The 288,358-nt window shown below is 41.5% G+C and overlaps 1 protein-coding gene across 1 annotated transcript; it reads right to left on the minus strand.

The window, feature by feature from the left end:
• Nucleotides 1-21,381: 21,381 nt before the first annotated feature.
• On the minus strand, nucleotides 21,382-140,184 carry MEI4 (meiotic double-stranded break formation protein 4). The gene is made up of 4 exons (XM_054022886.1): nucleotides 139,929-140,184; nucleotides 119,985-120,553; nucleotides 90,162-90,293; nucleotides 21,382-21,633 (listed from the first exon to the last, which is right to left on the minus strand). Exons 1-4 carry the CDS (start codon nucleotides 140,182-140,184, stop codon nucleotides 21,382-21,384), a joined length of 1,209 nt encoding a protein of 402 aa, XP_053878861.1.
• Nucleotides 140,185-288,358: the final 148,174 nt, after the last annotated feature.

Below are 288,358 nucleotides of genomic sequence, written 5' to 3' on the forward strand. Positions count from 1 at the left end.
GTGTCTTCAGCGTTCAGGGATGTTTGCAGAACAGTCCTGGCCAATAATTGGCACTCAAATGATGGACAGGAATTGCTCCCTATATTCCTGTGGCAGGTGTTCAGTAAAGGCTGTCAACCTATTATAGTTTGTGAAATTGTATTTGGCCGTGACCACCTAATAGCTCGTGATCCTGAACTGCAGGGTTGCTGGCACATAGGACTTCTGTCCAAACCAAACCAATCCAGTCTCTTTTGGTCCTTGTCATGTGGAGTAGATGTGGAGATGTGTTGCCTGCCCCACTCGTTTACCACATCCATTACTAGGGAGTTAAGTGGAGGTTGTGAGAACAAGGAATCAGGGGAATATAATACTTTTTATCCACCCTTTTACATGTTGGTGGGATAGTAGCAGGTATTTGTCAAACAGTCTTAGCTGGATCCAGGAATGCCTCATTGATGGGTAATGCATGGAGGGCATTGCTGACTGTAGAAGATCCAACAGCTTGTGTTATGAATTTTTGACCTCTTTAGTGGAATCTGAAGAGTGTCAGCTACCCTCTTTATAAGGTCTTGAAATGGCTGAAAACTGTCAGCCATGGAAGGCAGTGGAGGCATAACTGCCTTGTCTGGAGATGTGGAGAAAATGGGTGTTTGAGAGGTGGCTCAGCTTGAAGAGACTGAGTTCAACTCTGAGTTCACTTCTGCAATGCTGACTCATACAAGTAGCCCATACGGAGGTGAGCAGCCCCACTGATTTGAGAAGATTATTCGTATTAGCAAGGGTTGCAGAATTGGATCCAAAATTTTACACTATTTGCCTCAAAATCCTGATTCAGCAAAGCACTGAAGCATGAGTCTGACTTTAAGCTTATCAGAAGTCCTTTGGAAGTCAATGTAACAACTTATATGCTTAAAGTTAGCTATGTGCTTAAGTATGTTGCTGAATCAGAGCCCAGATACCCCTGGAAAGAGTTGAATTTCACATACAGAAAATGGGCAGTAATCTACTATAAACCAGTTGCAAATACAAGTGGGGCATATGGGCACATTTTGGAGGCAGTTGAAAATGTAAAGAAACAGGTGACTGTCAAACCATTAAATACATTAACATTTTAAGCCAATGCTTACATTTAATGTTTCCTGTCTTATTTAAATGCAATGTGCTTTTTCTGTAATTCTTGCTAATTAAAAAAATTAGATTTGTAACTGGCAGGAATATAACTTTCAATAGGGTTGTGGGGCTTTGCATTCTGATTCTGTAGAGGGCTCGAGAAACTCAAAATGAGCACGAAGAAGGCAGTAATAAAGAATTGCTTGTGCATTTCATCTTTTCCTTAACTCTTGCATGCTATGTTTTTCTGATCCCTTCAAGTTTAATCAACCCTTATTTACAATGTTTCCTCCTAGTGATGTTCTGAAAGAAGAAATGTAATTATGAAGCATAAACTTTACTAGCTATTTTAATTGTGCCACAAATGCTCTTTGAACATGTAGTGAGGCAGCCTGGCTCCCACTTGCCCCTCCGAGGGACGAGCCAGAACAGCTGCCGGAGTGGGCGGAGTCACCACCGCCTGTCCCCGCCCCCCGGAAGTCAAGGGGCGGGACAGGAAGTATAAAGGCCTGGCCCCAGCGCTCAATTAAGGCCCGACCGCAGAAGAGGGCAGACGCTGGTGCCCAAGCTCCTGCTGGGCCGCGCCTGCCCTGGGCCCAGTATCCTGAGGAGAACTGGCCGCGCCTGCCCCGAGCCTGGTATCCTGAGGAGCGGACTGAACTTCCCCTCACCGAGGGTTCGGAGGAACCGCCCAATCTACCCAGCGCTTGCTGCCCTGAGGAGCCCATGATCTGGGACACAGTGGACGAGGCTAAGGATGTGCAGGTACCCATAGAGGAGGAGATGGTAAGTGGCCCGGGGATAGCCGACCCCGAACCTATGTCAGTGTGTTGCGGTCAGGATCCCCACTGACCCAGCAGCAGACAGATTGCTGCTGACAGGGCCCTGGGTTGGAACACAGTGAAGTGGGTGGGCCTGTGTTCCCCCCTTGCCACCCCACACCGGGTGGCAGTCTCTCCTCCTCCCCCTGCCTGAAGGCCTGAGCCCCTGAACTCACTATTTGTTTGCTCAGCCCCTGCCTGAGGGCCTGAGCCCGGGACTACTGATTGCTCGTGACCCTGCCCCGACTTAGGGCTTGGACCTGCGAGACTGATCTGTTCCCCAGCCCCGTGGTGTGAGGCGGCCTGGCTCCCACTCGCCCCTGCGAGGGACGAGCCCCCACCCGGACGTCTACAGAATGCTACATAACATGTGGTAGCAAACAGCTTTGTCCCCTTTGGAAATTACCTTCAGACTTTGCACCCCTAGTGTCTGTTAGGTTGTTAAACAGATCTGATTGGAAACTTTTTGATGAAAGTTTTTCCTGTTGAAAAATGCAGAATGATCAAAATTGAAGATTTTTCCAGGAAAAGGTTGATTTTAATGAAATGTGTTAAACTTTTCTCAGGTCCAGGATGGAATTTCTGGTGCAGGGTGAGACCACTCCAAAAATGCCTATAGCCCAAGTGATTAGAGCACACTCCTGGGTTGTAGGAGACAAAGATTCAAATCTCTGTTCTGCCTGATTCAGTCCCAGAACTTGAATGAGGGTCTCCTATATCCCAGGTGAGTCCCCTAACCGCCAGACTATTAGCTATTTTGAGGCAGGTCTTTCTCTGGTTTTGATTAGAAATTCCAATCCTGGACCTGAGAACCCATCCAGACAAAATTTTGTCAAAAACAATCGGGGGAGGTTCTGCCTTATTCAGAGCAGGGACTCAATCCTGGGTCTCCCAAATCCCAGATAAGTGCCCTAACAATGTGGCTCTGGTCTCTCTCTCTCTCTCTTCCTCTTTCCTTTTCCCATACCTACACCCATTGGATTCTTTCCACTTTGCATAAATAATTAAATATTAATTATACCATAGAGACTGACTATAGAACCCAGTGGTAAGAACTCTTACTTAGGCTGTGAGAAAACTTTTGTTGGGAACATTTCTCGGGTCCATGGAGGAATTTCTAGTCAAACCAGGGAGAACCTTTCCGCTGAATAGCTAATAGTGGGGTGGTCAGACCACACAGCTGGGAGACGGGAGTCCCTGGTTCAACTACCTGCTTTGACTCTGGCAGTAAAGGGATTCAAATCTGGGTCTTCCACCATCCAGGTATGTGCTCTAGCCACTGGACTACTGGCTGTTCTGGGGCGTGCTCATTGTCTGTCTCGTTCCACATCAGAATGGTGACAAATTTCAAAACGTCAACATTTTTCATGACATGGACTACTTGTCTTCTGGCCAGCCCTATCTTTAAACAATCTTTGGGCAGCTGCAAAAGGCAATCAGTAAATGCTTATGTAGGTTCATAATTATAGCAATTTCCTTGCCCCTCATCACTTCTGCATTGTACTCCCGTAAATGGAGTGGCAACTTCTATTCCCACTGGCATTATTTTTAAATAAACTCCCTTAAAGGTAAATAGAAATATGCAACAAAAAAGTAGATTAATGTTTTTTTTTTAAGTGTGGAAACTGCTCCTGCCTAATCAAGCACTAGGGTCACTGGGAAATCATAATTTTATTGAGTGGGAAATGGGAACCAGTGAGGCATTAGGAAAGCTTTTTAACTGCCCCATCAGAGGATTATGCTTCCGTTATAATTACTACTTATTCTTACAAAGATTTGTACATTAATGGGTTCCAGCTCATTACTGAATAGCATTTGTTTCAACAGAGCTCATTGTTGACATTTATCTAAACAACTAGGTGCTGCAGTTAATGGAATCTGATCTGCTGAATGAAATATTTAACACTCTTTCTCCACTGAGCCATTCTCAGGGTAAGGCCTTCTTGAATGTAAAGTATTGAAACAGTCTTGCTTTATAGTAGATTGAGTGTTTGTGAGATATAAGGTATGTATAGCTAGGTTCTGAATGACACTAGTAGACTGGAATGCAAACAGTGACAGCTAAGGTTCAAACCGGAAATTGAAGAAAGTGAGAGACAATAAATATAGGTATCCTCAGCAACCCAGGTAAATATTATCTCTAAACCTATCAAAACATGGATGTCTTCCTCCCACCACACCAGCAAGGGGGACAGGATAACAGAAAAGAGTGATGAAACAGCAGAGAAGTTAAAGGATGGTTTTGCATCAGGCTCTCCTCTAGAACACAAGAGGGAAATTCTGATACAAAGTAATCAGGGCATGGCTGTGCTGATTCTTCAGTTCCTGCCTCAGGATTGTTCAGCCCTCTCTACAACTACCTTCATTCTTACATGGCAATGTTTTGTGTGTGGAAATAATAAAAGATGGCTGATAAAGGATACAGTGGGGCTTAGTGGACAGAATACTGGATTGGGTCTTGAGAGACCTGTGTTCAATTCCTGGCTCTGCCACTGGCCTGCTGGTTGAATTCTGGCAAGTCACTGTCTGTAAAATGGGGACAATGAAGTTCACCTCCTTTGTAAAGCAATCTGAGACTTACTAATGGAGAGCTAGGTATTATTAGATGTGAATTTTTTTTCTTTCCCTTTTTACATTTTTTAACTTTCTGAATTGTGAGATATTGGCCCCTTCTCGAGACAGAGTGGCCCTGATTCTGCAAGATAGTATGCACAGGCCTAAATTTAAGAAAATGAGTGGTCCCATTAAAGGGACTTGCTAAATCAGGGTCTTTATCAGGGACAAACCTTAACCTGATACAACATGACAAATCCTCTGTGGAAAATAAGGAGATTTTCAAAGGCACAAGTGACAGTTAGGTGCTTAAAACCTTAGCTCCTGAAGGTTTTCTCAAACAACTAGATGAGTACTATGGATGAGAACTGATTCAGATAAACAAGGCCCCTCAGTCCAAATGGAAATCAAACTTGGAAAATGTCTGTTAATAATTCCTTACCTCACTTTGCATGCTTCTCTGCTTCCTGCTTTTGGCAACGAGCAGAAATACTATCAAAATAACTGCAAGAGTAACTTTTCCTTTGTATTCCCAAACTAGAAACTAGTATAGGATATCTGAAAAGAAAATGTTATCTCAAGTTTTTAACAAAGAAATTTTTATTGGTTTACATAGGTGCTGGAACTAGGATTGCTAGGGGTGCTGCTGCACCGCCTGGCTTGAAGTGGTTTCCATCATATACGGGGTTTAGTTGTTTCAATGGCTCAGAGCACCCCCACTATACAAATTATTTCAGCACCCCTGCTGGTTTAGAGTAGCTTCCCCCTGCTTGAGAGTGTGAGAAGAGTAGTTCTTAGCAGTTCCCACAGACAGAAACACAGAGGCTGGGGGAACTGAATAAGAGACTGCCTGCCAACTCCCTCTGTGGGGGCAAACCCAGGAGTCCATCTGACAAACAGGCCAACCAAATGTTTCTCCTCCTGAGGCCAATCTGATCTTCCAGGGTGGTAGGACTCCTTATTCCTCCCTTCTTGAGGATATGGTTACATAAGCAAAACTGGGGGATACATAAGCAAAATGGAAGTAGAAGGCTTATTTCAAAGTAAGTGTCCTCATTCAGACTTGCACCAGAATAGCCAATGATCTGAATTAAATCTGAGTTAGTTGTTTCAGTGGAAGTTTGTGTGTAGACCAGCCCTTAAAGAGTGGTTCCTCCATTCTTGCTCAGTTTATATATAAGAGATTTTTTAAAAATAGGCTGCCAGTCTTGCAAACTCCCCCTGGGATCTGAACACAAAGTTAATGTCTTTTCTTCACATCACTACCAGTAATAAAGGTTGTGTAGGAGAAGATTCTGCCTTTGGTTGCACCTATGACACCTCTTTGTTTTCATAGAGATGGCAAAGCTTTAATTGATTGACTTTAAAATAAATTTAAGCTCTGAAAGTTTGCAGTCTGAAATGTGCAGATGGTCCCTCAGACTACACCGAACCACAATGAAGGCAGTGGAGCTCTGTGCATCTTGTAAATTGTAGAACTGGAACTGAAGGTCACAATTTTGTAGGTGCATGTGGTGAACCCCCACATCAGCCAGGAAGGGATCAAAGGCCTCCTCTGGGCACAATCAGGCACAACCCAGCACACCAGCGAGGCTTGTCAAGCCTGGAGATGAACAGGTCTTTAAATAGCAGATCCCTGCTGAGTGTGGAATGCCACTTTGAAGGAGCAAGGTTGGAACTCAGAGCTCCCCAGCTCCAGAAAGCTGGAATTTCTGACTGGGGAAACCTCTTGAGAGTGTTGGCTGCCCACGTGCCTCATGAAAGGAGAGGGTCCATTTCTTTTCTCTTTTTATTTTCTCCTTGGTTTTCCAAGGGGCTTTTGTGGGTTGCAAAAGCATCCTGACTTTTTTCATTTGGACTGCTTTACCCCTCCCCCTATAAGGGGAGCAGACAACCTGAACAGCACTAACCTCCAGACTCTGAGACAAGAGCGATGCCTGGCCTTTCCTCAACAGGGCGCTGGAGATATATAACCTACGACAGTGTGCAAGAAAGGACAGAATTCAGTATACTGTCCCATACTTGTGGTGACTCTACAGTGCTAATTGGCAGAGAGGTCAATTAGAAACAAAGCAGCCCAAATACCATTTTTGTTACTACATAAAGGATTCTCACTATGCACAATGAAGAGCTCAGATCTGTGTTTAAAAAAATGCCATTTTTATATTCTTGCATATCAGATTACAGCTATTTCATTAAACTGCAATTGCAGTGATTTTTTCTGAACCACAAAGAATCTTTCAGTCTCTTGAAGTTCTCTCATCACTAAAAGAAATTTGGCTTACTCTGTAAACATTCTACTTGGAATGACTCTCAGACATTTCAATACATTTTGTAATTCTTCACATAATTACAATTTGTAATTCAACATACATATATTGTATATGCTAGAAAAGGACTAGACCCTAAATCTTGGATCTGAACAACCCCAAACCTTGGGTGTGGGAAAGTTGATCTTGCATACAAATACCCCTTGTTCTTACAATGGGCTGAACCACACCTGAACACCGCTCAATTTCTAGGTGTTAAAAATCTAGTTATGAAGTTTGTGGCTTACTCTTGTCTCTAGGATAATAGTAGAGCTCTTCCACTTACCAAGGCAAATAATTCCTTTTAAAAATAGTTCTTAGAAGTGAAAATTAAAATGGTCATGTTATGGGGTTCTCACTCACCACAAGTGGTGCCTCCTCCTGGCTGCTCAGGGGGATTAGCTCTCTTCCAGGACCAATGCCTTCCCGTGTGGTCTCGCCATCTGTTGTCCTCTTTTTCACTCCAGGAGGTGCAGCTTCCTCTTCGTGACATGGCCTTCTGGCCAGGTTACTATGTGGTTTCCCCTTTGGGGTATGCCCTTTCCTCAGGCTAGGCTCCTAGGATCCTACTCTTTTCCTAGGTTACCTCCTTCCCTCTCTAATACATAGGTGTATTTCCTCACTGCCACCATTTCTGTTGCCAGCTTCCTGGCTTTACACTAGCCCAGCCCATACCTGTTCAAGTGAGCTTCATCTTCCAGTCAGAGGTTGTGCCTTCAGCCTATTCCCTCATGTGGGGCCAAGCACACTAACTGGCCCTTTCTGAGCTTCTTTAATCCTTTCAGGGTTTGTGTGGGATGAATACCCCATCACAGATGGTTCTGATGCTGCCTTTTTAACCAGAGGTGATGGAATTTGACAGAAAAAAGAGCATGTAGCTTTAAAAAAAAACCTACAGAGCAGCACAACACTTGTGTTATTAACCATCATTTAAGAATTGTAAATAAAAATGCTCCATTCCCTGTTCAAACTCCATTAATGGGAAACCATGTCCTATAAAAATTACATAGTCTTAAAGTGTTGTAAACTGTGAAAAGTAATAACGTTAGTTGCAGTGTCAACACAGTCACCGATTAGAAACAAACACATTCTTTACCTATAGCACTAACAAAACCCTCCCATATACTAAGAATAGGAAAAATAAAAATTGATTTTACTGCTCATTATTTATTATGTTTGTTTGCCTCTCAGACTGATCTAAGGAAATCAATGAACTCACTCTGCTTTACTTGCAGGCTCTCTGTGCTGCAATGTTTCGGTTGGAAACACTTCAGGAGAATGACGGTTTAAAAACAGCTGTTTCCACTGTAACTTCAACCCACCTCAGGTTTTATAAAACCTGCTTTTACAAAATCTGCTTTGAGGCCCAGTTTCAACTAAGAAAGTGTCCTCTACACAGGGCAAAGCTACAAGAGTCTTATTTTTCTGAGCTATTGCACTTTCCCCAAGGTTTTAACTATTTTACTTTCAGTTGTTCCCACTTACAGTAGTAACTGTTTCCTTTAGGACAGATGATAAATATCAGAGTTGATATAAAGATCCGCTCATTGGTGCTTATCAAAGATTTAAACAGGTGCTGAAGATGGAACTTGAATATATACATACAACTGGCACTCTACCTTTGATGATCCCATCCCAGGGGTCTGGCTCACTCTCCTCCAGGCCTTAGGCTGACTGCTCCATTCAAACTGCATGTACTCTGAAGGCTTTCGCTGCCTGATACATGCAATACTCCATGTGGACTGAAAATTGTCTAAAGGAGCATAAATAAAGGGTAGTGACAAATGGCAATGAATTGACTGGGCAGCTATCTTGTGGTTTGAAGAGGCTGCTAGGGCTGGCCTTATTTAGTGGGAGTAAAGAGCGTATTAGTGACTCCGATGATAATATCTTGGGAGGAGTTACAAACACAAATAAGTACACAGCTATACCAATGGGGACACAGTGATTGGAGCCATAGAACACAAAGATATTCAGTCATTGAGCAAACTAAACTTAATCCATATGGGAAGAAAATAATCTCAAACATACTCACATACATCCCTGGCTGAGCTCCCCTATTTTGATGGTTACCAGGATGCTACATGGGACCCAGCCTTTTTAAGCTTACTGGGTCTGAGCAGTTCCAGACACGGACTCTATATTTGGTCTTTCAGGCATTTTCCACTCCTGTGCTGGTACCTCTTCTTGGTATGTGGAGCCCAGCTGCCCTACACATCACGACTTCCCAGTCATGCATGCATGCCCCCTGAAGAGCTCTATCCTCAGAGGAGCCCTCATTTGCCATTTAACTCTGAGAGCTATGCGACAGTTAAAGCAAGGGACACACAGACTTTGCAAAGGAATTTTTAAGCCAGACACACTCACCTCAGACAAAGCACAAGAGATACAGATCTATGGAAAAAAAACAACCAACAGCTGCACACAAGACCTTGCTTTCACTTTCCTCCTGAGAGCTTTTAGGGTCTTAGTCAGCGTCCTCCAGGATCTTTCTGCACCATCTTCTCCTCCTGCCCAGTCTTGTTTTCTTTCTCCTTGCTAGAGAGACCCTCCCTTTTAACAGCAGATTCTAACAACTTTGTCTCTTCCCATCCTTCCTCACAGGTTTTTCCATTCACCAGTCCTCTGTGTTTGTTACAGTGGAGAAGAGTTATTAGCAAGTCAATAGTTTTGGGGCAGTAGTCTTCACTGCCCAACTAGGGCCCTGAATCCATCCTATGCTGAATGTGGTTGTGCCCTTCTTGGGCTTGGACAAAACAACAGCTCTTGACACTTGTACTCTTTGGTTAAGCATCAGTGATTGGGCTATCTGTAACCATTCTCTACCTTACTGCAACCCCTCAGGACCAAGTTAACTCCTTTCACCCATGTAGCAGACAGTAGGATAATAACCAAATAGCAACAAAATATTCATAAAAATGCAGACATCTCCAACCTTCTTCACAAATACATCAGGGAGTGGGGACAATCTCACACAATCAATGGGAGGGAGAACCCAGGGAAACTGTAATGCAAAAAGAGACCTATTGGTGATAGTGGACAGCAAATCAGAGTATGCAATGTAATAGGGCTGTTTGCACAATTTTGGGCTGCATGTGTAAAGCATCATGATGTGGACAAGAAAGGCAACAATCACTAATTACAGTGCAGTGCAAGTGCTCCCAGAGCTGGAATGTTGCATTCAGTTCTAAGCTCCACTTTACCAGAAATATATTAACAAATTGGTGCATATAAAAGCAGCAAAAATTAATGAATTAATGGAAAAATTCAAACTGCTAATAAAGTAAAAAATGTAAGATGCGAGAAGGAACATAAAATAATAATGGGCATGTAGTCCTATTTATCAGAGTTTTGTAACAGATTAGAATATCATCTGTACATCTTGAAAATAACTATGTGCTATTCATTAGTTGCAAAATGATTAACGAAGCCTTTCTAAGTTCTAATCTTCACTAAAGTGCTTCCAATTGTTTCAGGATTTTTTTGTCACTGAGCCTAAGGGCAGCGTCAGTGATTTGGTAGCCACAGATTTGTTTCCAAATGTTGTTTTTTACAAAATGGTCCTTCAAAAGGCAACAGGTTTTGGCAACAATTTCATAAGTAGCTGAGAATAAATGTTACAGTTTAGACACATAGCTGAGAAGGGTTGTAGGTCTCCTTATTGCCTCTTTGTTCCTTCCAATTGTCAACAATCAATGCAACCAGATCAACAGAAGGTGAAGAAGCAAAGTAAACTCAGAAGCAAAATAAAGAGGTGAAAGCGATTATAGGAGCTTGTTCACGAGTTCAAATCTCTAGTGGAGTTCTTGCAGATCCTCTTCTCTTGGTTTCTCTCATATTTACTCCTGTGAGACCCTCAATATCCATCTTCCTCCTGAATCCTGCATTACCTACAAAGCAAAACACTCATTAAGGCCTGGTCTATACTGGGGGGGGGGGGGGGAGGGGAACGATCCAAGTTACGCAACTTCAACTACGTGAATAACGTAGCTGAAGTCGATGTACTTAGATCTACTTACCACAGTGTCTTCAGTGTGGTAAGTCGATGGCTGACGCTTCCCTGTCAATTCTGCCTGCACCTCTTGCCCTGGTAGAGCACTGGAGTCGACGGGAGAGCACTTGGCAGTCGATTTAGCGTATCTAGACTAGACGTGATAAATCGACCCCCGCTGGATCGATTGCTGCCTGTCAATTCAGTGGGTAATGTAGACAAGCTCTAAATTAGCTAGAGTAAGGAGTGCAGGATATGTCCCTTAATTATGTTGGGGGGGAGTGGGGGATGGGCAAACACAATGGCAGCTTGTATAAAGGTGAACCATCATGAAAAATTGAAGCAGATAGGGTGGACTCTTGGATGGTTCAATTTAAGCTGATCATGCATTCTCAGTGTTTCTCCCTAGTTCTACAATTGCCAATCAGTGTATAGGTGAATGTTTACATGTTAAACAGGTATTATCAAATTCACTGCATGAGCTATATGAAATCAGCTGCAAAAGTAACAGAATAAGTTAATGGTGGTAATGAATGTTGGATGCCGCATTTGTATTTGGTCTTGTCACAGAGCTCACCAAAACCCCAGAAATGCTACCTTTCTTTCCTGTTAAAAAACATCAGGGCACTTTGAATGAAACAGGATCATTAGTTTAGCAGTGAAGTGTTTGAGTATTTTTTAGTGGCCCTTGCTATCCTTTCCAGCATTATTGGAAACTAATGAATGAGTAAACAAGAAGTGTCAAAAACATTTACAGTGATATACCTGACTAACATGTACTTCTTTATACTGCTTGCTTGAATTATTGCCTAAAGTGATTCTCATGCTATGGTATAAATTTGCTTAAACAGATTTTCCTTCTCATTTTGAGGCAAGAATTAGAAATGTCAAACACAATCCTCAAGTTTATACCGGAGTCAATTCACTGCTTGCAGCTTAGGATGTCAATTTTATTTTATATAGTTACTTGGGAGAAAATGTGAAATGGGAGTATTCTGCACAAAAATATACAATATGTGACAATGTTTATAACTGTATCTTAGTTTAAAATTACATAAGAATTTGGAATCAGATAGTATTCATACGATTTTCTTCTGCTTCTATTAGCTAATATATCAGTATATTTTTAAGGCATAAGTATCACTCATTGAAATCCCTCTTGCAAAAAGATTCTGTAGTAACACCTGGCCAAATTTCTGTCTTTTATGGTATATCCCTGAACTACACATAAAGTGCATGCAAATATATAATCCAATGTCCTAATTGTGGCAGATGGGTAAAGCTTCAAAAGTTTGCACTGTTTGGTATTATCCACCTAACATTTTATATAATTCCAGAAAGAGAAGCAGCAAGGGAGCCCTTAAATATGTTTGTTTTACCCATTTCAGCAACCAGTGTGAAAAGATAGCATTGCTAAAATCTCTTGTCTCAGACTTTTAAATTTTCTTTCTGGGCTCTTGAAAATATCAGTAAAATAAATCGTAATTTGACCAGATTTCTGAAAGATCATCTACACCTCATCTCAGCTATAGCATGAGGGACCTTCTGATAAGTTCTGTACCTGAAATAACTCCTCCAAGCAATAGAATTTACTGATGTTAAATGAGAAGAGAGTTAGGCCCAAGATTTTCATTCACTTACAAAATCTTTAGTTTGACTGTCTCTTCCTTAACTAAGTAATAATCATTTACGTAAGTCTCTGACTCATGAGTCTGACTCAATTCTTTACAAAAACTACAAGTTTCAGAAAACGGTTTCCTTGGGGTAATTAATCTGTCCTCTCATCATGTATTAATGATCAGTCATTTTTTCTAATTCAAATTTGTTAAATAAAAAAAAGCTATAATGGTTACATTAAATTAAACTGAGCAGTGGTAGAGGGATGTTATCTCTGGACAAAGAGTGTGTGGGACAAGTCACTATTGCACAGGTGAAGAGGCTCTTTGTATCCTGCAATCCTGATCCATACAGATGCTGATGAAGTCTCTGGGAAAAATTAGCACTTCCTTCAAAATATGAGCCATCCCTAACCTGAGTAATTATTTGATTTCATTCATGGAACTCTTGTCTGTCCTCATCCCAACTCCTTCCCTAATGTCTACACTGCAATTGGAGGTGTGATTACAACTTTAGTTAGGCACACCACAGGCTTTAATCTAGCAAGCACAGTAAAAATAGTAGTGAAAACACAGTGGTGCCGGCTTCATCGAAGGCTTACAATACAAGTACATACCCAGGGTCTTGGACAGGCTTGTACAGCCTGTTGCCATGTCTTCACTGCTACTTTTAATTATGATAGCTTGATTAAAGCTAGTGTGGGTATATGCCTAGCTGAACTGCAATCACACCAGCAACTGCAGTGTAGACATACTAAGTGTTAACGTTACTTGCAGAATCAATTTTTAAAATTAGATCATTTGCTCTTTGAGGCAGGGTCCATGACTTTCCATTTGTTCTATACAGAGCCCCCACTTTTTGGGTGCTCTAAAATACTAATAACTGAAAAAAATAAGAATACTTTGCAATATTGTCATGAAAATTTACCAAACCATTCACACAATCTATGCACATCTCCTTTGTTATGACTGATAATGAAAAGCTAAGTTATTTCCATCATTAACAATGAATATAATTACTTGGCTGGGGTGTGTGAGCAAATAGTTTTGCAGAGCTGAAGTAAAAATTGTTGGTGCCATAGTCAGGGAAAATACAAGTGCTTCATGTTCAAAATGTTGCTCCAGGACTACAAATTAGGACCAAATTAGCATAGTAACTTGCATAACTTGATTGCTTGGATGACCATCTTCTGGGATTTATTCAGACATCTGCTACCCTTAATAAAAGGGAGTAGAATTTTGGCAGAATCAGTGTTCCTCAATTTGTGCACAAGGCAGTTAGATGTTACGCTGAGAGTCACATTAGAAATCTTCAGATGAGGGTGTCAAACTTTCAGTTTGCACACTGGGCCTGGCTATTTGATTTTTTTCCATGGCACCCAATATTCAGATTATTTTTATTGTTAAAGCACTCAGACACTATGCTAGGGGCCAGAGAAGCAGATTCTACAGGATGAAAGCATTCTTTAATTTTTTCTGAGTTCTTAAAGTTGTGAAGGTAACCCTTGAAACCTCAAGAGAGATCCTGAGATAAGGGAGGCTTTTCACTGTATCCAGTACAGCTGAGTACTTTAACTGTATAATCTGTCTTTTAAATAGGTAATTTCAGGATATTTTAATCTCAAGAGCAGCATTTTCAGATGAAGATTTTTTTAAAAGTTAACAAGTTCAACTAAATTTGTCATAAGATTGCTCAGCCTTACCCTAGACTATAATCTTTTATAGACATTTACCATACACCCTATTAAGGATGATTTTTTCTCATTATTTTAATGAAGGATTTACAGTAGAATCAACCATTAATGCTAACCGAGGTTATGTTCAGCAAGTCCCTTGGAGTAGAGTTCAAACCAAGATCAGGGTTATTTTAAATAACACAGATAAAAAGATTGTAGATTCTTCTTTTTTTAAAAGAGTGTATCACAAGCCTCTTTTTAAAAAAATATGAATTGAAAATTCTTACAGTTGCTTTAAAATAGTTTCAACCACAATAAGATTTCTGATATTAAATCAGTCCTTTAATTATTTACCCTACTGTAATTCCTGTCTTAGATATTTATGTCCCAAGGTGGCTGCTTACTGAGTTTGGAATAATTGAATAAGGTCTTGAAGAACTGATAAAATATGAGTAAATAAGAATCCCAAACAATATTGTTTCCTTATAAAGCAGAAGTAAAATCATCCATTAGTCCACAGTTCCCACACCAGATACAAGAATTTAAAAGCCTTAGAGACAGGAAAGTATAAATAAATATCAATAAGATATAGAAAAATGAATTAGCCACTTCAGATACTGTTTAAAACTAGCTAAAGCAAATCGGATTTCGGATTAAATGATCTTTTTACAGATATCAATACTGAATTTGCAAACCTAGTTACTTTGGAACAGTAAAGAAACCTGAATCATTCATTACTGGTAAGTTGCCAAATAGCCTAGATCATGATCTTTCACTGATGTCTTTTAAGCAAGTGATAGTTTAAGGATCTAGTCTCCTCATAAGAAAATGATTAAGAGCTGCCCTACTGGGTCAGACCATGGTCAATCTTGCCTAGTATTCTGTCTCAGACAGTGACCTGTACCACAGCTTCAGAGGGAGTATACAGAACAGGGCAATTATGGAGTGATCTATCCCTGTCTTCCACTCCTGGCTTTCTGGTACTGTACAATAGTAAATTATAAAGCATTCTTTTCATTTTGATGAGTGGTAATCCATTAGCTACTGAAAGGGAGAGAGAAAGATTACTAAGCAATTAATTGGTAAGGTAGAATTTCCCCTTGTATTGTACGCCAGGACATACAATAGATTGGAGTGTTAGTCATTACTGCAGTTCAAGAAAAACAAATCATGTACATCATGTGAAAAATACAAATATATACCAATCCACAACAATGACAAGACTGTTAATGACAAGATAACACCAATTACCATTATTGGCATTGTAGGTAAAACTTTCTAGTCAATGAAATAGTCTTTGGAGAAGAAGCAGATGCCATTTCAACAACAGTGAATTGGGAGTTTTTTCTTAAGTACTAATTTCTCTCCTGTAAAACAGGACACAACCATTAATTCTAATACTGGAGTGTCTCCTTCCTTGCCAGATGGAGAAATACACAAAACTGTCAGCCAACTAGGTGGCTACTGGATGGATCACAGTGTCCATGAATTCTGGAGAACCACAATTTCAAACCTCTAAACAGCTGTATATTAAACTATTAGGCTTTTATGTTACCGCTAACTCTGTGCTATAGAAGACCTCTGAATATACTGAATTGTTAGAAATACAATTTACCGAGCTGCAAATTACAGTATTTATAATAAAATCTACCCACACATAAGGAAGGGCAGATTGGCATAGTAGAAGAGTGGACTCACCACTGGCACACCCCTCCATGGCTGTGCGTGGCATAGCGGGCTCTCCTCACCTACCACCTTTGTTGACAGCTGCTTCAGGCCTGCTGTGGTCTGCCTCTTCTCATGTCTCAGCCCTCCAGACACCTCACTTTAAAGTCTGACCTTTCTGAGGCAACAAAGTCCAACAAACAATAGTTCTGTAGCCTCAGTCAGAGTCTTTGACCCAAGTCTCAACACAATAGCCCTTCCATGACTGGTCTCTGGGATCTTCACACTACCTTTTCCAGTGGCCAGTAAGGGAACTTAGACTCTCTTCTCCAGGTCCAGCACCCAGGGACCCTGTAAGAAGCAGGCAAGGTCTGTCTATTCAGGCCCCCTGCTTCCTTCCAGGGCATTTTTCTACCTTTTCCCTCCAGCCTCTTCCTGGGCTCACTGTATACCTGAGTTTCTCTCAGGCTCCCTGATATCTCAAGGTCCCTCCTTCCTTCAGGGCAGTGGCTCACTGGATTCCACACTGGAGTTCTCCAAGAAATCCCAAATGAAACGTACTAACTTAAACTACATCCATCTATCCCAGCCTTGAACTTTAGTTCTTCACAAGTCTTCCCTAATACTCTGCTCCTCAGCTGAATGATGACATCTCAGGGCTGCCTCCCTGGAGTCTTACTCCTATTTTGAGACCCACCACAGAAGTGAACTACCCTTTTCTATCATGCCACTCTTAACAGTCAGGAACTTCCAATCTCCTCTCTCCCTAAGTGAGCTGTTTCAGTTCTTTTAAGGAAACCTGACTCCTTTCCAGAATGACCTGCTCACTGACCTGCTTAATACCCCTCCAGGTGCCAGGAGGTGGGTTAATTGTCCTCTGAGGCTCCTGGTAACTCAGTACCAATGTGGAATTTATGCCCCACCACAGGAACCCGTATGGTTTTTTTTATAGAAGAAAAATCATCAGGCAAGAAGAAATGCCCCTTCTCCTGGCAAAGGCCACAGCTAGTAACCATAATAGTGAAGACATAGCTATAGATCAGTGATGTACTACCACAAGTTTTTAACAAAGGACTCCCTAAAAAAAAAATTATTCTGCCTTAATTGGTGATATATGTGACAGCCCCTATGTGAAATACCTTTCCCCTACTCCTAAATATTCATCAACTCAACACTCCTACTTCTGTAAAAATGCATCAATTCCATAGTAATTCCCACTCCCCAGAAAACATCAATTCACCTTCAACCTATTCATAACCCATCAATTTCATAATTTTGCCCTCCAGGCTCTGGCTGGGGGGTGGATTGTCAGGTAGACAGTGCTGTTTGGGGAATGAGTCCACTTTGGTTCTTGAGCTGGGTGGGTCTAACCTGGCTGGTGAACTCCCCTAACTAATGTGCAGGGTGGGGAAAGGTTGCACCATGGCAGGTGTGTGGGGATTATTCCCTAGTGATGGAAGGGAAAACAGGGCTCAAGGCTCCTTCTCAGTACAAACTCTTTAGGCTCTTGGCTGGGTGGGCTTGCAACAGCAGAGAGAACAGCTCAGTGGCTACTTAGGGCAGCAATAGAAAATTGCTTCCATCTCCTCTATCTTATGTGACTGGAATGGTCATGGAAGAAGAGGGGGAATGATGCAAGGACCTAGTTGCAGTGATGGAGATAGCAGGAGGGATATTCCTCTTATGACAGCAATAGCAGATACAGCCAGCAACAGCTGGCTTGGTTGCAGCTTCAGAGAGGAGCAAAAATGTTGACAAGCTGAACCAGCATTTTTGGCTGGCACTTCAAAACAATTTCCCAAATAAATATGACCCTCATCCACCTTGATCACATCATCATAGACAAAGCGGTCCTAAAGATTTTGGGAATAGCATGTATGTGTTTGAACGGGCAGCTTCCTTGCATAAATAGTGAACACTACAAAGCTTTTATAGCTAGCATTACCACTCTGCCATCATTTAGAGGATATTTATCCTTAATTGACCTGAAACTGTGAGAAGAAAATTCTTGTGTGTTACCCAACAAAGCAGGCTCACATCCATTGTGAGAGTCTCACCCCACATTCTCTGGATGCTGTAAAAAATATACCTGTCAAAGATACTTTGCTTTCCCCACCACAGAATCTGTGAGCCTAGGGGTACTGCAAGTCTCTTTTCCAATGAGAAGCCATTGGATTAATATTTGACAATTACTCTCTCAAAGGTTCTCACATGAAGATGAACCCACACCAATGTGCTTTTTACAGGAAACCATGCCCCAAACTTTGAAAGTTACATAATAATGACTTGATGGATATTCTATTCTCATAGAACCTGGGTGACAGAGTTAACCCACTCCCTGGCCAGAAAGGTCCAACCCTAGATCCTTTTATGAAAACTCTGAGGTGACTCAACCATCAAGCTGGTGTGAGCTATTTTCTAAGTTTATCAAAGACACACACAGAAATCCAATATGTCTATGTCTAAGACAAAGCTTTGAGCCATATAGGAGAAAATATATATCCTGTCCTTTGTGAGACAAGATGCAGCTACTGGCATTTTTTAAAAACACTCAGTAAGAAAGGTACCATTTTGACTGGTAGTTGACCAATTGCTGAATCTGCTCTCTCTCTCTCTCTCTATTACATCTTGAGATATTGAGAACTTGCATTTTGCAATTTTTCAAACTCTAATTTTCTTCAATTGTCCCATTTTTTTCACTGAAGCAAAAGCATTTTGGGGAAAATACTATTTCTTGAGAAAACTGATCAATTATTGCTAAAAAAAATGACACCCAATTTATTCTCTTTTCTGCCCATGGGAGGAGTGGAGAGCTTTTAAAAGTTTAAACCAGCTCCCTTTTGCTTCGTTAAATCTCAAGCAGACTGCTAAGAGCTACACAAGGATCTCACAAAACTGGGTGACTGGGCATCAAAATGGCAGATGAAATTCAATGTTCATAAATGCAAAGTAATGCACATTAGAAAACAATCCCAATTATACATGTAAAATAATGGGGTCTAAATTAACTGCTACCACTCAAGAAAGATCTTGGGAGTCATTGTGGATAGTTCTCTGAAAACATCCACTCAATGTGCAGTGGCAGTCAAAACAGCAAACGGAATGTTGGGAATCATTAAGAAAGGGATAGATGGATAATAAGACAGAAAGTATCATATTGCCTCTGTATAAATCCATGTTATGCCCACAACTTGAATACTCTGTGCAGATGTAGATGCCCCATCTCAAAGAGATATACTGGAATTGGAAAAGGTTCAGAAAAGGGCAACAAAAATGATTAGGGGTATGGAATGGTTGCCATATGAGGAGAGATTAATAAGACTGGGACTTTTCAGCTTGGAGAAGAGATGACTAAGGGAGATATGATAGAGGTCTATAAAATCATGACTGGTGTGGAGAAAGTAAATAAGGAAGTGTTATCTACTCCTTCTCATAACACAAGAGCTAAGGGTCTCCAAATGAAATTAATAGGCAGCATGTTTAAAACAAACAAAACAGAAGTATTTTTTTCACAGAACACACAGTCAACCTGTGGAACTCCTTGCCAGAGGATGTTGTGAAGGCCAAGGCTATAACAGGGTTCAAAAAAAGAACTAGACAAATTCATGGAGGATAGGTCCATCAAGGGCTATTAGCTACGATGATGTCCCTAGCCTCTGTTTGCCAGAAGCTGGGAATGGGCGACAGGGGATGGATCACTTGATGATTACCTGTTCTGTTCATTCCTTCTGGGGCACCTGGCATTGGCCACTGTCGGAAGACAGGATACTGGGCTAGATGAACCTTTGGTCTGACCCACTATGGCTGTTCTTATTTTTGTTCACTTTCTGTATCTCCTCTTTTTCCCACCACTCTGGGACTTTTACCTTTATCCTCCAACACAATGAGTAGAAGAGTTGACTAAGAAAAGAAAAACAAAAACCACACACATCCCAAAAGCAAACCCCTCAAAAAAGTAATCATGCTAGTGGATGAGTGGTTGACAAGCTTAAAGTAGATATCTACTAAATTTTATATCTGTAACTTGTCACTACTGGAATTAGCTGATTTTCTGATGTGGCTATTCAGGAATAGTAGTTCATCTGTTTTATACATCAAATGGATTTTTGTTGAAATTAATATAAAACATGAAAAAATGGTACCCCATGCTATAACTAAAACCCAAGTTTAATAACTCAAACATAATACTAGAGAGTGGTAAAACAGAAATCACAGGACAATTGCCTTATATAACAGAAGTGTTGTTCTGTTGCAACATTATTGCAAAAATATATTAATATTTAGAAAATACAGTTTCGATCATTAAAATAATATGCATTCACATTTAATACAAACATCTTTCCAATGTTACTGAAGAGGTGTTTCACTGAATTTTAGTAACAAATAAAAACAGATTAAAATCGATATGAAGCAAACTTTGTGATGGGAAGAAACTGTTGAAATATTTAAAAATATTTAATTTATAAGCGAATCTCACTAATAGAACTCATGAGGATATTAATATTGTTTGATCTCCCTGAGAAAACTAATGTATTTGGGGGGTAATTGCTAAAATGTAACAAATTCTGGATCACTGCAATAACTGTTGGGCCCAAATTTTAAAGTTTATGTTTAAGAAGATTCCTACTAAAGTATGTAAATCCTGTACAAAGAAATGAAAATCCAAAAATTAGATATAATGTATGAACATTTAAATGGAATTTTATCTGTCTAACTTAGGATTTTGAGGTCCAAGCAATTACAAAATGAGCTAAATTAATACAGGTGCAACTCTGTTAACTACAGCTGAGTTAATTCAGAGTGAATTTGGCTCAGTGTTTATGCACGTACAATTAGTGTATATGCAATGTTTGCTGAAAGTGAGAAGGATAAAAATAGACAAATTAAACATTGTTTATATCGGACATAAAACAATATTTTGGTTAAGTTGGAGACTACAATAGACCTAGGAGAATGTGAAAAAATTATCTAAGTTATAGCTGTACTTAGCTAAAATCATTTTTTCTGAAAATAACAAAGCTTCTGCATATGAATATATATATATATCTGTATTTCCACCACAGCATAGAAATCTTCGCTATATACAATTTAACCTTAACATATTGGCCAAGATTTAAAACAGTAATAAAATAAAATCATGGATGCCTACAGTTAGGCTTGTGAGTCCATATTTAGGCACCTAAATAAATGGTCTGATTGTCAAAAGTGCTGAGTATTCAATAGCTCCCACTGAAACATACAGAAACTTCTGGATGAGCAGCGCTTTTGAAAGTTATGCCACTTATTTATGTGCCTAAATATGGATTCATGAGCCTAACTGGAGCACTCAATTTTTTAAAGTCTTGGACTTAATCTAAAAGTTCATTTTATTTACTTATTCTAAATATCACATAAAATGACTTTGCTGCTCAACTTCCATTCATGTAGACAATGTAATACACAGGAGTTTCCATAATAAAAGCCAACATTTACGCACAGTTACTACACAGTGGCATTCAAGATATCACTCTTTTCTATATGAAGAATGGAAAAACAACCACATTATCTTAGATATTGTTGTTTAGTATAATCATTGAAAGTCTTTCAGTAGTGACCATTTTCATGCTCTGGTTTTCCACAGCTATAATGAATATACTGCTAAAAAGAAGCCTGTCTGTTTTAGACAATTTGCATTTGAGATGAGTTCAAAAGAGCACCCAGTCTCCACATATAAACCGAAAACAATGGGAATTCATCAGCAAGATGGAGAATAATTTGATCAAGGTTCTGCAGAAATTTGTTTTTTTCTTCTCCATCATAGTCCGAGCTTGAAATGTTACCTTCTCCTGTCCCCTTCTGAAGAAGCTGTTCCAAAATCATGCAGAGAGAAAAAATATTCTCATATTGGGTAACATTATACTTGGCCTCAATCTAGAAATAAAGAAGAAGTGCATAAGCATAAACTGAAAATGCTTTTGCAGCCCATCAATGCTCCAGAGAATGTTGTTAAAATTCTTAGCAATGTTTATTTTGATATAATTGAGGATAACTGTACAATTATTTACATTTCCCCACAAAAAATAACCTTTTCATTATACATGCCACCCTCCAAGCAATTAAATACATTTTAAAATCCAAAGCTTACCAGCTTCACAGTAAATGGTTTAAGAGAGCTTATTTTCCCACTTAGCCATAGAAAGACCATGACATTCTATAATCATACATGGATGTGCCAATCAAAAGCAATGCAGTGGTACCTTCAGATCAGCTTTTTAAAACAAATACATTATAAACTGAATAAATCTTTGCTTAAGCCCTCAGATACCAAATAGCATACTGTTATATTTTTACATGAGAAATTAGGTAATTTAACACCAAGGAATTAGACATCATAATGCACAATTATATTTCCCATGGAAAAAACAGTCCTGAAGGCTACTGAATCTCTCTCAGGCTACAAGATTGGGCACAGAAAGACAACACCAGTTGTTATGATGGATGATTTCTTGCCGTCTATTGAGACCTTAACACTCATTCTCCTGGACCTCTAGCTGGCATCTGACACCACTGATCACCAAACTATTCAGAATCTAGCTTGGGAGTAGAAATAGCCTTAAATGGAATGGTTCCTCTCAGACTGAACCCTGAAATTTGTTATACCAACTGTCCATCCACCTCCAAAAGCCTCTGACTTTCTCTCACTTATTATTCAACATCTACATACACACTTTGCATGGAGTATGCAGTGGTAGTGTCATCTTAAATTAAAATAGCTTAACAAAAGAAAGACTAAAGGGGGACATTATTACAGGCTACAAGTACCTACATGGGGAACAAATATTTAATAATGGGCTCTTCAGTTTAGGAGAGAAAAGTATAACATGATCTTTTGGCTGGAAGTTGAAGGTAGAAACATTCAGTTTGGAAATAAGGCATACATTTTAAACAGGAAGTGTAATTAACCATTAGAACAATTTACCAAGGGTTGTGGTGGATTTCCCATCACTGACACTTTTTAAATTAAGATTTGATATTTTTCTAAGAGATGTTATAGGAATTATTTTTGGGGCAGTTCTATGGCTGGTGTTATAAAGGAGATCATACTAGATGATCTCAATAATGCTTCCTGGCCTTGGAATCTATGAAGCTCAACACCTGCTTCTTCAGACCTGGCAAGATTAAAAAGCCAAGGGCATAAAGGGGAAAATAAAAGGACTGAAACATCACAGAATATGAAACTATACAAGATAAACCCAAAGCACCAAGGATAGGTGGGTACATGGAGTTACATTCAAGGTTTGTGTTGGAACTTTAAGTTCAAATTGCCTCAGTTTCTTGCATTTAGTTTCTCCCTCTCGCCCCACTCTTATAACACTAATATAATGTTATATTAAAGGATAATACATTCTCAACCATAACTCCCACTTATTGTCCTGGAACAACTGTTGCATAGTCAGGACTATGTTTTGAATATACTGTTCACTGTTTTTCTTCTGGCACCAAAGCTCTCCCTGGGACATCTGCAGGATAGGAGAGAAAAACCTTTCCATCCTCTGTTTGCTGATATCTTGGAAACTCCACAAGTGTGAACTCATGGAGTTTTCCTACTGTGGATTTGGGATATCCCAGTCATTCATTTAGTGATGGGAATGGGGACATAGATTTTAATTGGTTGTATAATTACAAACGTGGACACACACAAATGAAAAGAAATGTTACAGAATAATGAACAAAGAAAAAATGAATTTGTGGTTAAGGTATTGGAGGTCTGGGTTCAACTCCAGTTTTTCCAAATATTTTCTGTGGGTACAGCTACACTACAGGGGGGAGTCGATTTAAGATACGCAAATTCAGCTACGTGAATAGCGTAGCTGAATTCGACGTATCGCAGCCGACTTACCCCGCTGTGAGGACGGCGGCAAAATCGATTTCTGCGGCTTTCTGTTGGCGGCGCTTACTCCCACCTCCGCTGGTGGAGTAAGAGCGCCGATTTGGGGATCGATTGTCACGTCCCGACGGGACGCGATAAATCGATCCCCGAGAGGTCGATTTCTACCCGCCGATTCAGGCGGGTAGTGTAGACCTAGCCTGTGTGACCTTAGCCAAGTTACTTAGGATGGAATTTTCAAAAACATCTAAGTGAGTACCACTGCTTTCAATTGGATTGGTATTCCAAAAATCACTGACTTTTGGAAAATCCTACCCTTAATATCTCAATGCCACAGTTCCCCATTGGTAAAATGGAGAGAATACTTCCCATTGTCATAGGGGTGTTCTGAGGATAAATTCATTAATGTTTTTGAGGTACTCAGATACTACAATGATGGAACCCATGTAACCATCTAGACAGAATACTGCAGTAGAGGGGTTCACAGATTGAACCACATTCCATTTTGTTACAAAAACTCCTTTAAAATAGATTTTTTTTTTTTTTTTTTTTTTAAGCATGACCTAGGTCAGGGATTGGTAACCTTTGGCACACAGCCCATCAGGGAAATCCGCTGGCGGGCCGGGATGGTTTGTTTACCTGCAGCGTCCGCAAGTTCGGCCGATCACAGCTCCCACTGGCCGTTCCAGGCCAATGGGGGCTGCGGTAAGCGGCGCAGGCCAAGGGATGTGCTGGCCGCTGCTTCCTACAGCCCCCATTGGCCTGGAACAGTGAAAAGCGGCCAGTGGGAGCTGCGATTGGCCGAACAAATATATATGGAGAAGTCTCTTCAAGACACCATTTCCTTGAATTTTATACAAGAATCTTGTATAAAAGAGTGACAATATAGACATGAAGTGCTGTATATAAAATCTTGTGACCGATGACCATAGAATGCTGTCTCTCTTGAGGGACCACTCTCACAGTAAGGTTTTCTTCACTCCTAATATTATTTACAACTCTTTTCCTCTGCTGTGGAAAAGAGAACAGGTACCTACTATTTATATTCATCACATGTGGTCTGATAGTTTCCATTCATGTTTTAATCCTGGTGGTGTTTCCAAAAACATCCTTAATATATTGTAAAAATATGTTCATTTCTAAATGCACTAAAATTCTAGTGCAGAAAACACTGATATTGTTGAGATATTTTGTACAATTTTCAAGAGTGACTAATGACCTTAGGTGGCTCTATTTTTGAATGTCCAGCTTAAAGGGACCCAATTATCAGAAAATGTTGGGCATACCTGCTCTTTGAAAATCAGACTCCTTTTAGTTGTATCAAGTTGGGCACCCAAAAATGAAGTCACTCCAAATCAATTTTCACTTTTGAAAACTCAGCCCATAATATACATACTATGGTAATGTTTTAGTAATTGCATTTTGTATTACATTACAAAACATATTACAATTTAAAGTGCTATAATGGAAATATCAATTTTATTGTACAATTACATTTGTTATTGTATCATGTTGGCAAGCATATTAACCTGAGGGCATCACTAATTAAATACAAATGAATAATTATATACAGATTTATAGGCAGTTTATCATAATTGAATTCTGTTTGAGGATTATGAATCCAATCCTGCTCCTACTCTGCAGTCAGTTGCAAGACTGCCATTGACAAGTAGTGAAGGATCACAACCTAAAAGAGTGACAGAGAAAACTTGTGGTTTCTCATAAAAGAGTTAGCCACCAACCTGGAGATCATACCAGTTTTGGCCCACCCAAGGAGAGAGGTAAGCTGGGTAGTCTCTCCCTATTGCACTCTACAGACCCTCAGGAGAAACAGTCCAATTTTGTTTAGTAAACTATCACCGTTAATGACACAATCAGAAACCTGTCCAAACCTAACCAATTAAAACTGCTAACAACTATAAAATGAGGATTCTTTACAGATTTGTAAAGTCTAAGGCCAGAAGGAACCATTGTGATCATCTCCTCCACAATGCAAGCCATCGAGCTTCCGCAAAATAATTCCTATTTAGTTTAATTAATAAAGCAAAGGTTTTGATTGTTTATTTTTATGCAGTTTCTTAATCCAAACTGGTGGATGTCTCTATTATGGGAAACTAAAATTACAAGAAAGAAACATTTCCTCTCTTATACAATGACAATCACCAGTTGGGATGACACTGCTAGAAAGTAAAAGCAGAAAGATAAGAGTGCTTCTTTGGGTGGAGAGCGGGATACAATTCATAATCAAAACATATATCGTTAAACGAAAATTCCTAATTCTTTGCCATTACTACTATAGTGAGGGAAGTCATTTTTGTTGAATGAAGTCATATACCAAGGTGGTGATTTGTTACAAGCGTGTCAACAGTATACGTTATACAATTATCTCTATATGCAAATCGCAGTTTTGAATTCATTGAAGGCCTTCTTAGCATCATTATATATTAGAGTATCTAAAATCCTCTGGACATTGGGTTTATTAAAGTAAAATTTTAATCCCTTCTTATGACCAGCATGTGGAGTTGCCTTTCCATTTCGTATTAGGCTGTCAGGAACAAAAAGGAACAAGAAGAGAAAATGAAAAGGTAGTGTCCTGCTTAATAGCAGGACCCATTCTTTTTTTCAGTACTATCTTGTCCTGAAAAGATCATAATTATGACGGTTAGATGAATAAAGTTCCTAGCTAGCTAAATCTTCTAGCTAAAACAATAGCTTGTAGGAAATCAACTTTATACATGAGAAAGTTGAGAAATATGTTTGGTAAGGGTTGAAAAAATGGTTTGGATCTCTGGCAATCCGCATGTTCATATGCGCACAAGCAGATCTCAACCTCTAGTTTCTGACTGTTTGGGCTATCGCACCAAAAATGTCGGCACTGAATTTCACTATGGCACAGATCATACAGCAATAAAATAGTGTGAAATAATACTTCAATGAGAACTGTTGGTCACTCACCACTTTTGAAAAACTGGGCAAGTGCGTAAATGTGGATTTAGGATCTTATAACTTTAGCTTCCAATTTTATGAAAATTGTGACCTAAGAGAGGACAACAGTTTTTTCATGTTCTTTGTGACAAACGCCTACTGATGGCAGTACGAGCTCTCCTGTAATTAAACAGTGGTTTATGGCCCTAACCTTGCTTGCTGCTCCCATCCAGGAACCATAATTAAAAATGTAATTTGGCTCCTTCCAGAAAATATACCTCTTATTGTAATCACCCTCTTCCAATTTAAATTTCTCACCTTATTGACTCGCTTTTTCAAAACTTGATGAATTGGACAAACATCCCTCATTGCTTCCCACAGCAAAATGGGAGAGGGAGAAGTTACCACCATGGTACGACTGAACATTGTGGTCTTCTTGGTATGGCAGCTGATAGGAACCTTTGTAGCACCGACCACAGATTCCTTTTTGTGATAAATGATAGCCATAAAACATACAAAGAATACTATCGAGAATTCAGAAACAGCAAAAGGAGAACATTTAAAATGCAACAAGACACTTCGAAATAAATAGTGTATCAAAAAGTGTTAAATACAACTTCAAACACTTTTTAAAAATACTACAAAAGCAAGAGATCACTGAAGGAGGAAATGAGAATGTTACCTAATATAAAATGAAGTCACAGAGCATGGCAAAATACCTAAAATATTAAATTAGAATTTCACTGATGTACAGTTATACTCCATCCAATAGCCAGAATCCTGACATGCAGTATAAATGAATCTAGCACCTGCATTCAATGGTGATTAAACTTCTTGACCTGGAATCCCTGAGTAATTCCCCCCCTCCCCCGCAAATTTTTCTCCACATCCAAGCAAACACCTTCACTCATTCTGATAAAAAAGTATTCCCCCCCCCCCCCCCCCCCGACTCCAGTTACTAGTGCTTGAGGACTCACAGATAAGCCATTTCCAAAATTGTACTAGAAGATACAAATTTACCGGGGACAGTATCTTTTAGCAAGTCTACATTGTACAAAGTTTTGGGTAACTGGGTGGAAAAGGAGGGGACATAAACCTTTAGGGTGTCTACACTTGCAACTGTACATTGACACATGTGCATTCTTGTGCCAGAATTCCCTATGTTCACATAGGAAGTATGTTTCTGAAGGATAGTCTTCTGTGTGAAAGTTAGCATGCATAAGGGGTGTAGGTATGTACATGCCTCTTTGAACCCAGGAAGGAGCACTTGGGAATTCCTCCCTGTGGGGTACCCTCAAGCCCTTTCATCCCCCCCCTCCCCAGGGAAGAGCTGAGAAAACAAAGGAAATCAGCTGTAGTTATCAGCTAATCAAACATGCACAAACCTCTTAGGACACCAAAAATCCAATCCTGTCCTTTAAATTTTATTAAAACAAAAAGGAAAAATACACATCTCGAACTTAGGCTTTTTGCTAGATCTTAAAAAAAATACAATTACAAAAATTAAGCACCCAAAACAGCTTTCTTGGGGGTTCAGCTTACGAGCAACGAAAGCATCTGGGGTTAGCACAGAGGAAATCCACAAGCCTTAAAAAATAAACAAATAAACCTGATCACGTCTAGCTAAACATTCTGATCTACTTACACATTTGGAGTTCAGATAAATAGTTCTAGGCATGATCTGATGATTTATGATCATACCTGGCTTAAAGTTGCATATAGCATGGCTGCTCTGTCCCTCCAGCCCAGAGAACAACAAAGGGAAAGTTTCTTTCCCCATTTTAAAAAGTTCTAGCCTTCCCATTGGCTCTTTGGTCAGGTGCCCACTTTTTTTCTCTTTACCGGGGGGACTTTTTAACCCTTTTCAGGTAAAGCAAGTAAAGAACAGCTACCAAGAAGGACTTTATAGCTAACTGGCTGGCTGTCCATAAAAGGAAGCTACCTCCCCACTTCATTTATCACAAGTGTGGATTGGGGTAAAGAGCGGGTACTATGTCACAAGTAGTAGCAAACTGTGCTTCAGAACAAGTAATCATGGTTTGAGTGCAGCCTCTGGAGCACACATGAGTACTGTTCAGTGCTTGGTCTCTGAATCTGAAGTGATTCATGACCCCATCCTGAACGCCATCAGCTGCATCATATGGCAGGATACCGATGAGTGGCAGGGCAAGGAGGCAGCAGAGACCTCTAACAATGCCCGAGAGGAAGCCCAAGAGACCCGGAGGAAGAGGAGCATGTGATTCTGCACCTTTACCTGGAGGAGAGGAATGCTGAGTTTCATCCTGTCCCTGCAGACCAGCCTATGCTCAGCCCCCAAGCCCCATGCAGAAGACATCCCCATTTATTGCCCCCACAATATTCCGCGGGTGTTCCTCCCTTCTCAGAGAAAGGGTGAGGGGAAGAATGAGGAGGCACCTCTACAGAAAGCAATGCTTGCCATTTTGGGGGGAATTTGGCTTTTTTTTCGTTCATTTGTTGTTACAAACTGTTCTAGCTCTGTTTTTCATGCACATATGTAAATAAAAGTTATTGTTCACTTCAGTTGTATGTGCACCTTGTTTTCTGACTATGATCAATGGGATACTTCCCCAGAGGTTTGGGTTGAGGTAGCAAGATCCACAGCACATGACTGTGTAACTGCATTAAAAATCTGGTGCCATGGAAATGCTCCTGAGCACCTGGCGTCATGGATCTTTCCCCGTGTGTCCAACGTTCATGTCGATGAACTAACCACTCAGGTCCACTACGCCTTGGAGAACTAGTGAATAGTTGTTCACATATTCAAAGGCCCCTTTTGGTAGGCAAAGTATAGGAATGTGTATTCCATTGATGCCCCCCCCCCCACAGTTTGGAAACCCCATCCTCTGAAATCCTGCTGTAATTTCAGATGTGGGTAATGTCAACCACCAGTGGGTAGAATATAGTATTGATAGCCCAGCAACCAGTACAACTGCCACTCTGACAGCTGACTTCCCAACCACAAACTGGTTGGCAACTGACCAGTAGCTATCAGGTGTTGCCAGGTTTCAAAGGGTAATAGCCATCTGCTTGTGCACTGCTATGGGTTTCCCAAATCAAATGGTTTGGCACTGGAAAGATCCTCATGCAACTTAATGAAAGTCTACTTCCTCAATCACAAGCCATTGGTCACCATCTCAGGTTTCTAAGATAATGTGGTCCCACCACACATCCATGGGTGTACTGTTGCAATCCCGGCATTCAAAAATCTGTTCCATGGGAACAGAGTGGATTTTCATTCCTCCTCTAGGTCAGCCAACTTTACCATCTGACAGATTTCTGGACAGATTCCATCCAGTATCTGGTACTGCACTGCATGAACATTAATCCTGGGAGCAGTAGCAGAACCACATCTTCATGGACTTGCTCCATGTCTCTAATACAGTTTGGCAGAAGGGAGAGAGGAGCAGGAGCTGCTGTCATCAAATGTGTGAAGGCAGCATACAGTTCCATCAACATGCAGCAAGGCAGTTCCTAGAATGTCTCCTGTGATGCACAGGACTCTGGGATACTCTTCCTGAAATTTTAGCACTAACACCGCATATCAAAAAGGGGCAATATGGATGCGAGCATATGCCAGTGCACAGCATATACCATGCCCAGCAGAGCATATTTGGACACTGAGCACATGTTCCAGAAGTACACACACAGGTAATCATGTACACTAACACGTGTTGATGTTTGGAGAGCTCTGGATATGTTCCCCATGATACCTGCCATTATATACAATAGAGTGGATTCCAAAGACATACAAACAAATAAATACATGAAAATGTTCTGCAAAAGTATCTTTAAAGTCCCACAGATGAGTCTGTTCTACTAAGCAACTGAGAGTCTTGTGGCACCTTTAAGACTAACAGAAGTATTGGAGCATAAGCTTTCGTGGGTGAATGCCCACTTCATCAGATATAAGTTCTACTAAGGATCACTTAACAGTACTCTAGAGGCAGGGAAATCTCTGTCAGACTCCTGTTCATTATCAGTGATGCACATTCACAGGAACACTGTATTCATGTAATGACTACATAGGCTATGGACAGGGTCAGTTCAACTGCACAGGTACTCTTAAATAGGGACATTGAGATATTAAGAGGTAACAATCAACACCTTTTTTCTACAAGAAATTTGCATGGAACAATTCTATTGGAAGTAATGATTCAGTAGTACAACAGACTGGATGTGTGTCAAATGTTCTCCTGGATAGATTACTTGGCACAGGAACTTCATAGGAAGCACTGCACTGGATCAGTCTAGTATCCTGGACAGTGCCCAGTGCCAGATGCTTCAGACAGAAGATGTAAAAAAACCCTGCAGTATGCAGATATGGAATAATCTGTCTCCAGCAGTGAGTCTCACCCTAACCCCTATTTATTAGAGATTGGTTTAAAACCTAAGGCATAAGATTTAATATCCTTTCCAAAATGGGATTAGCTATTAACAACTCTGAATATTCATCATATCCATAGAAGTATCCAAGCCCTTTTTAAAATCTTGCTACATTTTTTAATCTCAATAACATCCTGTGACAAGACTCCAACAGCCAAACTACATGCTGTATGAAAAAGTATTACCTTTAACATTTTGATTTTGCCACTCTAACTTCAGTGAATATCCCCATGTCTTGTGTTATGAGACAGAATGAATAGAAGCTCTTAATCTACCTTCTCTATACAATTCATTATTTTATAGAGTTTTATTGCATCCTTTTTTGGTCTCCTTTTTAAGTTAAACAATCCCAGTGATTTCCTATTTCTCTTTCTAGGAGAGTTGTTCAGGCTTCAAATTCATGATGGTCCACTCTGAACACCTCTAATTCCATAATATATTTTTGAGATGGGGTGACCAGTTTTTCACAACTGAATTCCAGATGAGGCCACACCATGATTTGCATAATGGTATATTTTCAATATTATTCTCCATCCCATTCCTTATGCAGCCTAACATCTCATTTGCTTTTTTCCCACTGCTGCTCCTGCTGCATATGGAGCTGAGGTTTTCACTGAGCTGTACAAAATGTTGCTCAGGTCCCTTCAATGAGCCCCATGGTTAATTTAGAAACATGTAAGATGCACAAAAAGATTATTTTTTTCTCTACAATGTGTATTTCTTTTAAATTATCAAAACTGAACTAAATAGGGTATCAGTTGCCCTTTTTCTGTGATTGATTAAATCCCTCTGAAGTTCCTCACAATCCTTCTTGGTCTTCAAGATTCTTAATAAATTTGTATCATCTGCAAACTTTGCCACCTCACTGCTCACCTCCTTTTCTAGGTCTTTAATAAATATATTAAATAGTGGATGCCATCTTGCTGTTAACCTTTCACCACAATAAAAATTGACTTCTTAATTCTTTGTTTCCTAGCTTCCAACCACTTTTTCATTCCTGACCATACTTTGTGTCTCACCTTCTCACTGCTTAGCTTCCTCTGAACTGAAACTAATCTAATTTTACTTAAACAAAATGCAAACGTATTAAGGTATGGAAATACACAGTTAAGACACTAAACTGCTTTATCTCAGTCTTGTACTGAAACCATAAGAGGAAAAATATGAAAAAAAAAAACACTAATCTCAGCTTCATCTAACCTGAGACTACACACACTAAAATGTCTTAGTCATAACTGTAAGGTTATTGCACCATAATTGTAAGGTGTGATAAGATGGCCGATGTAGTATGGTGGGTCCTATGCTTTTCTTGGTGGGGGGCACTTGCCCCTGCTCTTGGAGCACTCTGAGCCCCAGCCCCTCTCAACTCCTTTTCTTACCCTCTTCCCCCTTGGGTGGGGTACCTTCAGCCCTTAAACACTGAGGGAGGCAGTCTCCCTCCCCTGTTGGGACAGAGTCTCCCTTACTCCAGTTTTCTGATCTTCAACATCTCGCAGCACACCTCCAAGCTCCAGTCCTCTTTCCTTCCTCCTTCTCCTCTGACTGCCTGAAGCAGGGGGTTTTATTAGGTTGCTAATAGGGCCTTAATTGACTACAGCTGCTCCAATTAACCTGTAGCAACCCTCCCTAATCTACAGGGAACCATGCCTTAATTAGCCTAGAGCTTATATACTTCCCCTCTCCCACTGCTCCCTGGCCCTCCTGTATCACAAAGGTTATCCCTGTGTAATTCTTGGTATGGGTAATTACAACATCCCTGTAAATGTTTTTCATTATATATAACTGTAGATTGGGTCCTACCTTTGTTGTTATGGGTTGGGCATAACTGTCACCATTCATTCGGGGTAACTGAAAGCAATGGCTGAAACTAAAGCAGCAGCCCCCAAAACATACATATTGAAAAGCTTCAGTAGAAGCTGAACCAGGTGGCCCAAGGGGTTTCAAATACAGGGGCTAGTGCTTTGATTGTTGGAACTGTTTTTGTCTGGGTGTTTGTGACAGAAGGGAGACAGAATTGGCCAGACAGCCGCGCAGACAGTAACAGAAGTGTTGGCAATGTGGTCCCGAGGGAAAGCTTTTGGGGTACAGGGTGCTGGTGGGAAAGGCACATCGGGAAGAGCAAGCACATGAACTGTATCCTGCTGTTTGACTCTTGTTGTGTTCAGGGAAATAGGACTTTATGTATAATCTTTGTAAATAAACAAGACTATGTCAAAGAAAATACCTGGCTCTATCATCAGTTTATCCTCCTAGTGGGAACAACCCATAGAGTTTTGCATAATTAGTCCCTTGGGTCAAAAGGGGAAACAACATTACACACACACAAATACAGAATGCACATGTAATATACATACATACACACACATACACACAGGCATGCGTAGATGTGATATTCCTGTGAAACAGTGCAGATTCATGCAATAGATTGATCATGCACCTTTGGCCATCTCAGCCCCTTGACTCATTTTCCTGGGACTCATTCCAATACTCTGACTCACTGAGCAACTTCAAGCAAAGAATCTTTTGAAATGTGTATGTTTATCTGTTAGATGAGTCTTTCATTTCCCTCAAAAAATATTCCAGCAGAAACCAGAATGCGCAAGACTGAGTCCTAGCATAGCTCTTTCCATACATTAAAATATTGAGACTACAAAAAGTGATATCTTGGGCTCCTATAGGGCTAGAAACTTGACCTTTATAATACTGGAAAAGGGAAATTCACAGTAATTTATGGCACCGACTTCTAACCCAGTAAGGATCTGAGATGAAAATGTCAAGACTATGTACACAATGCTATTTTAGGTTATTTTCAGGGGTTTTATGGGCTCTCATAGTCATGTTCACAGACTCCTGAAGTGCAACTTATTTCAGCTGCAGGAGAACAGAAATCCATGCAGAACCACAGTGGCACAGAAAGGAATTCTGATAGTCTGGAACAAGAATTGTGTCAGACAAAGCTTGCCAGTATCACCATTTACTTTCAGGGAACATCTAGCAACAATATACCAAATGTTCCTTATATTATTGCAGAACTGTCTTTGTGTGAGTAGGTCCCCTTTTTTCTGTCTCTCTTCGTTGTCCTTTCTTGGAAGCTGCCTCATTTTCCCATTGTTGCCCTTTTAATGATGACAGCAGAATTTGGGACCTTGTACGTAAGTTTCCCATTTAGAGCCAAAATCCTGACACTGAGTCAGGAATTTTCTTAGTGTAATTTGTTTATTTACAAAATGTTTACACGTCCTGTTTCTGTGAAGAAGGATGATAACAAATGGCACACAGGAGACTCCCTCTTGTGGAAACTTTAGCTAAGGTATCTCTGTCCTGTCCCAGAAGCAGCTGTCTGGAACTTGTCTCTCTGCTTACCTCATGCCTCTTTTCCTCCCTAAACCCTTCCACTTTGCACCTGGGAAACCTCAAGGACAAGGCTGCTCATTAAGACTATGTATCCTGGAAAGTTGTACCTGGGCATTTGCCTACTTTTTGTGCACTACTCTGCATACAAAAGAACCTCAGAAAGGTCCAGGTGTGTGGAAAAGAATTGCTTTAACCCACACAATTATTAACTCATTGAGTGCAGTTACTGTCTAGAATCTTTAACTGTTTATTTTGGCATAACGCTATTTTCCTCTAAAGGCAGTATGGGGAAGAGGAAAGATATGATCAGCCAGGGACTGCAAACACTATTTTTTTTTTCAGAAGGTGCAGGTAAAATAGCAGACTTAGCTAGGAGGGAAGCAGGAAGGATTTATATACAATCTACAGCTAATTAATTTACCTTGTTTTCAAATTATTGAACAACACAGCTTGCTGTTCTAGATAAATCCTTTGTAAGATGGGAGAAGAGAGCACTGCCTCTGATGCGGCTGAATCATAGGTGCTGGAACTAGGGGTGCTGCCGCCCCTCCTGGCTTGAAGTGGTTTCCGTTATATAGAGAGTTTACAGTTTGGTTCAATGGTTCTCAGCACCCCCACTATAAAATTGTTCTAGCATCCCTGAAACAAATATTGTTTCATTGTTTACTTGTACTTCTCTGCCTGTCTATATCTATCAGTTGACTTTTGTCTTACAATTAGATTGTAAGCCTTTTGGGGCAGGGACCATATTTTTGTTTGTACAGTACCTAGCACAATGGGGTCCTAGTTTACGACTGGAGCCCCACAGGCTACAGTAGTATGTATGTATGTATAAATATTTTACTTATTTAAACCTAAAAATTTAGTTCACAATCAACATTTTGGACCTGGTGATAGAAATATGTGAATGAGGAGTAGCTAATGATCAGTGCTGGTCACTAGATTATTTTTTTCCACAAGTAAATCATTTTTCAATCTTATCTCATAAATTTAAATAATTAAATGATTTAATAACAGGGAGTCAGGCTTGAAAAGTTTAATTGGTGAAAAATCAAAGCAAGTTGAGAAAAACATTGAAAATGTTAGATTCAAAACATAAGGACCTACAAGAGGCCCATTAATAATAGGAAATATATTTCCAAATATTCAGTGAAACAAAATCAGCAAGAGCTGCTCTCATAAGACTTCTGTTCAAAGATTACCCAAGAGAGCATCAAAATCTGCTCAACCAGGCACAAGCCAAAGACTAGATAAAAATTTCCTGGAGCAGCATCAGTGACTGCCCAGTCACACAAAAGCCAGAGGCTAAATAAAAATTGCCCAGAGCAGTGTTAAAGGGTGCTCAGCCACGACTTAGATAAATTTGCCAGAAGCAGCATGAAATGCAGTCTGTACAAACAGCAGATACAAAGATCAGCAGGAGTTAATGAAAATAGCATGACATTTCCATGTGTTTAGATAGTTGACTAAATTCAGATCATCAATCCACTTTTAATAATAGTCAATATGTCTGTTCTTCACTGGTGACTTATCAGCAATGCTTCATCCTAAATAAATTAGTCTGTCCAACTTCGGCTCCTTTTCTTTACTGCTAAAAATTGCAATGATGAGTTTATTTTATTTAGAAACTACCATTGGGATAAATTAATCTCTTTTTAAAAAATGTGTTTAAGAAGACCTGACATAGTACAGCACTTTAAACTAAACTCATTAAAAACAAGTCAAAATGAACGTAAGTCCTGAGGACTTCTGAGAAATTGTTGTGCAGTGTTAGTGCTACAAAGTGAAGAAACCCAAAATAAGTTTTATGAAGGCAAAGAAATGTCACACTTTGAAGAAAGTGTTGACGATGACATGACAGTCCAACATCAAAATAATCATGATTACAGTAGTTGATGCTAGCAGTATATAATGGTCAGAAATGACATACTGTTTAAAAAAGAAATGTTTTAATAGATTACATTTTCTTCATCTATTTCCATATTCATCAACAGTCTCTTTTTCATCTTTATTTTCTTTGTGACCTGCAAGTTTCACCACTGGGTATCTTCTTCTCTTTAGACTACAGAGCTCTGACAAATAGCTCTTAGCCATTCAATTTCACAATATGGCAATTTAGAACCACAGTTTAAATTCTGAGTTTTACTGCCAAAAATGTTGTACAATGATCTTCTGTCAAGAAATAGAAAAAAACAGTAACTAACATTTCCATAACTGTTATTCTTCAAAAATGTGTTGCTTATGTCCCTTCCACATTAGGTATGTGTGCACCACAATTGGAAATTTTTCCCTCGGTGGTATCCATCGGGTGAGCTCTAGCACCCTCTGGCGCTTATGCACCAATATAAGGGGTGCATACGCCAGCCCCATACCCTCTCAGTTTCCTTTTTGCTGGCTAACTCTGACAGTGGGGTAAGAGGGTGGGTCATGGAATGGACATGAACAACATATCTCAAAGAATAACTGTGTTCTGTTATGGAAAGGTTAGTAACTATTTTTTTTTTCTTCTTTGAGTGCCTGCTCATGTCCATTCCACATTAGGTGGCTCACAAGCAGTACCCAAGGAGGTGGGCTTGGAGTTCATGGACATGTGGACTGCAACACTGCTCTCCTGATCCTGGCATCATCTCGAGCATGTTGGGTGATGGGGTAGTGGGATGAGAAAGTATGCACTGATGACCAAGTTGCGGCCCTGCAGAGGTCTTGGATTGGAACTTGTGTGAGGAACGCTGCTGAAAAGGACTGAGCTCTCAGAGTGGTCAGGATGGCCTGCTCAAGCATGCCCAAATATAGGAGGTTATCCAGGATGAGATTCTCTGAGCTGACACTGGGAGGCCTTTTATCCTTTCTGCTACTGCTACAAAGAGTTGCATGGATCTGCGAAAGGGTTTAGTCCTCTCGATGTAGAAGGCAAGGGCACTCCTAACATCCAATGTGTGAAGGCGCCGCTCTTCTGAATTCTTTTGAGGATTTGAGAAGAAGACTGGCAGGAAAATGGCCTGGTTGCTATGGATTTCTGAATCTACCTTTAGCAGGAAGGCTGGGTGGGGGCGCAGTTGGACCTTGTCTTTGAGTAACACTGTGTACAGTGGCTCTGATGTAATGGCCTTGATTTCAGAGACCCTTCTGGCTGAGGTGATCGCTACCAGGAAGGCAACCTTCCAGGAGAGAAGCAGCAGAGGACACGATGCTAGCGGCTCAAAGGGAGGGTCTGTGAGTCTCGATAGGATCAGGTTTAAGACCCATGGGGTGATCAGCTCACAAACCTGAGAGTAGTCTCTCCAATCCTTAAAAAAAAAAAAAAAAAACCCCACTGTCATCTTGTGACAGAACAATGACCTACCACCCACTGGCTGGCAGAAGGCTAGAATTGCTGCTAGATACACCTTGATGGATGTGAGGGCCAGAGCTTGTTACTTTAGATGGAGCAAGTAGTCCAGGATAGACTGAAGGGAAGACTGAGCTGGAGAGATGTCTCGTTGGGATGACCATACAGAAAAATGCTTCCATTTGGTGAGGTAGGTAGCCGTAGTGGACAGCTTCCCACTGCCCAGCAAGATCTTAGCCAGGATGGGTAAGGAATGGTGTCCCCTAGCCTCTGTTTGTCAGAGGGTGGTGATGGATGGCAGGAGAGAGATCACTTGATCATTACCTGTTAGGTTCACTCCCTCTTGACCTAGCATTGGCCACTGTCGGTAGACAGGATACTGGGCTGGATGGACCTTTGGTCTGACCCAATACGGCCATTCTTATGTTCTTATCTGTCAAACTTGTTGCGAACAAGCCTGCTCCTCTGTGTTTAGCCATGCAGCTTTCAAGCAATTAGGTGAAGGGAGCCTTGGTTTGGGTGGAGTAAGTAACAATGGTCTTGTGAGATCAGGTCCGGATGGAGCAGTAGCGGGGTGCTACTAATAGGTCTACCAGCATGCCGAACCAGTGCTGGCGCAGCTATGAGGGGGCTGTAAGAATAGCTCTTGCCTTTTCCCGCTTGATCGTCAGAAGGACTTTGTGAACCAGGGGAACTGGAGGGAATGCGTAGAGTAGAAGTTCTGTGAATGGAAGCGGGAAGGCGATAGAGAGGGAGCCCAGGCTATGCCCGCGTCACAAGGAAAACTGATGGTATTTCCTGTTCTGCTTGCTCATGAAGAGCTCTATCTGGGGAGATCCCCACCTTTGGAAGATGAACATGGTGACCTCTCAGTGAAGAGAGTGTGTGGTGAGAGGAGAAGGATCTGCTGAGGTGATCTGCCAGGGTGTTCCGGGCTCTTGCTAGATGTGAAACCTTGAGGTGAATGGAGTGCTTCACGCAGAAGTCCCATAGACAGATGGGTGGAGGATCAAGATCCTCCAAGCTTATTGATGAAGAACATGGCCGCAGTTTTGTTAGTCAGTATCTGAACTACCTTGCCTGTGATCTGGGGAAGGAACCCGTCCTGAGCTCCATGACATTTATGTGCAGGGAGAACTTTTCCTGGGACAACAGGCCCTGTGTCCTGAGGCAGCCGAAGTGGGCTCCAAAACCTAGCTCTGAAGTGTCAGAGACTAGGGACACTGATGTCTGGGGGGTAACAAAGTGAACACCAACCATTGCTGACCGGGGGTCCTTCCACCAATTGAGGGAGGCCAGGAACAGTAAGGACCGAATCCCAGTGGTGTGTCTTCAGGGAGTACACTGAAGCTAACCTCATCAACAGGGGCCTGAGGTGGAACCTTGCATGCCAGACCACATGAGTGCATGCAGCCAGGTGTCCCATGAACTTGTGACAAATCCAGGCTATTGTGATCTGGTGGGTCATGACCTTAGATATCAGGTCCAACATAGTCTGGGATCAGGTCTCTGGAAGGAAGGCTCTGGCGTGGGTTGAGTGAGTACTGCCCCGATAAATTCTATTCTTTGGACTGGAATAAGAGTTGACTTGTGCTTATTTATCAGTCCCAGCACTTGGAAGGTGGCTTGGACCACGCTGATGCTTTTCTTTACGTGAGCCTCTGAACTGCCCTTGATCAGCCAATCATTGAGCTATGGGTAGACATGAATGCCTTGCCATCTGAGGAAGGAAGTTACCACCGCCATGCACTTTGTGAAATCTCTGGGGGCTGTGAACAGGACAAAGGGATGAATGGTGAATTATTAATGAGTCTGGTTTACAATAAATCTGAGAAAAGGAGTACTTGTGGCACCTTAGAGACTAACAAATTTATTAGAGCATAAGCTTTCGTGGACTACAGCCCACTTCTTCGGATGCATACAGAGATATTCCACTCTGTATGCATCCGAAGAAGTGGGCTGTAGTCCACGAAAGCTTATGCTCTAATAAATTTGTTAGTCTCTAAGGTGTCACAAGTACTCCTATTCTTTTGGCGGATACAGACTAACACGGCTGCTACTCTGAAACCTGAAATAAATCTGAGGAATCTTCTGTGGCCATGGAAGATGGAAATGTGAAATTAAGCGAACCAGTCCTGTAGATCCAGGGAAGGGATGATGGAGAACAGGGAGACCATGTGGAACCTCAGTTCTGCAAAATAATTGTTGAGGTGATGTAGGTCCAGTATGGGTTGAAGGCCCCTTTTGGCCTTTGGAATTAGGGAATATCGGGAGTAAAACCCTTTCCCTCTCAAGTGTTGAGGTACCTCCTCCACAGCCCACATCTGTAGGAGAGATTATACCTCCTGGGCTAGGAGTTGCTCATGAGAAGGGTCCCTGAAGAGGGACGGAGTTGGGGGATAGAGGAAGGGGTGGATGAAAACTGAAGGGTATAATCATCCACCACTGTATTTAGAACCCAGTGGTCCAATGTGATGTAGGATCACACTGGGCTGAAGTGGGACAACTGGACCAAAAGATAAGGGAGAGGCAAGTGGGAACTGTACAAGTGGGAACTGGTACAGCACCCTCGGGCGCACCTTCAAAGGCCTGCTTGGGCCCACCAGAGTCTCTATGCGACCCAGGCAGTGAGACAGATGGATTGAAGTAGTTGACAGCACTTGTAATCTCTGCCCTTTCCCTTGTAGGTGTCCTGTCTTGGAGGTAGGGCCGACAAGCAGGGCAGTTGTTGACGCCTGAAGTGCTTCCTCGAAGTGGATGGAGCATAAAGACCCAGGGACCTGAGGGTGGCCCTTGAGGCCTTCAGGTCGTGGAGTTTCATGTCCATCTGCTCTGCTTCATTAATGGGTAGAGCCACCTTACATGGTGCTGCTGCTGCAGCCAGAATGAGGCTGTGAGACGATTCCTCAACCTCCCCATTCTCTAGTGGGTTCCATCATGCCAGGATGTATGTGGTGCTGGAGGAGCACTTCACCCCAAGGGGGAAATGCTCTGTGCCGAATCTGAATGGCTTGGCTCCGAAGCCAGTCTAATTATTAATAGAGATATCCCATCTCCTAGAACTGGAAGGGACCTTTAAAGGTCCATCGAGTCCAGCCCCCTGCCTTCACTAGCAGGACCAAGTACTGATTTTTGCCCCAGATCCCCAAGTGGCTCCCTCAAGGATTGAACTCACAACCCCGGGGTTTAGCAGGCCAACGCTCAAACCACTGAGCTATCCCTCTCCCTGTCTAAGAGTGGCATCCATTAGGACAGCCTTCAGTCTGATCTCTCTGACCTTCTTTGTGCGAGGCTTGAAGTCCCGACAAATTCGACAGTGGTCTCTCATGTGAGATTCTCTCAGACACTTCAGACAAGTGGAGTGTGGGTCTCTCAAGGGCATAGGCTTGTCATGTAGGCACAAGGTTTGAAGCCTGGAGACTGGGGCATGCCTGACCCCAAGGGCAAAAGGAGCCCTCGACGATAAGGAGCGGGGTTCTAACTATATTAGTACTATTTGCAATATATACACTACAACTATACTAAGACTAACAAACTATGATACAAAGAAAACCACTCAGAAGAAAGCCTTGCTGAAGCAAGAGGCATTGTTTGAAGTATAATATACGCTGTATAAAAGAGCAAAGGATCTCTACTAGAACTGAAAGTTCTTATCTATTTTTCTTTATTTAGAACTCTGATTCAAAACATCTTATCAGAGCCAGAGAAATTTCTTTTTTGCTCCCTGACTTAATAAATAAATTGGATTTTAAGCAAGAGAATTAAGTGAATGTTATTTCTTCAGATAGTTGATTATCAACCCTTACTTCTTTCCTTAATCTTAATTTTTAATTATTTCATTTCATAAAATTAGATGTTTAGACAGATTCTGTTCACATAACTTTTTAATTCATGTTTCAACCTTGTGAGGAAAATTTTGTTCTTAAAAATGTTTGTGGAAAATAAGCCAAAATTCATGTAAAATCACAAAATAAAATTAGCTACATGAGAAAATGAAATACATTTCAGGCAGCAATAGTTTATAAAGGTTAGGTCATTCAACCAGGGTACAGAAAAAATATCCCATGTGACTTTACAGTGTTGGCATTAAAGCATTTTTCCCTTTCTAGACCTTACTACTGCATGCCCCTTGATGCTTCTTAATTCAGATGCACTCAATAATAGCAGTATTCCAAAAAGCAATGTCTGTTTATCACAGATTCTCTGCAATCCCATTTCTGATTACAAGGTGGCAATACACATTTCTATTAATACATTCTCTTTGTTTAGGGTGGGATTTTCAAAGGAACCTAAGAGAATTAAGTACCTAATTCCCATTAAAATCCACTTGGTTCCTTTGAAAATCCCAACCTTATTTCTTAATGAAATGGTCTAAAAACTCTTTCTATTGACAAGCTTATTGTAAATGTTATGCAAGGCTCATCTCCGCCCCCATTCAATAGTAATCAATGGAATTGCTACCCTCTTTCTGACCATGAATCTTTCTTCCTGCTTACCATCACCCACTTAGATTGCTACACGCAAGTCAATCCTTTCAGTCAGCAATGAAAAACTGCACCTTTTTCAAGAACTAAACCCGTTCTGAATTACTTACTAAAATGAAGAATATTGACCATATGACAGGTGAATAACCTGGGGGTACATATTCTGAAGAATGCAGTTTAGTTTGTGAACCACACTGTTTGTGAAAACTTAAGAGTATCTCAAATAAATGATGCCCAACTGTTGGATTTTGCATTTAGGATTTCAGAAGCTAAACAATGCTCCTTTATTGGCTATGCAGGGAATGCCTGGAAGGGTCATCTATTACGAATATCTAATATATAAAACAATGTTGTGAATTACGTGAAATTCTTAAACCTTCTTAAGCAGTATTACTCTTATTTCTAATATGATTTCCTTGATATATTGTGGGACATTAAATATGCTTGCAATAACATATTAAGACTTTCACTTTGGAATGGTAATTCTAATAGTAATCACCTTAGAAGCAACCTGACCAGGAAACAAAAAGACTAACAAAACAAATTCAAATCTACATTATCCTTTTAAAAGACAGCTAAAATATGAGTCACTAAGAAATCTCATTTAGAAAGAAGCATACTTAAAGTGAATGTATGAGCCTGCTTTTATGTCCCTGTGGTAACAGGACTAAGAATGCATAAACCAATCTCCCTCTACTTTACAATGCAAAAACCTCAACTGTCAGATCTGACATTCCATTATGTTATTTGTATGATGTACGCCTAGAAAAATCAATATCACTCTTCACAGCTGATGCTTGAAATACATTTTATAACAGAAAAGCTGAAATAGTGTAAAACTGGCTGCTAAAATACTTTCTCTCCAAACTAGAGGGAACCACTGAGGAATATTCCTAGTTGAAAAGGTTGAATTTATTTAGGGCTGGTTTATTCACTCCAATGGAGATCTTAGGGGAAGAAGCACAAGGACCAGGAAACTAAGGATGATTTCATGGAAATTCTCAATTCACTGCCCTCAGATTGGACAGTGGGATTTTTGGGAGGGGGGGAGGTGAGAACAGCTCCCTACTCCTGGAAGCCCACAGAGGACAGAAACTGTAATCCTGCAGAGAGAGAGAAAAAGGGGATCTGCAGAAGGTCGGACCTTCAAGACAGTTCTGCTGGTCCCCGCAAGCAGCACAGTTCCCTCTGGAATGCCTTAATGCTACTTCAAAAGCACCACTGGATACACAAGAATCTGGGGCAGCAAGAGATGGTAACACAGTATGCTTTGCTATCCCTCTCCTTAAAGTCCTGTAGTTCACATACTCTATAAAGTTTCAATGGAGGAGCTTTCATATGGTCAAGACAGGGAGGGTTGATGATGCTTCAGTTGTTGCTCTCCCTGAGTAAATTCATCTGAGTAAGTTTCTACATGCTCTTGTTAACAGGGATAATGGGTAAAAATGTAAATAGTTTTTAACATCAGGGTTTTTTAATAAGAAGTTTAAGAGTGAAATCCTTACTCTTCTCATACAGACGAAAGAAAGGCCTGTAAATGGGGGAAAGTCTCTGTGACCCTCTCCTCCTCCCCTCCCCAGCTGCTGGCTCTGAGGAAGTGAAGAAAAGGCTGCAGGGGGCTCTGCTGTTTCTCCTTTATGGTCAAGTGTCCTTTGAAGGGATTGGAGGTTGTTGTTCTTGATAAGAGCTCTATTTTAAAGAAGTTTTTCTTGAATCTTGCTGTGAACAGAGACAGTAATGGGAGCTTTGGAGTGAGCAGCTGCAGACTCTTTGCTTGGAGGTAGTAGAACTTAGTGAGTGGTGCATTTGGTCCCTCCGTGGTTTATTCCCACTTGCTGCGATCAGCTGTTCTGTGTCATGCAGTAGGCGCGGGGGGGGGTGAGGCAGAGGAGCAAGAGCAGGATGCACTCGGGGGGGAGGAGGCGGAACAGGGTGTGGGTGGAGCTGGGCCAGGAAGAGGCAGGGAAGGGATGGGGCCTTGGGGGAAGAGGTGGAGTGGGGAAGAGGCCTGGGACACAGCAGGGGGTCAAGCACCCCATGGCACAATAGAAAATTGGAGCCTCTGCTCATGGGGGGTTAGACTCCAGTGTGTCCCCGAGTGTGCTCACCAGGCTCTTTCCTCCCCCACTTGTTAGCTTGATTGCTTTGTTTATCTTATACGTAAACATACTTTCATTGTCCTCTGCTTGTAATTGAGCCAGGCAGACAGGTAAATCCACATTCCTTTATCTAAGGCAGACTTGATCTATTCACTACCTCCAAAACATAACGTATTTCCAGGACACATACATAACTCTTTATAAACAACTGCACATACATCACACAATGATATTATAACCAGCATGTCTCCAATTGTTGTATGATACCTTACAAGACACTGTTTGACTAAATACTCTGACAACAATGTGCTGTGTGTACCCTTTGCCAGTTGGCATAAAGAAGCTTTTAGGATCACAAACAGGTTCTGCTCCATCCTCATTGGCAGACAGTAGGGAAACAGTATTTCCTTAGAGAATTAACCTTTTTGAGGCCCAACTTCTATCTAGTGTGAAGCTTCCACTAATGGCAGGTCATCTAACAAATATGCTGAGTACCATTCTGAGTGCTGTACTTGCTCATCTAGGATAGCTGATCCATAGTACACGCACACTTAATTTTTAGAGGTTGGATATATTGCAATATTTTTAAACCTATTCACAAGAGCAAGGATTCAGTCTGACTGAAAAATATCATTTATGGTCTCAGAGAAGTAATAATGCCTCTATGCCCCAGCTGCTATCAACATAAGTTATTTTAGATCAGAAACTTTTCTCCCTCTTCTAGGAAAGGTCAAAACACTCCCAGTAAGAGACCTTAAGAAAAGCCAACAGTGGGCCCAATGTGGAGGAAATAACTATGGCAAGAATTTAACCCACTTTCTGCCTGGAGAGATATTAGCAACAAAGGGCTATTGAATCTATTTGCAACAAAGATAAGCCACACCCCTTATTGTCTTTTGAACTGGTGGATGTCTGGGAAGTCATTTTGAATTTTCACTTCAAATAAAGAAATGGTAAAATTAGCTTATCTGGAATGTAATGTTTTGAATGGGTGTCCAATGCTTTATCAGGCCTGGATGCTGTATTTTGCCTACTTCTATGGAGGCAAAGCAAATTGTTCCTTGTTCTTTTCACAGGGATCCTGCAAGCACCTCAGTCTTCTGCCTCAGCGTTTCTCTCCAGACTTCTATCTTCCCATTCATATGCCGAGATTCCTCCAGAGAGTTTTCTTTCAGGGATTTCTTCTTGAAATATTCCTGCACACCCTCCAAAGGTTAATCTGAGTCAAATTCTTTCAATCAAAGTAATGAAACTTCACCAAATCGATGTGGTTGCACCAGTAAAATTTACAGCATAATTTTGAACACAGGACATTATTTTTTCCCCAATGTCTTTTAAGAAACGGATAGAACCATTTATGGGTCCAGCATTGATAGCACATTTCATATAAGATAATGTTATCTAATTGCAATGTATTTGTGCCCCCACTTCTTTTGAACATTTTCCACTTAATAGGCTCCTAAAGTGCTTGTTATGCTGGAAGGTTACCGTCTTGCATCTAGATCAGGGATCAGCAACCTTTGCCACGCGACTCGCCAGGGTAACCACCTTGGCAGGCCGGGCCAGTTTGTTTACCTGCCCCGTCCGCAGGTTCAGCTGATTGTGGCTCCCACTGGCCGTGGTTCGCCGCTCCAGGCCAATGGGGGCTGTGGGAAGGGCGGTCAGCACATCCCTCGGCCCACGCAGCTTCCCATCGCCCCATTGACCTGGAGCGGCGAACCGCAGCCAGTGGGAGCTGTGATCGGCCGAACCTGCGGACGTGGCAGGTAAACAAATTGGCCCGGCCCGTCAAGGTGCTTACCCTGGCGAGCCGCGTGCCAAAGGTTGCCGATCCCTGATCTAGAGGAAATCACAGATCTCCTTAAAACTGATAGGTTTGCCACCCACCTTTCATTAAGTCTGAAACATTAGAAACCATTGCCCAAGGCACTGGGCCACAAAGGAAGACCTGAGCAAGCACTCACACAGAGAGAATAAGAGAGGTTCCCTAGGGACTGATTGCAAATGGAGGGGCTGGTGCACTGATTGGTTGGAGCTGTGTGTGTGGCTGTGTGCAAGTGAGGAGCAAAAAACAACCAGAAAGTCAAGAGAGCCCACAGACAGCAAGAGAAGCAGTCGTGACCTTCGGAGAGGCAACAGTGACAAAGCTCCTTGGCACAGGACTGGATGAAAAGGCAGGCTTGTATTTCTGAGCAATGAGACTGCCTGCTGTTGTTTGTTCCTGCTGCATTCAGGGAAACAGAACCCTGTGTACATTCTTTGCACAAAATTGCATGAAAGATTATAATACATTTCTCCTCCTAAAGAAAACAACCCAGCAAGGCCCCACATATTGACTATAGTCCACCAAACAGCCATTATTTTCTAACAAGTTTCTGACACTAATATCGAATACTGGATTCAGTGGGAAACCTAAAGGGGCATGGTGCAAATATATAATTTCATGTAAAATAGAGAAGAAAATCAAGCTGTACTGCTTTTCTTGTTTAGTTTATGCAAAAGATATGAAGGGTGTAAGTCTCTGAAGAATAAAAGCCTGAATGTGTGAAAAATTGAATTCGGAATAGAATATTAGAATTCAACGGAGTTAAAATGACTTAGCAGTTTAGCCAAAATCTGTGAAAAATTAAAAATTATAAGAACAGAATATTTGATTGCAAAGCCTATGAGGCATGGAATACAATAAATTGGTACATCTGAAAGATTAAAACATGCTGTAAAGCTTAATTTTGGATGCAGTTACTCTTTCTAGTACAACATGACATTGATGGAAAAGTCAATAGATTTGTTTCTAATGTCTTTTCTCGACTTTCTATAAACTAAAATGGTCTGACTGTGACAGAGTAGGGTTTCTCCTACAACTTTAGTTTGCCATTAATTGCTTCATTATAGATCTTCTACATCTCAAAGAGAAACTTCTAAGTGTTTTCAATTTTTTCATATCAACAGTGTTGTAGAAAGACAGGGCTAACTGAGCTTCATAGCTCATATTTGTTCATATTTTTGAACAACAATGTACACTGACACAGAGAGGCAGTGACACACAGCCACACACTGCCCTCCTCTTGCAATTCCGGAAGGCATTCCACAGCTCCTGGGAAGCACAGGAACTCCCCTGCCACTCCATAGGAGAGAACAATGTGCAAATATCTGCCAGGGCTACCATTGGAACCATCCTTCTGTAGGGATGTGTGAACACTGCATCATCATGCTAGTGCCAGAGAAAGCAAAATTAACTTGAATGGAGATTAAAACTAGAACCTTTCTTTATTATCCAAGCTGAGAGATGTGCAAAAATTAGACAGCATTATGTAGCAAAAAATAGATATTTAGAATTCCTCCACTTTTAGTAAGTTAAAATATTATTGGTAACAGAATAAAGAATTTAAAAATAATATAAATTAATATAATAAATGAAGGGCCATATTCTGCAAGCCTTACACAGTTTTAGCTTAAACATATGGTTATCAACCTGTGACAAATCTCCAGCTCTGGGGCAAATTAATTGAGAAGGTTGTGATGAAGCCACTCCAGTAGAATTTGAGGTCCTCTGATTTCTTTGACTTGGCTCAGACAGGTTCAAGGTTTGTGTATGGTCAGAAAAGCATGCTGGTGTTAGTGATCTGATTCTGGGGGAAGATAAAATGTGTGTTGAATGTTTTATATCTGTTGGCTGCTACTCTTACTCTCTCTTTCCCACTGCCTCCTTGGAACTTAGAAGGTAGCAATGGACTGTTGTATCTAACCTTGACTGATGATCCCATGTAGAAGAACATCAAAACCAGGAAATGTTGTCTGTCCATTAACAACTGCACATCAACATTCTGGTGAGAAGGGGGATCCTGAATGCAGTAATGAACTTCAGAGACTTGGTATTTTAAGACAGTCATCAAACCAACATCATGTTCTACATTAACTGCCAAACATACAAAAAAGGTACAATTGGTTCAGAACACAGAAGCCCCTCTATTCAGCAACACAGACTACAGAGAGCTAGCACCCCCAGGTCCCCTTTCTTTACTATTTCTCCACTGAATACGAGGTCAAGCTCAAGGTTTTGGTACTTATCTTCAAAGCCTTCCATGGAGTGAACCCAAGCTACACAAAGGATTGTCTCACCTTACATGATCCAATATGTGCTATTGTAAACGCCAAAAATGAAACTCACATCTGCAAAAGATCTAGTTTTCTTGCCAGCTGGCCCACAAATCTGGAAGTTACTCAAACAAGAGTTCAGGATGATAAACTCGATGTATAAACAGTGTCATATCAAGTATGAGCAGGGAGTGTATACTGAATTAGTATGACGACTACTACTCGAATATTCGGTGTAATTCTGAAGCACACATTCAAGAGACAATGTAGTCCAGTAGATAGGGTATTCAAGAGGGGCTCGGGAGACCCAGGTTCTAATTCCTGGATCTGCGATTTAAGGTACATCAATTCACCTCTCTGTGCTTCTTTCGCCTCCAACTCTTATCTAATCTCCTTGGCACATGGACTGTCTCTAATTATATGTTTGTACAGTGCCTAGCACACTAGGACCTCTACGCATGGCTGTAACAAAATAATAGGAAAAACTGAAAGGGTTCAGAAAAGAGCTACAAGAATAATTCAAGGTCTGAAAACATCCCTTAAAATGAGAAGAACAGGAGTACTTGTGGCACCTTAGAGACTAACAAATTTATTAGAGCAAGTACTCCTGTTCTTCTTTTTGCAGATACAGACTAACACGGCTGTTACCCTTAAAATGAGAGACTTGTGGAAATAGTTCTATTTACTTTACCTAAGTAATAGTTCAGAAACAACTTAACTATACTCTCTAAGAACTTATACCCAAGGAAAAGGTGTCTGATACAAGACAACTATAATCTAGCAGACAAAAACATGGACGATCCAATGGCTGGAACTGAAGATATAAAACTTCAAATTCAAATCCACCATGACCCCCAGATCTGAAAAATACTTGGCAATTGTGGTGAATAATCAGTTGAACATGAGCTCCCAGTGGGACACCATTGCCAACGAGTCTTAATGCAAATCTTAGGTGGATAAACAGGGGTATCTCGAGTAGGAGCAGAGAGGTTATTTTACTTCTGTATTTGGTACCGGGGCAACTGCTGCTGGAGTACTGTTTCCAGTCCTGGTGTCCACAATTTCAAGAAGGATGTTGATGAATTGCAGAGGGTCCAGAGAAGAGCCGTGAGAATGACTGAAAATTTAGGAAGCATGCCTTAGAGTGATAGACTCAAGGATCTCAATCTATTTAACTTAACAAAGAGAAGGGGAAAGAGTGACTTGATTACAGTACTGTACCTACATGGTACATGTTAATGGGCTCTTCAATCTAGCAGAGAAAGGTATAACATGATCCAATGTTAACTTCAAAAATGAAAGGTGGGAGTTGAAGCTAGACAAATTCAGATTGGAAATAAGGTGTACATTTTTAACAGTGAGGGTAACTAACCATTAGAACAGATTACCAAGGGTTGTGATGGATCCCCCCCCCCCCACTGACAATTTTAAAACCAAGATTGGATGTTTTTCTAAAATATATGCTCTAGGAATTACTTTGGGAAAGTTCTATGGCCTGCATAATATAGGAGGTAAGATTAGATGATCACAATGGTTCCTTCTGGCCTTGGAATCTATTAATCAAACTGGAAATAAGATGATTTAAAATGCATAATCAATTATGATAATTACCACTGGAAAAGCTTCCCAAGATTGTGATAGATTTTTTATCACCTGAAGTCTTTATATCAAGATATGGAGTTTTACTAAAATATATGCTCCCATTCAACTGCAAATTGTTGGGCTCAATGAGGGAATTACTGGGTTATGTAGGTGATCAGACTTAGATGATCATCATGGTCCCCTACTACCTTTAAAATCTATGAATCCTGAACCTCAGCAAAACAGAAAAGTTATTTCTTTGATCTAGTCTTCCCATAATGCCATCATTTTTAATATATCTCAAAATATAAAAGATAAACAAAGAAAAAAATATCTTTATGTCTATGTTTTATAACTCTTGGAAGAGCTGAAACACCATAATTAGTGCCATGTAAAAATCTAGACAGATACTTGCTGCTACAGTGAAAAGTGGATTTTGAAAATGGAACTGGGCAAGGGTGCTTATCCAAACAGTTTCAGAACTAAACAGAGCTTTGTGGAGATTAGATAAGGAAACATTACTGATATTTGGCTTTAGAGCTCCTTTGTTCATTCCTACCAATAATGTTAAACTTTAAAACATCATCCAAAACTTTATGTAAACGTAATGGTCCCTCACTCTCAAGGTGCTTGCATCAGGCAGCAGCACTCAATTTGGGTACCGTTGGCGGGGCCGAACAGCAAGCAGTCTATAGCTCATAGCCTCCTAGCAAGGACAATCGTTAACAGTCTGGAGTTCTAGCCCCCTTGGCCAGGGCAGAACAGTACAGTTTTTAGCCCAGCGTCTCCCGGCTAGTGCTGCTGCCAATCAACAGTCCAGGGCTCTGACCCTAGAGCACAAGCAGTCTTTAGCCCACAGCCTCCAGGATGCTTAACAGTCTATCAGGGAAGCTCTGGCCTTTGCGTTGGGCAGAGTAGGAAGCAAGCTTTTGCCTAAGTCTCCTGGCTAAGGCAGCCTGCAAGCAAGCAGTGGGGCCCATTGTCTACTGGCTGGGGCAGACCAAAAGCAATGAACAAGCCTTCTGGCCTGGGGCGAACAGGCTGCCACACCAAGAGTAGGGTTGACGGCAGGTGGTAGGGGGACCCCAAGCTCACCCTACTCCACTGGATCCCAGTCCAGGGTACTAACAGTGACAAAAGATTCCATCCCCGGGTCAGCGGAGATCTTACCAAAACATGCTGACCTGTGCTCTTGCCATAAAACTGGACTGAAGTCTGGCATCCCTGGGCTATTTCCTACCACAGTCTGGATGGGGGGCGGGGGAATTCCTGCAGTCCAAGGATCCTCTGTCTCCTCAGGGTACACAGCAGATGGCAGTCCCAGCAACTCCTCTCCAGGGTCGGTCTCCTGTGGGCAGGGCGCTGCACAGCGCAGGCTCAACTCTGGAGTTCTGCAGTAGTCAGGAGACATCTGCCTCCTTCCCCGTCTTGCTCAACTGAGTTGCAGGGCCCTCCCTTTTTACTTCTTGTCCCACCCCAGAACTTCTGGCCAAGGGGAAGAGCGGGGTGGGTTTGACCCTGCTCACCAGGGGGACTATAGTGGTCCCTCACTCTCAAGTCTGGAGAGAGGCTACTACATCTTACTACAGTAAAAATAAATAAAATGTCACAGCAGGAGAGTAGAGGAGTTACAGGTGTTTGGTATGAAGAATGGCTTCTCACAAAAGATTTTTTCCTTTTTGCATAATCAACAGTGCAACCTTCTTCAAACTATATTAAATGGACACAGGCTAAAAAGTAATAGCTTGTAATGGATTTAAAATGTGTGATGACAAAACGGGAAGTGTTAGTTAGGTTTAGAATACACAAATAGTGATTATTTTGTATTGATAAGGTTAGAAAAAATCTTTAAGAGCTGCAGAGTATGACTAACCTTCCAAAATAATATCTGAACCTCACAAAAGAGGAGGTGGTTTACTTTTGCTAAAGTGCATTCTTAACTAAAAGAAATCCTTGCATCTTCCATTCAAAAACAAGAGACCCAAGATATTAAAAATGTGCTAAATTAGAAATATATGCTACTCAATTCTTTCCACACTCATTGCTTGTGAGTAGGTAATTCTATCCAATAATTAACAATGAAATTACAGATAGCAAATACTTAAACTTTGTAGATGTGTAAATAACTAAGGCTTCCTTTACAATGCTTTTAACTGCACATGAACAGTGTTCTCTGCTCATGCATTACGCTTTATTATTTTAGACAGATATTGTAGAACTATCAAATGTAATACATTGAATGTAATTTATCACGATTTCTTAAATTATTAATCAGGATTAAAGACACTCTATTCCCAATAAATTAGTATGGTAAAAATTGCAACAACATAAAAGTTCATATTAACAAATCAAGTTCATATTAAAAATACAGACCACCTATGTCTTCAGAATGATTTCAGCTAAACGCTGAAAGCATAATAAGAAAAATGTGACAGGAAGTTACCATAAAATAAATAATTAAACAGATAGGGATTAAACAAAGTCAAACCCCATCAAAATTAAGAAACACAAAGCTGCCTTGCTAGACTCCAGTTGACACCTAATAAATTACTGGTTGTAATAAGGTTAAACACCCATGAGGAATAATAACCAGAACAGCTAATAAAATGAAGCGCATGGCATAAAAAGCAATATAAAAAGTCAAGAGTGATAATGCAGGTATCAAAGCACCAAAAAATATAGGCACTGAGGCAACAACAGAAGTACTGCAAATAGAGGCAAAGCAGGCTCTCCAACTAACAAAAAGCAATGAAGTGGGACCTGAATCATGGAAGTAAGGTACTGAAGCATTAACAAAAACCTGAACAAGGGAACCAGAGAGAAAAATAGGCATGAAAGTGCGGCATCTGAAAACCAGCCAAAGTGCCCAAGGCAAAAAACGTCACTAAAATAATGTAAAACATACCTGGAACCCAATTGGAGGAAAGGGACTTTACTAGAAAAGATACCTGATTGATTTGAGCAATCCATGGAGGAAAGATGAAGCAGAAAAGAAGAGCAGCGACAGCAGAGGATTAGCTCCTTTACAGATCATTTTTATTGAGTGCCATTACAGAGAGATTTACTGGGAAGTTTCAGAGGCAGTTTTTAAGTCCAACAGCTGGTGCACTACCACCAGTAGGGGAAATGACAAATGCTCCATCCTGCTACTGGTGCCCTTAGTGAGTTCTACCAGTCTCATGTGAGCGATCTGAAACTGAGAATCTGCCAGGTATTTTGTTTAAAGAAAAATATCCTTTTATCAGATTAAATTTGCTGCCTCTCCATTTCAATGAATGCCCCCTAGCTCTTCTATCATGAAAAAGGTTAATAGGAGTGCCGAATTTACTTTCTCTATACCATTCACTGTTTGTATATTTCCATCAATAACCCTCTTATCTGTCTCCTCTTTAAATGAGCAGTCCCAATCTTTTCAATCTTAGCTAATAAGGAAGCCTTTTGATGCCTCTAATTATTTTTGTTGCCTATATCTGAAACCACTTATTTCTACTACTTTTTTCCCCTTGAGATGAGATCATCACAATAGGCCAAATCTCCCTAACTCAGAATTTCTTACTTTATGGGTATATCTCATAATCTTAATGATATCTTAATACAGTTGCTTTGCATTTAAATATACTAGCTCAAGATCTGTTTTCTGTACTTGTTAAATGACAATAAATTAAATTTATCTTCAGGAACAAGTTCAACCTGTTCAAGTATGAAACAAAACAATCAGATACCACAATTACAGATAAAAATTACGACTAATAATCTCTTCAGATTTAAATTTACGAGAGCTTACATAAACTTGCTACACTAATTGATGAAAGGCTAACGACACAAAATAGTACTATGCTTACAGTGATTTTTAATTTAATACAGTTGCTTTGCAGTACAATTTATTTTAGCTATTTCAGAAATATACTTAACAGCATATCAAGAAAAGACAATACAGTATGAGAAACAAGTTTATTAATGCAAATGTATGTCATGATTCACACTGAAAACAAATTACAATGGTTTAATCAATAAAAATGAGCTTATAACAAAGATCTATCTCATATAAAGTAGCATATTAAGATTCTACACAGAGTGCAATTGCTGTTATGCTGGCTGTATAATATTTATGTTTGTAAGCAGTTTTGAATCTCAGTCAATTATCTAGTCTTTCTGAATGCTCCCCCTGCGTCTCTATTACACTCCTTTGAGAAATTAGTGACTGAATGACAGGGATCATTCTGCAGCAACAAAGCTTTTCATGTTTTATGTTTATACTAACCCCACATGCGTTAAGGTATGACATATTTTTTTCATAAAGTTAAATGGTACAAGTACAATATAATTAGGTAAAAAGAGTGATAGTTCTTTCCCAAACCCTTGAAAAAACTGGAATTTACACAAATGCCAAGATGACCACACTCATTGAACTGAACTTCCTCTTTTATTTCCAGCTTCACCCCCACTCTCAGAACTAACTACCTGAAGCTGTTTGTAATTTAGCCTTATTCTATTCAGAATTATTGCTGTTATATTACATATAATTATGGGGCACCTACTGATAAGCATCTAAGAACCATACAGAAGAACAATACAAAATATTTAAAATCAAGATGAAGAGCAAGTCAGCCCAAACATTCAACCAAACCAAAGGATCTAGTATAAGGGAATGTAACAGCCTTCAAGCAAGCCACGCCATCAGTTGAAACAGTTAACAATTCCCAGTTAAAAAAGAAGAAGAGAAGGTTGCAAAGGAGTAGTAGGGAAGGGATTAAAATAGCCAAATATTATTATAAATACTTGCACATGGTATAGTGGCATTGATAAGAGACTCTGATTAACCCCCTTCAAGTGAGAGTTCATCCTACTTAGAAAATCCTATCTACGTCTCAGCCTTAGATGGCAGCTATCAAACAGGAACACAGGATGAGGGGCAATAACGGGTTTGATATGGCTCTATAAAACAGTTATGTTTTTAGTTTAGAAATCTAGTAAAAATATATCGTAAGGTGACCAGAAGAATATCTACTGAACAATGCTTGTAAATGGTATCTCTTTAAGTTGGTAATGGAATAGATTATATTACATTGTACTTTCACTTTGAATGCAATATATTTTCATCATACAATGCATTGTAACTAAGGCTATAATTCCATGTAATGTATAACACAAAAACAGTATTCTTGTTTGCAGCTTCCCTGCTTAGTCCTAAATCAATTCTGAAGTTTCTCGTACATCTTGTAAGATAGATAGTTACTTTACCTTTCCTAATTTGTACATTATTTCCATTTGTAGAGGGTAAAAATTGCTATTTAATAGTAGCTACTTTAATCATCCTTGAAGGGAGATACAGTTGTAAATCAAAAGTGTGGAAAAATAAACTAAACATGTACATCAAACCCATATACATTTTTCATAAACATTTTTATTTAAGTTTCTAGATGAAAGTAGAACTCATGCAACCAATGCAGTAATATCATTTCAGCATAAATTTTACTGTGGCTGTGTTCATTCTAGGTAAGCGTCAACCATTTAAGAATTCAGCAATAGCTAACAGTTTCATATATGGCCTACTTCTGAAAAAGGCTAATGTAGTGCCCATCTTTAAAAAAGGAAAGGAGGAGGATCTGGGGAACTACAGGCCAGTCAGCCTCACCTCAGTCCCTGGAAAAATCATGGAGCAGGTCTTCAAGGAATCAATTCTGAAGCACTTAGAGGAGAGGAAAGTGATCAGGAACAGTCAGCATGGATTCACGAAGGGCAAGTCATACCTGACTAACCTAATTGCCTTCTATGACAAGATAACTGGCTCTGTGGATGAGGGGAAAGCAGTGGATGTGTTATTCCTTGACTTTAGCAAAGCTTTTGATACGATCTCCTATAGTATTCTTGCCAGCAAGTTAAAGAAGTATGGGCTGGATGAATAGACTATAAGGTGGATAGAAAGCTGGCTAGATCGTCGGGCTCAACAGGTAGTGATCAATGGCTCCATGTCTAGTTGACAGCCAGTATCAAGTGGAGTGCCCCAAAGGTCAGTCCTGGGGCCAGTTTTGTTCAATATCTTCATTAATGATCTGGACGATGGCGTGGACTGCACCCTCAGCAAGTTTGCAGATGACACTAAACTGGGAGGAGTGGTAGATATGCTGGAGAGTAGGGAAAGCATACAGAGGGACCTAGACAAATTAGAGGATTGGGCCAAAAGAAATCTGATACGTTTCAACAAGGACGAGTGCCGAGTCCTGCATTTAGGACGGAAGAATCCCATGCACTGCTGCAGATTAGGGACCGAATGGCTAGGCAGCAGTTCTGCAGAAAAGGACTTAGGGGTTACAGTGGACGAGAAGCTGGATATGAGTCGACAGTGTGCCCTTGTTGCCAAGAAGGCTAATGGCATTTTGGGCTGTATAAGTAGGGGCACTGCCAGAAGATTGAGGAATGTGATCATTCCCCTCTAATCAACATTGGTGAGGCCTCATTTGGAGTACTGTGTCCAGTTTTGGGCCCCACACTATAGGAAGGATGTGGAGAAATTGGAAAGAGTCCAGCGGAGGGGAACAAAAATGATTGGGGGGATGGAGCACCTGACTTATGAGGAGAGGTTGAGGGAACTGGGATTGTTTAGTCTACAGAAGAGAAGAATGAGGGGGGATTCAATAGCTGCTTTCAACTACCTGAAAGGGGGTTCCAAAGAGGATGGATCTTGACTGTTCTCAGTGGTATCTGATGACAGAACAAGGAGTAATGGTCTCAAGTTGCAATTGGGGAGGTTTAGGTTGGATATTAGGAAAAACTTTTTCACTAGGAGGGTGGCGAAGCGCTGGAATGGGTTACCTAGGGAGGTGGTGGAATCTCCTTCCTTAGAGGTTTTTAAGGTCAGGCTTGACGAAGCCCCGGCTGGGATGATTTAGTTGGGGATTGGTCCTGCTTTGAGCAGGGGGTTGAACTTGATGAGCCCCTGAGGTCCCTTCCAAATCTGATATTCTATGATTCTACTTTTAATGTTCTTTCAATAGGGTTGTCCACCTCGATCTGCTACTATCATGGCCGGCTCCAGGCACCAGCCAACCAAGCACGTGCTTGGGGTGGCACCTTGTAAGGGGCGGCCAATCTTTGGGTGGCGGGGTGGCGCTCGGGTTTTTTGTTTGTTTGTTTCAGTGGGGCAGGGCGGCGCTCGGGGGGGGGGGGGGAGGTTTGTTTGGCGGAGCAGCGCTGCTTTTTTTTTTTGCTTGGGGCGGCAAAAAAGTTAGAGCCGGCCCTGGCTACTACTGATCCAAATTCAGGTGAAAAAAATTGCATAGATTTCTGAATAAGCCTCAGAATAACATTTATTCTGCTTAGCCTGATGAACAAGAGGGGAGAACCTCCAAATTGTCGCACAGGATAGAATTGCTGAGAGAGAGGTGGAGGGAGACGAATTTCATTTACATCCACTCTCCAGAGAAGCTCTGTGGCTCCCTGCTGCAGAGCCAGCTAAGATTTTCTTTCTTGCTCATCTAGTCAACTAAGGTAAATTGTAGTGCATACTCAGAGCAAAACAAGTAGATGTAATAAGAAAAGTAGAGTTCTAGAGGGACCTGCTTTCTTACACCTTTCTAGTGAATAGCTAACACACTGCCAGCCAAAAGCTAACAGCAGAGTTTCTGTGGGAGTTTGGCCTGAGAGGAAAGTAGTCATTTTGTGTTCTGTTCTGAAGGTGCAGGGGATTTTTTTGAGTGATTTGTTCCAGGTGTGTGGCTTGATTTAATGCTTGCAGATATCCCTCAGCAAGGAGGTGGTGTTGACCTAGGTTGTCTACATTTAAAAGTTAGTAACTAGCGAACATGAAAACTATCTGAAATTTGCATCCCAAGAAAGGGGAGGAAATTGTAGGGAAAGACTCCAGACTGTGCCGGATGAATAACCACCTCAAAAAGGTTATTAGTAACAAGCAGAGAGCCCATGGGGAATGGGGTTTTTTTGGTTATATACATAGGAAGGAAGGATGTTGTTGGCCTTCTATGCAGCATGGATGGGAAAGAAATTAAAGAATCTAGGTATGGACCATAATTAAATGAATGTTTTGCCTTGGTCTTCAATATGAATGATAACATGAAACATGCATAAAGGCAGTACGGCAGACAAAAATGAGTGTCTAGAAATGGAAATTACCACATCTGAGATGGAAGAAAAACACAAACAGCTTAATGCACTCTAATCAACGGGATCGGATAATTTCCATCCCAGAATACTGAAAGAACTGGCATATGAGATTGCTAGTCTGGTAGAAAGGATTTTTAATAAACTTATCTATTTGGGGATGGTACAATGACTGGAGAATAGCTACTGTCATATCTATTTTAAGAAAAGGGGAAAAAGCAATCTGGGCAATTACTGACCTCTTAGTCTGACTTCAGTAACATGCAAGACTTTAGAACAAATTGTGAAGGAAATAATTTAATTCATAGAGGTAAGTGGTAAAGAGGTTGTAATTAGGGCTATCAATTAATCACAAACATTAATTGTGATTAAAAATTAATTGCAATTTTAATTGCACTGTTAAACAATAGAATACCAATTGAAATGTATTAAATATTTTGGAATTTTTTTTTACATTTTCATGCATATTGTATTGTGTGTTGTAATTGAAATCAAAGTATATTTTTTATTATCAATATCTGCACTGTAAAAATAAACACTTTTACTGCAAACTTCACAAAATGCAAAGAAGGTACCAACGTGAGATTTCTAAAGATAGCTACAGCACTTGACCCAAGGTTTAAGAATCTGAAGTGCCTTCCAAAATCTGAGAGGGACGAGGTGTAGAGCATGCTTTCAGAAGTCTTAAAAGAGCAACATGCCGATGCGGAAACTACACAATCCAAACCACCAAAAAAGAAAATCAACCTTCTGCTGGTGGCATCTGACTCAGATAATGAAAACGAACATGCATCGGTCCACACTGCTCTGGATTGTTATCAAGCAGAACCTGTCATCAGTAGGGAAGCATGTCCCTTGGAATGGTGGTTGAAGCATGAAGGGACATAGGATATCTTTAGCGCATCTGGCACTACAACAGTGCCATGAGAATGCCTGTTCTTATTTTCAGGTGACACCGTAAACAAGAAGCGGGCAGCAGCATCTCCTGCAAATGTAAACAAACTTGTTTGTCTGAGCAATTGGCCAAACAAGGAGTAGGACTGAGTGGACTTGCAGGTTCTAAAAGTTTACCTTTTTATTTTTTAATGCAGGGGTTTTTGTACATAATTCTACATTTGTAAGTTCAACTTTCATGATAAGGAGATTGCACTACAGTACTTGTATTAGTACTTTGAATTGAAAAATACTATTTATTTTGTTTTATTTATTACAAATACTTGTAATCAAAAACAAATATAAAGTGAGCACTGTACACTTCGTATTGTATGGTAATTGAAATCAATGTATTTGAAAATGTAGAAAACATCCAAAAATATTTAAACAAAAGGTATTCTATTATTAACAGTGTGATTAATCTTGATTTATTTTTTTTAATCGCGCAATTAATCCAATTAATTTTTTTAATCACTTGACAGCCCTAGTTGTAATACAACATGGGTTTACCAAAGGTATACCATGCCAGACTAACCAGATTTCCATCTTTGAGAAAACAACTGATTTTTTAGATAAGGGAAGTGTAGTAGATCTAATATAGCTGGGCTTCAGTAAAACATTTGACATGGTACTACATGGGGTATTATTAGTTAAATTAGAGATGATGGGGATGAGTACTAGAATTGAATGGTGGATAAGGAATTGGCAAATGAGAGAAGACAACCATTTGTGCTGAAAGGTGAATTATCAGATGGGAGGAAAGTTACTAGCTGAGTTCCACAAGGATTGGTCTTGGGACCAATCTTATTCAATATTTTTATTAATGAAGTTGGCACAAATAGTAGGGTACTAATGTCATTAGCTGATGATACAAAACTGAGAGGCACTGTCAATTCAGAGGAGAATCAAAATATTCTACAGGAAGATCTGGATGACCTTGAAGAGAGTGGAGTGACAGCAGTCCGAGGAAATTCAATAGTGCACGGAGTAAGGTCATGAACTTATGGTCTAATAATAAGAATTTCTGTTATAAGCTGGGGGCTCATCAGCAGTGGAGGAGCACGGAGACCTGCACTGTGGGCTGATAACTGGATGACTATGAGCCACCAATGTGATGCAGCCGTGGAAAAAAAGGCAAATGCGAACCTAGGATGTATCAGGTGGGGCACTTCCAGTAGAGATAGAGAAGCATTAATGCCATTGCACAATGCACTGGTAAGATCTTATTTGGACTACCATCTACAATTCTGGGCACCCATGTTTAAGAAAGACTAATTTAAACTGGAACAGTCACAGAGAAGAAATACTAGAATGATCAGGGGAATGGAGGGACTGTATTATGAGGAGACCGGGAGAACTTGGCTTGTTTAGTCTAGCAAAATGAAGGCTGAGAGGGGATATGATTGTTCTCTATAAATATATTGGGGGTAAAGATAAATACCACAGAGAATGAAGAGCTATTTAAGCTAAAGGATAATGTTGGCACAACAACGAATGGATATAAACTGGCCACGGACAAATTCAGTCCAGAAATTAGAAAGTTTCTAAACATCAAAGGGGTGAGGTTCTGGAACCACCTCCCCATAGGAGTTATGGGTGCAAAGAACTTAATTCATTTTGAGAGAGAACTGGACAAATTTGTGTGTGATTGTATAATGGGGTTATTTGTGATGGTAGCAGGCAGGGCTCAATAGCCCTGGAACTCACTTCTGGTTTATATCTTATATTCACAAAAGTTCATGCTTCAGGACTTCCGCTGGCCACCTGCAAGGGTCAAGCAGGGATTGCCCCCAAAAGTGTTCACTCTCTTTTTTTAATCTCCTTCCTCTAAAGCCCCAGGGATGGCCATGACTGGACACTGGATGGGTGTGTGTGTGTGGGGGGGGGGAGAACTCTGGCACTGAGCTTTCTCTCTCTCATGCTCAGTTGGCTGGTTCCTGTTCAGATGGTCAGAGTTTAACTGATTGTCATATATGGGGTCCAGAAGGAATTTTTCCTCACATCAGATTCGCAGTGACCTTGGGGTGCTTTCGCCTTCCTCTGCAGCGTGTGGTTGAGATCACTTGCCAGGATTATCTGGTTATATCTCATTTCCAGAGTTCCTGCCATTCTAGGGGCCTTGAGCACTGGTGGCCCTTGGTCTCTCCTATTTTCTGCCTGTGGCACATAATAGTTTAGTCTCTTGTGGGCTGTAATACTTTGGTCTCATTTCAGTTGTTGGGTTTAGTTTGCAGGTGTTGGGTGGTGTGGGTAGAGGTCATACTACATGATCTGGTCATCCCTTATGGCCTTAAATTCTCTGCTGTTCTTCCTGTAACAATCTTTCTGTTCCTTGGCACATGAGCTACACTTATCTTATACACCAAATAATGCCAAATTGTTACAATTTACACTTGTAACCCATTTACATTAGCACATACAGTCATCACTGGATTGTCACAGAGACTGCAATGGCAATTGGACTAGAGTTCCTTTCTCCTGTCTCTTACATTTATATTTATTGGATCTTCTTTTCGGGGTCATGTCTGGCAAAGAATGTAAGCCTGTCACACACACAAACTCTGTCTCTCTACAGTAAGCATAAAGGGCAATGAGAACATAAGTATTAACAGCATATTCAGCAATTCATTTGAGCCATAACTAAGTCAACTCATTCATGTGGGTTTTATTGAGCAGGTTATGGATGCTATAAGCCTGTGATAAAGGTTTGAATAAATATAACATCATTATAGTAGAAGTCACAAGATGGTGCTGTTAGAAATTTGTTTTCTTAACACTGATCACTGTTCAGTCTTTGAAGAAATGCTTCTAGTATTGCTAGTTTTCTTTTGCAGTTTCTTATTTGGGGAGCTGTTGCAAGAAGTAGGAGAGGTTGTTCCCTCATTACAAGGAAGAGTTGCTCCCTGGACATTGGGCATTAGCATTTTGGCTGCAGTTCCTGAAACAGGGAACTGTGTGCAACTTCTGACCACTTTTATTCAAGGACTTCCTATAGCACAAAATCAGCAAGTTGCACAAAGAAAATATCCAGACTCCACATCACTGATTTCTGCTCAATGGTGAAGTGACCTGCAAGGTCTTGGACTCACATCTGCTATCAATTGGCATTGGGGTAACAACATTATTCAGTACAGCTGAACAGAGTTGCTTCATTAGGTTCCTACACCAATTAATATAATTGAGATTCTGAAAAGAATGTGCAAGAACATTACATTCTTTTTCAGCAGGTGCTTCAAGTACACTTCTGAATGTAATTCTGATGTTTTTTCTGCCTGTACCATATATGGTGCACCTTCCCAGCCTGTGAAACCTAGTACTTCTGCCAAAAACAAGTTGCAGTTTATGTCCAGCATGCCATTATTTGCTCCTTAACACTGGAATGTTCTTCTCATGGATGCATAAATAGCACCAAGGTAAAGCATCATCTTGCAGTGGCTGAGGGGTCTTTATGCCACTGACAATCTGAAAAAGCAATAACCCATGCTAGAGAACAGAAATCCTTTGATGTATTAGAATCTGGCTCTTGCTCCTCTTTATATTGTTGCAAGGTAGCTCCATTCCCTGGTTTCCAAGTTTTTAGCACTCAGCAAAAACCCCTCATCCTGACAGACTCCTCTTTTTGAGCAAACATCTGATCAAAGTTCCTTAGCCTCAAACAAACATTAACTCAAAAAAAAAAAAAAAAATCAAAATCCTGAAACATACCTGTAGATACATTAAGTGCAGGTATAGACATTTATACCCTGGTGGAGTTTCCAGACTACTAGTTTCCCTCAAAGAAAACTACTTTATAAGGGAGGACTAAGATCTTTCCTTCTGTCTGTGAGGAGCTCACCAATCTGAAATCTAGACTGTAATTAACAGAATCCCAGGTGAACCATAGGCAGGTTTATGCTTATGCAGGAATGCTGGGAAGGGGTGGTGTAGAGGGCATGTGACTTCTCTTAGACCACAGTCCTGATAACTGTGTTCAACACAGTTTCTAAAAATGTCAAACAAAGGTGTGTACTGACCTCCAAATCACTGCCTGGAAGGATCAACGCTGCAGAAACTGACTCTTTCTGTACATGCCTCTAAAGCAATGATTTGGCCCTGCACCCAGAAAGTGAGGAAGCCCTTCTGCTATGAAGAGCTCCTTAATGTTAATACACGGCCATTTTGCTAGGACTGAAAGGGAGCACACATCCCACCCCATATTTGTACCAGGAATAGCATGGAAATAGAAGTTCACTTTGCAAAAAATGCTGGGATCAATGCAAAGAAAATGTTTATGGTTTGGACTGCAACTAAGGACCGCCTAGCAAGATCTTCAAACTAATAGATATGATTAAATACCAAAATCTTATTTTACACTTATGAAGTTAAAAATTATATGAAGAAGTGGATAAGTGATATATACTATTCATGGATGATCATTGCTGGGACTGTAATTATTTCTTAAATAGTATTTATAACATTCCAATTTATTTTAAGTGCCACAGTTCACTGCTCATGTTTCTGGCTAAAATTGGCAGCTAATAAAATTATGGTATTCATCCAAGTGTATGTTTTATTTATTAACTTGGTAGAAGTGCATTTATTAGGTGTCACATTAACTGTTAATATTTGACTATGGTAAGGAAGCAGGTCTGAAGGTTTTGTTAGAAATAACTCAACTAGAACAAAACAACATTTTTCTTCGTTGTTCAGGTGCAATCCTTTATACTTTGCTTCCATGAAAGACCTTAACAAATAAACTTCTCAATTATTTGCCAATAGTGAAAACAATTTTAATAAGCCAAGACAGGTTTCATATACTCTTTATATGCCAAAATAAAAACTGACATGCATTGATTTAAATATTTGAAACAAGCCTTTCCGCAGATTGAGCTGGACAGTGCTACAAGCGGGGGGGGGGGGGGGGAGGGGGGAGCATTTCTGACAAGAGCAGGATTTCATGAGATGAGCCTTAGAGGAAAGACAGTGGAATATACATCTGCTGCTGATCTAGACAGGAGCAGCATGCTGCTGACTGGCATAAGTGCTAGCCAAATAAGGTTGCTGGACATACATCACAGCTGGCAGACCACACTCTCCCACAGTTATGATTAATGGTGGATATCGCACGAAAGAGAAAAGATGGGAAGAGTGAAACTGATATGACCTATTCATTAGTGATGAGACCTGAGCAAATTGAGACTCAAGGTTCCTAGCAGTAAGTTCCTCACTGGCGAACCTACACAGGCAGGTGATTCAGCAATATGACCTGCTGTGCCTCTAGGCAAGGACTGTTGAAATCTTCCCCTACCATATGTAGAATGAAAGAAATAGTGAGTGCTATATGCTGCACTAGAGTTGACTAATTTAAAGGTTGTAGGAACCTATGAAAACCTGTTTGAGAAAGTGGGATTACCACTTCCTTATTATCATTGTTAAGTTAGGACCAGTTAATTGGGTCATATAATTTGGATTTGATCTAAAAAGCTGTAAACAAATCTCCCCAACCCTAGCACCATTTAAAAAGTAGGGCAAAGACTAAACTGACACAGCAACCTGAACTGCCTTTATTATTTGTATCATGGAAATGCCCAAAGGTTAGGATCAGCCAAAAAAGAAAAAAAAGTCTTAGTAAGAGACAGTCTCCACTTTGCAGGGCTTACATTCTAATTTGAAACAAAACTCAGTATGTGTAACAAACTATACAGAAGGCGGGAGGGAGGGAATACAAGGATAATGTTAACATGATCACAAAGTTACATAGGCTAGCTATGCAAACACAAATCATTTGTTTTTTATATACAAAAGAAAAAATATCAAATATGCTCACCTTCCACTCAACACAGACATTATTAGCTATTCAGTTTTTTACAGGAATCACAACAGTGCTGGATGTTAAGGAAGGGCTTGAAGGAGAGTAAGTCCTTGCACATTAGTTCAAGGAGAACATCCCATGCATGAGAAGACACATGGAAGAAAGCATGGAGATGTTAAACAATGAAACAGATAGATGGACAAGGCTGGCTGTCATTGATGGAACAGAGGTAATACCATAAGAGACAAGAATACTTAAGACTTTTAAATAGTTTTCGCTAAACTTTTTATTTTAAGCCCACAAACAACAGTAATGACCTGGAATGATTTCTGGAGTACAGTCAATAATAATTATTTATGTACATGGAAGAGAGAAAAGAAATTCTCTAGAAAAGTAAAACTGAAGAGACAGTTCTGGGCACAAATAAATGATGTTCTGAGATGTATTCTGAAAATAAATATAAAAATAATTGTCACCTTCAATAAATGTCACATGTTTCATTTAGATGCAGAGCAGAAGTTTCACTACAGGCTGGAAAAGTGCACATTATTCTCAAGAGCAATGGTAACCTAATGCTTGACAATTCCTGCTGAATATAAGAATTTCATTGCTAAAAGTTCTTAGTAAGATGTTTCTGAAGAGTTGATTTTTCTGAACTACAATAAATGCTATAAAACTGAGCAGACAGCGAGCCGTCGATAGGGATGTCACAATTACCGAAGTAACTGCACCTCTGAGCTCTTTGTAGGGCACCCCACTTAGGTTTCGGGCCTTTTGCCATCACCTTTCTCAGGGCAGAATCCCATTACTCTTTCCCTCTAGACTGGGGATTTAGGCTGCAATTTCTCCTACAATTCAGTGTGGTCACCTTACCAAGTCTGAATTTAGTTCAGTAACTGCAATCCTGTTCTCTCAGGAACAATGACAGATTTAAACAGTGACCAGCCAATCTTCATAAAGCAAAGATTTATTAAGAACAAAAGTATTGCAGAGCAAATGTATTCTCAACAAAATAAACAGCTTATATACACGTCTTAGCTTACCATCTCCTGCATATTCTCCTATATCAAATTGGTCACAAATTTTTTCAGTCCTTTGTTTGCCAAGCTTCTCTAACCAGGTATGACAAGTCTATGCAATTTCCCTCTCAGTGACTTTAGTTCCTGCAGGAAACTCAGGCCGCTCCCCCTAGCCCATATAGATCATATAATACTTATAAAGTCAATACAATGGTCTTTGAATATCCTATGATTCTAAAGCTTACTTCCCAGGTTCCCAGTTCCTAATAGCCAGTTCATGCTTACATGACCTCTCCACAGTCACTGCATTGCTTGTCCTGTTTCAAGAAAGAAATTGACCTCTTTACATCTGGCAGGTAACAATTCAATGTGAGAGGGGAAACTGAGTCACACATTTTTTTCATATAAAGGATACGTTCCCCAGTTCTCCACAAGCATCACAGCACACACTGCTGCTAAGAAGCATGAGTAACTAAGGGGAAGAAAATTCATAGATTCATAAATTCTAGGACTGGAAGGGACCTCGAGAGGTCATCGAGTCCAGTCCCCTGCCCTCATGGCAGGACCAAATACTGTCTAGACCATCCCTGATAGACATTTATCTAACCTACTCTTAAATATCTCCAGAGATGGAGATTCCACAACCTCCCTAGGCAATTTATTCCTGTGTTTAACCACCCTGACAGTTAGGAACTTTTTCCTAATGTCCAACCTAAACCTCCCTTGCTGCAGTTTAAGCCCATTGCTTCTTGTTCTATCCTTAGAGGCTAAGGTGAACAAGTTCTCTCCCTCCTCCTTATGACACCCTTTTAGATACCTGAAAACTGCTATCATGTCCCCTCTCAGTCTTCTCTTTTCCAAACTAAACAAACCCAATTCTTTCAGCCTTCCTTCATAGGTCATGTTCTCAAGACCTTTAATCATTCTTGTTGCCCTTCTCTGGACCCGCTCCAATTTCTCCACATCCTTCTTGAAATGTGGTGTCCAGAACTGGACACAATACTCCAGCTGAGGCCTAACCAGCGCAGAGTAGAGCGGAAGAATGACTTCTCGTGTCTTGCTCACAACACACCTGTTAATACATCCCAGAATCATGTTTGCTTTTTTTGTAACAGCATGACATTGTTGACTCATATTTAGCTTGTGGTCCACTATAACCCCTAGATCCCTTTCTGCCGTACTCCTTCCTAGACGGTCTCTTCCCATTCTGTATGTGAAAAACTGATGTTTCCTTCCTAAGTGGAGCACTATGCATTTGTCTTTGTTAAACTTCATCCTGTTTACCTCAGACCATTTCTCCAATTTGTCCAGATCATTTTGAATTCGGACCCTGTCCTCCAAAGCAGTTGCAAACCCTCCCAGTTTGGTATCATCTGCAAACTTAATAAGCGTACTTTCTATGCCAATATCTAAGTCGTTAATGAAGATATTGAACAGATCCAGTCCCAAAAGAGACCCCCACGGAACCTCACTTGTTATACCTTTCCAGCAGGATTGGGAAACATTAATAACAACTCTCTGAGGATGATTATCCAGCCAGTTATGCACCCACCTTAAATAGCCCCATCTAAATTGTATTTGCCTAGTTTATCGATAAGAATATCATGCGAGACCATATCAAATGCCTTACTAAAGTCTAGGTATACCACATCCACAGCTTCTCCCTTATCCACAAGACTCCTTATTCTATCAAAGAATAACTAACAAAATCATCCAAATGGGAACTCAAAAGTGAACACAGTGAACACTCAAATTAATAAAAGGAAACTGATTTATATTTCTGTAACCAAACCCTGAGTCTATCATTTTAAATACTTAACATATTATTTTACAGGTAGCACCCTCACACAAACATGATACGAATACCAAACCATCAGATAAAAGGCTCTATCCAGTTCCCACTGAAATCACTGGGAATCCGTCCATTAATGGCAGGCTTTGAATCAGGGCCCCAAAAATTTAACCTCTGAATTAGTACAAGCTTAGTAGAATACAGAATGTGTATAAAACATGGCAGAAATGCAAACTAACATATTTTGGCTATACTGTGTGCCTTTGCGAATATACTAATATATGCGAGAACACACATGCATGAACTGGTTATACTAACATTTTTGTCACTGGTCTATAATATTTGAGAAGTCGTCTGCTTCAGAGATAAAATGTGCTATTTATTATGTATTTTGATGTGCTGAATTCAAATATGACAATTAAAACAACTGATTGGCTACTGTTTCTAAGATATTTAAGTTTTTACATTTTATGTCTATGTATATTGTGTAGATAGTAGAGTTTTAATCATAAATTGTAAATCTAGGTCTTTTCATGTGTTTATGGTTGCTTTACATGATAATATTTCACCTGTCCTGTTTATGTAACACTTTAAAAATCAGCAAAAGGGTTATATAAATAAAATTTATTATGAAACAAAAGGCAAAAAACTATTATGTACATAGTTTAGTCCTATTCAGTGTCTACTCGGCGCTTCTTGGCTTGTCTCTTGTATTCATTAAATGGAGCATCTCTTGTCACTGTCCAGCAATAGTCTGCAAGCATTGATGGGCTCCATTTGCCCTGATAGCGTTTCTCCATTGTTGCAATGTCCTGGTGAAATCGCTCGCCGTGCTCGTTGCTCACTGCTCTGCAGTTCGGTGGAAAAAAAATCTAGATGAGAGTGCGAAAAATGTATCTTTAGTGACATGTTGCAACCAAGGCTTTTGTATGCCTTGAGGAGGTTTTCCACCAACAACCTGTAGTTGTCCGCCTTCTTGTTTCCGAGAAAATTTATTGCCACTAACTGGAAGGCTTTCCATGCCATCTTTTCCTTGCCACGCAGTGCATGGTCAAATGCATCATCTCAAAGAAGTTCACGAATCTGAGGACCAACAAAGACACCTTCCTTTATCTTAGCTTCACTTAACCTTGGAAATTTTCCACCGAGGTACTTGAAAGCTGCTTCTGTTTTGTCAATGGCCTTGACAAAGTTCTTCATCAGACCCAGCTTGATGTGTAACGGTGGTAACAAAATCTTCCTTGATTCAACACGTGGTGGATGCTGAACACTTTTCCTCCCAGGCTCCAATGACTGTCGGAGTGGCCAATCTTTCTTGATGTAGTGGGAATCTCTTGCACGACTATCCCATTCGCAGAGAAAACAGCAGTCCTTTGTGTATCCAGTCTGCAGACCAAGCAAGAGAGCAACAACCTTCAAATCACCACAAAGCTGCCACTGATGTTGGTCATAGTTTATGCACCTCAAAAGTTGTTTCATGTCGTCATAGGTTTCCTTCATATGGACTGCATGACCAACTGGAATTGATGGCAAAACATTGCCATTATGCAGTAAAACAGCTTTAAGACTCGTCTTCGATGAATCAATGAACAGTCTCCACTCATCTGGATCGTGAATGATGTTGAGGGCTGCCATCACACCATCGATGTTGTTGCAGGCTACAAGATCACCTTCCATGAAGAAGAATGGGACAAGATCCTTTTGATGGTCACGGAACATGGAAACCCTAACATCACCTGCCAGGAGATTCCACTGTTGTAGTCTGGAGCCCAACAGCTCTGCCTTACTCTTGGGTAGTTCCAAATCCCTGACAAGGTCATTCAGTTCACCTTGTGTTATGAGGTGTGGTTCAGAGGAGGAGGATGGGAGAAAATGTGGGTCCTGTAACATTGATGGTTCAGGACCAGAAGTTTCATCCTCTTCCTCATCTGACTCAAGTGAGAATGATTCTGGTGCATCAGGAACCAGCAGTCCTTCTCCGTGGGGTACTGGGCGTATAGCTGATGGAATGTTTGGATAATGCACAGTCCACTTTTTCTTCTTTCACACCTTTTCCAACTGGAGGCACTATGCAGAAGTAACAATTGCTGGTATGATCTGTTGGCTCTCTCCAAATCATTGGCACTGCAAAAGGCATAGATTTCCTTTTCCTGTTCAACCACTGGCGAAGATTTGTTGCACAAGTGTTGCAGCATATGTGTGGGGCCCACCTCTTGTCCTGATCTCCAATTTTGCAGCCAAAATAAAGGTGATAGGCTTTCTTAACCATAGTGGTTATACTGCGCTTTTGTGATGCAAAAGTCACTTCACCACAAACATAGCAGATGTTATCTGCACTGTTCACACAAGTATGAGGCATCTCTGCTCACTTTGGCTAAACAGAAATGTGTCCCTTTGCAAAATCAAACACTGACAAATAAGAGAGCACGACACTGTATGATTTCTAGAGCTGATATAGGGCAATTTGTTCAGCAGAGTGATTTAAGCTTCGTTATGATTGCATCATCCATGACCTCTAGGAATAACATGATGCAATTCATATAATGTGTGACGCAATACCAGCTTCAGATTGCATCATTCATTGTTTTGCCTAAAAAAGCAAGTACTGTCCAAACCCAGTCATAGATTTATTCATTTATTTTAGTCATTTCTGGTTTAAATTGAGATCCCTTCCCTTTATAACTCACTTATCCTCCGCCATTCCCAAGTCAAGGGTCGTATATACTGACCGAATAGCATATCTTGAAAACTAGAGCCAATCAACAATTTTAAGCATCATTTTCATTCTCAGTGACCCAGAATTAGTAAAGCTTGACTACATTTATTTCAGAAGCATTTTGGCTGTAGAGCAGTGTTACCATTAGCTAACTTTTCTAAACTAAAGGCGCTCTCTGAACAAAAAACCCCATGCTTGGGTTAATTTTATTGACTCAAGTTCCTCTATAAAGTTTTAGCTGCTTCGTAAGCTGCTTCATAACCTTTACTTGTTTAAATTGATTTTTTTTCACCCTTTTTAACTGTATTTTCTAACATGTCAACTGAACCATGCCTGCCAAAGCAATAAATCCATGTGTTAAACTTAAGATTTTAATGTGTAAGTGATGCATAGGCAGAATGCTAAATCACATTCTTGCCACAAAAGAACAAATGGTGTGTAATTTGAAAGAGTTTTTAGAGAAAGGTAATGGTATATTCCTGGAGATGAAGCAAGAGTACAAAAGAAGCTTTGTTGTGTCTGATTCACTGGCTGGCAAAATTAATTTGTTCCTGTTCACATTCTAAAAAGAACATTGCTCGGTGTCTTATGCAGTTGTAATTTTTAAGTCACTGTCAGGGCACCCTAGAGCTTTCGTAAAGGAATTTTTTTTTTTTACTATTACCTAAATTGAAAGAAATAAAATAAATACATTTCAGGGCTAGAAAGTCAGACATTGTGAGCTGCTCTTAAGCTGGGAGGAAAATAATCATTATAAACAATGGAGAAAATCAATACATTAGATACCTTATTTATTTTGTCTTTCAAATATATGTTTAAAACTGTATGCAAACACATTAAGATGTTCTGAAATTTTGTTGTACACTACATATTTCAAACACAGAACATATTGAAAATAAATCTTTATTTTCTTTATTGTGTCACTAATGTATATTTAGGATAACATGGTTATCATGAAACAAAGTATTTAAAGTTAAGATGAACAGTATGCTATAAATAGCAAAAAAGAAGAATTTAAATTCTGTGATTAGCAAAAAATCACAGTATAATTTAAAATACTACTCACCTGTACTCAGTTGCTATTAATTGATATTTATAAAAATTCTTATATTGACAGCCATCACCTCTGTAAGTACCACATTACAATCAACATTCCACTAGTTCTCAGCTAATTTTTCTGCCAGTTTTTGAGGGATATACTTTATCGCATTTAAAATATAATATTATTGTATATATATTATATTACATGTTCAGAGTTACAGAAAGCAATAATTATATGACAGACAAGTCTTACAGAGAACTGTGAGTACAGGCTGAATTAGCACAGGGAAGCTGCTTCAGAACACAGGAATCACAGGAATCCAGAAAATAAGATGCTTGCTCTGCAGCAGAACTGACATTCAGAAGCAAGATCATCCAGCTATGATATTCCCCTCCACCAATCTATTCCACAGCTGAACTGCACAACTGTTTGAAGGAGAAGGGAGTTTGAGTCTCCTGTGTTTCACAAATCCCGATTTACAGGCCTGCCAATCCTTTTTTAACTTACATGTGAAAAATTCTTACATTTTTGCTACGCCCTTCTCCATTACCATGGCAATATAAAAATAATGTTCTTATCTTAGCCTTATGTCAGAGTGCTCAGCACCATGCCAACAAAACAAAACAAAACAAAACAAAAAGCCACCACAAAAAAAGTCCTGAAATTGGGTTTTACCAAGCTAATACCCTAGGGTCCATATAAAGTTAACAATTTTAATAAAATCATTAATTTCAAAAGTATTAAAAAGTTCCACTTGTGAATTGTTGTACTCTGTTAACTTCAGAGAGAAATCAAATCAATTCCATTCCCAGTTACACCCCTGAAACTCTACTGAAATCAGTAACAATGGTATAACTCCAGTAAGGACCTTAGTTGATAAAATGGTGCCTTTCCATTAAATTCAATGGGCTTTGGATCAGACCCTTAGAGCAGAAGCTCATACAATATCTCCACTCATGACTGATATACACAAAGCAGCAACTGTCATCCAAGTACAACTCCTAGGTATGCACGGAACAATACTACAAAACAATAAAAAGACTTGAGTTTGGTAAGTCAACATTACAACACTGTCTGAACAACTAGGTTTTGTCTATTTGTTCCCCCTTAGAAATATATTGATAGAAGTTGAATATATGGAAAATCATGTGCAAGGTTCCTATCAATGATGGGGAGTGCTGTATTTCCTGCACGTACAGATTTAAAAAAAAATATCAAATGGGTAAAGAGTGACCATAAAAATGAAGAAATAAAAGCGTGTAAATGACATGGCACTATTTTTGGTAAATTGAAAACACTCGCCCTTTAGATCAGTGGAGTCTATAAATCACGTCTAATCTTGTTATAAACTAAAATGAGTTTTAATGAACAATAGACAACACTCCATGTCATTAAACCACCTCACAAAGTTTTGCATGTTCCCTAACATTATCTGAATGGAAAATAGATGAGCTTACGAAAAAAAGTAATAATGATGCTTACTACTTATATAGTAAATACACTACATCGATATCAAGTGATGACCTAATGTGACAAAATATCTAGAAAAAAAAGAATTATGTTGTTTAATTTCCATATACAGTCTTCAAAAACCAGTACAGCAGCTAAAATCCTGTTCCTTTTCTTTAAACTTTAAATCAAGTATTCTTAAAGAAGTTTGTGAGGCATTTTACTTCCACTGAAAGAAAGTTAACTTTTTTTTCCACAGACTTATACATTGGTATCTATACTGGGGCGGGGAAAGGCATGTTTTTATAGTGAGATTGCTATCACATGATAGTTATATCACTATAAAAATATGCCATTTTCCCACTGTAGATGTAGCCTACTAGGATTTATCCTGAAAAGCAGTCAAAGAATAATCACATTCTTAGTGGAATACTGGCAAGTTAACTACATAACTCTCTAATTCTTGTAGAAGGACTAGTCAGACCATTATCTCAAATATTTCAAATTAATTCTCTCACTTTTATACAGCTTTTCTATATACTGGTAACTAGCTGGTTTCAACATGAATAGGAAGATCTAAAAGCAAATGAGTCTTGCCTGTGGAACCTTAATTCGGCCTACTTGCCTGTATGTACGTAGTATAATACAGTCTTTAATTACATGATCACATGCTATTTTTTCCACGGGGCCCCTACCTCATTCAGTGCACAAGATAAATGGTGTTCAACTGATGAGCAGCTATTAAATATTTCTTTTATCTATATTGTTAAATGAGGCCTTATATACTGCAAGCTAGTCAAACTATGATCTGAATAAAGAATTCTTAATTTCCTCATTGGCTTTTCTAAGACACTTATCACTACAGTATCTAAGAGCTTCAAAATTTGAATTAATTTATCCTTACAACATCCCCGGGAAGTGAGGGAGTGGGTGTTACCCACTTTTTACAGATGGGGAACTGAAGTACAGAGACACTGAAGGCAAAAATGTTCACTAATTTTGGGTGCCCAATTTGAGAGAAGACCTGATTTTTCAGAATACTTAACATTATATAGAATTTTATATGTTCAAAGTGCAGCTCCCATTAATTTCAGTTGCAACTATGACTGCTCAACATTTGAAACTCCCTTCCCCTCAAAAAAAAAAAAAAAATGTCTGAGGCAGTCACATGGCATGGAAAATTTCAGTCAAAATGGTTAAAGCTTAGCAAAATTATAAACACCTGAAAATAGGATCTTATAATGAAAAAAGTTGGACAACCTTAACAATATGGTTAGGTGACAGTCCAGCTCAGTTTCACAACTCCAGAGCCATTTCTGTTTCTGTAGCAGCTAGGTGAACTAAGTGGGAGAAGCATCCTTCATACTTAGTACACCTGTGACCTTTTTTGTTTTTAGCAGTCAGCACACAATTAGCCTCTCAACCATAAAGCATTTATCTGAAACAAATGCAACACACTATCCAAACTTAGCTAAAAGTGCTTACAGAAATACCATACGGAATCATATGTCCGTGATCTCTCATAGAACACTTGGTGAATGGCCTCTGGTTATTTGGAAAGAGAAAGCAAAGAGTTTCTCTAGCTTCCAAGTCTTCATATAGCTCTTGTGTAGCAACTGGAAAATATCACCACTATGCAATACCTAATGGCATATTTCCACTATACTACTTGTGCTTTATGTATTTCAAAGATTTTATGAAGGTAAATTTGCAGTGGGATAAATTAAGTCATTTGCATGTCCTGCATGAATAATTTCAGAGACCGTCATTGCTGAAAGAACAATTCTCTGTCAGGAGCATTCCCAGCTTGGATGTGGGCTGCTGCTGCTTTACTTGGCTTCATTCCAGGTACCTTCACTCTCTAGCTGTTGCAAAGTGAGAGAGGTTTGGACTTACTGCTTTTTCAAAACATTTCCTAGGCCAGAACATCCTCCAATCAATTTTGCAAGTTAAACGCACCAGGTGTATGATGAAAGTATTGTCTCGTGTCTATTAAATCAGACAACTCATTATAATATTTGTGACACATTTAAGTTTCTTTACTCCACAGATAGAATGCCTGAAAAAAATTATTAGAAGTTCCAGGGATAGCTAACTTCATTTCAACTTCTTGAAGTTAGAGATGGATCGAGGATCTCCTGTGGTCCATCCCATACAGCATTTGAACTATAACTTTCTCCAGAAAGATAGAATCAAGAACTATGTGCACAGATGGCTTTTGGGATATTTCCTTATGGTAAATCCATTCCATAAGCTCAAAGATACTTTAGAGCTGATGACCCTTTCTATAACAAAACCTGTCAGTTTTCCCAATATCAGCATAAAATACACGTGTGGCTTTTGCTGTAATTGTTATATTTCAAGGTTAGAAAAAAGTCTCACGTGTCATCACTTCCCAACATAGAATCATAAAATATTAGGGTTGGAAGAGACCTCAGGAGGTCATCTAGCCCAATCCCCTGCACAAAGCAGGACCAACACCAACTAAATCATCCCAGCCAAGGCTTTGTCAAGCCGGGCCTTAAAAACCTCTATGGATGGAGATTCCACCCCCCCCCTAGGTAATCCATTCCAATGCTTCACCACCCTCCTAGTGAAATAGTGTTTCCTAATATCCAACCTAGACCTCCCTCACTGCAACTTGAGACCATTGCTTCTTGTTCTATCATCTGTCACTACGGAGAACAGCCTAGCTCCATCCTCTTTAGAGCCCCCCTTCAGGTAGTTGAAGGCTGTAATCAAATTCCTCCTCACTCTTCTCTTCTACAGACTAAATAACTGCAGTTCCCTCAGCCTCTCCTCATAAGTCATGTGCCACAGCCCCCTAATTATTTTTGTTGCCCTCCGCTGGACTCTCTCCAATTTGTCCACATCCCTTCTGTTGTGGGGGGACCAAAACTGGACACACTACTCCAGGTGTGGCCTCACCAGTGTCGAATAGAGGGGAATAATCACTTCCCTCGATCTGCTGGCAATGCTCTTACTAATACAGCCCAATATGCCGTTGAGCTTCTTGGCAACAAGGGCACACTGGTGACTCATATCCAGCTTCTCATCCATTGTAATGCCCAGGTCCTTTTCTGCAGAACTGCTGCTTAGCCAGTGGGTCCGCAGCCTGTAGCAGCACATGGGATTCTTTCTTCCTAAGTGCAGGACTCTGCACTTGTCCTTGTTGAACCTCATCAGATTTCTTTTGGCCCAATCCTCCAATTTGTCTAGGTTTCTCCGGACCCTATCCCTACCCTCCAGCGTATCTACCTCTCCCTCCAGCTTAGCGTCATCTGCGAACTTGCTGAGGGTGCAATTAATCCCATCATCCAGATCATTAATAAAGATGTTGGGAAAAAACAGCCCCAGGACCGACTCCTGGGGCACTCCGCTTGATACCGGCTGCCAACTAGACATCGAGCCATTGATCACTACCTGTTAAGCCCGACAATCTAGCCAGTTTTCTATCCCCCTTATAGTCCAGTCATCCAATCCATACTTTTTTAATTTGCTGGCAAGAATACTGTGGGAGACCATATCAAAAGCTTTGCTAAAGTCAAGATATATCACATCCACCGCTTTCCCCATATCCACAGCCAGTTATCTCATTCTCAAATCAGGTTGGTCAGGCATGACTTGCCCTTGGTGAATCCATGTTGATTGTTCCTGATCACCTTCCTCTCCTCCAAGTGCTTCAAAATGGATTCCTTGAAGATCTGCTCCATGATTTTGCTGGGGACCTAAGTGAGGCTGACCGGCCTGTATCACAGTACAGTATTACCAGGGAATGATTGTCATTGATCATTTCCTTTTGATTTACACAGTTGGAACCACTCTTTACCGTAACAATGGGAAAAATTCTCCACCATATGCAGTTACTTTTGGGTCTCTCTTTAGCTGAAATCTGTACGTAAAGCTGGAATCAAGCATGTAATTGTTCCTAAAAAAATCCAAATGGTGAGTTAAACATGTTCTAAAGGGTGACTTGGATCTTGCTGACAAGGAGAACCTTGTCCATTGGAAGGAGTCTGACCTGTTCCCGAAGTGCACCCTTATACTTGGATGAACACATGGGCAGATCACTGAAGAGAGAAATGAATTGTCTGCTGGTAGTACTCATGCCTGAGTTTATCCTAAAATGAGAATTCTGAGGCCAATTTGTTAAATATGTCCATGAATCTGAAAAGTTGGACTAAAAAGTAGAGGAAGCAGAAAATTACAAGCAACAATTGGCTTGAAAATGAAGCCTGGCAGTAATTGCATTTACCTCCATAAATCCAGTAAAATCTGGGCATGTTTGCACCACTGTTGGTGTCTATAATATTTCCCTCTGAGATTTCTGCTGCAGTGCTAGATCAATGAAAAACATGTAAAATTAATAGCACTGTGCTCAGTGGCACACACACAATGGTCAGAAAAGTAAATCTCAAAACCAATTAAAAGACTGATGTCTGTTCAGCACAGGTGAAATTGACCCAGAGCTGCTCAAGCCACTCCATATCACTTAAAGCCCACTGTGTAAGGTGGGCTTGGGTGGCATGGCCACACAAGTTGGGGCCTCTAACACCTCCACATGTTGCGGAGGGAGAACTTTCTGTTGATTTCAAAAAGGCTGCAATTGGCTTGGATGGGTTAGTGACAACAGGAGTTGCTTGTGGATAGGGTGTGTGAATTCTGCTTCCTTCACCTATGTGAGGGGAAGGTGCATTTTACCCAAATGACTTCTTCAAAGTCATTTAACTGGTAGCAGCAAGTATTGGCTGCAGAAGAAGGTAACACTTACAGATGAAATAGTAACTGTAAACTGAATTAGGTAGTATCCCTGAACCAGACAAATTGATCGATCTGTTCCCCAGCTAATGAAGGAAATAGAACTGAGGCTTCTGGCACTAGAGAATGCCCTTGCCTTAAATGATACCCATTTTTCTCCTACTGGCAGGAATAATCCATGAATTAGTATAGAGGCATGCACGCACACACAAGAAGGCACTCTATAAACACAGAGACAATTTGTTTTTGTTACATGCTTCATTTGTACATACAGCAAATTATATTGCAAATGTACACCTTGGATTTCACTCTCCCAAATGGGGAATAAGAATATCTTTTTTGGCCTGATATGACTTTGAATGTTAATTGTGAAGGCTGAACTAAGGACAAAAGCCGACTTCTTATAAAACAGTATGAACTTAAGTTCTCCCTCTGCTCAGATCTTAATGATTTATATGGATTTACTATGGGTTTATTTCCAGTTAATTTTGGAAGTCACTTTAGGAAATCTAAAATAGCTTTATCTGATGTTCTGCAATTAACCTCCTAGTGTTTGAGATAAATTACTGGAAACATGTGTAATTCAAAACTGTAAATAAATAAGGGAACTGGTAATCAGAAAGGGTTCTTTACAACTGGAACTTGAGCTATACTCTGAAAACCCAGATAAACTAAAAGTAACTTTCATTAAAGGAATTAATTTTGAGGAAGGTACTGAGCCAAACAAATCTTGTTTCAAAACAAGAATCCTAGAGATACAATAGGATTTTTGACCAACTCAGTTCAAGGGATAGCAGATGCCAGCAACTACAAAACATATTAGTTCATTTTCAAACACTGCTCTTTAAGCATGTACCGGCAATATACTTAACTTTGAAAGAAAAAAAAATGTCTGGCTGAATATAGTTTACATACCATTTCATAGTAGCACCTAAGGTTACTATATATGAAAGAAATTAGAGACAAATATTGTCCTTTATTTTTCTCCAATTTGTTTAATTTGTGCCTTTGACAGTGCTCTGTATGTAGTCCAATTCTCCTGTTTGTCTGGATTTTCTATACTGTATTAGGGAGAAAAACCCCACTGTAAAGAACAGGAATATGTGACTGGAACACCTGATATGGATTCAGATGTACAGGTACTCCCTGGAATTAGTTTAACTCTATTTTATGTATTTATTTTTGCACTACAGTAGAACCTCAGAGTTACGAACACCAAAGTTTTAAACTGACCAGTCAACCACAATTTGGATCAACAATTCATTTGGAACCAGAAGTACACAATCAGGCAGCAGCAGAGACAAAAAATAGCAAATACAGTACTGTTGTAAACATAAATTACTAAAAAATAAAGGGAAATCAGCATTTTTCTTCATAGTAGTAAAGTTTCAAAGCTGTACTAAGTCAATGTTCAGTTGTAAACTTTGAAAGAACCATAACATTTTGTTCAGAGATACGAACATTACAGAGTTACGAACAACCTCCATTCCAGAGATATTCATAATTCTGAGGTTCTATTGTAATTGCATTTCAACTCAACAGCGACCTTCTGAGTGCACATTTGAGCACGTAAATAGCAGTATTTTCAGAAGAGAAATTTAAGCACATAATGTGGTTGTAAATAAAATGAGTGTGTGTGTCATCTTGTGTATTTAAGAGCTCACGCGGCCCTGTGCTATGATGATGATAGCTTTACAGTGCTTAGTTATTAGGTTTTGTACCAACTTATGTTTAATATCAAACCTTAGATATACAATTCACATTTTTCCAAGCATTGCACAATCATCAGCTACTCCTCATAACACCCTGGTGAGGTGTCTAAGTAGAGAGAGGTTTCAGAGTGGTAGCCGAGTTAGTCTGTATCAGCAAAAACAACGATGATTCCTCGTTGTTTAAGTAGTGAGAGTTATTCATAAACTCTATAGGTAAATATAATGCAGTATGTTTAAAAGTTCTCTCTTCAGCAGAATTTTTAGTAGGAATTGTGTCCCCAAAATGTGGGTCACTTGGCAGGTATAGGTACTATTTATTATGTGCAGCATTTTTCCAAACGTTTAGAGAAGAATGAGAATGGTGTGTGTGAGTGTGTGTCATAAATATAAAGGGAAGGGTAATCACCTTTCTGTATACAGTACTATAAAATCCCTCCTGGCCAGAGGCACAAAATCCTTTTACCTATAAAGGGTTAAGAAGCTCAGGTAACCTAGCTGGCACCTGAACAAAAGGACCAATAAGGGGACAAAATATTTTCAAATCTGGGGAGGGGGGAAAAGGCTTTGTTTTGTCTGTTCTCTGTCTGTCTGTTCTGTATGCTTGCCGGAGACAGATCAAGAAAGCAAGCTATCCAACTCCATTAGTAAGTACTGGCAAATAAATTTGTTAGATTACTTTTATTTTGGCTTGTGATTTTCCTTGTCTAGAGGGAGGCTTATCCCTGGATTTGTAACTTTAAGGTTTTGCCTAGAGGGGAGATCCTCTATGTTCTTGAGTCTTTTGTTATTCTGTAAAGTACTTACCATCCCAATTTTATAGAGGTAATTCTTTTACCTTTTCTTTAATTAAAATTCTTCTTTTAAGAACCTGATTGATTTTTCTTCATTTTAAGATCCAAGGGTTTGGGTCTGTGTTCATCTGTACCAATTTGTGAGGACATTATTCTCAAGCCTCCCCAGGAAAGGGGGTGTAGGGGATTGGGGGATTATTCTCAAGCCTGCCCAAGAAAAGGGGTGTAGGGACTTGGGAGGTTATTTCGGGAAGGTAGGGCTCCAAGTGGCCCTCCCTAAATGTTTGTTTAAATCACTTGGTGGTGGCAGTATTACTTAATCCAATGAATAGGGGAGTTTTTAACCTAAGCTGGTAGAAATAAGCTTAGGGGGTCTTTCATGCGGGTCCCCACATCTGTACCCCAGAGTTCAGAGTGGGGAGGGAACCCTGACAGTGTGTATGTGAGTGAGTGAGAGAGAGAGAGAATAAGAAATCTTGTACTGTAAAAGCAGCAACACTTTTAAAATGAAAAATGAAATTAAGATCTGATTGGCAATCTATTATCTTTTCATAGTTCTATATTTTGTATTTTAATATACTTGACAAAATTGTTATTTATGGGCAATTTAATAATTAGCTATGCTAAACAACCATAATTAATGCTAGAGATACAGATTTTATAACTTATGCATTAATACCAGCAACCTTTTCCCATAGAAGTGGAAACATTTAAATAGTTTTTCACTATATTAATGAAATACATTTTAAGGAATCAAAAAAGTAACAAATGGGTACAAACCCATATTGTAAATCTATTGTGTAAGTATTTGTAACCACACAGAATGGTTTGGCTATAAAAACTAAGAAAAGCTCTTCTAAAAAAAGCTCTGTGATGCATTCCTTGTCTTTCCTCCCCCAATACCACCCATAATATTTGCTATCATGTTTCATATCTATATTTCAATGACAATGTCTTTAAGGTAGGGACTGTGTATTGATACTGGTTTCTATAAAATACTTCAGTGAGGGCTGTCTTAAAATAAACAACACAGATTTTTAACAATCTTTTAAAAATATAGTTAAAACACCAAATCTCAAATTTTTCCAATTTTGTTAATTCCAAGTGTAATATTAAACAAATCTAGAGATAGAGGGTCTTTTAAAATATAGCTATCAGTTGTAATTTAAATATTTTAACTACCACAAATGTACAATGTTTCCCTTTGTAATACCCTTACTTGCACTGACTCCTTGAATGCTGCTCAGTGCAAGTAAGGGTTTCAATATCTAATCAAAGTTTGAAGGAAGCAGTGCTTACTTTTCTCTAGTACATTTCTTTTTGTAAATAAGCAGGAATGCCCAGTGAACAAAGCAGGTTAAAAGGCAGAATTCTGTCTTGTTTTCATTCAGCTATCCATCACACAGAGGAATTTGCTGAGAGGACGCAAGCAGTAGTCAGAGGGAAAAAAAGGAAGTAATTAGCACAGACGGTATGAAAGTAAAGCCAGAAAGCAGCATCCAGCTAGATGTTAATCACATTCCTTTATCCTGTTGCAAGAATTAAAATTATTTATAGTAATTTATAATCATGGTATGGTGTGTCTTTTTCAAATCATACATAAAATATAAGCAGAAAGGCTTCCAGTAACATAAACCCATTTCTCTGTTATGATACAATACATTCTGATTTTTACAATGATGGCTTTCCTCCCCCTCCATCACTTATTCTCTAGTGAATGAGATGACTCACCAACATTGAACTCTTCCAGCAAATAATTCTCTAGTCAACAGTAATAAAGAGATCCTTTCTCTCTTCATGAAATCGATATCCCTACTTCTTCTATTCGCAAAAGCACCTGAGTTTTCTGATTATGTGTCATCTTCAATTTTGCGCTATACCTAAGTATAGCCAAAGCAATGTTACTTCTCAGCTGCCTAAGAATACTTTAAATTCCTCTTTCCTTACTAGATTCCATGATAGCGTCAGGGCGAATTGCGCGGTTGTATGGCCCATTTATCACTTACCGATTTGTCTGGCATGCCACATTATTTTGTATGTATCTTGCAATCTAATCTGGAATTGCAGAAGACATTAGCAGTAAAACTAGATCCCCAGTCTGCAATGTTTATGGCACTTGTGACCGGTATCAAGTTTTGACTTAAGAGGGGCAGAGTTTCAGATAAGACCCTTCCCTTCCTATGGGTGATGGGAGAGTGTATGTAGTGGGGTGCACTATCTCTTTAAGGTACAGTATGAAACCTCCAGCCAAAACAGTCTGGGCACAGTCAAGGAGAACCCTGCTTTGCCCTAAGGCTGGGATTGTACCTAAACAGGAGAAGGAAGCTGAGCAAGAAAGAGAAGGGAACAGAAGCCATGCTGGCTGCTATGGGTTGCAGGACCCAGGACACTAGCCAAACAGTACATTAAGTCTTTCAAGGCCCTATAGTCCATCAACATACCAAATACAGCTCTGGCATCTCTCACCATGCTCTTGCTCTCCAGTACAGCATTGGTGTCTCTCAACATGCTCACCTCTTAAGTACAGCTCCAGCATCTCTCACCGCCCCTCTACTAGGGTGCTTCCCCATCCTGTTTCTTTTTGAGGTACATCTCCAACTTTTGCCCAGAGACATCAGTGGGCTCAGCGCACTGATCATTTCCCAGCCTTCAGCCCCCTCTGGCATGGCTTTCTGGCCTGGAGAAGTTTGTAGGTGATTTTCCCCCCTGTCGCCCAAATTCCTTCCCACCTTCTCCTTTCAGAAGCTTGATCTACCTCCACCACTCACTAGCTAACTCTTACATCTCCCTCCTGCAAGGGCACCACCTCCCTAAAACTTTTAACCTAAAACTTTTAACTTTTAACCTTCTGGTCATCTTCTGACATTTCTTCCTCGGCTCTCTGGGTTCTGAACACTCCCACCTTTGGACTCTCTCCCATTTTGTAACTCCAATGGGGAGCCCCAACCTCCTCATTATAGCAATCTAGGCCTCATCTGCACTGGAACAAGAGGGCTGTGCCTGGTTTCATTTAAGGGCCAGCTACCCTGTCAACTTTTGTTGTTGTTGGTTTGGTTTTGGTCTCCTGCTTCTTGGATCCTGAACAGTTTTGTAAGCTCGAAAGCGTCTCTCTCTCATCAACAGAAGTTGGTCCAGTACAAGATATTAACTTACCCACCTTGTCTCTACAATATCCTTGGACCGACACAACTATACCACTACCAGTCCAGCTGGACATTTAGTATCTCACTGACATGCATAGCTCTCAGAAAGTGTGGTTCCCTACCCACTGAAATAATTAATAGCCTTGTTTTTTTCAGTAAGAAACTATTGCCATCTGTGTGATATTACAGTGACATGACTACCCGTTAGATAGTGTTGAAGAGCAAGCAGAAGAATATGAGATATTCTCAGTTCCATTGTACTTCCTTTTTTCAAACTTTCCTTGTTACTCCACAAATAGTTGTTCAAAGTGATTTCTCAGTCTAACAGAATGTATTTGATGCAATAACATCTGCATGTGATCTAAACTAGAACATGAATCTATGCAGCACTTTTATCCTTTCTGTTTGCCCTGGTCCCAATTCAGCCGTCCATCTCTATTTAACAAAGCATGACCTTAAGTGCTTTGCTGAATATGAGAGAGACACGCTGAGTGAGGTAATATCTGTAATTGGACCAACTTTTGTTGGTGAGAGAGACAAGCTTTCGAACTTATTATGGACAGACATAAGCAGGTGCTTAAATACTCTGCAGAACTGGGGCGTAAGTTAATAAATGAATCACTGTGAATGGAACTTGAAGGTATATTATAATTCTATCTTTTCCACCAGATAGGTAATAGGAATTTCTTATGTTGCTTTCCATAGGTTAAGACATCATATAATGTTTTTGTACACTTAACTCTCACTTAAGTCTATGACAGCTTTCCATACAGAAGGTCTGCAGAATCAGGTCCTTACTGACAGAAGAACTACGTGCTTCCATGTATATTTTTGGCAGTCTTCCAAAATAGTGGTAGTTTTCATAATATGTGTGTGTGTTTTTGCATGCACACACATTATATATATAAAAAGATATTAAAAAGTATTTGTTAGCATGAAAATTACCATTTCAAAAATGTCACTAAAAATACCTAAAATAAATATCTTATATGTTAAGAAGATATGGACAGCAACTATGCCTATTTGGAAAAACAATTAATACAATTTATATACTGTGCAAAAATGTTACTAATCTAACTACCCAGTAGAATAATTAAACAAGAGCCTAAACAGCTTACATCATATCTGGCCCACACCTGTTCTCAAAAGTTAGGTAAGACATCCTAGTGAGGTGAAACCTAGTATTATCAAAAAAGTCTCACCAATTAAGTTCAACTTATTTTCTATTTAACAATTCTTTAAAAAAATTAAAATCTGAAAGCCTGGCAGGTTAGAAACATTCTTTCAATCAATACGTGCTTTCCATTTCTGATCCTCTGTCTCTGAAGCGATTATGAGACATCTCCAAGGAAAATGTGCTACATAAGCACTCTGATTGAAGGAATAATCTACATTCTATAATACAGTCTGGAGCCATAAATTCCATCTGCTCTACAGAGAAAATAATATTAAGCAACTCCGATTTTTTTTTTTTTTGGTAAACATCAAGACACTCCTGTTCCTGCAGGATAGGTGCGATGTAAGGCTCTTACAATCAATTGCAATTATTAATTATACAGCACATAGGTGGCCATGTTGCTTTTCAGTCAAAGACAACAAGCCATATACCACAGAAGTAGATTCATAGATTCATAGATTATAGGACTGGAAGGGACCTCGAGAGGTCATCGAGTCCAGTCCCCTGCCCGCATGGCAGGACCAAATACTGTCTAGACCATCCCTGATAGACATTTATCTAACCTACTCTTAAATATCTCCAGAGACGGAGATTCCACAACCTCCCTAGGCAATTTGTTCCAGTGTTTAACCACCCTGACAGTTAGGAACTTTTTCCTAATGTCCAACCTAGACCTCCCTTGCTGCAGTTTAAACCCATTGTTTCTGGTTCTATCCTTAGAGGCTAAGGTGAACAAGTTTTCTCCCTCCTCCTTATGACACCCTTTTAGATACCTGAAAACATCCACCGCTTCACCCTTATCCACAAGGCTCGTTATCCTATCAAAGAAAGCTATCAGATTGGTTTGACATGATTTGTTCTTCACAAATCCATGCTGGCTGTTCCCTATCACCTTACCACCTTCCAAGTGTTTGCAGATGATTTCCTTAATTACTTGCTCCATTATCTTCCCTGGCACAGAAGTTAAACTAACTGGTCTGTAGTTACCTGGGTTGTTTTTATTTCCCTTTTTATAGATGGGCACTATATTTGCCCTTTTCCAGTCTTCTGGAATCTCTCCCGTCTCCCATGACTTTCCAAAGATAATAGCTAGAGGCTCAGATACCTCCTCTATTAGCTCCTTGAGTATTCTAGGATGCATTTCATCAGGCCCAGGTGACTTGCAGGCATCTAACTTTTCTAAGTGATTTTTAACTTGTTCTTTTTTTATTTTATCCGCTAAACCTACCCCCTTCCCATTAGCATTCACTATGTTAGGCATTCCTTCAGACTTCTCGGTGAAGACCGAAACAAAGAAGTCATTAAGCATCTCCGCCATTTCCAAGTTTCCTGTTACTGTTTCTCCCTCTTCACTAAGCAGTGGGCCTACCCTGTCTTTGGTCTTCCTCTTGCTTCTAATGTATTGATAAAAAGTCTTCTTGTTTCCTTTTATTCCCGTAGCTAGTTTGAGCTCATTTTGTGCCTTTGCCTTTCTAATCTTGCCCCTGCATTCCTGTGTTGTTTGCCTATATTCATCCTTTGTAATCTGTCCTAGTTTCCATTTTTTATATGACTACTTTTATATAAGTAACAATCAAAGAGGCCCAATTCCGTTTACATTAATATATGTATCTAAATAGAAAACAATGGCCCAGTCTGATGGGGGTATACAAAACCCACACTGGGACGAAAGGGGTTAAAGGACAGTATTGGGCCCAGCTAGCCTCATCCCTCCAATCTTGCAGAGGGTGCTCCAACTGGAGACAGGGTTGAAAAGCTCAGAAGGCTGGAGAGGAGTACATACCTACCCTGAAGGCACCTGCCAAAAGAGGCTAGTGATGGCTCCCTGATGTAATAGGGCAGTATGCTGAGTCCGGCTGGGGCTGACTGTCTGGTTACCTTTTTTCTTAACTGGTCCCGGAAGTGGAGAGAAGTGGTAGGAAGTAACTCCGGGAGGGTAATGCTAATCCTTCCTAGGGCCCTGGGTCAGAGGCTGGTGGAGCAGGTGGGCCCGGGCTCCCCTACCACTGCCCCACAAGTGAGTCGATGTTAACCAGTAGGCCTCCCAGCCCACCGAAGACCCTATTACACTGTCATTCAGGAAAGCATTTATGTATGTGCTTAACTTTAAGCATATGATTAAGAACTTTTCAGAATCAGAGCCAATGTGAGTAAAGTTACTCACTTGCTTCAGAGTTTGCAGCACTGGGCCCTTTAATTAGATATAATCCAATACGCAATGACTGAACAAAAGCTGTGAAAAAATGGTATTCTGAGGATGAAAGTCAGTAAAAATTTAAAAGTGGTTTATTGCTATATAAGCATCTTAGCTGGTTTTATTTTATATATTAAAATATGGAGAGATGTGTTATAAAATGTTAGGCAAACCTTCATTATTCATACATTTCTCTTTCATTTGTGGCCTCTAAGACCACAAGATTTAACTATTCAGGAGGTTTCTAAAAGATCAGTATAACAATTTCAGGTAACAATTACTTCTTCTTTCTTGTTTCATTTGATTTGATCCATTCTCCTATACAGAATCTATTTTTTAGTCGGTAAAATTCAAGTTCAACATACAGCTTTGAAAAAGCTGTGAGATGTAGAGACATAGGTCTAGGCTCAACTGACACAGCTCCATTCTTTTTAGATCTTTTGGAATTCTTAAGTCAAAACCTGTCACACACTATAAACCTAGTTGGATCATAACTAAGATTCAGATTCTCGATTTTGTTCTTTTTAAACAGGATATCTGAAATGCCTATTGGAGCCTGATCCTGCAATCAAGCAAGATGTCCTCTGAAGCCAATGATAGTTTTGACAAATGAAGCAGGATCTGGCCATTTGTCAGTTAGTGACATTTGGTACAGAGTATCATCTTTCTGCAAACTGTAATTTAAATGTTGATGGAGGAAAAACTTTAACATGAATTCTGTACAATTGAAAATGATTTTATATTTTTACTTTGAGCAGAATAGCATACAGGATTTATATTAAGTATTTTAATCCTTTTCTGAACTATGATACCTTTGTTAAACATAATTTCCCAAAATACTTATTACATGTAGGAAAAACATATACTTGTGTTTATAAGTTATTATAGGGACATTTTATTGAAACACTGCTAATTGTGCACATTTGAGGCTATTTTTGTGATCATTTTTTCAGAATCAGCAATTATACAGAAAAAATTAAAATACACAATTTATAAATTAATATTGAAAACAACTTTCATATCTAAGTAAATAGAATAAAATTTTAGTTCAATGTGACAAGATCAAAGCTGATGTCATTTTTCATTTAGAATTCTGGTTTAATAAGACAAGCACAGAAATTATCCTACAATTTATTGTACTGGCTATTATGTAGAAAATTGTTTATGGATTAAAATATCAACTCTTTTACATTGACAAATGAATTTAGTAGTGCAATATTCTCAAACCACATCATGGCTTTACAGAACACCACTAACTGTATTTGTCATTGGAAAATCCACCTCTACGTAACACTATTAAAGAGTATAATTTAAGGTTAAAAGCCATGGCGTATTAATTTAGCCCTATGTTTATCATCTGCAAAATACACAATTTATAAACTCTCATGCCATAATCTCTTCATCAAACATAGGATTCATCCAACTAAGTCTTGCATACAATACAGAATAGCAACACACACAAAAAATTCTGTATGGCAAAATGAAATGAACTATCATAATTCTTGAGCTCAACACAGTCTTCCCAATAACCCAACAGAACCCTTACATCAACATGGAGCATAATGGATGATGCAACACACTTGTTATGTGCTGTGTCAGCACTGGTGACAGCAATGTGCTGAAATAATGGGTGCATAATCTTGTGATTTTTACACAGGTGGGATTTAATCATGCCAGAATAGGTTATTTAATTTTTAAACATTATTTTTTTAAATTACATATTTCTATTTTTAAATGAAATATACAGATTTTTGTTCAGTTTCTTAGATACTATCAAGAATGGCAGCACGTCACCAACGCCTTACTATAATGCAGGAAAATCTCATCCCTTCTTTTTCCTTTCATTCAATTTTTGCTGATCCTTATAAAGAATTTCAGCAGTTTAGTTTGGAAATGCTATTTCTTTGTAATCTCATGTTGTTAATTACCTACCTGTTTTTGAGTAGCCAAAACGTATATTCCACATAATATCATAATTAATACACAAGTAGTTCAACAAATGTATCACTCAAACTGAGCATAATGAAAAAAGAACTACAATTAAGGTTGTTTTTTTGGAATATTTAATGTTGAAGAGAGAGGTGTTTATACGTTTGTAACAGAAATAAATGACATGGAACTCGATTAGAATATTTTTCTATATGACTTTAATGAGTCATTTAGATACTTTTCAATACCTTGGGCTTTCCTTTTTCTCCAGATATTATGTTCTTGTTATGTGTTTTTTGTCTGTAGAACTTTCCAGAGCAGTGTATAAGGGAACCATACTCTAAGAGGAGTTTAGGGGTCACTAGGAGTACAGTGGAGTGTCGTGTTTCTGCATGCAACTACAATAATGCCTTGGGATCTACTGGATTTCCTTGATCTCACATCTGTTCAGCAGATACAAATGATATATATATATATTTTCCCCTGGAGGTAATTTTTTTTAAACACTTGTTTCGTACTTGAAAAAGTATGCTTAGCCCAAGTATACAATCATTCTATTTCAAAATACAGCCAGCACAAGAAATCTTAAATTAATCTCCTATGAAATGAGCCCTGTCCAAGCCACAACCTCCATTCCATTCTGTTCTCCATACCTCATTCATTGCAATAACCTAATCTTGTGTTAACAAGGGAAGGATAAGAGCAATTTGCCGGGTATAAATATTTTTATAGCTAGATAACCAAGGCAAAAGCCATCTCTGAAAAGAAAGAATGTAGCTTCCTTGTCTGTGCCAGATCATGATAAGCACATGATCCTTGGGTATCCAAGAAACTCCCCAGGTTGCATGTCTGCATACCCCAACATTCAGGGATGCTGATACAATGTTTACCATCTCTTTCAGTTGCTTCTCAAATCCTGTAAGCATCATCTCAGTCTTGTATTAACTACTTGCTCTTCAGCTAGGTAAATCTCCTCACAGTCCACATCTATAATTTCTGTTAGCCAATTATAAAACTGCTCCACTGCACCAGCAGGGACAGAAAAGAGACATAAAATTCAGTATTAACATTCTGAAGACTTCTCAAGACATTCTTCCTCAGTAACCCCCTACAAGCCCCATGCATACATTTAACAGAAAGCGTAAAAAGATGGAATCTGTGGAACAACAGCCACAGATAAACAATTGCCCTTTGGGATCTCCCAGAAAGAAAGCCACTCAAGAACAGCCCAGTCAGCTTTAATGAGGGTCAGTAAACAAATAACAATATCTTGTGCTCCATGGTATCAAAGATAACTGATCGATCTGAAAATGGATACCTGAACTCCATGAATCACTAGGAAAGGATCAACCATAGCCACCACCAGCGCAGTTTCTACAGCATAGCCAGACCAAACCAGGTGTCAAACAGATCAAAGGTCTATTGTGCGTGTATTTGAATTTAAGATATTTTGAGACCTGGTCCTAGTTGGGAAATTTCTTCAATTTGCTGATCTTTCACTTAAAAGAAAATCACACACTATTTTTGTAGAATGAAAAAATTAACTTTCAAAAAATATCTGAAATTTGGTAGAAGATATAAATTTAAATCTGAAAGTCAACAACTTCTGTGGATCTTTTTGTTATCTTAAATTAAGAGATTGAAACAGAGCTCTAGTGTTAAAAAGTTGTATCATTTAAATAAGTATTATGGTTTTCTTTGCTTCATGACAATATAAAATTTTCAACAGAACAGTACCTGGTGGACTTGCTGCAACTCATCAGCAAATTGATTTACTTCAGATAACAGCAGAGATATTATAGACTTTCTTAATATGTTGCATCTTCCCAGTAAAACAAGAGTGTGGGACACGGGATACTGCACCTGAAACTGAATATAAGTATCTGTAAGTTCCATCTTTTCAACATCTGTCCAAACCCCTACTTTGTATGATCTCTTTACTTATATATACACATACACACACTTTTAAATTAAAAAATAAATACGTAAAAAGGAAGACATGAAAAAATGAAGATAAATTCAAAACTTACTTCTGACAGCTAAAAACTACATCACACACACACACACACACACACACAGTGTTTAAATGTGAGGATCTTGGTGTCTTTTGGAAACGGGTGGGTGCTAGTGTGCCCAGGCTCCCTCCCCCCCCAGCACCCAACCAATACATTCAAGTTTCTCACATTTAATATCTCACTTTGGCTGTCTCAACAGGTTTGTGTGCTCTCCGTTGGGAAACTGTAAGCTCCTTGGAGCGGTCATGTCTTCAGTTCCTTATATAGTGCAAAGCACACTATCACCAACAATAATCAATGGCAGAATGTTCAGAACAGATTGTTGACAAATCAGTATAAGAATATTGTGTGGGGACAGGAAGAGGTTCACTGTGGGCAGAAAATAGTAATTTGCATTTCTAATCACACTTTCCATCTCAGGCTCTCAAACCGCATTACAAACATTAACAAAATTAGCCTTTACTTCCCCATGAGTTAGTATTTAAGATTTTATAGAAGAGGAAACGAGGCACAGAGCTTAAGATCCTACCAGAAAGTGTGGCAGAGTAAAGAAGAAAACTCAGCCCTCCCAATTCACCTCTTGTTCCTAAAACACAAAGCCACGCAGGACATATCCTCACTAAACCCAGAATGGCTATGTGGCCTCTGTGCATATCAAAAGTATACATAAATCACATTAATCTTATTCCTTATGCCAAACAACATAATATGGGAACATGACTTCTTAGAAAACCTTCAGAAATGGATGGTCATGAAGGAAACAATGAACCTCTACTTTATAGAATAAAAAAATTATGGAAGTAGAAGAGAATGGAACATACATTTATAATTGTGTTCACCTCAGCATATTTTGAAAAAACAGATTCACAGAAACCAGTGAAGGAACAATAGCATCTAGAGCACCTACCCAAGATTGAGATCCCATTGTGTTAGGCACTGTGCAAAATAGTACATGACAGTCCCTTTCTTAAAGAAAAAGCACTCGCAGTCTAAATAGACATGACAGACACATAGTAAGGGGAAAGAAATATACACATACAAACAGAGTAATGGTTCACAACCAGCATATGAGTGACATAATTGTTTGTTTGGTTTACATATCAATTTGGGAGGTAGTTATTTTTCATTTTATGACATTCAACCAATTATAGGACAAAGGCAGTTAAGGAAGGGAATTAACTAAAAGGAACAACACAGGAACGGAGAGAGGACAATGAGGGGAGGGAGGCAACAGTGGTAGAGGAGGAAAGGAAGGAAGGATGGAGTGAAGAGACAGAGAGGAGAGAGATAGCAGCTCCAGCCAGTCAGCCACAGCCCACCTATAGCTGCAATGAAGCAATCAGTCAAGTTGGAAGGAAATACCATACTGTTTTCTATCTTGGTCTGCCCTACACCATTTGAACAAGTTGTGCACGTACATTATCATTCATTCTACCCCTCCTGATAGCCATCTAAAAAGCTGGCATAGGGCTAAATCGACTAATTTCCCATACTCAGGCGCATTACATATCAGTCAACACATACCTACTTGTAGAAAACCATTAGTAATGTGAGCAGAGCTGAAGAAAATTCACACAAATCTATAACACTAACTGATTATACACATTAAAATATGGTTTTGCAAGATTATAGCTACATTGTGAAAAAAGTCTAGTTTTGAGCTGCATATGCGACAACATTTTCAACAACTCGCTCCTAAAAGCATAAATCAAACTGTGAGCCTAAACAAGGGAAGTAAATGGGGGTAGCCATATATTTAATCCCCGCGTGCTGCTTTTTTGTTTGTTTTTTGTTAGTTTTATGTGTATTTGCAGTTTTCAAAAATGATACACAGATTCTCACCTGTATATTTCCAGATCCAACAAAACCATGTTGTCATAATACAATAGAACCTCAGAGTTATGAACACCAGAGTTACGAACTGACCAGTCAACCACACATCCCAATTGGAACTAGTAGTATGCAATCAGGCAGCAGCAGAGCACCCCTCGCCCCCCAAAAAGCAAATACAATACAGTACTGTGTTAAATGTAAACCAATAAAAAATAAAGGGAAAGCAGCATTTTCTTCTGCATAGTAAATTTTCAAAGCTGTATTAAGTCAGTGTTCAGGTGTAAACTTTTGAAAGAACCATAACATTTTGTTCAGAGTTACGAACATTTCAGAGGTATGAACTACCTCCATTCCTGAAGTGTTTGTAACTCTGAGGTTCTACTGTATGCAAAACTCATTCACAGATTCATTCAGTAAAGTCACTTCTACTGTCACCAATATCATCATCATCATCATGATGACATTACAAAATATACTGTAAGGTCCTCTAATATGACTACATTTTCACAGATAACAGAAACAGTATAAACATGAAATTTAAGTGAGGAAAAGGTAAATAAACCTCCAAACAATTAAATTTACTTGGAACTTTATCATAATATTAAGAGAGAGATCATATAAAACTGGCAACAATATTATCTTAAAATTTTATAAAGCATGTGTGGAGTTGATTGCAAGCAGTCTTCAGAGCTACAGACTTGTCATAAAATAACATCTCATATCTTGACTCCTTCAGGATGTCCCATCACACCTTATTACTTTACACACACTAAAGAGGAAAATCATGCAGAAAGTAACCTTCCATTGTTTTCTCATCTGTCCCAGTGCACGGCATACACATGGAAGGTTGGTTTTTTTTTTTTGGTTGTATTTTTTTTTAATAAAACACACACCCTACACATCCCAAACTATAAACAGTACTATCATTAGTTGAACAGCATAAGAATACCTCCTGCTGAGATAGGGTGCAAGTACGCCAGAAAGCTAGTATGTCTACTTCATTCAAGACAAAATGATTCAATTTCCATTAAGTCTATGTAATTGTAATTTGAGATCACAGGCACATTGATCTTATATGGCCTTAAAACAGGACACAATGATATGTGGCATTTGTACAAGACATCATTCACAATGCTATTGTTGCACTTTGCAGGAATAATTTAGACAACTACAGTTTTGAAAGATTTTCCGGTGTATCCACTAATAATATATAACTGGAGCAGCACTTGTTGTATGTCGATCATTCTGCCTTCTAGACAGCCTACATAATCCCTGCAGATCTAGATAAGGTTAAGTACATTGCAAATTGTTACACAGAGGTTTAGGCAATGCCACAAACAAACATGTTTCACATTTTTAGTGTGCAAGTCATCTTTACTGACTTCATTTCTCATTTTTATGCATTAAGGCTGGATACATATTTTACAAATTCTACATCTTTTAGAGTATAACCTTGAGCATGTTAGCAAACTAACTTGCCTTTGGCAGTCAGGTATACCAAACCACCATGATTTCCAATGTCATTTATTTCAGGCTATAAAAAGTCAATTTCTGTATTATTTACACAACATGTTCTATCAGCCTAGCATATATTTCTTGGGATGGAAAAAATATAAAAGAAATTTTATTAAAAAAAAAAATCTTATGACCTACAACTAGAGCCACCTCAAATACTACCCAGCATTTCATTTCTAGCCTTAATACAGGATTCCTAGTCACTTTGCTTTCAATAATTAGTCATTGCCAGTGCTGTATTCAGGTGTCTCACTAAAGTGGCCACCTTCAAAGTGAAGCTTCAACTGAAATTTGACCATAATCCTCCAATTTATTAAGTTGGCTTTGAGCTAGTGTTCCAGTAAAAAACAGACTCAAAACCAGAGTGACTGGTCAGATGATTCCCCACAATGTAGGGCCACTATAGCAGCTCCTGTGCTATCCGTCTCCCAGTCCCTGGTGCAGCTCTCATGCCTGGGGAACAGAGAGAACAGCTGGTGAGCCCCTGTGATCTCTGGGACCCTTGACAGCTTGCAGAGGTTAGAGCAGCACACTAATGCATGCCTTGTAGTTACAATGAAAAGTTGTATATGAAGTTGTATGATCATTTCCTTATATACTACTGGATATGGGTTAGTCAAAGCAGAGGTAATGTAAACATTATACAGAATTCAGGTCTAACTTCATACAAATCAGTGTGGATAAAAATCAATGATTTTTTTTTAATCAAAAAAATCCTCCAAATATTAATGATTAACCTGTTGAATTGGAGATAGTTCACCTCCCAATGACTTCATAATCTGCTTCAATTACCCAAACAACCATTCATTTTCTGATACAGCTGTAAAACTAATCCGAAAATTTTCAAAATAAATCACTAAAAATATATAGTGTATATCTTCTAAAAATGAAACCTATATCTATCTCTGAGTTGTGAAGAATTAAATCAAGTCTTCTGGACTAGTGATTTAAATCAATTTGATTTAAATCAAACCCACCCTGATACAAATATGTAGCTAGTCTATGAAGTCCCACTTTATGAATACTATTTTGTTAATAGATATAACAAACAATAGCTTTTTACATTGTGGCAGATCGCACAAGTAGCAGTTGTATTTAGTAAGTAGTGGCAAACGATCAATGAGAAAAATCTGCAATTACTGCTTAAAACTAAAAGATTAAAAGATCACAGATGCAGATATAGGAAGAAAAATAAGCAAACTGACTGTCATGGAATAAAATAAAGCTTTGAAGAGATCTAGCTTTTCCCTCAATAAGCTGATGACTGCAGAGAGTCACTGAATCACTCTCTTTAAATTAAACAGCAAAGACCATCACCTACTTGCTCATTTTTTTCCTGGCACTGGTCATTAATAATTCTACACAAAACCTCTGGTCTGATTATGTTAAATAAATTTTAATTCACTCCACTCTGTTATTTAAAATCCTTGGAAAGTTAAAAAGGGACTATACTTGGAATAAAGCAGATTTTGCTACCATTTGTCCCGGATAATTCTACAATATATTGGGGTCTACTATGTGAGCAGCACAAACAAAGTTTACAACACTAATTAAAAGTTGTCTTACAGAACAGATTCCATACCCTCAAAATAATTCTATATATCAATGAAATTCCATCTTAGACTTAAGGTAATACCACATACCTCTTAAACATGGCAAATGCCACCTGAATCAGTGAAAGCTGAGAAACAGGATTTCAATGAGAGTTTGACCTACTTTAGGAGCATAGGACTAGACCTTTGATGTTGTCTTTCTCCAAAGAATATATCAGCATAATGAACATGTTTTTAAACAATTAACACGTTAATATAATTTTTCCTTCGACTTCCTCACTTTTCTCCCTTCTTATTTTTACCTTATAGATTTTTTCCATAGTTTATAAAAGCCACTGAAATGGCTTTTATATAAATCTATACAAATGTTTTTAGAAATTCTTGTCTTGATTTCCAGAGGCATTGGACACTCACAGCTCCCAGACTTCAATGAATCCTGCTACCAATGTAGCTAAATTCTAGGACTGTCAATTAATTGCAGTTAACTAACATGATTAATTGAAAAAAAAATTGTAATTAAAAATATTAATTGTGATTAATCGCACTGTTAAACAATAGAATACCAATTGAAATGTATTAAATATTTTTGGATGTTTTTCTACATTTTCAAATATTGATATATTAGAATATATTAATTTCAATTACAACACAGAATACAAAGTGTACAGTGCTCACTTTATATTATTTTTATTACAAATATTTGCACTGTAAAAAAGATAAACAAAAGAAATAATATTTTTCAATTCACCTAATACAATACTAGGTGAAACTTTTTATTTTACGGACCACTTGAAAATTGCTGAGGGTCTCGGCAGACCACTTAATGATCTTTCCAAATGTTGTTTATACCGTTAGCTAACTATTGTAAAACATGTTGGATAAAAGCGCTATATAAAAAAAACCATTTTTTTTGTTCTACAAATAAAAGCACACAACTCATATTTTAATATCAGTAGTCTTACCTTTCTAATGCAATGTGCCCTCTCTCCCCCACCGCAGCAGCCCCTGAGCTGGCGGTTGGGAAGGAGTGGGGGGGTCTCTCACCCGCCACTGCAGCCAAAGATCTGAGGCTGGGAAGGAGGGCTGTCTCTCCCCAGGAGCCGCAGCCCTGGAGCTGGGAAAAGTTGCCTCTTTCTCTGGCCGCGGCAGCCCTCCACATCCCAAATTCCCCCCACCCCCTTTTCTCACCCCACTGCCCTCTATTCTCCTCAAGGCCACCACTTCACCTTATATGTGCGTCTTTTCCAGGGTCCAGGCACCTAATTAGTGGAGCCATGCAGGCATGGCTCCACTAATTAGGTAGGTGGCCATTCATTCTCTCATGTGTAGCTGCCCAGGCGCGCACCTTAGAGGGAACTATCCGTGGACCACTTGAATGGAGCTTGCGGACCACAGTTTGAGAACCTCTGCTGTAGTGCAATCTCTGTATCATAAAAGTTGAACTTACAAATGTAGAATTATGTGCAGAAAAACCTGCATTCAAAAATAAAACAATGTAAAACTTTAGAGCCTACAAGTCCACTCAGTCCTACTTACTGTTCAGCCAATTGCTAAGAGAAATAAATTTGTTTACATTTACGGGAGATAATGCTGCCCGCTTCTTAATTACAATGTTAACTGAAAGTGAGAACAGGCGTTCACATTGCATGTTGTAACCGGAGTCGCAAGATATTTATGTACCAGATACGCTAAAGATTCATATGCCCCTTCATGCTTCGGCCACCATTCCAGAGGACATGCTTCCATGCTGATGACACTCTTTAAAAATAATGTGTTAATTAAATTTATTACTGAACTCCTGGGAGAAAATTGCATGCCTCCTGCTCTGTTTTACCCGCTTTCTGCCATATATTTCATATTATAGCCGTCTCGGATGATGACCCAGCACATGTTGTTCGTTTTAAGAACAGTTTCACTGCAAATCTGACAAAATGCAAAGAAGGTACCAATGTGAAATTTCTGAAGATAGCTACAGCACTCCACCCAAGGAGTGCCTTCCAAAATCTGAAAGGGATGAGGGTGGAGCATGCTTTGAGAAGTCTTAAAGAGCAACACTTGGATGTGGAAGCTACAGAATCCGAACCACCAAAAAAGGAAATCAACCTTCTGCAGGTGGCATCTGACTCAGATGATGAAAATGAACATACGTCGGGCCACACTGCTTTGGCCAGTTATCGAGCAGAACCCATCATCAGCATGGAAGCATGTCCTCAGGAATGATGGCCGAAGCATGAAGAGGTATATGAATCTTTAGCGTATCTGGTACATAAATATCTTGCGACTCTGGTTACAACATGCAATGTGAACGCCTGTTCTCATTTTCAGTTGACATTGTAATTAAGAAGTGGGCAGCATTATCTCCCTTAACTGTAAACAAACGTGTTTCTCTTAGCAATTGGCTGAACAGTAAGTAGAACTGATTGGACTTGTAGGCTCTAAAGTTTTACATCATTTTATTTTTGAACACAGTTTTTTTTGTACGTAATCCTACATTTGTAAGTTCAACTTTCGTGATAAAGAGATTGCACTACAGTACTTGTATTAGGTGAATTGAAAAATACTATTTCTTTTGTTTTTACAGTGCAAATATTTGTTATAAAAATAAATATAAAGTGTGCAAAGTACAATGTATTCTGTTGTAATTGAAATCAATATATTTGAAAATGCAGAAAACATCCAAAATAATTAAATAAATGGTATTTTATTATTAACAGCGCGATTAATCGTCATTTTTTTTAAACTGATTGACAGCCCTACTAAATTCCCATTTACTTCAATTGCTACAGGATCAGCTTTCAAATTATAGAATCAATCAGAGAATCACAGAAGTGTAGGGCTGGAAGGGATCTTGAGAAGTCGTCTAGCCCATAGACATGCACTGAGGCAGGGGCTAAACCACCCCAAGCATGTGTTTGTCTAAACTGTGCTTAAAAACCACCAATGGCAGGGATTCCACAAACACCTTTGGTAACTTATTACAGGAATTAAATATCCCTATAGTTAGAAAGTTTTTCCTGATATCTAACCTAAATCTCCCTTGCTGCACATTAAGCTGATTACTCCTTGTTCTACTGTCAGTGGCCATGGAGAATATTTGATCTCTGTCCTCTTTATAACAGCCCTTAAGAAATTTGAAGACTTACCAAGTCCACCCTCAGTCTTCTTTTCTCAAGATAAAACATGTCTTCATTGCTCAGGTTTTCTAAACCTTTTATCATTTTTGTAACTTTCCTTTGGTCTCTCTCTCCAAATTTGTCCACGTCTTTCCTAAAGTGTGGCACCAGGAACCAAACACAGTATGCCTCACCATTGCCAAGCAGAGCAGGACAATTACTTTCCAGGTCTTACATATGACACTCCTGTTAACACACCCGAGAATGATATTTATCTTTTTCACAACTGCATCATGTTGGTTGACACGTTCAATTTGTTCACCATAACCCTCAGATTCTTTTCTGCAGTACTACTCCTAGCTAGTTAGTCTCCATTTTGTATTTGTTCATTTGATTTTTCCTCCCTGAGTGCAGTACTTTACACTTACCTTTATCAAACTTTAATCTTGCTGATTGCAAAACAATTTTTCAATTTGTCAAGGTCATATTGATTTCTAATACCGTGGTAACAGACCCAAAATAGACACCTGCAGCACCACACTAGCTATATCCTCCCAGTTTGACAGCGAACCATTGATAATTACTCTCAGTATGGTTTTTCAACCAGTGTACCCATCTTAGTGTAATTTTATCTAGACCTCATTTCCCTAGTTTGCTCATGAGAATGTCATGTGAGACGGTGTCAAAAGACTTAATAAAAACCAAGATATGTCTACTGCTTTCCCATATCCTCTAGAATTTAGGTTGGCCTAGCATGATTTATTCTTAACAAATTCACATTGGCTACTGCTTATCACCCTGTTATCCCTTAGGGACTTATAAACTGATTGTTTTATAATTTGTTCCAGTATCTTTCCAGGTCTCAAAGTTAGGCTGACTCATCTTTGTTCCCTTTTTAAAGATAGGTACTTCATTTGCCCTTCTCCAGTCCTCTGGGTTCTCCATGAGTCCTTGAAGATAATCCCTACTAGTCATCTGAAGGGATCATCTAGATGACTGTTTATTAACTACATCAATTCCTAATTATATAACATGAGTTGCCATTATTAAAAAGGCATATTCAAATATAGTCAAAGGTCCACTTTTAGGTAGATCTAGGCCACCAACATTACAAAAATTATCACTCATCTTAAGACAACTAAACTCACATTACCATCTTCACTGATGTCTTTGTATGTTCACTTGTCTAGAAGATCTATAAAAGAATAAAGGATTTACTTTCCACTCAATGCTACACAGTATTTTCTCAGGAACAATTTTTCATAATGTCACATTTATTACATCAAGGAACTGTTTTATGACAAATAGACATTACAGTGTTTAGGGATCATGAATCTGTGGAATTAATAATAAATGTGGGTATCAGTCAAATAAAATCAAATGAGCAGAGAATAAACTCCTCTCTATTAAGGAACAAACATTTTCATGCATGATAGGAAGCAAATTGGAGTCTTTTTTCCAGAGTTAGATACAGGTATAGTTAGACCCTACAAAATGCTGGGAAGCTGAAATGGATTACATTAGAGAGGATATAACCAAGGAAGTAGATACTTAAGAAAGAAATAGAAAGTGCTGAGTACTGAAATTGAAAGCTTTAGAAAATATAAACAGACCATAAAACACAGGCTGTAGAGAACAAAGCAAAACTGCAACATTATGAATTTCACAAAGCATCTGTCAAGCTACCGGTGCAATAATTAAATGAAAATTCAACTGGAATTTCTGATTTAGAAATAATCCATGGAGTACTTACCTCATCTCTTACATCAACAAAACCAGCATTCTAAGATTAAAGGCCTGTATAAATATGTTGCTCCTAAAAAAATAAAAGTTTGAGACCACCTTCCACATTACAATGACAAAATTATTGGAAGAAAACTGAAAATTCAGAGCAGCATATTACATCGGATGAAGAGAAGAACACTTTAAATCTGAGAAAATCAGAAAGAATACAGGCTGGTCTCTGGCTCTGAAACGCCAAACCTCATCCCACCTCTGTTTTTTTTCCCAATATAGAGTCCCCTAAAAGACAACAGAATGCAGACACTGCTGTCCTTCTCCAGTAGCAGCCTGCAACATCTCATCCAAAAAGGTATGCTGGTATAACATTTAGAGGGTGGAGGCAGAGAGGCAGCAGATCCCTCCCATACAGGGTTGTAAGCAGCACCATCTCCATGCATGCACCCAATCATGATAAGACTGCATAATTATCACAACCACACCAGGAAAATATGGTGGCATTTTCCTCACATGGTAAAAACTTCTGTGTTCTAAAAGGGGTGAAAGAGAAAACAGTGGGGCTAAAGAAAAAGACAGAACGATGGACCATGTGACTTGTACAAGCACCATTACATTCCAGACCTATGCATACAGATTAATTGTGAGAAGGAAGACACTAGAAGCAGCACATTAGCTGAGCCTGAGAGGCAGACTGACTGACCTCCCCGATCCCAGGGACTCCTGTAATCCAATATCCAAGCATCTCAGAGATTTCTCTCTACCCTCAGCTCAGCACGCCTTCAGAGCTCCTAAGGGCCAGGTGAACAGTGTAGAGCTCTCCGATCCTATAGCCCTTTTAGGTGCATGACTCACAACTGGCTTCCTTGAGATAGCTGCCTCCTTCTTTCCCACTCTCTCAGATCCATATCTTGATTCCTGTGCCCAGTCCTAGATTTTCCTGACTGCAGACTTTTTAACATCCACAGGAGCTGCTGTGGATCTTAGTATAGTTCACATGTGTCTGGCTGACCTGTTCTGTTGTATTACGAAGGGGATAGAAAAACACTGGAAATACTATATAAATTGATGGTACCATAATTATATGTTGATTGTGGTAACACTACATCCAATTTTGGTCAGTACATCTCAAAAAGCATTCACTAGAAATAGCAAGGGTTTAGAAGACAGCAAAATAGATGTTTTTAAAGAATCCTTATTGAGGTTGCAGGAACTAACCATCCTGATGTGTAGAAAGAATAGTAAATATGGCAGGCGACCAGCTTGGCTTAACAGTGAAATCCTGCTGATCATAAACACAAAAAAGAAGCTTAGAAGAAGTGGAAGATTGGACAAATGACCAGGGAGTAGTATAAAAATATTGCTCAGGCATGCAGGAGTGAAATAAGGAAGGCCAAATCACACTTGGAGTTATCCTTAACATCCCTTGCTAGCTGCAACAAGAAGGGTTTCTTCAGGTATGTTATAACAAGAAAGTCAAGGAAAGTGTGGGCCCCTTACTGAATGAGGGAGGCAGCCTAGTGACAGGGGATGTGGAAAAAGCTAATATACTCAATGCTTTTTTTGCCTCTGTCTTCACAAACAAGGTCAGCTCCCAGACTGCTGTACTGGGCAGCACAGCATGGGGAGGAGGTGACCCACCCTCTGTGGAGAAAGAAGTGGTTCAGGACTATTTAGAAAAGCTGGACAAGCACAAGTCCATGGGGATGGATGCGCTGCATCCGAGGGTGCTAAAGGAGTTGGCGGATGTGATTGCAGAGCCATTGGCCATTATCTCTGAAAACTCATGGCGATCCGGGGAGGTCCCGGATGACTGGAAAAGGACAAATGTAGTGCCCATCTTTAAAAAAGGGAAGAAGGAGGATACGGGGAACTACAGGCCAGTCAATCTCACCTCAGCCCTGGAAAAATCATGGAGCAGGTCCTCAAGGAATCAATTCTGAAGCACTTAGGGGAGAGGAAAGTGATCAGGAACAGTCAGCATGGATTCACCAAGGGCAAGTCATGCCTGACTAACCTAATTACCTTCTATGACGAGATAACTGGCTCTGTGGATGAGGGGAAAGCAGTGAATGTCTTATTCCTTAACTTTAGCAAAGCTTTTGATACAGTCTCCCACAGTGTTCTTGCCAGCAAGTTAAAGAAGTATGGGCTGGATGAATAGACAATAAGGTGGAGACAAAGCTGTCTGGATTGTCGGGCTCAACAGGTAGTGATAAATGGCTCCAGGTCCAGTTGGCAGCCGGTATCAAGCAGAGTGCCCCAAGGGTCGGTCCTGGGACCGGTTTTGTTCAATATCTTCATTAATGATCTGGAGGATGGCGTGGACTGCACCCTCAGCAAGTTTGCAGATGACACTAAACTGGGAGGAGTGGTAGATATGCTGGAAGGTAGGGACAGCATACAGAGGGACCTAGACAAATTAGAGGATTGGGCCAAAAGAAATCTGATGAGGTTCAACAAGTACAAGTGCCGATTCCTGCATTTAGGATGGAAGAATCCCAGGCACTGCTACAGACTAGGGACCGAATGGCTAGGCATCAGTTCTGCAGAAAAGGATTTAGGGGTTACAGTGGATGAGAAGCTGGATATGAGTCGACAGTGTGCCCTTGTTACCAAGAAAGCTAACGGCATTATGGGCTGTATAAGTAGAGGCATTGCCAGCAGATCGAGGGATGTGATCATTCCCCTCTATTCGACATTGGTGAGGCTTTTTCTGGAGTACTGTGTCCAGTTTTGGGCCCCACACTACAAGAAGGATGTGGAAAAATTGGAAAGAGTCTAGCGGAGGGCAACAAAAATGATTAGGGGGCTGGAGCACATGACTTATAAGGAGAGGCTGAGGGACCTGGGATTGTTTAGTCTGCAGAAGAGAAGAATGAGGGGGGATTTGATAGCTGCTTTCAACTACCTGAAAGGGGGTTCCAAAGAGGATGGATCTAGACTGTTCTCAGTGGTACCACATGACAGAACAAGGAGTAATGGTCTCAAGTTGCAGTGGGGGAGGTTTAGGTTTGATATTAGGAAAATCTTTTTCACTAGGAGGGTGGTGAAGCATTGGAATGGGTTACGTAGGGAGGTGGTGGAATCTCCTTCCTTAGAGGTTTTTAAGGTTGGGTTTGACAAAGCCCTGGCTGGGATGATTTAGTTGGGGATTGGTCCTGCATTGAGCATGGGGTTGGAGTAGATGACCTCCTGAAGTCCCTTCCAACCTTATATTCTATGATTCTATGTTTGGAAAAACTTGCATATATGAAAGGTATACGAAGGTTAGAACTATTTAAATGAGAAAGGCGACAAGAGATGACATGATAGAGGTATAGGTCTTGAGAAAGTCAATCAGACACTTCTTTTCACCTCTTACAATACTAAAGCCAGGAGACATCCAACAAATTTAAAACGGAAAAGGAAATTTTTTAAAATGTATTTTTAACATCACAATTAACCTATGGAAATCACTTTAGGGAAAAATCCAACCACTATTTCCTTGGAGTTGGGAAAAAGCTTCTATTTTAGGCAGACCATTCTGCCTGTTCATTATGGAGTGAATTTGTTTTCTTGCAAAATCCACTGAAGTATGTAGTATAATTCACAGTCAGAAACACTATTGAACTAGATGGATCACTTGTATTGCTATACTGGATGATACCAATGTGCCAATGAATCCCTACCTCTTTGAAAGAGACTCAAATGAATAATAATTTGTATCCCAGGGTGCCAATTATGATAAAATTGCATAAGCTTGGATTAATCATGAAACTTGAATTATATTTAAATCTAGCTTCCCAGCACAGAATTGCCTCCATTTGCTAGAGATAATAATAAGAATATTCAGTTCTACAAATAAGTGCATGATGCAAATTGTAAATATTGAGCCTTTTACATATTTATTAATGTCTCTACCAGCTGATAGAGATGCAGTAAACCCACTTGCCTGAACTGGTACAGGAGGACGTTTGAGTATTTACAAGGCAGCTTCATCATTAATTGCATTCAGGCTAACCTTACATTGTCTAAGTAAGAGAGACCAGAGGGGTGAGGCAGTATCTTTTATTGAACCAGCTTCTTTTGGTGAGAGAGACAAGCTTTCACCAACAGAAGTTGGTCCAGAAAAAGATACTATGTCACCCACTTAGTCTCTCTAATATTCTGGAACCAATACGGCTACAAATGCAAACAGTATTGTCTAAATAATAAAGTTATCCACAAACAGTGAACATACATAAAATTTCATCTCTCAGTGGTCTATTCATGGATCATCTTTTAGTTCTGTCTGGAAATAATGGCAAAATGAATTTGTCCTTAAATATTCAAATTGATATACTGTAAAATTCAAAATATTACATGTCTTTTATTAGTAACAAAAATATAAAATACACTGAGCTCACAAAAATATACAGTAAAAGAAACAAGAATCCGTTCAGTCTGTTCTTGGGCTGGATTAATGGTTTGGATACAATAAAACCTATGCTGTTAGGAATCTATTAGCTTTTGTTTGTTTGTTTGTTTTTAAATCTACTGGCAAAAAAGTTATTGGACTTTGGACTTCTTGGTAGTTCTTTACCACAGGAAAAATCCCAAGATATGAATTATTCATTTTAAAATTAGTTTGATTAGACTGTATTAAGACACCTCTTTCTGAAAAGGAGTTATCTGAAACTCAGAAATACTAACCAGTAGCAAGTTTCATAAAGGCAAATACTCTGAGTACTAGCACAATTCATGTTTCAACTCTGCATGGTTATCCAAAAACAAGTGCACTACATCAGAAACTAAGGAATTGTGTGCATACTTGTATGTTTGACTGATATACACCATTAACTCCTTGGAGACGCAGCACCTGAATGACTAGCTATGTTGGTATTCCTAAACACTAATTTTAACATTTACTTTTCGATTAATCTTTTTTTTGTTTTCTCCACTTCACTCATTTCGATTCATTTGCGTTGTCATTTTAAAATTCTCACTCTTACAGGGAAGGTATTCATTGTAACTATTCTTTCCTACCATTATTCTTTTATTAGCCTCCACCTTGCCACCTGCTTCCTTTAATTTTCTCATTATCTTCTTACTGTAACTCACTCTTCTATTGTCATTTTAAATATTATGCTATTTCTCTTCTAAGCTTCAACTCCTTGGCATACTTTACTCCATTTTGCTCATATTCTTCATCACTGTAACACTCATCTCAAGACCTCTCTCCCTCCCCCTTTTTAAAGCTCCTTCTTGTAATGCTTCCTTTAAAGCTCCTTCTCTTCATCTTTTCTAAGCACAATATTTTATTCTCCCCCAGGACTACCTGTTGATGGTGTGGCCTTTGTTACCATTTTGCAGTGCTTTGAATAAAACATACCAAAATGCAGCAAAATATACACTGCTGCACTAGGAGGCAGTGCTGGGCTGACACTGCTGGCAAGGAGTAGCCCTGAGCCACTGCAGGCTTCATAGAGGGAGAGATTGGCAGCTGCTCCATGGTCAACAGTCAGGGCTCTCTTCTACGTCCTCCCACCACGACCACCGTAGTCCTGAAGTATGGGACATATCAGCCAGAAGAAGGGAAGGCAAGAGAGGGTGCAATGAGACAAGGCTTGTGCTTAAAATTCTAACCCATCCATTTGTCTGTTTAGGTCATCCTCTGGACTACTTCACTGGATTTGGTGATTGTTTTTAGACTGTGGTGTTTTTCATAAACGATTACTATTTGACTTGAATAGCTATCTCTAAAGGAGATTGCTTAGAAAATTTAACTGAATTTAACAATTAGCAGACTCAGCCATTACCTCTCTCATACTAGATCACAAGTCTGGCAAGACCACTCAATATTCCTATGACATAACTGTTGTTCTGGCATATAACTGATGTTCTAAAACCAGTCAAAATGTGCTGCTTCTCAATCGTAAATCCCCTTGGTTCTCAATTAATTCAAGGAAAGAGAAGGTTACTTACCTGTAACTGGAGGTTCTTTGAGATGTGTGGTCCCTATCTCTATCTATCCCACTGTGGGGTTATGCACGCGCACCATGCATCCGGAGTCGGAGAATTTGAAAATAGTGTCCGTTGGTCCATGCATGCACCCTGGCTTACCTCAAGCCTCCAATACAGGGAATAAAGGGTGTGGTGGACCGACTGCCTCTCCAGTTCCTTTTCCACTGTGAATCAGAGATGCTCCGAAGCAGAGGGGAAGGAGGGTGGGCAGTGGGATACAGATAGAGACCATGCATTTCGAAGAACCTCCAATTACAAGTAAGTAACCTCTTCTTATTCGGGTGATGGCCCTTATTATATTCCACTGTGAGTGACGGACAAGCAGTACGTAAGCAGAAGCAGAGTGTGAGCAGGTAGACAGTAGGGCTAAATGAAAGACAGTCATTACAAAGGAGGCATCAGCAGAGGAGTTGTAGACTACGGCACACAGTGTCTCGTAAACATATGAGCAGAGCCCACGTGGCTGCTTTACAGATCTCAAGGAGGGATACACCTCCTGAAGCAATGCCATAGTCGCTGCTTGTGCTCTCACGGAATAATCTCTTACTCCATGGGTGTGGGGCGAGGTTCAATAGTTGATAGAGTAGAGTGCAGCCAGAGAACCATTTGGAGATCCTTTGGGTGGAGAGTGCTTGTCCCCTGATTCTTTCTGTTATAGCAATGAACAGTCTTGGTGACTTCCTGATTGGTTTTGTTCTGTGTAAATAAAATGCCAAGGCTCACCAGACACTGAGGGCAAGGAGTCTCTGTTCCCGTAAGGAAGCATGCTGTTTAGGGAAGAATACAAGTAAGTGGATTGGTTCAAGTGAATTTCTGAAACACCTATGGGGTGTAAACATAATGAAACCTTATTTTTATGGAATACAGTGTAAGGAGGATCTGCCATCATCTCTCCAAGCTCACCAACCTTGTGGCTACATGAAATGTGACCTTCCTGGAGAGAAGGGACATGGAGCAGGAAGCTAGGAGTTCAAAGGGTGGCCTTGTGAGTGCAGAGAGAATAAGGTTCAAGTCCTACTGAGGGCTAGGTTTGTGAATAGGCAAGAAAGTTCTGATTAGGCCCTTCCAAAATCTTGAGGTCAGTGGGTGAACAAAGACCGAGTGCCCCGAGAAGGAGGATGGTACACACTGACTGCTGCCAGGTGGACTTATAAGGAGCTGATGGATAGGCCTGACATCTTTAGAGAAAAGGATACAGTCTAAAATGAGAGGAAAAACAACGAGGAGTCCTTGTTGCACCTAAAGGACTCCTCATTGTTTTTGCTGATACATACTAACACGGCTTCCACTCTAAAATAAGAGGGATATCTGTATTTTCTGGAAGAACATTCTTTTGATGTGCTTAAGAAGAAAAACATTTCCACTGAGCCAGGTAATATCGTCTTGGGGAATCTTTCCTACAGTTGGAAAGTATGCAGAACATGAGCATTCTAAGGACGGTGTCCATCCAAAAATCAAGCCCTGAGGTGAAGCGAATGCAGATCAAGCTGATTTATCTTACTGTTCCGCTGTATCAGAAGCTCAGGAAATGCCAGGAGGATGATTGGTACTCAGCATGACATGCACAGATGATTTGGGAACCAAAATTGTTGGGGCCAGTAGAGAGTAATCAATATAACCCGTGCCCTGTCCTACCAGATTTTGTTTAGAATTCATGGCAGAAGCAGTAATGGAGGGAATGCACAGTTCAGGTTATCTGACCAAGAAAGAAGTGTAGCATCCCTTTGAGAGCGGCGACCTAGAACTCCTCTGGAGCAGTATATGATCCATTTTCAGTTTGCTAGAGAGGTGAACAGATCTCTGGTTTGGGTTCCCCATAGACTGAAGATGTTGTGCAGCACAAAGTCATGGAGTTCTTGCTCATGGTTGACAGCAATATGTCTGCTGAGAGACTCCCTGAGCGTATTTAATTTCCTGGGAAGATAGTGTGAGTTGGTTGCTGATGCACCAGTTCCACAAGCTGACCGCAGTCGCACACAGGGAAACAGGATTCATTCCGCCTGCTTGTTGATATAGAAGATGATCATGATGTTCTCCAACAGTATCAGTGGTGAGCATCGATGAATGGAAGAAAGCTTCGCGTGCCTTCCAGATTGCTCGTAACTCTAAAATATTGATGTGCATTCTGGACTCTCGGGGCATCCAGGTGCCCTGTGTTTTCTGGCTGTCCATGTGGGCTCTCCAACTGAAAAGAAATGGGTCTGTGGTAATGGTCCTGTCTGGAGAGGAGTGGGGGAGAAAGGGTTACCCACGCATATCTGTTAAGGATTCATCCACCACAGTAGGGAAGAAACCATCTTGGCAAGGATTGTTATCAGGAAGCTCATGGGGTGGTGGTTCACAGAACATACCAACTGGAGCCAAGCTTGAAGGCAACGAAGGTGGAGTTTTGCAACTGGCATGACATGAGTACATGAGGCCATATGACCTAGGAGAGATAGGCATGTCCTGACTGGTACTCAAGGATTGTTTGTGATCTGGGCTATAATGTAGCTCATGGTCTGAAACCTGTCTGTGGGCAAGTAAGCTCTTGCAGTGACTGAATCCAGGATGGCCATGATAAAGTCCAGAGATAGTGTGGGTGCGAGAACAGTTTTTCTGGCGTTTATACTGATCCTCAGGGAAGAAAGGAGGTGTAGCATCATTAGAGTTGACACATGGGCCTCTTGGTGTCACATGGCAACAAGGAGCCAATAGTCAAGGTAGGGGAAGAAGAGAGAGACCAAGGCATCTGGAGTGAGCTGACACTATTGCTAATACTTTGGTGAAGACTCTGGAGGTGGTCGCTATCCCAAAAGGGAGTGCTCTGTACTGAAAATAGTCAGAGCCCACCACATATCTGAGGAAGCATCTGAGAGCAGGATGAATATTGACATGGAAGTATGCGTCCTTCATGTTGAGAGCTATAAACCATGTTCTTTTCTAGGAATGGTATTATAAAGGCCAGGATGACCATACAAAACTTGAGTTTAAAATGAAGTGGTTGAGGTTGAGAATTGGTCTTCATCTGCCCTTCTTTTCGGGTATAAGGAAGTAAGCCAAGTAAAATCCACTCCCTTGGTATTGAGGAGGGACACGTTCTATCCCTCCTCGGTCTAACAGGGAGTCCACATAAGGCTATAATGGAGCACAGGTAGCTGATCTGTGCCACACAGCCCTAGATGGCTCCATTATAGCCTCATTAATGGGGAGCGCTAGTTTGCCTGGAGGATGTCTAAGAGTTTGTGCTTGGATTCCTGAACCTCTTCAAAAGAGGAATCTGAAGTTCACCAGCAATTCTACAAAAATGATCCTGGAACTGCCTGAACAGATGGCAGGGGAGAGGGAGACATAAGGGTTACCACCTCATCCAGAGATGAAGATGGCAGTTTTGCTGTTTCCGGAAGAGCCGCTAGATCCAGTGCATCTTGGTCTTCCTATTTGGAAGGAACGGGGGAGGAGGCATCTGAGTGCCTTTTTCAATGGGAAAGGTGACTCTAGCTAACCTGACTGACTCTGGTTTCAGGGCCCCCAATGTGGCCAGCAGGAAGGGCCAAAGGGGGACGCAGAGGCCCACAGCAGGGTGCCAGCAGCGCCAAGCTAAATGTGGATGTTGGTCTCACAGTGATGTAAGTCTTTTGGGTGGCAGAGAATACATAAGGTAACAAAACTTATGCTCCTCTTGATTGAAGTCTCCCAGTGAGGAGAAAGCTGATTCATGTTCTAGAGGCAGAACCGCCAGTGCCATTGGAGGGAAGTTGTATTTCAAGAAAGGAATGGACAATAAACTTCTCCAACCAGGTGGTGTTATGACATCCCTGGAAAGGAATCCAGATCCAGGAATGAAGAGATATCCTGTGGGGAAGCATGAGGCCCGGTTCCCCCTGGAGTAAGAGTGGTTGTCTGTGCTCAGACCAGTGGAGCTGGAAAGGGTGCTGTCAAAGGCGGTGCCATGGATAGGGTGTGAACAGTCTTTTGTCAATGCCGATGAATCCCAAGGTTTAGGAAGGGCCAAGAATGACCGTACCAATGGATCATGTTCCGGTACCAATGGAGCCTGATGTTTTTGGGCTTTCTTGTCAAGCCTCTGGGACTTATCATAGAATCATAGAAGAAGATTAGGGTTGGAAGAGACCGAAGAAGGTCATCTAGTCCAACCCCATGCTCAAAGCAGGACCAACCTAAGTCTTCTTGGGCTGAGGTACTGGGTTTGCTCAAAGATTAATCCGAAAGTATCAAAATGCATTTCAAGTAAGACTTAGTTTCATGTGTACTAGTGCTTCCGGAGAAAATCCCACCAGGGAGTCTATGGGAATCGATTCTCTGGCACCAGTGTCAGACTTAGCAGCAGGAGGCTCATTCCTTCCTGTGTCAGGCCAATGCATAGGGAAGGAGGGTTCCTTGGCCTGGGTCCAATTAAAGTCTCATGGCTTTGTTCATGAGGTGGTTTTGGAGACAGAGTTCCAGCCCTTCTTGAGTACAGCTGGGGAATGAGCAGCAGATACTGCACCTCACTACAACGTGGGCTTCTCTGAGGCAGTGTAGGCAGCATTGGTGGATCATGGGCAGGAAACACAGAGTTTGAAGCCTGGAGTGTAGGGCATCATACAGTACTGTGGAAGCAGAGAAAGAACTGACAGGAAGGAACTGCAATGCACGACAGTTCCTTCCTGTCCGTTCTTTCTCTGCTTCCATAGTACCCACAAAAGGTATGGGGGATTGTTCCCCCAAAGATTAATCCAATACTAAAATGATGAAAACACTAAAACTATAAACTGTATACAATGCTAAAACTATTTACAAAGCTAAATCTTATCTTAAGAGATGAAGACGAAGCCTGTTCTGACCTGGACAACAGTGGGAAGAAACTGGAGAGGTAGTCGGTCTGCTCCGCTGTTTATCCCGTCGGTCAGTGGCACGAGGTGAGCCAGGGTGCATGCACAGACTAATATACATGATTTTCAAATTCTCCAGCTCCACATGCATGGTGCGCATGCATAACCCCACAGTGGAGACCATCACTCAAAGAAGAACTGAAGCCCACTAGCTGTATACAGTAGAACCTTAGAGTTACAAATACCTTGGGAATGGAGGTGGTTCGTAAGTCTGAAATGTTTGTAACTCTGAACAAAATGTTATGTTTTTTTCAAAAGTTTACAATTGAACATTGATTTAATACAGCTTTGAAACTTTACTATGAGAAAAACGCTGCTTTTAAGAATCTTAATTTAAATGAAACAAGCAGAGAAAGGTTCCTTACCTTGTCAAATCTTTTTTTTTTTTTAAAAAAACTTTCCCTGTATCTTTTTAGTAGTTCATATTTCACACAGTATTGTACTGTATTTGGGTTTTTTTTTTTTTTTTTTTTTTGTTTAGTTGGGCTTTTTTGGTCTCTGCTGCTGCCTGATTATGTACTTCCTGTTACAAATGAGGTGTGTGGTTGACCAGTCAGTTTGTGACTCTGGTGTTCATAACTCTAAAGTTCTACTGGACTTGAAAGGAACTGGAGAAACAGGATAACCTTAATCTATTTTTAAATATTATCTGTCCCTGAATAGGGAGGCTCTTGTACATTGATGAGTCAGGTAATGTCAATGTGACTGCTGACAACACAGACAGCAAGTTACAATTGTATACAGAAATTTAGTGTCACCTATAGCTAATTTAGTTATTGTGTAACATAATAAAGCTATCTATATAAAATTATGATTTCTCTTTATTTGCAAATCTTAATCCTTGGTGATGCATATAATTATACCTGAATATGACACAGATTCCTGATCTTTAGGCACTGTTTTTGACTACTTTAAGGTGTATTTTTATATATAAAACACACACACACAATTCATAATTTAGTTGCTTGTTCTTGAGTTATCCAAAATTCTGTTTTATGTTTTTCATTATGCTATATTTCAACATGATGATGTTTCCCAAAGTATTCAGGCTACCCTGTTGTCAAGCCCTTTAGTTATAAAGACATTAATCCCATGCTTGCAATTCTTGTATCTGCATTCCTGTTAAACCCATTATCAATCACATGCTAGATTGTATTAAAATCTTGCATATAGCCCATCTACTTTAAAGCTGAGCAGAAAAGATAGTTAAGACAATACTTTTATTACATTTCCCTATGGTGTTAATTTACATTATCTAGAATTAAAATGTGATGAATAATACAGAATTCACTTCTGAGTTCCATTTACGTTGCTTGTTCACATTTCATAATATTTTCTTGATAACATTTACCCCTATACTTATTTTGAAATATTGATTCATGCTTTTATAGAGTATTACAAATCTTTTTTGGAGAAGCTTTCTGACATAATTACATATAGGTTTTAACCTTCTTTTATAGCACTCCAGCAAGCATTTTGCAAATTTAGGAAAGCGATTCTATTAGTTGGCTCACTGTAAAATCCATAATAGTCTTTACCTTATCCTGAAATTATTCTGTTGCTGTGACATATAGTCTACGTATGAGATATTTCCCCATAACTTACTGGCAAAAAGCAACTCTTGGATTTTATGAATGTGCAACACACCCTACAATTGAAATTCATGACTCACACTTACGTAAAATGAATCTCTACTGAACTGCTGTTGTCTCATGAAACACTGTATATTTTAGAAACAATAATTTTTGCTGGGCAGTTGCAAAAGGTAACTAGATAACCCATTCTGCAGGTGGGGATCAAATGTCTCCCCAACTTGAAAAGTTTCCGATTTTTCCCAAAACCCATTTACTTAGCAAAACAATAAATAGCATATCTGTTCACCCTTCCCTTGCAACTGTGTGTGTGTTTGTAGGCAACCCACGAAGAGGTAAAGCTCCTGAGAGCAAAAATTCTCCTCTTCAAACAACAGGAGGTTAATAGAGAGGACTATCACTGTCTGATTTTAAAGAGACTGTCATCGCTCTTCAAACCAACAAAGAGATGTAGAACAAAGCACTGGAGAAGACAACGGTGTTATAAGGAAAAAACATCTCTTACATTCCTTCTTTGCAGGGAGGAAGAACTTTAACAAAAATGTAGCAAGCTAGAAGATAGGTCACGTTAAAACCAAAAACACAATTTACAGCAACTCTGAAAATGAAGAACTGTATGCTGGATTTTATGGACATTCTTTCCTGATAAACTCTAGACCTACAAGCCAAGTCACCCATTAATATAGAAGGCTCCCTAATTTAAAAACCTAGAGGACAGCAGCGCCCCATGACAATCCATCTTTCCAAAATTTCTGAACATCCAGATGAAACAATAAATCCTCTAGACAGTGTAGAGAAAAGGCGAATTATTTTGCCATGTGCAGAGAATTTATAGTAAGTTTAAGAAGGCACCTGAGACTGTGTTCAACAAATTATAGAAACAAGATAAATAATAAATATTTAACTATACAACCTACACAGCTCAACTCCAAGACTCCTGCAAAACTCTGCTTTCATAAAAACCTCAGGCACAGTCAAACAATTTCCCCTACCAATGTGTGGAATAAATAAATACATCTTACAGCAGGTCCTGCAAATCAATAGAGCCAGGCTATTTGGACCTTACTTATGGAGTCCAAGGGAGGGGAAATAGGTATTGCAAATCCTATTCATAGGAACAATGAAGGGAGTGAGAAGCATTCTGGTACCTCTTTGGACTGTCTCCCCCACCCACAATCTTGCAGCTACCATCAGCCTCCAAAAAATAATAATAATAATAATAATAATAATAATAATTCATTCAGCAGAGCATGGTGATATACTTCACCACGTGTCTTCTGTTATTCCTCAATGGATTTCTGAGTTAGCTTTGTTTAAGTACTACTTTAAGTGCCCTATCAATCATGCTTATTTAAAAAGGTGAATTCAGTGTTGCCAATACATCTATTATGAACAGTGGACTTCCAAGTCAGATTCCAAGCACCAGGGAATTCCCATAATTATTAATTATTTATGCCATCATTGAAGTAACTGATGTGACAGACTTGTGGCATGGGAGTGAGTTTCTTCCTTCAACAATAATTTGGAAACAGTAGGTTTCATTGTAAGCTAAATGATTGTTCAATTATTTTCATGGTTCAGAACTGTCGAAGGCAGAGTGGAGACATTTACAGCAAGCGGATTGTCGCCTATAATTGCACCCAATAGTTAAATGGTAAAATCCTCAGTTTATGTCTGGTGTATGTTCGAAAAAGGATTTTTTTATGATGTTGGACTTTCCTTGTTGTTTTTGAATGACATCTGCTATTTTCAATTCTAATTATGAGGAGACATAAAAAGGGAAGTAGATACAGAGCTCCTTTTGTAATTATGTACTATTCTATAATCGACTACTACCAAAGCATAGCAGATGATGTAGCTAATAAAAGCCTTTGCTGCCCACTAACTTCTATGAGGTGGACCTGACTATATATACTATTTTATGTCAGTGAAATGATGCTAACCTACCATACTTGAGTAGGCTGAAATTATCACAAAAAACTGTTTTCCAGTTATCAAATTTTTTAAAATAAATACTGTAAAATAATTCCACTGTGAAGTAGTTCTCTAACCCCAAAGAAAAACGTCATTTAAATGTCAGTTTATATAGACAATTTGATATTTTTAACTATAGTTTCACTGAATCTTAATTAACTATAAGCATATTCCAACTTCATAAACACTTAAAAACTAATAAAAACTAAACAGTTACTGTATTTAACATGCAATTACATTGTGGCCTAATTTTAAAAAAAAAAATTAAAAAGTGTCCTTAGGGATAGGTTTTGGCAATAGCCAGATAAGAGGCACAGCAAAAAAACAGCTCCACTACAGAACTAATGTAATCCTGAAAATGAACTGCATGGAATAGAATTACTCAATTTTCAAAACTTCCTACAGTTTTGTGGGATACTGTCCCTTGTCTTAAAATGGAAGAAATAAAAACACCACCAAACAAAATTAAACAAACACCACAATTGCCTTCAAACCAGAAGGCAAGCAAACCCCTTGAAGCACAACTCACCATAGACTGTAATCACTGAGAAGGTCAGGGAGGACACAAAGACTTAAGAAGTTTACCTAGAGGAGACTAATGCCAATCCAAACAGATTTTAAGGAATTTGTAAACACCTTCGGTGGAAAAAGACAAAGTAACCCTTCAGATTACCAACTTTACAGTTACATGGATTCTCTGGGAATTGATCTAGACACCTTCAAAAAAATCTGTTCATCTCTCTGAAAATTATGCACCTATGAACTATTTGCCAAAGAAAAAGGAAATGGAAGTAGCTACTGTCTTCTTTTATTTTAGAGTTTTACAAGACAAAGAGGTTTTATATTTTAAAATTAGAAGTATTTTCCTTAATTCTATCTCCCTCATCCTGAAGAACAAGCAAGTTTTTCTTTAAATGTGAATTTAGAATTTCAGACCAAAATTTTGTATTTGAAGTGCCTAACTTGAATAAGTGGTCTTATCGGTTCCTACAATATATTTTTCTAGTGCTTTGTCCAACCTAGTGATAAATAACTCAAGCAATGAGATTCTTGTAAGTTATATCAAATGTCTCTGCCTCATTTTTTTTCTCCCTATCTATACTATGGGGATATTTCTTCCCCACCACTCAGCAATTTTTTAAAGTATTTAAGTCACTGTTTGTAAACTGCTGAGATCCTTTGGTGCTCTAAGCAGTTACAATTAATATAATCCACAGCCAGATGGACCAAATTTCTGAAGCAGGTCTTTGGATTCTGTGGCACTCTGGGTGCATGGAGTGCATTCATACCCACAGTAGATCACATGTAGGGACTAGCACTTGAATAAGAATGGCTGGATACTCCTAACATCATGATCATCAGTGAAATAGCTAAGTGTGACTCTAAATTGCCATCACTCATCGCTAGGTTTCAGTTATTCTCTGTTGAAATTAATGGAAAGTTCACACCTTTTACAACTATTATTTCAGGCTGTCTGCAACGTCAAAGAGAGAATGCTGCATTGGTTTGTACTGGGTTCGTGTTTTCAAAGTCATCCTCACGAACATTAAGATTAGACATTAAAAAAAGTTTCTACTTTATTCTGAAGGTGTTTAAGTGATCTGAATTTTCACCAGCTGCCAGTTTGCTACACATTAGCTATCTTGTTTTAAATCAATACCCTCCATATTTCAATCACTGTTTGGGTAAATAGCGATAATTAAAAGCTAAGCAAAAATGTCCCTGGGTGATATTAGATAAAAGACATATTAGTCATACAACTTCTATTAAAAATTCTACACTCCATTCTACTTAATTTTTTTTTTTCAACGCTGAGGCTGAAACTGAAACTAAAAATAAACTGTTCAATTTTTTTCTACTTAAAGTATCACTAAAACACCATTACTGGTATTAACTATATCAATTTAAATAGTTTTTCAGAAACTTAGCAATTACTACAGCATGGTTAACTAATTAATATATGTTTAAACAGATGTTCACTCAAACTACTTGAATGCAGTAATGAGTTCTATTAATATACTATAGAGTGTAGATCATTTGTAATTTGGCAAAAAGTTGTCTATTTCAATGTACCAGTAGTTAAATAGTAGAGATGAAGCTGACTTGGAACTCATGAACCTTCTTTCTGGGTTTGCCCAACGGGAAACACTGCTTCCAATCTCACACCCAGCTTTCTTCCTATGTAAAATATGCTAACTCCACCTCCCACCCGAGCCATGGTTCCTTCTCCCTTCTTCCTCCCCACCCCAACAATGAATCCCTCTTCCTGGATTCCCTACCATATCCTCGTGATTCTATTCATAAACAAACTCCACCTAGTTTCCACAGATTGTTTTTGGTTTTTTGGTGTGCTGTTGTGATGTATCATTTCTTCAGTTTTGTTTTTTTTCGATAAAAGTCCACTTGTTCTCCTCACCCACCCACCTCCAAGTAGGGAAACTCTAGATACAATCGATCCTCAAGAAGCCCTTGAAAACCACTCGACATCTGCTCTTCTCCCATCTCTTTAAACTACTCTCATTATCTTTGCTGTTGGCTCCTCTGCTCAGAAGTACAATATTCCAAGAACTTCACTCTGCATCAAAAGTCGAGAGCGGAGGGACCAGGAGCAAAGAAAAGAGAAGTCACCTGCTTTAGGAAAGGCTCAGTGTACAGTAATTCCTCACTTAAAGTCGTCCCAGTTAAAGTTGTTTCATTATTAAATTGCTGTTCTATTGGAGAACATGCTCGTTTAAAGTTGTGCAATGTTCTAACACCCTCCACAACCACCACCAGCTCCTGCTGGTGGGCCCCGTAGATCAGCGCCTCCCCTCTCCCTCTTCGCGCCTCCCACAATCAGCTGTTTCATGGCATGCAGGGAGGCTGGGAGAGGAGCGAGGATATGGCGTGCTCAGGGGCGGAACTGGGCAGGAAGAGGCGGGGAGAGGCCTTGAGGGAAGGGGTGGGATGAGGGCAGGGTCTGGGGCAGAGCCAGGGGTCAAACACCCCCCGGTAGTTTGAAAAGTCAGTGCCTGTAGCCCCAGAAGCCTATGGCTCTCTCCAGCTGTGCAGAGATCTAGAGGCCTAGTGCCTCTGCGTTGTGTGTCCCGAGCGTACCATGCAACCTGGCAGATTGGTTCCCTTAGGAGACGACTGGTTTCCCCAGCACCCTGGGGGTGGGGGCACGTTCAGTGACTAACTAGAGCAGGCATTTGTGTGATCTGCTGCTCAGAGACTAGTAGACACATCTCCATCAGTGCTGGGGAAGGATGCAGCACAGTGTCACTTCCTATATGCTGTCGCTTGCCTGCTCTGCCTGGCTCCCATGCTGAGCCCAAACCCGCAAAGCTTGCACGGGGAGGATTCTGCAGGCCTAGGAGTAGGGGTCAAACTGCATATAATGTCTTTTGTCTGGCGAAATTTTTTTACCTGGAACCTAACCCTCCCATTTACATTAATTCTTATGGGGAAATTGGATTCGCTTAAGATTGTTTTGCTTAAAGTCGCATTTTTCAGGAACATAACTACAACGTTAAGTGAGGAGTTACTGTAGTCAGGTCTATGCTGCTCTACTCCTTATGGCACAAGTATAGAATAGTTGGAATTCTCAAGCCCTTCCAAACTACTGACTAGCTAATAAATAGATGGGATGCTGAACAGAACACAACAAAGAAATCCAATTATGAGAATGTGTTGAAATTAGACATTTAAGACTCTGATCATGGAAAGACTTCTGCACATGAGTAGTTCTGCTGAACACTTTTCCCCTCAGTAAGACATACTGTACAATATTTAGACCCTTCCCCTTTCTTTTATATTGAAGTGGATTTTTGTATGTACTTAAAATACTTAAATTCTACATATTGTGTTCAGTTCTCATTACTCAAGAAAACAGAGCAGAAATGGAAAGTTCAAGAGCAGGCACTGGAAAAACCTCCACATGGAGAAAGACAGGGACTATTTAATTTGGAAGAGATTGTTACTTGGGTTTTTTTAGAATTTAAAGCCGTGGTAATTTAATTGCTTTTTTTTAGGCAGTGTTAGGAATAAATTATTAAGATGCATAGCTTATTTGTTTGATATGTGATATAAGCAAGTGTGCTTTTATTTAAAGTTATTTATTAGATTTTAAGCATTATACACACGCACACACACAGGTGTGCAATAGGTTTAGGATATTTTAGATATAGTTATTTATAGTTTGAGATGGTTTTGAGTGATTATTAGCCAGGCTTTTAGGGGCTTTTTTTAGTTTAGCTGATGGGGAATTTAGATGTTAGTTTTTTGCTTGAAGAAATGTTTTTTTGGACTGTTTTAAAGCAAATTATTTATTTTATAGTTAATATTAATACAAAATATATAATTTATAGGGATTTTAGTATAGTAATTTTATTGGTTATATTTAATAAATTTATTATTTTAAAATGTTTTAGCATTTTAGTTATAATAATTATAATAATATGTTAGGAGTATTTAAAATTAAGGTTATTTATTTTTTAAATAAAAAATAAAACACAAAATTAACAAAAAAATTTCATTAGCAAACCGAAAGTATGCAACTGTTTGACCTGGTCTTACAAAGACCTAAGATTATTTTTCACTCTGTGGTATTTGGGTTTTAGCTGGCAGTGGTTGAACATACAAAATGGCTGACAACAGTACTGTCAAGTTCTGGGGTTCACACAAGAATGTCAAATTCTGAGGTAACACAGACAACTAATCAAAAATAGCATGATAGAGAAATATCAAATGATGTATGGTATACAAAAGGTAAAGTATGCACTCCTCTTTACTCTCATAATAGTGGGCATTCAATTCCTATGTTCCTTTCTTAATTCCTGTGTTTTATTTTTAAATATTATTTTCAAGCTTCAGGAGACTGGATCCCCAGATAATGTGAGTCAGTATAATTCCACAGACTTCAATGCAAGTATGCAGATTTACACCAGCTGAGGATCTGACCCCACATCTTTAATGCAGGCAAAAGAAAAAAAATCATTGGACATTTTTAGTAGCCTGTGTCAAACTATAAAATCGCCTCATGCAGCAAAGCAAAAAAACCAGTATTTATTCTGGTTTCCACAAATTTGTTTTGATCTGCATATAACTGGCTAGTTGGAGGATAAACCCTAAATTTGGGGCTGGAGGAGAACTTTGCATACATTCAGATAAAAGATTTTCAAATGCTGATATTCACTGAAATCCTATTCTTAAACAAGACGAGTGCTACAACATGCTCTCTTTTTTACATATTTACTTTTTCTTAGTCTCTGTTGAAAGTTCCAAGGAGGCATAATATTTTATTTCTAACTAATAATACTATTATTGTAAACTGTATATTTGGATTTCATGCTAACGTAGATAGTGAGGTTGGAAGTTATTTCACTTACCCTATTGATATTGCTGTTGCTTAAAATAATCTGAACTAGGTTTTTCTTAAATTCTTCTAGCTTCTCAAAACACATTTTCAGAACATGATTAGATAAATTAGCATCAGTTATTAAATTGATCAAAACAGAAACTGCTTCTGTCAGAAAATTTGAGACAGGAAATTTAGGATTCTTGTAAAAAGTAAGCAGGCCATCAAGCAATCGAGAGACAGAATCTGATATTGTGGAGCAGTCGCTTTCAAGCTTTGTAAAGACTGTTTTCAGATCTCCTGCTTCTGTCAGTTTTCTTAGTTCAAGGAGATGTTGCAAGAACTGCATGTGAGCAGCCAGAGTTTTTTCCTTGTTAGTACAATGGGTATTCAATATAGGAAGTATTTCAGAATTAAACGTACAAGATGAAGTGTTACAACTGTGCTCAGAGTGCCCAAAGTTATGTGATATGTCTACAGTATCAAATACACAGTCACTAGATACATCACACCCAGAATCTTCTAGCTGACTTGAGCAATTTATTATAGGGTTTATATGTTCCTGATCCAGCAGAATTTCAGTAAAGGCATCTGGGTTTCCTGAAATACAAACATGAAAGTTATATTTATATTTCTGAGATACTTTCACAAAGAATGTACCATATCTAATCCAATGTTTTTAACATAAATCTTAAGTACAAAAAATGAATAATACAGTATAGGTTGTTTTCCAGTCATCAATTTTAATACTAATGGAATATAAAACACATTTTAATAAAGTTAGAAATCTCTGAAAACAATGCTTATTGAGATTCTGCCTTAAATAGATAGCCCAATCTGTATCTCTGATAAAATCCTTTGAGCAATTTAGGAGTAGCAGTTTTAATCTGATTTTAAATATTTTGATGGTTCAAAGACTTCATATAGTAAATTAAATTGGTTGTACAATAGGACTTGCACTCCTATCAGTTCCAAAGGAAAGGATTGTATGCCATTTCCCATCTTCCATTACCTTTTTCACTCTTTTTCCGCTTAAAGAATAGTATTTTTGTAAATTTTAAAGTTAATTAACAATTGTATCTACTAAGTAATCTCTTTCCAATTTTTAATTTGTCAAATATCCCTGAGAGTGACCTATTTACTTTGTCAGTCAAGCAAATCAAATTATGCTTTTAACAGGAAAACACAGGAATGTTCTACTCTCTTCCACACTATGCAATGGAGGACAGCTTACGAGTATGAATCTACGAGCAGGTATCACGTTATGGGTGCTGTTAGAAAAAAAAAGAATTCTTGGGTTTTGTCTATGCCTGGAAAATGGATTATTACTACTATTTATTTGCATTACTGTACCATTCTAGAATGTATTAACATGCTTTAAATAATATGTTCTTAAACAATTTAGAAGCTAATCTAGATTCAACTGGTTAAAAATGTGTTAACTGATCACAATTAACCTTTAAAGAGAAACATTCAATTTGTGGGGGAAAAAAGTCAAAGAACATTTTGGACAGAAATGTGTTATCTACAGTTGTTATAAGTAACACCTAAATACGAGAACTGAAAAAAAAGGTTAGAGAACGTTTCTCAGGGTTTTTTTCCCACTTTACTTTGTGCATTTAAAAAACACTCTATAGTACTAGTCTCTGATGCCATGTACTTCCTATGCACTAGAACAAGAGTCAGGAACAACTAACTGAGGGTATGTCTACACTACCGAGACTACACCGGCATAGCTAAATTTCCACAGCAATGCTGGCATAATCCCACAGAGTAAATGCAGCCCACATTGACATAATGGTTTTTCCCACTGGGGTAGGAACACCACCTTCTTGAGCAACAGTAGCTATGCTGATGGAAGCATTCGTCCATCAACATAGCTGCATCTTACTGGAGGGTTTGGTCAGCAAAGCTACGTCAATCAGGGGTATAGATTTTTCATACCGCTGACCAACAAAGCTATGTCTACCTAATTTTTGAGTGCAGACCAGGCCTCAAATAGCCAACAACCTCATCCAGAGCAGGAATTTTCCTTTTCTCTTTCAAACACACAATAGCCTAATCAACACTGAAGAAAAATGCCCTGGGTACATCAATCCTAGCCAACTACTGCCCAATGTCAAACCTCCCATTCCTGAGCAAGATTGTAGAGAAGCTAGCAAATGGCTACATCAGGCTCTTCTAACTGAAGTGAACATTCTACATACACCTGAATCTGTTTTCAGGCCAGGACACAGAATCAAAACCACCTTAGTGACACTGATGCATGATCTCCTCCTGTCAACGGATAGAAGACAGACATCCATCCTCATCCTCCTGGACCCCTCTGCAACACTGGACACTGATGACCATGATATTATGCTGTCTCAAGAACATAAGAATGGCCATACTGGGTCAGACCAAAGTATCCTGTCTTCTGACAGTGGCCAATGCCAGGTGCCTAAGAGGGAATGAAGAAGTAATCATCAAGCGATCCATCCTGTCACCCATTCCCAGCTTCTGGCAAACAGAAGCTAGGGACAACATCACTACCCATCCTGGCTAATAGCCACTGATGGACCTATCCTCCATGATGTGTCTCACATGTGAGAGAGGGCAGGGGTCCAGGATAATCCTCCAATTTGTCTAGGTCACTCTGGACCCTATCCCTACCCTCCAGTGTATCTACCTCTCTCCGCAGCTTAGTATCATCCACAAACTTGCTGAGGGTGCAATCTATCCCATCGTCCAGATCATTAATGAAGATATTGAACAAAACCGGCCCCAGGACAGAGCATGATCTTGTCTGAGAAGACCGAGGCAAAAGAAGTCCCCTGCTGAGGTCAGCAGAATGGTGAGGGGTGCAAGGACGAGGAACAAAAGAGATACCGAAGGAAAAAGACGAGATATGGAATGGTCTGCCAGAACCAAGTTTGAGGCCATCCCCCTCCCCACTCCAAAGAACAGGCAGAGCATGTACACTGAGCTGCTCTTATCACTGGGAGACAGAGTACATGACTCAGTTCCTGATCATTTGGGAACCAACACTTCTATCCCATGATGACCAGTCTCCATAAATGCTTACAAATGTGGATACTCAAGAGCAGCACATTTCCAGACTGATGAATAGTGTGAATATAAAAACACAGAGTCTCACACTTTTTTCCCTTGATAATTAAAAAAAGTGTGCAAACTTTAGCTCTGACCCAAAATAAATACTATTCTTTCATCAGCAATCTTAAAATATCAGTATATATTTATCAATTAACATTTGTCACTTAACTTTGAAAATATTTTGATACCAAAATCAAGATAACAAATATATTTTTTTTAAAAATACAGGGTCAGAGTTAAGATTGCTGGGCTGGGCTGAAATGTCCATTCTTTTTTACTTGATACAAATGTGTTTACATTTATTATATGGGCAATTTGTTTATGCTAAAATTTTCAAAAGCACCTTAAGAATGAGCCTAAATCCCATTGACCTTCGATGGCTTAAATCCCATAGTTGATAAAATGGAACGTAGGTGGTTTTGAAAATTTTATATTTATGTACTTAGACACATATCCATGCTTGTAAATGCTTGGATTTTGTAAAAGGTATGATAGGTAAGTATAATGTTGTCACTTAGGAACATTAAATTATTTTTTGAAATAAAGTTGGGCTTTTTTAAATTAAGCTTTACATCTCTTAAGTAACTTCTTTTTAAAAGCTGGGATGAGATGGAACTCTGTTGTAAGAAGTGAAAGGCTTTAGTTCTGTAAATATCATAGCTGATCAGAGAAGGGTCCCCAATCATAAAATACTTTAATTTCAATGTTTAGCATATCATCCCTGTGGCAATTACAACAGTTGTTTAGCTGTTAGGAATATATTTTTGGTTGGTAATGCTGGAAAGGAGGAGGAAGATCCAGCACCACGTGATATCTAGCACTGTTACCACCATCTTGGGCTCCATGAACCGCAGTTTGGGAGCCTCTAATTTAGCTCAACTTCTGAAAATCAAATGGTTGCCAGCAAGGATCAGATCTAATAAAACACAATGAAACTAATAATAAAAAAACCCACTTAGGTACAAAAACAGATCCAAATTATTAATACCCACTTTGTGAATCAAACATGAAATCACTAGTCAATACATTCAGAGAAGAGAGGGGAACCGCACACCCAAAAAAGACGGTTACTCACCGTTGTAACTGTTGTTCTTCGAGATGTGTTGCTCATATCCATTCCATTAGGTGTGCGCGCGCCGCGTGCACGATCGTCGGAAGATTTTTACCCTAGCAACACCGGCGGGTCGGCTGTGGAGCCCCCTAGAGTGGCGCCTTCATGGCGCTGAATATATACCCCAGCCGACCCGGCGCCCCCTCAGTTCCTTCTTGCCGGCTACTCCGACAGTGGGGACGGGGGGCGGGTTTGGAATGGATATGAGCAAAACACATCTCGAAGAACAACAGTTACAACGGTGAGTAACCGTCTTTTCTTCTTCGAGTGCTTGCTCATATCCATTCCATTAGGTGACTCCCAAGCCCAACTTAGGTGGTGGGGTCGGAGTGAGACATTGCTGTGTGCAAAACCGCTGATCCGAAAGCAGCATCGTCTCTGGACTGCTGCACTAGTGCATAGTGAGCTGTAAATGTGTGGACTGATGACCAAACCGCTGCTCTACAAATGTCCTGAATCGGAACTTGTGCCAGGAAAGCCGTCGAGGAAGCCTGGGCCCTCGTGGAGTGAGCGGTGAGGTGCGGTGCTGAGACACCTGCCAGGTCATAGCAAGTCCGGATGCAAGACGTAATCCAGGAGGATAGGCGTTGTGAGGAGACCGGTGAGCCTTTCATTCGGTCGGCCACTGCAACGAAGAGTTGCGTCGTCTTTCTAAAGTGCTTTGTGCGGTCAATATAGAAGGCCAGGGCCCTTCGTACGTCCAGGGAATGCAAACGTTGATCCTGGCGAGTGGCATGTGGTTTGGGATGAAAGACCGGGAGAAAGATGTCCTGGTTGATATGAAAAGGAGAAACCACCTTAGGGAGAAAGGCAGGATGTGGACGAAGCTGCACTTTATCCTTATGGAAAACTGTATAAGGGGGCTCGGATGTAAGCGCCCTGAGTTCAGAAACGCGCCTTGCTGAGGTGATGGCTACAAGGAAGGCTGTCTTCCAGGATAGGTACAAAAGAGAACAGGTGGCCAGTGGCTCGAATGGAGGACCTGTGAGCTTGGAGAGAACCAGGTTGAGGTCCCACGTCTGAATGGGCTGACGTTGTTGTGGGTACATCCGGTCTAAGCCCTTGAGGAATCTAACGACCATCGGGTTAGAGAATACCGAGGACGCGAGTTCCCCTGGGTGAAAGGCCGATATAGCGGCCAGGTGAACTCTAATTGAAGATATCGCCAACCCCTGCTGTTTTAGGGAGAGGAGATATTCCAAAATAAGGGGAATGGGTGCCTGCAACGGGGATGTGGCTCGTTGTTCGCACCAACAGGAGAACCGCTTCCATTTGGCCAGGTACGTGGTCCGTGTTGAGGGCTTCCTACTGCTCAGTAGAATCTGTTGTACAGAGTGCGAGCATTGCTGCTCTGCCTGGGTGAACCATGGAGCAGCCACGCCGTGAGGTGGAGTGATTGGAGGTCGGGGTGACGCAACCGGCCGTGGTCCTGAGAGATGAGATCCGGATCCAACGGAAGCGGGATCGGTGTCTGAACCGAGAGCTCCAACAGTGTGGTGTACCAATGTTGTCTTGGCCACGCAGGAGCGATCAGAATTACCTGTGCCTGGTCTCTGCGCAGTTTGAGCAGTACCTTGTGGACCAGAGGAAACGGAGGGAAGGCATAAAACAGGTGGTCTTTCCAGGGAAGCAGAAAGGCGTCCGAGAGGGAGCCCGGAGCTCGACCTTGTAGGGAGCAGAACACGTGGCACTTCCTGTTGTCTCGAGATGCAAACAGGTCTATCTGGGGAAACCCCCACCTCTGGAAGATGGAATGTATAATGTCCGGACGGATAGACCACTCGTGCGTTTGGAAGGACCTGCTGAGTCGGTCCGCTAGAGTGTTCTGGACTCCAGGGAGGAACGATGCCGTGAGATGGATTGAGTGGGCGATGCAGAAGTCCCACAGGCGAATGGCCTCTTGGCATAGAATTGACGAACGTGCTCCTCCTTGCTTGTTGATGTAAAACATGGCCGTGGTGTTGTCGATGAGAACTAACACACAGCGGCCACGTAGGAGATTGAGGAATGCCTGGCACGCCAGGCGCACCGCCATCAGTTCCCGAACATTGATGTGTAGGGCTAACTGGGATGCAGTCCACAGGCCCTGGGTATGGTGTTCGTTGAGATGGGCGCCCCACCCCAGAGATGACGCGTCTGTGACCAGGTGCAGGGAGGGTTGTGGGGCGTGAAATGGCATCCCCTCGCAGACTACAGTGTGATCTAGCCACCAGGTGAGGGAGGCCAGGACCGAGTTCGGGACCGTGACCACCATGTTCAGGCAGTCCCGATGTGGACGGTATATTGATGACACCCAGGTTTGAAGCGGGCGAAGTCGAAGTCTGGCATGCCTGGTTACGTACGTGCAGGAAGCCATGTGACCCAGCAGGGTAAGGCACGACCTCACCGTGGTAGTTGGGAAGGCCTTGAGCCCTTGAATGAGGTTCGTGATGGTGCCAAATCGCTTGTCTGGCAGGATGGCCTGTGCACGTCTGGAGTCTAGAACTGCGCCGATGAATTCTATTCTCTGGGTAGGTTCTAGAGTGGATTTGTCCTTGTTGAGTAGGATGCCCAACTTGTTGAATGTGTGCACTATTCTGTGGACGTGAGCTTGAACTTGCTCCTTGGTGCGACCGCGCACCAGCCAGTCGTCTAGGTACGGGAACACCTGTATCCCTTGCCGACGAAGGTACGCTGCCACGACAGCCATACATTTCGTGAACACCCTTGGGGCCGAGGATAGGCCGAAGGGAAGGACTGTAAATTGGTAGTGCACCGTGTTTACCACGAATCGCAGGAAGCGTCTGTGAGGTGGGTAAATTGAGATGTGAAAGTATGCGTCTTTCATGTCGAGGGCGGCGAACCAGTCTCCAGGATCGAGGGAAGGGATAATGGCCCCCAAAGAGACCATGCGGAACTTCAACTTTACTACGAATTTGTTGAGTCCGCGCAAGTCCAAGATGGGCCGCAGACCTCCTTTGGACTTGGGGATCAGGAAGTAACGGGAATAAAATCCCCTGCCCCTTAAGTCTATCGGAACCTCCTCTATGGCCCCCATGGCCAGGAGCGTAGAAACCTCCTGTATAAGAAGTTGCTCGTGAGAAGGGTCCCTGAAGAGGGACGGGGAAAGGGGGTGGGAGGGGGGGATAGAAGAAAACTGGATAGCGTATCCCCTCTCCACCGTGCGGAGGACCCAACGGTCCGAAGTTATAAGGGACCAAGCACGGTGGAAGTGGGAGAGGCGATCCCGAAAGGAGGGAGCTGGATCCTGGGGGATGACTGGGGCGCCGTCCTCGACCGCACCTTCAAAAGTTCTGTCTAGGACCTGAAGGTGGTCTTGGTGGCCCTTGGTTCTGACCGGGTTGAGGGCCAGCCCATCTTCTCCTACCACCTCGCCCTCGCCTTCTGGCAGGGTCCTGTCTCTGACGAGGTGGAGGGGGGTAAAAACGTTGAGGCTGCGGCCTAAATGGTCTGCGCTGGGGACCCGCAACATGCATCCCCAAGGAGCGCATGATTGTCCTGGAGTCTTTGAGGCTCTGCAATCGAGAGTCCGTCTTCTCCGAGAACAGCCCCTGTCCTTCAAAGGGCAAATCCTGTAGGGTCTGCTGTAATTCAGGGGGCAAACCCGAAACTTGGAGCCAGGAGGTCCTGCGCATAGCGATACCTGCGGCCAGGGTCCTTGCGGCCGAGTCCGCTATGTCCAGGGAGGCCTGTAAGGAGGTCCGAGCCACCTTCTTACCCTCCTCAACCATGGCTCCAAACTCTTCCCTGGACTCTTGGGGAATCAACTCCTTAAACTTCTCCATAGAGTTCCAGGAGTTGAAATTGTAGCGGCTCAGTAGCGCCTGTTGATTCGCCGCTCTAAGTTGTAGCCCTCCGGCTGAGTAAACCTTACGGCCAAACAGATCAAGCCGCTTAGCCTCTTTTGATTTTGGCGCTGCAGCCTGCTGGCCGTGGCGCTCTCGTGCATTCACTGATTCCACCACCAGTGAACACGGTTGGGGGTGTGTGTACAAGTACCCATAGTCCTTAGATGGGACAAAGTATTTCCTTTCCACCCCTCTCGCTGTGGGTGGAATGGAGGCAGGAGTCTGCCATATCGTATCCGCGTTCGTTTGGATCGTGCGGATCAAGGGTAACGCCACCCTCGATGGGGCATCCGATCCAAGGATATTCACGATCGGGTCGTGCACCTCCACTATCTCCTCCGTCTGCAGGTCCATATTACGGGCCATCCTGCGCAGGAGATCCTGGTGAGCCCGAAGATCTATCGGAGGGGGACCCGTGCATGAAGTGCCCGCCACTGCCTCATCCGGAGAGGAGGAGGAGGACGCCTCCGGTGGTAGTGGATCCAAGGGGGGGTCCCGGTCCCCCTGGTCTTGGGTCGGAGCGTCACCTGCACTTGGGTCCACGGTGTCGGGTGGTGTGGACACAGAAGCCTCCATGCCTCCAGGCGGAGGCCGAGAGATGGTGGATTCTGGGGCCCTTCTGACCGAGTGACCCGAGCGAGAGGTCGATGGTAATGAAGCCCCTTGCTCCTGGTGATACGCCCACGGGGTCCAAAACGACCAGTGAGATGGTCCATGAGAGTGGTCCTCTGCCCTCTCCTGCCAATGGCCCAAGTCTCGTTCCTCGGCCTGCCCCTGAGGGGGGTATGCCGATCTCGACAGGTCCTCCGAGGAGCGAGACGCCGATCTTGACGGCCATGGCGGTGCCGCGAAAGATGAAACGATCCCCGTGGTCTGCGGTGCCGCACGGTGCCAGTCCGGAGATGATCTATCTCTGTGCGGTGCCGGCGATCGGTGCCGGGACCGCGACTGGTGCCGATGACCTCGTCGGTGCCGGGAGTCAGATCTGGACCTCGACGAGGACCTAGAGTATGCCCGGTGCCGGGAGCGGCCTCTCGACGTCGAGCGTCGAGCGTGGCGGTGCCGAGAACTACGTCTCGACGTTGATCGGTGCCGACGATCATAGCGGTGCCGAGACGTAGACCGGTGCCGCGACGAAGATCTTGGCCGCGAGTACGACCGGTGCCGAGACGATATTCAGTGCCGGGACTGCGAGCGGCGTGGGGACCTGCTTCGGGACCTGGATAGGCGCCGAGGTTCCAGCCCTTGTGATGGAGGGCGCATCAAGGCAGGTTTCCCTCTTGACTGTACCGGGCGAGTCAACGGTACAGTCGGTGCCGGTGGTTGAGGTGGTGCCGGCTCCGTGAGAGCTATCAAGTCTCTCGCCGCCGCGAAGGTCTCTGGAGTCGACGGGAGACACTGTATCACCGCCGGCCTCGGTGGAGACGCTATCTGCACCGGACTCGACGGCCTCGGCGCCGGAGTCGACGGTGCTGGAGGCGCCTGTTTCCGTTGCTCCACCGGCGGACGCGGCTCTACCCCCGGCACTGGGGGAGCCGGCGTCTTCGGCACGGACGTCCCCGTCTTATGGGCTTTTTTATGCCCTGGGGATAATGACCGGCGCCGCGGCACTTGCTGTGTTTGCGGTGCCGACGAGGTCCGGTGCCGGGGAGGCTTGTCTGACGCCACTCGCGTGGTCGTCATAGCCGGTGCCGCCGGGGCACTGCGCACCGAAGTGCTAGGCGTCGGAGTCTGGCCCGTGGAAGGAGTGTCCGGGCTAAGTGCCGCCTCCATTAGGAGTTGCCTGAGCCGAAAGTCCCGCTCCTTCTTGGTTCTTGGTTTGAAGGCCTTACAGATCTTGCATTTGTCTGTTTGGTGGGACTCTCCCAGGCACTTCAAACAGGAGTCGTGCGGGTCGCTCGTTGGCATAGGCTTAGCGCAGGAGGCGCACTGCTTGAAGCCGGGAGCGTTGGGCATGAGCCCGGGCCCGCGGCCGGGGGAGAAAGGGGGAGACGACCCCCTTAACCCCCTGAACTACAATAACAACTATAACAACTTTAAAACTATTTAACTATAAACACTAGAACTACAACTATAACTATAACTTTGAATGACTAAGTAAGCTAGGGAGAGTGGAGGACAGCTATGCCGCGCTCCACAGTTCCAACGACCGTCTCTTCACATTGAGGCATCCCTGCTACCCTTCATTAAGTCTTCAGTGACTGAAATATTGGTAGGTAGACTTTCATGAATGATGAATCAGGTTTATTCACTTCATTCTTCCACCCTTTCAACTATTTGTTTTTGTGGCTTTTTTTTTTTTTTTTTTTTTTTACTGGCTTATTATGTAAGCCTCTCTACCACATTACTTTTTCGGTAACTATTGCATTCATTAAAAGCTAAGCTACTGGGTTTGCAAAAAAACACCCTCCTTCACAACTTCAAGAACTTGTATCTGTTTAGCACACTAATATGGTTATGGCACTTATGGTCCCTTGGAAACAAGATCTGCTTTCAGAGACCTAATTGCTCCCAGGACCTATTTACATCCTCTATGTATTATTTCAGAATAGTTCTGCAGATGGTAAATGCTTGCAATATTCTCTATATTGAGCAAGCAACACATTTTTCTCTTTAGAGATGTTTTACACCAAGTACTCTAGCATTTGCTTATACACTTCAGTGGACCTTTACAAAAAAATTAAAGAAAAGACAGTATTTTCTGATTAAAAAACACAGGGCTGCAATTCAAGAAAACTGGTTGTACTACAGATTTCCCATTTAGGAACAGACTCAGAGAAATGAGCATGAATCAGGCATTCAGAATTCCCAAATTCTAATTCTGCACACACTTGTTGTTTGGTATTTGCCCAAGTCTCAAAGTCAGAATAATTCAAATTCACTTTCCTAAAATGACAGATTCTGATAAATAATACTTTGAGGAAAGAGCACAACAATTTCTCCTACAGCAGAGCCTGGTAAATCCCACTTAACAACGCACAACCCAAATCTTTGGATGTCAATTTCTCTCTCTATTCTGGATGATCCACATATCTGCAGGGTGAGCCAGGTCTTATTACTTGAAAAAAAGGGATTTTTTAGATAAGCACAGGTATGTTTTCCTATCCTTCTTTATGCTAAGCACCACAAGTCTGTTACAGTGAGATTTTCATAGCAGTTTACCTTCAGTGTGAGAAGCAGGATCACCTTTTACAGAACAACATCGAAACTAGGCAGATATACGTTTAAACCTAGACATTAAGATATGAAGATGAGTTCTACCAAAAGAAAAGAAATGGCATTGTGTAGGCCAAAAGCCTAATGGGGAGAACTTGTCTCGTGTAAATTGTACTCCGTTTTGCTAACTTTGAATTAGTAAGAAGAAATTGTTTTGGTTTTATTCTTTGCTTTACTTGTTAATGATCGTTTTTAGAAGGATAGAAGTGTTATGGCTGTAATTCTTGCTTTTGAAATTATTTACTGTTTTGCGTATGGCATGCTAACAGAGAAGAGACAGGAGGCGCCAGTACTAATGGGCCAAATGGTCGAGAGGAGAGTGGAGAAGTTGAGAGGCACCAACCTTATTATCAGAATCACCCGAATGGCAGATTGACGACCCTAAAACAAGGCATAAGCCCCAAGGACAAGATAAAGAGTGGAGCCAGAGGGACGAGATAAGAAACCGCTATGGATACTCCCAGTAACAACCCAATATAATGCTGATTGGGAGCAGTCTTGACTACTTTGTGATTAACAGCTCCGATGTGACGCAGCAAAGTCCATAGACTTGTATGGGAACTTATTACTATAAAAGAAGGGTGTATTGCCAGGGAACTTTGGATTTGTTCTTCATCAACATCGGAGCTTCCATTGTGTCCAACAAAGACACAGCTCCTCCTCTCCCTCTTGTGCAGTTTCAGTTGGCCACTGAAACTGACCAAGCAACACTAAGATCTGGTAACTATAAAATCCAGCTGCACAACGCGTGCGTGCGAGTGTGAGAGAGAATGGAAGCATATGCTGATTTTAATGCTTAAAAACTGTACTCTCAATAAACGCCGCGGATTGCCTTATACCCTAGAAAAAGATTCTGTGTGCTTCTTATAAGCATAACAATTATGTAAGATTGGATAATCAACGTGCAGAATTTGGAGAATTAATGTACATCTAATTGATCTCAATCTAAGAGGCATAACTACTCTGCCCTGAGACTGTCAGTGCTCCTGAGGACTGGAATTCAGTGCTTAACTGGAGAAGCAATGTTTGTTGAATTTAGTTACGGAATGAATGCTATGATAGTTGTGAGAGCTAGCTGTCTGAATTTAAAGTACTATAGAACATTCCATTTGGGAATTCTCCCAACTTTAAATACAAACCCTCGGCTGACTGGAGATAGTCTTCAGGACAGGAAAAGTAACAATGCTTCCTGAAGAGGTAGTGCTGGGTAGTGCTGCTAGGAGCAGAATGAGGTTCAAAGGCCATGCTCTCTCTCCTTGCAAAATTGGAATAAGGTCAATGCCCGCCCTATGGAAGCATTTAATGTTGGGATTTCTACGAAAAAAATACTTCTGCCCACCCCTTGCCCAGCAATTAATCCTGCCCCCAAACCAATCCTGTTCTCCTAGTTCCCACTTCAATTCCACCCCCACAATTACCTATCACACCAACTGTCTGTCCTCCAGCTCCCACAACTGCCCACCACCCATAACAATGCCGCACCCAGGCCCACATTTGCCAGGCCTCCCAACCCCCCATCAGTTTTGCACCCCCCATCATCACTTACACTTCTTCTACAGCCCCTGGGGTTCTTCGCAGCCCCCCTTCCCCCAACCAGCCTGGGGGAGCTGCAGTGGAGCTTGACCCATCCCTCCTTCCCAAGGTGGGTGTTGCAGTGAGGAGAGAGGAAGTGAAGAAGAGAGGCGTGGGGGAGCAGCACTGTGTTGTGCTGCTGAGCTCTCTGCTACCTCCTCCCCCTCTCACCTCCTGCAAATGCTGCAAGTGAAGGGACAGACACTTCCCGCATGGATGAACTTCAAGAGGGAGCTGAAGCTTCTCGCATCATCACAAGAAGAGTGCCTGTCCCCTCTTAAATCCCATCTCTCACAAAAACAAAAGAAAAACAAAATAAAACAAAAACAGGAAAATCAGCAATAGTGTGTTCATCCTCAGCCCAAGCCTGTGATTGGCTTCCCTGGCATCATGTGTGTGGGTCTGTCCTAAATCCAAGATATTCCAGGAACCATCCCACTCCATGTGCTTGCTTTCGCTCTCACTAATCAGAGCCCAAATCAAAGAGTTTGTCCAGGAAGAGATAAGTGAATTTCCTTCTTTCCTAAAGATAGTACTATTGCTACCATGATTCTGGAGCGAGACCAGGGGGCAGGGGAGAGCACACATCTAAAATGGTATGGTAAAGCTTAAAAGCAAAAAGCTCTCCATCTGATGCACTGTCCATCTGGCTTCACTCCCCTACTGGAAGTGGGAAAGCAGGGGCTGCTTGCCCTGAAGTCAGTTTTTCCCTAATCCTATCTGGTTTCTTTCTTGTTCTGCCCCCAAGCTGAAAGCAGACTGGAGTAATGTATCACTTTTGCGAACAGGGGCTAACAGAGAGTTTCACAAGGGAGTTGGGAAGGGAAGCGGGAAGGGGGCGAGGTTCTATCTGGTTCTATCTGTTTTCCCTTTATTCCCCTTAAAACCTATAAACCAACTACATTCAAAACTTCTTGATTAAACAACCCTTTCAGCGGACAGGGGGCTGCAGACAGGGGAGTTTGAGAGGGAGGCTACAATGGTTAGGAAGACCTGTAACACCTGTGCCAGCACTGCTTCTGTCTCCTCCACCTGCGCCTGCAGCCAGACAGAGCGCCTGAGCTTGGATGCTTCTACCCAGATCCTGGTGTGGTTTTGCAGAGACTGTAACTTGCAATTTCCACTTACTGATATCCAGGCTGGGGGAACCATCCAATGTGAAAGGTGCCTGCTGGTGGAATCTCTCAGGCAGCAGGTGGGAGAGCTACAGGAGGAGGTGGCTAGGTTGAGGAGCATCCGAATCTACGAGCAATTCCTGGACAGTGTCCATGTGGAGACAGCTGAGGTAGTTGTCCCAGTACACAGGACTGCTGATACACCACTGGTGGAGGAGGAGATGGCTCAGGGTGGACACTGGCAGCTGGTTACTTCTGGCGGCAGGCAGTGCTCCATCCCTGCTCTGAACCCTCCCACCGTGGTAATAGGTAACCATTATGCTCTTCTTGATAGAGGAGAGAAGAAATCACCCCCTACAGTAAAGGAGGAGAAGCCTCGTACCTCTAAGGCTGGGAGGTCTGCTGCCACCACTGCAAATAGGAAACATAGGGTAGTGGTGATCAGAGACTCTCTGCTGAGGGGACGGAGGCGCCCATCTGTTGCCCTGACATTTCATCTCGGGAGGCATGCTGCCTGCCGGGGGCCCGTATCCAAAATGTTACGGAGGCATTGTCGAGGATTATCCAGCCCTCTGACTACTACCCCATGCTACTCATCCATGTGGGCACAAATGATATTGCGAGGTGTGACACTGAGCGGATCAAGAGTGACTACAGGGCTCTGGGAGTACGGGTGAAGGAGTTTGGAGCGCAGGTGGTATTCCCTTCGATTCTTCCTGTCAAAGGTAGGGGCCCGGGCAGAGACTGATGTATCATGGAGGTGAATGCCCGGCTGCGAAGATGGTGTCGCCAGGAGGGCTTTGGCTTCCTTGACCACGGGATGCTATTCGAGGAAGGACTGCTAGGCAGAGATGGCGTTCACCTTTCAAGGAGGGGAAAGACCCTATTTGGACACAGACTGGCTAACCTAGTGAGGAGGGCTTTAAACTAGGTTCAACGGGGACAGGTGAGCAAAGCCCACAGGTAAGTGGGGAACATGGAGACCTGGGAGATGGGTTGGAAACAAGAGGGAGTGTGGGCTATAATGGCAGAGAGAAAGGAGGGTCAGGGCAAAACTGGGAGCCAAGATCGAACCAGTATCTTAGATGCCTATATACAAATGCGAGAGGTATGGGTAATAAGCAGGAAGAACTGGAAGTGCTAATAAATAAATACAACTATGACATTGCTGGCATCATTAAAACTTGGTGGAATAATAAACATGATTGGAATGTTGGTGTGGATGCGTACAGCTTGCTCAGGAAGGATAGACAGGGGAAAAAGAGAGGAGGTGTTGCCTTATATATTAAAAATGTACACACTTGGACTGAGGTGGAGATGGACATAGGAGACGGAAGTGTTGAGAGTCTCTGGGTTAGGCTAAAAGGGGTAAAAAACAAGGGTGATGTCATGCTAGGAGTCTACTACAGACCACCTAACCAGGTGGAAGAGGTGGATGAGGCTTTTTTTAAACAATTAACAAAATCATCCAAAGCCCAAGATTTGGTAGTGATGGGGGACTTCAACTATCCAAATATATGTTGGGAAAATAACACAGCGGGGCACAGACTATCCAACAAATTCTTGGACTGCATTGCAGACAACTTTTTATTTCAGAAGGTTGAAAAAGCTACTGGGGGGAAGCTGTTCTAGACTTGATTTTAACAAATAGGGAGGAACTCATTGAGAATTCGAAAGTAGAAGGCAGCTTGGGTGAAAGTGATCATGAAATCAGAGTTTGAAATTCTAAGGAAGGGTAGAAGGGAGCACAGCAAAATAGAGACAATGGACTTCAGGAAGGTGGATTTTGGTAAGCTCAGGGAGCTGATAGGTAAGGTCCCATGGGAATCAAGACTGAGGGCAAAAACTACTGAGGAGAGTTGGCAGTTTTTCAAAGGCACACTATTAAGGGCCCAAAAGCAAGCTATTCCGCTGGTTAGGAAAGATAGAAAATGTGGCAAAAAGACCACCTTGGCTTAACCATGAGATCTTGCATGAGCTAAAAAATAAAAAGGAGTCATATAAAAAATGGAAACTAGGACAGATTACAAAGAATGAATATAGGCAAACAACACAGGAATGCAGGGGCAAGATTAGAAAGGCAAAGGCACAAAATGAGCTCAAACTAGCTATGGGAATAAAGGGAAACAAGAAGACTTTATCAACACATTAGAAGCAAGAGGAAGACCAAAAGACAGGGTAGGCCCACTGCTCAGTGAAGAGGGAGAAACAGTAACAGGAAACTTGGAAATGGCAGAGATGCTTAATGACTTCTTTGCTTCGGTCTTCACCGAGAAGTCTGAAGGAATGCCTAACCTAGTGAATGCTAATTGGAAGGGGGTAAGTTTAGCAGATAAAATAAAAAAAGAACAAATTAAAAATCACTTAGAAAAGTTAGATGCCTGCAAATCACCAGGGCCTGATGAAATGCATCCTAGAATACTCAAGGAGCTAATAGAGGAGGTATCTGAGCCTCTAGCTATTATCTTTGGAAAATCATGGGAGACGGGAGAGATTCCAGAAGACTGGAAAAGGGCAAATATAGTGCCCATCTATAAAAAGGGAAATAAAAACAACCCAGGAAACTACAGACCAGTTAGTTTAACTTCTGTGCCAGGGAAGATAATGGAGCAAGTAATTGAGGAAATCATCTGCAAACACTTGGAAGGTGGTAAGGTGATAGGGAATAGCCAGCATGGATTTATAAAGAACAAATCATGTCAAAACAATCTGATAGCTTTCTTTGATAGGATAACGAGCCTTGTGGATAAGGGAGAAGCTGTGGATGTGGTATACCTAGACTTTAGTAAGGCATTTGATACGGTCTCGCATGATCTTCTTATTGATAAACTGGACAAATACAATTTAGATGGGGCTATTATAAGCTGGGTGCATAACTGGCTGGATAACCCTACTCAAAGAGTTGTTATTACTGGTTCCCAATCCTGCTGGAAAGGTATAACAAGTGGGGTTCCACAGGAGTCTGTTTTGGGACCAGCTCTGTTCAATATCTTCATTAACGATTTAGATATTGGCATAGAAAGTACGCTTATTAAGTTTGCAGATGATACCAAACTGGGAAGGATTGCAACTGCTTTGGAGGACAGGGTCATAATTCAAAATGATCTGGACAAATTGGAGAAATGGTCTGAGGTAAACAGGATGAAGTTTAACAAAAGACAATTGCAAAGTGCTCCACTTAGGAAGGAACAATCAGTTTCACTCATACAGAATGGGAAGAGATTGTCTAGGAAGGAGTACGGCAGAAAGGGATCTAGGGGTTATAGTGGACCACAAGCTAAATATGAGTCAACAGTCTGATGCTGTTGCAAAAAAAGCAAACATGATTCTGGGATGCATTAACAGGTGTGTTGTGAGCAAGACACGAGAAGTCATTCTTCCGCTCTACTCTGCGCTGTTTAGGCCTCCACTGGAGTATTGTGTCCAGTTCTGGGCACCGCATTTCAAGAAAGATGTGGAGAAATTGGAGCGGGTCCAGAGAAGGGCAACAAGAATGATTAAAGGTCTTGAGAACATGACCTATGAAGGAAGGCTGAAAGAATTGAGTTTGTTTAGTTTGGAAAAGAGAAGACTGAGAGGGGACCTGATAGCAGTTTTCAGGTATCTAAAAGGGTGTCATAAGGAGGAGGGAGAAAACTTGTTCACCTTAGCCTCTAAGGACAGAAAAAGAAGCAATGGGCTTAAACTGCAACAAGGGAGGTTTAGGTTGGATATTAGGAAAAAGTTCCTAACTGTCAGGGTGGTTAAACACCGGATTAAACTGCCTAGGGAAGTTGTGGAATCTCCATCTCTGGAGATATTTAAGAGTAGGTTAGATAAATGTCTATCAGGGATGGTATCTCCAGTAATTCATATCAATTGACTCTGATTAGTAAGATGAGCCAAATTAGAAGATGCGGGTGGGGGGAATGTACCCCTTGATGACTTTTGCTAAGATACATGTTGGCTAACTGAATTACAGCCCTTCAAATGCATTAATCTAAAGCTGTATCAGCCAAGGCAACATCATCTACCCTCTAATACTCCATTCACCAGATGTATACTAGAACGATTGGAGCCAATCTGCAATTTTCTGTCCATTTTAAGATTAGCACTGCCTTTTGAGCTGGAATACCAGGTGCGAGCTTTTCAAATCTCTGCTACAGAGACTGACTCACTTTTTTGCCAAGAAGCAACATGATCCTTGATTTGATGAGCTCTTATTAATGATGGGTAAGAAAACCTGCCTCAGAGGATAGCTAAATGTATCCACTTTGTCTTTTGTGCTTCTCCAAACCAAAGAGACAGTCAGCTGACCTGAATGTTTTGTGTTCTTTTCCCTGGAAAATTGCCAGAAATCCCATCTTTGTCATATTTCAGGTTTGAGCACAAGAAAGGGGAAAAACCTCTTGATTAATATGAAACCTGAATTCTTCCATGAAATGAAGCTTGGCACAGTTCTCAAAACTGTTAGGATAAAAGGTAACAAATGGAAAATTACAAGAGGCAGCTAGCTCATTTCTTGCCTGGCTCAGGTAATCACAACTAGGAGTGCCACTTTGAATTAAAGCAATTCTAAAGAAAGAGTGGCCATTGAACAGTGGTACAGTGTTTTGAATATTAGGCTGAATTTCCAAGGTGAAACAATTTCATGGACTGTATGCAGGGCTTGATGGCTTTTAGAAACACTTTAACAAGGCATGAAACCCCACAAAGAAACCATCCATAGATCCTCTGGTGGTAGTAAGTGATGGAATTTGACTCTTCAGGTCGGGGAGGGCAAACTCTTTAGGTCAGGGGAGGGCAGGATTCCCAGCCCCGTGGCACAGCCGGGCTAAAGCAGGCTCCCTTATGGGATGGGGGTATGGAGAAAGGAGGCTGGGAATATACCAAGAAGGGAAGCAGAGATATACAAAAAAGGGGACAAAGTCCAGAAACTGCCAGAATGGAGACCACAAAATAACACTGAATGCGGAAGAGAGATGAACAGTATAAAATTGCCTCCTCGCCTCCTCCCCATTTCAAAAATTAGGGGAAAGAAACTCCTCCCATAGACAAAAGTTAAACTAAAACACTGGTGTGAAAAAAATCATGCCACTACATAAAACTTGACCACATTTTGTTTTTAAAACAGACTGTCCTGTGAGCCAAATCACAGACAGGTGCACAGAGATCTACCAGCATATTGCACTAAAGCCTGCAGCATCTTGCAATTCAGTCTTCCTCCCCACCAACCAGTCACAACTTCTGGTCTCAGAACTTATTAGACTTAAGATACAAATTAGAAAATGATTAAGATATTATCCTCCATCATTTTTTTCACATAGATCAATGTATTACATATTAGGCCCAAATGCTCTGTTTAATGTGGTTAGAGATAGAAAACTAAGTTCATAAGATAGAGTTCCAAATTTAAATATGGTACATTTAATGTTCCCATTCAATTACAACTAGTGGGCTATGCTGTGAAAATTTAAAAAGTCTTGTCATGATATCTTCTGAAATTATCCAATATGCTGTAGACAGCAACAACAGACTGAAGATTGACAGCCAAATCCTTTGGTATTTTATTTTCTACTGTGAATAAAGTTGTTTTTTTATTAACTCTGAGTAAATCTCAAAATGTTTACATTAATTCCTGTTATAATTGAAACTAGTGTCTCGCCACTGTACACTTTTTGGAAAAAAACAATAAAGATTCCTGTATTTAAGACAGGATATGTCTTACCTATGTATAAAAAAATACTACTGCTAAGCAAAAACATTCTGATATTTTGACAGGCTTCAGAGTAGCAGGCGTGTTAGTCTGTATCCGCAAAAAGAAGAACAGGAGTACTTGTGGCACCTTAGAGACTAACAAATTTATTAGAGCATAAGCTTTCTTAAGAAGTGGGCTGTAGTCCACGAAAGCTTATGCTCTAATAAATTTGTTAGTCTCTAAGGTGCCACAAGTACTCCTGTTCTTCTTTTATTCTGATATTTTGTCTTTCAAATGTTAGTGCAGTGTTAGATGTTATTCAAAAACAACTTCAGAGACTTACTATTTTCCAAGCAGAATCTTGGACAGATCTTGTTCAAAAGAAGCTCCTGACGTAATCTAAGGACTTCAGCTTCTAATGCTTCAACTTTTGATCTCCATTTAGAATCCTGTCCAGAAATAATTTTAGCAAGATGCTCTGTGTATTCTTTGCTGCTTTTTTCTGGAGGCTTTGAATGGATAATTGCCAAAGCCAGTGCCAGCTTTGATATTTTCAAGTACCATGCTTGATGTTCTTTTCTGTCTTTTATTCCTATCATATAATGAAAAAGTCACAGTAAGTTTTTTTGTTTAGTGAGTATGTTATGTATCTCATTTACTGATGGCTATATTCCACAGTGAGGCTAATTATCTTTTTCTCATGTGGCCTTAGATCAATCAGCAGAAACACAAAAATAAACAATCACATATAGTATGAACATGAAACATGCAAAAGTAGCACGCAGGCAATGTCAGTAATCAAATTCAGTTTGGTAGTTTGAAAGTAATAGTGTGAATAGTATGCATCTCAAACAGGCTTACCTTAGGAGGAAAAATATTCTAGTGAATATTTTAATGCACATTTTATCCCAACACTAAGTTCTAACCTCATGGTTGCAGAATGTGTACAGGATCGTACATACTTTATACTGTACATAATTTTGTAAAGTGTTAAAAATAAAGGAATATTATAAAAAGATCTTTATAAAATACCCCAGCTTGTCTTTTTGTACACTTGATATGTTTGGATCCAATGACAGTGACTCCATAATTTAGGCCCAGATACTGCAAGAGGAGCCATGCACAAAGGCCCTCTTGCAGGATCTGTTTTAAATTGAACCCAAAAAGTTAGTTACAGCCTAATTTTTACATTCCTGCCTTCAACATCCTCAAAACACATCCTTTGAATCTGACGTGTTTCGAGTTGTTCTAATTACTTATACAGCCCCATAGGTGCATATTGCTCTTTATGAACATCAAATAAGCCCCTACTACTAAGGGGCTTACAGTAATGATGCCAACAGGTGAAAAAGCTTTCTCCAAAAGCTTTTCTCCCTTGGCAAACTATGAGAACAGAGATACTATCGAAGACAAACTGGGTCTTCAAGGTAATGACAAAGAATAGTGATGCGATACAAGAGGAGGAAAGAGCCAATGAAGAATTTCAAGGTGAGGAATCTGGTCTTTGTGGAAAGCGATTTTGGCAGCAGTACTTTCAGTAGGCAGGAGGAAGGCAGAGGGTCAGAGAAAAGAAGGTTGCTCTAGCGAGGAGCCAAAATGACTAAGACATGGACGAAGTTTTTGGTGGTGTGAGCAGAGTTAATGAAGAAGGTTGGGAAAAAATTAACAGAAAGGACAAGCAGATGTATGCCAATAAGTTAAATTAGAAATTCTTAAAAATCTATTTTCATTCTGTACTTCACTGTAGCTTTTATTTTATTTATTACTGCCAGAATACTGAACAAGTACTCCCTAAGATTTGACACTAGTCTCCACAAAATTGATTCCAAAAACAGCTATGCAGGTAACTAATTTCTCCCCTTCCCCTTTTTGCAAATCGGGGGTATTGTCACAATTATTACTAAAGTTCTCTGAAAATAAAAAAAAATTACTAATTTACTTACTGTTTCCTTTCTGAACAATAACATTGCTTCAGAAGACTCAAACACTTGACCTATATGGTAATATTGCAGCCTTCCATGCAGACAATTTTGAGTTGCATTAACCTCCCACACACAACACAAGTCATACAAGCTCAAATTTTCTTATTTTTAGGGCATTTTAAATTAGGGGTATCAAAGGATTAAAAATGTGATTAATTGCAGTTTGAATTGCGCTGTTATATAATTTATTTAAATAGTTTTCTACATTTTCAAATATATTGATTTCAATTACAACACAGAATACAAAGTGTACAGTGCTCACTTTATCTCGTTGTTTATTACAAATATTTGCACTGTGAAAAAGAAAACAAAAGAAATCTTATTTTTCAGTTCACCTCATACAAGTACTGTAGTGCAATCTATTGTGAAAATGCACTTACAAATGTAGAATTATTATTTTTTACATAACTGCAGTCAAAAATAAAACAATGTAAAACTTTACAGCCTACAAGTCCACTCAGTCCTACTTCTTGTTCAGCCAATTGCTAAAACAAACAAGTCTGTTTACATTTATGGGAGATAATACTGCCCGCTTCTCATTTACAGTGTCACCTGAAAGTGAGAACAGTCATTCACATGGCACTTTTGTAGCTGGCATTACAAAGGTATTTATATGCTTCAGCCACCATTCCAGAGGACATGCTTCCATGTTGATGATGGGTTCTGCTCAATAATGAAGCTTCTACACCAGCCGTCCCCAAATTTTTGAGGGTTATGCCCCCCCTTACCCCTGTCCACACTCCTCCATCCCCTTCCCCTCCCTTTCCCCGGATCCAGGACGTGGCTCTGGGGACGCGGGCAGTGGGGGGGGAGGGGGCATGGACAGAGGTAAGGGGGCAGAAGCTGGAACTACAGCTGGAGGTAGGTCTGGGGCCGGGAACGGGGCTGCAGCCAGGGCCGAGACTGGGGCAGGAGCAGAGCTGCAGCCAGGCCTGCGGCGGGGGCACCAGCCAGGCCTGCGGCCAGGTGCAGCTTCGCTCGCAGTCTTGCCCCGAGCCAGGAGCAGAGCCACGCCGAGGCTGGGGACAGGGCCAGGTGGAGGGCCAGGAGCTGGGGGTGGGAGGCACGGAGGGACTGGGAGGTTCTCTCGCCCCACTCAGGTCAGGGATGACCAATGCCCCTCCGATGTTCCTCCACATCCCCCTAGAGGATGGGACACATTGGGGACCTATGTTCTACACAGATATAACTGGGAACCCAACAGCCTTTGCAGCTACAGGTGCCTAAATGAGTGTCCTCAACTGTTCTGGATGAATCAGCTGCCAGAGATAAGTTTGAGGCGAGGTGTTAGGGAAGCTGTCTAATCTCTTCATAACAATGGTTTGAATGGAATACCATTAGCAAGACCTCACCACATCAACTGGATTTTTTTTTCAGGGAACTTCTGCATTGGATCATGGCAAGATTTTCATTTTTTTTATAGAAATAAACATGACCTCTCCAAGGGCAACCAAATCTAAACTTTGCAATGAATAAAAATAGATTTTTCTCTTTTTAATTTTTTTTTTTACTTTTTTAAAATTTAAATTAAAATACAAGTTTATTTTTTTAAATATGTCAACTTAAAATTGAATTTTAAATAGGTAATCTATGTTAAGGTCTAAACTTATTATAGTCTGTTAAAATCATTTAAATTAAATACAAAAAATAATATTAAGCAGTACATGTGTGCTACCAAGTTTAAAAGTCAAACCCCTCAACTAGTGGAAGTCACTGGCAAAACACTTGGAACCAGAGTTTGTTGAAGTGCTAAACCAGCTTTTGACAGCAGCAGCTTCTTCTGCAGGTGCAGAGGAGTTTCTTGATTTCAGTCTGATTCCATGACTAGTTCCTTCAAAGTTAAGAAATCATTTGGAAGTAGAAAAAGTAGAGCAGCTTGTTTCCTCTTCAAATCTATGATTAAAAACTAGGGGTGAGGGGATGAGATCTGTTAGTTCTAAGACAGTGACCAGAAATCATCAGTTCAATTCACTAACTACAGACACTTCAAAGAATATCAGGGTTGGAAGGGACCTCAGGAGGTCATCTAGTCCAACCCCATGCTCAAAGCAGGGCCCCAACTAAATCATTTCAGCCAGGGCTTTGTCCAGCCGGGCCTTAAAACTTCTTAGGAAGGAGATTCCACCACCTCCCTAGGTAACCCATTCCAATGCTTCATCATCCTCCTAGTGAAAAAGTTTTTCCTAATATCCAACCTAAACCTCCCCCACTGCAACTTCAGACCATTACTCCTTGTTCTGTCATCTGCTACCACTGAGAACAGTCTAGATCCATCCTCTCTGGAACCCCCTTTTAGGTAGTTGAAAGCAGCTATCAAATCCCCCCTCATTCTTCTCTTCTGCAGATTAAACAATCCCAGTTCCCTCAGCCTCTCCTTATAAATCATGTGCTCCACCCCCCCCCCCCAATTATTTTTGTTGCCCTCCACTGGACTCTTTCCAATTTTTCCATATCCTTCTGGTAGTGTGGGACCCAAAACTGGACACAGTACTCCAGATGAGGCCTCACCATTGCCGAATAGAAGGGAATGATCACGTCCCTTGATCTGCTGGCAATGCTCCTACTTATACAGCCCAAAATGCCGTTAGCCTTCTTGGCAACAAGGGCACATGTCTCATATCCAGTTTCTCATCCACTGTAATCCCCAGGTCCTTCTCTGCAGAACTTCTGCCTAGGCACTCAGTCCCTAGTCTGTAGCAGTGCATGGGATTCTTCCATCCTAATTGCAGGACTCTGAATTTGTCCTTGTTGAACCTCATCAGATTTCTTTTGGCCCAATCCTTTATTAAACAAACTTCCTATGTTTAATAACAGTTAGTTTCAAATGCAAAAAATGTTTGATAATCATTTTTATAAATCCAGCATATTTAACATAGTTTTATTTAATTTTTTTTAAATGTTGGTTTTGTACATTTTAATTAAATTTTCATCCAAATGAAATGATACAAAACACAAGTAAAAAATTAATCCTCGTCCTGTAAAATGAGAAATTCATAATTCACCATTTCTAACATAACACAAAATGTAAAAATCAAGAGAGTTAATGTACGTTAAGCTATATATTTATTTAAATAAATAATGTATCACCCTGGTTAACAAAAGAAGCTTCAAATTTAGTATAGAGACTATATTTAGTTGCAAATCAACAAATTTTAATGGTTACCAACCAATGAGAATCAACCACTCTTTAGGAAAGTAACTAAAATGTACAAATACAAAACATAATTAATATTGATTATTTAAATCAAGGTTTCTTGCTTGCTGATTTAAATCTATGACTTAAATAATTAAGCGCTACCAAATGGCAATAGCACCCATAATGTACTTTGGGTAACAATACATACTTCACCAAGTGCGGGTCCTGAAAAGGAATTCAGACAAAGCAAGGGATTAGACAGGCAATTCCTTCATTTACAACCTTAGTTCAGATATTCCAGTCAGTTTTAACACCAAGCAAGGATATAAAAGAGCTTGATCCTGAGAGGTATCGAGTACTCAGGCCTCCATATAGCAAAAGCACTTGAGCATATGCTTAACTTTAAACACCTTAGTAGTCTCGCTGAAGTTGGTGCAATTTATGCATAGTCTTAAAGTCCTTTACTGGATTGGGATAAATTCAAAGCCAAGATCATGTACAGGTCCCCAAAAAGTTTATATTTTTTGTAAGTTGCATTGAAGAGCCTTAATTTTGCCATACATTTTAGATGACAACATTGTAATTTAACATTGTAGAAACACAAACAAATGCACACTGAATTCATTTAAATGAGTTAATTTAATCATTGTGAAAAATGGATGATGTTATATGAGAAGGTATGTTACCCAATTTATCATCTACTTGTTTAGGGCAATTTTACTGAACATTAAGGATTCAAATAAATATGTTTATCAATCATTTCTGGAAGACTTGACAGGTCTGCCAAATGAAAACCAACTTTGTACAGCCATTATATGCTGGAATTATATTTTCAGAACAATATAATGAATTTGCTTCTTTTAACTCCAAACAGTTAAAAACAGGGAAGAGACTACAGTATGTTTGAGAAGAAGTCTGTAAAACTTGTTTTTTTCATTTTGTTCTAATACACCTCTACCCCGATATAACACGACCCGATAGAACACGAATTCGGATATAACGCGGTAAAGCAGTGCTCCAGGAGGGCAGGGCTGCGCACTCCGGCAGAGTTCGATATAACGCGGTTTCACCTATAATGCAGTAAGATTTTTGGCTCCCAAGGACAGCGTTATATTGGGGTAGAGGTGTACTTTCTTTTGTTTTTGTACTGGAGTTTAACTGTTATGTACCGTGAAACCTCTCTTCCATGGCTAAAGAGACCAGTAAGAAACTGGTCTTTAGGAGTTGAATAGTTCACTAGAAAATGCATGGTATACTTAGAATTATTCTCCTAAAACATGGTTCCAATTTGAGATGTCATTTTTGCATAACTTATTTACCAGTCTGCTTCCTGCAAGTTTTCAGTTATATCTGACAATGTCAGTGGAAAAAATAAAGTTTAATAAGTTTTACTACTGTCAGTTCTACAAAATTAAACACAGTTCTGGGATAGCAAACTGGATTCTTTCCTGATTCATACATCAACAGAAGTTTTCTTGTTCCAATTGCAGGGCCATGTGTGCAACTCCACTGCTTTCAAAATTATGACCTAAATTACACCTGTGTAACCTCACTGAAACAATAGAGCTGCACAGGTATAACAGATGGCAACAATTACAATTGCAAAATCTTCTACTGTGATCCTGAAAACTGCTCTGCATGGATCTCCATAGGATGCTAGAAGTCAATGGGACCAACATAGTAATCTGTCTGTGCAGAGCACCTTACAGGGCAAGGATCTTTATTACTAGGGTGACTGCTTTAAACTATTCATGTGCAGAGAGAGTCTGAGCAATTTTTTCTTTATGCTATACTGCATAAAGAGGCTGATGTTCTCTAGAGCTTCCTTGAGCCTGACACGGATGTGAGCTTACTGTCTCAGCCTCGGTGACTTGTGACTATCCCTAATTTAGTGGACTTAATTTAGCAATAATTTAGCAATATTTATGGTTCAGCGATTCAGAAAACGTTAAGCATGCCACCCTTATTGCCCTTGACATGTGGGAAGAAAAACAAGGAAAGTGGTTTAATTAGGCCACAACTTCATTAACTGAACTCATCTGGGAACTATCCCACAGTAACTCCCACAGTGCAGGTCATGATTCCTTCCTTAATAGTTTCCACCAGGTGGAAGGCTGCCATTAATCTCCTACTTCTCTGCAGCTGGTTCATAGCCTGCTGCTGTGACTCCTCTGCCCATGGTCTGAATGAGGGTTAAGGGGCTGGGAAAAGGGGGTTGTCTCCTTGCTGTAGCTCCACTTCTATTCCCTGGCTTCTTTAGGAGATGCCTTCCCCTAAATCTCATTCCAATTCCAATTTATCAGGGAATTGGACCCTCTGTAGAATGAATACCTGTGCTAGAGATGCCATCCATCAGAGTAGCTGGGCTGCCTCCTTCCCCAGAGGAATTCCCAGATAGTTAACAAAAATATATCCACTCCTCAGTTGGTAAGGTGAACCCATATTTCCTGAACAACACAGGTATCAAATATATTTTTGTTGTGTAATCACCGATCCTCGCTGTTCATGTACCATCTGGCCTTGTTAACCTGTGGAGGCTTGATGGTTCCCCATCCTACCCTCTGCTGCTGCATTTCAGACTGAGGGGAAAGGTCTCTGATCTGCCCTAAATTTCTGTTTCTCCTAATGACTGGGGCAACTTCTATACTAGAAAGTTGTACCTGTAGCATTTGTGCTTGCAAACTGTGGTTGACATAGCTATTTTGCTAGAGTTCATTTCAACTTTACTGGTGCATTGCACTCTCTGAGTGACAGGTTGTATCAGCAAAAGATGGGTGGCACTGTGGGTAAGCATCCCAGTATACTGCACCACCGTCTGGTTTGCTAATTTCAGGGAAATTTTTGCAGTGTATCAGTTCTCTCATGGAATCATGCAAATTTGGGGACAAGTTCCTGCAGTTCCCTTTGCCCCATCTCTCAGTCTTTTTCTCATGCTTAAAAAGAAAATTTTCACATTCTTTGTTACATCCCATAATATGATCTTCCGCAATCTGGCTGCCATCTCACTGTCAGAAGCCTGGATGATGAACTGGTCAGTGGAGTTCTGTCCATTTTAGAGACACGGTGCCTGAGTTGTCATCTTCTTTGTGGAAGTCGAGCTACCAGCACAGCAGCTGGCCATGCAGCAATGGATAGGAGAAAACCGAGGAAGAATGGATGATGAAGACAGTAAGTGAAAGTGACTAGGTGCAGCTGTACACAGTGGAGCAGTGCTTCTGGTCCCGGGAAACAAGTTTCAAGTGGTGAGATCAGATCACAATGCAAATCTGTGAGGACCAGCAGTGGCTACAGAACTTTTGGATGCAGAAGGCCACAATCTTGGAGTTGTGTGCTGAGCTTGCCTCAGGCCACCGGTACAGGGATACCAAAATGAGAACTACTTTGACAGTGGAGAAGTGGGTGGCGATTGTGCTGTGGAAGATTACAACACCATTGCTATTGGTCGTAGGCAATCCATTCCATGTTGGAAAGTCTGTAATCAGAGCAGTCGTCTAGATATGCAAGCCCATTAAAACTCTCGTGCTGCACTGGGTTATGACTTTGGGCAATGTGCAGGTAATAGGAGATGGGTATGATGCAATGGGCTTCTCTAACTGTGTTGGTGGCGGCATTGCTTCTGAGAACATAAAGAGAAAAGGGGGACTTTTCCACAGTTATGCAAGCTTTGGTGCATCACTGAGGATATCTCACTAACATTAACATTGGGTAGCCAGGGAAGATGTATGAAATGTGCATCTTTTGGAATACAGGACTTTTCAAAAAGCTACTAGCAGGGACATTGGCACTGCAACCCCTCCAATGTGGGGACCCAGCCTTCCCTTTTCTTTGCATCATAAAGCCATACACGGGGACAGGAGCAAGGAAAGATTTAACCTGAGTGGTGCAGTATGACCATGGAGTATATGTTTAGCAGATTAAAGGGCCATTGGAGATGGTTTAGCACTAGGCTGGATCTGAGCCAAATGTTCCCGTTGTTATTGCTGCATGTTATATTTTACATAATATTTGCGAGGCCAAGAAGGAAGTGTTACAGAAGGGTAGAAGGAGGAATTGGAAAGAATGATAATTTTGAGAAGTCTGGCACAAGGGCAATTACCAAAGCCTGTTGAAGCACATTACAGCTGAGGGAGGTCTTACAAGCTCACCTATACCATGTTGTTTTTTGTGTTTTGTATTACTTTGTGAATAAACAGTATATGTCCAGATTATGAATGATTATAAACGTTTATGAATCTGATGAGGGACTATTGATTTGGAGGGTTACATCTCTATTGTTAGAGGTGTAGCTGCCCTATAGCACTCCATCTTAGCAGAGTATGGTTTTGGAGGTGCTCCCCACCTCAATTTTCCTTCAACGGGCTTTTCAGTCTCACAGATTCATATGGCTCAGCCCTCTGGCTGGATCCCACTCACAGTTCAGTCCCCTTCTAGGTTAACAGAAGTCCAAACTATCAAAAGTTCTCCTCCTCAACTTGTGCTTCTCTTCAGCTTGCCCTCTGTGCTCAGTTCTCAGCTCCTTCTGGGTTACCTTTCTGTCTTTCCTGCTCTGGGATAGAGCTCTGACTCCACTGATTCTTCTTGACCCTGCTTTAGGGCCTGTTCATAGTAACCCAACTTGCTGGCTGTGGTTCCTCTACCAAACTGAGTTCTCTGGCATTTTATGAGGCCCAGGTGTTTATCAGGCTATTATCTGACCCCAGTTAGTCCTTCTCTGCTTAGCCTTGGAGGCAGCAAATTATGGCACATATGGGCTTATTGAACAGGGCTGACTAGCCCCAGGTCTCCTGGCTCTTGAAGTGCCAGGCCACCCTATTCTAAAGACAAAATAAATCCTGGTTTTCACCACACAGAATTATTGAAAAGTAGTAAGCAGACTATTAAAGATTAAAAAACAAAATGCAAGGTGCATTTTGCTTTGAGATGCATCTCAGGTCAGTGTAGGTGCAAGTCATAGCAATTCTCCTTTTTTCCCCCTACTGGGGTTGAATGGAGGAGATACTATTGCAGGGAATGCTCGTGCCTTGAGTGGAGGAATGGATGGCTTAGGCCTCATGAAGAGGATATTGTCTAGGCAGTGTAATGGCTGCTGTGGTGTAGGCCTTCAGAGGCTTTTCTCAATAATACTTTGGAGCATCTGAGTTTGCTGTCTGAGGATGATGTCTTTCTGCATTTCCTGATACACACCTTGGTCCTTCTGCCTTTCCTTCAGCATGTGCCCCCTCTATTCCCAGTGATGATCCTGGTGGGTATATTGCTTATGAGGGTGCCAAAGGCCCAGAGAAGGTAGGTCCTTGAGATGGCTTGAGGTCACTGGGGCCATGTGTTACTGGCCTCTTTACAGCAATGGTGCCGCTGGAGCTGGTTGTAGAGTTGTGGAGAAACAAGGACCCTAATCCACTCAGTGTGGTTATAGTTGCTGGCATCTAGGGCTAAAGCAAAATCCATCAACAAGGTACAAAACCCTCTAATTTCCTAAACTGGTCTCCTCAGTTTAACATTCATGCATTTTACACAAACAATAAAGATGAGATCATCTATAAAGATGTTCACATTTTCTTTTTATCATATCCATGTCTAAACATCACCAAAGTATACCTGAATAGTTTCAAGCAGTTTCATTTTAAAATCACCAAACTTGGCAAAATATACCTTAATATAAAATGCATGCTTTTGTAAGGTTGGGAAATTTTATCTCTGCATCCAGTCCTGAGGTGACATGTATTCAGTCAATATGGGGATAGCTGAAATCCCCCATTAATATTGGGTTTTCTGTTTTTGTGGCTGTCTGTTTTATGACACTAAGTAACATTTAAATAAACTTGGTGTAATTGGTGCACCCAGCATGATGCTAGTGTTTTATTTATGTAAAAAATAAATAATAATAATGGGACAGCTGCATAATCAGGATGGACTCAAATCCACCTTATGTTCCAATTAAGCAGCTTCTAGAGTATAAAAGTGAATTTATACTTGACTATGCCCTTTTTCAATAACACTTAGCAAATATATCCACAATGTATATCTGTAAGAGAAACTAAATCAGTTTTACTAACTTGAGCCCAAAATGAAAGCTCCAACATACTCATCCTTTTATATGGTGAGCATGTTCAGTTATTTTGCAAACCATAAAAATTAAAATATTAGGTCATATCTTGATCAAAAGGTGAGTTGGATTGATATCTTCAAACACTTCAACTCTAAAGTTATTTCAGGTTTTAAAAATAAGCCATTTAAGTTACCCATGTTTTTCTACTTTCACCAGCTACAATTTTCAAAAGTGCCTGAGACCCTCACTCCTCACCAGATCTCAGAGCCCAGGCTCCATCCTGAACCAAAACATCTACACAGCTATTTTTAGCCCCATAGCATGAGTGCAACTCAGGCCTAGTCTACACTAGAACTTTACTTTGATATAGCTACGTCTTTCAGGGGTGTGAAAAATCGACACCCAAGAGACACAGCTATCCCAACCTAATCCCTGGTGTAGGCCAGCACTAGGTCAATGGAAGAATTCTTCCATCAATTTAGCTACCACCTCTAATGGAGATTGATTGCTCATGCTGAGGGGAGAAGCCCTCCAGTTGGTATAGGTAGAGTTTACACTGAAGCACTGCAGCTTCGCTGCTGCAGTGTTTTAAGTGTAGACAAGCCCTCAGTTGACCTGGGCTCTGAGATTCACTGCCATGGGGTTTTTCTTGCTGTGTAGACATACCTTAAGGTGACATAAGAACCCAAATTCTACATTCAAAAGAGAGGAAGGCCACTGACTTTCAATAAGACTTAGGTGGCAACATGGCAACTCCTATAGAAAATGAGACTTGGGCTTCAAAATAAAACTATTTTGACCATTTTAACCTACACCTTGAATAAACTAAAAAAACAAATCCATAAATTAATCTTTATATATATATTATACACATACACACACACTTTTTTTTTTTTTTTTTTTTTTTTATAAAAAGAACCCCTCTGTTAAAAAGAAAGTTAAGGTTACAAAATCAAGCATTTAGAAGTTACCAAAGAAACAGAATTAAAGATTCATGGGCCACCTTAGTTTGCCCCGCTTACACAAAGGACATGCATTTGGACTGAAAGGTTATATGAGAAAATTTTAGTTCAAGGTGATATTTTTCCCGATCAGAAAGTTTATAAACCCCTATTTTAAGATGTTTTCTCATCCATAAAACTAATGTTGCTACTACAACTCTATGATACATCTTGAATTAACTCCAGAAGTTTGGACAGGTTTGGCTTAGCGCTTTTTGATCAGATTCAGCTGACAGGTTTCTTAGCTATCATTTCTCTGGCGTATTGTGTTTAGTGACATGCCCACTAGAGAAACATCATACAAATTTTACATATAAGGATATGTAGTCACTCAAGACTTCAAGTCCCTCAATAACTGAAAAGACTTTAGATGTGTTGAGGCAAGGGAGACTGTGTGCACTACTGGAGCCTTACAGAGATAAAAGGATTCTTTTTTTCAGTTTTATTCCCATTAGAATAGGCCAAATATCAAAATCCTAGTGTAAGCTTGAGATTTCTGATCAATTTTAAATTATGTATATGTTCTCCCTACAAGCTGTTCTTCCTTTTGTGATCCTTTTATCTCCCATGACAAGCTCTCTTTGCTGTGTCATTTAGAATGATATCTACTGAATCTGGCATGCACTATTACCACAGATTTCCCCTGCCCCACCTGTACTTACACACACAGGGTACGTCTTCACTACCCGCCGTATCGGCAGGTAGCAATCGATTTATCCAGGATCAATATATCGCATCTCGTTAAGACGTGATATATCAATCCCCGACCGCACTCACCGTCGACTCCGGAACTCCACCAGAGCAAGCGGCGGTAGCGCAGTCAACGGGGGAGCCGTGGCCGTCGATCCTGCGCTGTCTGGACCCCAGGTAATTCAATCCAAGATACTTCGACTTCAGCTGCGCTATTCGCGTAGCTGAAATTGCGTATCTTGGATCAACCTCCCCCACACTGTAGACCAACCCACACACACAGAGTTACACAGGGACGTTGTCCCATAAAGTTCACTCTTCAGAAAATAAAGAATGACTTAGTGGTGCAGGTTTCTAATCTATCCTGTCTACATCCCTCTAGAATTTCTCTCTCTAAACACATAACAGCAATTTTATTTTAGTTTTTTTTAAAACTAAAACCCCTTCTGTTTGGAGACATGAAATTACATTTCTTATCATAGCTTTGTAAGACAGTTCATATAACACAGGCCCTATATCATGTGCCTAGTTTCATGCTTGCTGCTAATCTTCCTTTGGATAAACTATAACTCCACCGTAATAAAATATAAGACTGTAACAGACATTACTGATTCTAGGATTAACTTCAAACATGATTTTTTTAGTTCATTTTACAATTAACTTTGCAAATGTATCTGGACTGACAAAAATTAAGAGTGAAAGGTTTCTGTTGATAAATAAAGAGGAAGTGAGCAGAAGTCATAATGACTAAAAGTCAAGATCTAAGGAAAGGGAGAGAACACATAAACATGGAGAAAGTCAGTACTGGAAAAGGTAAAACAGAAAAGAATAAAATACAAACAGAAAGTGCCACTATGGAATTAAAATGATGAAAAAAGAAAGACTACATTTATAAAAGCCATTTGGGACTGTGGGAAATTACCGGTATATCCTCCTTTCTGTTTGAACAGTGCCATATTAGAAGGAGAATGTGGTGGTACATACCAAGCTCCACATGCTTAAGAAAATACTCCACTTACAGCAGATCTTTAGGATTCCTCCTTAAACTCTTTCTTTGCTTTGATCCGCCTTCAGGATTATTCACATAAGTAAAGGATACAATCCTGCAACTGATAATCACTGTGCATTTCTCCTTCTCCAATATTAAATCAATACACTGACCAAAACCCCATTAACCTCTTCCTTACCTATCATGCTCACTATGTCACCTCTCTATATGAATCCCTCCATTGATTCCCCATCTTCCAGCAAATCATGTTCAAGTTTCTCATCGTCACCTTCAAACCTTTGACAGTCTGCTTCCTTTCTTACCTGATTTTGTGTCTTTTCTGATTGTCCCCACCCTTCTGCCCCATCAATTATGCCAGCCTTTGGCCCTTCGGCCTCTTTTTCGAAGAGACAGTTCCACACTGAATGCCCTCCCTGAACTGGTCTGCAAGGCAGGCCCTTAGCCTCTTCTCCTTCAACCCCTCCCTACTATGATCACTTCCACCATAACACCTACAAGAAATCAGCTGGAGCAGCAATTGGGGATAACTGTCTCTTCCTTTTTAATAATAAAAACATTGATAGTATGTTGTCTCTGATCTTCCCCATCCATCCCTTCACTTGTTTTCTTCAGTTGTGAGCTCTTTGGGGGAGTGACGTGCCTCACTATACGTCTGGAGAGTGCCTAGCATATTGTGGACACAACAGTAATAGAAATAAATAAAACAGTAAATATGCCAAATATTAGTTTGTCTTTCTGTCTTAACAGCAAATGTGTCAAACTGTTGCCCAGATCTATTTCCTGAAATACAAGCAATGCCTGTTTGAATATTTTAAAAAGTGTCTCTTCACTTTCCATTCTCACTCCCATGAGATAATTTTCCATGTGCCTTGATCTTCACCTTAATCTTAAGAAACAATTAGTGTTCTTCCCCTTGCCAGACCTGCCTATAATAAATAGTGAGAGTCAAACCCACCCAGTGTCAATATACTGATTTATCTTTAACATAAATGTTAATCGGACTTGTGATGTAACACAGATTGTTTGACTATATTAAAATAGAATTATTTAGTGCATTTAGTCTCTGTTACTCCTTTTACTATCAAAGACTGTCTCATTTCTAGAAAAACTGCTGCAGTTTAAGACCGAAAAATGTAAATAAAAATTCCAACCCAATTGTTTTGTACTTATCTAATTTTTAACAAACGTCTTGGCTTACATTTTTACACAAGAACAGGAAGATATTATCTCCTATGTATAGAACACACATGCCATTTTCAGTTCAGAAACTTGTTTTAATGAAGTTACAAGGAACAGAACTTCGTTGCATTCTCATTTTAAAAACTTTAAATAAGCTGGTGGACACCACCATTATTTATGCATTATTATATTAGCAGCTGTAGAGATAATTATGCAAGTGAACACCGACAAGCTTATAAAAGTTTAAATTTTTAACAAGAATCTTATGAGATGTCGCAGTAATTACAAGTCTATCAGATTAATGCCTGTTAATGAGTTTTCAATTAGAAGCAGTTTGTCAGAATTTAAGGCCATAATTCTCTACTCTCTTACACCCATTTTATATATATCAGTAACCCGACGAAATGTAAAACGGGACTGCTTGGAGATGAGGGAGTATCTGTAGAAGAGGTCAGAAGAGAGAGAAGAAGGTTGCTGGGAATCTGTTACAGTGACTAATGTACAGTGCCTAGAATCAGTCCAGAAAATGGCAACGGCAAACTATGCATAACCGGAAGGTGTGCTGGAGATATTCTTGGAAATGTGTATGTTGTGGCAGATGGAATAGTGATGTCTTGAGATCAGATGCAAACTGCTCAGGTTTAACTCTGGTGCAAGGGGATGGAGAATGAGGCCTGGGCTGCAGATTTACCTATAGTATGCAAACAGGCCAAGAATACACAACTTTTTTTAGAAACCAGAACTAAAAATGTCTGAATCTCTATGATCTATAATGCTTTGCACTGCCATAAGACCTTTCATTCAAGAATTTCATTTACAGAGATTAATTAGGCCTCTAAACATCCTTGTGTGGTATTTAAGGAATGTATTCGCCTAGACCCTAAATAGAGCAATTACGGGGATCAAAAGAGGCATTTAAGAACAGCCCATAGCAAGAGGTCAGTACACATGGCGATGAATGCTGTACCCAATTAATGGAGCCCTGCGTGGATACAAAATTTGTATCTACACCCGCTCAGCAAAAAAGGTCCCCGGATAAAAAGCAGATAGAGCCCTGCAACTCTGCAGCTATCAATTGCAACGGCAAGGAGAATTTCTACAAGCAGATTCTACATCCACTTGCAGACAGGATACCGGCCCTAAACTTATGAAAATATGTCACGGGTTCTTTACTGATACTGACCATAGCTGGGACCTCTGTTGTATCCCCTCTGCAAGAGGGGCGGCCTCCATGAGTCCAGCACTGCCAGCACCAAAGGGGCAGACCCACCCCGGCCATGCGCGCAACTCGCCAACCCTGACAGAGCCGCGCCGGCTGACAGCAGGCGGGAGCCCGCACTGGGCAGCGCTCAGCCACGCCCGGGGCCAGGCAGCCGGGCTAGCAGGAGGGAGCGCACGGGGCCTGTGGCTGGTGTGCAAGGCCTGCACGTCGCCCGCGGCCCGCCCGGCATCAGCCCCGGCCCCGCCCCTCAGGGCAGCAATCAGATGCAGCCCGTCGGCCCCTCCGCGTCCTCGGGGCCAGGCCACCCCGCATCGGGGCCAGCCAGCTCCCCCTCGACACCCACCTGCAGAGGAGCCCGGGACGCCCTCGCTGCCCGCCGGCTCCATCGAAGGCCTCGAGGCTGGGAGCCGCCGCCCTCACGCTCCCCCGCCTCGCTCGGCCCCGCGCAGGGCACGCGGCCCCCTGCAGGGCCCCGCCGGGCCGGCACCCGAAAGCAGCCCCCACGCGGGAGGGGGACAGGTGGCGAAGTGGATCCCGGGGCTGCCCGCGGTGTCGGGTCCCTGCGCGGGCCACTACTGGAGACTTTCTGTGGGGTTCCGTGTCCGTGCAAAGCCGCAGTTACCCCGCTGAATTAATGGGCACCCTGCAGCTCTGCTGAGTGTGCGCTGCCTTGAACAGGTGGAGCCTCCCTAGGGAATCGGCAACTCCCCCCCCACACACAAAAACCCTCATCCAACAAACCTGCAGCACCCTCCCCACGCACCTGCTCTGCTACTCCCCTGGCCAGGAGTCAGTTCTGGTACGGGCCGCCTGCCACACCACTCACTATCCCCGATGGCCAGTGCCTGGGACTCTTTTCCAGACCCTCCCTTACCTCTTACAATTTCATATAGGCTAACTCAACCTCTTTGGGTGGGCCAGACCTGTTTCTGAAGGGGAATAGTTACCAGATTCCCACTCATCTAGTTTATCTCACTAGAGTCAAGGTACCTATTTGTCACCTGAAATGGCCCTGTTTATAATATTTTGTGCTGACACAGATATTATAATGGGCATCTAACACCAGAGTACCCCACTTCTCCAAGTGATGAGGTGCTTAAACTTGAGCTACTCCCTTATCAGTCTGTCTCTATCCAGCTGTTGTCCCTTCTTTTATACTTAGATTGAAAGCTCTTTGGAACAGGCACTATCATTTTGTTCTGTTTCTACAGTGCCTAGCACAATGAGGTCCTGGTCCAGTAGTACAAATAAACAATATTGAATATGGACTCACTGCTGCTAGAGTTTGGAGGATACAAACACAGGAGTTATTTGTTTGGGAGAGGAAGAACCTCTCAAACGTTAGGTATGGGCCCACACTCCTCTGTTAAAAGGGAAATATATTTTTCATATTATTCAACTTTGTTTCTTTCTTCAACTGATAGTGAGGTACCAAGGGAGCTTTTAAAAAGAATTTTTCACTTAAATAATTTTTCAGTCACTTGTGTTTGGATAACTCAAAAACAGCTTTGTTTCTAAAACTTCAAAATAACATTTATGTAGCTCTGCATAAGAAATGCAGCAAAGAGTCCTGTGGCACCTTATAGACTAACAGATGTATTAGAGCATGAGCTTTCGTGGGTGAATAGCCACTTTGTCAGATGCATGTAGTGGAAATTTCCAGAGGCAGGTATAAATATGCAAGCAAGAGTGAGTCAGGCTAGAGATAACGAGGTTCGTTCAATCAGGGAGGATGAGGCCCTCTTCTAGCAGTTGAGGTGTGAACACCAAGGGAGGAGAAACTGCTTTGTAGTTGGCTAGCCATTCACGGTTTTTGTTTAATGACTTCAATTACTGACTTCAATTCAGATATGACAATTTACACCAGCCGAGAGTCTGCCCCACTATTTATAAGGGTAAAGCAACAAAGTTTATGTAAGACACTTCACTTTTTCAGAGTATCAATGGTGAGGACTAAACTGGATCAAATGTTCATTCCACAGAAACAGGATATGTAGCATGCAACTATATATGTGAGGTAAAGAATGTAAAAAATAGCCCCAAAGTGAGAACAGTTCTCTGGATCTACTATAAACGAGGTGTAAAATCTTTCTTTCACCAGATGTGAATGTGTAACATGGATCTTTTATATCATGGGTTAACTATTTTATAGATACTATTTCTTCCTTTCTGATTCTGAAATTTTTGTATGACTTTCATAGATTATTCAAAATTTTTGTATGACTTTCGTAGATTATAAGAGCAATGACAACTACTTTTATATATCCTTTATTTATTTTTATTTTTTTGCCAGAAGTCAGTTGTTTTGTATGGAGAGAATAAAATAATCCCGAAAAGTGTTTTGATAGCCTTCGATTAGTGGTGAAATGCAAATGCCATATCGTCCCATCCATTTTTAAGCAAAAGTCCCACAGAAGTCTGCCTGTCATCCTGACCACTTGCTGATATGTTTTATGCTTTTCTTTCACCCTTACTAGCGTCGTCCAGATTGTAAACTTTTAAGGCAAGGACCCTCTTTCTAGTATTAGTACAGTACGTAACACAATGGGGCCTTTTAGAATTACCAAATATAAAATAGTGATTTTATTAGCATAATAAGGATACAGAAGGTGCCAAAATGTAAATAAAGTATGATTTAGATCTCTGCCCAGGTCAGAGTTTCACAATAACCAGTTGCAAGCTGTTACATATTATGAGGATATTTTATTTGTTTCTTTCACTTCTCCCAAAATTAAGCTTACTTTCTCTGCCTTGCTTCTGAATGGGAGATTTTTTATTTTGGGGGGGCATCAGAAGTTATAGTAGTATATTTCTTTCCTGTTCAGTTTTAGAATTGCATGTTAAGCTGGGTTAATACTTAGTTCTGTCTTGAGGTCAGGGAACTGGACTAAAGACCTCTCCAGGTCCCTTCCAGTCCTACACTTCTATGATTCTATGTTATAATCCTTATAATGTCTACTGGTGAATAACAATATCTTCTGTGTAAAAGACAACTTATGTAAAGAATATCATTTCTAATAAAAGTTATCCTAGCTTCTTACTCCAGTTAGGGACATAGTGGCTGAATGTCTTTAAGCTGGTAAGCTTTTATCACAGTTCTTAAAGCAAAGCACACATTTATCCAACAGAACTCCACTGGTCATCACATACAGTCCCCAGCTAAAACCTCTCCAACGCAACATCAGTGATCTACAACCCATCCTGGACAATGATCCCTCACTTTCACAGGCCTTGGGTGGCAGGCCAGTCCTCACCAACAGACAACCCGCCAACCTGAAGCATATTCTCACCAGTAACTACACACTGCACCACAGTAACTCTAACTCTGGAACCAATCCATGCAACAAACCTCAATGCCAACTCTGCCCACATATCTACACCAGCGACACCATCACAGTTTACCAGATCAACCACACCATCGGTTCATTCACCTGCACATCCACCAATGTAATATACGCCCATCATATGCCAGCAATGCCTTTCTGCTACGTACATCGGCCAAACTGGACAGTCCCTACGTAAAAGGATATATGGACACAAATCAGATATTAGGAATGGCAATATACAAAAACCTGTAGGAGAACACTTCAATCTCCCTGGACACACAATAGCAGATTTAAAGGTAGCCATCCTGCAGCAAAAAAACTTCAAGACCAGACTTCAAAGAGAAACAGCCAAGCACAGTTCATCTGCAAATTTGACACCATCAGCTCAGTGGTGCTCAAACTTTTCCAGCTGAGGCTGATCCTATTATTTCAAAAAGGTCAAGGAGTCACAATCTATGCTTTAATTTTTCCCCTAGGCTCAGGAAGAGCCAGTCAAGCTCTTATCCTGCTCTTCCTGGGGCTCCCACAGCCCACCAGAGAGACAGGCAATAGCGCAATCAAAACTTCCCTCTCCTCCCTCCCAGAAGCTGACCAGCTGAGCAGATGCAGCAGCGAAGGGAGAGCAGCTGCTTACAGCATTCTCAGATCACACCATTGTGGCTCATGAGATTGCAGGAGAAGTGGTGGCACTACCTCAATACAAATAATAATGAAAAAAATAATACCACTTCCTCCACTTATTGATGGGGCTGATTCAAACATATCAGTTAAAAATCACATGGTATGGCTCAGGAAACATTTCCTAATCCTAACCAAATACAAGTTTTTTTTCTAATACAGTTCTCCTTGAAGACCACTGTTTAGAGCAGTGGTCCCCAAACTATGGGGAGCGTCCCTCTAGGGGGGCATGGACCAACGTTTGAGGGAGCATGGCAGGACCTGGGCCAACCCCCGGATGGGGCAGGAAGGGAGTGCCACCCAGGCTCCCTCTGCCCCCAGCTCTGCTCCAGACCCACTCCCAGCCATGGCTCTACTCCAAGCCCCAGCCCCGCCCCCAGCTTTGTCCCCTGACTGTGGCAGAGCCATGGCTTCCGGCCACGGCCCCAGCCTTGGCCCCGGCCAAAGCTCCACTCCTACCCTCAGCTCGGCCCCCAGCCATACCCCCCCGGCTGCTGCTCCACTCCAGGTCCCAGACCCAGTCTTGGTACCCGGCTGTGGCTCTACTCCAGTCCCATCCCTGGCTGCAGCTTCTTTCCCAGCCCTGCCCCCAGCTGCAGCCTTATCCCTGTCCATGCCTGCCCCCCAGGAGCCACGGCCTCACTTCTGGCCCCAGCTCCCATGGGTATGGACAGAGGTAAGGGGGGGGGCATGACTGTGAAAAGTTTGGGGACTACTAGTTTAGAGCCTCAAGGTCCATCAGTGGAGCCTCAAGTCGGACACCACTGCTTTACTGAAAACTGTATCAGCAGGGAGAGCTGATGCCTTTACCACTGTGGAAAGACACGAGTCAGCCTCCCTGACTGCATCTTAAATTTTCCCATGAAATGGACAGTCACCTATCTGCTAGGATTTATAGCTTATACTGCCTTTAACCATATTTGTTCTCAAAGAGAAAAACTATACTTGACTATAACTTCACAAGAAAATATAAAAGTTTTACAAGGTTGTCAACTCTGCTTCCTGAAAGAAGTATTGAGATAGCTTAGCAGTTTATTCTACAAACACCTTATTGGATGGAAAGAGAATGCAATTAAAATGATTCTAGGTTTTACAGTATGCATACCTTTACAATTAAATTGAGCTGTCGTGACTTATATCATCACTAAAACCCCTCTGTGGGACATTTCCTTGTAAATCCATGAAACCTATGTTACGTGCATAGTTCATAAACAAAAAGTGTTATATTAATTGCAGTACTCCTTTTATGTTAGGGTTTCGTTTAAATAAGTCTTATTTTTCATATTATAATTTGTAAAATCACTGTTTGGTTATTGATTTTAACTGCAACATTTGATTTAAACTGTTCATGTACTAGATTTTATTGTACACTTAACTGGTAAGTAACATATTTAGTTGAAAATGTTTTTAATTCTTTGGTTCTATGGAAAAAGGGAAGGAGAAAACTGCAGTTTAGAAGGGGCAATTACTTACTTTGTTGATTTGGGTAATTAGCATGAGAACATAAAGAAAGCTGAGTTCTATGTAATATCTTGATATATGTACTACATAGAACTTACTTAAGGTTTGTAAGGAGCTAAACTGGAATTTAATCAGTTTATCTCTGAACTGATTTCTGGTTACCTAGGGTGAAATTGTACCATACAAAGTATTTGTAGAGATAATCCTCTTATATCTACGGTTAGGTTAGTTTGGAACTTAGTTTTTTCCCCTAGAGACATAACTTTCATTCCTTGTTCAGCTCCAGTATTTTGTAGTTTGCATATAATGTTAATATTTTATGGCCAAATGCTGCACATATATGTGCATGTAAAACTCCCGGTGACTTCATTAGAAATCAAGCACATATCTCAGGGAAAAATGGGGTCTCAAACTCAAATACATAAGAACATAAGAAAGGCCGTACAGGATCAGATCAAAGGTCCATCTAGTCCAGTATCCCGTCTACCGACAGTGGCCAATGCCAGGTGCCCCAGAGGGAGTGAACCTAACAGGCAATGATCAAGTGATCTCTCTCCTGCCATCCATCTCCATCCTCTGACAGACAGAGGCTAGGGACACCATTCCTTACCCGTCCTGGCTAATAGCCATTAATGGACTTAACCACCATGAATTTATCCAGTTCTCTTTTAAACTCTTTTATAGTCCTAGCCGTCACAACCTTCTCAGGTAAGGAGTTCCACAAGTTGACTGTGCGCTGCGTGAAGAAGAACTTCCTTTTATTTGTTTTAAACCTGCTGCCTATTAATTTCATTTGATGACCCCTAGTTCTTGTATTATGGGAATAAGTAAATAACTTTTCCTTATCCACTTTCTCCACATCACTCATGATTTTATATACCTCTATCATATCCCCCCTTAGTCTCCTCTTTTCCAAGCTTAAGAGTCCTAGCTTCTTTAATCTCTCCTCATATGGGACCCGTTCCAAACCCTTAATCATTTTAGTTGCCCTTTTCTGAACCTTTTCTAGTACCAGTATATGTTTTTTGAGATGAGGAGACCACATCTGTACGCAGTATTCGAGATGAGGGCGTACCATCGATTTATATAAGGGCAATAATATATTCTCAGTCTTATTCTCTATCTCCTTTTTAATGATTCCTAACATCCTGTTTGCTTTTTTGACCGCCTCTGCATACTGCATGGACATTTTCAGAGAACTATCCACAATGACTCCAAGATCTTTTTCCTGACTTGTTGTAGCTAAATTAGCCCCCATCATATTGTATGTATAGTTGGGGTTATTTTTGTCAATGTGCATTACTTTACATTTATCCACATTAAATTTCATTTGCCATTTTGTTGCCCAATCACTTAGTTTTGTGAGATCTTTTTGAAGTTCTTCACAGTCTGCTTTGGACTTAACTATCTTTAGCAGTTTAGTATCATCTGCAAACTTTGCCACCTCACTGTTTACCCCTTTCTCCAGATCATTTATGAACACGTTGAATAGGATCGGTCCGGGGACTGACCCTTGGGGAACACCACTAGTTACCCCTCTCCATTCTGAGAATTTACCATTTATTCCTACCCTTTGTTCCCGGTCTTTTACCAGTTCTCAATCCATGAAAGGACCTTCCCTTTTATCCCTTGGCAGCTTAATTTATATAGGAGCCTTTGGTGAGGGACCTTGTCAAAGGCTTTCTGGAAATCTAAGTACACTATGTCCACTGGATCCCCCTTGTCCACATATCTGTTGACCCCTTCAAAGAATTCTAATAGATTAGTAAGACACTATTTCCCTTTACAGAAACCATGTTGACTATTGCTCAAAAGTTTATGTTTTTCTATGTGTCTGACAATTTTATTCTTAACTATTGTTTCGACTAATTTGCCCGGTACCGAAGTTAGACTTACCGGTCTGTAATTGCCGGAATCATCTCTAGAGCCCTTTTTAAATATTGGCGTTACATTAGCTAACTTCCAGTCATTGGGTACAGAAGCCGATTTAAAGGACAGGTTACAAACCTTAGTTAACAGTTCCGCAACTTCACACTTGAGTTCTTTCAGAACTCTTGGGTGAATGCCATCTGGTCCCGGTGACTTGTTAATGTTAAGTTTATCAATTAATTCCAAAACCTCCTCTCATGACGCTTCAATCCATGACAGTTCCTCAGATTTGTCACCTACAAAAGCCAGCTCAGGTTTGGGAATCTCCCTAACATCCTCAGCCGTGAAGACTGAAGCAAAGAATCCATTTAGTTTCTCCGCAATGACTTTATCGTCTTTAAGCGCTCCTTTTGTATCTCGATCATCAAGGGGCCCCACTGGTTGTTTAGCAGGCTTCCTGCTTCTGATGTACTTAAAAACATTTTGTTATTACCTTTGGAGTTTTTGGCTAGCCGTTCTTCCAACTCCTTTTTGGCTTTTCTTATTACATTCTTGCACTTAATTTGGCAGTGTTTATGCTCCTTTCTATTTGCCTCACTAGGATTTGACTTCCACTTTTTAAAGGAAGTCTTTTTATCTCTCACTGCTTCCTTTATATGGTTGTTAAGCCACGGTGGCTCTTTTTTAGTTCTTTTACTGTGTTTCTTAATTTGGGGTATACATTGAAGTTAGGCCTCTATTATGGTGTCTTTAAAAAGCGCCCATGCAGCTTGCAGGGATTTCACTTTAGTCACTGTACCTTTTAATTTCTGTTTAACTAACCCCCTCATTTTTGCATAGTTCCCCCTTTTGAAATTAAATGCCACAGTGTTGGGCTGTTGAGATGGTCTTCCCACCACAGGGATGTTGAACTCTATTGTATTATGGTAACTATTTCCAAGTGGTCCTGCTATAGTTACCTCTTGGACCAGCTCCTGCGCTCCACTCAGGACTAAATCTAGAGTTGCCTCTCCCCTTGTGGGTTCCCATACCAGCTGCTCCATGAAGCAGTCTATTAAAGTATCGAGAAATTTTATCTCTGCATTTCGTCCTGAAGTGAAATGTTCCCAGTCAATATGGGGATAATTGAAATCCCCCACTATTATTGAGTTCTTAATTTTGATAGCCTCTTTAATTTCCCTTAGCATTTCATCATCACTATCACCGTCCTGTGCAATACGTATGTGCAATGTGGCACTGTTATGATTAGGTTTTGCAATTTTAAAATGTGTGACTTTATTATTTCCAAACCAGATTTCTCCAAACATGCCAAAGGCAATTGACTAGTAAACCCCATGTTAGCCTGTAGTGATCCCCATAATAAATTGAAGTTACTGGAATTAGTGCGTAAAAAGGCACCTGAAACATTTTTCAGATGATGAAAAACACTATTTTTTCATATTCTCATAATTCACAACCAGCCAGGTTGAACTCTACCACATTTTCCAAAAATAATTCGTGTTTGGATGTTGAACAAACATGAAAAATATTAGCACTAAGGGTCACATTTTTGACAAGCTCTAAGTACCATAAAATAGGATTTTATAATAGAACTGCCTCCTCAACCATAACTGTAGCCATTGCAAGAGAGATTCTATGAGCTACAAAATCTATGTTGTTATACATTCAAATTCTCTTAATTTTAAACATTTACTTTGACAGCCCCCAGAACAGTATATCTTGCTGCTAAATACCTTAAAGGAGCAATATTTTAAATGCTTCCAAGTATGAAGGACTTTTAAGACACAGTCCACGTTGAGGGGAATCTCAGCTGGACCTAGCATTTTTGCCAGACATCCGAAGAAGTGAGGTTTTTACTCACGAAAGCTTATGCCCAAATAAATCTGTTAGTCTTTAAGGTGCCACCAGACTCTTTGCTGAACATGTTTCCCTCCAATCCAAAAGTACTTACCCCTGTCCCTGTTTTCAGGACTTGTTCTTGTCAGTTTTAAAGAAAATAGTATTTTGCCCTGTGTGACTAAAAGCACCCTTGTATTAACACCCTACACATCATCATCATAATGTTTGTGCAAAATATGCCTTCTGAGGTATCATTAAAAAACTAACACACTGATTATTAATATTCTTGTGTAATGTATATTACAGTGAGTGTATATTGAGTGATGCAAACAAGCTTAAATTATAACTACAATGTCTTTAGCAGACAAGTCTGAAGAGTGGGTAAACTGATTTCTCAAAGACAAAGGACAACTCAGTGTCTCTAGCCAGGTGTCAAAGTCAATTGGGAATCACCTGTCAGGTGGCCAAGAGGAAAATTTACACCCTGAGTGATACAGTTATGAAGATATACCTATCTCCTAGAACTGGAAGGGACCCTGAAAGGTCATTGAGTCCAGCCCCCTGCCTTCACTAGCAGGACCAAGTACTGATTTTGCCCCAGATCCTTAAGTGGCCCCCTCAAAGATTGAACTCACAACCTTGGGTTTAGGAGGCTAATGCTCAAACCACTGAGCTATCCCACAACTATATAGGTGGGGTAAAGAATGTAAAAAATAGCCCCAAAGTGAGAACAGTTCTCTGGATCTACTATAAATGAGTCCTCTCTTTGCTAGAGGACCAGGCAGCTTTTGAAGATATGAATGGGAATGTCACCCAAGTCTACAGCTGTCCCTACCTGCAACTGAGGGCCAAGGCAATTTTGATTTTTAAACTAGAGTCTCACAACAAGCACCAACATCCTTTTCTTCTCATTTGGAGCAAGAGACATCTTTAAGTCAAAAGAACAAGGAGTACTTGTGGCACCTTAGAGACTAACACATTTATTTGGGCATAAGCTTTCATGGGCTAAAGCCCACTTCATCAGATGCATGGAGTGGAAAATACAGTAGGAAGATTATATATACCAAGAACATAAAAAGATGGGGGTAGCCATAACAACTCTAATGAGACAAATCAATTAAGGTGGGCTATTATCAGCAGGAGGGAAAAAAACTTTTGTAGTGATAATCGGCATGGCCCATTTCAAACAGTTGACAAGAAGGTGTGAGTAGCAGTACGGGAAAAAAATTAGCATGGGGAAATAGTTTTTAGTTTGTGTAATGAACCATCCACTTCCAGTCTTTATTCAAGCCTAATTTAATGGTGTCCAGTTTGCAAATTAATTCCAGTTCTGCAGTTTCTCATTGGAGTCTGTTTTTGAAGTTTTTTTGTTGAAGAACTGTGACTTTTAGGTCTGGAATTGAGTGTCTAGGGAGGTTGAAGTGTTCTCTGACGGGTTTTTTAATGTTATAATTCTTGACGTTTGATTAGTGTCCATTTATTCTTTTGCGTAGAGACTGTCCGGTTTGGCCAATGTACATGGCAGAGGGTCATTGCTGGCACATGATGGCATATATCACATTGGTAGATGTGCAGGTGAACAAGCCCCTGATGGGTGTGATTAGGTCTTATGATGGGGTCCCTTGAATAGATATGTGGACAGAGTTGGCAACAGGCATTGTTGCAAGGATAGGTTCCTGGGTTAGTGTTTTTGTTGTGCGGTTCCTGGTGAGTATTTGCTTCAGGTTGGGGGGCTGTCTGTAAGTGAGGACTGGCCTGTCTTCCAAGGTCTGTGAGAGTGAGGGATCGTCTTTCAGGATAGGTTGTAGATTCTTGATGATGCACTGGAGAGGTTTTAGTTGGGGGCTGAAGGTAATGGCTAGTGGCGTTCTGTTACTTTCATTGTTGGGCCTATCCTGTGTAGGTGACTGCTGGATACTCTTCTGGCTCTGTCAATCTGTTTCTTCACTTCAGCAGGTGGGTATTGTAGTTTTAAGAATGCTTGATAGAGATCTTGTAGGTGTTTGTCTCTGTCTAAACCTCTCCAGCGCATCATCAAGGATCTACAACCTATCCAGAAGGACGATCCCTCACTCTCACAGACTTTGGGAGACAGGCCAGTCTTCGCTTACAGACAGCTCCCCAACCTGAAGCAAAATTAATTAATTTGCAAACTGCACACCATCAAATTAGGCTTGAATAAAGACTGGGAGTGGATGGTTCATTACACAAACTAAAAACTATTTCCCCATGCTAATTTTTTCCCCTACTGCTACTCACACCTTCTTGTCAACTATTTGAAATGGGCCATCCTGATTATCACTACAAATGTTTTTTTTTCTTCTGCTGATAATAGCCCATCTTAATTGATTTGTCTCGTTAGAGTTGTTATGGCAACCCCCATCTTTTCATGGTCTCTGTATATATATATCTTCCTACTGTATTTTCCACTCCATGCATCTGATGAAGTGGGTTTTAGCCCACGAAAGCTTATGTCCAAATAAATTTGTTAGTCTCTAAGGTGCCACAAGTACTCCTCATTCTTTTTGCTGATACAGACTAACATGGCTACCACTCTGAAATCTTTAAGTCAGGTTGTAGCCATATGTGACCTCACCATTTATTTCCTCCAGAGATATGCATGTGGTAAAGGTGCTCATGATTTTTTTCTCTTAATACTTAGTTAACAAATTTAATTGTTTATAAATTAAATATATGTATTCTTACAGATATCAGAGTAATTAATCCATATTCAATCCTAAAGATTCAATCTGAAAGAACTCAAATGTGAAATTGCGGAACTCACTCACTCACTCATGCCCATCACCCCAATCGGGGTATGGGCCGCCAACCACAGATCTCTAGAGTCCTCTATCCTGGGCCATTTGCTCTAGCTGGTTCCAGGTATAGCCCATTTTTATGCTATCAGCCTGAAGATCGCGTCGCCAGGTATTTCTTGGACGGCCTCTTTTCCGCTTGCCTTGGGGGTTCCACCGCAATGTCTGTCTAGTAATGTTGGTTGGCTGCTTGCATAGTGTGTGTCCTATCCAGCCCCACTTTCTCCTTCTAATTTCTTCCTCTACTGGAAGTTGATGGGTCCTCTCCAAGAGGTAGATGTTGCTGATGGTGTCTGGCTAGCGGATCTGGAGAATCCTTCTAAGGCAACTATTTATGAAGGTCTGGATCTTCCGGGTGGTTGTTTTAGTTGTCCTCCAGGTTTCAGCTCCATACAATAAGACTGATTTCATGTTGGAATTGAACAGTCTAATCTTTGTTGCCAAAGACAGCTCTCTGGAGCTCCAGATGTTCTTGAGCTGTAAGAAAGCTGCTCTTGCCTTACCGATCCTGGCTTTGATGTCTGCATCCATGCCACCCTGTTGGTTGATGATGATGCCTAGGTGGGTGAAGGACTGCACTTTTTCCAGAGGGCTTCCATTCAGTGTGACTGGGTCATTACAGATGGAGTTAATCTTGAGGATCTTGGTCTTGTCCTTGTGGATGTTGAGGCCAACCTGTGATGACGTGGCTGCCACTACGTTAGTCTTCTCTTGCATCTGCTGTTTGCTATGCGATAGGAGTGCAAGGTCGTCGGCAAAGTCCAGGTCATCAAGCTGGGTCCACAACGTCCACTGGATTCTGTTCCTGCGCTCATAAGTGGATGTCTTCATAATCCAATCAATGACAAGGAGAAAGAGAAATGGTGACAACAAACATCCTTGTCTGACTCCGGTTCACACCTGGAAGCTGTTTGTAAGCTGCCTTCCATGGATCACTCTACAGTGTATGCCGTCATATAAGTTCTTAATCAAGTTAACCACCTTTACTGGGATGCCATAGTGCTGAAGGAGCTTCCAGAGAGTCTCTCGATCCATGCTATCGAATGCTTTCTCATAGTCAACAAAGTTGATGTACAACGAGGAGTTCCATTCCATAGACTGCTCGACTATGATGCGGAGCGCTGCTATCTGGTCCGTGCATGATCTATTTTGCCAGAAACCTGCCTGCTCATCTCATAGCTGTGGATCGATGGTATCCTTCATTCTCTCTAAGAGAACTCGGTTGAAGACCTTCCCTGGCACCGACAGAAGTGTGATTCCTCTGTAGTTGGCACAATTGCTAAGGTCTCCTTTCTTGGGGATTTTAATAAGGTATCCCTCTTTCCAGTCTGCCGGAATCACTTCTTCTTCCCATATCTTCTCAAAAAGGGGGTACAGCATTTCCACTGAAGCATCCAGATCTACTTTCAGGGCCTCTGCTGGAATATCGTCAGGTCCAGCCGCCTTCCTGTTCTTCATCATAGTGATGGCTTTTCTGATCTCATCTCTGGTAGATCTATCACAATTGATTGGAAGGTCTTCGTTGGCTGGGACAGTGTCTGGTGGATTTAGTGGTGCTGGTCTATTTAGGAGTTCCTCAAGTGCTCCGCCCATCTATTCATCTGTTGTTCTATTTCTGTTATATACTTTCCCTGCTTGTCTTTGACGGGACGTTCTGGCTTGCTGAACTTTCCAGACAGTCGCTTGGTGATGTCATACAGCTGTTTCATATTACCATTATATGCTGCCTATTCCGCTTCTGCTGCCAGTCCATCCACATAATCTCTCTTATCCTTCCTAATATTCCTCTTCACTACTTTATGGGCTCCAGCATACTCTTCTTGTGCTTTAGCCTTTGCTGCTCTAGTCCTGCTGTTATTAACTACTGCCTTCTTCTTCTTTCTATCTTCTATCTTAGTCAAGGTCTCTGCTGTGATCCACTCTTTCTGCTGGCATTTCTTAATTCTAAGCACTTCCTGGCATGCTGACCTAAGTGTCTCTCTCACTTTCTGCCATCTGTTGGATACACTGTCTTCCTCTTCCTTAGACCGATCTTGTAGTACTGAAAACTTATTCTTCAGCGTCAGTCCAAAATCTTCCTTGATCTTATGATCCTTCAAAAGGCTGATGTTGTACTTTGCTCTTCTATCTGACACGTCTATCCAGTTCTTCTTCAGCTTCAATCTGGCCACCACTAAGTGACGTCTGCTCCTCTTCTAACTCTAATGTCCTGCAAAGATCTTCTGAACTTCTTACTAATACAGACATGATCGATCTGGTTTTCTATTGTGCCTGCTGGCGATACCCAGGTACTCTTGTGGATCCGCTTGTGAGGAAAGATGATACCTCCTATGACCAGGTTGTTAAGTGCACACAAATCTCTCTCCATTCTCACTCATCTCTCCCAGAGCATGGGTCCCCATGACTTGTTCATATCCTGTGTTGTCAGGTCCAATTTTGGCATTAAAGTCTCCCATAAGGATGGTAATGTCTTTGTCTGGGAGAGTCTCTAATATTTTCTGAAGTCTGTTGTAAAAATAATCTTTGTCCCCGTCTTCACTGTCATTGGTTGGAGCGTAGCACTGTACAACATTCATCTTAATCCTCTTCATTTTAGTTCTAAAGGATGCTGTGATGATCCTGGAACCATGTGCCTCCCAACCAATCAGTGCTCTCTGTGCCTGCTTGGACAACATGAAGCCTACTCCCTGTTTGTGGGGTGCGTCGCTCTCTTCATGTCCGGAATACAGCAACAGCTTTCCTGTCAACAATCGTCTCTGTCCAGCTTGCGTCCATCTTGTCTCGCTAATGCCTAGTAGGGTCAGGTTGTTGCTCCTCATCTCTGCTGCGACCTGCGCCATCTTTCTTGACTCGTACATGGTCCTCACGTTCCATGTACCGATGGTAATCCTCCTAGTTGCAAGAAGGGTAATCGGCTTAGTGGCTTCCTCACAACTTTCACCACCCAGCGTCATGCGTCTTCAAGTTGAAGGCCCTTCTTTTTCCAGGCTAAAAGTCTCTGTTATCTCTATTGTTGGCATTTCTGTAGCAAATTAATTTTTTTACAGGGTGGAGTTGCTAGCCCCACGCCCAACCCTCCTCCTTTATCCTGACTTGGGACAGGCAGATGGCCCCAAAGGACCTCTCTGGTGGAGTTGAAATTGCGGAACTATTAACTATGATTTGTAACCTGTTCTTTAAATCAGCTTCTGTACCCAATGACTGGAAGATAGCTAATATAACACCAATATTTAAAAAGTGCTCTAAAAGTGATCCCGGCAATTACAGACCAGTAAGTCTAACGTCAGTACTGGGCAAATTAGTTAAAACAACAGCAAAGAATAAAATTGTCAGACACATAGAAGAACATAAATTGTTGGACAAAAGTCAACATGGATTCTGTAAAGGGAAATCACGTCTTACTAATCTATTAGAGTTCTTTGAAGGGGTCTGTGACAGGTTGGATCACAGAAACACCCCCCTGGGAGCTGCCACCTAATGTATCAAGACTACTTCTATTCCTGTTTTCCCTGCCAGCTCAGGACTCCAGCACCCTGTCTTGCTGAGCCAGACACTCCTGTCTGCTCCAACACAGACCCAGGGTCTGAATCACTTGTCCCAAAGCTGCAAGTTTACCTGAAAACAGCTCGTCTTTAGCACTCAGATGCCCAACTCTCAATGGGGTCTAAACCCAAATAAATCCGTTTTACTCTGCATAAAGCTTATGCAGGGCAAGCTCATAAATTGTTCGCCCTCTATAACACTGATAGAGAGATATGCACAGTTGTTTGCTCCCCCAGGTATTAATACATACTCTGAGTTAATGAATAAAAAGTGATTTTATTAAATACAGAAAGTAGGATTTAAGTGGTTCCAAGTAGTAACAGAACAAAGTAAGTCACCAAGCAAAATAAAATAAAATGCACAAATCTATGTCTAATCAAACTGAATATAGATAATCTTACCCTCAGAGATGCTCCAGTAAGCTTTTTCTCAGACTGGACACCTTCCAGGCCTGGGCACAATTATTTCCCCTGATACAGCTCTTGTTCCAGTTCAGGTGATAGCTAGGGGATTCTTCATGATGACTCCTCTCCCGCCTTGTTCTCTTCCACCCCTTTATGTATCTTTTGCATAAGGCGGGAATCCTTTGTCCCTCTGGGTTTCCACCCCCCACCCCCCCACTGGAAAAGCACCAGGTTAAAGATGGATTCCAGGTCAGATCACATGTCACTGCAAGACTTCATTACCCACTTGCCAGCACACACATATACAGGAAGACTAACAGGTAAACACAGCCATCTGCAGACAATGGTCCTGGTTAATGGGAGTCATCAAGATTCCAAAACACTATTAATGGCCCACACTTGCATAATTGCAATAGGCCCTCAGAGTTATATTTCATATTTCTAGTTTTAGACACAAGAGTGGTACGTTTATACAAATAGGATGACCACACTCAGTAGATTATAGGCTTTGTAATGATACCTTACAAGAGACCTTTTGCATGAAGCATATTCCAGTTACATTATATTCACTTATTATCATATTTTTATAAACCTATTCCAGTTACATTATATTCACATCTTATTATGTTTTTATAAGACCATATAGACTGCACAACGTCACAGGGTCAAGAAACGTGGACAAGGGGGATCCAGTGGACATAATGTACTTAGATTTCCAGAAAGCCTTTAACAAGGTCCCTCACTAAATTAAGTCCCTCACATAAATTAAGTTGTCATGGGATAAGAGGGAAGATCTTTTCTTGGATTGAGAACTGGTTAAAAGACAAGGAACAAAGGGTAGGAATAAATGGTAAATTTTCAGAATGGAGAGGGGTAACTAGTGGTGTTCCCCAAGGGTCAGTCCTAGGACCATTCCTATTCAACTTATTCATAAATGATCTGGAGAAAGGGGTAAACAGTGACATGGCAAAGTTTGCAGACGATACTAAACTGCTCAAGATCGTTAAGACCAAAGCAGACTATGAAGAACTTCAAAAAGATCTCACAAACCTAAGTGATTAGGCAACAAAATGGCAAATGAAATTTAATGTGGATAAATGTAAAGTAATGCACATTGACAAAAATAACCCCAACTATACATACAATATGATGGGGGCTAATTTAGCTACAACTAATCAGGAAAGAGATCTTAGAGTCATCGTGGATAGTTCTCTGAAGACGTCCACGCAGTGTGCAGCAGCAGTCAAAAAAGCAAACAGGCTGTTGGGAATCATTAAAAAAGGATAGAGAATACGATGGAGAATATCTTATTGCCCTTATATAAATCCATGGTACGCCCACATCTTGAATACTGCGTACAGATGTGGTCTCCTCATCTCAAAAAAGATATACTGGCACTAGAAAAGGTTCAGAGAAGGGCAACTAAAATGATTAAGGGTTTGGAACGGGTCCCATATGAGGAGAGATTAAAGAGGCTAGGACTTTTCAGCTTGGAAAAGAGGAGACTAAGGGAGGGATATGATAGAGGTATATAAAATCATGAGTGGTATGGAGAAAATGAATAAGGAAAAGTTATTTACTTGTTCCCATCATATAAAAACTAGGGGCCACCAAATGAAATTAATGGACAGCAAGTTTAAAACAAATAAAAGGAAGTTCTTCTTCACACAGCGCACAGTCAACCTGTGGAACTCCTTGCCTGAGGAGGTATGAAGGCTAGGACTATAACATGGTTTAAAAGAGAAATAGATAAATTATTGGAGGTTAGTCCATTAATGGCTATTAGCCAGCCTCTGTTTGTCAGAGGGTGGAGATGGATGGGTGGACAGAGATCATTTGATCATTACCTGTTAGGTTCACTCCCTCTGGGGCATCTGGCATTGGCCACTGTCAGTAGGCAGGATACTGGGCTGGATGGACCTTTGGTCTGAGCCAGTATGGCCATTCTTATGTAAATATCATCTGTACATATCCAAGCTACAGTATTTACAAGTTTTTAAGAGAAAATACATTTTGCACCATTTTTAACTAAAAGAGATACCCTTAAGTTACATTAGTTATATATATTCACTACAATACACTTGCTAAATAAGTCCCCTGTGCAATGTCTACATGGTTTCACAGAAACCCTTCAAAATCCTGTCAAATATACAAAACCCAAAAGGATTATAGATCCAACAATGCTGTAAAAGCCCTTGAAAATAGAACTTTGTAATGGAAATACCAAAAGGCCCTTAACTGTAGAGGCATAAGTGCAATACTGTAATTCAAATAATACTTTTATAAGCACTTAGACAGGGAGTGTTAAAAGTAGATCCTTGAAAGGCATTTTTGAGGTATTATTATTAGAAAAGCATTTTTTTCCCTGAAAGTCACTCTAAACAGTTCAAGCTTAAAAGGCGAAGTGATGAAAGACAGTTATTTTAGATAAAGCATTAAAATCAACAAGCCTCAGAATAATTTTGAAATCCAGTGCTCCATAAAACCAAAATGCTTAAAGGCACAAGCTGTTTATAGGACTATTTTTTTCAATGTAGATTGGTAAAGGCTCATAGGTTTTGTCCATTTCTAATATCTCTGATCATTTCTTAGAAATTGCTTTGAAGTTGTTCAGAAGGTGCTTTTTAGTGAGATGCACACCAAAAAGACCCCTTCATTTCAAAAAGGGGGTGGGGGGAAGGAAAGTGGTATGCTGTTTTAATTTTTTTAAGCTTTAGCTACATTAAATAAACTATAAATACTATAAAACTGTTAGTATTACAAAAATTACACAGAAAAGGAAATTTTTGATTCAAAAAGATCCAATAATGTTAAAGATAACATCAGTAACCATTTCCTTTTAGAGTGTCCAGTGTTTTATCTTTTCACTCAAGTTACCTGCTTCATAATATCTAACCTGAAAATATTTTGAAAGGTCATAACATGACATTTTCTTGGTAAATATCTGTTAATGACATTTTGGAACTCAGGGCTTGTCTTTGTGAGAACTGGAACTGAAAAAACCTAAATCAGTTGTAATTCACATCTTTAGTTATTTTGGTGCACGTCTCTGTGTGGACATATTTCAGAATAAGAGTTCCCTGTTTTAATATAGTTTAAGTCAGCTCTTAACTGACTTAAGTCGGATCAAAATAGAGCACTATTATTCCAAAATAAGAATGTCTATATGGAGACTAACTAAAGGTCTGAATCACAACTTATTTAGTTGTTTTGGTTCCATCTTCTACATAGAGGACCCACAGTCAGCTGAGGCAATAAATAAAAATGAAGTACATCAATTTTCCCATAGAATATCACCTAGTTGATATTGTCACACAGGGCACAAATCTTCCATCAGCTTTACTGAGAGCAGCAGAGTGTCCTGAAGTGGCACATGTGGCATAGAGTACTAGTGAATTCATTATTTCTGTTGTTTGGCCACACCATCATGCCAGGTAATCAAGGTATCTAATATTGTACAGTAGGAGCCTATGGTAAATGATATGGAGATCAAGGAATTAGAATTACTGCAGGTAGAATTTGGTATCTTAGTATAAACCATTAAGTGTATACACATTTATTTTTCATAGTATCTTTTTTACAAGTTGTATAAAAAAAGATTGCTTCGATGTTGTATCCAGTCACCTGTCTTTCACGTTTCTTCTTTTAGAATTAAGCTCTTTGGAGAAGACATTAGAAGTCTTCCAACTTCCTATTGAAATAAATGGAAAGACTCCCACTGACTCAAATGGGCACTGGGTGTTGCTGTACATTGGCTAGCATTAAAGTAATATTATGGTGCTACAGTAACCACTTCATAGTTAGAGGCAAAGCTAGCTGCCCATTACAAGCTGGATTTACAAAGTAGATCCCCTAAATTCTCCCAAAATAAACTGATCCTCCTGAAATTCCACATGATACATCATAACCGATGCTGAAATTTTCTGTGAAGTTTGGGGGGGAAATCAGAAGACACCTTTGAATGATAGTGTTTTTAAAACATCTACTTGTTATTCACTTTTTGATACTCTTGCTAACGGCTTGTCAAAATGGCTTGGCTTCCAAACTTCATATTGCTTTGTTTTGTTGGACTTGTTGAGGAGAAGTGCATTAATGCAAAATGTAAAAATGTATTTGACATCAGTAGGTTAATAGGAAAATTGAAGATGTATTATATTTGCAAACAACAGTTGCTGTTAAAAATAGAATTTAGGTTGAAAGTGTGTTTAAATGGAGTCCAGCTAACACCTCCAAACTGAAACCCTTACACCTCCACAGAGGCTAGTCTGGGAGACTAAAGACATGGGTTAGTCTGAATAGATCCAGTGCAAGATCATGGCCATTTTTAGCACATCCAGATTTGTCTCTCGTGGCTTTCTGATAGTGATACTATCATAATGTTTATTAAAAGTAACATTTCAATTTATTAAAAATAACAATTAATTTATAAAACTGACGAGCTTTAGAGGCAGGAATATTTATTGTACATTTCTTTACATTCACTAGAGTCTCTAAAAATCACAAATCCATTTTTTTCTGCATGGTGAACTTACAGCTTATATTCAAACAATTAGAATATTAAGACCTTTGCTGCCATATTATTTTTAGAATAGAGACCTCACCAAAATTAATATTTTAATTTGATTAGAATCTAGGTTTTTTTCTAGAGCCTCTTTTTGTTTTGTTTGAGTTTTTGACTCATAGATTAAGTAGTAAGCAGTTAGTTACCACAGTGATGGGAGACCTAATGAAAAGATAGAAGGGAGGACATTTAGCTGGGAACAGAAGGATTCTGGTAGATACCAGGGCAAAATTATTTCCTACTGGATAGATGAGAAGAGCAAATTTGGCTACAATAAGGAATCAGATGACAGTAATTAGAGGCAAGTATGGCTTAAACAAATAATTACCTTCACTTTATTTTTCACCACTGATCATTTGAATTAGCAAAATAGTGATGTGAGTCAGAAAAATATTACTCAATCATAAACTGAAAAAAAAATAACTTGAGATGTGATTTTCAGAAGTGCTAAATATTGACCAAGCTACATTCACACTGAGGTCAGTGGTAAAACTCTCATTAACTTCAATAGAAGCAGAGTTAGGCTAATGCTGAGCACTTCTAAGAATCCCAGCCTTCAAGTCCTGGCTCTTTAAGATTCCTTCTGCACTGCAGGAAAGGAATGATTTTTATATTGGTATTTGCCTGACAGAACACAAAATTCCTTGTAGAACAGAGTGAATTGGAAAGGGCTGGGAGTATAAAATGAACAATTAGGCCCTAATAGCACAATGGTCCCTGAGCAAACTGACCCTTCTACCACTTGGGTGTCCAACTGACTACACTGGGGCTCAACACAGGTGCAGGGTTTTGCTTGCATGGCATTCACTGCAAGAAAACTTGTCTGTATTGAGCGGGGCTATTGTTTGTATTGAGCGGGAATATTGGGTGATCTCAAAAAACGTGCATCTGAAGAAGTGGTTTTTTACTCACAAAAGCTGATGCCCAGATAAATCTGTTAGTCTTTAAGGTGCCACTGGACTCCTTGTTGTTTTTATGTAAGTATATATTCAGGTTTGCCAGATTTCTCTTAACAAAAGCCTTCCATTTTCAGTAGTTCACTGAAAATTATTTTTCTATAGTGCAGAAAGATTAGTGTGTTTGGATACCAGGCTCTTTGGGACAGATTTCTAAAGGTATTTAGATGCTTAAAGTTGCATTTAGGCACCCAGTGGGATTTTGGGAACTACTATTACACACACATCTTAGTTCCTCACTGAATTTTTTTAAAATCAATTTTATATGTTCAAATTTGGGGGCATGTTTGGAATGAGAACTAAGCTAGAGGTCAATGGTGGCAGGCTAACAATGCAAGACATTGCCATTTTCTTTTTCTGGGAAATGTAGAAACTTAACTATCATGACATAAATATTTTTTTTGGGCTCTGACTTGCCTCTCAGAGCTGCACTCGCTCAACCTTATCATTGGGCACAACAGTGCCACTTAGACTGTAAGCTCTTTGGGGCAGGTACCACCTTTTGTTCTGTTTGTATACAGCATCCAATACAATGGGGTCCTGGTCCATGACTGAGGCTCCTAAGTGGTACCAAAATACAATTAATTAAATAATGATAATAACATTTAATGTCTCAGTGGAAAGTATATCCTGAATTTCGAGGTAAAAACTCATTAAATTGGAGTTAAGGTAGGTATCTATATTTTTTAAAAAAATGGGGTGGGGGTCTTTAAAAGAACTTAGTGCACTCAAAAATACAGGACTATTGGTTTCAGGTAGAATTTTGTCCAAATAAGAAGAGAACAAAGATTTCAGGATTTGATACATATGCTCTGCTGAAGCTCCCCTGCCCACCCAAAATAACTGATAAATGTTTACAGCCTTGTCTTGTTTAATGACTGTTGTTAGTCTGGGAATTGCCTTTCAAGAACAAGGTTTAGGACTGTTCAGTGTCAGGAATTCCCCCAGAGTTTAAAGACTGCACAGGCAGACTGGTACAGTTGGTAAACTATGTCTGTGTGGACTCCACCTGGTCTCCTTGGTTGGCTGCTAGTCCCCTAGAAGGGAAGGAGAGGACGTGCAAAGTGGTTTTATTTTGGGAATGGTATAGAGACTGCTAAATTGAGCCCTCTTTGCTCTCCAGATAGGCGCCACATATGGCTGGCTTTCCCCACACAGAATGAAAAGTAAACACACAGAGAGATTAGCTTCCAAGCATTTGAACTGTCAACTGCTGTACATACAGAATGTATCTGTGCCTTTAAGCCTTAGAATTTCCCTTAGAAAGAGGGAATTTAGAATTTGCAGGAGCATAACTGTTTCACAGTAAATCTAAAAACCACTCCCTCCCCCTTCCTCTCTCCAAAGACAGTTCCATTGATTTTGAAAGGTTCAAACACCTGTACTTGTCCCTTTTCCCCAAATGTTGGTACCTTAAGTAAGACTGATTAGCATTAGATTGAAGCTTACTTTGTAGTTCAAGCCTCCAACATTTGCTAATATTATAGACTAATAACCAAAATGAAGAAATATTAACATGAAACCTAAGGCTGTCTTTGTTACTGTATTCTTAATGCGTTAATTTTCAAAATGTTTCTATAGTCTTTCTAATGCTAGTCTTATCAAAGTTATAAGTTTTGTTAACTGACAACATTTTTCTTTTCCTCATGTTACATGTTGCCAGAGGCAAGAAAATGAAAAAAGACTCAATCTCTTTTGATATGCTGAAGGCTGTGATACTCTCCTTTCAGTGTCCTTAATCAGATAGAGCAGGTTAGTTTTGATGCATTGTTCTCATAACTTAATGTATTATTGACTTCTTGTTACTGAAGTCTTTGAATTAGAAAACAGATGAATTAAATGTAAATAACTTAAGATAATCAGTTAAATGGTCCTGTAATTAGCTAAATGCCTACAATTCCAAGGGGACCTTCTGTCAAGGCAGAGCCTTTCTGGACTTTTCCTGTTTGTTTCTTTGAGTTCTTGCAATCTTGATTTTCGGTTGTGTCATGGGGCCCACTCACCACTGGGGCACCTCCTCCTGGTTTCTCTTAGGATTAGCGCTTTACAGGTTCCATGCTTCCTTCTGTTGATTCCTCTCCCTGTGATCTCTCTTTTTCTCTGGAAATCAGGGTGCTCTTTCATGATTCAGCCCTCCAGCCAAGTCACTATAGTCCTCCCTGTCTGGGGTATCAAAGTCCCTCTATACAAAACGACAGTCTTGCCTTCACTTGGATTAAACTCATCTGTAATTGAAACACTCTTATTCCAGAGTAAGAGCATCCACATATGGAATTAACTGGGAATAGTAAATCTGTTTTAAATTCCCAGCTTACTTTATTCCAGATTAATTTTCATGTGTGGAGAAACTCTAAAATGTTGCACAGCTTTCTCCTTGCTGATATCTTGCATTCCAGTGGTGCACATGGGTTTATATTTCGTCAGAGCAGACATATTACACTTTGCAGTAATCTTCTGTTCCACCAAGTGACACTGTTGCATGCCCTGCCCAATTATTAACTACTTCACAAATGCTGCTTGGATTACTGCTGTTAGCCATAAGAAAGATTGTTTTTACAGTGCTGGTGTCAACACACTTTGGCCAAGATTGTCAAAAATGGTTGCCTAAAATTAGTCTCCCAAGTTCATAATTAGGTGCCTAAATGAATGGCCTGATTTTCAAAAGTGCTGAGCACACAGCAGCTCCTACTGACTTCAGTGTGGCCCACACATAGGCAGATAGAGGAGAGAATGGCTAGACTATGATTGCTGGCAGGAAACTGGAAATCTCTTTCCAGTCACATGAGCACTGTCAGGGTTCAGAAGGTTAATACTCCCATTTATATTAGAGGGATCTTTATCTACTGATTCCATTGGCTGCAGTTAAAATGATCACTCACCAGCACTGAGAATGATTCAGGTGTCAACAGAATAACGCAACGCAAATGGCTTTCTGCAGCAGGAATTCCAACTAAACCAAGAAACAATGCTTCTCACAATCAAAATCTCTAAATACAAGAGAGATTTCTCCCTTTGTATGCAGTTCCTTAGCTCACTATCGGGGCCAAACCCCATTCTTTAATGGAAAGGCTCTTCAGTGGCAGACTCCTGTTAACCCTCTGCTCAAAAACTGGAATTTACACACTCCACAGATACAGTCATCACTACTAGCACATGTTGATTTGAATTGTTTGCACTCCCATCATCTAAGTGATTCTGCTAGTGAAAAGTCTCTTTAAACTTGAATGAGGGTTGCAAAAAAACCCAGCTAGTGGAAACTGCCCAAAGACACACTCTGCTGGTGCTTTTTTGAAGTAACAGTGAGTCCAACTCTGGGCACCTAGCAGAGCAGGAGTTAGAGGTGGATTAAATTAATGGAGCTATCCTAGCTCTGGAAGGGACCTTGAAAGGTCATTGAGTTGAGTCCAGCCCCCTTGCCTTCACTAGCAGGACCAAGTACTGATTTTGCCCCAGCTCCCTAAGTGGCCCTCTCAAGGACTGAACTCACAACCCTGGGTTTAGGAGGGCAATGCTCAAACCACTGAGCTATCCCTCCCCACCAGATTGAATGGCTGCAACCCTCTAGGTAAATTTTCTGCCACAGGAATTCCACACCCTGGGTTTCACCAGCAAAAACCATCTGGAAGTGAACTGAGCCCCTTTTCTGTATACCTTGTGCCACAAAAGCAGCAAATCATCAATGTCTAGTGGGATGGAACAGTTTATCACTTTATTTTTTGTTAGCATATCAGTTTTTATGTCCTATGTTCCAATAATTTTTCTAATTCACTCTACAGAAATTCTCTCAATGCCTGCAAAGTATTTTTTATTAAAAAATAGTCAAAGAAATAGATATGAAATGTTTTGAAAGTCCTGCAAATTCACTTACTTAACACTACTAGCATTTGGCTGATATTTCCTGCAACAAAGGTAATATATTTTTTTGGCAAGCATCTAGGACCTGCTGGTACTAAGGGATTATTAAATCAGTTGTGTTTTTTCAGTATTTTGACATCTGTCAAAGTATTTTAATCTAGCTAGCTGGATGCTTTTCTGTGTGTTGTGTATGTTTTAATAGCTATACTAAGGTAACAAACTTCAACTCAACTTCAGGATAAGCTCACTATAGATTTTTTGAAGTGCTGATGAGTGGACAAGTATGATCACCCTTCTCTTCTTTTTCTGTTTCTCTGATGTGATGTGATGGGGTGATGCAGAGGTTGCTGTGTTTACAAAATCAGCAGAGCTGTCAATTTAAGATGTGATCAAGGGTTGCTTATAAACAATGCAATCATTCAACTCAGTAAATGCATAATATCTAAATAGAAAAATATGGAAAATTTAGAAAATACTGGGATCATAATTTAAATGATAAATGAATTTATCTAATCTCCCTCTTTCTCTCTAATCACAGTACTTATCTGCCCCCTCTCACTGTAGTATCAGAATACCTCTCATGTATTTAAAATGTTGTGTTGCCACTAAATTTTAAATAGGACAGGGTGGATTTGATTTAAATCATGATTTAAATCACTAGTCAGGAAGACTTGATTTAATCATGGATTTCTACATAAAAGTGAATTCTTGTTCGTTGTTATAACCTTAATACATGTTCTTCACAACTCAGAGATAGACAGTGATGAGCTGCCAAAATCTCAACAACTGGTTCCCTATAAAAAGTTCTGATCTAAGGGATGTTCCATAGTATGTATTTTTTGTACCAATAGGTTTACCATACGTCTGTATTTTCCTGGGAGAAATTTTTAAAATTCCTCCTGGACAGCGACTTAAGAACCAAAAAGCCTGACATGTCCAGGAAAATACGGATGTATGATAACCCTACCTAAAGTTCTTTTTTAAAAAGATGAGCCTGAACTAGAAATGAGCTCCGTTTCACATGTGTGGGTCCCTGTCACTCCCTGGGGGTGTGCCAGGGTCACCAGATGTCCCGATTTTATAGGGACAGTCCCAATTTTGGGGTCTTTTTCTTATATAGGCTCTTATTACCCCCCACCCTCTGTCCCGATTTTTCACACTTGCTGTCTGGTCACCCTAGCGGTGTGCACATGTGTGGTTCCCAGCTGCTCTCTACCTCCCTCATTGAAGCAGGTTTGCAGGGTTACTGCCCTGGGACCTGCAGGGCACCAGTGCACATGGGGCCAGCTGCAGACAGGGGTGTGGGACAGGGCTAGCTGGAGGCAGGGGATGCGGAGCTGGCTGGAGATAGGAGGGTGCAGGGTTGGCTGGAGGCAAGAGAGTGCGGGGTTGGCTGGAGGCAGGGCTGGCTGCAGGCAGGGCAGCGGGGTGCGGGGCTGGCTGGAGACAGGAGGGTGCGGGGCTGGCTGGCTTCCGGCAGGGCCGCAGGGGGTGTGACAGGGGTTGGCTGGAGATAGGGCAGGGGGTGCGGCAGGCGCTGGCTGCAGGCAGGGGGTGTGGGGTTGGTGCAGGCAGGGGCTGGCAGCGGGTAAAGTGGCGGGTACTCATGGGGAGAGAGGCTTGAAGCAGCCCGAGCAGCAGGACGCAGCCCACGCCCAGCAGAGCAGCCGGGGACCCACCAGGCACTCCCCCGACCCCTGGGCCAAGGATTGGGGGAGCAGCAGCAGCAACAGGGCCCATGCCCAGGGCCAGGCAGCGGCCCACATGGCTCCCGCAGTGCAGTGCCCCCGGTGGCCGAAGGAGGAATTACATCACTTCCCAGCTGGAGCCCATCAAAGCCACAGCGCCCCCTCACAGGGAAGCGGGTTAACAACCGGTTCTAAAACTGCTTCAAAATTTAAGAACCAGTTCACGCGAACCGGCTCCAGCTCACCACTGGAGATAGATGTAGGTTTCATTTTTAGAAGGTACACACTATACATTTTTAAGTGATTTATTTTGAAAACTTTTCAGATTAGTTTTACAGTGATATCAGAAAATGAATGATTGTTTGGTTATTTCATTTAGTTGATGATACTTAGATTGTGAGTCAGTTCAGGCCTGTTGTAAGTGGGTGTAACTCTTTTGAAGTCAATGGAACTACATCTGCTTGCACATGACTTGAATTTGGACCCTTGGCTGAATTTTGAAAAAAAAATCTGTTACTTTTATAAAAAACATAAACCATGTTCGGTAAGCAAAGAAAAATCTGCCTAAGCACAGAAGTGTGTTTACTTTGTGTTCACAATGTGTGCAGTCTTTCTGGAGTCAGCATGGCAAGTTGCAAATGATGAACAGTGTGAAAGGAAAAATCCCAGTGAGTCCATAGAGAGAACGCAGACCTTTCTGTGCTTTCATTCACAGCGCACAGAAGATAACGGTCACCCAAATGTGGACGGCCCATGTAAGGGACTCCATCCTATTTGCAGGGCCTCTCTAAGAGGAAAGGCTATAAATTGAGTGTCCACAAGGGGTAGGAGGTTACTGAAGACCCTGTGTGCCCTGGAGAGGTCTTCAAGCAAACTTATAATAATAGGCTATCATGGGCCAAGAGAGACTATTGGATGGATCCCTTACATGAATTCAATGGCCCAGAATTCGGTGATAAGGGACCCATGGATCCTGGGGCCACTATTGTAAAGTATAAGATGAATTAGTGGCCATGTAGATCCACAGCCTGCCCCTGACCCCGTCTGAGTTCCCCACACAAAGATCACTTGCTCTGGTATGTGTTCGGAAGTCCATGTTCTCTCTGGGTGAAGTTCAGATCCTCCTGTACCATCATTCCTATTGCATATGCTCAGAGCATGCAGTCGCTCGTGTGTATCATGTTGCACTTGCACTCACAGGGAGAATGCAAACAGCTCTGGGCCTCTGTGAGTCTCTGCAGAAGTTTATTTTGAAATGTGAATTTCATTTTTTATGAAAAAGGGCCAGAGGGCAGGGAGATTAATGTTTTTGTGTTGAAAAATTAAACAAAATGTAACAAATCTATTAGGTGTTACAGGGAGGGAGCAAATTAAAATGTTAGAGTGATGACTGTGTCAGACATTCTAGGCTAGTTCTTGCTTGAACCAGAAAGTGAGAAATAATATGATATTCTCTAATGAGCTGAGCTATGGACATTAGTAATTATAATCTAACAAACTCAAAATGGATAATCCCCATTATAGTGTAGTACAAAGGATAGAAAAATGAAAATGACTGAACCAGACATTAAGAATGCCATTTACACGCTATGCTTTAGTCAACCACATCAAGTCTTGCATTTACAACAACAAAGAGAACTCTGACTGCATGTGAAAGTTTTCATTTTTTTAATTGAAATTTTGTTTTTAAACTAGTCATTGGTTACCTACGTGCAGTTATAACAGTGACAGACCTTGGTCATTGGCGGGCGGGATAGAACTGGGGACCTCTGAAGCTAAATGCATAAGCCTCTACTGCATGAGCTAAAAGCCACATGGCTCTTAGGTGACGCTATAGCAGACTTATTAATCTCTAAGTGGTCTAGGTGCCACTACAGGGGACAGAGCAGCACACCCAGTAGGGTGTGTGGGTTACATACTTCCCCTAGCTGAGGAAGTGTATCCCAAGCTTCAGAGACTTCCCAGATGAGTCCCCACTTGTAATACTGACAGACCCCAGTCATTGGCAGGCGGGATTGAACCTGGGACTCTACTGCACATGGCTCTTAGCTAAAGCTGTAACAGACTCATTAATCTCTGAGTGGTCGCGGTGCCACTAGAGGGGTCAGAGCACCACACCCAGGAGGTTTGTGGGTTACACAGTAACTAAAATATAATTTAGCTTACTGAGTTCAAATGTAATCACAGAAAGAATTATGCAGATATTGTCTACTACTAAAGGCAGTATACTTCTTTGCACTAGATATACTTGTAATTACATCTGGCAGAAATGAGGTGTTAATACTTCTACTCCTTTGAAAAGTGCCATAGGTTCTTTAATTGTATTTACATTATGTGGTCACAAATGTAAATCTTTCTGCTCTCTATGTCCCAGACTAATTAAACACAGATTGTGCTATGTCACCAAACAGAATTTCTCTAAATCCTGGGATAGAAAAACAGTTATGGAAGACATTGCCAACTATATTTCACTGTTGAAAATCCACAATGCAATTCTCTGCATTTATACCATACATCACTATAGTATTTGAGCAACTAGGTTGTCAGATACCAAGGGAGTGTTGGTTTATTTGCTCATGACTGTGTACTTATGCTATTACTATGGACTTTGGCAGATCGCTATGTGCTATCTGTCTTCCCTGTCTACCTTTTTCACTCCTCTCTGACTCCCCCTTCTCTAGTGCTGCTTGTCTTCATGTTCAAGGCTCTTTGCAGTCTATCCCCACCCTCCTTACCATTAAGATGTTAACTCTTGCCTGTGATCGGGCCATAATACCCATGTCCGTCGCCCACTTATTACATTTTCAAACATGTACCTGTAGGTTTTTCTCCCATCCTGCCCCTCATGCTTGGGAGAAGCTCCCCACAAACAGCTGCAAAGCAACCTCATTATCTTCCTTCAAAATCCTCCTCAAAACTTTCTTTGCCATGATGCCTACAAAAAAAACTAGACAACTGTTAGGCTGCTTGGGTGCTGAGATTACTGCTAACTGAGATAGTCTCATTGTTTCCATGCACTCCCCAGTCTGTCTGTGTCCATCTGCTGTCGCCTGACTTATACTTAGTTTGTAAGCACTTTGGACAGGGACTGTTTTTTGTCCTGTGTTTTGTACTGCACCTAGCACAACTGGGTCCTGGCCCATGACTAGGCCTTCTAGGTGCTATGGTAAACAAATAATAATAATAATAGCAGCCATACCTACACATTTCAGTCATTGCTATAATAGGTGTAACACAAGATCCCATTTCCTCCTTATGAGTTACAGGGCACCTATTTCATATGTTGGAGTATAATTTACAGATCTGTTATACCCACTTTTCAGACATTGGTCCTTCACATGCTTCCAATTTCAATGAGCAACAATGAAACATCTGAAACATTTTATGCATGTAGCTCACATACTATGTTTTGATAATATAGGTCAAAATGTACATCAAGTACAAGGGAGGGATGTCAGAACAGGCTGGTCAACAAAGAGGCGCAGGACAAGCATAGTGACAGCAGCAAAAGGTGTTGACAGCTTGCTTGACATTTTAAAGGCAAATAAAGACCTATACACATCAAAAGCATTTTCACGGAGTGAGATGAAGGCAAATCTGTTCCAGCTTTGAGCTTTCAAGGTACTTTAATGGGTAGGACTGTTATACTGAAAGAAAAAATAAACAAGCTTAAAATGGAAAATATTATCTTCTAATGCAATAAGGTAATGGAAAAAAGTCACCAGGAACATGTTAATGATTCCTACAGTCCCTATCATTTATTCTGTTATCTATTCTAGGGAAGAATCTACTTTCCAAATTTTTCTTCTTTTTTAAAGTGCCTTTTTATAAATTTTGTGAAAAATAATATTACAAGAGCATGACATGTAAAGCTCATAAAATACATGCATATAAACAACATAGTATAAAAATATATGTTGCATGGTGCACATAAGAGAAATAAAATGAAACATTGAACTAATATGTAAGGGACTAGGGTGTAGGTGGTCTGGCCTAGTGCTCACTGCTGGGCTTGTGTCCGCACATCAAGGACAGCCACATGCCAATAGTTTGTGAGCAGAGGTCAGAGGAATTGCTAGAGCCAGGTTCAATAAGCAAAAGTCAGGGTCAGAGTCAGGTCAAGGCTGGAGACTGGCAATCAGAAGACAAGATGTTGTGAGGAGTCATAGCAAGCCAGAAGTCTGTGTGATTGCCCAGACAACTTCCTGGGGCACCCTCCAGGGTTAAATAATGTGCTTGACCAATCCGAGGGTATTGTCACTTTGAACCCTTTGGGTGGTACTTCCTGCAGTACCCAATCTCCACAGAGTTTCCTGGATGTGGTTCTACCTGCCCTTCTGGTGGCAATGTCAGGGGTCCCATGATCTGCAAACCTGGGTTCTACTTCCATAGATCCTGACACGGTATTTTTCTCACCCAGTAATGATGTCACGTAGCAATAATGTTAGATTGGCCTCCATTTTATAGATGTTGATGAAATATTCATGATTTCAGTTGGTGGCTTTAATCAGGAAAGCAGACCTGAACATTCCTAGTAAATATGGGTAGTCCTTTATTACAGTGTCCCGTATTGGGACTAGAGTTGTGTGGAACATGAAAATTCCATTTTGTGGAGGAATTTGAGATTTCAAAATTTGTTTTATTTTGATTTAGAATAGAACCCCCAGATTCTGAAATTCTCTGTGAATGAAAATTTCAGAAAAGAAATAATTTCAGATTGTTTTGTTTCGACAAATTTGAATCATTCTATTTTACTTTTTACTTTTGTTATATAATAAAATACAAAATTCAAACAAACCAAAAAGTTATTTCAAAGGAAAAAATCAAAATGTTTAGTTCTGAAAGTGTCAGAATGAGATGTTTTGAGTCAGTCTTTTTTCATTTTCTCCAAGCTGAATCTTCTGTAAAATTCATGATTTTGCAAAGCATTTCAATTTTGACAGAACTGCATCTTCCAATGGAAAATGGTTTATTGAAGTTTTTCTAGTCAGCCCTATGTGTTACTTCTTAAAAAGAACTTCATGTTTTTGAAATATGATTCCCCCCCCCCCCCAAAAAAAGAATCTTGACTGAACAGAGTTTCTTTTAGTGAGAATTCCCTAAACAAAAGGCCAAATTCTGCTCTCAGTTATACCCTTGTAACTTCAAATGCCCAGATCTCCAATCTACTATAAAGAATCTGTTGTTTTCTGAGGTTTCATTGTTGTCACTAAACTGTGTACCACGAACACTTGGAACTTCGTGGCAACATGTTTTGAACTCAAATTTTCCTCCTCCAAAACCACACAATCTTACCATTTGAGGTAAAGAAGAAACTCTACTAGTTTAGCAGTAACTCTACTAGCAGTGCACAATTGAGCAGTTCTGATCTCTTCCAATAGCATGCAGTTGTGCACATTAGTGAGTTCATTACACTACCTGCCTAAAATGGTTTTCAATAAAAACTTTTTAAAGCTCCTATAGATTCTGACATAACATATTCCTATACTTCATAAAAATCTATCCAAGTTGGAAAACTGAAAATGCTGATACCCTATTAACTACAATTGAGCAGCAACAATAGCAGTGCTGTTTTAAGGGTGTATTATAGTTTATTTTAAACACCCATTTTTAAGGCTTAAAATCTTTTTATATGATATTGCATTTGGATGAAACTAACTGTAGCATCTAAAATTATCATCGTTTAAATAGTGCTGTCACTATATATACTGCTGTAATATTATAGATGAGATTTGCTAAACAGCTGTCTCAAAGATCTTATGGTCTTAAGGCTTGGAACATACAACAGCACAATATCTTAACCCAGAGATTCTCAAACTGTGGGGCATGGAATGTATTCTGTGTGTGTGTGAGAGAAACTTCAGGGGAAAAAAACCATACTGCGTACATTTTATTCACAGCAATGAATAACTAGCAAAGCTGATTCCTCCAGACATGTCAGTAGGTGTTTGGCCATTCAGTTCTGAAAGCAAAGTGGAGAGCGAAAGCAGTGGTTGATGGCCAGGTGCCCATCTCTGAAGGCAGTACTGTGGCCAGCAGCAGCAGAGAAGTAAGAGTGGCAATGCGTACATAGCAACAGAGGGTCCTGTGGCACCTTTGAGACTAACAGAAGTACTGGGAGCATAAGCTTTCGTGGGTAAGAACCTCACTTCTTCAGATGCAAGTAATGGAAATCTCCAGAGGCAGGTATATATCACTGTGGAGATAACGAGGTTAGTTCAATCAGGGAGGGTGAGGTGCTCTGCTAGCAGTTGAGGTGTGAACACCAAGGGAGGAGAAACTGTTTCTGTAGTTGGATAGCCATTCACAGTCTTTGTTTAATCCTGATCTGATGGTGTCAAATTTGCAAATGAACTGGAGCTCAGCAGTTTCTCTTTGGAGTCCGGTCCTGAAGTTTTTTTTGCTGTAAGATGGCTACCTTTACATCTGCTATTGTGTGGCCAGGGAGGTTGAAGTGTTCTCCTACAGGTTTTTGTAGATTGCCATTCCTGAGATCTGACTTGTGTCCATTTATCCTCTTGCGTAGTGACTGTCCAGTTTGGCCAATGTACATAGCAGAGGGGCATTGCTGGCATATGATGGCATATATAACATTGGTGGACGTGCAGGTGAATGAGCCGGTGATGTTGTAGCTGATCTGGTTAGGTCCAGTGATGGTGTTGCTGGTGTAGATATGTGGGCAGAGTTGGCATCGAGGTTTGTTGCATGGGTTGGTTCCTGAGTTAGAGTTGTTATTGTGCGGTGCGTGGTTGCTGGTGAGAATATGCTTAAGGTTGGCAGGTTGTCTGTGGGCGAGGACTGGCCTGCCTCCCAAGGTCTGTGAAAGTGAGGGATCATTGTCCAGGATGGGTTGTAGATCACTGATGATGCGTTGGAGAGGTTTAAGTGGAGGACTGTAGGTGATGGCCAGTGGAGTTCTGTTGGTTTCTCTTCTGGGCCTGTCTTGTAGCAGGAGGCTTCTGGGTACACGTCTGGCTCTGTTGATTTGTTTCTTTATTTCCTTGTGTGGGTATCATAGTTTTGAGAATGCTTGGTGAAGATCTTGTAGGTGTTGGTCTCTGTCTGAGGGGTTGGAGCAGATGCAATTGTACCTCAGTGCTTGGCTGTAGACGATGGATCGTGTGGTGTGACCGGGGTGGAAGCTGGAGGCATGAAGGTAGGCGTAGTGGTCGGTGGGTTTTCGGTATAGGGTGGTGTTAATGTGGCCATCGCTTATTTGTACGGTGGTGTCCAGGAAGTGGACCTCCCGTGTAGATTGGTCCAGGCTGAGGTTGATGGTGGGTTGGAAGCTGTTGAAAGCATGGTGGAATTCTTCCAGGGCCTCCTTCCCGTGGGTCCAGATGATGAAGATGTCATCAATATAGCGTAGGTAGAGAAGGGGCATGAGTGGACGAGAGCTGAGGAAGCGTTGTTCCAGGTCAGCCATAAAAATGTTGGCATATTGTGGGGCCATGCGGGTGCCCAAAGTGGTGCCACTGGTCTGGAGGTATATATTGTCACCAAATTTGAAATAATTGTGCGTGAGGATAAAGTCACAGAGCTCAGCAATAAGTTGTGCTGTGTCATCATCAGGGATACTGTTCCTGACAGCTTGTATTCCATCTGTATGTGGGATGTTTGTGTAGAGAGCCTCTACATCCATGGTGGCTAGGATGGTGTTTTCTGGGAGGTCACCAATGCATTGTAGTTTTCTCAGGAAATCTGTGGTGTCACGGAGATAGCTGGGAGTGCTGGTGGCGTAGGGTCTGAGTACGGAGTCCACATATCCAGACAGTCCTTCAGTGAGAGTGCCAATGCCCAAGATGATGGGGCGTCCAGGATTCCCAGGTTTCTGGATCTTAGGTAGTAGATAGAATAACCCCGGTCGGGGCTCTAAGGGTATGTTGATTTGTTCCTGTGTTAGTGTAGGGAGTGTCCTGAGTAGATGGTGCAGTTTCTTAGTGTATTCTTCAGTAGGATCTGAGGAAAGCGGCCTGTAGAATTTGGTATTGGAGAGTTGTCTGGCAGCCTCCTTCTGGTACTCAGACCTGTTCATGATGACAACAGCACCTCCTTTATCAGCCTCTTTGATGATAATGTCAGGGTGGTTTCTGAGGCTGTGGATGGCATTGCGTTCTGCACGACTTAGGTTATGAGGCAAGCAATGTTGTTTTTCCACAATTTCTGCCTGTGCACGTCGGCGGAAGCATTCTATGTATAGGTCCAGACTGTCATTTCGACCCTCAGGAGGAGTCCATGTGGAGTTCTTCTTCCTGTGGTGTTGGTGGGAGGGTATCTGTGTATCAGTGCGCTGTTCAGTGTTATCATGAAAGTATTCTTTGAGTCGGAGGCAGCGAAAGTAGGCTTCCAGATCACCACAGAACTGTATCATGTTCATGGGGGTGCTGGGGCAAAAGGAGAGTCCCCGAGATAGGACAGACTCTTCTGCTGGGTTGAGTGTGTAGCTGGATAAATTGACGATATTGCTGGGTGAGTTAGGGGTACCCCTGTTGTGGCCCCATGTGGCAGGTAGGATTTTAGATAGCTTACGATCCTTTTTCCTTTGTAGAGAGGTGAAGTGTGTAATGTAGATCTCCTGTCTTATTTTAGTAAAGTCCATTTGTGTGGAGGGTTGGTTATTTATGAAAGTCTCCAGGTTGGAGAGCTCTTTCTTGATGTTTTTCTGTTTGCTGTATAGGATGCTGATCAGGTGGTTCCTCAGTTTCTTTGATAATGTATGGCATAATCTCTCACTGTGGTCTGTGCAGTATGTAGATAGCAATGGATTTTTCACCTTTAGTCCATTTGGTATGATGTCCATCCGTTTGCATTTGGAAAGGAAGATATCTGTCTGTATTTGTGCAAGTTTCTTCATGAGGTTGAGCACCTCACCCTCCCTGATTGAACTAACCTCGTTATCTCCACAGTGATATATACCTGCCTCTGGAGATTTCCATTACTTGCATCTGAAGAAGTGAGGTTCTTACCCACGAAAGCTTATGCTCCCAGTACTTCTGTTAGTCTCAAAGGTGCCACAGGACCCTCTGTTGCTTTTTACAGATTCAGACTAACACGGCTACCCCTCTGATACAATGCGTACATAAGCGGTGTGGCAGGTGGAGGGAGGCATAAACTACTACAGATGCAAAGAAGGGGGTTGCGATCAAATAAGTTTGAGAATCACTGCCTTAATCAACACAGAATGCATAAAGGGCACTTCACACTAACTGAAATGTTTTGCACCTTAAATTATGCCAGTTCCAGTGTGTTATTTTTCAGTCAAAGATAGGAAATTGCACTTTTAGGAGAAGTATAGATGTAAGTTTGAGCCAGTTCTAGACTTGTTTGTTTTGCAAAGCTCCATCCAAAGTAATTTTTTATAAAGAAAGATGTTAAAAGAGAAATTTTATTAATGTAATTGTAGGATTCCGTCATGTTGGTGTTCACTTACTGAGATTGCTTAGTGAAAAAATTGCTGCCTTGGCAATAAGAGGCTAAATTCTCCTCTCAGCTGACTTCAGTGGGATTGCATTGGTGTAGCTGAAAGGGAAATGTGATCATTTTCCTAACAATAGTTTGTCATAATACTTAGTTCTGACACAACAAACTCAAGAGATCAGGCTTTCTGGGCCAAATTCAAGCTGCACACAGTTCCATTGACTTCAATGGTGTTGTGCTCATTTACATCTGGGCAAAACTGGTCCATTGTTAATAAGGGAAAAATCAAAGGAAATATCAATGAAAATCAAAGCGGAGTGCCCCAGAGGTCGGTCCTGGGACCGGTTTTGTTCAATATCTTCATTAATGATCTGGAGGATGGCGTGGACTGCACTCTCAGCAAGTTTGCAGATGACACTGAACTGGGAGGAGTGGTAGATATCCTGGAGGGTAGGGACAGGATACAGAGGGACCTAGACAAATGAGAGGATTGGGCCAAAAGCAACCTGATGAGGTTCAACAAGGACAAGTGCAGAGTCCTGCACTTAGGACAGAAGAATCCCATGCACTGTTACAGACTAGGGACCGAATGGCTAAGAAGCAGTTCTGCAGAAAAGGACCTAGGGGTTACAGTGGACGAGAAGCTGGATATGAGTCAACAGTATGCCCTTGTTGCCAAGAAGGCTAACGGCATTCTGGGCTGTATAAGTAGGGGCATTGCCAGCAGATCGAGGGATGTGATCGTTCCCCTCTATTCGACATTGGTGAGGCCTCATCTGGAGTACTGTGTCCACTTTTGGGCCCCACACTACAAGAAGGATGTGGAAAAATTGGAAAGAGTCCAGCAGAGGGCAACAAAAATGATTAGGGGGCTGGAGCACATGACTTATGAGGAGAGGCTGAGGGAACTGGGATTGTTTAGTCTGCAGAACGGAAGAATGAGGGGGGATTTGATAGCTGCTTTCAACTATCTGCAAGGAGGTTCCAAAGAGGATGGATCTAGACTGTTTTCAGTGGTAGCAGATGACAGAACAAGGAGTAATAGTCTCAACTTGCAGTGGGGGTGGTTTAGGTTGGATATTAGGAAAAACTTTTTCACTAGGAGTGTGGTGAAGCACTGGAATGGATTACCTAGGGAGGTGGTGGAATCTTCTTTCTTAGAGGTTTTTAAGGTCAGGCTTGACAAAGCCCTGGCTGGGTTGATTTAGTTGGGAATTGGTCCTGCTTTGAGCAGGGGGTTGGACTAGATGACCTCCTGAGGTCCCTTCCAACCCTGATATTCTATGATTCTATGACAACCCCAATCCACATAACTATCTGATCAACCAACCAGGCAATCAAATGCAAAAAGAACTCTCCCCAAGAAGTTATCTTGTTTCTCAACTTTGCCTAAACAACCAGGAAAATAGATGAGCCATGCAACATGTCCTGCAGATCAACAAATTCCCAATTTCCACAAGACAAGATGGAGCAGTAGGAAGTATTAAGAATTGCACAGCTACTATATTCCAGTGCTGTAATAATCATGTTATCCCCTTTGACCCAAGCAGTTAGCCAAAATTCAGTGCCCTGTGGGTTGTTTTGGTTAAGGGGAAAAAGTGATAATAGAGTCAGGTATCTCTGATGCAATCCTGTTTATTTACAAAATGTGTACAAAGTGCTGTTTCCCCAAACACAGGAGGAATGAAATGGGAAATGGTTTCTTTGTTCATACCTCCAAACTCCTTTCAGCCAGCAGTCCGTCCAAAAAGTTTCCTCTCAGCATTTTCTCGGGATCATGCTACAAATGCTTCTCTGGGGCTTCCTATCGGCCTTCCCTGTCATCTTCTGTTATGTTTCTGCCACTTCTCCCTCCCTCACAAACACACAGCTCCATTAAACAAATACCCAGCCCACCTCAATTTGGATTCAAACTTCAAGGCTCAACTCGCACTCTAGTCGTGCATGTGGCCTATTGTTTCAACTTTCTGTTCCATAAATAATTGCTTTTTACATTTATCCTAAAGGAAGGGCAGCTGTTATGCCCACTATCTTCAAAAAGGTTTCACCCAACCCTTAGCATAACCATACATAGCTAAGCACCTTATGGGAATAATGAGGATCCTACTTAAGCTCTATCACCTTTTTTTTCTTTGTAATCTTGAGAATTAACTTTTTAAAGTGCAGAATACTACCGCTAATGCTTACCCTCATATGCAGCCTTGAGTAGGCTATGCTCACTTGGACTGGAACACAACGGCGTCCAGGCTTATGGCTCTTTAAATGCAGAAGATTACACCAAGTGCCTAACCTTTTTGGTGCCCAGGCCTAACCTCCACTTGCAGGCAGGCAACCTGTTGTCTACTGCATAAAGGCTTACAGGATCAAGCCCTGTAAGATGGTTCCAGAGGTTGAACAAGGAGTTGGGGTTTCCCTCTTTAAGAGCTACAGACAGATAAAATAAAGATAGCTGAATTTAAAAATCAGGAGAGCTACTAGGTAACTTTTGTATAGTGTTTGTACCAGGGCATCATCACATTCACAGTGTAGAAGAGCAATATATACTATATGACTGGAAGTCTTCCAGAGTGACAAGGAATAGGATGAGGGAAGCAGCACTAGAGCAGTGACAGAGGATTACTCACAGGATGCTAACTCTGCAGGACATCTAAAAGAAAGAAAACTGACAAAGTGATAAGGATTTAGAATCAGGGGATGTAGCAGAAAGCTGAGCTTGATGGAAAGAGCTAATATTAGCAGGCTCAGCAGGCTCCAAATGGTAAGGTGCAGGGAAAAGGCACTGTTTGAGTTGTGTTGGTCAAAAGTTGAAGGCTGAGTCAAACTGTGGGTACTCAGATGAGGAGATGTTTGAAGCAGACAAACCAGCCCCTAAAAAAAAATAATTGAGCATTTTGAATTTTTTTGTTTTGTCATGTTGTTTTTCAGGTGTGTGCAGGAAAAGCTTCTATGAAGGTGCCAAGAGAAGATAAACTGTAGATGAGCGAGTCACATCGATAAGGTTGCTAGTGTCAATTGGCTCTTTTGACAGTTCTTAGAACATGATAAAAGAGAGAATCCTAATGTCTGGTCACAAAATTCAAAAATGATGAAAATCCCCACAAATATATTTCAGAGCTGGACTCAGCTTTAAAGGCTGCAAATGCAAAACTTGGTGGATAAAACAAATAATATTATGTGAAAATTCAATTTAATTTTAATTGAATTTGCTTCACCCATGCTCATGGCACTTGCATTCACTTTTCATGAAATATTAGTGCATAGTGGCACAAATGTTCACAGAAACAAAATGTTCAACACTAGACCATGAATATTCATAGGTACTGAAGTTTACATCCACATGCATGAGTGTTGGTCATTTAACTGGGGAACAGAAACAAAACCATGTGACTTGTCTGACCAATCTCTCAAGTAAGCAGCACAACTCAAACAGGAAATTTGCAATTAATCCCATGAGTTAAAAACATTTGCAAAACAATTTGTCAAACGAATACAGAACAAAATCAAAGACATTTTAATCAGTTTGTGGATATTCTGTGAGCAAAAAAAGGCTAAATTTATATGATGAATTTTTCCCATAGCTCCAAATTTAAGACATTTCCCAACAAGACATGAAAGTTTAAAAAAAGTAAATACTGTTAGAAGAATGGAAGGCAAACAAACAGAAAAATATTCTACTGAAGGATTATAAAGGCCAGGAAAGCAATCAGCGCTGCAACAAAACTTGCAGAGATGCTATTCAGAAAGAAAAGGGGAGTATGTAAAATGTGGCCTATCACATGACAGAAAATGCAAAAAAACAGGCAAGATATGCCTAGTCTATGGCAATAGAGCTAACAGAGCCAGAGTATGTAAAACCAGATTAACTGGAACAAAAAGGGTAGAATGAACTAACAATCTACATTGCAGGGAAACAGTGAAGAAAAACGTTATTAGGAAACATTATCTGGTGTGGTAATCCACAAGTCAAATAATGATCTGGATGCATTGTACTATGAGTGGTTAGGCTATTTGGATAATTTCTTTAAAAGTAGAATATGCAAAATGTACCTGATCTTGCCAACACTTAGGCTCATGCTTAACTTTACACAAAGAAGTAGTCACGCTTACTTCAATGGGTCTACTCATATGTATAAATTTATGCATGTGCATTAGTGACAGAAGAACAGAGGCCCAAACTGGGCATATATTTAGCTGTACATTGATCATAATTGCTTGATAAAATGGAGTTTTTGTGCGCACAAATTTCCATTTGAATGGAAAATTATGGCATTTCAATGAACAAACAGGCTCACGATTACATAAGGAATTCTGCATTTAGGCTCCTTTTTGCATGCAGATTTGCACATATGATTATGATATTTGCATACATAAAAGTAGGAGTGTAATATACGCAGCCTTCACTTCAATAAAATCTTATCCTATAAATAGACAAATCTTCTGCCAGCTTCTGGGGGGAAGATGGGAAAGACATATTGGGATAGCAACAGAGGCCATATTTGGTAGCTATGGTATCTGACTAGCCAGTCAGTCACAGCAGCCAGTCAGTCAGGCAGCAGCATAGACAGCTGCAGTGGCACAGGAGCCAGCAAACAGAGCTGTAAACAGGGGAGTTTGCGGGGAAGACTAAGAGAGCCAGTCAAAGGAACAGACAGGGTAATGAAGGGAGTGTGTGGTGGTCTGGCAGTGTTTTGGTGCTCATTGGGGGGTTTGTTTTGCTGTGGGTGGTGGTGTTTTGGTTTGGTTTGTGTTTCCCGGACTAACAGGACTTAGGTGAGAAGGCTAGGACAGATACGGAGGCAGCAGTTGTAGTGACCCAAGCAGTGGAAGACACAATGAGGATGACTGGATGTGGAAGCTGCGGCATGTACATGATCCTGGAGGAGGTACCTGAAAAGAGTTTTGTCTGCATGAAGTGCTGCCTGATAGAGCTGATGGAAGAAAAGATCCGAGGATTTGAGATGCAGGTGGAAACTCTGATTGAATTTAGAAGGGGGTTCGAGCGGATGATGGAGCAAAGACATGAGGAGGTGGAAGGGAAAAGCTCAGACTTGCAGATGGAAGCAGGATCAAAGAACTCTGAGGGGAGACTGCTGGGTGAGGAAAGTGGACAGTGGAGGCATGTGAGTAAGAGAACCAGGCAGCGGAAAAGACGGGCTAGTGAAGGAGATATAGAGCTCAGGAACAGGTTTGCAGAGTTGGAAAATGAAGAAGGGGCACAGCAGGTGGTCACTGAAGGTGAGAGGACAAGGAAAAAAAGAAGAGCATCTAGTCCCATAGGAAGAGGGGAAGAGTCAATGGAGATAACAACACCAAATAGCAGCCCTAGGAGGATACGGGATGGGTTGCAGAGGATTGCAAGGGACAATAGGAATCGAGAGGACTTGCAGCCAGCCAGAGGGAGCAAGGGATAGACCAGAGAATCGCACCATCACCAGGAAAAGACAGGTCTACGTGATTGGGGACTCCTTATTGAGAAGAATATACAGGCCTGTAACCAGAGCTGATCCAGAGAACAGAAGGGTGTGCTGTCTGCTGGGTGCTAAGATACGGGATGTGGACCTGAGGCTGAAGAGGATCCTAACGGGAGCAGGAAAGAATCCACTGGTTGTCCTTCATATGGGAACAAATGATACAGCTAGATTCTCGCTGGAATGTATCAAGGGAGACTATGCCAGACTGGGGAAGACGCTTAAAGAAATCGAAGTTCAGGTGATCTTCAGTGGGATTCTGCCTGTTCCTAGAGAAGGGCAGCAAAGGTGTGACAAGATTATGATGATCAACAAGTGGCTCAGGCAGTGGTGCTATAAGGAGAGCTTTGGGATGTATGGCCACTGGGAAGCATTCATGGACAGAGGACTGTTCTCTCAGGATGGACTTCACTTGAGTAGGGAGGGAAATAGACTTCTAGGATGGAGGCTGGCACAACTAATTAAGAGAGCTTTAAACTAGGAATTTGGGGGAGATGGTTCGGAGATGTCCAGGTAATCTCCACGCCGGATTTTAACACTGAGAGGGAAGAAAACGAAGTAAGAAAGGATACAGCCGTGGGTAGGAGAATGGACATAAGGAGGAAGGGTAGTGTAGATACCAGTCTAATAGGTGATACTGGCAGTAGAATGTCTGTGCCTAATCAGGTAAAGAATGTGAGAGAAGCCAAACAGAAAAAATTAAGATGTTTGTACACTAATGTGAGGTGCCTAGGTAACAAAATGGAGGAACTAAAGCTATTGGTGCAGGAAGTGAAACCATAGGGATAACAGAAACATGGTGGAATAGTAATCATGACTGGAGTACAGGTATTAAAGGGTATGTGCTGTTTAGGAAAGACAGAAATAAAGGCAAAGGTGGTGGAGTAGCATTGTATATCAATGATGAGGTAGACTGTAAAGAAATAAGAAGTGATGGAATGGATAAGACAGAGTCTGTCTGGGCAAAAAATCACATTGGGGAAGAAAACTACTAGAGCCTCCCCTGGGATAGTGCTTGGGGTGTGCTATAGACTGCCGGGATCAGATTTGGATAAGGATAGGGACCTCTTTAATGTTTTCAATGAAGTAAATACTAATGGGAATTGTGTGATCATGGGAGACTTTAACTTCCCAGATATAGACTGGAGGACAAGTGCTAATAATAATAATAGGGCTCAGATTTTCCTGGATGCGATAGCTGATGGATTCCTTCACCAAGTAGTTGTTGAACCAATAAGAGGGGATGTCATTTTAGATTTGGTTTTGGTGAGTAATGAGGACCTCATAGAAGAAATAGTTGTAGGGGACAACCTTGGTTCAAGCGATCATGAGCTATTCAGTTCAAACTAAATGGAAGGATAAACAAAAATTGATCTGTGACTAGGGTTTTTGACTTCAAAAGGGCTAACTTTAATAAATTAAGGAAATTAGTTAGGGAAGTGGATTGGACTGAAGAACTTGTGAATCTAAAGGTGGAGGAAGCCTGGAATTACTTCAAGTCAAGGTTGCAAAAACTATCAGAAGCCTGCATCCCAAGAAAGGGGAAAAAAACTCATAGGCAGGAGTTGTAGACCAAGCATGTCAGAGAGGTGATTAAGAAAAAGCAGAAAGCCTACAAGGTGTGGAAGATGGGAGTGATCAGCAAGGAAAGCTACCTTATTGAGGTCAGAACATGTAGGGATAAAGTGAGAAAGGCCAAAAGCCATGCAGAGTTGGACCTTGCAAAGGGAATTAAAAACAATAGTAAAAGGTTCTATAACCATATAAATAAGAAGAAAACAAAGAAAGGAGAAGTGGGACCTCTAAACACTGAGGATGGAGTGGAGGTTAAGGATAATTTAGGCATGGCCCAATATCTAAACAAATACTTTGCCTCAGTCTTTAATGAGGAGCTTAGGGATAATGGTAAGATGACAAATGGGAATGAGGCTATGGGGGTAGATATTACCACAACCTAGGTAGAAGCCTTGAACAGCTTAATGGGACTAAATCAGGGGGCACAGATAATCTTCATCCAAGAATATTAAAGGAACTGGCACATGAAATTGCAAGCCCATTAGCAAGAATTTTTAATGAATCTGTAAACTCAGGGGTTGTACCATATGACTGGAGAATTGCTAACATAGTTCCTATTTTTAAGAAAGGGGAACTAAGTGCTCTGGGTAACTACAGGCCTGTTAGTTTGATATCTGTAGTATGCAAGGTCTTGGAAAAAATTTTGAAGGAGAAAGTAGTTAAGGACATTGAGGTCAATGGTAATTTGGACAAAATACAACATGGTTTTACAAAAGGTAGATTGTGCCAAACCAACCTGATCTCCTTCTTTGAGAAGGTAACAGATTTTTTTAGACAAAGGAAACGCAGTGGATCTAATTTACCTTGATTTCAGTAAGGCATTTGATACGGTTCCACATAGGGAATTATTAGCTAAATTGGAAAAGATGGGGATCAATATGAAAATTGAAAGGTGTATAAGGAACTGGTTAAAGGGGAGACTACAGCGGGTCATACTGAAAGGTGAACTGTCAGGCTGGAAGGAGGTTACTAGTGGAGTTCCTCAGGGATCGGTTTTGGGACCAATCTTATTTAATCTTTTTATTACTGACCTTGGCACAAAAAGTGGGAATAAAGTTTGCAGATAACACAAAGCTGGGAGGTATTGCCAATACAAAGAGGGATCGGGATATCATACAGGAAGATCTGGATGACCTTGTAAACTGGAGTAATAGTAATAGGATGAAATTTAATAGTGAAAAGTGCAAGGTCATGCATTTAGGGATTAATAACAAGAATTTTTGTTATAAACTGGGGACGCATCACTTGGAAGTAACAGAGGAGGAGAAGGACCTCGGAGTATTGGTTGTTCACAGGATGACTATGAGCTGCCAATGTGATATGGCTGTGAAAAAAGCTAATGCGGTCCTGGGATGCATCGAGCGAGGTATTTCCAATAGAGATAAAGAAGTGTTAGTACCATTATACAAGGCACTGGTGAGACCTCATCTGGAATACTGTGTGGAATTCTGGTCTTCCATGTTTAAGAAGGATGAATTGAAACTGGAACAGGTACAGAGAAGGGCTACTAGGATGATCTGAGGAATGAAAAACCTGTCTTATGAAAGGAGACTCAAAGAGTTTGGCTTGTTTAGCCTAACCAAAAGAAGGCTGAGGGGAGATATGATCGCTCTCTATAAATATATCAGAGGGATAAATACCAGGGAGGGAGAGGAATTATTTAAGCTCAGTAGCAATCAGGGGTGGCTCCAGGCACCAGCGCAGCAAGCTCATGCCTGGGGCGGCAACCCGCGGGGGCAGCCTGCCAGTCGCTGTGAGGGCGGAGTCAGGCGGCCTTCAGCAGCGTGCTTGCGGGAGGTCTGTCTGTCCCATGGTTTCGGACGCAATTATGCGGTGGGTACGCCGAAGCTGCAGGACCGTCAAATCACCCACAGAAATGCTGCCAAATCCGCGTGACTGCAGCTCGCCTGCAGGCATGCCACCAAAGGCCACCTGACTGCTGTGCTTGGGGCAGCAAAAAACATAGACCCGTCCCTGGTACCAATGTGGACACAAGAACAAACGGATATAAACTGGCCATCGGGAAGTTTAGACTTGAAATTAGATGAAGGTTTCTAACCATCAGAGGAGTGAAGTTTTGAAATAGCCTTCCAAGGGGAGCAGTTTACGCAAAAGACATATCTGGCTTCAAGACTAAGCTTGATAAGTTTATGGAGGGGATGGTATGATGGGATAGCCTAATTTTTGCAATTAATTGATCTTTGACTATTAGTGGTAAATATGCCCAATGGCCTATGATGGGATATTAGATGGGGTGGGATCTGAATTACTACAGAGAATTCGTTCCTGGGTGTCTGGCTAGTGAGTCTAGCCCACATGCTCAGGGTTTAGCTGATCACCATATTTGGGGTCGGGAAGGAATTTTCCTCCAGGGCAGATTGGCAGAGGCCCTGGGGTTTTTTGCCTTCCTCTGAAGTGTGGGGCACGGGTCACTTGCTGGAGGATTCTCTGCATCTTGAACCACGAGTTGAGGACTTCAATAGCTCAGACATAGGCCAGGGGTTTGTTACAGGAGTGGGTGGATGATATTCTGTGGTCTGCATTGTGCAGGAGGTCAGACTAGACGATCATAATGGTCCCTTCTGACTTTAAAGTCTATGAGTCTATAAGTCTATTACTAGAGGGCTTTTTTAATCAATAGGCTTACAGTATGTAAATGAACAGAAGTTAAAGAAATGGTCATTTCACCATTTTGTGGAAAGACCTACAGAGGAAGGGTTGTGTTGCTAGGAAAATAAACCTTAAAAAGGACATAAAACATAAAGTTGTAGCTGTGTTGGTCCCAAGATATTAGAGATATAAAGTGAGTGAGGATATATCTTTGATTGGACCAACGTCTTGAAAGCTTGTCTTTCTCACTAACGGAAGTTGATCCAATAAGAGATTACCTCAGGCACCTTGTTCCTATAAAACATAGATGCAGCACTACACATAACAAATAAAACAGACAAGGAAGAAATGTAGAAGAAAACAAACTGAAAGCACAGCTTACAAAATATTCAGCTTTTTAGAAGCATTAGTCATATTTATTTCTATTCACATGAATAGCGAATCAAAAGTCAAAAGACGCACTCTGATAGCTCAGTACACAGCTCAACTGATTCTTTATTTTCCTGGATTTTTTTAAAGTAAGCAACTCAAGCAGTTGAGTTTTCTTCTTTTGGGTAAAACTGTAGCTGGCTTGGGGGCAGATTAGAGTAGATGCAGCTCTTGCTGCATTTACAGATGTCATTGGGTTTGTGTGACCCATGTTGAAAATATAATTTACCATTTTGCTCATGAGTGGTAGCAGTAAGTTGCTAAAAGTAATGTAATTCTTTTAATTGATTGTCTGCTGCCATGGCAATTTGGCTTCCTTCAAGAGTCTGACATTAAATCTTTACCAACAAAAATATGTTTTTTAAAAAAAGGTATATAGAATCAGATTATTCAAACTGTGTTTTCTTGAAACACAACCTCCATATTAAATTCATAAATATGGACAGAATGCATAAATAAACTTAGAATTTTAGCTCATGGTTTGTATTGTTTAAATCAGAAGCGTTTGCCATAATGTTCTCAAGCATGAATGAAAAGAATTATTTTGACCCATCAGTTTGTTTGATTTTAGACTAAATCCTTGTACTTGCTGAAAGTTTTATAGCAAATAAATATAGTAATTAAATTAAAACAGTCTTGAAAAATGATTTTATGATTACATTAAATGTAAACAATATTTCTGTTCAAATTTATATACCCATACAATTATTTTTATGAGGAAGAAAGGGGCATACACGAAAATTGATGCAAAGAGGCCACCAGTAACATCAATGAAAAAAATCTTTAGATTAATGAAAGTTCAAAGTTAAGTGGGAAATATACTATAAGCTTTCTACCTTAATAAATTCACATTGGAACTGTGTTTCTGCTATTTATCAAAAATAGCTTAAAAGTGATTCATGGTGGAACTAGATGCTACTGAATTTTAAAATACTCATCATAAACACTAAGCTGCAGCATAGTATGTAGCCAAAAGATTAATCGGTGGCTATTTCTGGATAATGCCAAAAGCAAAATGCACCTGGATTCCATTCGTTTTTGAGTATGGACTTGGGAGCTATATCTTACATGTAGATTCACATGTCTACTCTTGCATGTCTTGTCTACAGCTTTTAGGGGTTTTAACCCTTTTGTGATTTTTAACCCAGTCTTTCTGCTGCCTAGGTCATAAGTTGTTGGTATCCTTTGACTATCAGGAGGATCATAAAGCATAGTTATTTATACCAATACACTAAACACATGTTAACTTTATTCATGTGAGTTGTTCCACTGAAGTCTATGGGACTCCTCACTTGAGTAAATTTAAACATATGCATAAATATATGAAGGATCAAGGCCTTGGTCATTCAAAGAGGTAAATATAGCTTTTAACCCTTTATAGTCATCTATGTTTTCTGTCAAATATTAACCTATCCTTGCCCTATTCATCTTTGCCTCTTTCAGTATCCAACCTACTTGTAGGCAACACCAGAATAATTTATGTGGGGATTGTTCTCTCTGAACCAGTATCTTCTCTGTATCAGGCCAGCACTCAACAATTAATTCCCATTTTTCTGTACAAATAAAAGACAAATAATGCAGTGTTCAGTAAAGATAACAGGCAGTATGTCCCAATGTGCAGAAGCTTGATTGAATTCAGATTGGATAAAATAAATACATAGTTTGTTTCAAGATACAGCTGTGAAATTACACAGAAATTAAAGGGAATAAATGCATAATGCCTCACTGTGGATCCTTAGAAAGTCTGGTAAGAGTGTTATGTAAACTAGCTTCCATGGTAAAGGGTAAGTTTAGAATAAAGCAGTTGTAAGACAAGCATCTTTGCTTCTCTCTGTCCATAATGTGAGGATGATAATAATGATGATGACGACACCATGAGCCCCCTCTGCCCATGTCTCCGCCCCCCAGGTTCTCTGCCTGGCCCAGGGCAGATGGAGATGGAGAGTCTGCAACTCCCCACAGCTGCCCGTGCAGCTCTCCCTGACCCAACTGTGGCTGGGGTGGGAGGGGCGGCCCTCAGAGCCACAACCCAGCCATGGTAAGCTGTGAGGAGCCGTGGACCTGTCTTCTGCCCTGGGTGGGGTGTCCGGGAGGTGGGGACACGGGCCAGGGGCTGCTCTCCTTGAGCCCCCTGCACTGCAGGCAGGTGGAGGGTTGGCCATGGCTCCCCACAGCTGCCCAGCCTTGCGTGCCTCTTATCATGGCTGGGCTACAGCTCCACTGCTGGAGTCCGGTCAGGGAGAGCTGTGCAGGCAGCTGTGGGGAGCGGGTCCCTCCACCTGTCCTGGGTGGGAGGCCCGGGGTCAGGGACACTGTGGCAGGGGGCTGTTATCGGGGGCTCCCTGGGTGGGGGAAGAGATGGGACAGGGCCTTGGGGGCTAGGGTGGCCCTGGCTCCCTGCCTCCCCCCACTTCTGGGAAGGCTCTGACATCTTTGGTTTTCTAGAATACTTTAACAAACTTTAAAAGAAATACATAATATGCAAAGAGTGCAATAAAAATAGAGACCTACAGCTCAGCATCAGGGGTCACTTCACTATTAACCAAAGTACCTTTCTGCCAAATGGGATGTCAGGAGAATTCCACACATGTAGTTGATAGTGCTAGTGATACTGAACTCCACATAACTGCCTTGTAATTCTCTGAGATGGAGGCCACCAGACTCCAGTTACTTTGGTTGCTTGAGTTATTCACAGAGAAAAAGTTCACCATATAAATGCAATAAACGTCCACAATGTATGAAAATTATTGTTGCCCCAAAAACCAGAAGATTGACTGGTTTTAAAAAAATCTTTATTCCTTTCCAAATACATTTTAGTATCCTCTGAATTTCATTCTTTTCTTTAGAATAATTCTTTAGAATATCTCTAGAATCAGAACTGGTGAATTGGTGATAATTAAAAACAAAATTATACAGTGTCTAGAAGATTATGATATTATAGAGTTTAACAAGCAAGACTTTTGCAAAGGAAGATAGTGTGTCACTAACCCATTAGAATTCTTTAAAAGTGTCAACAAAACAAATAAAACATATCTCAGGGAAAGGAGAACTGATTGATATAATTTATTTAGACTTTCAAATCACCTTTGACAAAGTTTCCCAAAAAAGACTGCTAAAGAAACTAAGTAGCCATTGGGTGAGAGGCAATTTACTGTGATGGATTAGAAACTGGCTGAGAGACAGAAAACGAAGAATAGGAATAAATGGTCAATTTACATCATGGCAGAGGTGAAGATCGAAGTGACACAAAGATCTGGACAGGGAAGAGTATTGTTTAATCAATTATCGGGAAAAGCAGTGAGGTGGCAAAATTTACAGATCACCCAGAATTATTTAGGTCAGCCAAGCCCAGAGAAGGCTATGGGTATGTCTATCCCTGAAGGTGTAAATTCTAGATTGAGAGGACATACCTGTGTTAGATCTGATCAAGCTAGAGTGCTAAAAATAGAATGCAGTCTAGTACCTTGGCTACCTACCTACTTGGGGTGGCTAGCTCTTCCCGCTGCGGCAGCTATACTCTATTTTTAGTACACTAGCTCAATCAGAGCTAGCACAGGTATGTCTCTTTGAGCTCCAGCTCAAAGTCTGAGGAACTCTATGAGGAACTACACAGGGACCTAAGCAAACTAGCTGAATGGGCAAAATGATGGCAGATGAAATTCAGTGCTTCCAAATTAAAAAAAAAATCACATTGGATATAAGAATGGCCATACTGGGTCAGACCAATGGTCCATCTAGGTTAGTGTCCTGTCTTCTGACAGTAGCTAATGCCAGGTGCTTCAGAGGGAATGAACAGAACAGGTAATCATCAAGTGATCCATCCCTTATCACCCATTCCCAGCTTCTGGCAAACAGAGGGTAGGGACACTTCAGAGCATGGTTTTGCATCCCTGCCCATCTTGGCTAATAGCCATTGATGGACCTATCCTCCAAGAACTTATCTAGTTCTTTTTTTGAATCCTGTTATAGTCTTGGCCTTCACTACATCCTTTGGCAAAGAGTTCCACAGGTTGACTGTGGAGAGAATAATTTGAACCTTTGCAACACAAGATTCTAAATTAACTGTATCAAGACAGAAAAAAAAAAAAGATCTAGGCACCATGATGGACTGCTCAATGAAGACCTCTGCCCAATGTGCAGAAGCAGTGAAAAACAAACACATTAGGATGCACAAGCAATGGGATGGGGAATTATATGGAAAATATGATACCATATTTATAAAAAATCAGTCCTCCTTGCCTGGAATACCGTATTCACTTCATCCTATCTCAAAAAAGATATAGTAGAATTAGAAGGGGTTCAGACATTGGCAATGAGAAAGATTAAGAGCATGGACAAACTCTTCTTCTAAGAGAGAAGAGATTGGGACTGTTTACCTTAGAGAGATCGCTAAAACTGTCTGTCTCTCCAAGCTGAAGATTGGTTGTGGGAGAGCGATTAGCTACCTAAAAGCAATTTCATTTTAGGAATAAATTTGTTTTTCCCCCTTAACAACATGGATTATGAAGCAAGGAGATTAAAATGTGTTAAAAAATAATTTCAGTGTTGTCTAGACATTGAAGAAGGCCAGAAGAATGAAAAAAATGTTTTCAGTGGATCTTCCTAAGTCCTTTCAAGTTTCTTCTCACAATTTGTAAAAGGAGCAATATTTTGAAATGACACACTTCTAGGTGCAAATTATTCCCCCCCCAACAGAACTAAAAATAGAATTGTCTAAAAATAAAGAAAAGCCATCTGCTGAAACAGCCAAATCATTATCTACTCAAAGGCAAATAACACCATCTTAAACTGTGGCTTTGGAAAACTACAGTACTCAAAGCAGCTAAGATTTCAAATAAGAAAAATAATTAATTCATATATGCATTGCAGGAATGATATCATTTTGATATAAAACCACTTTTAAACTATTTATTTTAGCTATGCTACCTTAGGCTGTAATCTTGTCACAACCGATAAACGAATCAGGTTAAGACCTGGTCAGCAGTTGGATGGTAGTCCACGTTGGAGAAGCTAGGTGCAGCAGAAGTGACATTGATTATTTAGAAGGTGTCAGTCTTCTTTCTGGTGTACTACGGAACCAATGCCCTTCAGTGCTACTGGACGTGTCATCTGTAAGATATGAGAAACCAAGTTCAGGAACATCTGTGATCACTGAAGTTTCCATAGTACTTTTTACAAAAGTAGGGGTGTTCACCCCAATTTCCTCATTAAAAGGTGAATTTGGGAAATTATTTTCTGCTGATCTAAGGCCCCATTCTTGCAACACGAGGTGCTTAGGTGGATTGCTGCACCCTCATTGAACTTCATGAAATCAACGGGGTTCCATGCAAGTACAGCAGCCCGACCAGACAGATAGTGTAGAATTGGTCCTAAATTTCCTATGCCGTTTCAGGTGGATACAGTATTAGGCTTTGATCTTGCATCACAATCCCCCTAGTGCAGACCTCTGAGCCTGTGCAGAGTTCCATTGAAGTCTGCATGAGTTTAGGGGGTCCAGATTTGTGGATGATAATGCAGGTTCAGTGTGTTAGTCTTTCAATCTCCTGACCTAAACAGTTGCATAATATTACAGAAGAGATAGCATTTCAATAGTGAATGATGTTTTCCCTGAAAATAGACTTAGCTACATTTGTGAAGAGCATTGTGTTCCTTCTAAATTAAAGGTGCAATTCAAATTGAAGTCATTATTCATTCAGTTTATAACTCTAAGAGAGTCAAGTGAAACAAATTCTTAAAATGTTTACCTTATCCCAACTCAGTATCCAACCTATCCCCTCGCCTCACATTTCTATTTTAAGTTCCCAAATATTTTAAAATAAAGTTTCCCTGCAGTGGCTTCTGGTTTAGCACGTCCCATCCCCATCTCATTCTTCAGACCCAGATTAGAAAACTGTCAATTGGAATAAAAATGTTACAAATTACATAAATTACTTTCATTATTAACTAGAGTAAATGTAACTTCCTAATGCTTAATGCCTTCTTTGCATCATTCCCTACTGCTGAGTTCTATTGTAACGTTTGACCTGTGCTGATCAGCCAATGCATATTTTTTGGTCAGGGATCTGAATTTTGCAGTTTAGTTTGCTGGTTTGACCTGGCACAGAATATGCTAGAAATGTTGACAGAAGTAACATCAAAATAGATTTAATGGAATTAATTTGGTAATTGAGGGCAGAATGTGGTTTACTGTATTCAAGATTTTTTTCTAAATCAGATCTGAATAGCTGGATTGTGCCTAATGAGGATGGAGTTGGGAAGGCCTCATAGGTCACTTTAATTTTAATAACTAAAACCACTGTTGTATTGGGGAAGTGCTTGCAGGGGTCATCAAGACACACTATCTGGACAGCTGTTGCTGGAAAGATTCTGCCTATAGAGTGGTGAATCAGGCAGACCCAAGTTGTGCTAGGCAAATGTGCTCACAAGCAGCAGCTACTACATGCAGTTTCCCCAGAGCCAGTCGGCAAGTGTTATCAAGTACAGAACAGGGCTGATCCATTCCTTGCGTCCATCCAGACAAGTCTCCTTCAGAGCATGGAACACCTCACACATGTGATCTCTGACTGATAAGACTGACCTGGAACACAAACTCACCCTGTCCGGGTTAGGTTTTGTGGCAGGAGTTCTAGTTAACCGAAATTGACTATAATTTGACAACAGTCTCCAGCATCCATGCAATTTTATACACAATACATTCAAAAAGTACAAACCATCCTGGGGAGCTGGTATGTTTTCCCACATCTCCCTTTTCCTGGGCAGCACACACCTTCAGAACAGCCTTCCTTTCTTCAAGGTGCTGAGCCTAAATGGCTCCGCTACACCTAATGAGTTTCAGCTAGTAGTGACTCCCTGAACTACCTCTCAACCCTGGCAGGAAACTAATCGGTCATGGGCTGGCTCCACAGGGTCTCCTTCAGGTGATATCATTGGGGTGGGCTGCAGCAGAGCTCAGAGGACACTGAAAGACTTGTGCACCTTCTCACATGGATAATGAGCTGAGAAAAGGAGGGTGGACTTCGAAGAAGGGAGCTCTGAAGATCCACCATTACATTATCAACATCTTTTATTGATCATAAATGTCAGATTAGAGAGAAAAAAAATCTTTCAATAACTCTGCATTTTGACCGAGAGCCTCTGCTATGGCAAATTCATCTTCACTAAATGCCACATACTACATCTACACTTCCTGCACATAGCTAGTAGGCATGGCTGGCAGTTCATGATATTTGCAAATGAAGCAGATCAGTCAGTCCTAGAGTCAGAAAGCAGTTTCCCTCTTTTTATCTTGCTGTTGCTAAGCGTCTCTCATCTTCTGTGCTGAGCATTTGTCATTTTTCCTCACTAAGAAGCAGCAGTTATGTATTCCTTACTACACACCACAAGAACAATTTTCCTAAGGTTCCTCCAGCATTTCAAACACTTTCTTGGATACCATGCTCTCTCTCATTGTTGGGAAGCAAAATTAGTTTGAGCAGCAAAAACCTGACTCAAATTTTGGAGCATAATTAAGAGAGTCAGAATACCCAGGGGAAGACCTTTCTTCCTGCAGCTAGAGGTGGAGAGGAAATTCTCATATCTATTTTAACTAGATAGTGATATTAACACATTTTTTCCACTCTGAAGGATGGTGAGAAAGAAGTAAAGAGGACTAAGAAAATAGAGACCCTTGCTAGGTTGAAATCTGAACCGCACAACATGAAAAGTTTCATAGATTAAAAAGGTAAAAGCTGATTGAGCAAAGCTGCAAGAGGAACATTTTGCTTTTTTGTAAATAGCGCTTTGGATCCAAGAACGATTAAAGCGGCACAATGTAAATAACTTTATTGAGAATTTTTTTCATCAGCAGGAATTGAAAGTGAAGAAAAATTGAAGACTGAAATTTATTAAAGTATCCAGATGTTGTATAAATAATTTGACTGCAAAAGTTCTGAATTTTCTGTTTCTTTCCTGCTATTTTAACTGCAATTTTGTTTGTCTGGTATATCTTGTCTTGATGACAATTGGACTACTTAAGGAGACCTGTATGATACTACTCAAATGTGTCAGGGATCTAAGGGTATGTCTACACTACGAAATTAGGTGGATTTAATATAAGTCAATTTTTAGAAATCGATTTGATACAGTTGATTGTGTGTGTCCCCACTTAAGACCATTAAGTCGGCTGACCGCGTCCACAGTACCAAGGCTAGCGTCGACTTTCAGAGCGTGGCACTGTGGGTAGCTATCCCACAGTTCCCGCAGTCTCCGCTGCCCATTGGAATTCTGGGTTGAGCTCGCAATGCCTGATGGGGCAAAAACATTGTTGGGTACATGTTGTCAGCCCCCCCACTCCGTGAAAGCAATGGCAAAAAATCGTTTCTCGCCTTTTTTCCTGGTTTACCTGTACAGACGACATACCATGGCAAGCATGGAACCTGGGTGCTGCTGGCAGACACGGTACTGCAGTGCTTCACAGCAGCAGCTCCTTGCCTTTGCAAGTTAGCAAAGACAGTTAGCAGCCGAATTGTACCATCTGCTGCTGTCTCCTTGTTCCTCCTGGCCGGCCTCGATGAAGTCAGTCGGGGGGTCCTGGGCAGACATGGGTGCTCCTGGCCAGCTTTGGTGAGGTTGGTCGGGGGCGCCTGGGCAGACATGGGTGCTCCTGGCCGGCCTCGGTGAGGTTGGTTGGGGGCACCTGGACATAAATGGGAGTGACTCCAGGTCATTCCCTTCTTTAAGTTTCATCTAATGGACATTCAGTCCGGCCTGGAATATCAGGCAAGCTTACCAAAGAACCAGAGAGGCAAACAGCTGCTCCAGGTCAGAGCCCCAGACATCTATCTTCTATGATGAGCTGCATGCCATTCTAGCGGGTGCCCCTACAACTACCCCACCCCTGTGCTTCCCTCCTCCCCTATCCCTCCCGAGCTACCTTGGCAGTTATCCCCCCATTTGTGTGATGAATTTGAAACAATGACTTTATTGCCTCTGCAAGCAGAGATCAAAGAGGTGAGGGGAGGGTGGTTGGCTTACAGGGAAATAGAGTGAACCCAGGGCGCGGGTTTGCATCAAGGAGAAACAAACAGAACTTTCACACCGTAGCCTGGCCAGTCACGAAACTGGTTTTCAAAGCTTCTCTGATGTGCAGTATGCCCTGCTGCACTCTTCTAACCGCCCTGGTGTCTGGCTGCGCTTAATCATTTCAACTTTTAGAACGGAGTTCTGCCTGCATGGATTCATCTCCCCATACAGAGATCAGATCCAGTACCTCCCGTTCGGTCCATGCTGGAGCTCTTTTGCGATTCTGGGACTCCATGGTCACCTGTGCTGATGAGCTCTGCAGGGTCACCTGTGCTGATCAGCTCGCCACGGTGGCCAAACAGAAAATGAAATTCAAAAGTTCACGGGGCTGTTCCTATCTATGTGGCCAGTGCATCTGAGTTGAGAGTGCTGTCCAGAGCGGTCACAATGGAGCACTTTGGGATAGCTCCCAGAGGCCAATACCGTCGAATTGTGTCCAAACTACCCCAAATTCGACCCAGCAGGGTTGATTTCAGCGCTAATCCCCTCACTGGGGAGGAGTACAGAAATCGATTTGAAGAGCCTTTTAAGTCGACAAAAATGGCTTCGTCGTGTGGACGGGTGCAGGGTTAAATCGATCTAATGCTGCTAAATTCAACCTAAACTCATAGTGTAGACCAGGGCTAAGAGATTGGAAACTCCATGTGAAATTGGAAGCTTTGTTTTTGTTCCTAAGTGTTCTGGGCTGAGTAAAGATTTGGGATGAGCCATGAAAACTTAAGTGAAGAACCTCTCATTATCTCAAAACACAAATTTAATATGGAAAGATTAGGTTCATAGTCTGCAAACATAGGGGGAAACTTAGCTCCCAGCAGGAATGAAAAGCCCCATAATGGAGATATCCTATCTCCTAGAACTGGACCTTGAAAGGTCATTGGGTCTAGCCCCCTGCCTTCACTAGCAGGACCAAATACTGATTTTGCCCCAGATGGCCCCATCAAGGATTGAACTCACAACCCTGGGTTTAGGAGGCCAATGCTCAAACCACTGAGCTATCCCTCCCCCCAATTAAATGACAAATTTCCCATTGTATTTGGTGAATGGGGCAGATGTTAAACTAACTAATCAGTAAAACTGGTTGAAATTTGTTTTTGATAAAACAGTTTTCTGTCAAAAAATTACGTTTAGTCAAAATCAAAATGTATCACGGGAACATGTGAATTTGATTCAATTTTTGATTAAATTGTTTGATTTCAATAATGATGAAATGTTTCATTTCAGTAAGGTAAAGACTTTACTTTGAATTTATCATTTTGATTAATTTTGTTTATACTTCTATAATATAGTAAAATTACACTATTACATTTATATAATATTTATTATATAAGATATACTATATTTTAATATAATATAAAAGCTACAATGAATCAACATTATTAAAACAATGTTTTTACCTTATCAAAATTCAAACAAAACATTTTGGTGGTTCTAAATTGAAATATTTAAGAATTTTTATTCTGCAGGAATTTTTGGCTTTTTATTCCAATTATGAAAAAAAAATCAAATTTTCTAGCAGAAATTCCAGTTTTCAACCAGGAAAGTCTACTAATCAGGAAAGTCTAGAAGAGAGCAGCAACTGTACCTCCCTAATTAGAGGAAAAATAAAAGACAAAAGGAGGCAGAAAACAATACCAGACCATGTGTAATCCATTCTCTTAAAATCTCACACAAACATGGAGTAGGCCTCTAGAAGGAAAGTTACCTAAGTACCCTCAGTATGGACAGATCTCTAACTTCTCATTAGCCAGCACAAACAGGACAGGCTTTGAAATCTATCCCTACCACCCAAGACTTTCTCAAGATAATCTGAGAAACGTTAAACCACTGTGGTGTAACATTGGGCATCAGTTAAAGTGCTGACTAGACAAGAGATTAGGGATTTGGAGTGAAGTCTGTGACAGTGATTTTCCTGTTTTTCTTTTTCCTTCCCCAAAGAGCCAGTGTTTACACTGAACACCTGACATATAAAAGTCTGTTAAACAAATCTGGCAAATTACTTAGTGACTAAATAGCTTATGAATGAAGTTAAGGAACATTGAGGATGAATCCAGTAATCATTTATTGAATGAGTGTACCAATCAGAAAAAAGAAAGAAAGAAAATGTTCACACAGAAAATGGGCCTTCCTTTGCTAGTTGAACGCTCTGAATATTTTTACATGAGTGGAATTATAGTTTATTCTTTCCTGTATAATGACTATTGCCTTATTTCCTTACGAAAAAAATAAAAGGGGAATTACACTAGAAACTTGCCTGGAGACAGTCCATTATCAGGTACTTTATGATTCATCATGCTGCTCTTCAGCACAGGTCATCACAGTCTGGTATCACAGTCTGAGTTCACGCTTGCAAATAATAGGAAGATTAATTTTAGTGCACAAGAAAATCAAGGGCTGGTGTAATTCATCATCAATCACTATCCTTCCTGTTTATGCCAGGACTTTAAAGAGAATCCTGCTAACAAACAGGACACAAGGTAAGACAAGCTCCTGCACTCTGTCAGTGTGGTGAAGGACTGAAGGAGTGACTTCGAAAATTTAAATGCAAGTGGAAATAATTCAAAGGAGAAGGTGAAAGCTTTGATAAATGTGACCTACCTGCATCAATGGGTGGGGGCACTTGATGTGGATGGCTGTGCAAGGGGGGAGAACCCCAGCAGCAAGAGAGGAAGACACTTGGCAAGGGCCATAGGTAGCTCCTCCCCCACTGGAACTCTTTGGCTCCCACTGGCCAGTGGGGCACTGAGTGGCCAGCATTTTCCAACTCCCAGGACTTAATCCATCCGGGGGCCATGTGGAGTTTTCTGCCCTTCTCGTAGCACCTTCAGGCGACAATAGGTTAAGTATGAAATGCACTTAGGAGCTAACTGAGGTAGTGGAGTGGAGTTGTTCATTCGTTGCAAGTTGCAGCTGGTTTCTATTGAGGTTCAGAGAACAGAATGAATGATTCCAGGAAGTCAAACACCTGGGATTTTGGTCATGGGCCTTGGGCACATGTGATAGGGTGAGACCTCGTAGCCTTCATGGGTGGAGGTCAGACCTTGTGGCCCCCACTGGCTGAGGTCTCCACCCTTCTGCACCTGGTGTCCTTCTCATGGGGGGAGGGGGGAGAGAGTGCTAGGATTCAGAGAGAGGCTGGGGAGCGTAGGCTGAAGAGAGCCTACCCCAAATTATGGCTTATATGGTAAGGAGCCCTGTAATCAATTAAATGCCTAGTATAGGAAAGTGTGGGTGATGGGGAGGTAGTGCCCCTCCCCGTGTTAAAGTTTAATAAAAATTGTGGCCTGCTGCTTCATTCCATGCACGTGTCTGTCCTCATTTTGCTTCTGTGTCCACTTCAGACCACCCTGCAGTTTGAAACAAACATTGACACCCTGAGTGAGCACCTGACAGAAGAATGTCTCTCGTACAGACTTCACTGGAGAAGCACTGAGCTACTGGGTTGAGGGTGGTATCATGTTTATGAAAAACTCAAGGAATTACACTATCACCATTGAGAGTTCCTCTGGTTCTAGGGCTGCCCATGTAACCTACAGTGCCTGTTTTGGGGCCAAGACATTAGGTAAATAAGACCAAACCTTTTCCTATGAGAATAATGTTAAATACAAGTATAATATTTTCAAATGTGAGTACCTAAATTTCAGTACCTAAATCCATATTTAGGCATCTAATACTATAGGGTCCCAATTTTCAGAAGTGCTTAACATCTGCAATTTACTATGAAGAGAATGGTAGTTGAGGATGTGCAGTGCCTGTGAAAAATAGGGCACTTTTACAGTAATTAAGTGCCTAAATATAGATTTAGATACCCAAGTTTGTTTTATAGATGGCCTAGTAGTCAGAGCAGGAGTCAGGTCTAGTGGGTGGAGCAGGCAGCCAGGTTGAGGAACAAAGCCAAGGGATAGCACCAGAGTCAACTGTCAATTACCAGAGCCAGAGAGGTCAAGTCAGAGTCAGTAATAGAAGATGAAGGTGGAGCTCAGGTCAGATACCAAATGCCAGAACCAAGGGGCAAGTTGGGATCAGAGCCAAGACTGGTAACTGATGATGGAAGTGAGGTAAGGGCAGGAACTGGGGGAGAGGCAAGGATCAAGCACGGAGCAGGAGCACAGTGGGAACAGGAGCGAAGGCAGGGATAAGGCAGGAGCCAGAAGCAGAGCAGACACAAGCAGGGTCCCAAGCATTAAAAACAGGAAATAACCTTGTTGCTCAGACAACTTCCTGTACCTTCTTCTGTCTTAAATAATGTGGTTGGACCAATTGGTGGAGCCTGGGCAATCCTCCAGTCAGGGCTTATGTGAGTGGTGCCTTGGCTGTGGCTGTAGTCCTACTAGCTTCTCAGCCCACCAGGTTTCAGTAGACAATGGGTGGAGGCCAGGGTTGCAGTGGCTGTTTGAGAACTCCCTAGGTTTGAGACCTGGGATATCATGGTTTGGTAAATTTGGCCAGTGATAGCTGGCCCAATTAGGACCTAATTCTCCTACCCTTAATCCTGATGAGTAGAACCTTAATTCACACAGTCATAGTCAAAGCATTCTACTCAATGAGTCAGAAGAAAGGAGCAACAATTTCTTTATGATAGAACAGCTAGTTAACGTCATATAAGCAAGGCACAGAAATAAACAAATGGTAATGCCACAATAAAGGCAATGAGTGACATGTCTCTGTCAGTGTTTTTGAAATATATATTCAAACAAATGTGATATATGATTGAATCATTCTGGACATATCAAAAATCAAACAACATCCCCAACCACAGTGTTTGCTATTGTTTTAGAATAAACCTATGTCAGTGGCCCTGCTATAAACAGTCACAGGTGATACTAGGCTAATTGCTAGGCAGTGTGTTCCATATTCCCTTTTCCAAAAAGAATCTGCCACCTACCGGTTTCTTGTAAACATGACAAGATAGTGCTGCAAGGAGTTACACAGGAATTTCCTTAGTTATAAAGCATTTGGCCAACACATACCCATTATGCTTTTTTTTTTTTAAACATAGGTATTTATTGCTCTTCCCTTCACATGAGAACAACATAATTAGGCCACATACATGAGTGACATATATACATTCATTCAGCTGCATGCACCAAATGAAACTGAAATATAGTACTAGTAGCCACTTAGATGCCAATAACACCACTAAAGATGATAAAGTGTTGAGTTTATTGCTGTTAAATACAGAATCAAAATTATCGGGTACAGATTAAAATGCCTGAAGTTTTATCACAAACCAGATAATTTTTTATATCTACAAAACCACACACTGCTAATCAGTGAATGAGTATGTCACAGCCAAAATACTGAAATTTTATGAGTGAGATTGTGATGGGTTGGATCACAGAAACCCCCTTGGGAGCTGCCAGCTGATGTGCCAAGACTACGTTTGCTCCTGTTTTCCCTGCCAGCTCAGGACTTCAGCACCCTGTCTTGCTGAGCCAGACACTCCCATCTGCTCCAACAAAGACCCAGGGTCTGAATTACTTGCCCCAAAGCTGCAGGTTTACCTGAAAACAGCTCACAGAAGTGTGCTTGTCTTTAGCACTCCGATAGGGTCTAAACCCAAATAAATCCGTTTTACCCTGTATACAGCTTATGCAGGGTAAACTCATAAATTGTTCACCCTCTATAACACTGATAGAGAGATATGCACAGTTGTTTGCTCCCCCAGGTATTATTAATTAACTCAGAGTATGTATTAAGTAAAAAGTGATTTTATTAAATACAGAAAGTAGGATTTAAGTGGTTCCAAATAGTAACAGACAGAACAAAGTAAGTCACCAAGCAGCAAATAAAATAAAATGCACAAACCTATGTCTAATCAAACTGAATACAGATAATTTCACCCTCAGAGATGCTTCAGTAAGTTTTTAGCTCAGACTGGACACCTTCCAGGCCTCGGCACAATTCCTTCCCCTGGTACAGCTCTTGTTCCAGCTCAGGTGGTAGCTAGGGGATTCTTCATGATGGTTCCTCTCTCCTCCTTTTGTTCTTGTATATCTTTTGCATAAGGCGGGAATCCTTTGTCCCTCTGGGTTTCCACCCCGCCTCACTGGAAAAGCACCAGGTTACAGATGGATTCCAGTTCAGGTGACATGATCACATGTCACCGCAAGACTTCATTACCCACTTGCCAGCACACATATACAGGAAGACTCACAGGTAAAAAACAGCCATCTGCAGACAATGGTCCTGGTTAATGGGAGTCATCAAGATTCCAAACCACCATTAATGGCCTACACTTTGCATAATTACAATAGGCCCTCAGAGTTATATTTTATATTTCTAGTTTTAGATACAAGAGTGGTACATTATAAATTTTGTAATGATACCTTACAAGAGACCTTTTTCATGAAGCATATCCCAGTTACATTATATTCACTTATCATATTTTTATAAAACCATATAGACTGCACAACATCACAGAGATGACATGAAAGAGGATTAGCTTTCTGAAAATCCATGAAATTATGAAGACGATATCTAGGGACAGCTATCACTCATCTGGAACTCTGGCAGAGGACTGGATATGGAGCTACATCACCTATGCTATGTCTACTCTGAAATTCAGTGTGGACTATGGAGGTTTGAATTGCAGAGCACATCAAAGTGTTGTCCTGTAACTGCCCCATGAAGAGCTGTCTTGAACTAAAAAGGTATCTAGTTTGCGCTAACATAGTCCTCTTTCAAACATACCAACTATGTTGACATGAACTAGGTACCTTTTAGTTTGTGCGTCCACATGAGGCAGTTACAGTGCAACTCTTCCATGCACTCTGCAATTCACACCTCCTTAGTTCACTCTGTGGTGCACTGTAGAGTAGCCCCCAGAAATGAGGAGTGAACTGAACAATCTACAAATGTGTACAAAGAGAAGATTACTAGAAAGACAAAATCCTATCTATAAGAGTGGCTAACCATAGCTTTAAAAGTAAGGGGGCTCTCCATGAAAAGGAAAAACTGTGGCATTTGTGGGAGGGAAAAAAAAAAGGCAGGCCATGAGGCTGAAGTCAGTCAAGTGACACTCCATGTAGAGCTGGGCAAATTTTTTGGGCTAAACTATTTTTCACTGAAAATGTAGATACACATTGACAAAAACATTTCATTAATTTGTATTGAATTGTTTTAGTTCATGAAAAATTTGGAAAAAAATGTTTTGGGTCGACCCAAACACTGTTTATGTTTTAATTTTTCTGTTCAGGCAGTACATTAAAAAAAAAATTAGTAATTCACATAGGTCTTGTCCCATGTCATTACAAATCAACAGACTTCAGAACTTCATACAAGACAAAAATCAAACAGCAACCACCATTTCTAAAAGGATGACTAGATAGTGACTGAGCCTGATCAAGATGCATCACATGAGGTGTACACAATCCATCAAGCTGGCAGCACTGATAACCCTCAAACAACTGTGCAATTAGCAGTTAACGAGAATGGAGTTGCTGATTGATTCAGGGGTAGCCATAAAACTGACACAAGCTGAGAAACTGCCACTCACACAGCACTCAAAACAAAAGATCACATATGAGCAGAGCTGTATTACCACCCAGCAAACCCTGTAGATTCTGCAGCATGCTGGACCTACATTGCATGGTAAAGTCCCGATTTTCTGTGGTACATTGGTGTGGCAGTCTGGAAATACTGCAAAAAGAAGAACAGGAGTACTTGTGGCACCTTAGAGACTAACAAATTTATTAGAGCATAAGCTTTCGTGGACTACAGCCCACTTCTTCGGATGCATATAGAATGGAACATATAATGAGGAGATATATATACACACATACAGAGAGCATAAACAGGTGGGAGTTTAAACAGACCTGCGGGTGGCTATATTACAACAGAAAAACTTCAAAAACAGACTCCAAAGAGAGACTGCAGAGCTAGAATTGATATGCAAACTAGACACAATCAACTCCGGTTTGAATAAGGACTGGGAATGGCTGAGCCATTACAAACGTTGACTATCTCCCCTTGTAAGTACTCTCACACTTCTTATCACACTGTCTGTACTCGGCTAGCTTGATTATCACTTCAAAAGTTTTTTTTCTCTTAATTAATTGGCCTCTCAGAGTTAGTAAGACAACTCCCACCTGTTTATGCTCTCTGTATGTGTGTATATATATCTCCTCATTATATGTTCCATTCTATATGCATCCGAAGAAGTGGGCTGTAGTCCACGAAAGCTTATGCTCTAATAAATTTGTTAGTCTCTAAGGTGCCACAAGTACTCCTGTTCTTTTTGCGGATACAGACTAACACGGCTGTTACTCTGAAACTTGGAAATACTGCATCATCTTCATTTTAAATGAACTAGAGCTTTTTAAATGAAATATGAAAATGAATAATACAAATCTCTGTGTGCCCACCACAGATTTGGACAGAACATCCTCTCCTGTGGTTATCAAGCCTCACGATGTCCCTGCTATGCCAACCATCTCGTCCATGACAGGCACAGCAGCTTCCCAGCAACAAACATCCCAAAGCAGCTTCAGTGTGAGCAGGGCAAGGAGAGTCACCTTCAGCACCAATGGACCAATGATGTTGGTAGAATACACTGGGCAAGTTGAACTCTAGACATTCTTTTCTAACTGCTGACTGGTTGTTTGGTCTTCACTCCTCTTTCACTGTGCTGCTGCTGCTAGCCTTCCTCCTCTTACCAATCTTAATCCTTCCCACCTTCCTCTGCTCATGTCCCATTCTCTCCCTCCATCATTCCCCTGTTCCTTCCTCGTCCTGTTTCTAACTCCTCCATTCTGCCTTTCAACCTCACTCATCGCTACCCCCATATATACATTTAAATAATAAAAAAAAAGGATTCAGAACCAACATGTCATGCACTTAGCTTGCTTATGTAGGCACAGGATCTTATTGGTGTTCCCCTTAATATCTGTCCTACCCATCTACCCCTTCTCTCTTATGTTTGACATACTTCTTTGCTATGTCTTGGCGCAAATTAGACTGAAAGAAAAAATGTCTGCCTCTGAGTTTGCACAGCACCTAGTGCTGGGGCCTCACTGAGCACTACCTCAATATAAAAAGAACAATCGCAATCCCAGTGTTACTTATTTTTCTTTTAAAATTAAATTTCATGCTATGTCCACATTTTCAGATTCCAGTGTGCCACAGAATTTTTGTATTGATGACACAACTTCCTTGTACGAACTGCCAGGGAAGAAACTTGGTGAGTAGGCAGCTGGATATGGGACAATTGGGACTTTTGGTATCTAAGGTGGCAATTATAAGAACCACATTTGCTGAATGTTTCTGATAAAATGATCAACACTACAATAGTTAAGAGTTAACATTTACATTATCATCTTAAAGTTTGAGTCGACATCCTAAGTGATTAAGGGAGAGTCTGCATGACTTAGAACTATAATTTAAGACTCTCTAGACTCAGGCAGATAACGCTGGATTGGTTTGCACTTGGTTCATGTTTTCAAGGTGTCTCTCTTCACAACCATGGGGGCTAGAAACAACTTTTTAAAAATTAAAGTTTAGATTCGGGAGAACAAATCTGCAGAAAGATGGGGAAGGGGTGAATTCCGGAATTCATATATCACTCATCTACACAAGCATTACAACTTCTGAATTTATTAAAAGCATACCTTCCTCCTAAAGGAGATAAAAATATGCCCTAATTTGCACCCATGAAACCCCATTGACTTCAATAGTACTACACAGGGCAGAATTTGGCCCTTACCTGAACTCTCCATCAGCAACTATTGAGGTTCTAAATTATTCAGTAGTAATCTAAACTGAAATCAAACTTTGTACCCAAATTTGACAAGAACAGGTGAGCTGTTCACATCTTTGGAATTTTTAAAGTAGTTCCAAGTAAGATTCTTTTCTCTCAACTACAGAATGACAAACTAAGCAGTGTGGAGGGTGACACGGTATGGACATAACATTGAAAGTGTTATTCTGTTAGTACTTGCAGTATTGTGTTTTTCTGTTAGTTTTTGATGAAGTCTTTTAGCTTTTGTTATGCCCCTCCAATAACTTAAAAGTCTGGCAGTGTTAAATTTGAAGATTGTGTAGTTGTAGAATATCTAGTTGAAGAATGTGTAGAATATGTCAGTTCCAGGATATTACAGAGAAAAGGTAGGGGAGGTAATAGCTTTTATTGAGCCAATCTCTGTTGATGAGAAAGACAAGCTTTCAAGCTACACAGAGCTCTTCTTTAGGTATGGGAAAGGTACTCAGACTGCCACAACTAAATACAAGGTTGAACAGATAGTTTCATAAGGAATTAGCACATATTCGAAGGAACCATTCAAGGAGAAGTGGCCTATTAACTACTCTGTAGCCATAGCCCAAAAAGTGGGAGTTAGTGAGTTACAGATTGTTGTAATAAGCTATAATCCAGTGTCTTTATTAAGACCATGATTTTTAGGGTCTAGCAAAGTTATGAATTTAAGCTCCCAAACTCAAATTTTGAAAGTGTTGTGTAGGTTTCCTTGGAGAATGAGGACTGAGAGCGATTGTTTGTGAAAAGTGTTCACCCGCAGGTGATGTGGTGTTTTTGTCTTTCATCATTTTCCTGTGCGAGTTCATTCAAGCGTGTAGTGTTTATCTGGTTTCACCCACATAGTTGTTATAGGGGCATTTAGTGCACTGCATGTGGTACGCCACAGGTTGTGATAGGCTGGTGTAGGATCCATGGATTTTGGAAGGTGTGTTGTGGGGTGTGTTGATCATTGTAGCAGTGGAGATATTGTTCTGGCAGAGTCTGGTGCTGCTTTGAGTTGGTGTGTCCTGGTATGTGGGGAGCTTGCTTCTGATCATGAGTTTGGAGAGTTGAGGGGTTGTCTGAAGACCAGAATAGGGCATTCAGGAAAAATTTATTTCAGGATAGATTCCCCATTGAGTACAACTTGTAGTTGTTTGATGACATCCATATACTTTCCAGTGTGGGTTGGTAGGTGACAACGAGGGTGGGCTGTCAGAGAGGATTTTATTTTTGTATTGAAGCAGGTTCTCTCAGGGTAGTTGGATGACCTGTTCCATGATGTGATCCATTTCTCTGATAGAATGTCCTTGTTTGGTGAAGGCTCTTTGGGGCGTGTTAAGGTATATGTCCTGGACTTTATCCTCAGAGCATATTCCGTGGTATTCGAATGCCTGGCTGTAGATAAGAGATTTCTTGGTGTGTTTGGGTAGGTACTGGCTCTAGGAAGGTAAGTGTGGTGTCCTATGGCTACAGCGGTGTTAAAGGTCCACATCATCTTGAATGCGCCTTAGAATATGTGCTATCTACTTATGCTAGTAAACTATCCTTACGACTTTGTATTTATCTGTGACACTTTTCCTAGACCTGAGGAAGAGTTCTGTGTAGCTCAAAAGCTTTTCTCTAGCTCTCATCCACAGAAGTTGGTCCAATAAAAGATATTAGCTCACCCATCTTGTCTCTCTAAATGTGAAGAATGACACAGATGTGATTACAATCTTATAGAACAGCAATCAGATATTATCACAGAGGTGTATTCTAAATTCTGTTTTTATCCAGCTCTCCTAATGACCAAGTTGCATGTTAAGAAGAAGAGTAATGAAAAGCCATAGGTAGAGCTAGATGGAGAGTGGGAATTCCATTTTGTGGAGAATTTTGAGATTCAAGAGGGAGTTCTGGGATGCATGTCCCCAATATAAATGTCTTCTATGAAGTCCCTCTATGCAGGAGACAGCATACTTTCCTTTGCACTGTCAGAAAATTGTACAGTTGTGTGACAGTCTTGACCCAGGATATTCTGAGAGCCATGGATTTGGTCTTTGTAATGCTCTGCCTTGAATGTATTTACAAGCAACAGTCCTAATACCTAATTGGCACGGTTGTCAATCTTGCCTTCCTGAGATTATGATGCATCAAAATAATGATTAAAAAAAGATCATGGAGCTTTCTTGCTCAGACCTCATCTTCTGTTTGTGGGAAATAGAAGATTTAGGCCTGTAAGTTTCTTATTGTTGTAACAAAGGTGTAATCTAAACCTAACTACAAATATTTTGTCACTCCGTGAAATTGAACATCAGTTAACAGTTTCAAAAGCAAAATATTTATCTGGGGAAATATTAGATAAACAGTAATGCATAGTGTTAGTTTATCTTAATGTATATGATGTAACATATAGGGTTAATTTCAGCCTTGCTATACACAGATGCCACTTAACTGGCTTCAACTGCATCACACCTGCTTACAGGGCTGAATTTGGTCTATAATTTTTAAGTGTTATGGCCTACATTAGCAGTAATGCTATGCACGAAAGAATAGGATCAGCTATCCAGAACTTTTTTTCCTCTTATTTCTGCTATACACATTATCTCAGGCTCTCCTACTTATCATCCATGTGAACTATTTTTCCTCTTTGTGTTTTCAAGGGAGTTCCGCAGGCATAGAACAATTTAAATTCTGAATCCTCTTAAGATGCTGTTATGGTTTGATAGGGACTCTGGCAAGCCATTTGGAGCCTGTTTGCAAGAAACACTCTTTTCCAGGCTTTTAATGAACAATTCTATTTTAAAAAGTGATGGAGATATACAAATATTCCAGTGTAAAACCACAATGTTTTTAGCAAAAAGACAATTTAAAAAAAACAACAAAACAAACTTTCTGTACTCTGTAAACAGGCTGGTTAAAACAACATTAAAATATTTTTTAATTTCTAACAAACAATTGAGACAGGATAATAGTACCCTCTTCATATTGCAATGCTTTGTTGTAATCACTAATTTATTCATTACTGAAACAGAGGTATCGTCTAATAGAAAAATGTTAACTCCCTCTGTTTAGATGAGAGAAAATTCTGCCTAACTAGAATTTCCATTATTTTTATTCCCAGGGACATTTGTATAAAAACATAATGACCATTTCTGAAGCATTCAACTCCTACTACTTATTCCTTTTCCAAAGGCTATATCTACACTTGTGACTGTACATGGTTTACATGTGTGTTGCTGAGCCATAACCCCAGTATTGTCCACATTTAAAGCCCTGAAGCACGTTCCTGAAGAAGAGTGCGCAGTGCAAAACCTAGCAGGCATGAGGGTATGGGTATGTACATACCTCTGCTGTTAATTGACCCCATATCTATTGTACAGTACAGTGTGGAAGAGGGCAAAGGGTGTGTATCAGGTCACAGTTAATAATCCTCCAGGGCCATTCCAACAATGCATTGATCCCTTTGCTACCTGACCCTTACCCAAAAGGTATAAAGGTCCCTGACCCTCCTGTTGCCAGCAGTCATAGCGACCTATACTGAGCAATGATCTGAAACTCAAAAAGAGTCCTAGAAAAAGTAGAAACTAGCTCAAATTACAAAGGATGAATATAAACAAGCATTAGGGACAAAATTAGAAAAGCCAAGGCACAAAATGAGATTAAACTAGCTAGAGACATAACGGGTAATGAGAAAACATTCTGCAAATGCATTAGAAACAAAAGGAAGACCAAGGACAAGGTAGGTCCATTACTCAATGGGGAGGAGGAAAATGTAGCAATGGCAGAAGTTTTTTGTTTCAGCTTTCACCAAAAAGGTTAATAGCAATTGCATTTCTAACATAGTGAACACAAGTGAAAATGGGGTAGGATATTAGGCTAATTAACTCACACAGGGAAAATGATAAGACAAAAACCACCCTATCACCTGTGGGCAGAGGCGACACTTTGTGGGGGGGGGCATGCAGGGTCCAACATGCCTGCACAGATTGCTCAGTCATATTGTGTGCCCAGCCCCCTTCCTGCAGAGCACCTGAGACAGTGGGCAGGGAGAGGCAGAGGCGGGAGCAGAGGAACATCTGGGAGCTGCACAGAAGGGCTGCTGCTTTCCCAGAAGGGGTGTTGCTTTCTGGAAGGGAGGGGGCTGCTGGAAGGGTAGGGCGGAGTGACTCAAGCTATTCTGGGGTTGTGCCCTTCCCCCACTGCCAGCAGACCCGGACCCTGGACTTAAGAGAAGCAGACTTTGACTCCCTCAGGCAACTGGTGGGCAGGATCCCTTGGGAGGCTAATATGCGGGGTTGGGGGGGGGGGGGAAGGAGTCCAGGAGAGCTGGCTGTATTTTAAAGAAATATTATTGAGGGCAAAGGAACAAACCATCCTGATGTGCAGAAAGAATAGCAAATATGGCAGGCGACCAGCTTGGCTTAACGGAGAAATCTTTAGTAAGCTTAAACACAAAAAGGAAGCTTACAAGAAGTGGAAAATTGGACAGATGACTCGGGAGGACCATGCAGGGGTGTAATCAGGAAGGCCAAAGCACAATTGGAGTTGCAGCTAGCAAGGGATGTGAAGGGTAACAAGAGGGTTTCTGTGAGTAAATTAGCAACAAGAAAAAGGTCAGAGAAAGTGTGGGACCCTTAATGAATGGGGGAGGAAACCTAGTGACAGATGATTTGGAAAAGGCTGAAATACTCAATGCTTTTTTTGCCTCAGTCTTCACAGACAAGGTCAACTCCCAGACTGCTGCACTGAGCAACACAGTATGGGGAGGAGATGAGCAGCCATCACTGTTGAAAGAACAGGTTAAGGACTGTTTAGGAAATCTGGACATAAAGAAGTCCATAGGGCCAGATGCAATGCATCCAAGGGTGCTGAGCGAGTTGGCTGATATGATTGCAGATCCATTGGCCAATATCTTTGAAAACTTGTGGCGATTGGGGAAGGTCCCGGATGATTGGAAAAAGGCAAATATAGTGCTCATCTTTAGAAAAGGGAAGGAGGAGAATCTGGGGAACTACAGACCAGTCAGCCTCACCTCAGTCACTGGAAAAATCATAGAGCAGGTCCTCAAGGAATCCATTTTGAAGCACTTGGAAGGTGATCAGGAACAGTCAACATGGATTCACCAACGGCAAGTGTCAGGGTTCCCCCCCACTTTGAACTCTGGGGTACAGATATAGGGACCCGCATGAAAGACCCCCTAAGCTTATATTTGACCAGCTTAGGTTAAAACTTCCACAAGGCACAAATTCCTTTCCTTGTCCTTGGACAGTATTGCTGCCACCACCAAGTGATTTACACAAAAATTCAGGGAAGGGTCACTTGGAATCCCTATCTCCCCAAAATATCCCCCCCCCCAAAGTCCCTTTACCATCTTTCTTGGGGCATCTTGAGAATAATATACCAACTAATTGGTTAGCAATCTGAGTACAGGCCAGACCCTTTGTCTTCAGGAGACTGAAAATCAATCAGGTTCTTAAAAGAAGAACTTTATTTAGAAAGAAAAAAAAATAAAAGAATCACACCTGCAAAATCAGGATGAAGGTAACTTTACAGGATAATAAAAAGATTTAAACACTGAAGATTCCCCGCTGGGCTCAGCTTCACAGTTACAAAAACAGGAATAAAACTACCTCTGTAGCATAGGAAAATTCACAAGCCAAAACAAAAGATAGCCTAACGAGTTTCCTTGCCCTACTTACAATTTCTGTAATTTTAGATGGATCAGTCCAGGTATATTTTTCAGGAGATGTTGTACTTGCTTGGTCTTTCCCTCCGTCCAGAGAGGGGAACAAACAAAGAGAGCCACAAACAAATCATTCCCCCCATCCAGATTTGAAAGTATCTTCTTTCATCATTGGTCCTTCTGGTCAGGTGCCAACTAGGTTATTTGAACTGATTAAACCCTTACAGGTAAGGCAATTCAGTACAGCTGCCAAGGAGGCATTGTATGCTACCCTTCTCTCTATATTTATGACAGCTAGTCATACCTGACCAACCTGATTGCCTTCTATGATGAGATAACTGGCTCTGTGGATATGGGAAAAGTAGTGGATGTGATATACCTTGATTTTAGCAAAGCTTTTGATACAGTCTCCCACAGTATTTTTGCCAGCAAGTTAAAGAAATATGGGCTGGATGAATGGACGCTAAGGTGGACAGAAAGCTGACTATATCATCAGGCTCAACCGGTAGTGATCAATGGCTCCATGTCCAGTTGGCAGCTGGTATCAAGTGCCCCATGGGTTGGTCCTGCGGCCCATTTTGTTCAACATATTCATTAATGATCTGGATGATGGGATGGATTGCAACCTCAGCAAGTTCACGGATGACACTAAGCTGAGGGGAGAGATACATGTGCTGAAGGATAGGGATAGGCTCAAGACTGACCTAAACTAATTGGAGGACTGGGCCAAAAGAAATCTGATGAAGTTCAACAAGGACAAGAGCAGAGTGCTGCACTTAGTACAGAAGAATCCAGTGCATAGCTACAGGCTGGGGATCGACTGGCTAAACATCAGTTCTTCAGAAAAGGGCATTACAGTGGACGAGAAGCTGGATATGAGTGAACAGTGTGCCCTTGGAGCCAAGAAGGCAACAGCATATTGGGCTGCATTAGTAGGAGCATTGCCAGCAGATCGGGGCAAGTGATTGTTCCCCTCTATTTGGCACTGGAGTATTGTGTCCAGTTTGGGGCTCTGCACTACAGAAAGGATGTGGACAAAATGGAGAGAGTCCAGTGGAGGGCAACAAAAATGAGTAGGAGGCTGGAGCACATGACTTATGAGGAGAGGCTGAGGGAACCGTCTTATTTAGTCTGCAGAAGAGAAGAGTGAGGGGGGATTTGATAGCAGCCTCCAACTACGTGAAGGGGGATTCCAAAGAGGATATAGCACTAGGCTGTTCTCAGTGGTGGCAGATGACAGAACAAGGAGAATGGTCTCAAGTTGCAGTGAGGGGGTTCTAGGTTGAATATTAGGAAAAACTATTTCACTAGGAGGGTGGTGAAGCACTGGAATTGGTTAACTAGGGAGGTGGTGGATTTTCCATCCTTAGAGGTTTTTAAGGTCCAGGTTGACAAAGACCTGACTGGGAGGATTTAGTTGGTGTTGGTCCTGCTTTGAGCAGGGGATTGGACTAGATTGGACTCCTGAGGTCTCTTCCAACCCTAATCTTCTATGATTCTATTCCTGTGGGTGAACACTTCTCACAAAGGGATCTCACTATGTCTGACCTATTAGTACTCATCCTCCAAGGAAACCTGCACAAACTAACACTTTCAAACGACGAGCCCAGGAGCTTAAATTCATAACTTTGATAGACACTAAAAATAATGGTCTTAAGAAGGACACTGGATTTATGGTTTATTACAACAATCTAACCCTTTTTGTCCTATGGTTAGGAGGGGTGTTAATGAGCCACTTCATCTTGAATGGTCCCTTAGAATAACTAATTATGCTAAACTATCTGCTTGATCTTGTATTTAGCTGTGACATTCTTAGGGCATGGCTACACTTGCTGATGTAGAGCTCTTTGAGTTAAACCAGCCTTCATAGAGCGCAGTAGGGAAAGCGCTGTAATCTGTCCACACTGACAGCTGCAAGCGCACAGCTGTGGCCACATTTGTGGCACTTGCAGTGGCATTGGGAGTGGTGCATTATGGGCAGCTATCCCAGCATGCAAGTGACTGCAACGTGCTTTTAAAATGGGAGGGCTTGGGTGGGAGTGGAGTGTGTTGTGTGTATGTGGGGGGGGGGGGAAGAGAGGGTTTTTTTGGAGGGCTGAGAGCATGTCAGCATGCTGTCCTGTAAGTTCAGACAGCAGCAGACCTCCCTCTCCCCCCCGCCTCTCTCTCACACAGCATTCCACCGTAATGGCTTACATGCCAGCTGTCAGAAATGGAACTTTGAAAGGGCATTTCCGCATTCCTACAGGAGTTCAAAACAATGACAAGAGTGGCCACTTGACTTAAGGAGATTATGTGACGTTTCCGGAGGCCGATCAGATCACAGTAACGCAACACCTCGTTCACACTGACATCCGGGCATTGTAGCCAAGGCGCAGCAAATGTTATTCCACTCGCCAAGGTGGAGTACCAGCAGCGCTCTAGTCAGGGCGCTCTACATGCCTTGCCAGTGTGGTAGTGAGCTAGTGCGCCCGGGGCTCCTTTATTGCACTGAAACTCGCAAGTGTAGCCAAGCCCTTCTTAGTACCTTTCCCAGACCTGAAGAAGAGCTCTGTGTCGCTCAAAAGCTTCTCTCTCTCTCACCAACAGAAGTTGATCCAATAAACGATATTACCTCACTCACCTTGTCTCTCTAATACACATGAAGGAAATAAAAATAAATTAACAGTGAAGATATCTAAAACTGAGCAGTGCTATTATGAATCTTCCTCATCCACCCCCACCAATCAGTCAACACTTGCAATACTCATTGTAAGGGGTCAGACTCACCCCTGCAGTGCCTCCTGCTGGTTGTCTGGGGAATCAGCTCAATCCAGCCCAGAGTGCCTTCTGCAGGCCGGTGATCCACCTTGTCCTCCTACTGGCTCCCGTGTCCCTCCCAGGACCCCGGTGCCCCTTGCTCTGGGTGCTGCCCCCTGGCAGTACCCACACACACTGGGTCTCCCCTCCCAGGGGAACCCCCACCCACTAACCGCACCTCAGCTCAGTATCAGGCTACTGCCAGTCATCGTCTAGCCCCATGCCCGGGGCAGACTGCAGTAACAGCCTACTCTTCACTGGCAAGGAGGGTTTGGACCTGCTGCCTTGGCCTACACCTGGGTTACCCTCTGCAACCCCCAGTACCCCATGGCCTAATACTAGGCTGCAGCCTGGGGCTTTCCAGGCTGGAGCTCCTCAGCTCTGCTCCACCCAGGTACTCTGTCTTAGCTCCCTACAGCCAGGCCCTTCTCCCTCTGAACACAGAGAGACACTCTGTCTGAGCTCCTGGCTCCCTGCCTTTATAGGGCCAGCTGAGTCTGTTTGGGGCATGGCCCCAGCTGCAGCCACTTCCCCCGAATGAGCTCAGCCTTCCCTGCCCCAGCCTTTTCCCAGGGCTGTTTCAGGCCCTTCCAGGCAGGAGCGGGTGTCCACCCTGCTACACTCATGTATAGAACCCAATAAGTGTGGTGAGCAATGGTGTCAGAAAACATTGTGAAGAAGGAATGTGTGAATCCGTTCCTAAAACCTGATAGGACTGTTTTGAAAATTACTTTAACAATGCTTAAGTGCTGCCCATAAAGCACCCTGAAACAGAGCTGTTAACATATATTTTTAAAAAGTCATTAAAGTGGCTTAAAAGTATCCAAGCACAAAGCCACAGCCAAACGTGGTGGGTCCTTGATACCCAATTGTCTGCTTTCAGTTAGTACATTAACTTTGGCTGCAGGGCATTGAAACCCTCCCAGCTATGTCACAACACAAATATGTGGCAATGCTCTATGGAGCTTTTCCAGCAGCACCAGACTGTCACAATAGTGTCCCTTGGCACAGTCCCAAGTCACTTCTGCCTCCACACTGATCAACAGTGTGCAAGCAAATAGCATCACAAATTTCCTTTGCCCATCAGGAACTAGGAACAGTGTGCACATAGGTGGGATGCAGCTGCCGGTACAGGCTTTGAAAACCATCTCTTTCCTCTACCTGCTTGCTCTGCAAGTATTCCCCTTTAAACTGCCCATATATTGTGCAAAGTACAACATGCCATGATAATGTAAACTGTGTTAGCTACACTGGCATCTGGACAGGTTTGCAGGCATTACCAATGAGCTTTCAGACACCCAAAGGTGCACTACACCACCATTCTGCAACTACTCAGTCCCTTTTTGGTTTACATATTCACTGACTCCCTCAGTGGGAAAAATTCTGGGATGTGTGTTCTGTCAATGACTGCTCCAAACCTCAGAAACCCCATCCTCTGAAATCCCAACATAATTTCAGATGTGAGGCTGGCAGACCAGCTGCCAGCTCATGCCAAGGCCCAAGGCCTCACTGAACAGCGACACTGAGAATCATAGAATCATAGAATATAATGGTTGGAAGGGTCCTCAGGAGGTCATCTAGTCCAACCCCCTGCTCAAAGCAGGACCTCAGCCCAGCCAGGGCTTTGTCAAGTCTGACGTTAAAAACTCTAAGGAAGGAGATTCCACCACCTCCCTAGGTAACCCATTCCAGTGCTTCACCACCCTCGTAGTGAAAACGTTTTCCTAGTATCCAACCTAGACTTCCGCCACTGCAATTTGAGACCATTGCTCCTTGTTCTGTCATCTGCTACCACTGAGAACAGTCTAGATCCATCCTCTTTGGAACCCCCTTTCAGGTAGTTGAAATCAGATATCAAATCCCCCCCCATTCTTCTCTTCTGCAGACTAAAGAATCCCAGTTCCCTTAGCCTCTCCTCATAAGTCATGTGCTCCAGACCCCTAATCATTTTTGTTGCCCTCCTCTGGACTCTTTCCAATTTTTCCACATCCTTCTTTTAGTGTGGGGCCCAAAACTGGACACAGTACTCCAGATGAGGCCTCACCAATGCTGAATAGAGGGGAATGATCACGTCCCTCAATCTCCTGGCAATGCTCCTACTTATACAGCCCAAAATGCCGCTAGCCTTCTTGGCAACAAGGGCATACTGTTGATGCATATCCAGCTTTTTGTCCACTGTAATCTCTAGGTCCTTTTCTGCAGAACTGCTGCCTAGCCATTCGGTCCCTAGTCTGTATCAGTGCATGGGATTCTTCCGTCCTAAATGCAGGACTCGGCACTTGTCCTTGTTAAACCTCATCAGATTTCTTTTGGCCCAATCCTCTAATTTGTCTAGGTCCCTCTGGACCCTATCCCTATCCTCCAGCATATCTACCTCTCCCCTCAGTTTAGTGTCATCTGCAAACTTGCTGAGGATGCAATCCACGCCATCCTCCAGAACATTAATGAAGATATTAAACAAAACTGGCCCCAGGACCAACCCTTGGGGCACTCCACTTGATACCGGTTGCCAACTAGACACGAAGCCATTGATCACTACCTGTTGAGCCTGATGTTCTAGCCAGCTTTCAATCCACCTTATAGTCCATTCATCCAGCCCATACTTCTTTAAGTTGCTGGTAAGAATACTGTGGGAGACCATATTGAAAGCTTTGCTAAAGTCCACTGCTTTCCCCTCATCCACAGAGCCAGTTATCTCATCATAGAAGGCAATTAGGTTAGTCAGGCATGACTTGCCCTTGGTAAATCCATGCTGACTGTTCCTGATCACTTTTCTCTCCTCAAAGTGCTTCAAAATGGATTCCTTGAGGACCCGCTCCATGATTTTTCCAGGGACTGAGGTGAGACTGACTGGCCTGTAGTTTCCCCAGATCCTCCTTCTTCCCTTTTTTAAAGATGGGCACTACATTAGCCTTTTTCTAGTCATCCGGGACCTCCCCCGATCGCCATGAGTTTTCAAAGATAATGGCCAATGGCTCTGCAATCACATCCGCCAACTCCTTTAGCACCCTCAGATGCAGTGCATCCTGCCCTATATACTTGTGCTCATCCAACTTTTCTAAATAGTCCTGAACTACTTCTTTCTCCACAGAGGGCTGGTCACCTCCTCCCCAAATTGTGTTGCCCAGTGCAGTAGTCTGGGAGCTGACCTTGTTCGTGAAGACAGAGGCAAAAAAAAAAAAGCATGGAGTAAATTAGCTTTCTCCACATTCTCTGTCACGAGGTTGTCTTCCCCATTCAGTAAGGGGCCCACACTTTCCCTGACGTTCTTCTTGTTGCTAACATACCTGTAGAAACCCTTCTTGTTACCCTTAACATCCCTTGCTAGTTGCAACTCCAATTGTGATTTGGCCTTCTGATTTCACTCCTGCATGCCTGAGCAATATTTTTATACTCCTCTCTGGTCATTTGTCCAAGCTTCCACTTCTTTTAAGCTTCTTTTTTGTGTTTAAGATCAGCAAGGCTTTCACTGCTAAGCCAAGCTGGTTGCCTGCCATATTTACTGTTCTTTCTACACATCGGGATAGTTTCTTCCTGCAACCTCAATAAGGATTCTTTAAAATACAGCCAGCTCTCCTGGACTCCTTTCCCTGTCATGTTAGTCTCCCAGAGGATCCTGCCCATCAGTTCCTTGAGGGAGTCAAAGTCTGCTTTTCTGAAGTCCAGGGTCCGTATTCTGCTGCTCTCCTTTCTTCCTTTTGTCAGGATCCTGAACTCGACCATATCATGGTCACTGCCTCCCAGATTTCCATCCACTTTTGCTTCCCCTACTAATTCTTCCCTGTTTGTGAGCAGCAGGTCAAGAAGAGCTCTGCCTCTAGTTGGTTCCTCCAGCAATTGCACCAGGAAATTGTCCCCTACACTTTCCAAAACTTCCTGGATTGTCTGCACACTGCTGTATTGCTCTCCCAGAAGATATCGAGGTGATTGAAGTTCCCCATGAGAACCAGGGCCTGTGATCTAGTAACTTCTGTTAGTTGCCTGAAGAAAGTCTCATCCACCTCCTCCCCCTGGTCTGGTGGTCTATAGCAGACTCCCACCACGATATCACCCTTGTTGCTCATACTTCTAAACTTAATCCAGAGACTCAGGTTTTTCTGACGTTTCATATTGCAGAAGAAATGCGTACCTGGAGACCAGTCTGGCTTACCCATGAGTTAGTATAATTAAAATAGATATTACTGTAATAAGAATGTGTTTGGTGTTTAGACTTTATGGAATGCTTGTAGAATGCTGCCTGTATTAAGTCTAGTTATAATATTTGCATCCCACGCTATATGGTAATACTTACTTGTTTGCTTTATAACTGTAAAATGCTTGTTCTGAAGCTATGTGACTCAAAAAGGAAAAATAAAGCTCCACCTAATGCACAATGCTGGATTCCAATCAGACAGGACTATTAAATCCAAATGGGTCATTGTCGAACAAAGACTTTGTTGATTGCTCTCCCCATCCACCCAAAAAAGAGGTTACATGCCAAAGCACTTGTCCCATCAGCTTGGACTCTAGGGAGGTGGGAATAAAAATCCCTGACCAGAAGGAGTCGGGGTCTCTCTACATTGTCTGGACTTCAAGTGGCAAAGATTCCTAAACATAAGCAAGAGATCTCAAGCTGCTTGGCTTGGGTTAGCCACAAAGGACATAAAAGCTTGGTGATTGTAGAAGCTTCTATCACCTTTTGAATTTAAGATTGTATCTCAATTGTGCGTGTATGCTTACCTGCTTTAACCTTGTAAATAACTCATTTCCCCCCAGTTAATAAGCGGATCATTAGTTTGTAACAGGATTGACTACAAGTGTTGTCTTTGGTGTGAGATCCAAGGTGCAAACCTACCTGGGGTAAATGAGTGGTCCTTTGGGACTGAGAGTAACCTGAATATTTTGTGATCTTAGATGGCCACTTTACATCAATCACAGATTCAAGCTTGCCTGGGTAGACAGACAGATCAGAATGCCCAAGGGGACTGTCTGTGACTCAATGGTAAGGCTGTCTAGTGCCTGAGGAGTTTATGCTTGTTACTTGGTTGGTGAAATCTAAGTATAGAACTCACAGCCAGTTTGGGGTTTGTGTCCTGCTTCTTAACAGTCCAGACACCGTGACATCAGGGAGTTGTGTAATGGCAACCACCTTTGGGTGTATTACAATACTGGCAAACCTATACAACCACCACCCTGACAGTTGACTTCCCAGTCCTGGACTGATTTGCAACTGACCAGTAAATGTCAGGTGTTGCTAAATTCCAAAGGGCAAGAGCCACCCACTTCTGCTCTCCCAGAAGATATTGAGGTAATTGAAGTTCCCCATGAGAACCAGGGCCTGCTCCCAAACAGGCTTTGAAGATGACACCTCATGCCAAACCCTGCTTGCCTTATTCATAAATAAGGCTACAATTTAGTCCTGGAGGTCGCAGAAGTCATGGAATCCATGACTTCTGCGACCTCTGTGACTTCAGCCAGCAGCAGTGGGGAGCTGCAGCATCCCTCCCGCACCCATGGGAGCAGGGAGCTACAGTGTACCCCCACCGCCTCTGGTGGCCCCCGGAGCTACAAGCTGCCACAGGTGGTAGGGGAAACCCTGCAGCACCTGGCCCCCATTGGGGAACCCTCGAGCTCCCAGCCCCCACAGGTTGCGGGGGAGCCAAGGGCTCCCAGCTGCAGCAGGCACTCCTGGAGCTGCGGGTGGCAAGGGAACCCCACAGCTCCCGGCCCCTGTGGGCAGCAAGGAAACCCAGCAGCTTTTGGTCACTGCTGGTGGTGGGGGAACCCCCAAGCTCCTGGCTGCTGTGGGCCCCCAGAGCTGTGGGCGGTGGGGGTACCCTTCAGCTCCCGGCTGCTGCGGCTGGTGGGGGGACCTGTGGAGCCTTGGGAGGCAGGGCTACTCCACAGCCCCCAGCTGCTGCAGGTGGTGGGGGCCCTGGCAGCTCCCAGCCATGGGGAGGGGGAGGAGCTCCAACACCCAACCTGTGGTGGGGACCCCCCACAGCTCCTAGCCCCTGCGCAGCTGCCCCACTGCAGGTGGTGTGGGCACCCACAGATCCTCATTTTGTCACAGATATTTTTAGTAAAAGTCAGGGACAGGTCACAGCTTCCATGAATTTTTCTTTATTGACCCTGACCTGTCTGTGACTTTTACTAAAAATATCCATGACAAAAATCTTAGCCTTACTCATAAACCCTACTGAAATCAAATGAGACTACTTATGTTGTGATGATAGGAGTTTGTTTGAAGAATAAACAAGACAATGGTAACATTTGTTTAAGAAAATAAGATGAACAAACTGTGGTATCATTTCCTATCTGAGGGATGAGTTGGGAAAAAATGGGCTGAAATAAAACACAGTTGGCAAACCTCGGCTGGAGAGTGCTAAGCAACTGGCAATGGCATTTGATGAGCAGGTAAACATAATCAGGAGAATGACAAGAGAGACAATAAAGAGTGCAGAAGAATGGAACTAGAAATTACTTCCCAGTATGTTTGACCTCTATTTCACATTTAATGAGAAAGCACAAAACCTTTGAAGAAAGTCTGTGAGAACAGCAAAGAGAAATTGAGCATTCAAAACCACTTTTAAGGGAAATATTCCAATTGTTTCCAGAGTGGCATAACCTGTTAAAAGAAACTCCCAACCACGAAACAGTCAGGAGTGAGACTTCTGCCAGCAGCATGAGGTACTTTGAGAAGTGGAGTTTCGCAGGCGAGTATGATGCAAAACTGGGGGAAAAGATTAGATGGGCCCGATGGAAAAAAAGTAATTTTTATTTTAAGAGATGGAAAAACAATAAAATGTTGCTTCTACTGATTTCAGTAATCATTCCCGATTGTTGTTTAAATAACATCCGTGGTGTTCAAATGGGCCTGATCCAATGCCCCCTGCAGTGAATGGTAAACTTGTTGTCAATGTGATGCAGCTGCCTAAAAGGCCAGGGCTGCCCAGAGGATTCAGGGGGCCTGGGGCAAAGCAATTTTGGGGGCCCCTTCCATAGAAAAAAGTTGCAATACTATAGAATACTATATTCTCGTGGGGGTCCCCGTGAGGCCCGGGGCCTGGGGCAAATTGCCCCACTTGCCCCCCTCCCCCGGGTGGCCCTGTAAAAGGCTGATATGATTGCAGGGTGTGTTAGCAGGACTGTTGTATGTAAGACACAAGAGGTAATTGTCCCACTCTACTCATCGCTGGTGGGGCTCCAGCTAGAGTACTGTGTCCACAATTTAGGAAGGATTGGACAATTTGGAAAGAGTCCAGAGGAGAGCAACAAAAATGATAAAGGGTTTAGAAAACCTGACCTATGAGGAAAGGTTGGGGGAAAAAAGGGCATGGTTAGTCTTGAAAAAAGATGACTGAGAAGCAACCTGATAACAGTCTTCAGATACGTAAAGGGCTCTGATAAAGAGGACAGTGGTCATTGTCCTCCATGTCCACTAAAGGTAGGAGAAATAGTAATGGGCTTAATCTGGAGCAAGGGAGATTTAGAATACATATTAGGAAAAACTTTCTAACTATTAGGATAGTTAAGCTCTAAAATAGACTTCCAAGGGAGGTCGTGGAGTCCCCATTATTGAAAGCTTTTAAAAATAAGTTGGACACACACACATGTGAGGGATGGCCTAGGTTTACTTGGTCCTCCTGCCCAGTGCAGGGAACTGGACTTGACTTCGAGGTCTTATCCAGCCCGACCTTTCTAGGGTTCTATGGCAAACATACCCTTAAAGACAGAGAAAAGAAGGAAAAACAGTTAAAGCATTTGAAATGTAAGATATTAAATACGGCTTTCATTTTAGCAATATCCCTTTTCCTTTTCCCTTTAGTTGGAGAGGAGTTTTTAGAAAGAAAAATACCTTTGATGGTATTAAAGATGGTAATAACTGTCCTTTCTGGGGTAAGGAGACAAAGCTAGCTATGAAGGGCTGGAGCTGTTATTGGTGCTTGTTTTGTTTTCAGACTTTAAAAACAAAAGACAAACACACAAAAAGGGAAAAGAAAACCATAGTACAAAGTAGAAAATGCAGCTTCCATCTCTGATGTTGACTTTCACTTGCAACCTCGCTGCTTGGGAAAAAACAAACACAAGCACAGCACACAATCTTATCAGACACTCAGACCTGGCAAACTTGTACTAGCATTGGGCAACTTAGGGCATTGCTTTTTGTTGTCTCTTTCTGGTCACAAGCTTACAGTGATGTTGCAAAATATGTCATCTTGGCAATGTTGCAAAGACAGCGTGAATAGTCACTTCTTTCCTTTTTGTGCATTAGCACCAATAATAAATGCCCCGTAGGCCATACTCTGCTGTAAATTCCATCTCCGCAATCTTGTTATCTTTTGTTTATGCCTTACTGACATGTGTAACTCATTGTATTCAACTGTTTTTCACAAAAGCACAGCTGTAACGGACTGGTATTTGGTAAACTCTTCTGTTAGTCCGGGGGGGGATTCTGCACCAAAAAGTTAAAAATTCTGCATACAATATTTTAAAAAAAGTTTATTTTTCAAAATAACACAATATAATCACACCAGTTTAAAATATTTTGGTAATTTATTTCAAAATACCTATCAGCAAGAATATATAGACAACAAAAAAAGATTCCCCCAGGAGTAGAGAGTTAAAGCAACCTCTATGACAACCAAGTTCCTGTTTCTCTGTTATGATTTTGTTGGTCACCTAAGGGTACATCTACACTACAGCGGGGAGTCGATTTAAGATACGCAAATTCAGCTACGTGAATAGCGTAGCTGAATTCGACGTATTGCAGCCGACTTACCCCGTTGTGAGAACGGCGGCAAAATCGACTTCTGCGGCTTTTTGTCGGCGGCGCTTACTACCACCTCCGCTGGTGGAGTTAGAGCGCCGATTCGGGGATCGATTGTCGCGTCCCAACAGGACGCGATAAATCGATCCCCGAGAGGTCGATTTCTACCCGCCGATTCAGGCGGGTAGTATAGACCAGACCTAAGTCTGGGTGTATCACATATGCCAGCTGGGCAAATCTTGGGGAAAATGTTTGCCCCTCTGGTGTCAGACACCCACACTCATGACTTCCCCTCCATCCCCCCATCACCACATTTAAATAAGAGAAAAGTTGATGAATCATACTAGTTGAGATAATTTAACTAAAACAGTTTGGCTAAAATTACACAACATTTAAAGTATACAATTAAAATAAAGTAAAATTGTTTCCCTCCCAATTTCCTGTTTCTACAATTAACTCTGCCAGGGCTTTCCTCTTGGAGGGTAACAATATCACTAGCCTGCTGCAAAATGCTTCAGAGTTAGGGAAAACAGACTGTTTTCTGCTCCTGGGCTCAATTTCTCTCAACTCATCCAGGGCACATGGCCTTTCCTTTTGAAAAGCAGCTGCCCTGAGCCCTTGCCCTCATGGAGTGAGTCCAGCAACAGGGAACCTATTGAGCATACCCAAAAGTACCACACCTAAATCCGGAAACTTCTGAGTGTGGAGAGTTCATTGTGCATCTGCCTAGCAACAGTGACCCAGACACAACTCATTCCTATCCACCCCCAGTAGATCTCTGAGAAATCTCCCTATTAGGCACATGGGTTACACTTACTCGTCAGGAAGAGAGTGGAGAAATGGAAAGGAGAGTCACTGCTTCTGCTGGAGTATCACCTGGAGCTTGCCTAACAGAAAAACAATTAATAGTGACCTCACCTGTGTTTCACACTCCTGGCTGAAATGTGAAGAATATAATTACTGCTCCCTTCTGCAGACATCCTTTTACTAGATACCCCTCCCCCACCCCAGTGCTATAGCTGTGGATGTTTAGAAGAGGAAGACCTCTTCTTCCATGCAGTAGTCGGGAAACCTGTACACAGAGGGTATTCTCTGTGTGTATATGTCAGAGGGATGATCTAGACTCCGGCTAGAGATTTTTTTTTTTAGCCAAGCATCTTGTTCATTCTTGATGAAATCACGTGCTACAATGTAAGGCTAAGGGATTTGTATTATTATTTCAGCATCCTGGATGACTACCTCATATTTTTGTTTCATTCAGTATGGAGAAGTGCTGGAAAAACATACACTAAGATTGCTACCACAGGCAAATTTAGAAAGCATTACTGTGTCCATGTTTGTGATGCTGACTACATGTTTAAAACAGTATTTATTGAGTGACTTTTCAAACTTGAAACTTATCTGTTTATTATAATATGTTGAAAAACCCTAGGACAGCTGCCAAAGACATCTCACTGTTGAAAGTGACCCTGATCTAACTCTATGCTGTACAAAGCAGAGAGTGAGGATAACGTAACCAAGCACCTGCTGTGGATCCCTTAATTACACCTGATGTTGAAAAGTGAAAGGCAGCAGTAGCAATCTGAAATAAAGGGTAGCCTAGAAGAGTACAAAAAGTGAATGCAAAGCCCGAATAAGAAAGCTTTGCTTTTCCATAGTATTAGCATAGCTTTGCATTTCTATCTGAAGTGAAAGCTCTTTACGAATGTTAATGAATTTATTCTCGCATCACTCCTGTGCAGTAAGTAAAAGATATATTAGAAGAAACAAAGTTTCTTTCAGGTGACTACTTGGCTCTATTTTAGGAGGCAACACAAATACTGTTTGGTTTGCTGCATCAACTTACTCCAGAGGGAATTCTGTGTCAAAAATTAAAAATTCTGCACACAATATTTTAAAATTCTGCAAATTTTGTCAATAAATGTGGAGGCTCCAACATGGCAGTTGGAGCACAGTCCGCTGGCTGCATGGAGTTGGAAGATCATCCTGCAGCTCCTCCCCCTTCCAGGACAAGGACTCAGCAGTGATGCTGCACCCAAGCCTGACACAGCTCAAGGGCCAGGCCTGCTCCAGAAACACCCTGGGGCCCCTTGGCAGCAAGTGCACCAGGTATGCACAGGCAGGGTCAGTCCAGCAGGATCCAAGTGTGGAGGGGATTAGTGTGGGGGAATCCAGGTGTGGGGTGAGAAGGTTCTGTGTGGGGCAATCTGCGTGTTGGTGGCTCAGTGCAGGGTCTGGGTGCAAGGATCTGGATGTACATTGGGGGAGTTCTGGGTGCAGGAGCAAAAGTACTCTGCAGGGAAGCCTAGGTGAAGGTGATTGAGTCTCAGCATGGGGGGGGTCTAAGTGTGGGGGGATGCAGTTCAGCATGGGGGTTCTGGGAGAATGGGGCTTGAAGGGGTGAGGGTCTGGGTGCAGCTGGTTGGGGCTCAGTGGGGTAGGGATGAAGGGGGCTCTTTGAGATAGTCCAGGCAGGGGCGGCTCTATGTTTTTTGCTGCCCCAAGCACGGCAGTCAGGCATCCTTTGGTGGCATGCCTGCGGGCGGTCCGCGGTCCTGTGGCTTCGGCATACCCGCCGCCAAATTGCCACTGAAACTGCGGCGTCAATGGACCTCCCGCAGGCACGCCGCTGAAGGCTGCCTGACTGCTGCCCTCACAGCGACTGGCAGCCCGCCCCCCCCGCGGCTTGCCACCCCAGGCACGCGCTTGCTGTGCTGGTGTCTGCAGCCATCCCTGGGTCCAGGTGCAGGAGTCTCCAAATGTAAGGGGTGAGGCTCAGCAGGGTGGGGGTTTGTATGCAGGGGGCTTGGTGGGGGGGTCTGGGTGAGGGGGGTGAGGCTTGGCGGTAGGGTCTGGGTATGTGTGGGTCTGCATGCACAGGGGTTGGGCAGACAGGGGAGCAGCTCCCCATACAGTAACCCCTCCCCCCGCAGCTGAGGAGCAATGATGACAGGAAGTGAGGGGGGTGTGTGGAGCTTACTGCAGCTGGGGGAGATTTCAGGGGAGTGGGTCTGACCCAGCCTCGGCCCTGGCCCCAGCTCCAGCTGCTCCTTGCTGGGGAAGAGAAAGTCTCATCCTCCCCTGCCTCAGCCCAGCCGGGACTCGCAGCTGAGCCTGGCACAGGGTAGGAGCCACCACCTGGGTGTCCCCAGCCCTACCCACCCTGCAGTGATTTACCTCTCCACCGGTTGCTCCAGGTGCCCAAAACAGTGTGCCCATACTGCTGGGGAGGGAGCACGACTGCTCTTGCGGCTTCCCTTTGCTTCCCTGTCAGAAAGTCATTTTTTTGCAGGGAAGCAAAGAAATGTTTGGGGGACATGAATTCTGCAGGCATGCAGTGACACAGAATTTCCCCAGGAGTATTTTGTTAATGATAAACAAGAAGCAGCAGAATCCAGCTCCCTTTCTCTTAGCTGTGCTGCTTTGCAGAACTGACAGGGGAAAATAAAAATAATTAAAAAAAATTTGGTAAACTAAAATATGATACAGAGTACACAAAAGGAGTGGATTGGCATAGCAGGATGCCACCCCATCTAACTCTATTCCAATCTATTTAATGAGGTTTTTGATTTCTAGCTGGATCTCCATTGATTCATTACTACAATGTTCTAAACAGAGACGTCATCTTTTACCTACCTGCCCATTTCCTCAACCTATCCCAATCCATCTGCATTCTTCTGATGGCAGCAGGTTTCAGCGAAGTTTAGTCCTGCCTGCTTTTCACTTTAAATTATTGTTTGAAAGGTTAAGTTAGTAGCTGAATAGTCTTGAATTCAGTTTTTCTCCTAAATGTAATGTGGGCAGGGTTAGAGAGGAAAACTGTTTGAATCTGAAGATTCTAGTGACAAGCCAAGCAAAATCTGTTTTCTGTATTTAAAGTCCCTAAGAACCCTTGTTAGAATTATAGCCTGGAATTGCATTGCTATGTGTACATTACTCTTGGAAAATAATTAATACAAAATAATAATGACAGTGATTCACATCCTTGAAGTGCTGTACCAACACTGGGCAAAATTCTCTGTTGGCATAATTCCACTGGCTTTTGGCAGCAGGGAATTTGACTCATCAACTATTTCTTCCACTGTCTCTGTGATATAGGCATGTTAAATATTACTCTCTCCATATTATAGATGATAAAATCTGAGGTGCAGAAAGGTCAAGTGGCTTGCCCACAGCTACCCACAGAATCAGGTCCTGACTCCGAGTCCCAAGCTTATGCTGCTAGGGTACAGTGCTTAATGAGGGTTTAATTTACTAACGATAATTATCTAAAAGTAGAATTTGACAAACTTATGATTGCTAAAAAAGAGATGATATGAAAGGGAGAATAAATGAGCAGCCAATACAGAAAGCAATGGAAAAGAAGCAGAGAACAAGGCAACAAGCATAAGCTCTTTCAGAGTTAAGTGACTATAAAAAGGTTAGCTTGTAAACTGGGAAAGAAGAAAGGATCCAGTTAGTGAAGCAGAGAATAAGAAGCCTAGCAATTAAAAATTAGAACTAACCCCCCCCAGAAATTAGAAATTAAAAAAATATAGAAATCAAAGGGGTGATGAAGAAATGAAAATCATTGTGGTGTTAATAATATGCAGTTATAGAAGATTATATGAAACCGAATAGAACTGAGTGAGTGAAATACAATTAAGGAAATGGAGAATAGAACTGAAAAATATTGAAAGAATCCAGTGGGAGGAAATCCAGAGACTGGTGCAAATTCAAAAGAAATTACTTTCCTGTAGCTTTAGCTTCTGTTATTTCATAATATAAAATGTGCTTTGAAGAAAGAATGCAATGCACGAATGCTGATTAATAAAAATGAACATATCAAATTAATTAGAAGTTTTACTGATCTTTTCCTCTCAAATTTCAGACTTCCTAGCCTTCTCTGTACTATTGTACTTCAGAATTGTTAACTACTTCAACATCCTGACCTTCTCCAGACACGCTATAAGTTAACCCAAGTACTATACTACATTCTACTTTAATGTTGCAGAGCACCGTAAGCTAGTATGGCAAAGGCTAGACAGGATAAATACGGTCATCCCTGAGGTGTTGCACAACTTCTGGGGAAAATGGCATTTGCTGTCACTTATGCTCTGAATCTCCAGCATGGCATACAATTTGGAAATGGTAGCTAACCCTCTGTTAGGCACATGTACTATCGTGGTCTTGTATATTTGGCTCATGTTTAACGGTTCTACAGTAGACACCCTATTAAAAAGCTGGGACTTTCCACTGGTTTCCACAGAATTGTATCTGACATGATCTTAGAAACCTGGAGTAACTGAGGAATTTTAGAACTAGGATACCTCCCCGCTTTTCATTAGCTGGGTCAGCCAAGTAAACACCATCTATATAAATTAGTCTGCCAGATCAAATTATGGCTATTAGATGCTTCTCACTCCAAACCAGCACATGACTTGAATCTCATCTCACACAATTTAAATTGATATAACTCCATTGATTTTGCTGAAGTTACTTTTAATTTACATTGGTGTAGAATCAGAATTAAGTCCCTTGTGTTTTTTTAAGAAAATAAATAAGATAGTGTCAGATTGTTTTTTAGCTGGGGTAGGGACTTCTCACAGAGTGAAAACTCTGCAAGATTCACTGTTAATTGAGGACCTTCCTTATCTGGCAGATCAGATAGAGAGGTAGTTTGGAAACTAACCTCTCTATATCACCCATGGGGGAAGACTGAAAGGGGGTGGAAAAGGAGATTAGTCTATTTGTATTGCTATGGGATAAGAGAAAGGGGGAAGGAACACACGCTATTCACATTACATTGTTTGCACTGGCTTTAATGGGTGTACTGTATACAGAGCACTATAATTAGAATAGGAGAGTACATTCTCCAGTGCAGAGTTCTGTATTAGAACACAATCAATATGTGAATATAAATTATGCCTGGGGGAGGAAAAAATGTATTCCCTGCTGTTTCCACTGTATTTCTGCCAAATGCACAAGCTTGAATTTTTCATACCTTTTTAATGGCCCTCAGGGCACAGCCTTCAAACTTGCAAGATGCTGCTGGATATATCTTTGGTAGGCGGGTATGGCTAAAGTCATCAACAATAAAAGAAAATGACCAGATATTGAAAGTGGGAAGGTTGCTCATCTGGGACACATGCAATATTATTGATGCAGAATGGATAGCTTTTGGTTCCTATTGTACAGTTCTGTAGCAGAATGTACTGCCCCAGCCATCTTTATCTTTCAAAACACTGCTTACAATTAGTCTAAGAGCCAAGTCATATCCTGCTGCCTGAGTGAGGCAGACAAGTGGCCAGGAATCATCGATGAGGTTCATTTCACAGTGTTTTCCTAAACATCTCTTAAGAGGAGGGGCTGGGGGAGGGGACAGATGAATGGGGAGTTGGCTCCAATCCTCACTGGTATCATAGCTCCTTTAAGAGTTCTACTGTTATTGCCCACCCAACCCTGCCAACCCCAACCCCAACCCCTGCTTGTAGATGGGATAACCAACACTATTATAGTGAAGGATACTACCGACAGTAGCTACTCTCTCTCCAACCAGGCACCATCCCTGGAAACTCTGTGGTGCCCAAATCAAAGGATGGACATATTCCACATTTTCACACTACTTAGGTGAGGTTCAGTGATGGTCCTCTTAGGCCAGGGAACTCAAGAAGAGAATCAGGATGTATTTTTGTGAATTAAGATCACAACTGCTTTCATTTTGCTCCAATCTCTCTAAAGTTTGCAAAGTTCCTTCGCTGTTCTGAGGGTTTCTTGCAAATAGGCTATCCCTTTTGTTTTCTTTTTGGACTAATCTAACAATCTTGGGTTAGATATACCCAGAATCTACTAACTCAGCTAAAGGGGGATGGCTACTGAGAAGCTAGTTGTGGGTCTCTGATTTTGGGGCTTTGTACTACTCTGGCCCTGGCATAGTTTAGAACACCCTCAGGGTTCTATCCCCTCCAGAGGTCATTATATTAGCCAAGAGTAGCTAGAATGCAATAGCACTCTAGACACACACAGCCTCCCCCTAGGCAGCAGTTGTGGCGTGTTAGCCAACCATGCTGGCATACACCAGAACAAACTACCCACAATTGGGAGAATATTCAGATAATGAGCTCTATGTCCTTTCTGGACCCTTTATGCTGCCTGAAAGGTACAAACAGGCTGGACTGCAATAGACAATCTAACCTGTTGTGTCTTAACTAGAGTATATAGGCCATTCCCATTTAGTGAGCCAAGGTCGACTCCAGCCATATTACCTTGTTAGATCCCAATTAGGAATGTGTCCTTCCCAGGGGACCTCTACCAGAAAATCCCATTTACCCCCCTTAGTGTTACCTACAAAGAACCACAAAAATATCCTCAAACAACTGTCTTTTATCACTTCTGTTTTGCTTTGTAACACATTAACTGTGTGAAACTTCAGAAGTAAATTCCAATGAACTGCTGAGACTGTTTAGGTAATGTGCACTACTTCTCCTATTAGTTAAAAGACTGCCATGTATTCTATTAATATTTACAGATTTAAATGTTTAATAAACAATCTGTTCTGCATTATTGAATAGGTGACATTCTGCATTTTTAATGGAGTATGGAACAGCAGCAGCCTTTTTGTATTTTTCAGACATAGGTCACCTTTTGGAAGTTGAATATTGCCAAAACAGCAGTTTCAAAATGCCCTGTGGGCATGTGCAGGCATTTCAGGTCTGTTATTAACACTGAGGTCAGATGTAAAGTTTATAAAAGATGAGTAAGATCTGACAGATTTGTTTCAACACCTGTACCCACATAAGTCAACATGCCAATATTCTTTTGTCATTATTAAAATACAGCCGTTTCCTCAAGTTTATACTTAGCTTTTGATTCTAAACCTGATTTTTAGCCCTACCCCATCTCTCCATCATAAAAACATCAATCCACTTCAAAATTCTTATTAGTGGTCGTATGCCAGACAAAAATGTATTTGGGCAGGTTGGAGGTGGCCTGGAGATATCACAGCAAGGTGGGATCAGAATATGTAGATCTCCCTCTCTGCTTTCATGGAGGGGATGCATTAGGGCTTCAGGACTATCCCAGCCTTGTGCTCAGTCAAATCTGGAGATTAGCTCCCACACTGTTATGTAGTCTGTGGGAGCATGCATCCCCAGCCAGTTACTTGGGTTAGTACTAGAGAAGGGATCTGGGCCAATTTTGAGATCAAGGGACTTTTCTAAGGTCTTCATGAAGTATAATGCTGTAGGCAATTTACATGTTAGAAAAAACCTTGGATTCCTAGACTTTGAAGGTGCAGTATCCAAAATATGAACCACATGGCATTAGATTTAAAACTAGTTTTGTGCACATGTGTCTCATATAACAAGTATGGTACTTAGTCACTACACTCTCTACTACATTTCTCTTTCTATGTCAATTGTAAAATGCTATGATTTTAGCATAGGAGGTTTATATCTCTAAACTTACCACTTTTGTGTCTAATAATATCTTTGTCAGTGGCAACATGTGAAAAATGAGGAATGATTTTTTAATTGTGATTTTTTTTGAGTAATGAACTAGCAAAGCATGTCATCTTCTGTGGAATGTATGAACATCAAGAAAGTTAGTGTCTTCACAACCTCAGTGGGCCAGACTATGATACTACACTGAGTAATACCTTACTCCTAGTATAGTCTCACTGATTTTAGTGGGTGTATTCAAGAAGTAAGATACAGCAGTGTGACTAAGGGTATCACTATCTAGTTCTGTATAAACAAGATTATATTTTCTTGGAGCTGCTGCTGATATGGAACTTTTATTCCATAAATGGATTAACTCATCTCAAAGTTTTTATTGTTCTCATTGCAGTACAACATGAGCAGAGTTGAGGTTATTTGGGTGACCTTAACTGTGCATTATTATACTTTTTTTTTTTTTTTTTTCCCCACAAGAACTGACACTTTATTATGTTTCCAAATTGTTCTCTTTTTTCCACCTCATACTTTTATTATTTTTAACTTTAAACTATTTGATTCATTTTAACAAACTACAGTTTAGCCCATACTGTCATTTGGGATATTGTTAGGATTAGAAACTGCAGTGAGGTTCTGATAGATTTGTTACTGTAGGTTTTTCCTTACAAGACTGACCCTTGCATAACTACAGTACATGCAAACAGAGATATTTATCTGAAAAACCACTCATGGGCATTTCAAAGATATCACTTAACTTGGGTTACATTGTGGACCCTAGGCCAATGATTTCAACTTTTTTGGATCCAGGAGTTTATTTAAAAAAAATAAAATAAAAAAAATCCACCCACTGATCCATTATATCCCACATTCTTTTGTGGCCAGAAAAGACTGTGGTAGTTTAACATGGAATGAAACCATGGAAGTTTTTGGGTACTTGCTAGGGAGCTGGACATGGATAAGCTATACCAGATATATTTTAATACCAGACAGTTTCATATACTTATAATATAAATCTGTTAATCCTATATCTGAATCCAGGTTACTGTCACACTATATGCAGAAGTTTTCCAAATTTAGAGAAGAATAATTTACTGAGAAACACTCTCACCTAAACATTGAAGTAGTATTTTCACCGAACTGTCTAATTGTGAATCCATGTCCTCAGTGACAGTCGGCTGGAAGCACTTACACACATTGGTTGAGACATATAACAAACATTTCATTGCAGTCGATGAAAGGGACTGTATTATTTTAGATTCCTCCTGATGTTATCCTCATGTTGGTCTCACTGACAGCAATGTTTGCTTATAGAGACATGAGAAATTAAATCAGAAGTTAAAGGACTACAACAGATACCACTGTTGTCTCCAGCCCACTTATGCTGTATTTAAAGAGTTTTAATTATTAAAAAAGTATTTAAGACTTGATGTTTGCTTTTGGGCTCTGACTTCCCTCCTCCTGAAATCCATTCCCCATTATGATCCTCTTTTAATTTTTAAAATAAAATACTTTTTTTTCCCCCCAAGCACAGTTTGTATGTTGTTAAGCCATTTGGTGGTGCACCTTGCAATCTGATATCAGAGTTTCCAGGAACATATATCCAGAATTTGATTGCATTGCATGCAGACCCTTTTGTTCAGGTCAAGTTTAACACAATACTGTAACTCTTCAGGGCAGGGACCATCTTTTACTTCATGTTTGTACAGCGCTTAAGTGATTAGGATCCTGAAGTACCACTATAAAACAAATGGCAATAGTATCCGCACCCTTTGTATTATCAAAATAAAAGGCTGGCCAATCTCAGGAACTTCAGCAAGCAGGAGGTCATGGGAGATTTATAAATAAACTAGCTCAGTTATTTACTTTTGACAATATATGTTTGCAGCATTGTTGTAGCTGTTTTGGTCCCAGGATGTGAGAAAGACAAGGTGGGTGAGGTGATATCTTTTATTGGACCAATTTCTCTTGGTGGAAGGGACACGCTGTTGAGCTTCACAGAGCTCTTCTTCTGGTCTGGGGAAAGAAGCTCAGTACCTGAGCTAAAAACAACACCCCAAGTTTGCCAGGCTTGTCATCAGAAGCAAGCTCCCCACAGACAGACGACCCATACCTGCTGATATTAGAGGAGCACAATTTAAAGGTTTCTCTGCCCCTGGAACAGCTTGAGTCATGGTGCCCTCCATACAGGTCCCCCGCTTACCCTCAGACTCCCCTCTTGGAAAGCAGTGGCTCCTCTCTGTAGCACCCAGCTGTTGCTCCTTCCTCTCCCCACAAGGCGCAGCTCACAGCTCGCCGGCTCTGGCAGCTGCTGCATAGGGAGAGGGCCCGGTCACAACATGTGACCAAGAGGGGGCAGCAAACCATGGCAGAAATCTGGGGGGTGGGGAGTACATGATGCCGCATGCCCCCCCACACATCACCTCTGCACAGAGACCAGCACACACCAATTCAAAATGGCACCAGAGCCTGCCAAAACAACAGATGCAAAACTGGCAGACATTTCTCCACTGCTATGATGATCAATGGCCTACACAACACATCTTTCAAGTTTCATGGGCCCTACACATGCTTAACACAACATATGGTGTACTTCATCCAGTGTGTCAAATGCCCCAATAATAATTATGTGGATGAAACCACACAATTATTGTGCTCTTGAATGAACTCACATAGAAAAATGATAAAAGACAAAAACATCATATCACTTATGGATGAACACTTTTCACAAAACAATCACTCCACATCTGATCTTTCAATATTATCCTCAAAGGAAACTTGCACAACAAAGTTAAGCTTGTGAACTTAAATTAATAACTCTGCTAGACACCACTATGGACATAAGAACAGTCATACATAGGGCCCCACCAAATTCACAGTCCATTCTGGTCAATTTTCATAGTCATAGGATTTTAAAAATTGTAAATTTCATTATTTCAGATATTTAAATCTGAAATTTCATAGTGTTGTAACTACAGGGGTCCTGTGTGTGTGTGTGTGTGGTGGGGGTCCACAAGGTTATTGTAGGGGGGTCACAGTATTGCCACCCTTACTCCTGCGCTGCTGCTGGTGGCGGCGCTGCCTTCAGAGCTGGGTGACCAGAGAGTGGTGGCTGCTGGCAAGGAGCACAGCTCTGAAGGCAGCACCACTGCCAGCAGCAGCGCAGAAGTAAGGATGGCCTGGTATGGTATTGCCACCCTTCCTTCTGCGCTGCTGCCTTCATAGCTGGATCCTCAGCAAGCAGCCACCGCTCTCTGGCTGCCCAGATCTGAAGGCAGCAGCACAGAAGGAAGGGTATGGTATTGCCACCCTTAATTCTGCACTGGTGCTAGTGGGGTGCTGCCTTCAGAGCTGGGTGCCCAGCCAACAACTGCCACTCTGGCCACCCAGCTCTGAAGGCAGCATATAAGTAAGGGTGGCAATACTGTGACCCCCCCTTCAATAACCTTACAACCCCCCATAATCGCCTTTTGGGTCAGGACCTCCAGTTTGAGAAACTCTGGTGAAATCTGTATAGTATATGGTAAAAGTACACAAAAGATCAGATTTCATGGTCCATGACGCGTTTTTCATGTCCGTGAATTTGGTAGGGCCCTAGTCATAGGTCAGACCAATAGTCCATCTAGCCCAGTATCCTGTCTTCTGACAGTGGACAATGCCAGATGCTTCAGCAGGAATGAGCAGAACACGCAATCATCGAGTAATCCATCCCCTATCATCCACTCCCAGCTCCTGGCAGTCAGAAGCTAGGGACACCCAGGGCAAGGGGTTGCATCCCTGATCATATTGGCTCAGAACCACTATCACTATTCTCCATGAACTTACCTAATTATTTTGAACCCAGTGATACTTTTTGCTTCACAACATCCCCTGGCAATGAGTTCCACAGGTTGTCTGTGTGTTATGTGAAGAAATACTTCCTTTGTTTGTTTTAAACTTGCTTCCTATTAATTTCATTGGGTGATCGCTAGTTCTTGTGGTATGAGAAGGAGTAAATAACTTTTCCTTATTCACTTTCTCCACACCAGTCATGATTTTATAGACCTCTATCATATCCCCCCTTACTTGCCTCTTTTCCAAGCTGATAAATCCCAGTCTTTTTAATCTCTCCTCATATGGAAGCAGTTTCATATCCCTTATAATTTTTGTTGCCTTTTCCAATTCTAATATACCTTTTCTGAAATGAGGTGACCAGAAATTGACACATTATTCAAGGTGTGGGTACACCATGGATTTATATAGTGGCATTATGATATTTCTGGTCTTATTATCTATCCCTTTCCTAATAGTCCTAACATTCTGCTAGCTATTTTTTTGATTGCTACTGCACATTGAGCAGATGTTTTAGGAGAACTATCCAGGATGACTCCAAGATCTCTTTCTTGAGTAGTAACTGCTAATTTAGACCTCATCATTTTCTATCTATAGTTGGAATTCTGTTTTCCAATGTACATCACTTTGCATTTATCAACATTGAATTTCATCTGCCACTTTGTTGCCCAGTCACCCAATTGTGTGAGATCCTTTTGTAGCTCTTCGCAGTCTGCTTTGGACTCAACTATCTTGAGTAATTTTGTATTGTCTGCAAATTTTGCCACCTCACTATTTACCCCTTTTCCCACATAATTTATGAATATGTTGAACAGCAGTGGTCCCAGTACAGATTCCTGGAAGACACCACTATTTACCTTTCTTTATTCTGAAAACTGACCATTTATACCTATCTGTTGTTTTCTGTCTTTTAACCATGTTTGTTGACCCCCTCAAAGAATTCTAATAGATTGGTGAGGCATGACTTCCCTTGAAAAAAGTTGTGTTGACTTTTCCCCAGCAAATCATGTTCATCTCTGAATTCTTTTCTTTGCTACAGTTTCAACCAATTTGTCTGGTACTGAGGTTGGGTTTACTGGTCTGCAACTGCCAGGATCACCTCTGGAGCCCTTTTTAAAAATTGGCATCACATTAGCTATCCTCCAGTCATTTGGTACAGAAGCTGATTTAAATGACATGCCACAGTTAGTAGTTCTGCAATTTCACATTTGAGTTCATTCAGAACACTTGAATGGTAAACTAAACAGATGGTATTCACTTTGTTCCAAAACCTCCTCTAACAACATCTCAGTCTGCCACAGTTCCTCAGATTTGTCACCTAAAAAGAATGGCTCAGGTTTGGGAATCTCCCTCCCATACTCAGCCATGAAGACCCATGCAAATAATTTATTTAGTCTCTCCACAATGGCCTTATCGTCCTTGAGTGCTCCTTTAGCATTTCGATGGTCCAGTGGCCTCACTGGTTGTTTAGCAAGCTTTCGGCTTCTGATGTACTTGGAAATTTTTTTTGCTATTACTTTTTGAGTCTTTGGCGAACTGTTCTTCAAATTCCTTTTTGGACTTCCTAATTATATTTTTACACTTCATTTGCCAGAGTTTATGCTCCTTTCTATTTTCCACACTAGGATTTAACTTTCACTTTTAAAGGATGCCTTTTTGTCTCTCACTGCTTCTTTTACTTTGTTATTTAGCCACAGTGGCACATTTTTGGTTCACTTACTATGTTTTTTAATTTGGGGTATACATTTAAGTTGCGCCTCTATTATGGTGTCTGGTACAGAGGCTGATTTAAGTGACAGGTTACATACCACTCTTAGTAGTTCTGCAATTTCATATCGGAGTTCTTTCAGAACTCTTGGGTGAATACCATGTGGTCCTGGTGACTCATTACTGTTCAGTTTCTCACTTTGTTCCTCCTTTAATAACACCTCAATCTGTGACAGTTCCTCAGATCTGTCACCTTAATAGGAATATTGGTTTTATGGCTCATTACAACAATTTGTAACACACCACATTGCCTGCTACTCTTAATTGCTCACTTCACTTTGTGGATAACAATCTAACCCTCACTTGCCCACTTCATTTCAAGTGACCACCTCCAACCTGCATTACCCCTTCTGCTTAACAATATGTTCCAATTTGTATTTAGCTCAGACACTGTGCTTCCTTTCCCAGATGAGAAGAAGAGCTCTGTATAACTCAAAACATGTCCCTTCCACCAACAGAAGTTGGCCCAGTAAGAGATATTACCTCACCTGCCCTGTCTTTGACAATATAAGTAATTGCCTTATCTGGAACACAATATGCCTGGTATCACCTAGGTATACAGACATGGCGATTGACTGTTCCACTGCCTCGCAATATTATTGCTAATATAGGATGACACATTTAAGCTAGCTCTTCCAGAGACCTTAACTCCCATTTAGGCACCTAAATAAGAGCCAGATTTTCAGGAGTCCTCTGTACCCAAGAGCTCTCACAGTGACACTTATGGCCATATTTTCAAAAAGATCTCAGCACCCAACATGAGCCCTTCTGAAAATTTGGCCAGTTATTTAGATGCTTAACTGGGAGCTGAGCTCTTCTGGCCCTTAGGGGCCATTCTCATGATTAGATAACAGTAACTTGAACATATTTCCAGAACATCACCTTACTATTACTGTCACCTATCCCTCTCCTCCATGATATGTTCTATGCCCACCAACCATGTCTTGTCTCTATTTAGACCATCAGTTCCTTAGGGCTTTGGTTTATGTTTGTACTGCACAAGAGTGTTCCAATCCTGACTGGAGTCTCTGGGTACTGCCCAATACTGTTTGCAAATTAATTGAAAGCTAGTAGACAAGGAGATTTCACTTCTTAGAATTTTGCGCAGGGTATTTATTGATGAAAATCATTGATCCTATTGTTGAGTGACTACCTACACTATGGAGACACTTGGAATACAGAAGCTGCACAAAACTGTGCATATTCAGAAACTGTAGATGCTAGTTTTCTTTTCGCTAACATTTTGACCTGAATTTTAAACAGCTGCCTGTAAAATGTTTTGTCCATTTTTTAAAAGATGCATATAGCATGCAAATTGCATTTTTTTTTCATAAAAATCAGGTAACAGAATATCTGACTACGCAACTAATTCTACAGATAAGGATCTCATGTGAGTAGCCTCCAACTTCAGTAACACTACTTGCCTGTGTAGGGCAAGTATGCAGTTCAGAACTTATGGTATCATATCTACGAATACATTTACTGAGGCCATGTTTAGGTCAGTTTGAATATCTGACTATTTGAACATCCTACATTCACTTTTATGTTCCCAAACAAATCTCTCATTTTTGTATATGGGTAGCACACTACAGCGATTAATTATTTTCATTTGTTATTTTACTAAGGCATCATAATTGGCTCATTCTGTTAACTTGTACAATGAGCTAATATTGCCTCCCACAATATATAAAAATATATCACCGTGTAAGTCAGTTTGCTATACTGTCAGACTTGCATCTGTAACATATTCTGCTAAAAACCTTTAGATAGTTTAATTTAAACTATTTTATTTAATTATAGGCTGTTATTCCTCTATTATTCAGTCTTACGAGCAATAAGATTTGATGAGATCTAGTCAATAATCCTCTGAATGACTATCTGCCACAAAACACTGGGTAGTACTGTAGCAAAAGAGTTTCCAGCGTTCCCTGAAGGAGGTCACAGAATGTGAGAACCCTTCATCGTGGGATAATCTACTTTCCAATGTACCCAAAAAGAGATATTTCTATCTTCCCTTTGCTCCCTAGGATTAGTGACACTTGCTATACTGGCACAGAAAGTCATGATGTATAACGAATATTATTTCATTATCAAGTTGCACAGATATGACATTTCAATTCTTTTTCTTTTAGGTTTAATTTACACATTTCAGCATTCTATGAACTTCTTTATCTGATAAGGCCAATAATTTTACTGTCCATCTTCATAAAACAACTAGCCCCTTTCTGAATAAATATTTTGCCTCCCATTGTTACTGTAGCTGTCACTGACCTTAATTTAGGCTGCAAACAATTTTATGCAATATATGTAGTAAGCTACTTCCATCTTTGTTTTCAGTCAACAATCTCCCCCACTCTTGCCCCCCGTTAAACTTTCCTTGCACTTGCAATGCCCCTCTGCCATGTACATTGGCCAAACCGGACAGTCCCTCCGCAAAAGAATAAATGGACACAAATCAGACATCAGGAATGGTAACATACACAAGCCAGTAAGTGAACACTTCAATCTCCCTGGTCATTCTATTACAGATTTAAAAGTCACTATCATTGAACAAAAAAACTTCAGAAACAGACTTCAAAGAGAAACAGCAGAACTAAAATTCATTTGCAAATTCAACACCATTAATCTGGGCTTGAATAGGGACTGGGAGTGGCTGGCTCACTACAGAAGCAGCTTTTCCTCTCCTGGAATTGACACCTCCTCATCTATTATTGGGAGTGGACTACATCCACCCTGATTGAATTGGCCCGGTCAACACTGGTTCTCCACTTGTGAAGTAACTCCCTGCTCTCCATGTGTCAGTATATAATGCCTGCATCTGTAACTTTCACTCTATGCATCCGAAGAAGTGAGGTTTTAACTCACGAAAGCTTATGCCCAAATAAATCTGTTAGTCTTTAAGGTGCCACCAGACTCCTTGTTGTTTTTGTAGATACAGACTAACATGGCTACCCCCTGATCCTTGCACTTGATTATCCTTAATTACTTGGTAAGAATTAGCAAAGAAAACACTTTAACTGGTTGAAACATGTTTCACTGGAGTTGAGTTAATACCTAACAGCTAAGTATCATACCCTTTTTAAAACATTTTAAACCTAAAAAAACACCAAAACAGACAAACACATTACAATTCCTGGAAATAAACAAATCAAACCGCTGCCATATAATCCATCACAATTTAACATGTCCACCCAAACCTAATATTTCCCCATAAAATTTGCAAATATTACACAAAGATGAAAATAGGAAATGATTAGAAGATTATTAAAAATTGATCCCTTAGAGAGAAAATGTATTTATATAATTAACTCATTTATAACCACACTGTAATGGAGTCAGTGTGGCCTAGTGGACAGGGCATTGAACTAGGCCTCAGAAGTCCTGTGTCCAATTTACGGCTCTGCCACTGGTTTGTTGATTGAAATTAGGGCCAGTCACTGCTCCTCACAGTGCCTCAGTTTCCCAATCTCTAAAACAGGGCTAATTATACTGACCTCCTTTGTAAAGCACCTTGAAATCTACAGATGAAAAGCTCTTACACAGAATTACATATTATTATTAAGGCTACGTTTTAGTCATGGGTATTTTTAGTAAAAGTCATGGACAGGTCACTGGCAGTAAACAAAAATTCACAACCCGTGACCTGTCCATGATTTGTACTATATACCCCTTACTAAAATGTGGGTCAGGTCTGGGGGTGCCGCAGGTGCTGTGTATGGGGTGGCCCAGGACTCCCGCTGGTGCTAGGGGGAAGGGTTGGCAGGGCTGGCAGGCTCCCTACCTGGCTCCAGGTGTCCCTGCAGCTCCTGGGGGAGAGAAGGGCAGGGGGGCTCCAACCCCCTGCCACGAGTTCTGGCTGCGCAGCTCCCATTGGCCAGGAACCGCAGACAATGCGAGCTGCGGGAGCGGTGCCTCCAGGCCCCTCTGCCTAGGAGCTAGAGTGATATGCCAGCCGCTTTCAGAGAGCCCCCCCTGAGGTAAACACCACCCCATACCCCAACCCCCAGCCCTGAACCCCCTCGCACACCCAAATTGCCCCAGCAGCGGCCAGTGTGACTGGTCCAGGGGCTGCCTGATCTGTTTGGGCAGCCCTGGAGCCAACCGCACCGGCCACTGTAGAAGTCACAGAGGTCACGGAAAGTTATGGAATCCGTGACTTCTGTGACCTCTGTGACAGACACGGACCCTTAATTATTATTAAGAAAACATCCAGTTAAACCTTTTCTTACCTATCTTAGGTCAGATTACTAAAAGCTGTTTTTATTATTCTATCTTTGTGATCTTTCTAGACCTCCCTACCACCACCAGAAAACCATACAAAGCCATTCTCCTCAAGAAGGCCAACACCACAAAAACAATGAGGAGTTTTTTGGGCAAGGCATTTTGGAGGTAGTATGAGCCCCAAAACCTTAATAAATTAGTGAATTTCAGGTAAATATGGAAAACTTTTAAAATTCCTCTTCTGATTTTTACCAAATTTCCCAGAAAAACACTACCCTGGATGAGATGTGGCATAAGAAAGCTCCAGAAGGTTAGTTTCTTCTTGAATAACTCAGGGGTGGGTGGATTGAAAACTTGTTTTAGACGGGGAAGCTAATTTAACCTTAACTATGGAGCTGTGGTATAAAATCCCTTCGCAATCAAACTGGCTTCCTTCACATCTTTCTGATGGCTGTGTCACTACTCTCAAATATTAGAAAATATAAGTTACTGCTTGAAGTGTCTTGGTCACCGTTAAAGTCAATGAAGACTGTGAGCAGGTGACTTTTGCTTCAGCTGTAAGACATAGTTCACATGTCCTGCATATGTTCCAAACTCACCAGCTTCTCCAGTTTAACCTTTTTGACAAAAAAAAAAAAAAAAAAAAAAACGAATAGTAGGACAGTACAAGTTCAGTCCAGGTCTTCTACTCAGCTCTGATAGCTCCTTTTGCTCTTGCCTCATCCTCTGTTCCATCCTCTCTGCCTTAGATCCAAGATCCTCTTGTCAGGGTCACCCAGCTCAGAAGCCCTTTTTGTTTCTTCCAGGGTTGAACCTGGAAGTGCTCATGGTGTTCTTAGAATCAATTTCAGCTCCTGCCTCCAGGACAAGTAACTAAACTTTTCCTGTCCTGGGCCACTGCACGGGTTGGGGGTTCACCACATCACAGGGACCAAACATATGCCTTTAATTCTTTTCAGTTTTTGGTGGTGGATCCCTGGATGTTTGACATCCATACATACTCAACCCTGAACCAAAAAATAATCACCTATCAGAAATCTTGAGAAAACTCTGCAATGCCTTTCTTCCAGGTACAGTAGAGCCCTAAGGCTTTAATCCTTAATCTTCTTTCCTGCCTCCTTTATCTCTTTTGAAATAACCCTTTCAGCAAACTAATATACTGTCTCAATCCACCCAGAAGGAAGGAAAAGACAGTTTCTTCAGTGCCACTCCTTGAACATGTCAGGACTCAGAAAAAGACCGATATAAGCATTTCTCTACCCATTGACAGCTCATTTTCACTTTTTTGCCCACTCCTCATGAGAGAGAGCTAAATTCCTGAAATAATTTCCAAGCCTAAATCTCCCAAATGGCAGAACACTATATTAGAACTGAGCTTGCTGCTAAATAACGACCAGTAATGCAACCTTCCTTTGCACCTTTGCATAATCAACTAGCACTTAAAAAACAGCATCAGTACCTCATCTTGCTGTGGGGTAATAGCAGGTTTCCACTCATCTCTGAAAAGGAGACAGGAAGGAGATTTCCCTCGAATACATTCTCCACAATCAATTAATATATCTAGTCACCATGCAGCTCATTGTCAGGAAAATATGCTGGTATTGAGTGCATAGAAATGAAAGCAATATCCTTTCCTTGTTGGACTGATCAAATGTGACAACAGTCTTGCGCTCACCTGGTTGAGATAGTGAGATTCTGAAAGTTCTGACAGAAAAGCAGGCTATTTCTAGTCATTTTTGTTAATGACTTGGATAATAGGGTGGACAGTATTCTTATAAAATTTGCAGATGCCATCAAGCTGAGATGGGTTGCAAGCACATTGGAAGACAGGATTAGAATTCAAAACAACTTTGACAAATTAGAGAATTGATTGGAAATCGACAAAATGAAATTCAATAAAGCCAAGTGCAAAGGTACTACACTTTGGAAGGAAAAATCAAATGCACAAATACAAAATGGGAAATAACTGGGCAGGTGGTAGTACTGCTGAAAAGATCTGGGGGTTACAGTGGATCACAAATGGAATATGAGGCAACAATATGATGCAGTTGCAAAGCAGGCGAATATCTTTTCTTGGTTTAACGGAAGTGTTTTATGTCAGACACAGAAGACAATTGTCCCTCTGTAAATGGCACTGGGGAGGCCTCAGCTGGTGTACTGTGTCCAATTCTGGGTGCCACATTTTAGGAAAGATGTGGTTAATTGGAGAGAGTCCAGAGAAGAGCAACAAAAATGATAAAAGGTTTAGAAAAGCTGACCTATGAGGAAAACCAGTTGCTGTAAGTATAGGTGCCGGTTATTTGATTAAAGGAACACTGCCAAGTAACAATGGTAATCTGAAGGCATCTACAATCCATTTCTGGACATTGGAGTCTTAGTATCAAACAAAACATTCCGATTGAAGAGAAGTGCTTTAATGCAGTATGGGCATTCAAAATGTTTCAGATGTTTTGTAAGACATTGTAGCCTGTCACGGAGCTTGGTAGGTGCTAATGCACTGTCAAGACAACTTTTGAAAGTTGCTGATGCAAGAAAATTGCAAAGGCCTGAGGAAACTGAAGCTCATGTAAACCAGAAAATTTAAAACCAACATTTAATTCATATTTACACCAAATCAGAAGGCACAATACTAAAAATCTGGAATGACAGACAGCATTTTAATTCATGAAAAGTAGATGGCTTAATTCTATTGGAATTTTCCAAATTTTTTCCTGGATAAAAGTAGCCCTCGAGTATCAAGTGGAAAGTTACTGTATGAAAATATAATACGGATCTCCTCATAAATACAGCAAAATGTCCTTATGCAAGGCCATGTCTCTAAATGTACAAGCCAATGTGTCTATTTGGTAACCGGGGGCTGTGAAAAACATTCTAACAACTACAGTGAGTTGAGAGTTTTGTCATGAAACCAACATAAAGAGCCATTAACGGTTGCAAAAGCTGTCATTGTGGAAGCTGAATACCAGTCTCCTATGTCCGGTACTGTCAAGACTAACACAGCACATTCAGGAGGAACAGGAGTTATTTGCAACTCATCCCAGAAAGAAGAGATGAAATTTAGCAAGTCTACATTTGAGATTTAGTGTTCTCTATAATGTCACACTTCTCGGGCTGCTGATAGGCATCTCCTACTGTCTGGACTCTGAGAAATCTGTAGGGTGCCCCCTGATTGCCTAAGCAGGAGACTCTGCGATACAAAATTGAGTCCTTGAAGGAGGTGGGGCTCTTTGCTCCCACTCCCCTAGTCCCTTTAGTAAAGTCCCAGATTCCCTAACCCCAAAAAGGTTAGAGGGTAGCAGTACCAACCACCTAAAGCTCTCTTGGGGCTTGCCAAACCTATCCCATCTGGCCAGTATATTGGAGTCTGTTGTCTCCTTGTAGGTGCATGGGGATCAGTGAATGGCGTTCCTGAGGACTGTTCCCATGAAGGCTTCCAGGAGTCTATCTTGGGAGCTATAGAGCCACTGTCTGCTCTCCCCCAGAGCTGCTCAGCAATTGTCTGAAACGTCTTGCTTTTAAGCCCTTATTCCACCCCGATAATGATTGATAGGGCTAGAGGGGCGGGGCCAACCTTCCCCATAGCAGCTTTTTAACCCCTTCATCATTGATGCAGGGTTTATACAGCTTACCACATGCAGACATGGACACTGTCACTTCTAACAGACAGGAACTAGAGAGTGAACACAGTGCATTGTAAGTAGTTTTGCCAAATTGGAAAGATCATCAGGAGCCATGATTAGGAACCCTGAACATTATAGAGACTATTGTTATAATGATTTATATTTGAGTAGTGCCCAAAGGCCTCCATCAGGACTGAGGCTTCTTCAAACATGTCATTACTGTAGACATAGCAAATCAAATGGGGTAACTGGTAGTTGACTCGGAATCTAAGTTAGGAAGGCTGCTGTGTTTCTGTCTTTGCTTGCTATTGCATTATGTTTTCAGGGAATAAAACAATTGGTTAATAAAGAAGAGAAGGTGTCAAATAAGGATGCTTCAAGTTCCTACGTGAGCTGCAGTGAGGAGCAATTTCCCAGTCACTCAAGGAAAACAATGGCAGTTGGTATTCCTGTGCAGAGTTTATATTGCTCATATGGCAGTTTTAGAAATGGATAAGCTGGGACACAGTTATATAAAATTAGAAAAGTGAGGCTTGACTTTGAGCAAGTAAGGAGCAGATGTTATCCTGAAGTTGGAATCAAAGGACCGAAAGAAAATATTGCTTATCCCTTCTGGAACCATGAAACATACTCCAGCCTCAATTAAATAAAATATTTACCTCCAGAGAGAAGACTTTACATTTGTGCAAAACTTGAAAACAATCCACATGACACTAAGAAAATGACAGCCTAATTCCATACACTAAAACATAATCAGGCAATATTCTCTTGCACAGGAGTCACCAGTTCTGGAAACTTTGTGCCTTGCAATCAAAAAATCATAGCCTAAAAGTGATTTTTACAGAGGCAAAATTAACAAATTTTTCATTAGACGTGTGACAGGGTTGTAGCTCACCGCTGTGGCGCCTCCTCCTGGTCGTCTTGGGGAATTGGCTCGAACCAGTAGGGCGCCCCTTCGGGTGGCATCTAGCCTGTCGTTCCACCTGCGTTGGGGCCGCGGACTTGCGTCGCCCTCCAGGTACGGAGTCCTCTTTCGGAGCACTGTCCTCCGACAGTGTCCCTTGTCCACTCACACCCCCTTCCGGGGGAGGTGTGTTAAACAACAGTCCCACACCCTCAAGTCCGATCCTCACAGTCCAGGACCTGGTGTGGTTCTGACCGGCCACTCCCTGCGGTCTGTGGCTGTGCGCGGGGTAGCACAGCAAACAAAGGGGGACAAAAGGGGGGGGGACTCAGGCCCGACCACTACTCTGAGTCCCGGTCCAGAGGCCCTCGAGTGACAGTCTCACTGTCTTCCTTCTCCTTACTCCTCCGACTATCCCTCTGGACCGCTTCCCCAACAGCCCTTCGCTACGCTAGGCCTCCTCCTCCCAGGCCTGCCGCCTAGCAGGCTATGGAGTAGGGCCTTCTCCCACTCTCAGGCTGGCCTGCACTGCGCTGTCCGAGGTGCTGGCCTCCCAGCTCTGGAGACAGACCTTCCCCTCTGAAGGCCTGGGACAGACTGACTGCTCCTGCTCTGGGCAGCCTTTTATATGGCTAAGCCGGGCTCTGATTGGCTGGCTCCAATCTGCCTTCTTATTGGCTCCCAGTAAGCCCTCTCCTGATTGGCCGTGCGTCTACGCAGGCGCTTAGGCCTGCCGCAGCCCAGTCTCTCTGGGTGTGGGGTAATCGCCCCACCACACACCCTCCCCCTTAAGAACCCTCCCGGGGGGGGAATATCCTAACCGGCCTAATGGCCTAGAGCTCGGAAAGCAACCTTTGTCCCGCAGTGGCTCGGCTTACCGGCTCAAAGTCTAGGAACTTAGCCCTTGTCACTGGGCCCTATGGCCTACTGGCCCCAAAGTCTCGGAAATTAGTCTTTGCCAACGGGCAACCCGGCTTATCCACCGTCTCAGCGGGGGGTCCCACCGAAACACGCTGAGGCTTACCGGGTCCGACGTACCAGTCCGTCTCTTCCCTTAAGCTGCCTCCTATCGGTTCCGCTGCCAGAGTGTCCCACGGGTCTCCTGATTCTCCACGGGTCTCGTGGTCCACCGCCTCGGCTGGTCCCTCCCACAGTGAGGCTCCCTCTCGACCTGGAGAAATCGCAGTCCTCGGCGGTTCCAGGAGTGTGGGCTGGTCCTCCACCGGGGCTTCCCACAAGGGTTCTCCTCCCACGGCCGTCTGCCTAGGCTGGGGTATGCTCCCTCCTCTCGCACTCTCTGTGCATTTGGGACACACCCCGTACAAGCGTGACGGATCCTCTGCCATCAGGGCTAACTGTTTAGGGCCTCGGCAGTTGGAGGGGAGCTTGACGGCCCCCTCACAGACCACCCCCTGCGCTAAGGATCCCCCTCCTTGATCCGATTCTTCGCCCTCCTCCCCTAGCCTGGAGAAGAAATCGGCGTTAGTATGAGCCTTACCCGGTCGGCGTTAGTATGAGCCTTACCTGGAAGTCGTAAGGCTGGAGGGCGAGGTACCACCGCATAATTCTAGCGTTCGTGTCTTTCATGCTGTGGATCCATCGCAAAGGGGCGTGATCTGTGATTAACTTAAAACTATTCCCTAGCAGATAGTAACGGAGGGCGTCGATAGCCCACCGCACCGCCAGGGCCTCTTTCTCTATCATTGAGAAGTGTCTTTCTCGGGGGAACAGCTTCCGACTTAAATACAGTATCGGGTGTTCCTCCCCGTCTACTTCCTGGGAGAGTACTGCGCCTAGGCCGACTTCCGAAGCGTCTGTTTGTAGTATAAACTCCTTCGTGAAATCGGGATGTCGTAGTACTGGTTCTTGAGTGAGCCGTTCCTTAAGTGTGTTAAAGGCTCGCTCGCATTGCGTAGTCCACTGTACCTGTCGAGGTTGGGAGTTCTTCGTTAGGTCTGACAGGGGGGCAGCTATAGATGCGAAGTCTGGTACAAAACGACGCTAGTACCCAGCTAATCCCAAAAACTGACGCACTTGTTTCTTCGTCGTGGGGGTGGGTACATCTCTGAGGGCTTGTACCTTGCTAATCAGGGGTGTTAGTTTCCCCCCTCCTACCGTGTATCCCAGGTAGGTCACTTCTTCTTGGCCTAAGTGACATTTCGCCGGGTTAGCTGTTAGGCCGGCCGCTCTGAGGGCTTGTAGCATTGCTGCCAGGTGGTGTAAATGGCTCTCCCAGTCAAGGCTATAAACCACGATATCATCTATGTACGCCGCCGCGTATTGGTCGTGGGGCTGGAGGACCTTGTTCATCAGGCGTTGAAACGTGGCTGCTGCTCCGTGCAAGCCGAACGGCATGGTTACGAACTGGAAGAGGCCGAAAGGCGTAGGGAAGGCCGTCTTCGCTCGGGAGTTTGGCGCCAGTGGGATCTGCCAATATCCTTTCGTCAAATCTAAAGTTGACAGGTACTTGGCTCCTCCGAGGCGCTCTAACAGTTCATCCACTCTCGGCATTGGATAGGCATCAAAACGAGAGATAGCGTTGACCTTTCTGAAGTCGATGCAAAACCGGGTCGCCCCATCTGGTTTCGGTACTAAGACGATAGGGCTTCGCCACTCGCTCGTCGATTCTTCTACCACTCCCATCTCCAACATCGTCTCCACCTCCCGCCGGACGGTGTCCCACATTTTCTTGGGTAACGGTCGATGGTTGTCCGTCACTCTCTTCCCGGGGTCTGTGGCAATATGATGACTCATTAGGGTCGTCCGGCCTGGGCGGGCCGATAATACATCTGAGAACTTCTCCACCATCTGTTGCAGTTGTCCTCTCTGTCTGGGGTCGAGGCCTGACCCCACCACAGCCGGTCCGGGGTCGGGAAGATCTCCTGCTAGGGGTCCAAGTTCCGACTCTGGGGTGGACGGGCCGATGAACATGGCTTCCCGGGTCTTCCAGGCCTTTAGGAGATTAATATGGTAAATACGGGTCTCTTTGCGTCGACCAGGTAGTCTGACCTCGTAATCGACTGGTCCCACTCGTCGGATCACTTCGTAGGGACCCTGCCATTTGGCCAGGAGCTTCGACTCGGAAGAGGGCAGCAACAGCAACACCCTATCGCCTGGGGCGAACTTCCTCCCTCTAGCCCTTCGATTATAGAGGCGCTCCTGACCTGCCTGGGCCCGTTCCAGGTTTTCACGGGCGAAGGCCCCTAACGTTTGGAGTCGCTCCCGGAGCTGTAGCACGTATTGTGTGGTCCCAAGGACCCGTGTTTCCTGTGCTTCCCACTCCTCTTTCAGGAGGTCCAGTATTCCTCTGGGCTGCCTGCCGTATAGGAGCTCGAAGGGCGAGAACCCCGTCGAGGCCTGTGGTACCTCTCTTATTGCAAACAACAGGGCCGGCAACAAGGTGTCCCAATGTGAGGGGTCCTCCTCCACAAACTTCCGCAACATGGCTTTTAGTGTACCATTGAACCGCTCTACCAAGCCATCGGTCTGCGGGTGGTACACCGATGTCCGGAGGGTCCGGATATGGAGGAGGCGACATAGCTCGGCTATTAACTTGGAGGACACATTGGTGCCCTGGTCCATCAATATTTCACCGGGTATCCCCACCCGGGCGAAAATCTTTACCAGTTCACCCGCAATGGTCGGTGCCGTCGCTGTCTTTAGGGGAACGGCTTCGGGATAGCGTGTGGCGTAGTCCACGACTACTAGTATAAAGCGGTTCCCTGTCTTGCTTCGCTCAAGGGGGCCGACGAGGTCCATCCCGATCCGTTCAAAAGGTACCCCCACGACTGGCATGGGTACCAGGGGTGCAGGAGCTATCCCTTTCGGTCCGGCTCGCTGGCATTCTGGGCACGAGGCGCAAAAGTCTGCCACTTCCCGGTGGATGCCTGGCCAGAAAAACCGGCGGGCCACCCTCTGTAGGGTCTTCTCGCGTCCCAGGTGTCCAGCCCAAGGGTTCGCGTGGGCTAAGTGGAGGAGGCCGGCTCGCAGTCTCCGGGGGACCAACAGCTGACGGAACGTCTCCCGGGTCTGGGGTTCCTGCGCTATTCGGTACAGGCGATCCTGCCATACCTCAAAGCGGGGGCCCTGCGGAATCCGTTGCGTCCCGTCCCCCTCAATTACAGGGTTGGTAGCTTGTTCCCAGGCTCGGCTTAGGGTTGGGTCTTCCCGTTGCTCCCGTATGAAGTCCCCGTCACGCTCTAACTCTGCCTGGGCGTCCTCCACCGAACGGGGTCTGTCTCCTGGACAATTCGCAGGGGTCTCCGCCGTCGAGGAGGGCCCCTCGCCGGGGTCATCCCTTAGCCTGCTCCCAAGCAGCCCCGTCCCCGGTGCTATAGTCCTGTCTGGTCGGGGCTTGGGTGGCTGGTATCTCAGGAGGACCTCTCCGAAGCCGGGCCAATCTCGTCCCAACACCACCGGGTAGGCCAGCCTAGGGGCCACTCCTACCCGGAGACCCTCCTCTCGGCCGCCTACTCCCATCTTGACCCAGGCTGTGGGATACTGGCGGATGTCTCCATGCACACATTGCAGGTAGATCGGGGCCCCCGAAAGAGTGAGATTCAGGACCAGCCCCTCTCGTATGAGGGTCTGACTACACCCCGAATCTACGAGGGCATTGGTGGGGTTCCCTTCAACCTGGACCGGGACTATCAACTTTCTTACCCCGTTCTTCCGTGCCCGTTGTCCGGCCATCCAGGCCTGCCCGTAGCTGCAGCCCATAAAAGGGCAATCTCGCCGGAAATGTCCCTCTTGACCGCAGCCCCAGCACCTCTCTCGGGTTTCGGCCGGGCTTGGGCCTCCTCCGGGGGGGCCTGTTCGCTCCGGGGGCTGTCGTTCCCTCCGAGTCGCCATCGGTAATAACTTGGGTCGGGGTTCAGGGTTGGGGGGTATCTGGTGCCAATGGCTGTTGCCTGCCAGTGGTCCAGAGGCTCCCGCCCCACGGGAGTTCCCCTTCTCTGTGCCGCCCTTGCGACCAAGGCTCTCGGCTGCTCGGGGTGGCGCCTCTGCCCCCTCGGCCGATAAGTAGTCCTCCATTAAGGCCACTGCTGCGGAGAGGGTGGCCGGTCGGTGCCGTCGCACCCAGGCCCTCCCTCCCGGAGGTAGGATCTGGGTGAACTGCTCTAAGGCCACGAGCTCCGCCACCTGGGGTCCCGTCAGGCCCTCTGGGTTCAACCACCTCCAGCAGTGGTCCCGGATGCGTTGGGCTACAGCACAGGGTCGGGCCCCCGGAGGATATTGTTCCTTACGGAGACGTTGTCGGTAGGTCTCTGTGCTAATGCCGGTGTGGTCTAGGATGGCCGCCTTGACTCGGGCGTACTCGAGCGCTTCCCGGGGGTTGAGGCTCCGATATGCGGCCTGAGCCTGCCCCGTCAAATAAGGGGCTAGTAACGTGGCCCAATGTTCTGAGGGCCACCGGGCAGCAGTCGCCACCCGTTCAAATGTCACCAGATAGGCCTCTGGGTCATCCTCGGGCCCCATCTTGGTGAGACGTATCGGTAGTGCTCCTGGGGTATCCCCCAGACCGGTTCCCATAGGGGCGGCAGGGGTGCCTCCTGCCGGCCGTAATAGTGCGGCCATCTGTTGCACCAAATGTTCCTGTTGCACCCGCTGCTGGGTGGCCAACTCTCGGAGGAGCTGCTGCTGATTCTCTTGGTGCTGAGTCATCAGCAGCTGCTGCTGAGTGGTCATTTGCTGCAGCATTTGTACCTGCTGCTGGTGCTGCTGGGCCGACTGCTCCTGCTGCTTCTCTAGCAGCCATTTTAATAGCTTCTCAGCCTCCATGTTGGGGTTCAGCGGGTTATTCCCGATTCAACCCCCACACTCTGGACCCCTTTGGTGGGTCCTGGTCTGCACCCACAATCCGGGTCGACCGTCTGTCAGCGCACGGCACTGCTCTGGGCAATAGTCCGCAGTCTTGGCGCTGGCCCCTCGTATCAGGGGCGGACCGCTATTGCCCGCATTCTCCACCACGTGTGACAGGGTTGTAGCTCACCGCTGTGGCGCCTCCTCCTGGTCGTCTTGGGGAATTGGCTCGAACCAGTAGGGCGCCCCTTTGGGTGGCATCTAGCCTGTCGTTCCACCTGCGTTGGGGCCGCGGACTTGCGTCGCCCTCCAGGTACGGAGTCCTCTTTCGGAGCACTGTCCTCCGACAGTGTCCCTTGTCCACTCACACCCCCTTCCGGGGGAGGTGTGTTAAACAACAGTCCCACACCCTCAAGTCCGATCCTCACAGTCCAGGACCTGGTGTGGTTCTGACCGGCCCGCTCCCTGCGGTCTGTGGCTGTGCGCGGGGTAGCACAGCAAACAAAGGGGGACACAAGGGGGGGGGACTCAGGCCCGCCCACTACTCTGAGTCCCGGTCCAGAGGCCCTCGAGTGACAGTCTCACTGTCTTCCTTCTCCTTACTCCTCTGACTATCCCTCTGGACCGCTTCCCCAACAGCCCTTCGCTACGCTAGGCCTCCTCCTCCCAGGCCTGCCGCCTAGCAGGCTATGGAGTAGGGCCTTCTCCCACTCTCAGGCTGGCCTGCACTGCGCTGTCCGAGGTGCTGGCCTCCCAGCTCTGGAGACAGACCTTCCCCTCTGAAGGCCTGGGACAGACTGACTGCTCCTGCTCTGGGCAGCCTTTTATATGGCTAAGCCGGGCTCTGATTGGCTGGCTCCAATCTGCCTTCTTATTGGCTCCCAGTAAGCCCTCTCCTGATTGGCCGTGCGTCTACGCAGGCGCTTAGGCCTGCCGCAGCCCAGTCTCTCTGGGTGTGGGGTAATCGCCCCACCACAAGACCTTTTCGCAAGTGACTCAGAATGGGCAAAACTCTTTCAAGAATTTTGAATACCTTGTCAATGTTCTCTGATGTTCTTGGAATGTGTGCTGAATATGGATGAGTGAAGGTACATTGGGTGTCTGTCAATCTCTGAGGAGAGCATTTTGTGCTGGATACATTATCCCTGGTACTAGGAAGATTCAGGGCTATACTTGTTCCTTTATCATACAACACAAAGTAAGAGGTAGCGTGGCATCTCTTATTCCAAGGATCAGAGGCACTGACTTTCTCATTTCCCTGGGGGTGCTCAACCCCTTCTCTGGCCCAGCCCCCCCCCGCCCCTTTTCCCAAGGCCCCACCATCACCCACCTCTTTCCGCCCCTGCTCTGTCCATGCCCTGCCTCTTCCCACCCCGTTCTGCCTCCTTCCCTGAGCACCCCTCCCTCGCTCTGCCTCTTCCTACCCCTGCTCCTGCCCCTCTTCTCCCCCAACTCCTGCACACTGATGAACAGCTGATCACCGGCAGGTAGGAGGCGCTGGAGGGGGGTGAGGGAGGAGCTGATCAGCAGGCCACATCGGTGTGTGCTGAACACCCACTATTTTTTTTGTTGGTGCTTCAGCCCCGAAGCACCCAGGAAGTCGGCGCCTATGCCAAGGAGAACTCTGGAAAGGATTTTGAGGGTATGTGGTAGGGAGTGGTTGGAAAGAGCCTTCCCCCTGCCTTGCATACCCTATGAGATGGTGCATCACAATCATAGTCCCTGCACCCTGGAAAGCACAACATTTGCTCCATCCATATACCTCAAGACAATTGTAATAACAATTACTGTATCTCATTCTTCATCACATGAGTCTTGGGATTAAAGTCTTTGGTAAAATCTATGTATCTAGTGGGATGATTTTTTAAAAAAATCTATAAACATACCAGATACCTTGCACTTCTACACTTTAGCGAAAGAGCCCTTTAAACATGAACTAAATTGTGGCAGACTACACTCAGAAATGTGCCACTCTGCTGCAGGCCTGGCTTCTCTAATGCTTAGAGCATGCTGTCATGGTGTATACACAAGTAGCTCCTAATGACCACGCGGTTGTCATTGTCACTATTGTCCTTTCTGGACATTTCTCTCTGACACTGGTTTCCTCATTTCTCTGCTTGAGTACTTTTGACAGTTTTATAAATGTGGACCATAAAATTCTGTTTAACAGAGGTGTCTGAACAACACAAAAGAAAACTGATTGTTTTTGTATCATTACATTCATTTAAATCAATATAGAATAGTGATTTAATAATTTAATGTAATTGTCTACAGATTTGCAGACAACAAAGTTACATTTGAAGGCAAAAATTGTTTCAAAGCTGCCACCAACTGTTATGCTTGCAAATTGCAATTCAAAGAACTTATTTTTGTGTCCAATTCACTCATTTATACTATATTATAACGTTTCTCTGTACACTGCCCGTCTTACAAGAAGTAACGTAGCATAGCTTCTCCCCAGGCATGATAGGCAAGTAGATTCTACTTTGGCTACTTTCTGATTTCTAGCCTATAAAGAGAATATAGCACTATGTCAAGCAGACCTTTTAAGATGATATGTTGGATCTTACCATTTAGATTTGTGTAATTTAATTAAACGGTAATAAAACTGATTTACAAAATTGTAAAGAAATTTGCCAAAAACATACCAAAGATCCCAACACTAAAAGCTTAATCTGGCTTCCTCTATTCTCCCCCCGCCCCCTTTTAAATGATGTATCAATTCCTAGACATCTAAGTATGTGCAAAATACATGCCTCAGTGCTCCCTACTCTTTTTTCACCTCATCCAGACTTCCATCTCCCTCTGTTCTTACTGCTGAATATCATTGCATCCTCCATGTGGACAGAATACAATACCTCATAAAAACTTTTCTTAGTGCTACTGTACTCCATGTGTCTTGTAGAGATGACTAGGGAAAAGCTGTATTAGAAATCACTTATTTCCCCCTCAAGGTAAATGACCCAGCAGGTTCTCTTGGCCTGTGAAAAAGGTGTTTCAAAGTCTTTCTCAATCCTCAGTTTCTCACGGCATATTACCTTCACACAACTGGGCAGAAAACCATTACATTTCAGAGCTGCCACTTTTACTATTGCAAGCTGAAAAGTCCATTAGAATTAGGAACTGCATGTTCACTTTAGCTTTAAGAGACCCACCATGCCATCTCCATTATCTCACCTCATGGCTCCCATCCTTTTTTGCTTGATTCCCCACTTAGAGATGGATTGGCGGACGGGGGCACCCATATTTCCTTGTGCCATGTCCTGAAACATCTGCCACCTCTTTTTTTCCTGCCATTTCCTCTCACTTCTCTTTTTCCTTCTCTTCTTTTTCCCATTTTGGTTGAAGGATCTAATACAGTTAAACTGTCAAAAGTATTAGTTAATACAGTTTAAGGCGGACAAGTTTAACCATTTTGGTCGCCTTTCATCTTTTTTGTGTATTTTTTTCTGATTCTTTTTTTCTTTCTCTTTTTTTTATTCCTTTACATTATTTTTCTGGTCCCCTTTCTATTATTCCTATTGCTCCTATGGCCTATTCTTTTTGTCACTGGAAAGCTAAATGCTGCTGTTGGACAGCCACTGGTGCCATCCAAGGCTGAGCTGAGTGCAGCAGCAAAGCAGGGCAATGTGGGCTAGCAGCCCACTGCCTGAGCTTGCTCCCCGGCACTCTAGTATAAGTGGGCTGCTCTCACAACCAGTGACATTGGGGGCCTCAACAGAAGCAGGCAAGGATACAGGCAGCTTTGAAGGAGCCCCCTGACCCATTAGCTCTAGACATGGCAGCTTATTTCTCACTATGTGTCCCCCATTGCTTTCCCTATTTACAGTGATACCCCCTCCTCTGCTTCATCATGACCCCCCCCCATCAACTAGTCTGAAATCCCCCCCAAATAGCCGGTCCCCAGGTTGGGGGAAACTGATCCAGTCAATTGACATTGAGCTACATCATAGAATCATAGACTATCAGGGTTGGAAGGGACCTCAGGAGGTCATCTAGTCCAACCCCCTGCTCAAAGCAGGACCAAATCCCAACTAAATCAACCCAGCCAGGGCTTTGTCAAGCCTGACCTTAAAAACCACCTCCCTAGGTAACCCATTTCAATGCTTCACCACCCTCCTAGTGAAAAAGTTTTTCCTAATATCCAACCTAAACATCCCCCACTGCAACTTGAGACCATTACTCCTTGTTCTGTCATCAGGTACCACTGAGAACAGTCTAGATCAGGGGTCAGCAACCTTTCAGAAGTGATGTGCCGAGTCTTCATTTATTCACTCTGATTTAAGGCTTCGCGTACCAATAATACATTTTAACGTTTTTAGAAGGTCTCTTTCTATAAGTCTATAATATATAATTAAACTATTGTTGTATGTAAAGTAAATAAGGTTTTTAAAATGTTTAAGAAGCTTCATTTAAAATTAAATTAAAATGCAGAGCCTCCTGGACTGGTGGCCAGGACCCGGGCAGTGTGAGTGCCACTGAAAATCAGCTTGCGTGCCGCCTTCGGCATGCATGCCATAGATTGCCTACCCCTGGTCTAGATCCATCCTCTTTGGAACCTCCTGTCAGGTAGTTGAAAGCAGCTATCAAATCCCACCTCATTCTTCTCTTCTGCAAACTAAACAATCCCAGTTCCCTCAGCCTCTCCTCATAAGTCATGTGCTCCAGTCCCTAATCATTTTTGTTGCCCTCCACTGGACTCTTTCCAATTTTTCCACATCCTTCTTGTAGTGTGGGGCCCAAAACTGGACACAGTACTCCAGATGAGGCCTCACCAATGTCGAATAGAGGGGGCACGATCACATCCCTCGATCTGCTGGCAATGCTCCTACTTATACAGCCCAAAATGCCGTTAGCCTTCTTGGAAACAAGGGCACTAGATATAGGATCTTTGCCTTCAGTAGAAACATTTAACACTACTTGTTTTTACCCAGTTTATTGATGCCATGAAGAAGGTGCATTATCACAACAGAAGTCTATTATTCTGTGTTGCAGATTAGTGATATGGTCTTCCAGGACACTGCATTTTTACAGCTACTGGTAATCTCTGCAATACATCTAAATCATTAATAAAATAATACATCTAATTTAATTTGCCTGCTCTGATTGTATGAAACACATCAGCTGGGAAATAAATCAGTGTGAGCCTAAAGGTTTGTGGGCTTAATAGCTCATTACGTTACAGTTTATAGGCTGATTAGACATTTAAAGAATCTGTCTATTAAGGAAGCTGTATAGTTCTTTGTTTATACTAGATACTGAGCACAAGTCTTTTTCTAAATTTGACATCATTTTATTTCCAAATAATAGAATTCCTCACTTCTGTTGGTACCATTTAGTTTTTCTAGAAAATACAAGACATATATTTGATACCATTGGACTCATTTGAAATGAAATATGTCTTCATGGGCTGGCTTATTTAAATGTTGACTACTGACCTTATTGGAGGCAGCATTCAACATTTAAATAAGAGAACGTCAAACTCATCCAACTCCAATATCCTCAGTCAAAATTGAATCCAATGGAATGAGCCCCCGTTTGAAGCTTGAATTCCACAAGTTTTTCTTTAAAAAATGCAGTCCTGCCACCTGAATTCATTGTGGGCCAGCTAATGCTGCTGAAAGATCAATTTCTGAATACAGAGAGGGAAGATGGGCAACACAATAGCTCAAGAGGCTGCATAGATCAGGAATTGTGCCCGTGTGTAATAACGGGGAGCTGTTCAAAGGGACTTGAATTGGAGCAAAGATCAAGAAAAGTGAAAGAATGAAAGACTTAAATGAGGAATGGGAAAGGGAGAAGAAAGGTTGAAGGAAAAATGTTGCCCAGTATGTTGGGGGAAGCTTTCAAACAGAAAGGTACTGGTTAAGGAAGAGAGAGAGGCAGGAAAGAATCTCAAAGAAACCTCTAAGAACAAGGAACCCCAAATCTGAGATTTGTGCTGGTTTTTGTTTCCTTTTTTAATAGCACAAGATACAAATTAATATTTTGATTAGGAAAGTATAAAGTCCATAATTCTGAGTGGAGAAGGAATCCCAGTATTTTGAAATTGATCTCAAAGCTTAAAAATATCTTCTGAAATTATTTTTTAGCTTTTCCGAAGCTTCTAATTACTATAGATCTTAAGATTCCCAGGAACGCTCTCCCCCTAATTTTTGGGGGTCTTGTCACTTACCTTTCCTAAGTTAGACATTTTCAAATAAATATTAGGAAATAATTTTGTTTTATGCTATAACAATTATTTCCACTGTTTTAAAAATCACCAAGTTGCTGAAGATTTTTGTTATACAGCCAAATCTTGACTAATGTGGAAAATAGATCAGTACCTTGAACAGCCATATTTTATAGAAAATCTTTTGATTATATCATATATAAGTATGCCACTGTGCTATTCGGTAAATATTAATGGCATAGATATTGCTATATTAAAACACTAAATTAAATAAATACAATGGCGAGCTAGACTTGAAAAGATCATGCTTTCAGCATTCTTCATTTAAATTATAAAAGCAAGAGACAACAAACATCAAAGGCATTTAACCTGAACATTAAGTCCAAATCAAGGAGAGATTATAATACCAAATCTACTGAAGCAAAAAGCAGACATACCTACCTTCCCATATAAGTGGAGAGGAAGAATTCATACAGTGATTCTATTCAGCCCATCATTGTAGTATCTATGCACCTGATGGCAAACAAGACAAAGTTTTTGGAATGTGTCAAGCAAAATGCCAGATTTTTATAGACTTAGCAGTGGAAGATATGTAGGTTTTTCCAGCCCAGATCCAGGAAAACCTAACCTTGTTTCAATACATGACCCAATTCTGATCTCAGTTATGCTGATATAAGTCTAGAATAACATCATTTACTTAAAGAGGAATCACTGTGAATATACACCAGTGTAACTCAGTCAAAATCAAGCTCATTAGCAAGGATTTTTAATGAATCTTTAAACTTGGGGGTTTTACCCTATGGCTGGAGAATTGCTAATATAGTTTCTATTTTTAAGAAAGAGGAAAAAAGTGATCCAGGAAACAACAGGCCTGTTAGTTTATATGTGAGGTCTTGGAACAAATTTTGAAAGAAAAAGTGGTTAAGGACATAGAGGTTAACAGTAATTGGGATAAAATAGAAACTGGTTTACAAAAAGTAGATCATGCCAGACCAAGCTGATCTCCTTCTTTGAGATAACTGTTTTTTTAGACAAAGGAAATGCAGTAGGTCTAATCTACCTGGATTTCAGTAAGGCATCTGATACAGTTCCACATAGGAAATTATTAGTTAAATTGGAGAAGATGGGGATTAATATGAGAATTGAAAGGTGGACAAGGAACTGGTTAAAGGGAAGACTACAATGAGTCATACTGAAAGGTGAACTGTCAGGCTGGAAGGAGGTTACTAGTGGAGTTCCTGAGGAATCGGTCTTGGTACCTACTTTTTTTAACATTTTTATTACTGACCTTGGCACAAAAAGTGGGAATGTGCTTATAATATCATACAAGAAGATCTGGATGACTTTGTAAGATGGGGTAATATACATGGGATGAAATTTAATAGTGCAAAGTTCCAGGTCATACATTTAGGGAACAACAACAAGAATTTGTGCTATAAGCAGGGGACGTATCAATTGGAAGTGACAGGGAAGGAGAAAAACCTGGGTGTATTGGTTGATCACAGAATGACTATGAGCCACCAATGTGAAAAAAGGCTAAGTCCTAGGATGCATCAGGCAAGGTATTTCCAGTAGGAAGTGTTAGTTTCATTATCTACGGCACTGGTGAGATCTCATCTGGAATATTGTGTGCAATTCTGGTCTCCCATGTTTAAGAAAGATGAATTAAAACTGGAACAGATACAGAGAAGGGCTACTAAGATGATCTGAGGAACTGAAAACCTACCTTATGAGATAAGAACTTGGCTTGGTTAGCCTAACCAAAAGAAGGCTGAGAGGAGATCTGATTGCTTTCTATAAATACATCAGATGGGATAAACACCAGGAAGGCAGAGGAGTTATTTAAGTTAAGTGCCAATGTGGATACAAGAACGGGGAGGAATAGCTCAGTGGTTTGAGCATTGGCCTGCTAAACCCAGGGTTGAGAGTTCAATTCCTGAGGGGGCCGTTTAGGGATCTGGGGCAAAAATTGGGGATTGGTCTTGCATTGAGCAAAGGGTTGGACTAGATGACCTCCTGAGGTCCCTTCCAACCCTGATATTCTATGAACAAATGGATATAAACTGGCTATCAACAAGTTTAGGCTTGAAATTAGGCAAAGATTTCTAACCATCAGAAGAGTGAAGTTCTGGAACAGCCTTTCAAGGGGAGCAGTGCGGATAAAAAAACCTAACTGGCTTCAAGACTGAGCTTGATAAGTTTGTGGAGGAGATGGTATGATGAGATTGCCTACAATGGCATGTGGCCCATCTGCAATTGCTAGTAGCAAATGTCCCCAATGGCCAAAGATGGAACACTAGTTGGGGAGGGTTCTGAGTTACTACAGAGAATTCTTTCCCGGGTGTCTGGCTGGTGGGTCTTGCCCACATGCTCAGCGTCTAACTGATCACCATATTTGGGGTCAGGGAAGGACTTTTCCCCTGAGTCAGATTGGCAGAGACCCAGAGGGTTTTCTGCCTTCCTCTGCAGCATGAGGCATGGGTCACTTTCAGGTTTAAACCATAGGTGCTGGAACTATGGGTGCTGCAGCACCCCCTAACTTGAAGTGGTTTCCATTACGTACAGGATTTACAGTTTGGTTCAATGGTTCTCAGCACCCCCACTATAAAAATTGTCCCAGCAGTGCTGGTTTAAATTAGTGTAAATGGTGGTGTCTCTGTAACTTGAGGTCTTTAAACCAAGATTTTAGGACTTCAGTAACTCAGCCAGAGGTGAGGGTTCTATTACAGGAGTGGGTGGGTGGCCTGCAATGTGCAGGAGGTCAGATTAGATGGTTTTGACCTTGAAGTCTGTGAATCTAACACTGCAAATATTTTATTACAGGGGCAACTGCAGTTAAGTCAGAGACATCTTGTTTTTCTGCTAGATTGACATATGTAAGTAGAGCAAAGAAGACATAAAAAGGACCAAATCTTCCATCGTACCCTCATATGGGCCACAATGTAACGGTGCTTGCCTGTGCAGACAAAATTCTCCACATAAATCCATAGGTGGATTTTGACTCCAATATTCCTCTGACCCTCAGAGAGAGATTTTGAACCCCTTACTCTCACTACTGATCAGCCATTCAGGGAGAGTAAAGTATTCACAATCTGGTCCAACATGTCTGGACTCTCCCACTGATTTTAAGGAGCATGAAGCTGTGCACTATTCATGTATGAGCATTTTTCAGAAATATTATCTATTGTGCAAGAAGCAGCTACACAGGAAGGAAAGTAGTATTTCGCTAAACCTGTAATCTCTTTCTATACAGTACATTCCTGATTATTGAAAGCCGACTTTCTGATTTGTCCACAACAAATGTAGTAAATCCCCATTCTCTTTTTCATAATAGCAGAAGATCTCATTTGCTACTAAATCACTTGTATTGAAGTGGTCAGGTGTCCATTAAACCCAGTACATGATCTTAAACTGAATAAATCTCTGTTTAGCTTTTGTCACCACGGTATGAGGAGTTAATAATATCCTCAGACTGATTCAGAAAACTGCCTCTGCAATTGAACTCCTATTTAAACATTAGATTGATAAGTGCTGTCCTGTTATACAAATGCTCCATTAGCATGAAATAGAAGTTCGAAGTAAGATGTGGCAGAGTTAGCAGGCTCACTAATTACACAGATATTATGGAAATTACAGTATACAATGATTTTGCCTCAAAAAAGGCCCCGTTGTAGCCTTACTATACTTTGTAGCCCCTTTATCTTTGGTGATACTAGTAAATAATAAGAATACATAGCTCCAATATATATTAAGGCAAAACTTTGCCTCTGCTTAATAGCCTAGTGTATTATTGTCTTTATATAGCATATATGGTTATAGTATAAAATGTACTGTTTCTCCTTTGTTAGCATTTTGGCCAGTGGAATAGTGTGTTTCCAATTTTTCTCCTTTGGGGTCTTCCACATCTCTTGCAATGCCATAAGAGTCTCACATTTCTCCCCATTTCAATATACCCACCCTAATTGTGCCCAAGGAAGACTGAATAGCTATTCTCTATTAGAGCCAATCAACACACTGCCTGAATTGGATTTCTATAATTTTTGTAACACGCACAGACTTTACTGGCCGGTTGCATGACAAGCCAGGATCCAAATCAAACCTGGATTTCTCAAATGGCAGTATTGCCATTACCATTAAGACAACAGGAAGTCCTACCTGACAATTTTCAATGTGTTCACCTACCATGCATTTTTTGCGTGGTTTGAGCAATGTATTATTGAGATATCAAAGGAATGGATATGTTATATCATATCCAACAAAATCTTCATGAGGTTTGACACTTTCCTTGCTATCTGAATTCAAGTTTACAAAGATACATTCATTCTTATTTTTACTTATTGTTATACTTGTGATAACGCCTGGAGTACTGAACCAAGTTCAGGGCTCTATTGTGTAAGCCACTGTACTAACATAATATATAATCTTCAGAAAAGCTATGACTATCCATTGTTTTCCATTTCTTTAATTTATTCCTATAAGTGAAACAAAGAGAACTAGGGTAGATAAAACATTTAAAATGTGTAAACTATTAGATACCATATTACCTTTTAGAAGACAGTAACAAAAATGATGGGCTAGAGGGATTGATTTATGAGAACAGATTAAAAGAATTAAGGGCCAGAATCTGAGCTAGTGTAAATATGCATAGCTCCATTAAAGATAAAAGACGTAAGCCCTCTTATACCAGCAAAAGGTTGGACCCTATATATGTATGGTATGGCTAAGCTATGAGTAAATGGGGATATATGATCACAGTCAATATGAAGAAAATAAATAATGTTTAAGGTGGTTCAAGAATTTAAAACCAAGGGGTAACAGGATGAAATTAAGATATAATTTAAGATGATTATCAGAAAAATCTTGCGAAAGATGGTATTTATTAGTCTGCAAAATAATTTCTCAAGGAAATGACAGAAGCCCCATTACTTGAAACATTTAAAACTAGAATGGACATAGCACATGAGACTATATTGTAGGCAACAATCCTTCATTGGCAGGGGGCATAGCCTAGGTGACCTAACAGATCTTTTTTCACAATTAACTTGTATAAAGCGTATGTTCCTATAGTTTTGTGTACTGAAAAATTGGAAAGGGTTCAGAGAAGAGCTACAGCAGTGATTCAAGATCTGGAACACTCACCTTACAATAAGAGACTTGAAGAGCTCAGTTTACTTCACTTATCAAAAAGAAGTTAAGAGGCAACTTGATCACAGTCTACAGAGACCTACACAGGTAGAAGACATTTGATACTAAAGGGCTCTTTAATCTAGCAGACAAAGGCGTAGAAAAAAGGCGTTCCAATGGCTGGAAGCTAAAGTCATCAACGCTCAAACTAGAAATAAAACAGATTTTTTAACAGTTAAGGCAATTTACCACTGGAATAGTTTAACAAAGGACATGGTAGATTTTCACTTGGAGTTATTGAATCAGGATTGGGTGTCTTTCTAAAACCGGTGCTCTAGTTCAGTAACAAGTTATTGGGCTCAATGCATGAATCACTTGGAGAAATGATATGGCCTGTGCTATGCAGGCAGTCAGAATAAAGCAGTGATACTCAGACCTCCCTGGTTCAGGAGCCAAATTAGCAATCAACATTACCCAAAAGAACCACAGTAGTGTGAATTCTTTGCTTAATTTACTATTTTTATATATCTCTATAATATTCTCACAGAAAAATGACTGACCAAATATTATTATTTTATCAACTACAATTGGTTAATAACATAGCAAAAGCATCCTGATTGGTTAATAATTAAATCACACAGTGTTTTAATATCATGTGCTGCAAAGAGCCGCAGGAGACACATTAAAGGATCACTTGCGGCTCACGAGCCTTAGTCTGAGTATCACTGGACTACAGAATCATAATGCTCTCCTGTGATCTTGAAATCTGTGTATCTTCTATACATTACAGTAGGTCTAGGGATTGTGAATTTATCTCCCTAAAATAGAAAGTGACCTGTTCTAGATTTTCTCAATCTGTCTTCCTAGTATACCATTTGGTTACATTTAACTTACTTTGCCTTTACCAAAAATCACCATCTTTGTCACTACAGTGGCTCAATAAAAAAAATCCTTTTGCTGCTTACCTATGTTTTAACAATGTCCAAAACACCTGTTATCAATATTTTAGAATCAACTGGGCTCCTCATTTTATGAATCATATTAATTCAGTTTTGCTTTCTTCCAAGGATATTTTACAAAAATCAGATAATGCCAAAACCTATATTATCATATTCACCTACTCCTAGGGGAAGGAAGGAGTGCCCTTTCCAGCCCTTTCCACTGATATAGACCATGGTCCAGTGCAGCAACATTTGTGGAGGTCCACAGAAGGCTGAGCCCTTCCTTCTATGTGTAAATTCTGTGCATGGAGGATTCCGTCTGTGTGTGTATTTGAATTGGGATGATCAGGGACTCAAGTTTCACTCAAGTCTAGCTCAGGCAAATCTCCCCATGAACCAATAGCATGAAACTTTATGTCTTGACCCACTATTTCTTTCACGTTTGTTGTATTAATTCCTAACAATTTTATCTCATCTAATGCCCATTTCAATTTGTCTCCAGTTTGAAAAAAATGGCACTATGCCACTCTTTCGATACTGACATTATCTCCAAACCCTTTTTTCCTGTGGGCTCTACACTTACGGTAGGTATCTGCCCAAGCTCTTCAATAAGTTTCAATGAGTCAAGAAATGCTGTTTACAATGCTGGTATAAATAACAGTGAATGCAGAATTCAATTGAAAAGTAATGTGATTATGTTGGTTACATAATAGCAAAGATTGAACTTGATTGTGTAAAGAAATGCATTTGGTGCCCTCAGACCTTCCGCGGATTATTTGCAATACTCTCATGTTCCTGCATTTCAAAATAGCCCAAGTAGACTTTCCTTGAATGGTCACATCTACTCTGTGAATCCCCATCAGAATTTTGTGTAATTTAGTAAAACCACTCCCTGTGTAGCTCTTTGTTTTTCATTACAAAGCGCTAGTATTATCTAAAGCAGTTCATTAAATATCCTCAGGTTACTCTATCACTCTCCTTGAAATCTGCTGTGCCCTCCCTGTGTTTATATCATTTTAAAATCCAAGTGACTAGTATGACACACTCTGGCCTGATTTAGAATCTTCAGCAGAGGATTAAAACCAAGATCCACCTAGCCTATTACCTGCTTTTAATCTTCCTCTTAATTTATTCTGTTCCCCCCCCCCAATATTGTTATTAGGAATCCAAGTGATTTGTTTCTTTATTTTATTGACATTAAGCCTGTGATAAAGCTTTAGGGGAAAATTCAATGGGTCTTGTATACACATAAATGAAAATGAAGTGGATTGCAAATCTGCAGGCCAGGTGGACCAGTGTAGCTGAGAGCAGAATTTGATCCTGAGCAAGAAATAAAGCTCCAAGGGAACCAGCAAGACCCAATAACGGAGAGTTGGAGAAATAACTAACTAAAAAAACAAATTGGATGCTCAAGCAGTTCCTCAATAGAAGAAATGAGCTTCCTGGATTCTCCTGTTCTAATAATTTTCATCTGATATAATCCAAGTTAAAAGTCTGCTTTTGCCAAGGGATATAAAAGTGAATGTGCATCACCTCTAGTGTTCAGGGGTATACATCCTCAATATTGTTTCAGCAGGATAATCATGAGGCAGTAAATAATAGACTAGCCCCCACATGAACTTCTTGTCTTGATGACATCTTGGAGAACTCTGGGAAATTACTAGCAATCAAAACAGTGAAGAGTAGGCAAACCTGCAAAAAACATGTCTTTTGAAGGGAAGGTGAGTTATTCAATCCTACAGAAGAACCACAAACCTCTTGACAACACAAAGTGACAAAGTGTGCCTGTTGCAGAAACTAAAATCATTGCAAACTTGCAGGATTTATGTCAAAGCAAATCAATAAGCTTCTCATAATATAGGAACTTTCAGCCATTGAATCTTCAAGGGGCATTCAGATTTTAACACATTAGAATGATAAGAATAAATAGCAGGCAATGCAATGTATATCATTTAAATACTGGATGAAATTGTGAAGGCCTTATACTCAGTCCTTACTCAAGAAAACTTTCCTTGAAGAAGCCCTGAAGATTTTGGTCTCTGGAGGCACATGATGAGCAAGTGAGGAGAGGGGGAGGCAGATTATATTTCCTGCTGTCCCCTCCAAAAATCACAACCCACAATCCTGCCTCTTTAAGACCATCCTCTGTTTATCTGAGGAGGGGAAATTACACTATGTTTCACATTTAAGTTGACCTCCTGCCCTTTTAGTCTCAACACTTCAAAGAAGCAGAATTGCCATAGATGTGAACAAGCTGACACATGCCACCTCTCAGGAGGCTGCCCTGACATCCCAGTCTCATTTTGAATTAGTTACATAAAGAAACAGGACACAATTTTCAATGTCCTTCCAAAACCCTTCACTATTCCCCAAATGGAAAATATGTAATAAGCCACAAGACAATTTTTACAGGAAAACAGAAATTGATTCCATCAAGTCCAGTATCCTGTCTCTGACAATGGCTAGTACCAGATGTTTTACAGATGCAAGAAACCCCAGAGGATATGTCCATGCTTGACTCACAATGATTGTTCCAGAAGACAAATATTTGTTCCTGGTCATGCTTCACTGTAGGACTCAGCCTAGGGTAACACATGACCATGAACAAATGTCTGAGAGTGTCTACACTAGAATTTACTATTGTGTCAGTTAATGAGTTAGTTGGCAATCAATTAGCAAGAGTTGCAGCACAACTTCTTGTCAGTTAATGGTTGGTTTATACCCCTTCTAATGTGCTCATAATCCTATCTAATATAATGTTGTGATCACCTGTATAAACATCTAATCCTATTTAGAATTCCACTAGCTGCTTGGAATCAGTGATGTCTATAAGCAATATAAACAACATGATTATTTTATGTACATTCCACTTTGTAAACTATACCTTAGAGGGAAGTAAAATGTTTTGGCCAACAAGGGAAAGAAAAAACAGTACAATTCACGTCCAAAATATAGACCCAAAAATGAATAAAGGAGCCTAAATCTGCCTTCTGCTATGTGAAACTGAGGACAGAATTGGCTCCATTTACTATAATCATTAAAGTCCAGTACATTCTGAAGAACACACCCACAGGCGAGATATTTTGGAAGGAGAGTAGAGATATTTGCAACCTTTATCTTGACAGGGTTCTGACCCGAGAACTGAATCTTTTAGTCTGATCTCTTCCTGTAAGGAAAGAAAAATAGAAGCTGACCTTGTCTAACTAAGGAAGATATATACTATATATTCGAAAATACATCTATGAGAAATATAGATGGGATAAATCAATAAATAAAAGATGGGGGGAAATAGTAGCCCAGATCATTAGCTGGCGTAAACTGGCACAGTTCCATTGAAGTCACTTGAGCTACATTAATGCCCTCATTCCCCTCAAATAAATTGAAATATTTATTCTTACAACTAGAGGTTAAAGAGTCACATTACTTTCAATATTTGGGAGAACTTTAAACTCATTGCAGGGAAATTGTATATACTCATTGAAGAGTTTCCAGTAATGTTTCATGGACGTCTGTTCTCCCATGCCAAATGGGCTGCAGAAAGAACTGTGGCTACATCACATCCTTTGATAATTGCACAACCCTTTGACAGATTGGGTCCCATACTTGGCAACATCTTTACTTGCATTTTTTATGTGAGTCTGAGTCCAAGACCTGATTGTATTGGATCTGACTGGCTTGCAGAGAATCTGCAGCTGTCATAAAAAGGATGGCTAAATCAGCTGTTCTGTCACTAGATCTTTTAGTATAGCTTCAAGATAGGAAAGGACACATAAGCTTGGATCTTTCCCAACAAGACAATGTAAAGTAGAATGTGGGTACTGTCAGTATGAGTTATAATCTTCCCTGATGATGTACTTGTGGGCTTGGATTTTTCTTCATCAATGGTTTTCAAAAGAGCCAGCTCTGACACTCCAGCTGACCAATATAATATAAAGCCAAAAGCTATAAAAAATTGGGAGTTAAGTCTGGTTACCACAATGGAAAAAGAAGCTAAGGTGAAAGCATATATATTAACATTAGCAGTGTGCTTAACATATGTTACCTTTTTGCCTAGATAGATATTCACCAGGGATTTAGAAATGCCAGATCCTCATCTAGAGTAAATCAGTTTAGCTCTTCTGAAGTCAATGGAACTATGCTGCTTTACACCAACTGAGGATCTGGCCCTTAATTCCCAGTACTGGTATTTCTTCGCTCTGATTTACAGCACTGAACACATTCCCTGTGCAGTTTGTTCTCTCTTGATTTGTTGTCTTTCTTAAACACATATGAAGAATTCAGTGCAGTGTTTCAAAAAACTTACTGTTTGGGAGTTTCACTATTGGAGATTTTTAAAAACAACTCTAGATCTTAAACTAACTCTTTGCAGATTTTCTCCTCTAATGTGAGGCAAGTTTACACCTGACAAAGTGAAATAAGCTTTAGCCCCTGTGATATCCACTTCATAACTGATTGTGGAAGGTTTACCTTTTGTCAAGTCTCAGCATAGAATGCTGGACAAATACTTTTCAAATTAGGGGCCTCCAGATAGTCCAGATTTGGAGTCCTCAGTACCCCACTTTACTTCCTCTTAAAGCTTTACCATCAGGTTCTGGGAGATGGTGAGAAGCTGGCTTACATGCTGAACAGGTATCTAGCTCTTCTTTTGAAGAAAGAGTTCTGCATTAAAGGGGTAGTTCACTCATGCTAACTACTTAGCACATAACTGTAGCCTGATATCTGAAAGTTTAGGGATGGGAACTATTTCCTTTGGTACATTCCACAAGGACCTGCACAAAATTCATTACTTCTCCTGCTGAGCGTCAAACATTGACTACCTAAAATGCATAACTTGTGACTGTCTAAACTGTCCCTCCTCAGGGAACATTGTTTATGAGGGGCCTGGAGAAAGGGCAGAGCTTTCACTGGAGTTACTGTACATGCTGCTCTGCAACCGGATCTGGAGGCTCTCATAACAAAAGGCTGCCTTAGAAGATACCTGTGATTATGATGGGACTACTTCTGTTTCCTGTTGACTGTCTTTTTTTCTGTTCTGTTGCCAGGAGGACATTGGCCAGCCTAGAAGGAGGAGATGGACTTCTGAGGTCTCTTCCAACCCTAATATTCTATGCTTATATTATGGTGGGTTGGTCTAAGGTGGTCATGTAGCATTTGCCAAAACTCCATACGTGATAAACTGATCATCATCTATGAGTCCTGTGTAGGGTGAAGGGGAAGCAGTCACCGAGCACTGATACCACTTCCATGAGCTGGAGGAAGCCAGTTAGGCAGGATGCAGTGTCTGGAGATGAAGTGGCGGAGAATGCACAAGGGAGGATTGAGTCCTCTTATCATCCGACCCTGGATGTCCAGTTAAAAAGTAATTTGTAATGCAAGATAAGCCCTATTTATAGGAGATTTGAGTGTCTTCTTCTGCACCTATGGATGCTCGGATCTTCCTAATTGGACAAATTCAAAGAAGAAAGTGATAATTCAAATTATATAGGCTTTATTCCTCTGTGTAAAGAGTCCAATTAAGTGTGAGTGTGTATGTGTCTTTGTGAAAAAGAGTGTGAGCATGAACACATGTGCTTGTTTCTTTTTATAGGACTTTAGAGTCAAAATCAAAACCATTCCCAGCTGTTCCTTATAATTAAATTTTAGTAACTCAAGCTGGGTGTTTTTATTTTGACTAGTGACTTAAAAGTGTTGGCGTTTAAATGGCCTCATCTATATTTCAAAGTTAACATCAGGAAACTTTTCACACATATTTTGGTGGTGTTTGTCTGCTGGCAAACTCAACCAAATACCAATATAAGTATAAGGGAGGCTTAAGTTGTGCCTAAAGCCTTATACACTGGAGTGACTTAAAGCCTAAGAGAACACAACAAAATTCATAGGCCCTGATCCCTTCTGGTTCATTGAGACAGACCTATGAACCTATGCACAGCCCTGTTGACTCCAAATTGGTGAAAAGATCCACCTTCACAGATCTGATTGTGGGCTTAGACTCTTAATTTGTGGTATTCACAGAATTGTTCCTACTTGTCTGTCTTTCTTCACAAGCCAGCAACCCAAGTTTGTGCCACAGCAATCACCATATACTGACAGTTTGCGATAGGATAACCAGAATATTATCTTTTTTTTTTCACTTGTAGTTCCTTAATTCAGCTATTTTAATAGTCGAAATGTGTATAAAAGAAATATCAGAACTATTACTCCAACAGAATGAAATGACTATTTATGCATGCCTCTGTGTAAAAGCCAAAAGCTGCAAGAAGTTGAATCTCTTTCCATAAACATCTTTTAAGGCACAGTTGACAAGAATAGAAGGTTGTGAGAGTTTCTGCCTGTTGCTTTGAAATGCAGGTTTCAGTGTGATGGCATAACTATGGATTAGAATCATTCATGTGATAATATATGTGATTCAAATTATTGTACAGATTGAAACTCCAGGATAAGATGACTCTTGCCAATAATTTCTTGAAGATCCTGCTATCATCTCTGCGGTGATCTGGAAGCCTACTTTCGCCACCTCCGACTCAAAGAATACTTTCAAGATAACACTGAACAGCGCACTGATACACAGATACCCTCCCACCAACAACACAGGAAGAAGAACTCCACATGGACTTCTCCTGAGGGTCGAAATGACAGTCTGGACCTATACATAGAATACTTCCGCCGACGTGCACAGGCAGAAATTGTGGAAAAACAACATCGCTTGCCTCATAACCTAAGTCGGGCAGAACGCAATGCCATCCACAGCCTCAGAAACCACCCTGACATTATCATCAAAGAGGCTGATAAAGGAGGTGCTGTTGTCATCATAAACAGGTCTGACTACCAGAAGGAGGCTGCCAGACAACTCTCCAATACCAAATTCTACAGGCAACTTTCCTCAGATCCACTGAGGAATACACTAAGAAACTGCACCATCTACTCAGGACACTCCCTACACTAACACAGGAACAAATCAACATACCCTTACAGCCCTGACCGGGGTTATTCTATCTACTACCTAAGATCCACAAACCTGGAAATCCTGGACGCCCCATCATCTCGGGCATTGGCACTCTCACTGAAGGACTGTCTGGATATGTGGACTCCCTACTCAGACCCTATGCCACCAGCACTCCCAGCTATCTCCGTGACACCACAGATTTCCTGAGAAAACTACAATGCATTGGTGACCTCCCAGAAAACACCATCCTAGCCACCATGGATGTAGAGGCTCTCTACACAAACATCCCACACACAGATGGAATACAAGCTGTCAGGAACAGTATCCCTGATGATGACACAGCACAACTTATTGCTGAGCTCTGTGACTTTATCCTCACGCACAATTATTTCAAATTTGGTGACAATATATACCTCGAGACCAGTGGCACCGCTATGGGCACCCGCATGGCCCCACAATATGCCATCATTTTTATGGCTGACCTGGAACAACGCTTCCTCAGCTCTCGTCCACTCATGCCCCTTCTCTACCTACGCTATATTGATGACATCTTCATCATCTGGACCCATGGGAATGAGACCCTGGAAGAATTCCACATGATTTCAACAGCTTCCACCCCACCATCAACCTCAGCCTGGACCAATCTACACGGGACGTCCACTTTTTAGACACCACCGTACAAATAAGCAATGGCCACATTAACACCACCCTTTACCGAAAACCTATCGACCGCTATGCCTGCCTTCATGCCTCCAGCTTCCACCCTGGTCACACCACACGATCCATCGTCTACAGCCAAGCACTGAGGTACAATCGCATCTGCTCCAACCCCTCAGACAGAGACCAACACCTACAAGATCTTCACCAAGCATTCTCAAAACTACGATACCCACACAAGGAAATAAAGAAACAAATCAACAGAGCCAGACGTGTACCCAGAAGCCTCCTGCTACAAGACAGGCCCAGAAGAGAAACCAACAGAACTCCACTGGCCATCACCTACAGTCCTCAGCTTAAACCTCTCCAAAGCATCATCAGTGATCTACAACCCATCCTGGACAATGATCCCTCACTTTCACAGACCTTGGGAGGCAGGCCAGTCCTCGCCCACAGACAACCTGCCAACCTTAAGCATATTCTCACCAGCAACCACGCACCACACCATAACAACTCCAACTCAGGAACCAACCCATGCAACAAACCTCGATGCCAACTCTGCCCACATATCTACACCAGCAACACCATCACAGGACCTAACCAGATCAGCTACAACATCACCGTCTCATTCACCTGCACGTCCACCAATGTTATATATGCCATCATATGCCAGCAATGCCCCTCTGCTATGTACATTGGCCAAACTGGACAGTCACTACGCAAGAGGATAAATGGACACAGGTCAGATATCAGGAATGGCAATATACAAAAACCTGTAGGAGAACACTTCAACCTCCCTGGCCACACAATAGCAGATGTAAAGGTAGCCATCTTACAGCAAAAAAACTTCAGGACCAGACTCCAAAGAGAAACTGCTGAGCTCCAGTTCATTTGCAAATTTGACACCATCAGATCAGGATTAAACAAAGACTGTGAATGGCTATCCAACTACAGAAGTAGTTTCTCCTCCCTTGGTGTTCACACCTCAACTGCTAGCAGAGCACCTCACCCTCCCTGATTGAACTAACCTCGTTATCTCCATACTGATTTATACCTGCCTCTGGAGATTTCCATTACTTGCATCTGAAGAAGTGAGGTTCTTACCCATGAAAGCTTATGCTCCCAATACTTCTGTTAGTCTCAAAGGTGCCACAGGACCCTCTGTTGCTTTTTACAGATTCAGACTAACATGGCTATCCCTCTGATACTTGCTATCATCCTGTTTCCTGCCTCCATCAATTCTTGGCTCTGTGGGAGCCCATCATGTAACAGCACTTGGACTGTGCATTCCTTGGGTGAAGAGAGAATAAAAGACACCCTTGAAAGTCTGCAGCATCTTTCACTATGGCCCAGATCTTAAGAATCAGCATTCACAGCCCAAAGAGAATGGATACAGTTTTCCAGAGTTTTCCTTCCCCTTTTTATCAGGAACCCTGTAGTGGGGTGGTCACCCACTCCTACCTTGAAGGGCTTGAAATCAGTCCTTAAAGAGGGCTGCAGGGGTAAAAGCAGCCCTGGAGAGGGCTGCATCTCTAAATGCTGGGCTGATTGGGGAAGCAGCCGCAGCTGGGCCACCCCCCAATCAGGGCCCAGCTGGCCCTA

This window comes from Malaclemys terrapin, chromosome 3 (assembly GCF_027887155.1).
Source record: "Malaclemys terrapin pileata isolate rMalTer1 chromosome 3, rMalTer1.hap1, whole genome shotgun sequence".
Taxonomy (NCBI): Eukaryota; Metazoa; Chordata; order Testudines; family Emydidae; genus Malaclemys; species Malaclemys terrapin.

Excerpts from the sequence above, each read along its gene's own strand:
- MEI4 (XM_054022886.1), bottom strand. The coding sequence starts at position 140,184 with ATGATAGGAATAAAAGACAGAAAAGAACATCAAGCATGGTACTTGAAA. Across the intron at positions 120,554-139,928 it reads AAGATTCTGCTTGGAAAATA|GAAACCCAGATGCCTTTACT; the intron begins GTAAGTCTCTGA and ends TTTGTATTTCAG. Across the intron at positions 90,294-119,984 it reads GCAACAGCAATATCAATAGG|TTTCAGGTGCAGTATCCCGT; the intron begins GTAAGTGAAATA and ends ACTTATATTCAG.